Source organism: Haematobia irritans, chromosome 1, assembly GCF_050003625.1.
Source record: "Haematobia irritans isolate KBUSLIRL chromosome 1, ASM5000362v1, whole genome shotgun sequence".
Classification (NCBI taxonomy): Eukaryota; Metazoa; Arthropoda; class Insecta; order Diptera; family Muscidae; genus Haematobia; species Haematobia irritans.
The window spans coordinates 133,015,134-133,303,491 of NC_134397.1; the positions used below are offsets into that span (position 1 = coordinate 133,015,134).

At 34.3% G+C, this 288,358-nt stretch overlaps 16 protein-coding genes and 1 long non-coding RNA gene across 22 annotated transcripts; 3 read left to right on the plus strand and 14 right to left on the minus strand.

Moving 5' to 3' along the window:
* The first annotated feature begins 461 nt into the window (after positions 1-461).
* LOC142221838 (uncharacterized) lies at positions 462-236,670 on the plus strand. 4 transcript variants are annotated; one of them, XR_012718216.1, is made up of 7 exons: positions 462-712; positions 778-1,141; positions 224,363-224,424; positions 224,495-225,914; positions 225,969-226,226; positions 236,123-236,179; positions 236,255-236,670. It is a non-coding gene; the product is annotated as an uncharacterized LOC142221838 (long non-coding RNA). The 4 variants fall into 4 exon arrangements; XR_012718215.1 differs by having other exon boundaries at positions 463-712; positions 224,363-224,419; XR_012718217.1 differs by lacking the exons at positions 462-712; positions 778-1,141 and having other exon boundaries at positions 224,295-224,419; positions 236,123-236,184.
* On the minus strand, positions 33,369-33,858 carry LOC142242115 (larval cuticle protein 65Ab1-like). The gene is made up of 2 exons (XM_075313968.1): positions 33,708-33,858; positions 33,369-33,643 (listed from the first exon to the last, which is right to left on the minus strand). Exons 1-2 carry the CDS (start codon positions 33,827-33,829, stop codon positions 33,433-33,435), a joined length of 333 nt encoding a protein of 110 aa, XP_075170083.1. The 5' UTR covers positions 33,830-33,858; the 3' UTR covers positions 33,369-33,432.
* Positions 47,749-48,162, minus strand: LOC142242131 (larval cuticle protein 65Ab1-like). Its single transcript, XM_075313969.1, has 2 exons — positions 48,030-48,162; positions 47,749-47,967 (listed from the first exon to the last, which is right to left on the minus strand). The coding sequence occupies exons 1-2, from the start codon at positions 48,149-48,151 to the stop codon at positions 47,757-47,759; spliced, it is 333 nt and encodes a 110-aa protein (XP_075170084.1). The 5' UTR covers positions 48,152-48,162; the 3' UTR covers positions 47,749-47,756.
* On the plus strand, positions 48,477-50,604 carry LOC142242147 (larval cuticle protein 65Ab1-like). The gene is made up of 2 exons (XM_075313970.1): positions 48,477-48,652; positions 50,323-50,604. The coding sequence occupies exons 1-2, from the start codon at positions 48,531-48,533 to the stop codon at positions 50,531-50,533; spliced, it is 333 nt and encodes a 110-aa protein (XP_075170085.1). The 5' UTR covers positions 48,477-48,530; the 3' UTR covers positions 50,534-50,604.
* LOC142219860 (larval cuticle protein 65Ab1-like) lies at positions 61,586-61,970 on the minus strand. The gene is made up of 2 exons (XM_075288633.1): positions 61,855-61,970; positions 61,586-61,787 (listed from the first exon to the last, which is right to left on the minus strand). The coding sequence occupies exons 1-2, from the start codon at positions 61,968-61,970 to the stop codon at positions 61,586-61,588; spliced, it is 318 nt and encodes a 105-aa protein (XP_075144748.1).
* On the minus strand, positions 69,072-69,526 carry LOC142242163 (larval cuticle protein 9-like). Its single transcript, XM_075313972.1, has 2 exons — positions 69,394-69,526; positions 69,072-69,316 (listed from the first exon to the last, which is right to left on the minus strand). The coding sequence occupies exons 1-2, from the start codon at positions 69,507-69,509 to the stop codon at positions 69,127-69,129; spliced, it is 306 nt and encodes a 101-aa protein (XP_075170087.1). The 5' UTR covers positions 69,510-69,526; the 3' UTR covers positions 69,072-69,126.
* LOC142219861 (larval cuticle protein 65Ab1-like) lies at positions 77,206-85,641 on the minus strand. Its single transcript, XM_075288634.1, has 3 exons — positions 85,629-85,641; positions 77,562-77,772; positions 77,206-77,470 (listed from the first exon to the last, which is right to left on the minus strand). Exons 1-3 carry the CDS (start codon positions 85,639-85,641, stop codon positions 77,254-77,256), a joined length of 441 nt encoding a protein of 146 aa, XP_075144749.1. The 3' UTR covers positions 77,206-77,253.
* On the minus strand, positions 85,586-86,099 carry LOC142242179 (larval cuticle protein 65Ab1-like). Its single transcript, XM_075313973.1, has 2 exons — positions 85,957-86,099; positions 85,586-85,879 (listed from the first exon to the last, which is right to left on the minus strand). Exons 1-2 carry the CDS (start codon positions 86,070-86,072, stop codon positions 85,663-85,665), a joined length of 333 nt encoding a protein of 110 aa, XP_075170088.1. The 5' UTR covers positions 86,073-86,099; the 3' UTR covers positions 85,586-85,662.
* Positions 96,503-97,038, minus strand: LOC142242195 (larval cuticle protein 65Ab1-like). Its single transcript, XM_075313974.1, has 2 exons — positions 96,898-97,038; positions 96,503-96,805 (listed from the first exon to the last, which is right to left on the minus strand). Exons 1-2 carry the CDS (start codon positions 97,017-97,019, stop codon positions 96,595-96,597), a joined length of 333 nt encoding a protein of 110 aa, XP_075170089.1. The 5' UTR covers positions 97,020-97,038; the 3' UTR covers positions 96,503-96,594.
* Positions 103,571-104,096, minus strand: LOC142242211 (larval cuticle protein 65Ab1-like). The gene is made up of 2 exons (XM_075313975.1): positions 103,969-104,096; positions 103,571-103,876 (listed from the first exon to the last, which is right to left on the minus strand). Exons 1-2 carry the CDS (start codon positions 104,088-104,090, stop codon positions 103,666-103,668), a joined length of 333 nt encoding a protein of 110 aa, XP_075170090.1. The 5' UTR covers positions 104,091-104,096; the 3' UTR covers positions 103,571-103,665.
* LOC142242227 (larval cuticle protein 9-like) lies at positions 120,027-120,542 on the minus strand. The gene is made up of 2 exons (XM_075313976.1): positions 120,406-120,542; positions 120,027-120,321 (listed from the first exon to the last, which is right to left on the minus strand). Exons 1-2 carry the CDS (start codon positions 120,519-120,521, stop codon positions 120,132-120,134), a joined length of 306 nt encoding a protein of 101 aa, XP_075170091.1. The 5' UTR covers positions 120,522-120,542; the 3' UTR covers positions 120,027-120,131.
* On the minus strand, positions 130,102-130,615 carry LOC142242243 (larval cuticle protein 9-like). Its single transcript, XM_075313977.1, has 2 exons — positions 130,481-130,615; positions 130,102-130,396 (listed from the first exon to the last, which is right to left on the minus strand). Exons 1-2 carry the CDS (start codon positions 130,594-130,596, stop codon positions 130,207-130,209), a joined length of 306 nt encoding a protein of 101 aa, XP_075170092.1. The 5' UTR covers positions 130,597-130,615; the 3' UTR covers positions 130,102-130,206.
* LOC142219862 (larval cuticle protein 65Ab1-like) lies at positions 145,451-145,841 on the minus strand. The gene is made up of 2 exons (XM_075288635.1): positions 145,720-145,841; positions 145,451-145,658 (listed from the first exon to the last, which is right to left on the minus strand). Exons 1-2 carry the CDS (start codon positions 145,839-145,841, stop codon positions 145,451-145,453), a joined length of 330 nt encoding a protein of 109 aa, XP_075144750.1.
* On the minus strand, positions 181,227-181,790 carry LOC142242259 (larval cuticle protein 65Ag1-like). Its single transcript, XM_075313978.1, has 2 exons — positions 181,607-181,790; positions 181,227-181,540 (listed from the first exon to the last, which is right to left on the minus strand). The coding sequence occupies exons 1-2, from the start codon at positions 181,726-181,728 to the stop codon at positions 181,330-181,332; spliced, it is 333 nt and encodes a 110-aa protein (XP_075170093.1). The 5' UTR covers positions 181,729-181,790; the 3' UTR covers positions 181,227-181,329.
* On the minus strand, positions 208,292-220,446 carry LOC142221837 (uncharacterized). 2 transcript variants are annotated; one of them, XM_075291668.1, is made up of 4 exons: positions 220,075-220,446; positions 219,202-220,011; positions 218,764-219,144; positions 208,292-208,724 (listed from the first exon to the last, which is right to left on the minus strand). In XM_075291668.1, the coding sequence occupies exons 1-4, from the start codon at positions 220,151-220,153 to the stop codon at positions 208,702-208,704; spliced, it is 1,293 nt and encodes a 430-aa protein (XP_075147783.1). In that variant the 5' UTR covers positions 220,154-220,446; the 3' UTR covers positions 208,292-208,701. The 2 variants fall into 2 exon arrangements, with proteins under 2 accessions (XP_075147783.1, XP_075147782.1); XM_075291667.1 differs by having other exon boundaries at positions 218,764-220,011.
* A 3,337-nt stretch (positions 236,671-240,007) lies between the features above and the next one.
* Positions 240,008-249,953, plus strand: Gp93 (heat shock protein 90 Gp93). The gene is made up of 5 exons (XM_075291670.1): positions 240,008-240,222; positions 240,329-240,424; positions 240,708-240,790; positions 244,125-245,395; positions 248,671-249,953. Exons 1-5 carry the CDS (start codon positions 240,183-240,185, stop codon positions 249,569-249,571), a joined length of 2,391 nt encoding a protein of 796 aa, XP_075147785.1. The 5' UTR covers positions 240,008-240,182; the 3' UTR covers positions 249,572-249,953.
* A 4,204-nt stretch (positions 249,954-254,157) lies between these two features.
* Positions 254,158-265,662, minus strand: LOC142221840 (uncharacterized). 2 transcript variants are annotated; one of them, XM_075291672.1, is made up of 6 exons: positions 265,523-265,662; positions 265,117-265,461; positions 255,744-257,434; positions 254,648-254,864; positions 254,389-254,582; positions 254,158-254,325 (listed from the first exon to the last, which is right to left on the minus strand). In XM_075291672.1, exons 1-5 carry the CDS (start codon positions 265,559-265,561, stop codon positions 254,412-254,414), a joined length of 2,463 nt encoding a protein of 820 aa, XP_075147787.1. In that variant the 5' UTR covers positions 265,562-265,662; the 3' UTR covers positions 254,158-254,325; positions 254,389-254,411. The 2 variants fall into 2 exon arrangements, with proteins under 2 accessions (XP_075147787.1, XP_075147786.1); XM_075291671.1 differs by having other exon boundaries at positions 254,158-254,582.
* Between the last annotated feature and the right edge of the window lie 22,696 nt (positions 265,663-288,358).

Sequence of the window (288,358 nt, forward strand, 5' to 3'; positions counted from 1 at the left end):
CATTGTGATAAAGTAACGGGGCTTTCAACACAGCGTGTGGTGTAAAACAAGGATGTCTTTTATCTCCCATACTTCTTGTAGCTACCTTGGAATACCTTGAAATAATGACCAGCCACAACAAAGGCATATAACGGATAATTAATCAGCAACCGGACGACTTCGATTACGGAGACGACCTGCTACTTCTGGCCCCAAACTGAAAAGATAAGCAGAACAAAATGAAAGATTGAGCGGAGAAAGCGCAGGAATATGATCTAAAAACAGACGCAAGAAAAACGATATGTATGAGCATCAAATGTTATCAAACACCAAATTTCCCTCTTAATGAAGAATTAATTAGTAACGTCGATAGCATCTGCTACTTATGCAGCATAACAGCCCAATAAACACAGGATGAGCGTTTTTCAAATGCAACACCTCTTCAGTTTGAGGGTAAATATCATTTTCAACATAAATTCAACTTGACTTGAAAAAGCTCATCTTCAATTCATCTTCAAATTGTTTGCGAATTACAACCAATTTGGCAAAATGTTGACGAAAACTTTGAAAATGTGTTGAAGATAATTGGAGAAAACTTTGACAAAACACTACCCTGAAATGCAACGAAAAAACCACATGGTTTTCAATACTATTTTGGACAACAAAGTTCGTGGAAGAAATACAAAAATGTGGAAATTTTTTAATAATCAATTGAAATTGCTTATAATAATTGGTAAGTAAAACTAAAACACGAAATGAAAACTTGAAGGAAGTCACTAAACTCAAATCTCTTTGCAGACAACTAAAATATTTGGATGCTGATTCTTGGACACATTAAGAGGCTGGCCGATGAAAAATGGTAGTGGCTTATCGAGAAGAGAAAGTTTCCATAAATCAAAGTGCAACCAAAAAAACTTGGTATTTATGCTTTTCCATATCAACAACTACTGGATGATAATTCGCATCACATCGATAGTTTAATTTATATCGCATCATCGGTTTAATTTGTTATTTTGTGAATTGAAATTGCTGGAAATTTATTCCAATTATCTGGCCATCAAGTTCCTGAAAATTGCCAGTATTTTAATAACAACAATTTTGTAATACCAACGTTCTTGAGGAAATCACGAAGTACCTGGTCAGTTGGAAGAAATACAAATTGGTAAGTCAAAATAAAAAGTGAAATGAAAACATAATGGAAATCAAAAAACTCGATTGTTTTGCAGAAAACTAAAATCATTGAATGGTATATTCTTGGAAGATGTTGGCCGATGAAAAACCGATGAAGGAAACAACAAAGAAAAGTTTTCAGAAAACTTACAAAGTGCAACCAATTAAAACAAAGTGCAACAATTCCTATATCAAGAACTTCTGGATGAAAATGTGCATTACATCAATTTACATCCCGTCATCAGTTTGATATTTTGTGATTTCCTCTTGCTGGAATCTATTCTAACACACAAGCCAGCAAGTTCCTCGATAGTAAATATTTCAAATTGCCAGCATATTAATGACACCAACATTATGGAGGAAATGGAATTATACATGTAAAAATGTTTAAGATATTTAAAGTTGTATTCATAGTTTTATTTATTAATACGTTTAATAAGATAATTACATTTTGATTGGTATAATATTATTATTTTCATATATTATTAATGTTATTTTTAAGATTATTATATTTGTTAACGAAAAAATAATAAAATTTACAAAATCCCTAGAAATTTAGTATTGACTTTCAGTTGGAACTAGGATTGACTTTCATACAAATTGTGGTTTGAAAGTATTCGCAACAATGCTAGTTTTTTATTTTTCTCACATTGAAAACTGTTTGAGAAATTATTGAGTAGCGATGCATTTCAATTTGAGGATTACAATTGAGAAATTATAGCTATTGTGTTGAATTTTACTGTTGAGGGTAATGTCTGTTTTTTGTTGAGAACGCGATTTTCTCAACAATTTCTCAACTTGAATATTACCCTAATCCTTTGAAAAAATGTTTGAAAAATTATTGAATTTTAGTATTTTTCAAACGTTTGTGTTTATTGGGAGAAGACAACAGATCTGGTAAGAACCGCATACCACTAGCTCCGTAACATCTGGAAGTTCAATAACCTTAAACCAAAAACCAAGGTAACCATTATACCATATACGAGGGCAGTTCGTCATTGAATATTTACATAAAAAGGTGTATCGGGACAAGAAATTCAAAATGATATGGTGAATGTGTTAGGTGAAAGTGCTCCTTCACATGCAACAGTAAACAATTATATATGGCCATAAGTTCGGCCAGGCCGAATCTTATGTACCCTCCACCATGGATTGCGTAGAAACTTGTACGAAAGACTGTCATCCACAATCGAATTACTTGGGTTGTGGTATCTTAAATCGTTTTCTAAATTGTGAGTTTGTCCATACGTGGCACATATTATGGACGATATGGACGTAGGGAGCCAGAATTGAAATATGGGGGTCGCTTATGTGGGGGCTATTATACAATTATGAACTTGATACACCCAGAAAAAAGTGCCTTCGAAACTAAAGGAAAAAATTTTCATCAATATAGTTTATCCATTTTATTTCCATTAAGGTAAATTTTAAGGTAATAAAATTTACTCGTTTCAGTAAAACAATCCTAAACTGTAAGCAGTTAGGAATAGTTCATTAACTAGAATAATGCATGGAATTTTACTCATACTATTTTCTTCGCTGGGTATAAGAATTTACTACTGAAAAGAAAATTTTATTCACCGATAACAAAGCATTCGTAAAAATAAACAAAAACCGAACTAAAACCAAGTTTCCTCAAAATTAGTAAAATTTCTTATAAAATGATAATCGCGACTTCCTTTATAATAGAAAGTTTTTCATACATACGAACAACACTTGGCATAGAAAAATATTTTAGTTCATTCGTACTAAGAAGTATGCAATCCTTTCAAAACTTAAGGAAACACACTTGTTAGAATATAGGAAATTTTCCTAAATTTCTATTGTCTACCTGTAATCGATACCTGTCATCGTAATCGATGTGTTTGCGCGTGGGTGTAATCGATATATTTGCGCGTCGGTTGTTTTTTTAGTTGGAATCGCGTTGTTTTGGTATACGGAGAGATTGTTAAACAAGTATAAACGGCCGTAAGTTCGGCCAGGCCGAATCTTATGTACCCTCCACCATGGATTGCGTAGAAACTTCTACGAAAGACTCTCATCCACAATCGAATTACTTGGGTTGTGGTATCTTAAATCGTGTTCTAAATTGTGAGTTAGTCCATACGTGGAATACATTAGACAAAAAAGTATGTGTAGGTAATTCTACAAATAATTACGAATCGATATGGACTTTTGCACGGTACGTAGGGAACCGGAATTGAAATATGGGGGTCGCTTATATGGGGGCTATATACAATTATTGATATGGACAAATTTTTGTGTGATTGGGGATCGATTTATATGAGGGCTATATATAACTATAGACCGATATGGACCTAGTTTGGCATGGTTGTAACTGCCATATACTAGCACAATGTACCAAATTTCAACTGACTCGGATGAAATTTGGACTGATATGGACCACTTTTGGCATGGTTGTTAAATATCATATACTACCACCACGTACAAAATTTCAACCATATCGGATGAATTTTGCTTCTCCAAAAGGCACCGGAGGTCAAATCTGGGGATCGGTTTATATGGGTGCTATATATAATTATGGACTTATATGAACCAATTCCTGCATGTTTGTTGGATACCATATATTAACACCACGTACCAAATTTCAACTGAATCAGATGAATTTTGGTCTTCCAAGAGGCTCCGGAAGTCAAATCTGGAGATCGGTTTATATGGGGGCTATATATAATTATAGACCCATGTGGACCAATTTTTGCATGGTTGTTAGAGACCATATACTAACACCATGTACCAAATTTCAGCCGGATCGGATGAAATTTGCTTCTCTTATAGGCCTCGCGAGCCAAATCGGGGGATCGGTTTATATGGGGGCTATATATAATTATGGACCGATGTGGCCCAATTTTTGCATGGTTGTTAGAAACAATATACTTACACCATGTACCAAATTTCAGCCGGATCGGATGAAATTTGCTTCTCTTAGAGGCCTGGCAAGCCAAATCGGGGGATCGGTTTATATGGGGGCTATATATAATTATGGACCGATGTGGACCAATTTTTGCATGGTTGTTAGAGACCATATACTAACATCATGTACCAAATTTCAGCCGGATCGGATGAAATTTGCTTCTCTTATAGGCCTCGCGAGCCAAATCGGGGGATCGGTTTATATGGGGGCTATACGTAAAAGTGAACCGATATGGACCAATTTTTGCATGGTTGTTAGAGGCCATATACTAACACCATGTACCAAATTTCAGCCGGATCGGATGAAATTTGCCTCTCTTAGAGCAATCTCAAGCCAAATTTGGGGGTCCGTTTATATGGGGGCTATACGTAAAAGTGAACCGATATGGACCAATTTTTGCATGGTTGTTAGAGGCCATATACTAACACCATGTACCAAATTTCAGCCGGATCGGATGAAATTTGCCTCTCTTAGAGCAATCTCAAGCCAAATTTGGGGGTCCGTTTATATGAGAGCTATACGTAAAAGTGGACCGATATGGCCCATTTGCAATACCATCCGACCTACATCAATAACAACTACTTGTGCCAAGTTTCAAGTCGATAGCTTGTTTCGTTCGGAAGTTAGCGTGATTTCAACAGACGGACGGACGGACGGACATGCTCAGATCGACTCAGAATTTCACCACGACCCAGAATATATATACAGTCGAAGCTCGGTTTAACGAACGATATATTGTCAGGCTCTTTCGTTATTTAGAAAAATTCGTTAAATCGAACGGGAATACTAAATGTTAACTCTTATTGAAAATCGTAGTTTTTTACCAGATGAGTAAAAATTCATAATCATTTGAAAAAATTAAAGCACAGAGACACTTAAAAAATAATACTTAAAATAATCCTGATGAACTTGATATATCTAGGTTAGGTTAGATTGAAAAGAGGATCCAAGATTCGTTGTCGTATGGGGACCTATATACACCAATGTCATAATTTGTGTGCTCTTAACTTCTTCGACGAATTGCCTAATTTGTTTCCAGTCCCCGGTTTCAAGATGGGCCAGGCATAGGTAGTGTTCATAGTAACATCTTCCTAAAACGCCCTACATACACCATTACTCTGCTGCTCCTGTCGGCATAGATGTACTCTCAACGCTAGATTGCCGTTTCGACCGAGCACCAAAAAAGTTTTTCAGCGGTAGTTTATCCCTCTCACTAATGATGTTGACATACCTGTGTATTTTATAGTTTCTCTTCAGCTATAAGACGGAGGTTCCTTGTTATTGAGCTAAATATAGAATCGGGTAGCACTCATTATTAAGAGAAAAATTCACCACTTGTTCAACTGGCAATCCTACGAAATATTGCCACTAACGAACCTATCACAGGACTAGTACCAGTGCTCGAGTTTGTCGTAGTTTTTAAATTTTCATATATTTTATTGATTTCTATACTCTCTTTATTTTAAAATTTTATTTGATCTAGACATTTACCTATGGGCCAACATAGTCCAAAAGTTTTTCTTTCTGGTGCAGTTTGGATGATCAAAATAATACCGGTACCTAAGGGTTTGTCCCAGATTGGTTCATGAGGACCTGTCTAGTCCTACTAAGTTCTCCCAGGTTATGTAGTTTGGAATGAGTCCAATCCGTGGCCTGCAGTGTAAATTTATCCCCGTCAATGACAAACCCGTGTTGAAGTGACCGGTCCCTTCCATACGTTTCGGCCAGAACTGGGACTGGTCTATTCACACCAGGGAGTAGTCCTGTGGCTCTGTTGTAGATCCATTTCCCGTAGCGAAGCTGCGCCACTCTATCTAACCTAACTTTACCAGTTACCCGGCCATTGAATATGTGTTTTCAAACATTTTAATGGAATCTAAATATCTTGGGAATGCCGTACTTTGTGGACATTTCCTAAGGACTTAAGCCATTCTCACAATCGTCAAATAGTGCTGATTTTTTGTTGTTTATTTTCTTAAGATTAAAAGCCTTTTCGTTAAATCGAACGTAAATTTTGTTCAATTGTTCGTTATTTAGAATACTCAATGTTAAGAATTTTGACGTTCGTTAAATTGGATTTTCGCTAAATGGGATATTCGTTAAACAGAGCTTCGACTGTACTTTATGGGATCTTAGAGCAATATTTCGATGTGTTACAAACGGAATGACAAAGTTAATATACCCCCATCCTATGGTGGAAGAAAAACGCAAGAAAAACGATATGTATAAGCATCAAATTTTATCAAACACCAAATATTTCCCCCTTAATGAAGAATTAATTAGTAACGTCGATAGCATCTGCTACTTAGGCAGCGTAACAGAAGACAACAGATCTGGTAAGAACCGCATACCACTAGCTCCGTAACATCTGGAAGTTCAATAACCTTACACCAAAAACCAAGGTAACCATTATACCATATACGAGGGCAGTTCGGAAACTTCTTAGCCTAGCACAAAAATCGCGGTATAAACAGAAAAAAGTTAAGTGTTTTGGAAACTTCCATCTCTGTTATGAACACGTGTTACATTTTGTTTCGATCTGGCAACTCCTTCATATAGAAACAGGTGTTCAAAAAAGACGCATGCGCAATTTTTTTACAATGGAAAAATTAGAAATGCGTGCTGTCATTGAATATTTACATAAAAAAGGTTTATCGGGACAAGAAATTCATAATGATATGGTGAATGTGTTAGGTGAAAGTGCTTCTTCATATGCAACAGTAAACAAGTATATATGGCCGTAAGTTCGGCCAGGCCGAATCTTATGTACCCTCCACCATGGATTGCGTAGAAACTTCTACGAAAGACTGTCATCCACAATCGAATTACTTGGGATGTGGTATCTTAAATCGTTTTCTAAATTGTGAGTTAGTCCATACGTGGTATATATTAGACAAAAAAGGTATATGTAGGTAAGTCTACAAATAATTACGAATCGATATGAACTTTTGCACGGTACGTAGGGAGCCAGAATTGAAATATGGGGGTCGCTTATGTGGGGTTATTATACAATTATGAACTTGATATGGACCAATTTTTGTGTGATTGGGGATCGATTTATCTGAGGGCTATATATAACCATAGACCGATATGGTCTAGTTAGGCACAATGCACCAAATTTCACCTGACTCGGATGAAATTTGCTCCTCCAAGAGGCTCCAAAACCAAATTTCGGGATCGGTTTATATGGGGGCTATATATGATTATGGACTGATATGGACTACTTTTGGCATGGTTGTTAAATATCATATACTACCAACACGTACCAAATTTCAACCAGATCGGATGAATTTTGCTTCTCCAAAAGGCACCGGAGGTCAAATCTGGGGATCGGTTTATATATGGGCTATATATAATTATGGACTGATATAAACTAATTCATGCATGGTTGTTAGATACCATATACTAACATCACGTACCAAATTTCAGCCAAATCGGATGAATTTTGCTCTTCCACGGGGCTCCGGAGGTCAAATCTGGGGATCGATTTATATGGGGGCTATATATAATTATGGACCGATTTCGACCAATTTTTGCATGGGTGTTTGAGGCCATATATTAACACCACGTACCAAATATCAACTGAATCAGATGAATTTTGGTCTTTCAAGAGGCTCCGGAAGTCAAATTTGGTGATCGGTTTATATGGGGCTATATATAATTATGCACCGATTTGGACCACTTTTTGCATAGTTAATAGAGACCATATACCAACACCATGTACCAAATTTCAGCGGGATCGGATGAAATTTGCTTCTTTTAAAGGCTCGGCAAGCCAAATCCGGGGATCGGTTTATATGGGGGCTATATATAATTATGGGCCGATGTGGACCAATTTTTGCATGGTTATTAGAGACCATATACCAACACCATGTACAAAATTTCCGGATCGGATAAAATTTGCTTCTCTTAGAGGATCGGCAAGCCAAATTTGGGGGTCCGTTTATATGGGGGCTATACGTAAGAGTGGACTGATATGGCCCATTTGCAATACCATCCTACCTACATCAATAACCACTACTTGTGCCAAGTTTCAAGTCGATAGCTTGTTTCGTTCGGAAGTTAGCGTGATTCCAACAGATGGACGGACGGACATGCTCAGATCGACTCAGAATTTCACCACGAGAATATATATACTTTATGGGGTCTAAGAGCAACATTTCGATTTGTTCCAAACGGAATGACGAAGTTAATATACCCCCATCCTATGGTGGAGGGTAAAAAATTGGGTTGCTGAATTTAAACGTGGTCGTACAAGCATTGAAGATGAACCACGTAGTGGACGTCCAAAAACAGCAACAACAACAGAAATTGTAGCCAAAGTGCATAATATGGTATTAAATGATCGACGAATAAAAGTGCGTGAAATTGCTAATATCATGGGCATCTCAAATGATCGAGTCTATTTAATTTTGCATGAAGAACAACAGATGAAAAACCTTTCTGCAGGATTGGTGCCGCATTTGTTAACAGTCGATCAAAAACGCACAAGAATGAACATTTCTCAAGCTTGTTTGGATCGTTTTAAGAGAAATAAAATGGATTTGAAGCGTAGTTTCATAACTGTTGATGAGACATGGATCCACCACTACACTCCAGAGACAAAAGAACAATCCAAACAGTGGACTGAAGCTTGAGGAAGTGCCCCAAAGAAGGCAGAAACAATTCAATCGGCTGGTAAAGTTATGACAATGGTTTTTGGGACGTCGAAGGTATTTTATTGATTGACTATCTGCAAAAGGGTAAAACAATAAATTCAGAGTACTATTGTAACCTTTTGGATCAATTAAATGTACAAATTCAAAAAAAAACGTCCTGGCTTACAATACAAAACAATAATTTTTCATCAATACAATGCTTGACCACCCACCTTATTCTCCTGATTTAGCTCCCAGTGATGAAGATGCAATAACAGTTGTAAACCACTATTTTGAAGACCTTGAGGAAAACTATTGTAATCAAGGGATAGAATTGCTAGAAAATCGTTGGACTAAGTGTATTGAAGTTTCAGGAGATTATATTGAAAAATAAAAATATTTTTGAAAAACTACCTATTCTCTTTCATTGATAGGTTAAGAAGTTTCCGAACCGCTTCATATAATGCTGTCGTCAAAACCTTTCTACTCTATGGATACGAGACCTGGCTTATAAGTAACATCATCCAACAGAAACTACAGGCTTTCAGCAATATAAGTGAGAATAATGTAGGGTATAATAATATTCCATCAAGGATATCAACATTCAACCGAAATCATAGGATTTATTTAGTCAAACAAAAATCATAAAAACTCTTTGAATTCAATTAAATCGCATAGGGGTACCCATAATGGGACTCGTTTAAAGAACTTGTTCCGTTTTACTAATTCGTTTGCCAAATTGCTTGGCTTTGTTTTATTATTTCCATCGCAACCACAAAACCAGAAGGCAATAAATACTAATTAACGAATAAACTCCCAGTAGGAATTTATTAAATTATGATTTTAAAAAAATTAACGAAAATTCTTCTGAATATACAAACATTATCAATGCAGTTCGTACAATGTTATAATGTTAAAGAAGTTGAATCTCAGCTCCAGATAAAAAAAGCCTTTTAAAATAAATTCAAAACAAGTATATGCGGCCGTAAGTTCGGCCAGGCCAAATCTTATGTACCCTCCACCATGGATTGCGTAGAAACTTCTACTAAAGACGGTCATCCACAATTAAATTACTTGAGTTGCGGCCGATGGCAAGTCATCTTAAAACTTCTTAACATCATCTTCTGAATTGTAAGTTAGACTATGCGGGATATATAGTAGACAAAAGATCGATTAAATACGTAATCGACCTTTCCGTTCGTAATTATCAGTTCTTGACCTGATAATTACGAACCGATATGAACTTTTGCGCATAATTGAGATATGGGGGTCGCTTTATACAATTATGAACAGGGTTGGCCTGTCACAAACTGTGACTTTTGCGACATACGTTTGCGACGGTATAATACGTATGTCGCAAAAGTCGTAAACCTACTGTAGAAAACCAAATTTTGAATAGAAGAAATCCTGAAAATTTTTTAATTTAGTTTGACAGTATTTGCTGTGAGTTTCTGCAGAAATTTGTGAAAGTTTTCCCATGGTCAAGCCTATTTTCTTAGGTGGTATCGAAATTCCCGTTAGTGAGTGTGTAAAATACCTTGGAGTTATATTGGACAGGAGACTGAACTTAAAGCTAAGAAAGGACGAGGAAATCCACGGTTACCCTGTACTCGTGCAATAGGGAAAATGTGGGGACTAAAACCGAAAATTGTGAACATTCCTAAGAATTGAAACTTCTTCGCACCTACCATCGTCTTGGATATCATCGAATTCGCTGCCTAGCCGACGCGACTAAAGTATTTTCAGTTTGCGACTTTTGTTACTTTTTCTACATTTACGACGCGTATGTGACGTTTACGACGTTTACAACTTTGCGACAATCGCAAACCTAAAAAAGTTTGATACAGACCATCTCTGATTATGAACACGAGTCTACCAAAAATGGCAGATTTTTTACTGTTTGGTAGATTGGTAGAATTCTTGATGTTTTGGAAGTTTTTGTCAAATATTCCTCTCCAACTATGAAATGTTTCATAAATTTTCTAGAGACATAACATTTTGACAAAATTTTCTACAGAAATAAACTTCTCACCAAATTTTCTACAGAAATAAAATTCTGACAAAATTTTCTTATAGAAATAAATTTGTGACAAAATTTTGTATAGAAATTATATTTTGACAAAATTTCCTAAAGACATCAAATGTTGACAAAATTTTCTATAGGAATAAAATTATGACAAAATTTTCTATAGAAATAAAATTTTCTATAGAAATAAAAAAAATAAAAAAATTTTCTATGTCAATCGTGATTTTTCTGTGATTGGGGATCGGTCTATATGGGGGCTATATATAATATAGATCGATACGGACCAATTTTGGCATGGTTGTTAACGGCCATACACTAGCGAAATGTACCACATTTCAACCAGATCGGATGAATTTTGTTTCTTGTTCAAGAGGTTCCGGAGGTCAAATCTGGGGATCGGTTTATATGGGGGCTATATATAATTATGAACCGATATGGACCAATTTTTGCACGGTTTTTAGAGACCATGTACCAAATTTCAGCCAGATTAGATGAAATATGCTTCTCTTAGAGGCTCCGCAAGCCAAATCTGGCGGCCCGTTCATATGGGAGCTATACGTAAAAGAGAACCGATATGCCCCACTTGCAATACCATCTGACCTACATCAATAACAACTACTTGTACCAAGTTTCAAGTCGATAGCTTGTTTCGTTCGGAAGTTAGCGTGATTTCAACAGACGGACGGACATGCTTAGATCGACTCAGAATTTCACCACGACCCAGAATATATATACTTTATGGGGTCTGTGATAGAGGTGTGCACGTGAGTAATATTTTGCTCACGCACACTCACGACGGAGAAATCTTATTCACGCACACTCACGCACGATATTTTTTGGTAGGACTCACGCTCACGAAAAGAAAATTTGTACTCACGCACGAAAATCTTTTAAATGTCGTGACTCACGAAAAACCTCGTGACTCACGAATAATTTTATGAGTAATTTACCTACAGAACCTGACTGAATATGATTAAAATCGAGAGCGTTATAAAACTTAACACCTAGGATATCACAAAAATTATAAATGAATTCAACTCCTAAGCATTTTATGTTCGTAAGCGGGATTATTTTCGTGAGCGTGCTTTTCCGAAATTCGTTACTCACGCACGCTCACGAAGATATTATTTTCGTGAATCACGCTCACGCATGACATTTGGTTGGTTAATCACGCTCACGCACACTCACGCAGTTTCCCTTAGCGTGACTCACACGTGAGTCATGAAAATTTTCGTAAGTCACGACAATTTCGTGTCACGTGCACACCTCTAGTCTGAGAGCAATATTTCGATGTGTTACAAACGGAATGACAAAGTTAATATACCCCCATCCTACACTGAAAAAAATATTGTCGTGAGGTCAAAGATTTCATGTCCTTAAAATACGAATGCAAATTTTTCTTAGCATAGAAGACGCATTTCTCTAATATAACGTTTTTTCCTTGTCCAAAAGTCGATAAACTTTTTAATGAAGTCGTATTGTCCTTACGAAACATGGAAGAAAAAATGTGTGGGCTAAGGTCAACTTGACTTCCATAATTCAGAAAAATTCTTTAAATTTAATGAAATTTAAAGGACTTTGATAGCATATGAAGAAAAAAGGCTGAAAAAGTGAAGAATTTAAAACCCAAATTTAAAAGAGAATTGTGTCTTAAAAGTATCCTTACTTGTATTCTCCGCTTATTTGGCTCGGAATCAATACCAAAATTTTTAAAGTAAAGACAAAATTTTTGGAACCGGGCATGTTTTTTTTTTCAGTGTATGGTGGAGGGTATAAACAATTGTATGGGAAAAGTTTGTCTGAAAAAAAAAAAATATTTGTGTTATAGAATGGTCCTCATGGATCATCGGTACACAAATATACTGAAATACATTTACATATTATCAAAATATGACAAATATTGATTCCATAGCGTTTTAAAATTAATTGATTCGAAAAAAGTAATTTTGGTATTTTCTTTCCAACATTTCGACCGGTATCTCATGAATAAATGCTCCAATGCTGCCTACCAAGCGGGTTTGTCTGTATAGACACGAGTATTAACATAGCCTCACAAAAATAGCAAAACAATTCAAGAAAAATTATCACCTTTTCCTAAAAAATCACAATCGGCACTTGCATTTTAAAAATCGGCATTAATATTAAAAAAACACACACACACATTTTATACCCATTTGTGCATTTGTATGTAATGCAAAGAAGGACCCATCTAAGACCCATCTTTTAGTATGTCGATCGTCTTAGAATTAATTTCTGAGTCGATTGAGCGATGATTTTGAAATCGGTTCAGTTAGAAATAGCTGTCATATATATCTTACGGCCCATATGCACTTATATTGCCCCAGAAGCCAGGATTTTACTCTGATTTGCTTCAAATTTTACACAAGGCGTACATTTGAGAGTATCATTAAGAGATATTTTTTTTCAAACATTCCGATTTTTTGGGAATTAAAAATATGAATTGAAACCTTTATAACCTATGAACTAATTGTGATGTCATTAGGATTTTTGTTGATTTTTGCAGAGAAAACTGTTTTAGTAAAAATTGCTGAATAAATTATTCCCAAAATTGGTATCAAACATCCCCAAAATTCCCAAATTATTTTTTTTTTTTGTAATTTGCATATTTCTCAGCCGTTAACTGGTGGGAAGTTGAAACCCTTAACAGTTAGTTAGTGGGCATATGGGGCTTTTTGGAAAGAGTTCGGCTTAGCAATCGGTTCTTTGCCAAAAGGGAATTTTTAAAAAACAATTTTTTTTCTTTTTGAAAAGAGATCGGTTTAGCAATCGGTGCTTTGCCAAATGACAACACAAAACATTTTTTATACCCTCCACCATAGGATGAGGGTATATTAACTTTGTCATTCCTTTTGTAACACATCGAAATATTGTTCTAAAACCACATAAAGTATATATATTCTGGATCGTGGTGACATTCTGAGTCGATCTAAGCATGTCCGTCCGTCCGTACGTCTGTTGAAACCAGGCCAACTTCCGAACGAATTGAATTATTGATGTAGGTCGGATGGTATCGCAAATGGGCCATATTGGACCACTTTTACGTATAGCCCCCATATAAACGGATCCCCAGATTTGACCACCGGAGCAACTTGGAGGAGCAAAATTCATCAGATTCGTATGAAATTTGGTACATTACGCAGGTATATGGCCGCTAACAAACATGTCAAAATTGGTCCATATCGTTTATAGTTATATATAACCTATCCCCAATCACACACAAATTGGTCCATATCGCCAAAAATAATCTACCAAAATTTTATTTCTATACAAAATTTTATCACAATAAAAAATTTGGTCAAAATTTTATCACAATAAAAAATTTTGTCAAAATTTTATTTCTGTACAAAATTTTGTCAAGATTTTATTTCTATAAAAAAAATTTGTCAAAATTTTATATCTATAGAAAATTTAGTCAAAATGTTATTTCAATATAAAATTTAGTCAGAATTTTATTTCTATATAAAATATTGTCAAAATTTTATTTTTATAGAATTTTTTTTTTCCAAATTTTATTTTTCCAATTAATAAATTATTGACCTCTATAGAAAATTTTGTTAAAATTATATTTCTATAGAAAATTTTGACAAAATTTTATTTTTATAGAAAATTTTGTCAATTTTTTTTTTTATAGAAAATATTTATTCCTATAGATATATTTTTCAAAATGTTATTTCTATAGAAAATTTTGTCAAAATGTTATTTCTGTAGCAAATTTTGTCAAAATTTTATTTCTATAAAATTTTTTGTTGTTTTTTGATTTCAACTTAAAACCATGCATTGACTAAACTTGTAAGTCCAAGTAAGACTAAACTGCAACAACACGAAATTTAGTTTTAGAAAGCTAATTTGTTAGAATTCACCTAAGTGGTGAACAGTCGAACAATGCTTATTGTTTCTACAGTCAACTACAACAACATGTGACAACTTACAGAAACTGGTTTCCAGGATACAACAACAATTCTAACGCGTACATTAGTCCACTTAGGTGAATTCTAACAAATTAGCTTTCTAAAAATAAATTTCGTGTTGTTGCATTACTATGTAACAAAACGAAACAAAAATAAGATTAAGGGACTTGTAAGTTATATGAAAAGATGATGTACAGTGGGAGAAAAGATGATTCAATTTGTAAGAGGAAATTTCCCAAATGATTTCTCCATAAGGAGTTAGCTTTTAGATCATTCTAAAGCATTTGACACCGTAGACCACGATTTACTTTGTGCAAAATTACGCAATTTCTTTGGGTTTTCAAACACGTCGGCAAGATTAATTTCATCATACCTCTCGGATAGGTATCAATATGTCAGGATTGGGGACAGGCAATCACAGGTGCGGTTGGTAAACAGAGGTGTTCCGCAAGGTTCAATATTAGGACCCTTGCTCTTCTCTCTATACTCTAATGATCTACCTACGCAGGTGAGACATTGTCGGATGCGAATGTATGCTGATGATGTTCAGTTATATATAGGGTGCGAACCATCATCAATTGGTAGTTGTGAGGCTCTATTGAATGAGGATCTTGGGAGGATATCAATGTGGGCACAGGCCAATGGTCTTACTATTAACCCAATGAAATCTAAGTGTTTGGTGATTAAAGGGCGAACAGTGAGGTCTAGAGTTAATGTTGACATAAGGATAGATAATCAGACGATTGGGATAGTGGAGCGTGCCAGAAATCTTGGGGTGATGTTCAACAGCACTCTGACGTGGTCTGACCATATTACCGCTATGTGTGGCCGTGTATATTCAATACTTCGGACACTATGGCAGTCACAACGTTGTACTCCGTTAAGAATAAGGGTTATCTTAGCCAAGTCATTCTTGATGTCCATTATGCTTTACGGATGTGAACTTTTTGCTAAGTGCGATGCCCTAAGTATGCAGAGAATGAATAGGACGTTCAATAGCATTACCCGCTACGTATATGGTATACGAAGATATGACAGTGTTTCGGCTTTCTCAGTATGCTTGTATGACATGACATGTAATGTCCAACTAATTCGGTCATGTCCATCGACACACTTTTCCTTGAAGTCATACCTTCAAGCTGCCTTCAACATTGGACAAAGATTGTAAGAGAAGGTGACATGAAGAATTGCATTCTGATGACTAAACCAAAAGGGCTGGGAGCCATTGAGCACTAGCATTCAGTCGGTTTGGGGGGGTTCGGGCCCATTTGGTTTGGCACAACTTACAATCAGGGACATAAATAAAGTTTTATAGACTCCCGTTTTCATTTAAAGGATGGATGGAAATTGCAAAATTGTTCTAACATGAACCTCAGATAAAATAACCCCACAATATATTCGGTTGGAATTAAACTAAAACAACTTAATGAAAGGTGGAATGAAATATAACCGTCAATTCGATTCTTTAATTAGGGATTCCGGATGGAGTTGGAATCCTTGGCCTCAAAACCCTGACCCTTCCATGGTATTATTGGCAAATAGATTTATAATACCCCAGTAGTGAATTACACCCCCAGTTCTAACTCACCCCCTTGCAGAAAATAATAACAACTTAAGCACTCATAGTTTTCATTATATAACTATATTCAAAAAATCATAAAAATCGATATGACAAACACAGCGGCCATAATATATTACATGAGGAACTAGTTTTGTTGAAATTCAATTGTTTTCTTTATCTTACAAAATACTTATTTCCTATGCACTAAATTTTACTATTCTTCTTAAAAGTTCAAATGGAAAACAAAATACCAAAATCGATTTTATCTTCTTTAAGAAAAGTCGTATGCAAAATTTTTAATTATAATAATCTACCGAAAAAGAAAATAAATAGGTTTTAAATAACTTACTTTTGGTTTCTTTTAAGCCAGGTTAATTGGTTGGTTAGGACCATGATGCAAGTCGAAAATCCGTCGAGGCCTCGATGAATTAATTCTTTCCTGGTTGATGATGTGTTACTTAGCTAGATTTGAATTAAGATTATTTGTTAATTACTAATTTTGCATGCGCTCTGATAGGTAATTCCATTTTCCTTTTCATATTAATTCAGTTAATTAATTTTTGGATATTAATTTTTTTTTTTTTATTACGTTGACGGACTAATTTCAATGGTCTGTTCTGGGATTCGAACTAAGATCAATAAAATTTGCATAAACCATACACGAGCTGTTAACCCACTGGGCCACAGGCCATTGTTATGTTAAAGTGCCGAATTACAGACAATGAGTTGGTGGTCAAAACAGGTTGTGGTGAAATGTAGAACTGTAGCTGTTAGCGTTTAACAGAGCACCGTACCAGAGAGCGACATTACAAAAGGGGGCTCTCGTTTGCTGAATAAACTAGAGCGGCTATGTAAAACTTATAATTTTTCAAAAAATTAGGTCGGCTGGTGAATGGTTTCACAGGTGAAGTTGTTAATACATTCATAAGGGTATTCAATTAGGGGTGGAGTCATAACCGGTCTTCGGTGCTCCCCCGGAGTACATCCAAAATAAGTCTCCTCACCAGGGGACTTTGATTCCCCATAGGCGAGGAGGTTTTCAATAACACGGCCGGCTGCACTGATATAATCCTGAAATAATGATCTTCATATATTTCACGCGTGTCACATTATGGTCATCAATCACGCTTACCTCTGCATGCAAAAATGCAATAATCACTTCTTCTGGATAACCAGACACGAAAATAGGTTATATGTTCACCAATCGACCTAGGATCACAATGAATCTAAAGTTCCTCAAGTTATATACGAAGAATAATGTAACACAGGTGCTATAGGGGTATCCTAAAATAAAATTTCCATGGTCACATTTGACAAATTTGCAAATCACAGGAAATCACCTTAATAATCAACACGAATAGATTAATTGGAACAAATTCAATGATTTTCTTCTTACAAACGTTTATGATTACCACGAAATAACAAGATTTAATTCAACATTCGTACACCATTTAAATCATTTAACTTTACTTCGTGAAATTATTAAACAAAACAAGTCTTCCGGAGTTAAAGTGCTTCGCCAGCGTCAATTGACCAAAAGAAACAGAAAAATTTGGTGTGCATGCGAAGAGGTCTTACAAAAAGTCTTCGTATACCCATTATTACCGAAGAGAAAAATATTTTAGCAAGTACAAAAATAAACTGTCAAACAACTCAAATTCTGAGTGACTATTTGTTTTTTTTTTTTTCTACTCTAACGATATACCATCGGGTATTTTTTCCTTTTGCTTCCTAATCCGCATTATCCAAGTCCAATAAAGATAAAAAATAAAAATATTTCCAACCGAGCGAGAATTAGAACCTGGGCCTTCGGCGTTCTAGGCGAATGCTCTACCACTGTGCCATTGCAGGTTAGGATTTAGCGACGACTCTGTTTGGAGTATCTAACATGTAGGGATTCTGTGTCTCTCGCAGTGCAATAACATGTAACAAATGTAATGTATAACTGCCGCGTAGCAGCAATCATATATACACACAACATTGCCATAAGCAAGCAGGTCGTATTATATATGAGATGCAGATTCCTTCTGAGATAGATTTCCCTTCAAACAAATTCTGTTGCATTTACCATCATCACAAAACCGAGTAATATCGATCACTTTGATAACGATATTAATCGGAAAATTCATGGACGAATATCCTTCGCGTGGTATGTCCCTGTTGACTTACCCTCTACATCCTCGAGTACGTAATAATTTGTCCCTACTTTCGACCGAACTATCGCTTTTACAAATACGGGAGCAAGTTTCGAATTAAAACGTTTCTCGGCGTTGCTCTGCGCAAAGTTTCGCCTAAATACCTGTTGTCCAACAGTATATGAGAGAGGTCGGGCTCTAAGATTGTATTGTTCCCGGTTTCGAATATGGGCCTCAGCTATATTTCTTCGCAACTCTTTTCGTATGAGCACCAGTCGATCCTCCCTGGGTAACGGGTCTATAGTTTCGTCCAATAGGTCCAAATCCTTCAGCAGTCGGTACGAATCACCATGGGTTATCATGTTAATGCCAAAAGTGGCATAATAGGGCGAGCACTTAATCGCCTGGTGGTAGGAGTTCCTTAAAGCGCAACTTATATCGCTCAGGAGCTCGTCCCACATACGCTGGTCTTTTTTTAAAAAGGACCGGATTGCGGCTATTATGGACCTATTGACCCGTTCAGAGGCATTGGCCTGCGGCGAATATAATGCCGTATACGTGTGTCGAATACCTAAACTCGTCAGAAAAGAGTTAAAAGTATTCGCCTGAAACTGCGACCCATTGTCACTGACTATAGTTTCGGGCACACCGTATGTATGGAATATTTGGGTCAAAAGATATTCCTGAATCTTGTTGGAAGTAAACTTCTTCAGTGGGCAAAGCCAGTGGAACTTAGTCAAATGATCCAGAACTATAAATATACCAATATAGCCGTTTTTCGAACAGGGATATGGCCCCAAAATATCAATGTAAAGCCGTTGGAAGGGACGACTGGTTTCCACTGGCTTTCCCATTTGAGGTCTCAGAACAAAATTAGGGTGTTTCGTCTCCTTACACACGTCACAGTTACGAACATACTCGCGAATGTCGCTTACCATTCTCGGCCAGTAAAAGTACCGGCGAATGAGGTCCAACGTTTTGGACATTCCTCCGTGGGCAGTGATGTTAGAATCGTGAGATCCTGAGATTACAGATTGTCTCAGGCCTTCTGGAATCCAAAGTTTCCACGATTGTTCCTCCTGATCCTTATCTCCTCTGAAGAATTCAGTTCGTATGTACACGAACTTGTCCAATACCCGAATATCAGGATATTTTCCTGGATTACCTTCAACGCTTGTTCGGAGCTGTCTATAATCGTCATCGTTAAAGCAAGGGGAGTCTAAGTCGACCGCTGGATCACAAGTCTGAAGACTTGACACTTCATCGCTTGTTATCCGGGATAAAGCATCCGGTACGACATGATCCTTGCCTTTTCGATGGCTAATGGAAAACTTAAATGATTGCAGTTTTAATACCCACCGCGCTAGTCTGCCTGACAGATCGGGCTGGTTCATCAGCCACAAAAGCGAAGAATGGTCAGTGACTATCTCAAAATCTTGCATTTCGAGATAGCACCTAAATCGTTTTATTGCTTCCACTGCGGCAAGGCATTCCCTCTCCGTTACGGAATAATTGCGCTGTGCCGAGTTTAGTTTTCTTGACATAAACGCAATTGGACGTTCGTTCCCATTGTCGTCTACCTGAACTAATACAGCTCCTATTCCGTAATCAGAGGCATCGCAGTGTACGAAAAATTTGCGGCCGAAATCCGGAGTTGCCAAAACCGGTGCAGTTGTTAAGCGATGTTTCACTAGCTCGAACGCCTCATTCGCCTCCGGCGTCCACCGGAACTTTCGTTTAGACGACAATGTTTCAGTTATGGGGTACGTCAGAGAGGAGAAATTCTCCACGAAGCGTCTGTACCACCCGGCAAGTCCTAAAAAACCACGAACTTGACGCACGGTCTTTGGTACAGGCCACTTCAGTATTGCATCCACTTTCTCCGGATCGGTCGTAATACCGCCGTCACCGATTATATACCCTAGGTATTTTACGCGTGTGACACAAAAACGACTCTTCCCAATATTCAAAGTCAAATTGGCTTTTTTGAATTCCTCCGCTATGCGTACAAGAATCGACAAATGGGTCGAAAAGTTCTCAGAAACAATGATAATGTCATCAAGATAACCAAAGACGCTGTGTCTGAGATCGACTGGGATTAATTTGTCCATCAGACGGCACATTGTCTGTGGCGCGTTGCACAGGCCAAAGGGCATCATAACGAATTGGTATAAAGGACGCCCGGGTATGGTAAATGCTGTGAGTGGTCTCGACTGTTCACTAAGAGGGACTTGCCAGTATGCGTCCTTCAAATCCAATTTCGATATGATGTTGGCCTGTGGCAACCGCGAGAATATCCCCTCAATATTAGGGAGGGGATAGGCGTCCTTCTTGGTGACGTGATTCAATTTGCGGGCGTCTAAACAAAGGCGGACTTTCTGTGGTTTAACCACCAACCGAATCGGGGAACTCCATGGGGAGTTTGAGGGCTCTATAACCCCTAATGATAGCATGCGGTCGATTTCTTGAAACATAAGTTTCTCCACTGCGGGAGAAACCGGATAAAAACGCTGTTTAATCGGTTTCGCCCCACCCACATCTATCTCATGAGCTACAAGTTCTGTTCTCCCCAGGCCTTGTTTACTAAAATCGGGGAATAACGAAATAACTGCCTGTAACTGCTGTGACTGTATATCACTGAGGGGGTATTTATCCTCTAAAGTTGTTACACCAGTGTCAGATCCTAAAACGTCGGGTTCTAATACGCTATCAATTCCAAATGGTCTCACGGAATTATCTGGATTCGCAGTGTCTGAAATTATTGCCGAGTCAAATACATCCGAAGCCAAACGAAACGCATGCCAAAAATCCAATCCTAATATAACCCTTTGAGTTATCGAAGGGACTATAAGAAATTTTACAGTCCTTACCAAGTTCCGAAAAGTGACATCTACAACCAAATAACCAAGAGTTCGTTGGAATTTTCCATCGGCTGTCTGCACTGAGGTACGTAATGAAACGAATTGGTCATACTTCGAAAAATCATTCTCAGCAAGTGTAGATCCTATACATGAGATGTTAGCTCCAGTATCGAGCAACCCAAACTCAGAAAAATTCAAAAAGTCTATCCTTGCGTAATATCGGCGATCTTTATCATTGCTCACAATACTAGATATCTTATATTGTGACATTACTTTTCGGTTCCTATAATATTTCCTCAAGCGGACTGTTGATCTTTTCGGCCGTTTGGAAACCGTAGTGTCAGTAAGTGCATCGGCTGAAAATATTCTGTGGCGTGTCTCCAAATACTGAGAATATCGCTCGTGATACGGTTTAATGGGACAAAGAAGTTTACTCATATTGTTGGGTATTGAGACGTCCCGCCTCAAAAGGGTAACCTCCTTAGCAGGAAGTTGACTGGGGACGGAAATATTCGAATATTTCGATGTTAAGGGAGATTTGGTGCCGGATTTCGGCGCATTGAGTTTTTTGAGGCCGCTACTTTACGCGATGCACACTTGGTACATTGTGGCTTATAAATATTTTTTGCCCCACATCCATAGCAAAAAACTTTCCTCTCGCGTAAACAATCGTCCCACATGTGACCCACTTCATCACAGTTCCAACATTTATATGCGGCATCTGTGCTCAGAGCATCTACACTTGGTGACTCAAAAGGACTTGTCAACTCGTCTTCGTCACCTAGGACAGCCGCAATGGATCGACGAGCAGTAGGTGGTTGAGATCCATAGGTCCTATTGTTAACATTTCTACGATAGCAGTCCTCCCCTAAAAGATTCTCACGCATCTGTACTAATCGACGTAAATGTCCAATAGAGTATATGGGGACATACAATAACTCATGCCGTATGTCTGGGCGTAAGTTCCGTACTAAAATTTCGACCAATTCGGCCTCTTCAATGGGTTGTTCAAGCCTATCGACAATAGCGCAAACAGCATCATAATAGGATTCGAATGTCTCCCCGAGTCTCATTTTTCTGTTACGCACTTCCTCCTTTCTATCATACGCAGATCGCATATCTTTGTATTGTGCCTTTAACGCTGCACAAAAACTACTCCATTGAATGGCATCGACCTGTTTATGATATCGCCAGTACCAATCGTAGGCCTTATTAGTAAGAAGTACATTCAAGTTCTGGCAAATCAAGTCAAAATTTCCGTTAAGGTGTTCTTCAGTCAGTGAAGTGATGCGATACAAAAACTCTTCTACTGTCAACCCACTACTAGAGCCATCGAATCTAACATTCCAATTTTGGATAATAGATGTAACTTTCTCCGCATTTGGAAAGTGTGTGGCATTTAATTTTGGGGGACGAATCGTCTCACTCCCTCGAATATGCCCATTAGGGGAAACATTTTGAAGCAATAAAGGGGGTTGAGATGATATAGAACGACGTACTTGAGGGTCGTATGGTTGCTCATTGCCTATTGCGGTTCGTGACAAATTAATATTCTGAAGCATACTAGATAACCGATCCTCGATCATCTGACCTATTCTGTCATAATCAACTTGCATGTGATTAGTCTGCGACTTATGTGGGTTTCCTTGCTCGTCCATACCACGAAAATGTGCTCGAATATTGCCACGAGCCGATGGGCTACCATATGATGAAGAAGATGGACCATTCTCCAATCCGTCATTAACAACTCTGTCCACATCCTGTCTAAAATGGCTATTCAATTCATAATCATTCATCAAAGCCCTACTAAAACTTCTGGTGTGTGGTCGATGAGCAGCAGCTCCTCTGGGTTTTCCCCGACCATCCGTTTTATTTTTCTTGCAAACAGACCCCGTCCTACCTGGGTTATCGAGTTCCACTAGTGGCTCCAAGCTATATTTGCGAAGGTCCGAAAGTTCGCACGCCAATTTGCATTGAGGACAAATGGAGGATGTCGACAAGGACTGCTCAATGCAGGCTCGATGAAATATATGGCCACAAATGGAAATTTTGTAGCATTCCTGACGTTCGAAAAGCATAAGTTCAGTGCAAATAAAACATTGCTCCTCTTTATTGCAAGACCCCGCAGGAAGATCTTCTGAGATCTCCCCCGGAGGACTGCGTAGGGTAGTCATAGTAAATTGTCTTTTCAACCAAAACAAAAATAACAATAATAATAATAATTGAAAAATTAGTTTCCCAATCAACAACAAACATTTTCTGCAAAGGTGGGTGATCTAAAAAATAAGGGGGAATACTGAGAATTGGCGGTATAAAATATCTGGCTATGAGTGAGTCTGTTTCGTATATTTTCCCACAAACTGACAAACCAACATGCTAAACTGAATATCTGTAACTACGTCTTATGGACTTCAAAATGCTAGAAGCGAAAGTGAAGTACATCCAATAAGCCATAGGATGTTAGTACCTCAGTCTCATTTGCACAAAAATACACTCAACAAAAAAAATGTAAAAACTTGTTCTGGCTGACATCAAGTCGCAATGAAAATATTAGAGAGTAATCTATTGGTTCCGCTAACCATAATGACAGTCAACGGAAAATCCGAAAAGGCTAACTAAGTATTCATTTGCCGTAAATCATGCCCTACAAAACAAAATTTCTACTTTTCCTTTGACTTTCTGAACTATCTCGTGACTAGATCTTTCTGGAGCGATGGCAATTCCAATTCGGAATTGTAATCGGCCCCACGTTGAGCGCCATTTATTATGTAATGTCCAACTAATTCGGTCATGTCCATCGACACACTTTTCCTTGAAGTCATACCTTCAAGCTGCCTTCAACATTGGACAAAGATTGTAAGAGAAGGTGACATGAAGAATTGCATTCTGATGACTAAACCAAAAGGGCTGGGAGCCATTGAGCACTAGCATTCAGTCGGTTTGGGGGGGTTCGGGCCCATTTGGTTTGGCACAACTTACAATCAGGGACATAAATAAAGTTTTATAGACTCCCGTTTTCATTTAAAGGATGGATGGAAATTGCAAAATTGTTCTAACATGAACCTCAGATAAAATAACCCCACAATATATTCGGTTGGAATTAAACTAAAACAACTTAATGAAAGGTGGAATGAAATATAACCGTCAATTCGATTCTTTAATTAGGGATTCCGGATGGAGTTGGAATCCTTGGCCTCAAAACCCTGACCCTTCCATGGTATTATTGGCAAATAGATTTATAATACCCCAGTAGTGAATTACACCCCCAGTTCTAACTCACCCCCTTGCAGAAAATAATAACAACTTAAGCACTCATAGTTTTCATTATATAACTATATTCAAAAAATCATAAAAATCGATATGACAAACACAGCGGCCATAATATATTACATGAGGAACTAGTTTTGTTGAAATTCAATTGTTTTCTTTATCTTACAAAATACTTATTTCCTATGCACTAAATTTTACTATTCTTCTTAAAAGTTCAAATGGAAAACAAAATACCAAAATCGATTTTATCTTCTTTAAGAAAAGTCGTATGCAAAATTTTTAATTATAATAATCTACCGAAAAAGAAAATAAATAGGTTTTAAATAACTTACTTTTGGTTTCTTTTAAGCCAGGTTAATTGGTTGGTTAGGACCATGATGCAAGTCGAAAATCCGTCGAGGCCTCGATGAATTAATTCTTTCCTGGTTGATGATGTGTTACTTAGCTAGATTTGAATTAAGATTATTTGTTAATTACTAATTTTGCATGCGCTCTGATAGGTAATTCCATTTTCCTTTTCATATTAATTCAGTTAATTAATTTTTGGATATTAATTTTTTTTTTTTATTACGTTGACGGACTAATTTCAATGGTCTGTTCTGGGATTCGAACTAAGATCAATAAAATTTGCATAAACCATACACGAGCTGTTAACCCACTGGGCCACAGGCCATTGTTATGTTAAAGTGCCGAATTACAGACAATGAGTTGGTGGTCAAAACAGGTTGTGGTGAAATGTAGAACTGTAGCTGTTAGCGTTTAACAGAGCACCGTACCAGAGAGCGACATTACAAAAGGGGGCTCTCGTTTGCTGAATAAACTAGAGCGGCTATGTAAAACTTATAATTTTTCAAAAAATTAGGTCGGCTGGTGAATGGTTTCACAGGTGAAGTTGTTAATACATTCATAAGGGTATTCAATTAGGGGTGGAGTCATAACCGGTCTTCGGTGCTCCCCCGGAGTACATCCAAAATAAGTCTCCTCACCAGGGGACTTTGATTCCCCATAGGCGAGGAGGTTTTCAATAACACGGCCGGCTGCACTGATATAATCCTGAAATAATGATCTTCATATATTTCACGCGTGTCACATTATGGTCATCAATCACGCTTACCTCTGCATGCAAAAATGCAATAATCACTTCTTCTGGATAACCAGACACGAAAATAGGTTATATGTTCACCAATCGACCTAGGATCACAAGGAATCTAAAGTTCCTCAAGTTATATACGAAGAATAATGTAACACAGGTGCTATAGGGGTATCCTAAAATAAAATTTCCATGGTCACATTTGACAAATTTGCAAATCACAGGAAATCACCTTAATAATCAACACGAATAGATTAATTGGAACAAATTCAATGATTTTCTTCTTACAAACGTTTATGATTACCACGAAATAACAAGATTTAATTCAACATTCGTACACCATTTAAATCATTTAACTTTACTTCGTGAAATTATTAAACAAAACAAGTCTTCCGGAGTTAAAGTGCTTCGCCAGCGTCAATTGACCAAAAGAAACAGAAAAATTTGGTGTGCATGCGAAGAGGTCTTACAAAAAGTCTTCGTATACCCATTATTACCGAAGAGAAAAATATTTTAGCAAGTACAAAAATAAACTGTCAAACAACTCAAATTCTGAGTGACTATTTGTTTTTTTTTTTTTCTACTCTAACGATATACCATCGGGTATTTTTTCCTTTTGCTTCCTAATCCGCATTATCCAAGTCCAATAAAGATAAAAAATAAAAATATTTCCAACCGAGCGAGAATTAGAACCTGGGCCTTCGGCGTTCTAGGCGAATGCTCTACCACTGTGCCATTGCAGGTTAGGATTTAGCGACGACTCTGTTTGGAGTATCTAACATGTAGGGATTCTGTGTCTCTCGCAGTGCAATAACATGTAACAAATGTAATGTATAACTGCCGCGTAGCAGCAATCATATATACACACAACATTGCCATAAGCAAGCAGGTCGTATTATATATGTGATGCAGATTCCTTCTGAGATAGATTTCCCTTCAAACAAATTCTGTTGCATTTACCATCATCACAGACATTTCACAATCTACTTAAGTTAAGAGTCCTTATTTTCTTGCATAGGATTATTTATAGTGGTCACCCGGTGCATTTATTTCAACGCCTGCGTTTTTCAAGATTTAATAGAGGAAAAAGATTAATTTTGCTTCGTCATAGCTGTTTGGTCTCTGAGTGGCAATTTTTTATTAACTCCATCCGTCTGTGGAACTCACTTACTTATAATATCCAATGTATAAGTAATGCAGATGCCTTTAAGAAAAATGTTATCTCGTTTTTGAGTAATAATTAAACAAGATTCTTTATCATTTGTTTTATTTTACTCTAAACTGTTTGCTAGCTAGTTTTAATTCTTAAAATTTGTTTTCGTTTTCATGCAATATGTACCCTTATTTTTATGCAATATGTACTTTTATTTATAACTTTCTTTTATTTGTTATAAAATTTTCGTTCAATTTTTTGTTTTTGTTTTTCTTTTTCATATTTTCAATTTTAATATTCTTTATCCATTATCTGTAATTATAAATTTTATAAATCTTATTTTAATTGTTGTTATTTTTCTCCTCTTTTTACAATTGTCAAACTTAAATTCTAATAGTGTTTTTTTTCAGTCTGTAATCAGTTTTTCAATATAAAATATTAAGGTTATTTGCTTATAGATCTATTTTGATTAATTTTTTAAATTTAAAAAAATTTTTTTTTTCATGAAACCTAATATTGTAATTATATTATATTTATTTAATTTTACATTATGATTTTAAACTTCTCATGCTGAAATATGAGACTCAAGTGGTCTTGTGCATGGGAAAGCAAATAAAGAAAGAAAGAAAGAAAGAAAGAAAAGAAAGTATAAAGGGCCCAAAATTGAGTTATCTCTCCCAGCCAGATCTATACTAAAGACTATGGAAAGGTTCATTCGCCCGAACCGAAACATGTACAGTCCAGGCGTGTATATATTTGTATCTGGTAAGTTCGGCCAGGCCGAATCTTATGTACCCTCCACCATGGATTGCATAGAAACTTGTACTAAAGATTGTCATCCACAATCGAATTACTTGGGTTGCGGTAACACTTGCCGATGGCAAGGTATCTTAAAACTTCTTTACACCGACTTCTCAATTGTAAGTTAGTCCATACGGGGTATATATTAAACAAAAAAGGCCGATTAAATAAGTAAATAATTCAGTTTAACAAAATTTTTTATAGAAATAAAATTTTGACAAAATTTTCTATAGAAATAAAATTTGACAAAATTTTCCAAAGAAATAAAATGTTGCCAAATTTTCTATAGAAATAAAATATAACTATAGACCGATATGGACCAATTTTGGCATGGTTGTTAGCGGCTATATACAAGCGCAATGTACCAATTTTACCACGTACCAAATTTCAACCGGGTCGGATGAATTTTGCTCCTCCATAGCTCCGGAGGTCAAATCTGGGGATCGGTTTAAATAGGGGTTATATATACCAAATTTCAACTGTATCGGGTGAATTTTGTTCTTCCAAGGGGCACCGGAGGTCAAACTGGGGATCGGTTTGTATGGGGGCTACATATAATTATGGACCGATATGGACCAATTCCTTCATGGTTGTCGGAGACTATATACTAAATAACACCACGTACCAAATTTCAACCGAATCGGATGAATTTTGCTCATCCATGAGGCTTCGGAGGTCAAATCTAGGGATCGGTTTATATGAGGGCTATATATAATTATGGACCGATGTGAACCAAAGTTTGCATGGTTGTTACAGACCATATACTACCACCATGTACCAAATTTCAGCCGGATCGGATGAAATTTGCTTTTCTTAGAGGCTCCGCAAGCCAAATCTGAGCGTCGGTTTATATGGGGGCTATATATATATAAAAGTGGTCCGATATGGCCCATTTGCAATACCATCTGACCTACATCAATAACAACTACTTATGCCAAGTTTCAAGTGGATAGCTTGTTTCGTTCGGAAGTTAGCGTGATTTCAACAGACGGACGGACGGGCGGACATGTTTAGATCGACTCAGAATTTCACCACGACCCAGAATATATACAACAGGTTGGCTGATAAGTCCCCGGTCTGACACATAGATGGCGTCGCTAGTATTAAATGTATATTATTTTTATATAGTACCAACCTTCAAATGATTCGTGTCAAAATTTGACGTCTGTAAGTCAATTAGTTTGTGAGATAGAGCGTCTTTTGTGAAGCAACTTTTGTTATTGTGAAAAAAATGAAAAAAAGGAATTTCGTGTTTTGATAAAATACTGTTTTCTGAAGGGAAAAAATACGGTGGAAGCAAAAACTTGGCTTGATAATGAGTTTCTGGACTCTACCCCAGGGAAATCAACAATAATTGATTGGTATGCAAAATTCAAGCGTGGTGAAATGAGCACGGAGGACGGTGAACACAGTGGTCGCCCGAAAGAGGTGGTTACAGACGAAAACATCAAAAAAATCCACAAAATGATTTTGAATGACCGTAAAATGAAGTTGATCGAGATAGCAGAGGCCTTAAAGATATCAAAGGAACGTGTTGGTCATATCATTCATCAATATTTGGATATGCGGAAGCTCTGTGCAAAATGGGTGCCTCGCGAGCTCACATTTGACCAAAAACAACAACGTGTTGATGATTCTGAGCGGTGTTTGCAGCTGTTAACACGTAATACACCCGAGTTTTTCCGTCGATATGTCACAATGGATGAAACATGGCTCCATCACTACACTCCTGAGTCCAATCGACAGTCGGCTGAGAGGACCGTGACCGGTGAACCGTCTCCGAAGCGTGGAAAGACTCAAAAGTCCGCTGGCAAAGTAATGGCCTCTGTTTTTTGGGATGCGCATGGAATAATTTTTATCGATTATCTTGAGAAGGGAAACACCATCAAAACCATCATTATATGGCGTTATGCGCTTTACAGACTATCAGTTATTCCGGACGGCATGTCGGTGTTTGTGAAGAATCTTACAGTGTGTCGAATCGATACGACTTGTCTGCGATGACCAAATAATCGGTAAATGTGCTATCGATCCCATAAACATGCAGCAGTATCGATTATGCCTTCGGACTTAACTTATAATATGCACAATATATATGATATGTTCGACATTGTCGTCCGGAATAACTGATAATCTGCAAAGCGCATTATTGGAGCGTTTGAAGGTCGAAATCGCGGCAAAACGGCCCCATATGAAGAAGAAAAAAAAAGAAAATGTTGTTCCACCAAGACAACGCACCGTGCCACAAGTCATTGAGAACGATGGCAAAAATTCATGAATTGGTCTTCGAATTGCTTCCCCACCCACCGTATTCTCCAGATCTGGCCCCCAGCGACTTTTTCTTGTTCTCAGACCTCAAAAGGATGCTCGCAGGGAAAAAATTTGGCTGCATTGAAGAGGTGATCGCCGAAACTGAGGCCTATTTTGAGGCAAAACCGAAGGAGTACTACCAAAATGGTATCAAAACATTGGAAGGTCGTTATAATCGTTTTATCGCTCTTGAAGGGAACTATGTTGAATAATAAAAACGAATTTTGACAAACAAATGTGTTTTTCTTTGTTAGACCGGGGACTTATCAGCCAACCTGTTACTTTATGGGGTCTTAGAGCAATATTTCGATGTGTTACAAACGGAATGACAAAGTTAATATACCCCCCATCCTACACAGAAAAAAAGTGTCTCGTAAATTTAAGGAGATTTTTACATTAAATTATTACAAGAATTTTCCAGAATTTTAGTTCATTTTTCGTATCTTCAACGAAAATTAACTACTCGAAAGGAAATTTTACAAATTCTAAGTAGCAATCGTTTAGTTCATGGCCTACAAAATACGACGGAAATTTCCTTAAAAAATTTCTTAACTGGTAGTTAAAAATTCGTTTGTCATGCTATAAAACTACTTGTGAAATGTAAAGTATTTTCTAAATAATAAGTGCAATTTACTATAAGATATTTTTGTATGAGAAAATATTTTTTTACGAAAAATGAACTTGAAAGTGGATAGCAATTTCTTACTGACAATTCCTATAGTTAATAATTGTTGGTAAAAAATTACCCAATGAAATATTTTTAGTTCACATGTAATTAAAATTATAGACATTTTCGTCAAAAATGGTAGATAACATTTCATGAAAATTTTGCAATTTTTAAGTTAAACGTTTCATCGTTCATAAACTGGTGTACCTTTACGAATATTATTCTTAGAGTAAATTGTCAGCAGATGCGATGAACTAATGTATAGTACAGAGATTTTTATCGGCATAGTGGAATGTGATTAATGTAAAGATGATGTTACTTGAGTTTTGTTGTGTATACATGAGCGTGGGGTTGTTTTTATTTTTGTTCATTTAGTGGTTTGTGTGTGTTTGTTATTCGTGGATGGTTTATTTGGCTGGATGAGGTGTTGTTTTCAATAAAGGCACATGTGTTTTTGTTGTTGTAGGAATGTTTTGGCTTTGCTTGGTTTTGTTTGGCATGCTTCAGTTGTATAGTTGGCGTTGGCGTGGGCTGTTGCATCTTTTAATATGCAACAGGGGAATATAAAGGCATGGAATATTTTGGAATTTTGAGACATATATTGGTGTTTGTATATTAAACCTTTTAAATGAAAGTTATTAATATTTTATCGGTAGTTTAGAGAAAATTTATTAAGAATATGTAGGAAAATATGTTGAAATTAAAAGTGTTTTGAAATTTTTATTATTCTATGTAAAAAATTAATATTCAATTCCAGATGAATTTGGAAAATTTTTGTTATATCTCAGCGTATAGTTTATTCATAAATTGGTAAGTATTTTTTTAATATGACTTTCTTTTAAAAAGAATATTTTTTATGTATATTATTATTTGTTAATTAATTTTTTTTGGAAACCAGTTTAATGTTTTTCTTTGTTGTAAAAACAATATTTAATTTCAGAGCAACTCCAGATTGATTCGAACAAATTTAAAAAAGAGAGAATTGGTAAGTTTTCTTTTAAAAATTGGCTTTATTTCAACTAGAATATTTACGTTTTTGTGACCTTTTTATCATCAAAATTACAGGTTTTTAATACCTTATTTTAGTATTTCTTTAATCATATTTTTTGGAAACAAATGTAATACTTCTAATGTAAAAACAAATATTTAATTTCTGAATAACTCCTTAAAAATTTGGACAAATTTTTAGTACTTCTTTGCCTGTAATTTAATAGTGAATTGGTAAGGATTCTTTAACTTTCTTTTATCAAGAATATTTGGTTTTTTAGGCATATTATTATTTTTTTCATTAGATTTTTTAAAAACCTATTTAATAATTTTATTTAATGTAAAAAATAAATATTTAATTTCAGAGTAACCCAAATTAATTTGGACAACTTTTTATATTTCCCCTCAGCGTACAATTTAATAGAGAATTGGTAAGTTTTATATTACATTTTTATTGGTGAGTTTTATACTCAACTATAATATTTATTTTATTATATCTTTCACATCGATAACAACACAGTTTTATGAGTTTATTTAGAATACTTCATTATTTCTGTAATTGTTTCAGGTACAAATTTTATGAGATACGTTTTCCAAAGAAAAGTTGAATTCCTTACACCATTTGATAAAATGCCCCCAAATATGGTAAGTTACAAGTTAAATGAAGAATTAAAGACTATATTTTATTACATGGTGTTAATTTTTAAAAATTTTCATTATTGTTTCCATTTTTTCCAGCAAGATATGTGAAAAAATTACCTACGATGAATTAAAAAAGGATAAGTCAAAATGTCCAAACAGCGGGTTCAAATGAACTACTCTCTGTTCCACGTGGTCATAATTTTTATTCACAAAAAACATTGTATTAAGTACTTTCATCATAGGTTTTTATAATAAAGTACTTTTGCTTAAAGAAAGTTTAATTTTAACGTATGAAAATTTTCATAATAGCAAAACGGTTTGTTGTTCCTTTAATTATTTAATTTCTCTGTACTACGGAATGATTGATTTAAAAATAGTTTAGTCGTCGACATTTTAAAGAGACTGTTAACCAATTTTTATTATCGGGTTTCCCACAAAATAAGCAAGTAAACCAAAATAATACTGACTTTTTAACTTGGTAGGGGTATATAAATCTTATGGTGTTGTAAAAATGAACTAAAATACAATGTTGTAGATGAACTAAAATTTAAGAGAATTATAAACTAGACAAGTTGAAAAAAATCTTAAGGGCTAAATTATGGTCAATATTACTACAGTTTAGTTCATTTTGCAATGGAAAAGGGTTCACTGTTTTTTCAGTGTATGGTGGAGGGTATAAAAAGACCATTAGACACCATAGAATTGGGATTATACTAGGTTGGGTTAGGCATAGTGACAGCCCTTTATTTCAAGCTCACTTTGACTATTCAGTGGTGAACTTCAATCTTATTACTGAGTGGTGCCCGATTCCGAGTTTAGCTCAATGACTTTGTCATTCCGTTGGTAACACATCGAAATATTGGTATCAGACCCCCTAAAGTGTATACTTTCTGGGTTATTGTAAAATTCGGAGTCGATTTAACAGTGTCCGTCCAAAAACTGGTCCATAATTATATTTTTTTTTTCCGAAAATTTAAAAAAATTCTTTCATATCGTTTCCTAATTATTTTTAGACTCTTCATACCATACTCTTCACCATACACAGATCAAGAGCTAAAGTGGACTATATAAGTATATAATCTGTCTTTTTGATCTAAAATAAAAATTGTTTATCTAAAAACTTACAATATAGAAGACAATGTTAAGAGGTTCAGATTCAGCCTGGGCGAACTTGTTTTAATTTAACTTCCTACATTCACAAGACACAGAGTCAACGAATTTTGATTTCCAATTTAATCATTTGCTATTTATTTACAAGTTATATCTCAAAATGCTCTAATACTTAATAATCGTTGGGTAAATGAGGGAGATGATCACCAGAAGGTTGGAAACCATGGTCATCAGCGGTATATTTGACATGGTATTCCTTGCCATCAACATGATCAGTCCATTTGTATTCTCCATGAACCTCAATGTGTCCGTGGTCATCATGGCCATCACCGCCAACTAATTTACCTTCCTCACGGTGTTTGGTGTGATCACTGGTCTCCCATCTAAAAAGGTATAATTGTATGTTACAAAAAAATAATCCAATACGGATTCTAACTGTAAACTTACTCGAAAGAGTATCCATCATGATCAACTTTGGAGTCTTGCTTTATAATTTCAGCATGTTCTTCGTGGCCAGGAGCAGCCAAGGCAACAACACAGAGGGCAGCTAAGACAATGAGGAATTTCATATTTGCTAGTGTTTGGTTTTTGTTCCAGAGAAAGTTCACAACTTTGTGGATATCATGATGCGATAAGCTACCATTTTTATAGTCCAGAAGCTAGTGTCTCAATTTGCAAGAACTTGTTCTGGTTTAATAATCGGATTCTCATCTCATGTTTAGCTATATAATAACATAAATAATAAAGTTTAGTTAATATACCTGTTTCATATTTATTTAGCCTTTAGTTTTGATATTTATGTGCAGTTAGAAATAAATGCAATTTTTTTCTAAATATCAAAATTCTATGACCCTAAATATTGAAGACGAACGGAGGATAGTAGAGAGAAAAAGAACCAGTCAAAAGTAGTTTTTTCTATAACGGATCCTCACAATATTAATTTAGGGCAACAATGTTTGTCTTTAATCGACTTTTCTGGTATTTCAAGTTCATTTTTCTATTTCTCTATATAGTCCTTTCATTCGTGAAGTTAGTTTAAACTCTTAAAAAAAAAGTATATACGGCTGTAATTTCGACCGGGACGAATCATGGATTGCATAAAAAGTCCTACTAAAGACTGTGATCCACAATCGAATTTCGTTTACAACACATCGCAATATCAATTTCCGATTATCTGACTTTTAATATAGGATCAATAACAATAAAATTATACAGGAATATGTTGACGACCGTCAGATGCTTAGCAGTTTTCAGTATGGTTTTCGGACAGGTCTAGGTACTTCCTCATTGCTCTTGGATTTGACGGAGACGATAAGGGGGTTTGTTGATACTTGTGAGAGTGGTGTGCTTGTTGCTCTGGATTTAACCAAAGCATTTGACAGGGTAGATTACATTAAGCTGATTGGTAAATTGAGGACCAAATTTTTATTTAGTTCTGATGCCTGTAAATTGATTTTTTCGTACTTATCAGGCCGCTCCCAATTTGTCCAATTTGATGGCATTACGTCCGATACACTTTCAATTAGTAGTGGCGTTCCTCAGGGCTCGGTCCTAGGTCCATTGCTCTTTATTCTATATCTTAATGACCTTTGTAGCTGCATTCCGAAGTACTGTATTCCTTTTCTGTATGCTGATGACATCCATCTCCTTTTCCATAATAGTTGTATTTCTCAGCTTCAAACAAGTGTTGACTGTGTCTTGAATATGGTTGGTACTTGGTTGGAGTCAAATAACTTAGATGTCAATGTCTCGAAATTCAAATACTTGCTTTTTGGACCAGTACTTGAACAGCCGTGGAAAATTGATGTTACTTATAAAGGTACGCCAGTTACAGGTGTTGATGAGATGAAATGTTTGGGTGTTTTTCTAGACGAAAAACTTAATTTTGGGGCCCATATTGATTACTTGTTTTCGAAGGTATTAATTTCCCTACGTAGGCTCTACAGTACTAACATGTACTTACCCTTGTTTGTCAGGAGAAAACTTGCGATTGGTTTACTTATGTCGAATATTTGCTACTGTATTGAAGTGATTTCCGGTACGACTGGGGAGAATATGCATAGGCTGGAAAGGATATTCAATATGGTAGTACGTTTTGTGTTCAGTTTGGGTCGATTTGACCACGTTTCGGACCAAGCTATTGAATTCCTTGGGATGCCTTTTGCACTGTACGTTCAATTGCGGAACCTGATCTTCTTTTATAGGGCCATCCATTGTGGATCTAGGTTGTTTTTTCTTGATAAGGGGTTTTTCTCCAGATCGACTCGCAATCCACAGATTATGTTGCCTCGTATATCGCATTCTATATGTGAACGTTCCTTCATTGTCCGCGTTACTCGTATATGGAATAGACTACCTTTAAACCTTCGTAGTTTCAATTTTCCTATTAATACTTTTAGAGCTAGGTTTTTGGAGTTTTCTTTACCACGAATATAATCATTGTTAACGCATTATCAACGGGTGTTCCATAACTCTGAATACACATTTGCAAGTCCTTTGGCTGGGGAGCCATTTTTCAACGCTTAGTATGAGATATCTACTATATCTTAATATATATTCAACATTTAGTATTTTTACTATTTATAAATATTTTTTATTATTATTTCTATTTACTACACCATTGTCTTAAAGATTTTATCTAGTTTTTTAGTTTTTTTTTTATATATACCATTGTTGAAGTTTATATTTTATTACAATTTTGTGTGATGCAAGATTTTAGGTCTATTTATTGACTTTTGTATCACTTTGTACGATAATAAATGAAATGAAAATTAGTATACAAATCTCCTTTACCCGAATTTTCATTCTCTTTTCGGGTTATGTTTATAAATCTATTCACTTACAAACAAATGCAAGTATAAAATCCAAATTGTAACTGATAACAGGTTGGCTGATAAGTCCCCGGTCTAACAAAGAAAAACACATTTTTTTGTCTAAATTCGTTTTTATTATTCAACATAGTTCCCTTCAAGAGCGATACAACGATTATAACGACCTTCCAATTTTTTGATACCATTTTGGTAGTACTCCTTCGGTTTTGCCTCAAAATAGGCCTCAGTTTCGGCGATCACCTCTTCATTGCAGCCAAACTTTTCCCCTGCGAGCATCCTATTGAGGTCTGAGAACAAGAAAAAGTCGCTGGGGGCCAGATCTGGAGAATACGGAGGGTGGGGAAGCAATTCGAAGACCAATTCATGAATTTTTGCCATCGTTCTCAGAGGCTATTACTTTGCCAGCGGACTTTTGAGTCTTTCCACGCTTCGATTGGACTCAGGAGTGTAGTGATGGAGTCATGTTTCATCCATTGTCATATATCGACGGAAAAACTCAGGTGTATTACGAGTTAACAGCTGCAAACACCGCTCAGAATCATCAACACGTTGTTGTTTTTGGTCAAATGTGAGCTCGCGCTGCACCCATTTTGCACAGAGCTTCCGCATATCCAAATATTGATATCCAATCAATTATTGTTGATTTCCCTGGGACAGAGTCCGGAAACTCATTATCAAGCCAAGTTTTTGCTTCCACCGTAATTTTTCCCTTCAGAAAACAGTATTTATACCCTGCTCCACACTGTGGAACAGGGTATTATAAGTTAGTGCATATGTTTGCAACACCCAGAAGGAGACGAGATAGACACATGGTGTCTTTGGCAAAAATGCTCAGGGTGGGCTCCTGAGTCGATATAGCGATGTCCGTCTGTCCGTGAACACATTTTGTAATCAAAGTCTAGGTCGCAGTTTTAGTCCAATCGACTTCAAATTTGGCACAAGTATGTGTTTTGGCTCATAATAGATCCCTATTGATTTTGGAAGAAATCGGTTCAGATTTAGATATAGCTCCCATATATATGTTTCGCCCGATATGGACTTATATGGCCCCAGAAGCCAGAGTTTAACCCTAATTCGGTTAAAATTTTGCACAAGAAGAACAATTAGTACTATAGTCAAGTGTGCCAAATTTGATTGAAATTGGTTCAGATTTAAATATAGCTTCCATATATATCTTTCGCCCGATATGGACTTATTCGGTCCCAGTAGCCAGAGTTTTACCACAATTTGGTTGAAATTTGGCACAGGGAGTAGAATTGGCATTGTAGATATGCGTGTCAAATTTGGTTGAAATCGGTTCAGATTTAGATATAGCTCCAATATATAGCTTTCGGCCGATTTACACTCATATGACCACAGAGGCCAATTTTTTTGCTCCGATTTAGTTGACATTTTGCACAGGGAGTAGAATAAGCATTGTAGCTATGCGTGCCAAATTTGGTTGAAATCGGTTCAAATTTAGATATAGTTCCCATATATAGCTTTCGGCCGATTTACACTCATATGACCACAGAGGCCAATTTTTTGCTCCGATTTAGATGAAATTGTGTACAGGGAGTAGAATTTGTATTGTAGCTATGGGTGCCAAATTTGGTTAAAATCCGTTCAGATTTAGATATAGTTCCCATATATAGCTTTCGCCCGATTTACACTCATATGACCACAAATGCCAATTTTTAACTCCGATTTAGTTGAAATTTTGCACAGTGAGTAGAATTAGCATTGTTGCTATGCGTGCCAAATTTGGTTGAAATCGGTTCAGATTTAGATATAGCTGGCTTGTATATGTTTTTCTGATTTCGACAAAAATGGTCAAAATACTAACATTTTCCTTGTTAAATCGCCACTGCTTGGTCGAAAAGTTGTAAAAATGACTCTAAGTTTCCTAAACTTCTAATACATATATATCGAGCGATAAATCATAAATAAACTTTTGCGAAGTTTCCTTAAAATTACTTCAGATTTAAATGTTTCCCATATTTTTTACTAACATTGTGTTACACCCTAGTACATTAGCCGACATAAATTTTGAGTCTATAGAATTTGTAGAAGTCGATCAAATTCTGTCCAGATCGAGAGATATTAAAATGTATGTATTTGGGACAAACGTTTTATATATAGCACCCAACACATTTGACGGATGTGATATGGTATCGAAAATTTAGATCTAAAAGTGGCGCAGGGTATAATATAGTCGGCCCCGCCCGACTTTAGACTTTACTTACTTGTTTATCAAAACACGAAATTTCTTTTTTTCCATTTTTTCACAATAACAAAAGTTGCTTCACAAAAGACGCTCTATCTCACAAACTAATTGACTTACAGACGTCAAATTTTGACACGAATCATTTGAAGGTTGGTACTATATAAAAATAATATGCATTTAATACTAGCGACGCCATCGATGTGTCAGACCGGGGACTTATCAGCCAACCTGTTATTATAGCAAAGTTGGTCAAAATCGGTTTAGATTGAGACAAATCCCCCATATATATTCTTCCATAAGGCCAAAATACACACACTTTCATTTTAAAATCACTGCTAAGATCAAATTTTCCCATCTAATGCATATTTATCTACCGATAAAGCATAATTACACATCTAAGCGATAATCACCATTTCAAGCTGTGTGGTCCTAAAATACCTCTAGATTTCTAATTTCAGACTAATTGGATAAAACTTCGGTTTCTATTAGCTCAAGCCCCTAAATCGGGACGTCGGTTTATATGGGGACTATATCGAAAACTTGGACCGATATAGCCCATCATCGAACTTGACTTGCCAGCAAATAAAAACTGAACCTATGACAAATTTTAGGATGGTAGCGCCATTGTTTAAGGCTGTAGCGTACTTGGTTGTGCACACAAAAAAATTTCATGAAAATTTTTGCAATTAAAATCTTAATTGAGTTTTAAAAAATATTCAATTAAAAATTTAATTGATTCAACAAATTTTTTAATTGAAACAAAAATCAATCACAACAAGTATATACGGCCGTAAGTTCGGCCAGGCCGAAGCTTATGTACCCTCCACCATGGATTGCGTAGAAACTTCTACTGAAGACTGTCATCCAAAATCGAATTACTTGGGTTGCGGTAACTTTTGCCGATGACAAGGTATCACAAAACTTCCTAATACCGTAATATATACCACGTAGTCCATACGTGGTATATACAAGGCCGTATTCAGGGGGGGGGATGAGGGGGATCAAACCCCCCCCGAAATGAATGAATATTTTTGTATAAATAAATATATATTTTTAGCTGCATAGAAAAATCTTATTGAAGATGTTGAAGAAAAGCTGGAGGTTTTATTTTGAAAAACGCTTACCTATAAAACTTGCACAAATCATAGAATACTAGTTGAAAAGCCCGTCAAACAACGGTCGAAAAAAAACAAATTATTTTTGTTCTCGCACCACAAATTTCATTTTTGGAAAATGTATTTCTCCTTTTTATGTGTGTTTGTTGTTATTTTTGTGAACATGACTCGCTTTGTTTGGCAATAGCAACAACAACGAAACAGCCAAACACACATGTGTAAATGAAATGGCGCAAAACCTGCGAAAAGAACCTGCCTAATTCAGCGATGGAAGCAATAAAGGGATTTTTCCAAACGTGCATATTCTTTTAAAAATTTTGGTCACTTTGCCAGTTACTCAGGGATGGAAAATACAATTTTTAAGAAAGTACAAAAAGGTATTTTTTGAGCGGAAAGGTACTTTTTACTAAATTTCAACAAAAATTTCACTGGAAGATTATTGTCAAGAGACTGAATTTTAAAGAAAATAAAATTTTGACAAATTTTCTATAGAAATAAAATTTTGCAAAAATTTCCTATAGAAATAAAATTTTTACAAAATTTTCAATTGAAATAAAATTTTGACAAAATTTTCTATAAAAATAAAATTTTGCAAAAATTCTATATAGAAATAAAATGTTGACAACTATTTCTACCGAAATAAAAAATCGATAATATAGAATCGCATTCTTTTTTCGACTAAAACTTTCTTGAAGTTCAATAAAATCCTGTTTTTGACTATGTCTTTTACAAAATCGAGATTTTCTTCCCACATGAACATGTCTGTTTTGCCATATTTGTAAAAGACTATTAGCAAATAAGGTTGATAAAGACTTTCTCAAAATATTAAAATATTTTGTCAAAGCTATTGTACCATAAATCTGATATCGACTCAAAATGTCTACACAAAAGGTACTAAATCATTCGCGGGGGTACTACGGTACTGACCGGGGTGAAAAAGGTTTGAAAAAAGTACTATAGTACTGCATTTTCCATCCCTGCAGTTACTACGTGCTCATCCGAACGTTCATTTTCAACAATGAAGAGATTAAAGACGTATCTTAGAAATTCGACTAGCGAGAGTAGACTGAAAGGATTGGCATTAATGTCGGTTCATCGCCGAATAAATGTGCCGACTGAAGAAGTCATTGATTTATTTGCTGCCCAAAAAGCCCGTCGGCTCAATTTAATATTATAACAAGTATATACAGCACTAAGTTCGGCCGGGCCGAATCTTAAATACCCACCACCATGAACCAAATATTAGGGTTTCCTTTGAAATTTCAGGAGGGCTTGAGGACTTGTGGATATTCCCGAAGATAAATTTAAAGATTTCACCTATGAGGACTATATCAGATTCTGGATTTATAAGCACCATTTTTGTTTGAGTTTTAAAGGAATCATTAACATCTCTTGTAAGTGTGCAAGAAAATTATAAAATAAAGTCTTGATTTGAAATCTTAAATCTGTAGAAGTAAAATCTGGAAATTTTACATTGAGTTTCAAGCAATTTTCATGATCAGTGCGTCTTCTACACCCTCAAGAAGTGAAGTCGGTCTATATGGAGGCATTACCAAATGGACCGATAAAACTTAATCCGATACACGTTTTTGTGAGCCTAAAATACCAGAATATTTACAATTTCAGGCAAATCAGATAAAAACTACGGTTTCTAGAAACCCAAGGAGTTAAATCGGGAGATCGTTCTTATGGGGGCTATACTAAAATATGGACCGATACTCACCGTTTTCGGCACACCTCTTTATGACCCGAAAATACCTCTAGATTTCCAATTTCAGGATAAAAACTTCGGATTCTAGAAGCCCAAGAAGTAAAATCTTGAAATTGGTCTATATGGGGGCTATACCAAAATATGGACCGATACCCACCATTTTCGGCACACCTCTTTATGGTCCTAAAATACCTCTAGATTTCCAATTTCAGACAAATTGGATAAAAACTACGGTTTCTACAAGCCCAACACCCCAAATCGGGAGGTCGTTTTATATGGGGACCATACCAAAACATGGACCGATACTCACAATTTTTTCGCACGTATTTGTGGTCCTACAATACCTCTAGATTTCCAATTTCAAGTAAATTGAATAAAAACTGCGGTTTCTATAATCCCAAGAAGTAAAATCGGGAGATCGGTCTATATGGGTGCTATACCAGAATATGGATCGATACTCACAATTTTTGACACCCCTCTTTATGGTCATAAAATACCTCTAGGTTTCAAATTTCAGGCAAATTGGATAAAAACTACGATTTCTACACAAAAAAATTTTTTTCTGATTCAATCACGAAATTAATTGATCCAATTAATTTTTTAATTGAAATGTCTTCAATCACAGAAATGATAGTATCAATTAAAAAATTAATTGAAGGTCAATTAAAAAATTAATTGATCCAATTAAAAAATTAATTGATACTATTAATTTTTGTGATTGATTTTTGTTTCAATTAAAAAATTTGTTGATTCAATTAAATTTTTAATTGAATATTTTTTAAAACTCAATTAAAATTTTAATTGGAAAAAGTTCGTGAAATTTTTTTCTGTGCATCTTCGAACTTGACCTGCCTGCAGACAAAAGACGAGTTTGTGCAAAATTTCAGTACGATTGCTTCATTATTGAAGACAGTAGCGTGATTACAATAGACAGATAGACGGACAGACGGACATCGTTATATCGTCTTAGAATTTCTCCCTGATCAAGAATATATATACATTATATAGTCGGAAATCGATATTTCGATGTGTTACAAACGGAATGACAAACTTATTATACCCCCGTCACCATTCTATGGTGGTGGGTATAAAAATATTGTATACATACCTATACATAAATAAAATTTTCTACACATGAGATTATATGAATGTTTTTTTTTTTTTTAAGTTGAACCCCCCCCCCGAATTAAAATCCTGGCTACGGCCTTGGGTATATACTAAACTTAAAATTACATTATATACGATTACATACGTATATAATTAAGTTTGACAAAATTTTCTATAGAAATAAAATTTTGACAAAATAAAATTTTGACATTCTCCATAGAATTAAAATTTTGACAACATTTTCTATAGAAATACGATTTTAACAAAATTTTCTATAGAAATAAAATTTGATAAAATTTTCTATAGGAATAAAATTTCGACAAAATTTTCTATAGAAATAAAATTTTGACAAAATTTTCTATAGAAATAAAATTTTGCTAGATTATTTTTGCTCGAGTGGCAAGCATGATTATGAACCGATATGGACCAATTTTTGTGTGATTGGGGATCGGCTATATATAACTATAGACCGATATGGACCAATTTTGGCATGGTTATTAGCGGCCATATATTAACACCACGTTGCAAATTTCAACCGGATCGGATGAATTTTGCTCGTCCAATTTCAGCCGGGTCGGATGAAATTTGCTTATCTTAGAGCAATCGCAAGCCAAATTTGGGGGTCCGTTTATATGGGGGCTATACGTAAAAGTGGACCGATATGGACCAGTTTTTGCATGGTTGTTAGAGACCATATACTAACACCATGTACCAAATTTCAGCCGGATCGGATGAAATTCGCTTCTCTTAGAGCAATCGCAAGCCAAATTTGGTGGTCCGTTTATATGGGGGCTATACGTAAAAGTGGACCGATATGGAACAATTTCTGCATGATTGTTAGAGACCATATACTAACACCATGTACCAAATTTTAGCCGGATCGGATGAAATTTGCTTCTCTTAGAGCAATCGAAAGCCAAATTTGGGGGTCCGTTTATATGGGGGCTATACGTAAAAGTGGACCGATATGGACCAATTTTTGCATGGTTGTTAGAAACCATATACTAACACCATATACCAAATTTCAGCCGGATCGGATGAAATTTGCTTCTCTTAGAGCAATCGAAAGCCAAATTTGGGGGTCCGTTTATATGGGGGCTATACGTAAAAGTGGACCGATATGGACCAATTGTTGCATGGTTGTTAGAGACCATATACTAACACCATGCACCAAATTTCAGCCGGATCGGATGAAATTTGCTTCTCTTAGAGCAATCGCAAGCCAAATTTGGGGGTCCGTTTATATGGGGGCTATACGTAAAAGTGGACCGATATGGACCAATTTTTGCATGATTGTTAGAGACCATATACTAACACCATGTACCAAATTTTAGCCGGATCGGATGAAATTTGCTTCTCTTAGAGCAATCGCAAGCCAGATTTGGGGGTCCGTTTATATGGGGGCTATACGTAAAAGTGGACCGATATGGACCAATTGTTGCGTGGTTGTTAGAGACCATATACTAACACCATGCACCAAATTTCAGCCGGATCGGATGAAATTTGCTTTTCTTAGAGCAATCGCAAGCCAAATTTGGGGGTCCGTTTATATGGAGGCTATACGTAAAAATGGACCGATATTGCCCATTTGCAATACAATCCGACCTACATCAATAATAACTACTTGTGCCAAGTTTCAAGTCGATAGCTTGTTTCGTTCGGAAGTTAGCGTGATTTCAACAGACGGACGGACGGACTGTATTTTTCTATAACAGGTCGAAAACATATGTAAATATTTTCGTTTATTTTCATAATTTTTTATGATTATAAATAAGTAAATAAATAAATAGTTTTCTCTAAGAAGGAGCGGAGCGATTTTTTTTGCCGGAGCGGGAGCGGAGTGAAAAAAATGGACCGCTCCGAATCGTGTTGTTATGGTATACGGAGAGATTGTTAAAAAAATAATATAGTAAAATAATATAATAAATAACAAATAAAATACATATATAAAATATTTGTTATTTTCAAGTAGTGAGAAAATTTTTCGTTTTTTGAAAATTATTGAACATAAATAACAAACCATAAGTCTATCAATGTTCGTGATATAAAGAAAGAAAACACCAACAGAATAACAAAGCCTTCATTCATTTTGGAATCTTCAATTATCAGGTAGCATTCAGTGTAGCATTCATAAACCAATTTTGTAAAAAAATTGGTTTATGATTTTTTATATTTGTAGGTATTGAAATTGAAGGTTCAAGAAGAAGAAAAAAATACATTTTACAGTTGACAACATTACACGGAAATTGGAAATAGCGGGATAATTAACTAATATGTCAAGGCCTGTCGATGCTGTTGGCTCTTAAAAAATATATTCACTATATTAATAAAACATGTCTTTTATTTAAATGTTTCCCATATTTTTTACTAACATTGTGTTGCACCCTAGTGCATTAGCCGACTTAAATTTTGAGTCTATAGATTTTGTAGAAGTCTATCAAATTCTGTCCAGATCGAGTGATATTTAAATGTATGTATTTGGGACAAACCTTTATATATAGCCCCCAACACATTTGACGGATGTGATATGGTATCGAAAATTTAGATCTACAAAGTGGTGCAGGGTATAATATAGCCGACTTTAGACTTTCCTTACTTGTTTTAACTTAAAGAAGGGGTCACATTTTTCTGAGTGTATGCTTCAACATTTTTTTTATTAAATTTAGGACACAAAATTTGGAAATTTGCGTCCCTCTGTTAAAGTCGTATGTCTTTGAACTAGGGAAAATTTTCCTTAAAGTAAACAAACACATTTTTAATTTAAAAAATTTTATTTATGATAAATAGGCTTTAAATATAGAATGTGACTTGTTTTGAGGATTTAGCATCTTTGGTTTAAAGATTTTTTTTTTTGGAATTAAGAAAACATTTTTGCTTCGAAATATCTGTTGTACGCATTAGCGTAGCTAGACAATTTTCCTAGGGGGGCTATAGCCCCCCTAGCTAAAAATTTATAGACTGAACTTATAGGTTTAATTATTGTTTTATTTCATAAAAAAGAATACAAAAATAGACATCAAAATAATATAAAATAAAGCAACTAAAAGTAGTTCCACACTTTTCCCAGCAAAAAATTGGGATTTGTTTTAAAGGCACAACTTTAAAAGCACTTCCAAAAATGTCCTCACAAAGAAGTTAATTATATTAATATAATATAGGTTAAAAAAAGAGTAAGAATAAATAAAATGGTAAAAATTATTCAAATTTTGCCACAAAAATGCTAAATCCATTATAGAAAATTCGATAATTTTTCAAACAAGCGTTAGAATGCATTCAAAATCATAAAAAGTGTAAAAATTATTATAAATTAATGTTTCTTGAAGCTCGAGGTCTTTATAAATATTTATATAATTCTAACAAAAGGTCGACCAAAAATCAAATAAAAAACGAATAAATAAAAATTATTTATTTGGGAAAATATCACACAATTTTTTAATTCACATTCAAAACTCTGAATTCGGATCACACCGTAAGAAGTGATGCAAATTTATTGCAACGGCTGGTGAAACGGTGGACATTCGTTCAATGACGAGTTCCTATTACATTCATCGCTTCTCCGCCAATTTAGCACCACTTCCGGACCCAGAAAGAACATTTTCACTTCTTTTTTGGCGACGCTTTTTTGCAGCATTATTAAGATATTAATTTACACGGATGAAAAAGACTGTTTTTCATATGTTTGGCTATAAACATTATATGTTTGGAACACAAATTTTTAAACACAATATTTTTGAGTGCAAGCATATAATGTTCATAAACTAGCATAAAATGTTTGGGACATATATGTTAATATGTTAGAACATATTATGTTTGGGACATAAAATGTTTGTAAATATAATATGCTTGGATGCAAACATATATTAATTTAGAAATAGCCTATAAACATATATGTGTTTAGTAGCTTGGAGCGCTATTTAACAGGGAGCGATATTGAATTAAGTTGGTGGTTGTTGCTTGTTATTACAAAATTAACATTTTATTTTTCCTTGGGCAATTGATCAGCTACTTCTTTGATCCTTACAAACTGTGTGGTCCGCTGTTCGAATCCCCGTCCGGCAAAAGGTAAAATTAAAATAAAAAAAAATCATAAAATTGAATAATTTCTTCTACAATGTTTGTATTACAGAAAAAGGTGCTAAGAACTAAAAAATCTCGTGGAAGTGAGAAAGATGTCGGGGAATATACAATTGGGCAGAAACAAAATTTTGAGCATTCAGGTCGAAAACCTATGTTGTTAGCACCTATATTACCTGTTTATTTTCATAATTCATTATGATTGTAAATATATATATAAATAAATAAAATTTTGAGCACAATATTGTTTGGGAGAATTTTTTAAGCATATAATATTTTTGGGTGCAACATGCTTCCAAACATATTATATGTTCACATAATAACATATTGTTTTTTGGAAGACAACATTATTGAATTTGGATGCAAAAATACAAAATATTTGGAACTTAGACTACCCAAACATATATTGTTTAGACCAATGCTTTCAAACATATTATATATTGGAAGAGATCAAACATATAAATGTTTGGGCAATACCCAAAAATGTATATGCTTGAAGCGAAATATGTTTGGGAGTATATGTTACAGAAGCGATTTTTTGTGAGGGTGTATGAAAGAATAGTTTTAATACCAATTCCTATTTTTTAATTAAGATGACTACACCAGACAAAACAATATAATAAAGGAGCTTTACAGCCTGTTTCTGTATGTCGAATGAGCTGTGTGGATCGACTAAAATGGAAACAAACAGCTGAATTTATCACCAAAAAACAGCTGTTTCTATGCATTTCAGTCGATCGATTGAACTCGTTCGACATACAGAAACAGGCTGTTAGTTATTCAACTAAACCATAAGTTCAATCACAGCTGTATTTCATAAATATCAGACTTCAAACATTGCCTTCGGCAACTGCTACCACGACCCCAGTAATTCGATTGTGCATGCAAGTCTTTAGCGGAACTTTGTGCGGTTGTATATACTTGTTTAATTTTTATAAAAATGTAAAATCGTAAATAGGTTTTCAAATTCTGGGGGGGCTAAATTTTTTCTGGGGGGGTCTAAGCCCCCTTCCCAGAGGCCTTCCTACGCTTATGGTCGTACGTGAATATCTTTAATAATACATCGCAAAACGAGAATGAAACTTCCATAAATGAAATCTGTATTGTAATATTAGTTTTATTGGTCCTAGATTTAAAGCCAAATAGGTCCCTACAAAATATCTTTATTTTTGGAGAAGCCGCAACTTTGACTCGGAATCAATACCAAAATACTTAAGGAAAGGTCAAAATCAAAGTAATTTTTTTAGTGTAGTGGTATGAAATAAATATATGGTCGTTCAAATTGATAATACTTTGTGTCAATTTCCCTGTAGTGCTACCAGTATGGTGGAATTTTTTTGTTTATTCCATTTGTTACTAATTCACACAAATTAAAACTCTTTAGTTGCGTTTTGATCTTTAGCGATCATTTATGATTTATTTACATGATCCATCACAAGAAATAGTTAACATTTAATGATCGTTGGGCAAATGAGGGAGATGATCACCAGAAGGTTGGAAACCATGGTCATCAGCGGTATATCTGACATGGTATTCCTTGCCATCAACATGATCAGTCCATTTGTATTCTCCATGAACCTCAATGTGTCCGTGGTCATCATGGCCATCACCACCAACTAATTTACCTTCCTCACGGTGTTTGGTATGATCACTGGTCTCCCATCTGGAAAGATATAATTGTATGTTACTAAAATAATCCAATACGGATTCTAACTGTAAACTTACTCGAAAGAGTATCCATCATGATCAACCTTGGAGTCTTGTTTTATAATTTCGGCATGTTCTTCATGACCAGGAGCAGCAAGGGCAACTACACAGAGAGCAGCCAAGACAATGAGGAATTTCATTTTTGCTAGTGATTGGTTATTGTTCCAAAGAAAGTTTTCAACTTAATGGATACCAACTATTCGGATACACGACACTTTTATAGTCACAAAAGTGGGAGGGTAAAATTAATTAAAATTTTAATAAACTAGTTCTAGGCAAAACCAAATAGTTTATTAACATTTCGTCAAACATAATGGCAAAATAATAACAATAAATTTCAGTTGTTATGAGTAATTTAAATAATATTTTTTGGTTATTCTTTTTTTTTGTGTTCATTGAAATCAGAACTAGTTTGTTGAAATCAGATTGAATTTGTGCTGCAACTATAAAAGTGGGCCGCATTGAAATAGTTGATATCCATTAAGTTGAAACTTTCTCTGGGATAACAACATAACAAAAATGAAATTCCTCATTGTCTTAGCTGCTCTCTGCGTCGTTGCCTTGGCTGCTCCTGGTCATGAAGAACATGCTGAAATTATAAAACAAGACTCCAGAGTTGATCATGATGGATACTCTTTTGAGTAAGTATGCATTTTAAATTTCACATTGTGAGATATAAGACGAAAATCGAAAGTCAATTCAGTGTAATCTTCAAATTCGATTAATCAACTTTTGATATTTTTATTTATAATTATATAATTATTTTTATAATGTTCCGAACTAAATGTTCGACTTATTTTCGTGAAAAAGTAACATTACGCTGTTGAAACATATTTGGGGGTGATCATATTCTTTCTATGCGTGTATGTGTGAATTATACTATTAATTTTAAAAATTACTTTTAACTGGATACATATAAACACACATACAGTGAATATGTACCCGGCAAAAAAAGTAGTGGCAATTTTCTTTTTGGAAGTGGTGCAAAATTCGAGCAGAAATGATGAATTTAACATGGGCTTATTATAGGACGGATGTCCACCATTTCAAGACTCGTTACAGTGAATTTGCATCACTTCTTAAAGTGTGATTCGAATTCAGTGCATTGGATGTGAATTAAAAAATTTTTAATATTTTGCCAAATAAATAATTATTATATTTTTTGTGAGTTTTAATGCATTCTTACACCAAAAAAAGTGAACCCACCGTGGAAGAAAATGTAGGATTATTTTAGAAAATGTGAACTAAAATAGTTTTCTAATTACAACATGTTATAAATAAGTTAATACTTTTTGTCAAACTGAAGAAATTTTTTTTAAAAATAATAATTTTTTTTCTGTTGTTTAAGAAAATTTCAAATGTTGAAAGAAAAAATTGGATTTAAAAATTGTTAAAATGTCTTTAGTGCTGTACGAAGTTCATGACAGGTACACTTTTAATACAATTTACTCATTTTAGAGACTTATGAACTCAACTTAAGCAAACTTCTGCCATTTTAGGAAAATATGAACTATTTTATTTTGTAGTAAAATTGTGCACTATATTTGTATATAACTTTTTTTCTTATTTTTAGTTCACGTCATTAAAGTTAGCAAAAAATTATTCAAATAAGGAACATTTACTCATATTGTGCAAAATTTAACTAAAATCAACTAATCTTTATGAACTGAAATAAAGTTCAGTTGGCATTAGAGCCCCTTTTGTCTGGGTGTACGCTTTTCTGAAAATTTTCTCCTCAAATATTTTCAAAAAGTCCCAATTTTTCTAGATTGGATTTTGCATCTTTTTCGGCAAAATTTTAATAATTTATACCATTTTATTAAATTTTTATTTTGTTTTAAACCCATTTTAAACAAAAAAATATAAGTGTACATTAAAGATAAGACAAAAGTGAGTTATAAAAAAATTGAATTAAATGAACTTCTTGTGTAGTTAAAAATAGAACATCTTTGGGAGGACAGTGCTTTTAGAGTTATGCCTTTGGAACAACATCCATTTTTTTTTTTTGCTTAAAATGTGTTAAACTATTTGGATTAATCGTATCTCAATATTTAAAAAAAATCGGAAATTCGATTTTTCCATGTTCTTTTTCCCAAAACATGAAAAAGTCGAAAAATCTAAAAGATGCCTTTTCCAAAAATTAAAAAATCGTATCAAATGGACCCCAAATAACATCATGTTTTTTCAAGTTTCGCCAAAGTCGAAAACTATAAAGTCGACTTTTCCAAAATTCGAAGAAGCTAAAAGGTCGAAAAGTCAACATAACAACGATTACAATCCCTAATACCCATATATATTTGTATATTTTCAGATGGGAGACTAGTGATCACACCAAGCACCGTGAGGAAGGTAAATTAGTTGGTGGTGATGGCCATGATGACCACGGACACATTGAAGTTCATGGAGAATACAAATGGACTGATCATGTTGATGGCAAGGAATACCATGTCAGATATACCGCTGATGACCATGGTTTCCAACCTTCCGGTGATCATCTCCCTCATTTGCCCAACGACCATTAAATGTTAACTACTTCTTGTGATGGATCATGTAAATAAATCATAAATGATCGGTTAAGATCAAAAAGCAAGAATGGAATTTTAATTTATTCGAGTTAGCAGTACAGGGAAGTTTACACAAACTATTACCAATTCAAATGACTATAGTTTTTGGTGTGTGTGAAAATATTTTTTATTGATTCAAAAATTCATTCACAAACAGTAACATATTGACTCTTTATGTCCTGGCAATTCCTTGGGTACAGTGAATCTAACAAACAGATGAGGTAAAAAACTGATTAGAAAACGCACTTGTGTCCTACTTCCGGCATTGCTACTTCTAACGATAAATGTTAATTGTTGATGCTCTAGCGATGCCATTTGATGGCTTCTGTGCGGCTCCATGAATTAAGTCCCCAATATCTCAAATGAAATAAGTTCCCAAAATGGAAATGAAATAAATCCTCAAAACGCAAAATGAAATATATCCCCAATATTTTGGGGACTTCTTTTACTTCTTCTCAATTGTAAGTTAGTCCCTACGGGGTATATATTAAACAAAAAAAGGCCGATTAATTACGTATATAAGTCAGTTTGACAAAATTTTCTATAGTAATAAAATTTTGACAAAATTTTCTATAGAAATAAAATTTTGGTAGATTATTTTTGGAGATCGGCTATATATAACTATAGACCGATACGGACCAATTTTGGCATGGTTGTTAGCAGGGCTGTGGAGTCGAGCCAATTTTGCTCGACTCCGACTCCGACTCCAGCATTTTTCATCTGCTCGACTCCAACTCCGGAGTCGACTCCGGGTAATATAACTAAATCTAATTTTAATACCACTTATTTGTAGTTCTCTTGTGGGGGTACCGTAAGTGGATCGATATAAAGTATTTATTTATTTATGTGTGCAAAAAAGGTCTTAGTTGCACATTAGATGCCAATTGAACTCTATATTTCAAATTTAGGGCAATGTTTAATAAATAAAATAATGATATAAATACCCATCATAATATGAGAAGATACCAACAGTATATGTATTTGTGGACCAAAATTATTGATACTATCTCAAATCCTTTAAATTTGTTGCGAGCAATATATAGATGTATATTTCCATATGCATGAATTTGAATCTGAATCGATTTAGACAAAATTGTATATACTTCTACAAAATCTTATGTACTTAAAATTTAAATCTAACGTTATGGGACGTAACACAATTTTAACAAAAAATGCAAGGAAAGTCTAAAGTCGGCCGGGCCGATTATAGTATACTCTGCACAACTTTGTATTTAGATCTACATTTTGATAAAATCTCAAATCAGACGTCTACAAAATCTCGGGCAATATTTGGGAAATATTTATAATTGTTTAGACAATTTCGCAAAAATGCATTTATGATTCATTCATTGAAAAATTTGAAAATTTGAGTCATTTCTACAAGTTTTCGACTTAGCAGTGAGTATCAGTGAGCATACAATTTTGGAAAAATTTGTGTCCAGTAAATAAAATTTTATATAGAAATAAAATTTTGCACAATTTTCTACAGAAACAAAATTTTGACTAAATTTTCTATAGAAATCAAATTTTGACCAAATATATAGAAATAAAATTTTGAATAAAATTTTTATAGAAATAAAATTTGGCAAAATTTTTTATAGAAATAAAAGTTTGAAAAAATTATCAATAGAAATACAATTTAAAAAAAAAATTGTGTGGCAAACAAAATTTTGCAAAATTTTCTATAGAAATAAATTTTTGACTATATTTTGTATAGAAATAAAATTTTGACCAAATTTTCTAATACAAAAATCTATTACTATAAAATTTTGGCAAAATTTTCTATAGAAATAAAATTTTGACTTAAATTTTTATAGAAATAAAATTATCAATAGAAATAAAAATTTGAAAAAATGTTTGTGTAACAAACAAAATTTTTCAAACTTTTCTATAGAAATAAAATTTTGCAAAATATTCTATAGAAACAAAATTTTGACTCAATTTTCTATAGAAATAAAATTTTGACTAAATTTTCTATAGGAAAAAAAATTCTATAGTAATAAAATTTTGAATAAATTTTTTATAGAAATACAATTTTGACAAAATTTGCTATAGAAATAAAATTTTGACTCAATTTTCTATAGAAATAACATTTTGACAAAATTTTCTATAAAAAAAAAAAAAAAAACTTTGAAAAAAATTTCTGTCAATATTCCACATATGTATATGGCCTTAAAATAAAATAAAAAAATAATTTCGATTGTTCGAAATATTTCACATAATTGATATGGGCATTAAAATGTATCGATACAGCCCATTTGCTAGTCTAACATTCTAGGAAACATAAAAAGATAGCCGTAATTGGAAGTTGATTTTCATTTACAATCATGCTGTACATTGATCGAATGAATAACGCAATGAAATCTAATTTGCGTAAAAACTTGCTTAGTTACAAAAATGTGAAGTGTTTGAAAAAATTTGGTTTAGCCGGAGTCGGAGTCGAGCAAAATTTTTACGACTCCGACTCCGACTCCAGCAAAATCTTCAGACTCCGATTCCAAGACTCCGACTCCGGCACCACAGCCCTGGTTGTTAGCGGCCATATACTAGCGCAATGTACCAAAATTCACCACGTACCAAATTTCAACGGGATCGGATGAATTTTGCTCCTCCAAGAGCGCCGGAGGTCAAATCTGGGGATCGGTTTAAATGGGGGTTATATATCATTAAGACCGGTATGGACCAATTTTTGCATGGTTGTTAGAGACCATATACTAACACCACGTACCAACTTTCGACTGACTCGCATGAAATTTGCTCTTCCAAGGGGCTCCGGAGGTCAAATCTGGGGATCGGTTTATATGGGGGCTACATATAATTATTTACCGATATGGACCAATTCCTGCATGGTTGTTAGAGATCATATACTAACACCACGTACCAAATTTTAAGCGAATCGGATGAATTTAGCTCATCCATGAGGCTCCGGAGGTCAAATCTGGGGATCGGTTTATATGGGGGATATATATAATTATGGACCGATGTGGATCAATTCCAGCATGGTTGTTAGAGATCATATACTAACACCATGTACAAAATTTCAGCCGGATCGGATGAAATTTGCTTCTCTTAGAGGCTCCGCAAGCAAAATCGGGGGATCGATTTATATGGGGCTATATATAATTATGGACCGATGTGGACTAATTTTTGCGTAGTTGTTAGAGACCATATACTAATAACATGTACCAAATTTCAACCGGATCGGATGAATTTTGCTTCTCTTAGAGGCTCCGCAAGCAAAATCTGGGGATCGGTTTATATGGGGGCTATATATAGTTATGGACCGATATAGACCTACTTTTGCATGGTCGTTAGAGACCATATACTAACACCATGTACCAAATTTCAACCGGATCGGATGAATTTTGCTCCTCCAAGAGGCTCTGCAAGTCAAATCTGAGCGTCTGGCGTATATGGGGGCTATACGTAAAAGTGGTCCGATATGGCCCATTTGCAATACCATCCGACCTACATCAATAACAACTACTTGTGCCAAGTTTCAAGCCGAAAGCTTGTTTCGTTCGGAAGTTAGCGTGATTTCAACAGACGGACGGACGGACATGCTCAGATCGACTCAGAATTTCACCACGACCCAGAAGTGGACCGATATGGCCCATGTGCAATACCATCCGACCTACATCAATAACAACTACTTGTGCCAAGTTTGAAGCCGAAAGCTTGTTTCGTTCTGAAGTTAGCATGATTTCAACAGACGGACGGACGGACATGCTTAGATCGACTCAGAATTTCACCACGACCCAGAATATATATACGAGGGCAGTTCGGAAACCTCTTAGCCTAGCACAAAAAGCGCGGTATAAACAGAAACAAGTTAAGTGTTTCGGAAACTTCCATCTCTGTTATGAACACATGTTAAATTTTGTTTCGATCTGGCAACTCCTTCATATAGAAACAGGTGTTCAAAAAAGACGCATCCCCAATTTTTTTTACAATGGAAAAAATTAGAAATACGTGCTGTCATTAAATATTTACATAAAAAAGGTTTATCGTGACAAGAAATTCATAATGATATGGTGAAAGTGTTAGGTGAAAGTGCTCCTTCATATGTAATAGTAAAAAATTTGGTTGCTGAATTTAAACGTGGTCGTACAAGCATTGAAGATGAACCACGTTTTGGACGTCCAAAAACAGCAACAACAACAGAAATTGAAGCCAAAGTGCATGATATGGTATTAAATGATCGACGAATAAAAGTGCGTGAAATTGCTAATCTCATGGACATCTCAAATAATCGAGTCCATTCAATTTTGCATGAAGAACTACAGATGAAAAAGCTTTCTGCAAGATGGGTGCTGCATTTGTTAACAGTCGATCAAAAACGCATAAGAATGCTTGTTTGGATCGTTTTAAGCGAAATAAAATGGATTTTAAGCGTCGTTTCATAACTGTTGATGAGACATGGATCCATCACTATACTCCAGAGACGAAAGAACAATCCAAACAATGGACTGAAGCTGGAGGAAGTGCCCCAAAGAAGGCAAAAACAATGGACTGAAGCTGGAGGAAGTGCCTCAAAGAAGGCAAAAACAATTCAATCGGCTAGTAAGGTAATGGCAACGGTTTTTTGGGACTTCAAAGGTATTTTATTGATTGACTATCTGCAAAAGGGTAAAACAATAAATTCAGAGTACTATTGCAACCTTTTGGATCAATTAAATTTACAAATTCGAAAAACGTCCTGGCTTACAACACAAAAATATAATTTTTCATCAAGACAACGCACCAGCGCACAAGAGTGTTTTAACAATGGCTAAAATCAACGAATTAAAGTACGAGTTGCTTGACCACCCACCTTATTCTCCTGATTTAGCTCCCAGTGACTTTTACTTGTTCCCAAATCTAAAAACAAATCCTTGCTGGCAAGCGTTTTACCTCATATGAAAAGGCGATTACAGTTGTAAACCACTATTTTGCAGACCTTGAGGACAACTATTTTAATCAAGGGATAGAATTGCTAGAAAAGCGTTGGACTAAGTGTATTGAAGTTTCAGGAGATTATATTGAAAAATAAAAATATTTTTGAAAAACTAACTATTCTCTTTCATTGATAGGCTAAGAAGTTTCCGAACCGCCCTCGTACATATTCCAGAGGCACTCCTACTTCTGATTGCTGACGTAGTTTAGACCTTAAATGGTTCTTAACGTCACCTCTATAGACCTTATAACCGTTAAGGCCTATGAGTGAATCAGATGTCGTTGAACGAAACCAAGTTTCTGACACGTACGCGATATCAATCCCAGAAAATTCAAAGAAAAATCCAAATTCATCAAGTTTGCTATTGAGGCTTTGAGCATTGATATGGCAAATAATTAACCCGTTTTTCGATAAAATCTACGTCTTTGGATGAACTATCATACAAACTGTTCATTATGATAATTATAAAATTCAAGGAAGAGTGAATAAATCATAGAACACGTAGAAAATATAAGGGATATACGTAAAAACCAGTGAATTGATTTGAATTTTGTGCATGTTTCACGTTAAATACCCCTCCTATTGTGGAGGGTATAAAAACAGATAGGCATGAACCATATAGCTCATCCCGATTTTAAATTAGTTCGATACATTGTCTTGGCATTTTTTTGTCATTAAAAAATGTTTAACGAAATAAGAAGTGGTTCGGCATTAATTGCAATCTGTACAAGAAGTACCATAGATGTCATTGCTCTTAAACTTTAATCGCTTTTTAGTTAAATAAAAAAATTAAAATACCAGAACATAAACCGAATGCAATGCATTTTAAAATGCACTAAATTTGTCAAAAACTGATCATAGAAGTTTACTATTACCATAATAAGCCAATCAAGTGCAATTAAATAGGAACAAGTTATTTTGGTGTCTATTATGCCAAATAGCTAAAATTGGTGACTATAAAAATGCTCGATATTGTCAATACCAGTATCCATAAAGTTTAGAACTTCCCCTGGAACAACAACCGATTTATCAAAATGAAACTCGTCATTGTTTTAGCTGCTCTCTGTGCCGTAGCTATTGCTGCTCCTGATGGTCATGCCGAAATTGTCAGACAAGACTCTAAGGTTGATCATGATGGCTATTCATTCGAGTAAGTTTATCCATTACCAGCACTATCTTTCATCCATGGAATTTCATGTGAATCGTTTGCATTTCAGATGGGAGACCAGCGATCATACTAAACACCGTGAAGAAGGCAAAGTAGTAGGTGATGGTGAACACGGACACATTGTTGTTCATGGTGAATACAAATGGACTGATCATCATGATGGCAAGGAATACTATGTTAAATATACCGCCGATGATAATGGCTTCCAACCCTCTGGTGATCATCTCCCTCATTTGCCCAACGATCATTAAATATTAACCACTTCTTGTGATAAATCATGTCATTCGAAATGAAATATAGAAATAATGGAATATAGTAAATGATCAAAATGGATCTAAAATGCAAAACAATTGTGTTACTTTTTAAAGGATTACTTTTTAAAGGAAAGAAAAAGTATTTTTGGTCGACTGTTGGGTGACTATAATAATATATACTTCACTGCAATCCGTGCGATCGTTCATTGATGAATGGTAAAAACGCTTGACACATACACCCTTAAAAATCACACCTAGCATATATCTTTACACCCAGCACCGTTGGATGGTAATAAGTGTACAAAAATGTTAAGCCTGTCTGGCTGTTATAATCATTACAACCTGCAATAATAAGACTATAGTGCTGTATTTTTATAGGTCAATTCCGAAGATGGGCTTCACCCGTCTATGTTTCAATATAGCTCCCATATAAACCGATCCTTTTATTTGACTTTTTGACAACACGTCGCTATTTTTATCCGATTTCTTGAAATTGGAAATCTTGAGGTATTTGGTTAGGTTAGATTGTCTTGTCTCATGTCGGCTAACATACATCTACACCAGTATTTGACTTGTTGTGCGCTCTAACTTCATCTTTCCATTTTACCAGTAACTCTGTTTCTCTGACGAATTCCCTAATTTGTTTCCAGTCCCGGTTTCCAAGCTGGGCCAATTCCAGAATCGTTCTACACTACTTGAGTAGTTCTCCAGACTTTTTCTAGTCTGGGTCATCCTACTGTATTTTCCTCGTCCTTCCGAGCACTGCTTTGGTCTATATCGCTTTATATGTCTCCTTGACCCATTAATCGAACTCGGCCCGCATTTTGACAACATTTTCTATAGAAATAAAGTTTTGTTTTGTTATTGTTGGTTTCCTTCTTTAATCATTGTTGTTGTTTTTGATTTCAGCTTAAAACCATGCATTGATTAAACTACAAGTGTAGCTTAACCAACAGAGGAAACGAATGTTTGTCAAATTTATTTGGGCAAAGCCCTATAGACTGCAAGATGGTTGGATTTACAGCTGTTTCGGAATTACCACATTCCTCATCACCATCCTCTACTTGCAGCAAAACTATCAACCAATTATCAGAATAAATTCAGGCAGTTCACTAAACCGAAAAGTGAACCACACTTGAACCTTCCGGAAAAAGGGTTTATTTTGAACGTGCACGCTCAAAATAAACCCAGCCAACTGCACTCAAATCGATGATTTGACGGTGCCAAAGGATATGTTTGTACGAATTTATTTCAGCATAAGCCGGCTATCGTGTAAACCCTTTTTTCGGAAGGTTCAAGTGTGGTTCACTTTTGGGTTTAGTGAACTGCCTGAATTTATTCCGATAATTGGTTTATAGTTTTGCTGCAAGTAGAGGATGCTGATGAGGAATGTGGTAATTCCGAAACATGTGTACATCCAACCATCTTGCAGTCTATAGGGCTTTGCCAAATAAATTTGACAAACATTCTTTTCCTCTGTTCGTTAAGCTACACTTGTAGTTTAGTCAATGCATGGTTTTAAGCTGAAATCAAAAACAATAAAAGAAATAAAGTTTTGACAAAATTTTATATAGAAATAAAATATTGACGAAAATTTTTATAGAAATAAAATATGCACAAAATGTTCTAGAGAAATAAAATTTTGACAAAATTTTCTAGAGAAATAAAATTTTGACAAAATTTTCTAAAGAAATAAAATTTTGACAAAATTTTCTATAGAAATAAAATATTGACAAATTTTTTTTATAGAAATAAAATATGTACAAAATGCTCTATAGAAATAAAATTTTGACAAAATTTTCTATAGAAATAAAATTTTGACAAAATTTTCTATAGAAATAAAATATTGACAAAATTTTCTATAGAAATAAAATTCTGACAAAATTTTCTATGGAAATAACATTTTGACAAAATTTTCTATAGAAATAAAATATGTACAAAATGTTCTATAGAAATAAAATTTCGACAAAATTTTCTATAGAAATAAAATTTTGACAACATTTCCTATAAAAATGAAATTTTGATAAAATTTTATATAGCAATAAAATTTTGACAAAATATCGTATAGAAATAAAATTTTGACAAAATTTTCTATAGACATAAAACTTTTATAAATTTTTATATATAAATAAAATGTATAAAAATTTTTCTATACACATAAAATTTTGACAAAATTTTCCATGGAAATGAAATTTTGACAACATTTTCTATAGCAATAAAATTTTGACAAAATTTTCTATAGAAATAAAATTTTGACAAAATGTTTTCAAATCGGACGTATATAACAAGGACAAGATTCAAATTGCTTCACGCACATCGAGAACACTAAAGGAATTATTCAGCAACACAAAGTCAAAAATAAAGAATGAGGACAGGAGTAATATAGTGTACAAAATTAAAGTAATGGAGACAAGTCCAACATATGCCCAATGGCATATGTTGGCACTACAATGACCAAACTTAAGACAAGACTTTCGTCGCATAAATCAGACCTTAAAGCTGTAGAAAAATCAGTAGAGCAAAAAACAGCACTTGCAGCTCACTGTGCAACAACAGGACACAAGCCCAACTTCACAGACGTCGAGATACTTGCTCAAGAGAATAATCATAGGCGTAGATACACTCTTGAGATGCTTAATATAATAGATCTCTCTCCTGACAAGAGAATTAATTTCAAAAAAAAGACACGGAAGAATGCGCGAGAATGTATCGACACATCATAAACAAGCATCGACACAAACGAAGCTTAGTGTACGGAGACTTGCAGAACGAACAGCATCACACGAACTCAAGTTAGTTATTTTCAATGTATAATATCTAAAATAATATTGTGATTTGTGAACATTAAAAGTAATTTAATTTTTGTATTTTATGTAGATACAAAATCCCAGAAGATGGTTAGTGGCACTAACCGAAATATTGGAAATAAATATTAAAACAAATCAATAATCGATTGTTACTATGACCTCAAGCCGAACAAAATTAATAATCAGAATAAACATAAAATTGGTCAACAACACTCAAAAATATTTAAAAAAAAAATAAAATTTTGACAAAATGTTCAATAGAAATATAATTTTGACAAAATTTTCTATAGAAATAAAATTTTGAAAAAATTTTCTATAGAAATAAAATTTTGAAAAAATGTTCTATAGAAGTAAAATTTTCATAAAATTTTCTTTAGAAATAAAATTTTCTATAGAACTAAAATGTTGACAAAATTTTCTATAGAAATAAAATTTTGACAAAATTTTCAATAGAATAAAATTTTGTTAACATTTTCTATAGAACTTAAATTTTAACAAAAAACACGACTTTTTTGGCAAAGATTTAGAACTGTAGCCTTATTATTACAGGTTTTAATGAATATGACAGCCAGACAGAGGTCAAACTTTATATGCACCCATTACCATCCTATGGTGGTGAGTGTAAAGATATATGCTTGGGCAGAATATGATTACAAGTATATGTTACAGATACGGTTGAGTGTTTTAAGGGTGATACGGTCAAAATTTGGTCAAGGGAAAACGCGTGTAAATCGGTGAAATCGCTTCGCGTGTAAATCGGTGAAATCGCTCACGCTTGACACCTGCCATCAGATTTTGTACAGCCATCTTGTCCACCTTCTTCCAGTTTGCCTTGAACTGCTGCTCGTCCTTAGCAGTTTTTTGGTCTTCTTTAGGTTCCGTTTGACAATAGCCCAGTATTTCTCAATTGGGCGGAGCTCTGGCGTGTTGGGAAGGTTCTTGTCCTTGGGAACCACCTGCACGTTGTTGGCGGCGTACCACTCCATGGCCTTTTTACCGTAATGGCAAGATGCCAAATCCGGCCAAAACAGTACGGAACAACCGTGTTTCTTCAGGAAAAGCAGCAGATCGCGCTTTGGCCGTCGTATTTTGTTTATCATCGCGATTTGGAGTCACTACCTTCTTGTAAGTCGATAGTCCGGCTCGGTTTTTGGCTCGATGCACGGTTGTAGATGATACACCCAGCTTATTTGCGGCATCTCGGAGAGAGAGGTTAGGGTTTCGCTTGAAACTACCGGCAACTCTCTTTGTCGTCTCAGCGGCTTCCGGTTTTCGATTTCCCCCCGATCCAGACTTCCTGGCTGTCGACAAACATTCCCCAAACACTTTAATTACATTTGTAACGGTTGATTTGGCAACTTTTAGCGATTTTGCCAGCTTTGCTTGCGAGTAGCTCGGATTTTCGCGATGCGCGAGCAAAATTTTGATACGCTGCTCTTCTTGCTTGGACGGCATTTTGACAACTGAAGAGTGAATTCCAAAATCAAAATAGGAGCAACATTCTACACACACACCTTCAAAATGAGGGGTGTTCAGGTTTTTTAAATGCAAAATTGAAAGAAATACGTCAAGATTATATTGACCAAATTTTGACCGTATCACCCTTTATGTGTCAACCGATTTTCCCAAACATGGTCATATTACCCCTATCTATGAACGTTGGCATGACATGGAGTGGAGTGAAGTATATATAATATAGTCACCCAAATGTCTTGCTGTATATGTATCCTTTAATAAGTAACACAATTGTTTTGCATTTTTGATCCATTTTGATCATTTACTATATTCCATTATTTCTATATTTCATTTCGAATGACATGATCTATCATTAGAAGTGGTTAATATTTAATGATCGTTGGGCAAATGAGGGAGATGATCACCAGAGGGTTGGAAGCCATTATCATCGGCGGTGTATTTAACATAGTATTCCTTGCCATCATGATGATCAGTCCATTTGTATTCACCATGAACAACAATGTGTCCGTGTTCACCATCACCTACTACTTTGCCTTCTTCACGGTGTTTGGTATGATCGCTGGTCTCCCATCTGAAATGCAAACGATTCACATGAAATTCCATGGATGAAAGATAGTGCTGGTAATGGATAAACTTACTCGAATGAATAGCCATCATGATCAACCTTAGAGTCTTGTCTGACAATTTCGGCATGACCATCAGGAGCAGCAAAAGCTACGGCACAGAGAGCAGCTAAAACAATGACGAGTTTCATTTTGATAAATCGGTTGTTGTTCCAGGGGAAGTTCTAAACTTTATGGATGCTAGTTCTAGCAATATCGAGCATTTTTATAGTCACCAAGTTTAGCTATTTGGCATAATAGACACCAAAATAACGTGTTCGTTTTTAATTGCACTTGATTGCCTTATTATGGAAATATTAACCTTCTATGATCAGTTTCTGACAAATTTAGTGCATTTTAAAATGCATTGCATTCATTTGATATTCTGGTATATTTAACTAATAAGCGATTATAGATTAAGGGCAGTGACATCCAAGTTACTTCTTATACAAAATGCAATTAATTTTGAGCCACTTCTTATGTTGTGAAACATTTTTTTAATGAAAAACAAGTAAGGAAAATTTAGTCAGGCGGAAATAGAAAATCAATAAAAAGTAAAAAAATGAATAATAATAAGAAAAATTAAATTTCATCCCCTGTGCCGTTTAACTTTTCCACTTCCATGGAAGCTCTTTCGAGTAGGTTTTGCAATTTACGAGAATTTTTAATTTTTTTTGTTTGTTGATGTGTAATGGAAAAAATATATTTATACAAAAATATGCCAGAAAATTGTATCTAAACTATATTATAAACGCACATGTGACGCCGATTTCACAAAAATAAGGAAATAATTTTCAGCAAATTCAAGAATTTATTTATGAGACAATTATTATTTTTATACCCTCCACCATACACTCAAAAAAAAAGTTTACTTGGATCCAAAAATTTTGACCTTCCCTTAAGGATTTTGGTATTGATTCCGAGCCAAAGATGCGGCTTCTTTAAAATAAGGACATTTTTTAGCGCCCTATTTGGCCTTAAATCTAGGATCAATAAAATTAAAATTAGGATTCACATCTTATTTACGAATTTTCATTTTCTTTTCGCGGTGTATTAACAGAGCTATTCACGTACAAGCGAATGCCAGTTTAAAAATCCAAATTATAGCGGATACCTCAAAGTAAAAATGTTTTCTTAATTCCACAAAAACTTTAAAACAAATATGCTAAATCCTCAGAATAAGTCTTAGACTATATTTGAAGCTTTTTTATCTTAAATCTAAAGTTTCAATATTTCAGTTACTTTAAGGACAATATCTTTAAATCAGAAATGTGTTTCTTTACTTTAAGGGAAATTAGCCTTACTTCAAAAAAATCGACTTTAACGGAGGGACGCAAATTTACAAAATGTGTGTCCTAAATTTAATGAAAAAAATTTGATGTAAAGATTATAACTTTGTTTTAATTAAAATGTCATTATTTTAAAGAAATTTGTCCTTAATATTTTGTAAATTGCGCATCCTAAAATTTAGGTTGCATAATCTATAATATCACGTAAATATCTTTTTCAGTGTAGGATTGGGGGTATATTAACTTTGTCATTCCGTTTGTAACAAATCGAAATATTGGTCTAAGACCCCATGAAGTATATATTCTGGGTCGTGGTGAAATTCTGATCTGGCGATGTCCGTCCGCCCGTCTGTCCGGCCGTCTGTGGAAATCGCGCTAACTTCCGAACGAAACATGCTATCGACTTTAAACTTGGCACAAGAGAAGCAAATTTCATCCGATCCGGTTGAAATTCGGTTAGTGGTGTTAATATATGGTATCTAACATTCACGCTAAATTTGTTCCATATAGGTCCATAATTATATATAGCCCTCATATAAGCCGATTCCCAGATTTGACCTCCGAAGCCTCGTGGAGGAACAAATTCCATTCGATCCGGTTAAAATCCGTTACGTGGTGTTGATATATGGTCTCTAACACCCATGAAGAAATTGGTCCAAATCGGTCTATAATTATACATAGTCCCCATATAAACGGATCCACACATTTGACCTCCGGAGCCTCTTGGAGGAACAAATTTCACCCGATCCAGTTGAAATTTAGTACGTTGTGCAATGATATGGCCGAGAACAACCATGCCAAAATTGTTCCATATCGGTGTACAGTTAACATATATATAGCCCCCAGATAAACGGACCCCCAACCAAACAAAAATTGGTCATCAGTTCATAATTGTATATAGCGCTCATATAAACCGATCCCATATTTTTCTTGTGACCCCCCCCATATTTCACTTCTGTTTCTCTGATTACCACGCAAAAGTTCATATCGGTTCACGCACAGAAAAAACATGTTTGGACATGGTTGCCGCATCCATTTAATGCTTATCTAGAGTATGTAATTGTAGCGAAAACCATGTATTTTTTCTTTGTAAAAACAATTTTCGAGCGGAGAAAAATATATATTGGCAATAAGCATTTAAATGGTCCTCAAATGCCGCAAATTTGTTATATTATTTAAATGATAGAATTTGAGACTATTACCCTGCCAACATTTTTTGAATTTGGGGGCGCTTCTGAGAATCCCCAGTACGTCGAAAACAATCATATACGATATCAAAAACTCGTCGGAAAAGCGCCGTCACTATTGAGAAGTTGTACCACGCCAAGTTACTACAAAAAGGTTTCGCATGAGTACAATTATTAGGTGCCTTTATAGATCAATTTAGAACGACGCCAATAAGAGACCCTCCAAACAATCAGAAAAAGCACATTTTAAGATAGTGGTAAAAGAATCATTGTGGTCGAGTAAAACACGTTTGTTTAGATATTTATTAATTTGATTAATCATTTACAAATTCTTAAAAATATAACATTTATACCACTATCACATCACATTTAACATAATTTTTTGCATTAATGATGATGTAGTGTTACAAGTAGCGAGTTACATGTTGCAGCGTCTATCAGCCAGTGTTTTTATTCGATGGAGGCAGCGTGTCTGTAAAATATTTGAAAAACAATCACTTTATTCCATTTGGAAAATCAAAAATTGTTCACCAATATACCTTTCACAATTTTAAGCGTAAAATCTATGTTTTCAGAACTTTATTTTCGTTTTTATTTAAATAAAATATAACAAGCTGGTTCCGCTTGGCGTTTCACAAAAAATAAAATGGCTTTTGTAAAAGTAGTGATGGCAAAATACATATATGAAGTACATTTTGTACTTTATGATATGCTGCCCCCCATCACAGTAGGATGGTTGTAGTGACATTTACGAGTCTGTGGTAGTGATGAAGATGAAATGGAACTTTGAAATGCTGGCAGGGTACATGGTCTGGAAAATCATGTACCTGACCATTCAATTTTGTACTTTTGCAAGGAAAAAAGTATTTTTATATGTTTGTCGTGCCCATTTAATTTTTTGCAGCGAAAAGAATTTTATAAAAACATTGAGCAGGTACACACGATTTTCATTTTGCGCATCAGTCGTGTGTTGATTGTTTCTTGGAATGGGCGGAGAATACGGAATTACTGTGTTTTGTCTTAATTTATTTATAGTGGCACATGATTTTATGTGAACACAAAAAATGGAAGTGTAATTGGAAAAATGTACATGTTTTTTCTGCATTTTGATATATGGTATAATTTATTTTTATTTGCAGTTACATGATGTATGCGTTGGTACATTTGATGGGGACGAAGTAAATATGGAATTATTACTTATTGTTGAAATTGAACCAAAATAGAGTATGTAAAAATATGTGATGTGTGCTTACACGACATTATAAATACAAATAAACAATGAATTATTTTATAAATAAATAAAAACAAATAAATAAAGTTAATTTCGTGTTTTATTTTCTCAAGTGGCGTCCTTTTTTCGACGACGAAAAAAGTTTTTTCATAAAGATCAAAACATTTTTGGTTGTGACCATGTTCTTTTAACTGGAAGAAAAACATTTTTGACGAATACCATAACATTTTAGATCGTGACCATTGTATTTTGATTCAAACAAAATTCTTTTTATCAATATAATAACATTTTAGATGAGGACAATTTTATTTTTCTTAGAATCATGTTCACTGAGCCAACATGGTTGCAGGTGAAAATGTTACATGGTCGCCGCAAAAATAGCTCATATTCATATCATATTATTTTGCTCTTCGAATATGATTGTGACAATCATGTTTTTCTCTGCGTGTTCGTAGTTATTTATAGACTCCCTTATATATACCGATCAAGAACTGAATTATATACGTATTTAATCGGTCTTTTTTCTCTAATATATACCCCGTATGGACTAACTTGCAATTCAGAAGAAGATGTTTTAAGAGACCTTGCCATGGGTAAGTATTACCACAACCCAAGTAATTCGATTGTGGATGACAGTCTTTAGTAGAACTTTCTACGTAATTCATGGTGGAGGGTAGAGGTGTGCGCGTGACACGAAGTTCTCGTAACACACGTGATTCACGCGTGAGTCACCATGAGGAGACTATCATGAGGAATCCATTCCTCAAGTTCCTCACTTAAGCTTTGAAGAAATGTGTTCATTAAAATTATTTTCTATATTGCCTACTTTGTACCAAAAATCTTCCACTTTGTTACAATCAAATAATTGTCTATAGTCCCGGGAATGTCAGATTTAGACTCTAATACTTAAGCTTAAGTTTATCAGATTACAAATAGTTTGGCAAAATTTTAGAATATTTATTTTAACTGTGTTAATATCAGTTTCAGGGGTGTTTCCTGAAATAATTTGTGATTCGGCTTCATGGCCTATGTATATTATCGTAATATCTCTCTAACTCTCCAAGAATGATAACAATGGTTTTAACTTCACATAAAATATAAACTTTTGGAAAAGTGGCACATATTATTGGAAAAGTGGAATAAAATCGTAACAAGTATTATATTCAGTGGTACAAAAGTGGCACCGGGCAAACAAAGTGGCAAATTTCCCACTAAAATGACACAAAGGTAACGCTGGCCCACCGTCTCCCTATTATCCTTTGATGGTTCCGTCCATTCTCCCAACATCTTCAATCTTATCGCAACCTGGCGGCTACGTTTTTGATCTGTACCTCTATAGGTCTTACGTCCAGTATCGTCTCCAAGGCTCTGGATGATATGGTCTTCATTGCCCCAGTTATGCCAAGACATCATGGATTTTGAACCCGTTGTAAAATTTCTATGTTTCTATATTTCCTCTCTATTGATTTCCAACAGATTATGGACGCGTATGTCAGGATTGGCCCTATGACGCTCTCATATATCCCATTTAGAGTCTACCGCTCTTCTGCATAATGCTTAGTACTAAGTTCGTTTCTGCGAAAAACGAATATCTTCATCTATCTCCGTAAATAGAGTTTCAAACCCAGGGATGTTAACTTATTTATGCGAAATAATAGGCCTTCCTATTTTTTCGTACGAAAAATCCAGGGTTGTATAAATATGTGTCTGAAAATGCTCAAAACAAAGATTTCGCATTTATTCCGCGCTAACGTTTTTTATAAAGGGTGATTCTTTTGAGGTTAGGATTTTCATGCATTAGTATTTGACAGATCACGTGGGATTTCAGACATGGTGTCAAAGAGAAAGATGCTCAGTATGCTTTGACATTTCATCATGAATAGCCGAACGATCTGCCACAACGTCGAATTTTCAGTGAATGGGCCCTAGAAAAGTTGGCAGAAAATCCGCTTTTTTATCGACAAATTTTGTTCAGCGATGAGGCTCATTTCTGGTTGAATGGCTACGTAAATAAGCAAAATTGCCGCATTTGGAGTGAAGAGCAACCAGAAGCCGTTCAAGAACTGCCCATGCATCCCGAAAAATGCACTGTTTGGTGTGGTTTGTACGCTGGTGGAATCATTCGACCGTATTTTTTCAAAGATGCTGTTGGACGCAACGTTACGGTGAATGGCGATCGCTATCGTTCGATGCTAACAAACTTTTTGTTGCCAAAAATGGAAGAACTGAACTTGGTTGACATGTGGTTTCAACAAGATGGCGCTACATGCCACACAGCTCGCGATTCTATGGCCATTTTGAGGGAAAACTTCGGAGAACAATTCATCTCAAGAAATGGACCGGTAAGTTGGCCACCAAGATCATGCGATTTGACGCCTTTAGACTATTTTTTGTGGGGCTACGTCAAGTCTAAAGTCTACAGAAATAAGCCAGCAACTATTCCAGCTTTGGAAGACAACATTTCCGAAGAAATTCGGGCTATTCCGGCCGAAATGCTCGAAAAAGTTGCCCAAAATTGGACTTTCCGAATGGACCACCTAAGACGCAGCCGCGGTCAACATTTAAATGAAATTATCTTCAAAAAGTAAATGTCATGGACCAATCTAACGTTTCAAATAAAGAACCGATGAGATTTTGCAAATTTTATGCGTTTTTTTTTTTAAAAAAGTTATCAAGCTCTTAACAAATCACCCTTTATGAAGTATAACAGTTTTTCGTGCGAAAACGTGATCTTAGTACTAGGCTTAATGCCCAACATTTGTAGGCTTTCTCTGTCCTCTCTTTAATGTGGCTCTTCCAATTCAGTTTCCTGTTTAACGTTATTCCTAAATATTTTATTTTATCAGATACTAGTACCGTCTTGACCAAAAAATTCGGTTTATATTGGTCAAATTTTAGTCCTTCTTGTGAATAGGCATAATTCTGTCTTCTACGGATTAACAAGGGTCCAGTCATATGCCGTCCTTTCTACCCTCCTGCTGAGTCTGTTAGGATTCGTTCCCTGCAGAAGCATTATAACGTTCTCTTCGTAACAGACAGATTCAAATAACTTCTTAGCTGGAATCCTTAGTAGGCCGTATATAGTTGTTACCCACAGAGTGTATAGCGGTTACACACAGAGTGGAATTCCCCGCTCACATTGGCAGTTATGGTCATCATGCGATGCACAGCTTATCCTTCTATCCCTGACGACTCAGATATAAGATATATATTTCACCAGATTTCTCTTTGTGTCACGTAGTCGGTAATACGATCTTTGAAGCTGTATGCATGCATATGGTCATTGAGGTCTTATTAAATGCCATCGCGAACCCAAAAAAAAAATTTCTGTATATCCATAAACTGTTATAACCCCCACACTGTTATAACCCCACCATTTCAATTTCTGCTACCATACCATGCTTTTGGAATATTCTTTGATTGAAACTGGAAGGGTCCAATAGGGTACATGAACTATTCAGTAGATCTAAATTTACAAAAAACCAAATATACGTTTTTAGGTAATTTTTTTTGCAATACTTTTTTTATTAATTGAGTCAAATAAAGAATCGGCGTGAGTTGTTGCACATATTATTATTGTTCATATGACAAAGGGACCAGCTTAATTACTGTGTGAAACAGATGGATGGTATCCTAGTTTATCGGCAACATATTTAACAGAGTGTTCCTTTCCATGATGATCCTTCCAGCTGTATTCTCCATGAACTTCAATGTGTCCGTGATCGTCTTTACCATCACCAGGTACAACCTTGCCTTCCTCATGATGTTTGGTGTGGTCGCTAGTTTCCCATCTGGAATATATAAAGCAAAGTGATAAGAGTTCAATTGTAAATATCCTGAAGTGATACAGATAGAAACAGAAACTTACTCAAATGAATAGCCATCATGATCAACCTTGGAATCTTGTTTCAAAATTTCAACATGATCATCGGCAGCAACCAAGGCTAGGACACAGAGAGCAGCAAGGACAATGACAAATTTCATTTTGCTAGATTGTTTGTTGTTCCAGAAGAAGTTCTCAACTTTATGGATACTCTTGAAGTCAATATCAAGCTTTTTTATACCTAACTGACGGTAATTTGCGATAACATTCATGATTGAAAGAACCTGTTTTATTGCAATTGCTTTAAATATTTTAGATAACTAGACATTATAACAATTTTAATAATAATTACAAGATGTGCGAGCTTCAAAACATACTTTCAATTTGTTTACATATGCGATATAATATCATAAATATGGAATTTAATCACCCGAATTCTTGGGGCTCACTTTCCATAGAAACAAGAATTCACTAAGAACTTGTAGCGATATAAAGATTTTTGAAATTTCAGGCAAATATGGTGATATAAACGGTTTCCAGGTACATTACCAATAAATTAGAAAAATCCGTGTACTTATAGTCTATATCAAACAAGTTAGAACGGGGCCAAATTGGACCGAGGCTTATTTACTCACCATAAGAGATATGAATTGTAAAGCTCTGATACTGAAAATCAAGAGTATATCCAGCCGAACCCGGTCCGTTTTGCTGCGCATTTTGACAAAATTTTCTATAGAAATAAAATTTTTACAAATTTTTCTATAGAAATAAAACTTTTTACAAAATTTTCTATAGAAATAAAATTTTGACAAAGTTTTCTATAGAAATAAAATTTGGACAAAATTTTCTATAGAAATAAAATTTTGACAAAATTTTCTATAGAAATAAAATTTTGACGAAATTTTCTATAGAAATAAAATTTTGACAAAATTTTCTACAGAAATAAAATTTTGACAAAATTTCCTATAGAAATACAAATTTGACAAAATTTTCTATAGAAATAAAATTTTGACAAAATTTTCAATAGAAATAAAATTATGACAAAATTTTCTACAGACATAAAATTTGGACAAAATTTTCTATAAAAATAAAATTTTCTAAAATTTTCTATAGAAATAAACTTTTGAGACTTTTTCTATAGGAATAAAATTTTGACAAAATTTTCTATAGAAATATAATTTTGACAAAATTTTCTACAGAAATAAAATCTTGACAAAATTTTCTATGGAAATAAAATTTTGACAAAATTTTCTATGGAAATAAAATTTTGACAAAATTTTCTATAGAAAAAATATTTTGACAAAATTTTCTATAGAAATAAAATTTTGACAAAATTTTCTATAGAAATAAAATTTTGACAAAATTTTCTATAGACATATAATTTTGACAAAATTTTCTATACAAAATAAAATTTTCTATAGACATAAAATTTTGACAAAATTTTCTATAAAAATGAAATTTTCTAAAATTTTCTATAGAAATAAACTTTTGACAATTTTTCTATAGAAATATAATTTTGACAAAATTTTCTACAGAAATAACATCTTGACAAAATTTTCTATAAAAATAAAATTTTTACAATATTTTCTATGGAAATAAAATTTTGACAAAATTTTTTATGGAAATAAAATTTTGACAAAATTTTCTATAGAAATAATATTTTGACAAAATTTTCGATAGAAATAATATTTTGACAAAATTTTGTCAATATTTTCTATAGACATAAAATTTTGACAAAATTTTGTATAGAAATAAAATTTTGACAAAATTTTGTATAAAAATTAAATTTTCTATAGAAATAAACTTTTGACAATTTTTTTTTATAGAACTTAAAGTTTGACAACATTTTCTATAGAAATAAAATTTTGACAAAATTTTCTATAGAAATAAAATTTTGACAAAATTTTCTATAGAAATAAAATTTTGACAAAATTTTCTATAGAAATAAAGTTTTGACAAAATTTTCTATAGAAATAAAATTTTGACAAAATTTTCTATAGAAATAAAATTTTGACAAAATTTTCTATAGAATTCACCTAAATATGAAAAAAAATATATGTTTGGAACTCAAATTTTTAGCACATTATTTTTGGGTGCAAGCATATAATGTTCATAAACTAGCATAACATGTTTGCAACATATATTTTAATATGTTAGAACATATTACGTTTGGGACATAACATTGTTTTAAATATAATATGTGTGAATGCAAACATATATATTAAGTTAGAAATTTCCTATAAACATATATGTGTCTAGAAAGAGAGACCGAGAGAATAAGCTGCAAGTAAAAAAAAATGGAAGTAGCCAAATGGCGCCTTAAAAATATAAACACATATAGAAAATGCCATTAAAAGTTTTTTCCACCAAAAAAGTTTTTACACCCCAACATATGAAAAACACTCTTTTTCGTCCGTCTAGAGGGCTAAATTTTAATCGCATAAGATGAGATTTGTTTCTTTATGAGGCTTCCAAATTTAAATATTGGGGAGTCGGTTTATATGGGAGCTATTATAGTTCCTAAAGCTAAATAGTTCCCATATACCACTATAGACAAAATTTTGCATATTGTAAGAGCGTATATACTAACGTCTAGCACATAATTTCAACAGAATCGTATTAAAAATACTCCTCCAAGATGCTCCGTAATTCGAATCCGGGTTTTGGTTTATATGGGGCTCTATATGAGCTATTTAGGTTAGGTTAGGTATAGTGGCAGCCCGATATTTCAGGCTCACTTAGACTATTCAGTCCATTGTGATACCACAGTGGTGAACATCTCTTATCAGTAAGTGTTGCCCGATTCTATGTTAAGCTCAATGACAAGGGACCTCCTTTTTATAGCTGAGTCGGAACGGCATTCCACATTGCAGTGAAACCACTTAGAGAAGTTTTGAAACACTCAGAAATGTCACCAGCATTACTGAGGTGGGATAATCCACCGCTGAAAAACTTTTTGGTGTTCGGTCGAAGCAAGAATCGAACTCACGACCTTGTGTATGCAAGGCGGGCTTGCTAACCATTGCACCACGGTGGCTCAACCACTTAGAGAAGCTTTGAAACACTCAGAAATGTCACCAGCATTACTGACCTATTTGCAATATCCTCCCACCTGCAATAATGTCAACTACACCGAAAAAAAAAAACAAGTAAAAAAGTCTAAAGTCAGGCGGGGCCGACTATATTATACCCTGCACCACTTTGTAGATCTAAATTTTCGATACCATATCAAATCCGTCAAATGTGTCGGGGGCTATATATAAAGGTTTGTCCCAAATACATACATTTAAATATCACTCGATCTGGACAGAATTTGATAGACTTCTACAAAATCTATAGACTCAAAATTTAAGTCGGCTAATGCACTAGGGTGGAACACAATGTTACTAAAAAATTATGGGAAACATTTAAATCTGAAGCAATTTTAAGGAAACTTTGCAAAAGTTTATTTATGATTTATCGCTCGATATATATGTAGTAGAAGTTTAGGAAAATTGGAGTCATTTTTACAACTTTTCGACTAAGCAGTTGCGATTTTACAAGGAAAATGTTGGTATTTTGACCATTTTTTTCGAAATCAGAAAAACATATATATGGGAGCTATATCTAAATCTGAACCGATTTCCACCAAATTTGGCACGCATAGCTACAATGCTAATTCTACTCCCTGTGCAAAATTTCAACTAAATCGGAGTTAAAAATTGGCCTCTGTGGTCATATGAGTGTAAATCGGGCGAAAGCTATATATGGGAGCTATATCTAAATCTGAGCCGATTTCCACCAAATTTGGCACGCATAGCTACAATGCTAATTCTACTCCCTGTACGAATTTTCAACTAAATCGGAGCAAAAAATTTGGCCTCTGTGGTCATATGAGTGTAAATCGGGCGAAAGCTATATATATGGGAGATATATCTAAATCTGAACCGATTTCAACCAAATTTGGCACGCATAGCTGCAATGCTAATTCTACTCCCTGTGCAAAATTTCAATTAAATCGGAGTAAAAGTTTGGCCACTGTGGTCATATGAGTGTAAATCGGGCGAACCATATATATGGGAGCTGTATCTAAATCTGTACCGATTTCAATAAAATTTTGCACACTTGACTACACTACTAATTTTACTCCTAGTGCAAAATTTCAACCAAATTGGGATAAAACTCTGGCTTCTGGGACCGTAATATCCATATCGGGCGAAAGATTTATATGTGAACTATATTTAAATCTGAACCGATGTCAATAAAATTTGGCACACTTGACTATAATACTAATTGTTCATCTTGTGCAAAATTTTGAGCAAATTAGGGTAAAATTCTGGCTCCTGGGACCATATAAGTCCATATCGGGCGAAATATATATATGGGAGCTATATATAAATCTGAACCGATTTCTTCCAAAATCAATAGGGTTCTATTCTGAGTCAAAACACATACTTGTGCCAAGTTCGAAGTCGATTGGACTAAAACTGCGACCTAGACTTTGATTACAAAAATGTGTTCACGGACAGACGGACATGGCTATATCGTCTCAGGAGCCCACCCTGAGCATTTTTGCCAAAGACACCATGTGTCTATTTCGTCTCCTTCTGGGTGTTGCAAACATATGCACTAACTTATAATACCCTGTTCCACAGTGTGGCGCAGGGTATAAAATTTGCAAGTTGTTCCAAAGGCACAACTTTAAAAGCATTTCCCAAAAATGTCCTCCTAAAGATGTTTTTATTTTAACTACACAAGACGTTCCTTTAGTTTTTCCCAATTTTTTCCCTTTTTCATATTTTTAATGAGTAATTTTAGCTTTTTTTGTTTCAGATGGGATAAGAACAGAGTAAGCATTAATAAAATGGTACAAATTATTAAATATTTGTTAAAAAAGAATGCTAAATCCAATCCAGAAAAATTGCGATTTTTTGAAAATATTTGAGATAAAACGGTGCAGGCAAGCGTTAGAATGCATTAAAAATTACACAGAAAAAAAAATTCCGCAGTTAAACTAATGCTAAATTTAACTTATTCTTATTGCAAAAAATTAATTGTTTTTAGTTAAATTTTATTATTTTTTGCGAAATTTTCCACAGCCCAATGAAATTTTCATTTTTTTAAGTATACCCACGTTTAGTTCATAAAATGTTTAAGACATTTTATGAACTAAACGTGGGTATAAAGTTCAATGACCGTACACATAAGTTCAATATGAACTAAAATAAATGACAATACGATTTAATTTAATTTTTTCTTCTGTGAGAGGATGTAATTTCGTGAACTGCGGCTAAAAAGTAGAACAGGGCATTAAATTTTCCTGATTTTAACACACATTTTGTGGAAATCTGAAAATGTTGAGTATAATTTAGTTCAATTTTCGTACGAGTTAGTTTATTCTTCCTATAAAAAAGAATTATAACATGTATATACGGCCGTAAGTTCGGCCTGGCCGAATCTTATGAACCCTCCATCATGGATTGCGTAGAAACTTCTATGAAAGACTGTCATCCACAATGGAATTACTTGGGTTGTGTTATCTTAAAACTTTTTAACATCGTTTTTTAAATTGTGAGTTAGTCCATACGTGGTATATATTAGACAAAAAAGGTATGTATAGGTAAGTCTACAAAAAAATTACGAATCGACATGGACTTTTGCATGTTACGTAGAGAGCCAGAATTGAAATATGGGGGCTATATAGAATTATTAACTTGATATGGACCAATTTTTGTGTGATTGGGGATCGATTTATCTGAGGGCTATATATAACTATAGACCTAGTTAGGCATGGTTGTTAACGGCCATATACTAGCACAATCTACCAAATTTCAATTGACTCGGATGAAATTTGCTCCTCCAAAACCAAATCTCGGGATCGGTTTATATGGGGGCTATATATGAGTAAGGACCGATATGGACCACTTTTGGCTTGGTTGTTAAATGTCATATACTAACACCACGTACCAAATTTTAATCAGATCGGATGAATTTTACTTCTCCAAAAGGCACCGGAAGTCAAATCTGAGGATCGGTTTATATGGGGGCTATATATAATTATTGACCGATATGGACCAATTCTTGCATGGTTGTTAGAAACCATATACTAACATCACGCACCAAATTTCAACCGAATCGGATGAATTTTGCTCTTCCAAGGGGCTCCGGAGATCAAACCTGGGGATCGGTTTATATGGGGGCTATTCCTGCATGGTTGTTAGAAACCATATACTAACACCATGTACCAAATTTCAGCCGGATCGGATGAAATTTGATTCTCTTAGAGGCTCTGCAAGCCAAATCGGGGGATCGGTTTATATGGGGGCTATATATAATTATGGACCGATGTGGACCAATTTTTGCATAGTTACTAGAGACAACATACATACACCATGTACTAAAATTTAAGCCGGATCGGATGAAATTTTCTTCTCTTAGAGGATCCGCAAGCCAAATCTGGGGGTCCGTTTATATGGGGGCTATACGAAAAGTGCACCGATATGGTCCATCCAATACCATTATTTTATGGTGTCTTAGAACAATATTTCGATGTGTTACAAACGGAATGACAAAGTTAATATACCCCCATCCTATGGTGGAGGTAGGCTTGCCAGATGGCCGGGATTCGCCTGGATTGTCCCGGAATTCAGTCTCCAGGAAGAGTCTTTCACAAAATCTGTCAAAAATCATTCATCAAAATTGCAAGTATTCAAGACATATGTTTTAATTTTTTTCCATTTCTTAGAAATGAAAACGATTCGAAATTAAATCGCTTTAAAAAATATGTTTGGTTTTAGATTTTCATACTTTTTAAATTAACATTTGTCTGCCAGATTTTGTACCATTTCATTCATCACTAAGAGAAAAAGTATGTGTACAAAAAAAAATACACGCAAATATCTAATTTTATTTCAAATACATGTTTTTCTTCGAAATGCATTTTTACAAATTATTAGTCCAGTCTATACTCCATGTCAACATATCATAGTTCGATTTTATCCCTAGACTCTTACGGAACACTATAACAATCCCCAACTCTGATGCGACATATACCCAAACCATGTCCATGGCGATATCCGAATTCCCTGTATCGAAAGGCCTACAAAAGATGCAGCGATTGTCACCTCAGATCTTAAGTTTGTTTGCCAAAACCGAAAATAATATGCCAGTAAATATGTGTTAAGGTTTCGGGTTAAAAAAAATTAAAAACCCAAAAATGTTTACTTTTGATATAAAATCATCGCAGCCATTGTGGGAGAAAGTTTCAGAGGCACCAACATATTTAAGAATTTCAAAGTCTGGAGACAATAAGGACTATGCCATGGCGTTTATGCAAATTTCCCAAGTGATAAAATATGTACAACTTTTTTTCGAAAAATGTGACTGTTTGTCCCGACAAATCCCGAAATGTACGCGCAATGTCTTGGATTTCGGCAACCATCATCTGGCAACCCTAGGTGGAGGTAAAAATTATTTATTTGGCAAAATATTTTAATTCACATCCAAAACACTGAATTCGAATCACAACTTAAGATGTGATGCAAATTCAGTGCAACGGCTGTTGGAATGGTGGACATCCGTCCAATGATAAGCCCGTGTTAAATTCATCGCTTCTGCGCCAATTTTGTACCACTTCCGGATCCAAAAAGAAGTGGCGACGCTTTTTTTGTTGGGTACTTTTGTCAAGTTTCAAGTCGATAGCTTGTTTCGTTCGGAAGTTAGCGTCAATTCAACAGACGTACGCCTGAACGGACATCGGGGACAGAGACCAATATTTTGATGTGTTACAAACGGAATGACAAAGTTAGTATACTCCCCATCCCCTTAAGACAAAATCTTTGGAACCCCAGAGAATAAAAAAAAAAACAAATAATGGAATACGATTTTTTCGATCTGTTTGATCATTTGCAAATTTATTTTAATTGTTTAATGATGGACATTGTCGGGGATATGAGGAAGATGATCACCAGAAGGTTGGAAACCATGCTCATCGGCAACATATTTAACAGAGTACTCCTTGCCATCATGATGATCCTTCCAGCTGTATTCTCCATGAACAACAATATGACCATGATCATCTTTGCCATCACCACCTACGACCTTACCTTCCTCATGATGTTTGGTGTGGTCGCTGGTTTCCCATCTGAAATTTTTGAAAAAAATAGGTGAGAATCATTATGGGAATAATGGATTAAATTATATGGCGAACTTTTTTTTATTTATGAATTACTTACTCGAATGAGTAACCATCATGATCAACCTTGGAGTCTTGTTTCACAATTTCAGCATGTTCATCAGCAACAGCCAAGGCTACAAGGCAGAGAGCAGCAAGGACAACTAAAAATTTCATTTTTCTTCTATGATTGTTGTTCTCGAGAAAGTTTTCAACTTTATGGATATCGAATATGCAATCGAACAGCTCTTTTATACTCACATAGATGGTATCTGCAATCCAGTTTCAAAGAACAACAAACACGTTTTAATGAAATAAATGAAAAAAAAAGCATAATAATTACATAGTATTTTAAGAATGTTTATCTCATGAGTTTACGTAATACTTTGTTATTTGTTAATAATTAATTATTTGGATCTGTTTTATAAATTTGAATAACTACGAGTGGGCAAGAGACATGGTATGTAAGTTCCTCGCGCCCTTACGTTATCAAATCCTTTCGTGAAATAATTGTTTTTTGTCTTAGTGGTGTGAAACCGCTTATAAAAGCACTGAAAAGACAAATAAAAAAGCGAATATCTTATTCTTTCCTCTGTAATGACATTTTATTGTACCTAATTCCTGTATATAGATGACCTTCCCCTTACCCGGAGTTATTATACCAAAAAATAATTTTGCTAAATTTTAATTGAAATATTTTTCTAATTACAACATGAAAAATTGGAGTACAAAGTTTTACTGAAGACTGTCATTCACAACTGAATTACTTAGGTTGTGGTAACAGTTGCCGATTGCAAGATATAGTTTTATTCTTAACCCTTTCACTACCGATGTCCACTTAGAACGACATTCGCAAAAGACACCAAATTCTATTTTCCCACTGAGTTTCGATTTATTTCTCGATGTTATTTTAAAGTAGAGGCTTTAGTCTAAATAAGCTATAAGTTTTGTCCATATTGATGAGGTCTAAAATACATTTTTATAAACTTCTTTAACAATAAACGAAAAATACGAAAATTTGAGACAATTTTTGTACTGTATGTTTCTAGTAAATTAACATTTATACAAAAACTATAGCTGATACTTTTACGGGTTCTTTTCTCACACTTTGAAAGATATTATAGGCTAAATAGCACTTATTTTGGTCACAATTCACGAATCAAGTTGTCAGAACAAGCTCATATAGCTCTTGAAGTAATTGAGGTAGGTTTTCGAAATGACAATTTTTGTTCTACATGCTGTTAGTACAAGTAAAAACAGTAGAAAAATAAAAGTTTTTATCATTAGGTTTATTTCGGTAGTAAAAGGGTTAATATTGTCGCCTAATTTGAATTTTAGTCCATATGTAGTCTATGTTAGGTAAGGAAGTCAGAATAAATGCCTACAAAAGCCTCATTAGTACACGCAAAGAAAAAAAACGTTTGGAAAACGTGTACCGAAAACGTTTTTCTTTTGTTAGAGTTTTTTGAATTGCTTCGAAAAGTATACACTTTTATCACCAAAAAAATTCGTTTGTTACAATATTTTTATTTTTTCAGTAAAAAAAGTTATTTTTGAACCAACAGCACAGTCCATTTCGTTTATATCAAATACTGTTCTTTTCTAAATTTATGTCTTTAATAAGACACAGTTTACAGTTCATACTAAAAATTTAATATAGTAGAATGTAATGTTGAAAATTTTTTCGGAATCTTCCGATCATATCTGGAATATATGTAAAAAAAAAAAAAAAAAAAACTTTGGTCGAAGCAGGGATCGAACCCACGACCCTTGGCATGCAAGTCAGACGTAGCAACCACTGCTCCACGGTGCCCAACTAAATGTATTTTTCTGTTAAATAATCTTTGTTTAATCGGCTCGTGGGCGCCGCAAGCTATGCTATATAAATATAACTTAGTTATATGGGTAATTGTCTATTGATGACAATAACGGCTACATGGCTCAGTGGATAGTGTGTTGGCTTACAAATTGCATGGTCCGCGGTTCGATTCTCCGTCCAGGCGAAAGGTAAAAAAAAAATTTAAAATTTATAAAATCGTATAATTTCTTCTACATTGTTTGTGTTACAGAAAAAGGTGCTAAAAACTAAAAAACTTCGTGGAAGTGGGAAAGATGTGAGGGAAAATGCAATTAGCCAGAAAAAAATTTTTTTGAGTTAGTCTTTGTGAAATTGTTTTTACATCTTGGAAAAGAATAAACGTTTATCACAAAAAGTATATACTTTTCTTCCAAATACACTTCCTTTCAACGAAAAGCAAATGAGAAACGAACTTTGTTTGTCTAAAATTTCGTTTGGCAGGAAAGAATTATTTTTTTGCGTGTACTTGATAGGCTTATATAGAGGAGCCGATAAATAAGTTACAACCGAATCGGAATATATTATTATGGACAGATATGGGTCAATTTTTTTGAGGGTTGTTAGAGGACATCACGTACTAAATTTAAAAACAAAGCGGCGTCTATATGCTGATCGGGAGATCGGTTTATAGGGGCTATATCAAACTATGGACTGAGAAGAAGTCAAACACTGAAAAAAGCATGTCCGGTTCCAAAGATTTTGTCTTTACTTTAACAATTTTTTTTAACAATTTTGGTATTGATTGCGAGTCAAACAAGCGGAGAAGGATACTTTTAAGACACAATTATCTTTTAAATTTGAGTTTTGTGTACTTGCTTCTAGGAAGCAAATTTTAATTTTTCGTTTTTATACCCTCCACCATAGGATGGGGGGTATATTAACTTTGTCATTCCGTGTGTAACACATCGAAATATTGCTCTAAGACCCCATAAAGTATATGTATTCTGGGTCGTGGTGAAATTATGAGTCGATCTAAGCATGTCCGTCCGTCCGTCCGTCTGTTGAAATCACGCTAACTTCCCAACGAAACAAGCTATCGACTTGAAACTTGGCACAAGTAGTTGTTATTGATGTAGGTCGGATGGTATTGGGCCATATCGGTCCACTATTACTTATAGCCCCCATATAAACGGACCCTCAGATTTGGCTTGCGGAGACTCTAACAGAAGCATATTTCATCCGATCCGGCTGAAATTTGGTACATGGAGTTGGCATATGGTCTCTAACAACCATGCAAAAATTGGTCCACATCGGTCCATAATTATATATAGCCCCCATATAAACCGATCCCCAGATTTGGCTTGCGGAACCTCAAAGAGAAGCCAGTTTCATCCGCTCCGGCTGAAATTTGCTACATGTAGTTGGTGTATGGTCTCTAACAACCGTGCACAAATTGGTCCACATCGGTCCATAATTATATAGCCCCCATATAAACCGATCCCCAGATTTGGCTTGCGGAACCTCAAAGAGAAGCCAGTTTCATCCGCTCCGGCTGAAATTTGCTACATGTAGTTGGTGTATGGTCTCTAACAACCGTGCACAAATTGGTCCACATCGGTCCATAATTATATATAGCCCTCATATAAACCGATCCCCAGATTTGTCTTGCGGAGCCTCTAAGAGAAGCAAATTTCATCCGATCCGGTTGAAATTTGGAACATGGTGTTAGTATATGATCTCTAACAACCGTGCCAGAATTGGTCCATATCGGTCGATAATCATATGTAGCCCCCATATAAACAGTTCTCCAGATTTGACCTCCGGAGCCTCTTTTAGGAGCAAAATTCGTCCGATCCGGTTCAAATTTGGAACGTGGTGTTAGTATATGGCCGCTAATAACCATACCAAAATTGGTCCATATCGGTTCATAATCATTGTTGCCACTCGAGTCAAAAATAATTTACCAAAATTTTATTTCTATAGAAAATTTTGTCAAAAGTTTATTTCTATAGAAACTTTTGTCAAAATTTTATTTCTATAGAAATTTTTTTCAAAATTGTATTTCTATAGAAAATTTTGTGAAACTGAATTATATACGTATTTAATTGGTCTTTTTATACCCACCACCATAGAATGGTGACGGGGGTATAATAAGTTTGTCATTCCGTTTGTAACACATCGAAATATAGATTTCCGACTATATAAAGTATATATATTCATGATCAGGGAGAAATTCTAAGACGATATAACGATGTCCGTCTGTCTGTCTGTTGTAATCACGCTACAGTCTTCAATAATGAAGCAATCGTGCTGAAATTTTGCACAATCTCGTCTTTTGTCTGCAGGCAGGTCAAGTTCGAAGATGGGCTATATCGGTCCAGGTTTTGATATAGTCCCCATATAAACCGACCTCCCGATTTGGGGTCTTGGGCTTATAGAAATCGTAGTTTTTATCCAATTTGTTTGAAATTCGAAATCTAGAGGTATTTTATGACCATAAAGAGGTGTGCCAAAAATGGTGAGTATCGGTCCATGTTTTGGTATAGCCCCCATATAGACCGATCTCCCGATTTTACGTCTTGGGCTTATAGAAACCGCAGTTTTTATTCAATTTACCTGAAATTGGAAATCTAGAGGTATTGTAGGACCACAAATGCGTGTGCCAAAAATTGTGAGTATAGGTTCATATTTTGGTATAGCCCCCATATAGACCGTTCTCCCGATTTTACTTCTTGGGCTTATAGAAACCGAAGTTTTTATCCAATTTACCTGAAATTGGATATAGAGAGGTACTTTAGAACCGTAAAGAGGTGTGCCAAAAATTGTGAGCATCGGTCCATGTTTTGGTATGGTCCCCATATAAACCGACCTCCCGATTTGGGGTCTTGGGCTTATAGAAACCGTAGTTTTCATCCAATTTGCCTGAAATTGAAAATCTAGAGGTACTTGAGGACCATCAAAAGGTGTGCCGAAAAACGGACCATTTTCGGCATTTTCGTTCCATGTTTTGGTATAGCCCCCATATAGACAGATCTCCCGATTTTACATCTTGGGTTTATAGAATCCGTAGTTTATATACAATTTGCCTGAAATTGGAAATTTATAGGTATTTTAGGACCATAAAGAGGTTTGCCACAAATGGTGAGTATCGGTCCATGTTTTGATATAGCCCCCATATAGACCGATATCCCGATTTTACTTCTTGGGCTTCTAGAATCCGGAGTTTTTATCCTATTTGCCTGAAATTGGAAATCTAGAGATATTTTCGGGCCATAAAGAGGTGTCCGAAAACGGTGAATATCGGTCCATATTTTAGTACAGCCCCAATAAGAACGATCTCCCGATTTAACTCCTTGGGTTTCTAGAAACCGTAGTTTTTATCCGATTTGCTTGAAATTGTAAATATTCTGGTATTTTAGGCTCACAAAAACGTGTATCGGATTAAGTTTTTATCGGTCGTTTTGGTAATGCCTCCATATAGACCGACTTCACTTTTTGAGGGTATAGAAGGCGCACTGATCATGAAAATTGCTTGAAACTAAATGTAAAATTTCCAGATTTTACTTCTCGGGTGAAAATCTACAGATTTACAAGAGATGTTAATGATTCCTCTAAAACTCAAACAAAAATGGTTCTTAGAAATCCAGAATCTGATATAGTCCTCATAGATGAAATTTTTAAATTTATCTTCGGGAAGTGTCCTCAAGTCCTCCTGAAATTTCAAAGGAAACCCTAATATTTGGTTCATGGTGGTGGGTATTTAAGATTCGGCCCGGCCGAACTTACTGCTGTATATACTTGTTTGGTATAATATATACCACGTACACTGAAAAAAAAAGCATACTCGGTTCCAAAGATTTTGTCTTTACTTTAAAAAATTTGGTATTGATTCCGAGCCAAAGAAGCGAGGAATACAAGTAAGGATACTTTTAAGACATAATTCTCTTTTAAATTTAGGTTTTGTGTACTTGCTTCTAGGAAGCAAATTTTAATTTTTCGCTTTCTCTGCTTTTTTCTTCATATGCTATAAAAGTCCTTTAAAAACGAGTTAACGCCAACTTTATTTTCCAAATTAGGACTCGACTTCAAGTAGAAATTATGCTATGTTTGAAGTAAACAACTTCTTTAAAATAAAGTTTTGAAAAACATGTCCTATATTTGAACGATTTTTTGCTTTGTAGTCAAGATGCAAAAAGACAACAAATTTAAAGACAATTTCATTAAATTTAAAGAATATTTCTGAATTATTAAAGTCAAGTTGACCTTAGCCTATAAATTTTTTCTTTCATGTTAAGATACCCATTTTTAAGTCAAATCACTTAATTATAAGGACAATACGACTTCATTGAAAAGTTTATCGACTTTTGGACAAGGAAAATAACTTTATTTTAGAGAAATGCGTCTTCTATGCTAAGCAAAATTTGTATTCGTATTTTAAAGGCATGAAATCTTTGACCTCACGACAATATTTTTTCAGTGTATGGACTTACTTACAATTTAGAAGACGGTGTCAGGGGGTTTTAAGATACCTTGCCATCGGTAAGCGTTACCGCAACTCAAGTAATTCGATTGTGGATGGCAGTGTTTAGAAGAAGTTTCTACGCAATCCATGGTGGAGGGTACATAAGCTTCGGCCTGGCCGAACTTACGGTCGTATATACTTGTTTTCAGCTTTTTTCTTCATATGCCATCAAAGTCCTTTAAAAACGAGTTAACGACAACTTTATTTTCCAAATTCAGACTCGACTTCCAGTAGTAATTATGCTATGTTTCAAGTAAAAAACTTCTTTAAAATAAAGTGTTGAAAATCATGTCCTATTTTTAACGATTTTTTGCTTTGTAGTCAAGATGCAAAAAGTTTTTATTTAATTTTAAAGAATTTTTCTGAATTATTAAAGTCAATTCGACCTTACCCAAAAAAAATGTTTCTTTCATGTTATAATACCCATTTTGAAGCCAAATCACTTAATTATAAGGCCAATACGACTTCATTGAAAAGTTTATCGACTATTGAACAAAGAAAAAAATTTATATTAGAGAAATGCGTCTTCTATGCTAAGCAAAATTTGCATTCGTATTTTAAGGGCATGACATCATTGGCTTCACGACAACATTTTTCAGTGAAACGAGATGTCGGTCTTTACGGGGGATGTATCAGAACACAATCCGATATATAGCAAATGTTCACTCAAAAAAAATGTTTGCTTGGTTCCAAAGATTGTGACCTTCCCTTAATGATTTTGGTAATGATTCCGAGCTAAAGATGCGGCTTCTCAAAAAATAAAGACATTTTCTTAGGGACTTATCTGGCTTTATGTTAAATCTAGGACCAATAAAATAAAAATTAGAATACAAATCTCATTTATAGGATTTTCATTCTCTTTTTGCGATATATTAAAAAAGCTATTTACGTACAAACAAATGCCAATTTAAAAATCCAAATTATAAAAGTAAAAAATGTTTGCTTAATTCCAAAAAAAAAAAACTTTAAACCAAAGATACAAAATCCTCAAAATAAATCTTAGCCTATATTTGAACAGTTTTTATCTTAAATCTAAAGATTCAATAGTTGTTTAAATCAATAACGTTTTTCTTTACTTTAAGGAAAATTTACTTAAGCTCAAAGACATACGACTTTAACGGAGGAACGCCAATTTCCAAAAAAAAATTTCCTAAATTTAATAAAAAAAATTTAAAGCAAGGATTAGAAACTCTATTTTAATTCAAATTTCATTATTTTAAATAAATTTGTCCTTATTATTGTGCAAAATGCACATCTTAAAATTTAGATTGCGTAGTCTTTAATACCACGTAAATTTTTTACAATGCGTTTTCGAAACTAACCTGCCTGCAGAGAAAATAAGTGTAGGTACAAAATTTCAGCACAATAGTACATTTATTTGTACATTAATACATTTGTCAATCAATCACAAAGAGAGAACGAAAATTCCATAAATGAGATCTGTATTCTAATTTTAAATTTATTTTTATTTTTAAGAAGAAGCAACTTTGGCTCAATACTAAATCCTTAAAGGAAGGTCAAAATCTTTGAATTCAAGTAAACTTTTTTTAAGTGTATGTATAGAATGGAAATGCAATAGGACACCAATGTAGTGCACTTAATAATTCTTTTTAAGAAATTACTTTTACCAATACCATCCGGGCCTTGTTTTACTTGGTTATTGCAACAATTGCCCTTATTTTAACAACAAAATAAATTTTCGTTGTTCCCATATATATTTCTGAGTAATTTTCATACCACTGCGAAAAATAAAACAATATAGTGCTATAGGATTTTTGAATCATTTGCAAATTTATTTCAATTGTTGCCTCCATCATTCATTCCAGTCAAAGTTTTGAACATTTAATGATGGCCATTGTCGGGGATATGAGGAAGATGATCACCAGAAGGTTGGAAACCATGCTCATCGGCAACATATTTAACAGAGTACTCCTTGCCATCATGATGATCCTTCCAGCTGTATTCTCCATGAACAACAATATGACCATGATCATCTTTGCCATCACCACCTACGACCTTACCTTCCTCATGATGTTTGGTGTGGTCGCTGGTTTCCCATCTGGAAATTCATTAAAAAAAGTTGGCGAGTTAATCAGTTGCATTAAGCATGTATAGTGAAATTATTCCATAACTTACTCGAAAGAGTAACCATCATGATCAACCTTGGAGTCTTGTTTCACAATTTCAGCATGTTCATCAGCAAAAGCCAAGGCTACAAGGCAAAGAGCAGCAAGGACAACTAAAAATTTCATTTTTCTTGTTTGATTGTTGTTCCGAAGAAAGTTTTCAACTTTATGGATATCGAATATGCCAATACAGAGCTCTTTTATACCTGCATAGATGGTATCTGCAAACCACACCCAGTTTCATAGAACTTGATTGTCTTTTTTCTAATGAACTAGTGGTTTATAAAAAATATTCATAATAATTACACAAAATAATAGGAATGCTGATTTCATGAATTTACGTAATACATTTTTTGTATCAATAATTGATTATTATTTAATATTTAATGCAAATTAAAGGCAATCTTGTTGGGATCGGTTATGTAGTGTAAAATAGCATCGGCAGCATCATGTAATGGCATTTATGCTCCTCGGACCCTTAGGATATCAAGTCTAGAGGTGTGCGCGTGAGGGAGTTTTCACGCACGCTCACGCACGCTCACAAATTCAAAATGTCATTCACGCACAATCACGCACGCCGTTTTTGAATTGCTCACACTCACGCACGCTCACGAATGAATTCGTAACATTCACGCACGATCACGCACGCCCGTTTTGGAATTGCTCACACTCACGCACGCTCACGAATGAATTTGTAACATTCACGCACGAAGGTTTCTATTGATTCACGCTCACTCACGTTCACGAACCAAAATCCTGCAAAGATAAACACTCACGATTGCAGAATAGTGACTACCGCACGCTCACGACGGGATATATCAACTCACGCACGTTCACGAACAACAAACTTATTCACGCACACTCACGATTCGAAAAAAAACTACTCACGCACGTTCACGAACAATGAAACGTACTTCCACACACTCACGATTCATAAAAAAAACTATTCACGCACGCTCACGATGTAAAATGCAACTCACGCACGTTCACGACTATTATACTTACAAAACAAACGAAAAAATGTAATTCACGAATGAGTACGAACTTAAAAACTTACTCACTCTCGCTCGTGATACAAATGAACTACCCACACAAATTCGCCAAAATATTTCTAATTAAAAATCAGAAGTTGAAAACGTACTCAATTAAAAAATTAACAGATACAATTAACATTTTAATCAAATCAAAATATAAATTCAATTAAAATTTGGATTGATTTTGGCCGAAAAACTTAATTAATTTTTAATTGAGGCAATCAATGATTTATAGTGTTATTGTTTACTTATTTTATTTTTTATTATATTATAATTACATATATTATAATTATACTATATAGAATTTTTTTTTACATCTAAGCCAAAATTTAATGAACCAATGAAACCAATTATTTCCGAAAATTATTAATTTTTTATTTGGAAGTAAGTTTTCAATTTAAAAATGTAAAAATGTTCAATCATTATTATACCCTTCACCACTACTGTGGTACAGGGTATAATAAGTTTATGCATTTGTATGTAACGCCAAGAAGGAAAAGTCTGAGACCCATCGTTTAGTATACCGGTCGTCTTAGAATTAAATTCTGAGTCGATTTAGCGATGTCTGTCTGTCTGTCCGTCTGTCTGTCTGTTGATGTATTTTTGTGTGCAAAGTACAGCTCGTAGTTTTAGTCCGATTGTCCTAGAATTTGGTATAGGGTCCTGTTTCGGCTCAAAGACGATCCCTATTGATTTTGGAAAAAATCGGTTCAGATTTAGATATAGCTGCCATATATATTTTTCACCGATCTGGTCATAATTGGCGTGTATATCAACCGATCTTCCTCAAATTCCGTAAATCCGAATATTTTATGAGTCTCGAAAAACTTGCCAAATATCAGCCAAATCGGTTCAGATTTAGATATAGCTCCCATATATAGCTTTCGCCCGATTTACACTTATTTTCCCAAAGAGGCCAATTTTTTGCTCCGATTTAGTTGAAATTTTGCATAGGGAGTAGAATTAGCATTGTAACTATGCGTGCCAAATTTGGTTGAAATCGGTTCAGATTTAGATATTGCTCCCATATAGCTTTCGCCCGATATGAACTTATATGGCCCCAGAAGCCAGAGTTTTACCCCACTTTGCTTAACATTTTGCACAAGAAGAACGTGAATTTCGTCGTGAGCGTGAATTTTTCGTGAATGTGAGTTTCTTCGTGAGCGTGAATTTTCTCGTGAGCGTGAATTTTTCGTGAACGTGAATTTTTTCGTGAACGTGAATGTCATCGTGAGTGTGAAGTTTTCGTGAATGTGAATTTCTTCGTGAACGTGAATTTCTTCGTGAGCGTGAATTTTGTCGTGAGCGTGAATTTTGTCGTGAGCGTGAATTGTTCGTGAATGTGAATTTTTTAGTGAACGTGAATTTTGTCGTGAGCGTGAATTTTAAAAAAATTTACTCACGCACATTCACGAACAGAATTTGATGTTCACGCACGATCACGCACGACACATTTTTGTTCAGTCCCATTCACGCACATTCACGTGATTTGGTCAAAATTTCATTCACGAATCACGTGACTCACGCGTGAATCACGCGTGAATCACGCGTGTCACGAAAATTTCGTGTCACGCGCACACCTCTAATCAAGTCTATAGTTTTATCTCTATTAACTATTCTGAGATAATAGTTTTTTGTCCCATTATACTCGTACATTATTTATTTATTTATTTATAATGTTGGCACTGATTCCGAGCCAAAGAAGTGCAGAATTAATGTGAGGTTACTTTTAAGACACAAATCTCTTTTAAATTCTAAAGGCCGGTACTCTGTTCGGTTTTCGCGTTGAAACTCCATACAAAATCAAAAAATGCGAAAAATTTGCGAAATTTTTTCCATTTGTGATACTTTATTTTTTCGTGTTGAAAAACTGACGTTTATAGCACGGCGCCATTTGCAATGTGAATTAAGAAATAATTTATTTATTAAAAACTATTTGTGCGGGTTTATAAATCGAACGCGGACCATATTTTTGTTCCGAAACTATACAAAAGATCAGAGGAATAGCAGATCAATTGCCCAAGGAAAAATAAAATGTTATTTTGTAAAAACAAGCACAACCACCAACTTAATCCAATATCGCTCCCTGTAAAATAGCGCTCCAAGCTACCTAAAAAAACGCCGCTTTCTATGTGCGAAATAATGGTTTCCATAAAAATTTTTCGCAAGAATGAACATAGTACCGGCCTTAAGAAAGAAATTTTAATTTATTCATTTTTTTTTCAGATATTTTCTTCATGTACTATCAAAGTCCTTTAAGGAAAACTTAAACTTTCAAATTCAGATTCGATTTCAAGTAACAGGTTGGCTGATAAGTCCCCGGTCTGACACATAGATGGCGTCGCTAGTATTAAATGCATATTATTTTTATATAGTACCAACCTTCAAATGATTCGTGTCAAAATTTGACGTCTGTAAGTCAATTAGTTTGTGAGATAGAGCATCTTTTGTGAAGCAACTTTTGTTATTGTGAAAAAAATGGAAAAGAAGGAATTTCGTGTTTTGATAAAATACTGTTTTCTGAAGGGGAAAAATACGGTGGAAGCAAAAACTTGGCTTGAAATCAACAATAATTGATTGGTATGCAAAATTCAAGCGTGGTGAAATGAGCACGGAGGACGGTGAACGGTGAACGCAGTGGACGCCCGAAAGAGGTATTTACCGACGAAAACATCAAAAAAATCCACAAAATGATTTTGAATGACCGTAAAATGAAGTTGATCGAGATAGCAGAGGCCCTTAAAGATATCAAAGGATCGTATTGGTCATATCATTCATCAATATTTGGATATGCGGAAGCTCACATTTGACCAAAAACAACAACGTGTTGATGATTCTGAGCGGTATTTGCAGCTGTTAACTCGTAATACACCCGAATTTTTCCGTCGATATGTGACAATGGATGAAACATGGCTCCATCACTACACTCCTGAGTCCAATCGACAGTCGGCTGAGTGGAACGTGACCGGTGAACCGTCTCCGAAGCGTGGAAAGACTCAAAAGTCCGCTGGCAAAGTAATGGCCTCTGCACGCAGAGAAGAAACATGATTGTCACAATCATATTCGAAGAGCAAAATAATATGATAGGAGCTATTTTTGCGGCGACCATGTAACATTTTAACCTGCAACCATGTTGGCTCAGTGAACATGGTTCTAAGAAAAATGTAATTGTCCTCATCTAAAATGTTATTATATTGATAAAAAGAATTTTGTTTGAATGAAAAGACAATGATCACGAGTTAAAATGTTATAGTATTCATTAAAATGTGTTTCTCCTAGATAAAAGAACATGGTCACAACCTAAAATGTTTTGATCTTTATGAAAAAACTTTTTTCATCGTCGAAAAAAGGACGCCACTTGAGAAAAGGAAACACAAAATTAACTTTATTTATTTGTTTTTATTTATTGATTAACTAATTAATTGTTTATTTGTATTTATAAGGCCTTTCAAGCAAATATCATATATTTTTACACACTCTATTTTGTTTCAATTTCAACAATAAGTAATCATTCCATATTTATTTCGTGCCCATCAAATGTACAAACGCAGACATCATGTAACTGCAAATAAAAATAAATGATACCATATAGGAAAATGCAGAACAAAAAACAGGTACATTTTTTCAATTACACTTTCCTTTTTTGTGTTCACATAAAACCACGTGCCACTTCTGAATAAATAAATTAACACAAAACACAGTAAATCCGTATTCTCCGTCCATTCCAAGAAACAATCAACACACGACTAACGCGCAAAATGAAAATCGTGTATACCTGCTCAATGTTTTTATAAAATTCTGTTCGCTGCAAACAAGTTAAAAAATTAAATGGTCACGAAAAAAATGTAAATGGTCTTTATGGCCATGTAATGGTTCTAGACATGTCTATACTTAACCTATAAAAATACTTTTTTCCCTGTAAAAAAGTAAAAAAAATTAATGGTCAGATACATGATTTTCCTGACCATTTAATGGTCTCAAATTCTATCATTTAAATGATAGAACATGTTTGCGGTATTTGAGAACCATTCAAATGCTTATTGCCACCATAAATTTTTCTCCGCTCGAAAACTATTTTTACAAAGACAAAAGACATGGTTTTCGCGGCAATTACATGCTCTAGCTAAGCATTAAATGGATGCGGCAAAAACCACCAACAGTGACTATTATATGGCGTTATTGGAGCGTTTGAAGGTCGAAATCGCGGCAAAACGGCCCCATATGAAGAAGAAAAAAGTGTTGTTCCACCAAAAAAACGCACCGTGCCACAGGTCATTGAGAACGATGGCAAAAATTCATGAATTGGGCTTCGAATTGCTTCCCCATCCACCATATTCTCCAGATCTGGCCCCCCAGCGATTTTTTCTTGTTCTCAGACCTCAAAAGGATGCTCGCAGGGAAAAAATTTGGCTGCAATGAAGAGGTGATCGCCGAAACTGAGGCCTATTTTGAGGCAAAACCGAAGGAGTACTACCAAAATGGTATAAAAAAATTGGAAGGTCGTTATAATCGTTGTATCACTCTTGAAGAGAACTATGTTGAATAATAAAAACGAATTTTGACAACAAAAAAATGTGTTTTTCTTTGTTATACCGGGGACTTATCAGCCAACATGTTATAGGTTATGCTGTTCCAAGTAAAAATCGTCGTTAAAATAAAGGCTTTAAATACATATCCTATTTTTAAATGCTTTGTTTGCTTTGTAGTCAAGATGCAAGAAGACAGCAAATTTAAAGACCATTTCATTAATTTTGAAGATTTTTCCAGAAAACTCATCCTTATTGATTTACTATCGAACACCGAATCAATTGTGATTCCACAGACTTTTTTTCGAGATATCATTGAGTGATTTTTATGGTTTCGTTCGTCTTGGGGCGAACGAAAATTCCACGAACAGGCAGTGAGTTTTCGTTAACACGTCTTTAAAGGACTTTGATAGCACACGAAGAAAAAAGCTGAAAAAGCAAATAAATTCAATTTTGTTTCCTAGTATCAAGTATGCTCAAATTTAAAAGATAATTGTTGTCATAAATGTATCGTATCCTTATTGAGTTCTCAGCTTCATTGGCTCGGAAAATATATCAAAATCATTAGTGCAAGGACAAAATCTTTGGAACCGGATTTTTTTTTTAATGTAGGATATATATTATCACCGTCGTCCAATGGTTATCATGGATTTAATTCTAATTTCGAGCGAATACCAAAATGTTTCCCAGCGGTGAATTATCCCGTCTTAGTAATGCTGGTGACATTTCTGAGCAGCGTTGCCATTTTGGTCAGATCGGACCAAAATTGGTCCAAAAGAGTTTTAATTTCTACATTTTGTCCGGTGGTCGGGCTAAATGGAATTTAGTCAATGTTGGTCCAGTTTCAAGAATTTGGTAAGATCTATCCATTTTTCTAGAGTTTTATTATACCCTCCACCATAGGATGGGGGGTATATTAACTTTGTCATTCCGTTTGTAATACATCGAAATATTGCTCTCAGACCCCATAAAGTATATATATTCTGGGTCGTGGTGAAATTCTGAATCGATCTAAGCATGTCCGTCCGTCCGTACGTCTATTGAAATCACGCTAACTTCCGAACGAAACAAGCTATCGACTTGGCACAAGTAGTTGTTATTGATGTAGGTCGGATGGTATTGCAAATGGGCCATATCGGACTACGTTTACGTATAGCCCCCATATAAATCTACCCCCAGATTTGGCTTGCGGATCCTCTTTGAGGAGCAAATTTCATCCGATCCGGCTGAAATTTGGTACGTGGTGTTAGTATATGACCTCTAATACCCATGCACAAATTGGTCCATATCGGTCCATAATTATATATAGCCCCCATATAAACCGATCCCCAGATTTTGCTTGCGGATCTTCTTGGAGGAGCAAATATAACCCGATCTGGTTGAAATTTGGTATGTGGTGTTAGTATATGGTCTCTAACAACCATACAAAAATTGGTCCACATCGGTTCATATTTATATATAGCCCCCATATAAACCTATCCCCAGAATTGGTTTGCGGAGCCGCTAAGAGTAGCAAATTTCATCCGATTCGGTTGATATTTGGTACTTGGTGTTAGTATATGTTCTCTAACAACCATGCAGAAATTGGTCCGTATCGGTTCATAATTATATATATAGCCCCCATATAAGCTGATCATCCGATCCGGCTGAAATTTGGTACAGGGCGTATGTATATGGTCTCTAACAACCATGCAAAAATTGGTCCACATCGATCCATAATTATATATAGCCCCCCATATAAACCGATGCCCAGATTTGGCTTGCGGAGCTTCAAAGAGAAGCAAATTTCATCCGATCTGGCTGAATTTTGGTACAGGGCGTTGGTATATGATCCCTAACAACCATGCACAAATTGGTTCATATCGGTCCATAATTATATATAGCCCCCATATAAACCGATCCCCAGATTTGGCTTGCGGAGCCTCAAAGAGAAGCAAATTTCATCCGATCCGGCTGAAATCTGGTACATGATGTTGGTATATGGTCCCTAAAAACCATGCAAAAATTGGTCCATATTGGTTCATAATTATATATAGCCCCCATATAAACCGATCCCCAAATTTGAAGGAGAAAAATTCATCCGATCCGGTTGAAATTTGGTACATTTCGCTAGTGTATGGCCGATAACAACCATGCCAAACTTGGTCGGTATCGATGTATATTATATATAGCCCCCAAATAAACCGATGCCCAATCACAGAAAAATCACGATTGCCACTCGAGCCAAAAATAATCTACCAAAATTTTATTGCCATAGAAAATTTTGTCAAAATTTTATATTTCTATAGAAAATTTTGTCAAATTTTTTTTCTTAAGAAAATTTTGTCAACATTTTATGTCTTTAGGAAATTTTGTTGTTGTTTTTGATTTCAGCTTAAAACCAAGCATTAACTAAACTACAAGTGTAGCTTAACCAACAGAGGAAAAGAATGTTTGTCAAATTTATTTGGGCAAATCCCTATAGACTGCAAGATGGTTGGATGGACGCACGTTTCGGAATTACCACATTCCTCATCAGCATCCTCTAATTGCAGCAAAACTAGCAACCAATTATCAGAATAAATTCAGGCAGTTCACTAAACCCAAAAGTGAACCACACTTTAACTTTCCGAAAAAAGGTTTACACGATAGCCGGCTTATGCCGAAATAAATTCGTACAAACATATCTATTTTCCTTTGCCACCGTCAAATCATCGATTTGAGTGCAGTTGGTTGGGTTTATTTTGAGCGTGCTTCCTCTTTTTATACCCTGCGCCACACTGTGGAACAGGGCATTATAAGTTAGTGCATATGTTTGCAACACCCAGAAGGAGACGAGATAGACACATGGTGTCTTTGGCAAAAATGCTCAGGGTGGGCTTTTGAGTCGATATAGCGATGCCCGTCTGTCCGTGAACCCATTTTTGTAATCAAAGTCTAGGTCGCCGTTTTAGTCCAATCGACTTCAAATTTGGCACAAGTATGTGTTTTGGCTCAGAATAGATACCTATTGATTTTTGAAGAAATCGGTTCAGATTTAGATATAGCTCCCATATATATATTTCGCCCGATATGGACTTATATGGCCTAAGAAGCCAGAGTTTTACCCTAATTTGCTTAAAATTTTGCACAAGAAGAACAATTATTACCCCAGAGTTTTACCCCAATTTGGTTGAAATTTTGCACTAGGAGTACAATTAGTAGTGTAGTCAAGTGTGCCAAATTTTATTGAAATCGGTTCAGATTTAGATATAGCTCCCATATATATCGTTCGCCCGATTTACACTGATATAACCACAGTGGCCAATCTTTTACTCTGGTTTAATTGAAATTTTGCAAAGGGAGTAGAATTAGTTGAAATCGGTTCAGATTTATATATAGCTCCCATATATAGCTTTAGGCCGATTTACACTCATATGACCACAGAGGCCAATTTTTTGCTCCGATTTAGTTGAAATTTTTCACAGAGAGTAGAATTAGCATTGTAGCTATGCGTGCCAAATTTGGTTGAAATCGGTTCAGATTTAAATATATCTCCCATATATAGCTTTCGCCCGATTTACACTAATATGACCACAGAGGCCAATTTTTAACTCCGATTTAGTTGAAATTTTGCACAGGGAGTAGAATTAGCATTGTTGCTATGCGTGCCAAATTTGAAATCGGTTCAGATTTAGATATAGCTCCCATATATACGTTTTTACGATTTCGACAAAAATGGTCAAAATACCAACATTTTCCTTGTAAAATCGCCACTGCTTAGCCGAAAAGTTGTAAAAATGCCTCTAATTTTCCTAAACTTCTAATACATATATATTGAGCGATAAATCATAAATAAAATTGCTTCAGATTTAAATGTTTCCCATATTTTTTAATAACATTGTGTTCCACCCTAGTGCATTAGCCGACTTAAATTTTAAGTATATAGATTTTGTAGAAGTCTATCAAATTCTGTCCAGATCGAGTGATATTTAAATGTATGTATTTGGGACAAGCCTTTATATATAGCCCCCAACACATTTGACGGATGTGCTATGGTATCGAAAATTTAGATCTACAAAGTGGAGCAGGGTATAATATAGTCGGCCCCGCCCGACTTTAGACTTTCCTTACTTGTTTTTTACTAACATTGTGTTCCCCCTAGTGCATTGACCCACTTAAATTTTGAGTGTATAGATTTTGTAGAAGTCTATCAAATTCTGTCCAGATCGAGTGATATTTAAATGTATGTATTTGGGACAAGCCTTTATATATAGCCCCCAACACATTTGACGGATGTGATATTGTATCGAAAATTTATATCTACAAAGTGGTACAGGGTATAAAATAGTCGGCCCTGCCCGACTTTAGACTTTCCTTACTTGTTTTATTATATTTTCTGGATGTACCACATCAAGAGACGACTACTTAAGCTGGTCACAACGCCAAATGGAATCGGTATTCAAAAATGTTACTCTAGACATAAAGGAAATTAAGCTAATCTTAATAGCGTAATATTAACTCTGACATACACATTGATCGTCCAATTGACATAAATGAAGAAGAAATTCAAAATGACAATAAACCAAAAAGTTCAGTGGATATTTTGTCTCAGGAAACCACTACAAGGAGCTTAGCCATAATATCAAACATGAGAAATTTTGACTGAATGAATATAGTTTAGAGATTCAGTCGAGAGGAAACATCAGTGGACATTGCGAGTACCTGCTTACATCAGCAGTAGTACACCGCAGGATATCGGAGGAGACTTCGAATGTCTAATATAACCCCATAAGCCCTAGACATGGTTACACAGATGGATAGAAGAACACGGTAGTTTTTGTGGTTAAGTCGGTGGTAAAGCCAGAGCAAAGCTGAACACCGTTGTACCGTTCTTATATACAGTTCTTGGTTCTTCAAGAAGTTCCAAAAAAGTACTAACTTCATCACTACCTCTCGTAACGACAAATGATAATTAGTTGCCAACATTTTCATTTCAACAGGTGGAAAGCAATCAGTGAATGAATAAAAACAATAATTTTTCAATTTTTTTGATCTCTCTGATCATATGCATTTTATTTACATTTCACTTTTCTAAAATTGTATCTACTAATAAAAACTCCATAAGACTTAGTGGGAGTCAGGAATATGAGGAAGATGATCACCAGAAGGTTGGAAACCATGTTCATCGGCAACATATTTAACAGTGTATTCCTTACCATCATGATGATCCTTCCAGCTGAATTCTCCATGAACAACAATGTGTCCGTGGTCTTCTTTACCATCACCACCAACTACTTTGCCTTCTTCGCGATGTTTGGTATGATCACTAGTTTCCCATCTGAAATTACAAGAAAAACAAATTGGTGAGGATCAAAACAATTATCTTATAAACTTGGATTTGAAGTTAATTCTATGTAACGAACAACTCACTCGAATGAATAGCCATCGTGATCAACTTTGGAATCTTGTTTCACAATTTCAGCATGTTCTTCATGAGCAGGAGCAGCCAAGGCTACAACAAAGAGAGCAGCAAAAACAATGAAAAATTTCATTTTCGAAGAATGGTTGTTATTCCAGAAGAAGTTTTCAACTGTATGAATACCAATGACAGTAACACTAACCATTTTTATACTCCAATTCCATAGAATGGCAATGGGTCTAGTTTGAAAGAACTTGTTCGATTTCAATTAGATTTATGAATTAGGGGGATACATAATATCATAAAGTTGCATGTTTCAAATTTTGAAGTGGATGATTTAATTTTATAGCATTCATTTCTAGCAAATTAAAATATTTCCAAATGCAATTAACATCAATCATTTGGCAGTATTATCATACCATGACGAGGTCAGCTAACCCATTGATGCAAATCTCAAAGATAAAGTTTAATTTTGGCTTGAGAATTTTTAGAGAAGCTAACCATAAGGAAACAAATCATACAAATTGAAAGGTATATACATCTAGGCTAAATGAGTTTGAAACTCTAATTCCCAACAGTGAGGCGTGGTGTATACAGACCCCGGGGAATAAAAGATACATATATATGAGTTAGCAAGGCTAGGAACTACCTTACATATTCCAGGGGATCTAGAATCTGTTGGTATGTCTTTGGCTACCTGCAAGCTCTTACTGAGTGAGAAGGCTGCCATGATGGCAAATGTTCGATGGGAGAATTGCAAGGGTTGTAACGACACCAAGCAAATATGGCCCCATTTAAACTTGAACCGCACACTAGATATGTTAGCGTTCTCAAGACGTCAGATATCAATTCTGATATCTGCTATAACGGGTCGCTGCCTGACAGTGTAATTTGCAAAAATATTGGTGCGAAGTATAATGACTATTGTATGAGCTGTCATGATGCGAAGGAAAAGGAGTCAATTAAACACCTCTTGTGTGAGTGTCCTGCATTTTGTGTAAGGCGTAACCGAATTTTAGCCTTAGATTACTGGCGGACCTGGAAAACGTTAACTTAAGCAGTCTGTTAATGTTTTTTGGAACAATCTGGTTGGTTCAACAAAAGAAAACAATAGTGAAGGTTCAGTGGTTAAAACTAGAAGTGCCCATATGTAATAGATCCTTTTATGGTGATTTCGATTGGTAAAAAATATGTTCGAAAATTTTTGTTCGATTGGAAAATTCAGTGCTGCTTACCCAACATGTGCACGTTCGATACCCATCGCAAGAGCAAAAGTGTAACCCATTTTACACCGTAGCTGGTCTACGGTGTAGATGGTTACACATTCAATCAGATGTTGAAGACGCTTTTATTCTTCGACCTAAATAATAGCGTTGTTGAAAATACAAAAGAAAGTGCGTGACGCGTGTATTGTGGTTGCTTTTCAATTTCTTCAACACAGCTGATTAATTTACCAAGAAGAAGCGTATCAATTGTTTAGTGCCGCGACAACAAAACTCGATATTAAATATTTTTAATATAATAGCAAAATGCAAATGCGTTTTTTTTTTGCCAACACCATTGTAGATGCGCTATTGGAGAGTAGTTCTTCTGACGACGATGAAGAAGTTGCAACATCTTTGCTTGGACGAAATGACCAGCTGCGAGTTAAAAACTTTGTTGAGGATGTAATTAATTTGTACTCTGAAGTAGAAGTAAGATCATTAAAAATATATAAAATCAAAAGTTTTAACAATTTCCCTTAGTTCATGAAAAATTTGCGTGTTAGTCGAGATTCCAATAATAAATAGTTGTTAATAATAATAAAAATATTTGCGCCAAATGTTTTTTTTTTTTTATTTTATATCAGTGTTGCACCTTTTTTGTTCATTTTCACACGCAAACGGTATTGTCGTTGCAAGGGGTTTCGGCAACACTGTGGTAACACCATAAAATGTTGTACCATTTCTATGCAACACTTTTTTCCAAACGAAATCACCATTAGTTAAATGTGGTATCACAATGGACTGAATAGTCTAAGTGAGCCTGAAACTTAATCGGGCTGCCACTTTAACCTAACCTAACCTAGGCTGAATGAAATTAAAATCTGGATACAGATCTCATTTATTGAATTTTCATTCTCTCACTTAAAAACAAGTTTACTTGGATCCAAGGATTTCGACCTCCCTTTAAATTAGCAAAATAAGAAATCATTTATAGAATTTTCATACCCTTTTCACGGTACATTAACAAAACAAATTCCAGTTTAAAAATCTAAATTATCTCGGATACTTTAAAATAAAAACACGTTTTCTTAATTCCAAAAAAACTTTAAACCAAAGATACCAAATCCTCAAAGTAAGTCTGAGCTTATATTTGAAGTCATTTTATCTTAAATCTAAAGATTCAAGATTTCAGTTAATTTAAGGACGATTACTGAATGTTTGAAGCAAAGATTATAAACTTTATTATAATTAAAATTTGATTATTTTAAATAAGTTTGTTCTTATATTTTGCAAATTTCACATCCTAAAATTTATATAATTTGCAATATATTAACAGATTTATTTATTTAAGGCAAAAAACTTTAAACCAAAAATGAAAATCCTCAAAACAAATCTTAGCCTATGTTTCGATCATTAATCTGAAGATTCTCTTTATCAGTTTATTTAAAGACTCAAAAATGCATTTCTTTACTTTAAGGAAAATTTGACTTACAAATTTCAAACATTCGTGTCCCAAATTTAAAGAAAAACAAGTATATACGGCCGTAAGTTCAGCCAGGCCGAATCTTATGTACCCTCCACCATGGATTGCGTAGAAACTTCTACTAAAACGGTCATACACAATTGAATTACTTGGGTTGCGGCCGATGGCAAGGCATCTTAAAACTTCTTAACATCATCTTTTAAGTTGTGAGTTAGTCCATGCGGGATATATATTTGGCAAAACAAAGGCCGAATAAATATGTATATGTTCAGTTCTTGACCGGTATATATAGGGAAGAAATAATTACGAACGGATATGAACATTTGTGCGGTAATTATAAAGCCAGAATTGAAATATGGGGTCGCTTTATATGGGGGCTATATACAATTATGAACACGATTCTACCAAAAATGGCAGATTTTTTACTGTTTGGTAGATTGGTAGATTTCTTGATGTTTTAGAAGATTTTGCAAAATATACCTCGCCAATTTTTCTGTGATTGGGGATCGGTTTATCTCGGGGCTATATATAACTATAGATCGATACGGACCAATTTTGGCATGGTTGTTATCGGCCATATAAAGGGTGATTTGTTAAGAGCTTGATAACTTTTTTTTTAAAAAAAACGCATAAAATTTGCAAAATCTCATCGGTTCTTTATTTGAAACGTTAGATTGGTCCATGACATTTACTTTTTGAAGATAATTTCATTTAAATGTTGACCGCGGCTGCGTCTTAGGTGGTCCATTCGGAAAGTCCAATTTTGGGCAACTTTTTCGAGCATTTCGGCCGGAATAGCCCGAATTTCTTCGGAAATGTTGTCTTCCAAAGCTGGAATAGTTGCTGGCTTATTTCTGTAGACTTTAGACTTGACGTAGCCCCACAAAAAATAGTCTAAAGGCGTCAAATCGCATGATCTTGGTGGCCAACTTACCGGTCCATTTCTTGAGATGAATTGTTCTCCGAAGTTTTCCCTCAAAATGGCCATAGAATCGCGAGCTGTGTGGCATGTAGCGCCATCTTGTTGAAACCACATGTCAACCAAGTTCAGTTCTTCCATTTTTGGCAACAAAAAGTTTGTTAGCATCGAACGATAGCGATCGCCATTCACCGTAACGTTGCGTCCAACAGCATCTTTGAAAAAATACGGTCCAATGATTCCACCAGCGTACAAACCACACCAAACAGTGCATTTTTCGGGATGCATGGGCAGTTCTTGAACGGCTTCTGGTTGCTCTTCACTCCAAATGCGGCAATTTTGCTTATTTACGTAGCCATTCAACCAGAAATGAGCCTCATCGCTGAACAAAATTTGTCGATAAAAAAGCGGATTTTCTGCCACTGATTTTGGTAATAAAATTCAATGATTTGCAAGCGTTGCTCGTTAGTAAGTCTATTCATGATGAAATGTCAAAGCATACTGAGCATCTTTCTCTTTGACACCATGTCTGAAATCCCACGTGATCTGTCAAATACTAATGCATGAAAATCCTAACCTCAAAAGAATCACCCTTTACTAGCGCAATGTACAAAATTTCGACCGGATCGGATGAATTTTGGTACTTCAAGAGACCCCGGAGGTCAAATCTGGGGATCAGTTTATATGGGGGCTATATATAATTATGGACCTATATTGACCAATTCTGGCATGGTTGTTAGAAACCATATACTAACATCACGTACTAAATTTCAACCGGATCGGATGAATTGTGCTCCTCCAAGAGGCTCCGGTGGTCAAATCTGGGGATCGGTTTATATGGGGGCTATATATAATTATGGACCGTTATATACCAATTCTGGCATGGTTTTTAGAGACCATATACTAACACTATAAGCCGAACCGAAAAGGGATAATTTTCCTGTGATTGGGGATCGGTTTATCTCGGGGCTATATATAACTATAGATCGATACGGACCAATTTTGGCATGGTTGTTATCGGCCATATACTAGCGCAATGTACCAAATTTCATCCGGATCGGATGAATTGTGCTCCTCCAAGAGGCTCCGATGGTCAAATCTGGGGATCGGTTTATATGGGGGCTATATATAATTATGGACCGATATATACCAATTCTGGCATGTTTTTAGAGACCATATACTAACACTATAAGCCGAACCGAAAAGGGACAATTTTTCTGTGATTGGGGATCAGTTTATCTCGGGGCTATATATAACTATAGATCGATACGGACCAATTTTGGCATGTTTGTTATCGGCCATATACTAAACCGGATCGGATGAATTTTGGTCCTTCAAGAGACCCCGGAGGTCAAATCTGGGGATCGGTTTATATGGGGCTCTATATAATTATGGACCGATATGGACCAATTTTGGCATGGTTGTTAGAAACCATATACTAACATCACGCACCAAATTTCAACCGGATCGGATGAATTTTGCTCCTTCAAGAGGCTCCAGTGGTCAAATATGGGGATCGGTTTATATTAAGGCTATATATAATTATGGGCCAATTTGGACTAATTCTGGCAAGGTTGTTAGAAACCATATACTAACATCACGTACCAAATTTCAACTGGATCGGATGAATTGTGCTCCTCCAAGGGGCTCCGGTGGTCAAATCTGGGGATCGGTTTATATGGGGGCTATATATAATTATGGACCGATATGGACCAATTTTGGCATGTTTGTTAGAAACCATATACTAACATCACGTACCAAATTTCAACCGGATCGGATGAATTTTGCTCCTTCAAGAGGCTCCAGTGGTCAAATCTGGGGATCGGTTTATATGGGGGCTATATATAATTATGGGCCGATTTGGACCAATTCTGGCATGGTTGTTAGAAACCATATACTAACATCACGTACCAAATTTCAACCGGATCGGATGAATTGTGCTCCTCCAAGGGGCTCCGGTGGTCAAATCTGGGGATCGGTTTATATGGGGCTCTATATAATTATGGACCGATATGGACCAATTTTGGCATGGTTGTTAGAAACCATATACTAACATCACGCACCAAATTTCAACCGGATCGGATGAATTTTGCTCCTTCAAGAGGCTCCAGTGGTCAAATCTGGGGATCGGTTTATATTGGGGCTATATATAATTATGGGCCAATTTGGACCAATTCTGGCAAGGTTGTTAGAAACCATATACTAACATCACGTACCAAATTTCAACCAGATCGGATTAATTGTGCACCTCCAAGGGGCTCCGGTGGTCAAATCTGGGGATCGGTTTATATGGGGCCTATATATAATTATGAGCCGATACATACCAATTTTTTCATTGTTTTTAGAGACCATATAGTAACACTATGTACCTATAAAAAGGAGATCCCTTGTCATTGAGCTTAACATTTACTCGGGCAGTACCTCAGTGATAAGAGAGAAGTTCACCAATGTGGTATCACAATGGACTGAACAGTCCAAGTGAGCCTGATACATCGGGCGGCCACCTAACCTAACCTAACCAAACCTAACACTATGTAGCTAATTTCGGCCGGATGTAATTTGCTTCTCTTAGAGGCTCCGCAAGCCAAATCTGGGGATTAGTTTATATTGGGGATATATGTAATTATGGATCGATGTGGACCAATTTTTGCATGGTTGTTAGAGGCCATATACTAACACCATGTACCAAATTTCAGCCGGGTCGGATGAAATTTGTTTCTCTTTGAGGCTCCGCAAGCCAAATCTGGGGGTCCGTTTATATGGCGGCTGTTCGAAAAGTGAACCGATATGGCCCATTTGCAATACCATCCGACCTACATCAATAACAACTTCTTGTGCCAAGTTTCAAGTCGATAGCTTGTTTCGTTCGAAAATCAGAGTGATTTCAACGGACGGACGGACATGCTTAGTTATCGACTTTTGGACAAGGAAAACTTTATATTAGAGAAATGCGTCTTCTATGCTAAGCAAAATTTGTATTCGTTTTTTAAGGACATGAAATCTTTCAACTCACGACAATATTTTTTTCAGTGAGACATGAGAAGCCCTTCATAATATGAATGTATGAATAAATCCAATTATTTAACAATTTTTTGATCTCTTTGATCATATGCAATTTATTTACATTTCACTTTCACAAAATTCCGTTCACTACCAAATAAATCCGTAAGATTTAGTGGGAGTCAGGAATATGAGGAAGATGATCACCAGAAGGTTGGAAACCATGTTCATCGGCAACATATTTAACAGTATATTCCTTGCCATCATGATGATCCTTCCAGCTGAATTCTCCATGAACAACAATGTGTCCGTGGTCTTCTTTACCATCACCACCAACAACTTTGCCTTCTTCGCGATGTTTGGTATGATCACTAGTTTCCCATCTAAAATGACAAGAAAAACAAATTGATGAAGATCAAAATAATTATATTATAAACTTTGATTTGAAATTAATTCTATACAACGAACAACTCACTCGAATGAATAGCCATCGTGATCAACTTTGGAGTCCTGTTTCACAATTTCAGCATGTTCTTCATGAGCAGGAGCAGCCAAGGCTACAACAAAGAGAGCAGCAAAAACAATGAAAAATTTCATTTTCGAACAATGATTGTTATTCCAGAAGAAGATTGTGAATACCAATGACAGTAACACTAACCATATTTATACTCAAATATCATAGACTTCTAATGGGTCTATTTTGAAAGAACTTGTTCGATTTCAATTAAATTTATGATATGATTTATAGAAATTGCCCATACTATCATTTATGATTCGATGTTTGAAGTGGATGATTTAATTTTATAGCAATCACTTTAAGCACTTTTAAAATATTTCCAAATGCAATTATATTCAACTAGAATTTATTTAAATTAAGTCATTTCGCAGTCCCCTCCCACATATTTATGTGCTTAACGAGTTCACTTACCTCAATGCTATAAATTTCAAAGGTCAAGTTTTAAGTTTGATATTGGCTTGAGCATTTTTAAGTTTTATATTCACAATAAATCTAAATTCTTATTTTTAATAATATTATGATATTTTAGATAAGCTAATCAAACTAAACCTTTTAGAAAATTTTACAAATTGAAATCATTCATATGAAGAGAAGAAGTTAACGGCTTAAATATTATTTTCTCTTTAAGGTTGCTGTTAACAACATGCTCCAAGGATGCACGTAAAGAACTGAACTGTTTTATGGGAAAAGCTACTGGGAAGAATTACTTCGTTCAAAGATTGAACTAAAGTGTACTCAATTTTTTGCGATTACATAACGGGTTAGTGAGATAATGAAATTTTACTGACATTTTTCAATTTTTAACTACCATTTAAGAAATTCTTCTTTGTAAAAAGGTACAAGTAAAGAAAACAATCAATGGCGCCACGATTACTATCTTTGGGGAGGGTACGAAAATTCTTCTCTGCTTTAGATACCGTTGAACTTATTTGTACGGTCATTGAACGTTGTACCCACCCCGAGTAAAAATTGAGGGATCTAATATGATACAATTCGATCCGAAAAATGGTAAGATCTTATCATATCTAATTACTGTGGAATTAGATCTCAATATTGGCTTAGATCTAATGTCGTAGACATGATTATATCAATCCCTAATATATACACTGAAAAAAAGCATGCCCGGTTCCAAAGATTTTGTCTTTACTTTAAAAATTAAAATAATAAAAATTCCGAGCCAAAGAAGCGGAGAATACAAGTAAGGATACTTTTAAGACACAATTCTCTTTTAAATTTGAGTTTTGTGAACTTGCTTCTAGGAAGAGAATTTTAATTTTTCGCTTTTTCAACTTTTTCTCTTCATATGCTATCAAAGTCCTTTAAAAACGAGTTAACGACAATTTTATTTTCCAAATGCAGACTCGACTTCCAATAGAAATTATCCTATGTTTCAAGTAAAAAACGTCTTTAATATAAAGTGTTGAAAAACGTGTCCTATATTTTAACGAATTTTTGCTTTGTAATCAAGATGCAAAAATAGAACAAATTTAAAGACAATTTCATTAATTTGTGATATTTTGACAATAATAATAATAATAATTGGCTGATAAGTCCCCGGTCTAACACATAGATGACGTCGCTAGTATTAAATGCGTATTATTTTACATTACATAGTACCAACCTTCAAATGATTCGTGTCAAAATTTGAAGTCTGTAAGTCAACTAGTTTGTGAGATAGAGCGTCTTTTGTGAAGCAACTTTTGTTATTGTGAAAAAAAATGAAAAAAAAGGAATTTCGTTGATAAAATACTGTTTTCTGAAGGGAAAAAATACGGTGGCAGCAAAACCTTGGCTTGATAATGAGTATCCGGACTCTGCCCCAGGGAAATCAACAATAATTGATTGGTATGCAAAATTCAAGCGTGGTGAAATGAGCACGGAGGACGGTGAACGCAGTGGACGCGCGAAAGAGGTGGTTACCGACGACAACATCAAAAAAATCCACAAAATGATTTTGAATGACCGTAAAATGAAGTTGATCGAGATAGCAGAGGCCTTAAAGATATCAAACGTGTTGGTCATATCATTCATCAATATTTGGATATGCGGAAGCTCTATGCAAAATGGGTGCCGCGCGAGCTCACATTTGACCAAAAACAACACGTTGTTGTTTTTGGTCAATGATGATTCTGATAATTCTGAGCGGTCTTTGCAGCTGTTAACTCGTAATACACCCGAGTTTTTCCGTCGATATGTAACAATGGATGAAACATGGCTCCATCACTACACTCCTGAGTCCAATCGACAGTCGGCTGTGTGGACAGCGACTGGTGAACCGTCTCCGAAGCGTGGAAAGACTCAAAAGTCCGCGGGCAAAGTAATGGCCTCTGTTTTTTGGGATGCGCATGGAATAATTTTTATCGATTATCTTGAGAAGGGAAAAACCATCAACAGTGACTATTATATGGCGTTATTGGAGCGTTTGAAGGTCGAAATCGCGGCAAAACGGCTCCATATGAAGAAGACACCAAGACAACGCACCGTGCCACAAGTCATTGAGAACGATGGCAAAAATTCATGAATTGGGCTTCGAATTTCTTCCCCACCCACCGTATTCTCCAGATCTGGCCCCCAGCGACTTTTTCTTGTTCTCAGACCTCAAAAGGAAAAAAATTTGGCTGCAATGAAGAGGTGTTCGCCGAAACTGAGGCCTATTTTGAGGCAAAACCGAAGGAGTACTACCAACATGGTATCAAAAAATTGGAAGGCCGTTATAATCGTTGTATCGCTCTTGAAGGGAACTATGTTGAATAATAACAAGTATATACAGCACTAAGTTCGGCCGGGCCGAATCTTAAATACCCACCACCATGAACCAAATATTAGGGTTTCCTTTGAAATTTCAGGAGGGCTTGAGGACTTGAGGACACTTCCCGAAGATAAATTTAAAGATTTCACCTATGAGGACTATATCAGATTCTGGATTTATAAGAACCATTTATGTATGAGTTTTAGAGGAATCATTAACATCTCTTGTAAGTGTGCAAGAAAATTATAAAATAACGTCTTGATTTGATATCTTAAATCTGTAGAAGTAAAATCTGGGAATTTTACATTGAGTTTCAAGCAATTTTCATGATCAGTTCGCCTTCTACACCCTTAAGAAGTGAAGTCGGTCTATATGGAGGCATTACCAAATGGACCGATAAAAACTTAATCCGATACACGTTTTTGTGAGCCTAAAATACCAGAATATTTAATATTTCAGGCAAATCAGATAAAAACTACGGTTTCTAGAAACCCAAGGAGTTAAATCGGGAGATCGTTCTTATGGGGGCTATACTAAAATATGGACCGATACTCACCGTTTTCGGCACACCTCTTTATGACCCGAAAATACCTCTAGATTTCCAACTTCAGGCAAATAGGATAAAAACTTCGGATTCTAGAAGCCCAAGAAGTAAAATCGGGAAATCGGTCTATATGGGGGCTATACCAAAATATGGACCGATACTCACCATTTTCGGCACACCTCTTTATGGTCCTAAAATACCTCTAGATTTCCAATTTCAGACAAATTGGATAAAAACTACGGTTTCTATAAGCCCAAGACCCCAAATCGGGAGGTCGTTTTATATGGGGGCCATACCAAAACATGGACCGATACTCACAATTTTTGGCACACGTATTTGTGGTCCTACAATACCTCTAGATTTCCAATTTCAGGTAAATTGAATAAAAACTGCGGTTTCTATAAGCCCAAGAAGTAAAATCGAGAGATCGGTCTATATGGGGGCTATACCAAAACATGGACCGATACTCACCATTTTTGGCACACCTCTTTATGGTCATAAAATACCTCTAGATTTCAAATTTCAGGCAAATTGGATAAAAACTTCGATTTCTATAAGCCCAAGACCCCAAATCGGGAGGTCGGTTCATATGGGGACTATATCAAAACCTGGACCGATATAGCCCATCTTCGAACTTGACCTGCCTGCAGACAAAAGACGAGTTTGTGCAAAATTTCAGCACGATTGCTTCATTATTGAAGACTGTAGCGTGATTACAACAGACAGACAGACGGACATCGTTATATCGTCTTAGAATTTCTCCCTGATCAAGAATATATATACTTTATATAGACGGAAATCGATATTTCGATGTGTTACAAACGGAATGACAAACTTATTATACCCCCGTCACCATTCTATGGTGGTGGGTATAAAAACGAATTTTGACAAAAAAAAAAACGTGTTTTTCTTTGTTAGACCGGGGACTTATCAGCCAACCTGTTATTTTATCATTTTTTTTTAATGTATTCCAACGCTTCTCTGAATCGTTTGACCTCAAAATATTTTCAAAATTCGCAATTTTACTAGAATGGATTTATCATTTTTTTCGAAAAATGTTAAATAATTTTTGATTATTTTATTAATTCTTACTCTGTTTATGGACCTATTTGGAACAAAATACGTTAAAATTTACCCTTAACCAGTATATACAGCAGTAAGTTCGGCCGGGCTGAATCTTAAATACCCACCACCATGAATCAAGTATAATAGTTTTTTAGAAAACTTTTCGTCGTAGCCGGTTACTTGATAATATATAGAATTTCAAGGGGGGTTGGAGGCAGATATCTCCTTGGTAGATCAGTTCAACCAGAACGCTTCCCGAAGATAAATTTAAAGATTCTACCTATGGAGACTAAATCTGTTTCTGGACTTATAAGAACCATTTTTATTTGAGTTTTGAAGGAATCAAAAACATCTCGTGTAAGTGTGCAAAGAAAGATTAAATAACGTCTAGATTTGAAATCTGAAATGTGTAGATTTTTACACCCATTATTCAAATGATTACGAGAGGAAAATCTGGAAATTTTACATTCAGTTTCAAGCAATTTTAATGATTAGTGTGCCTTCAATATCCTGAAGAAGTGAATTTGGCCATGCCAAAAGCCACAGTTTATACAAGTCCAAGGACTTAGATGGGGAGATCAGTCTATATGGGTGCAATGTCAAAAACATACACCGATACACACCAAATTGAGCACTCAAAACAATGTTTACTTGGATCCAAACGTTTTGACCTTCCTTTAAGGATTTTGGTATTGATTCCGAGCCAAAGATGCGGGTTCTTTAAAATAAGGACATTTTTTGCGTCCTATTTGGCTTTAAATTTATGATCTATAAAATTAAAATTAGGATACAGATCTCACGCTATTTTCTATAGAAATCCATTTATTTCTATAGAAAATTTTGACAAAATTTTATTTTTATAGAAAATTTTGTTAAAATTTTATTTCTATAGAAAATGTTGTCAAAATTTTAATTCTATAGAGAATGTTGTCAAAATTTTAATTCTCTTGAAAATTTTGTCAAAATTTTATTTCTATAGAAAATTTTGTCAAAATTTTATTTCTATAGAAAATTTTGTGAACATTTTATTTCTACAGAAAATTTTGTTAAAATTTTATTTCTATCGAAAATTTTGTCAAAATGTTATTTCTATAGAAAATGTTGTCAAACTGAATTATAGACGTATTTAATCGGTCTTTTTATACCCACCACCGGGGGTATAATAACTTTGTCATTCCGTTTGTAACACATCGAAATATCGATTTCCGATTATATAAAGTATATATATTCTTGATCAGGGAGAAATTATAAGACGATATAACGATGTCCGTCTATCTGTCTGTTGTAATCACGCGACAGTCTTCAATAATGAAGCAATCGTGCTGAAAGTTTGCACAAACTCGTCTTTTGTCTGCAGGCAGGTCAAGTTCGAAGATGGGCTATATCGGTCCAGGTTTGATATAGTCCCCATATAAACCGACCTCCCGATTTGGGGTCTTGGGCTTATAGAAATCATAGTTTTTATCCAATTTGCCTGAAATTTGAAATCTAGAGGTATTCTATGACCATAAAGAGGTGTGCCAAAAATGGTGAGTATCGGTCCATGTTTTGGTATAGCCCCCATATCGACCGATCTCCCGATTTTATTTCTTGGGCTTATAGAAACCGCAGTTTTTATTCAATTTACCTGAAATTGGAAATCTAGAGGTATTGTAGGACCACAAATACGTGTGCCAAAAATTGTGAGTATCGGTCCATGTTTTGGTATGGTCCCCATATAAAACGACCTCCCGATTTGGGGTCCTGGGCTTATAGAAACCGTAGTTTTTATCCAATTTGTCTGAAATTGGAAATCTAGAGGTATTTTAGGACCATAAAGAGGTGTGCCGAAAATGGTGAGTATCGGTCCATATTTTGGTATAGCCCCCATGTAGACCGATCTCCCGATTTTACTTCTTGGGCTTCTAGAATCCGAAGTTTTTATCCTATTTGCCTGAAATTGGAAATCTAGAGGTATTTTCGGGTCATAAAGAGGTGTGCCGAAAACGGTGAGTATCGGTCCATATTTTAGTATAGCCCCCATAAGAACGATCTCCCGATTTAACTCCTTGGGTTTCTAGAAACCGTAGTTTTTATCTGATTTGAAATTGTAAATATTCTGGTATTTTAGGCTCACAAAAACGTGTACCGGATTAAGTTTTTATCGGTCTATTTGGTAATGCCTCCATATAGACCGACTTCGCTTCTTGTGGGTGTAGAAGGCGCACTGATCATGAAAATTGCTTGAAACTCAATGTAAAATTTCCAGATTTTACTTCTACAGATTTAAGATTTCAAATCAAGACGTTATTTTATAATTTTCTTGCACACTTACAAGAGATGTTAATGATTCCTCTAAAACTCAAACAAAAATGGTTCTTATAAATCCAGAATCTGATATAGTGCTCATAGGTGAAATCTTTAAATTTATCTTCGGGAAGTGTCCCCAAGTCCTCAAGCCCTCCTGAAATTTCAAAGGAAACCCTAATATTTGGTTCATGGTGGTGGGTATTTAAGATTCGGCCCAGCCGAACTTAGTGCTGTATATACTTGTTTGATTTAATATATACCACGTATGGACTAACTTACAATTTAGAAGACGGTGTTAAGAAGTTTTAAGATACCTTGCCATCGGCAAGTGATACCGTAATCCAAGTAATTTGATTGTGGATGACAGTCTTCAGTCTTCTACGCAATCCATGGTGGAGGGTACATAAGCTTCGGCCTGGCCGAACTTACTGCCGTACATACTTGTTTATTCTTATCTTGCTTGGCTGCATATATTTCTTAACACATACAGTCAAGGGTGTCTATTTATAGAACAGCACACGAGCACATGTTTCGGAGACGAACTATTGTCTAGAAATAGATGCCCTTAACGGTAGTTAGAATTGACATTCATCGTTAGTTTATTTATACTAAAAATGGAAATTTCGTGTTCAACTAGACTTCGTAATATTGCACAGTAAAAGTTAAGTAAAGCTGAGAAACTTCTTCGTAGGTTCGAGAAAATGCGTATTCCCTATTATTATATTTACTTCAGTCCATTTACGCACTCATTCCAAAAAAACCAAAGATGCTAAATCCGCAAAATAAGTCTTAGCCTATATTTGAAGCGTTTTTATCTTAAATCTAAAGATTCAATATTTCAGTTAATTTAAGGACGATTTCATTAAATCAAAAATGTGTTTCAGTACTTTAAGGAAAATTTGCCGTAGTTTAAAGACATGCAACTTTAACGAAGGGACGCAAATTTTTAAAACGTGTGTCCTAAACAGGGATCCGGAGCGGTCCATTTTTTTCGCTCCGCTCCGCTCCCGCTCCGGAGAAAAAAAAAACGCTCCGCTCCGAGAAAAAAAAATCGCTCCGCTCCGCTCCACGCTCCGCTCCGCTCCTCTTCGAGAAAATTATAGTACAAACATTGTATTATTTGTTCAATTGAGTTTTATTTTATTTAGAAAAATCGGGCGGTACATATATGGGAGCTATAGCTAAATCTGAACCGATTTCGATGATTTTTTGCACATATAGTTAGTGCTATAGAAGATTACATTTAGCCAACTTTGAGTAAGATCGGTTGATAAATAAGGGTTTTATGACCTAATTTGGCAAAATCGGGCGATACATATATATGGGACCTATATCTAAATCTGAACCGATTTCGATGAAATTTTCAGACTTAAAGGGTGATACAGAAGATTATTTTGTGCTCAATTTGACGACTTCGGTTAGTAAAAAAGTGCAACGTGACCCCATTTGTCGAAATCGGGCAATACATATATATGGGAGCTATATCTAAATTTGATCCGATTTCTTCCAAATTCAATAGCGTTCGTCCTTGTGCCCAAAAAAACTCCCTGTACCAAACTTCATCAAAATCAGTTAATACTTGCGACCGGAATCCTGTGAACAACAAATACATGGACAGACGGACAAATGGACGGACGGACACCAAGCGCTAGATCGACTCAGGAGGTGATTCTGAGTCGATCGGTATATATTTTATGGGGTCTAAAATCAATATTTCTGGTAGGCACATTTTTTGGCAGATCAAACTTATTATACCCTAACCACTATGTGGTTTAGGGTATAATGACTTTAAAACAATGTGTTGAAATATTTTATTAATTTTGAAGATTTTTTCAGAAATATTAAATCCATTTTGACTTCATTAAAACGAAATTTGCATTCATGTTAGGATACACATTTTTATGTCGAATCACTTAGCTATAAGGACAAACAGACTTCATTGAAAAGTGTGGAGACTTTTAGACAAGGAAAAAACTTTATTTCAGAGAAATACGTCTTCTATTCTAAGCAAAATTCGTATTCGTATTTTAAGCTTGTGAAATATTTGGCCTCCCGACAATATTCCTTGCGGTGCACCATCTACTATTTAATATGTGATAGAAACCAAATTTATGAAAATGGGCCAAAATGGACCAAATTCTGTTTGGTCCGACCATCGGACCAAATTTAAAATTTAGAAATCTTTTGGACCAATTTTGGTCCGATCGGACCAAAACGGCAATGCTGATTGGAATTGAAAGTCTATAATCAGAGTAGAAGTAACTACTCTCCGAAAGTTTTTTTTTGTTTTGCAACAGACGTAGAGAAGAGGTTTTGTTATATTTGTAATGTGTGTGTATGTTTAAGTTTGCAACAACCTCCATCGAAATCAGTCCGTGGTATACCTACGAATATTCTTACTCAGATCTAGTGTTACCTAATTTCGCTTTTTTCCCCTTTATTGTAAAAATACATTTTCGAACAGCGTTTTTAAGAAATGTTCGTTCTCAAAAAAAGTAGATAACATGCAATAATACAAATCAAGTCATTATTTTTCAATGTGAGAAAAAAATTAAAATAAATGTATATGCGCACATTTTTCAACCAAAATTGAAACTATCCATAATTTTAATTAAATTTTCGAGAACTAATATCAGAAATAAGAGAATGCTAGGATATAGTACAATAGTAAAGCAAATATGAATGTCCTTACACTGAAAAAAAAGAAATTTTCTTAATTATTAAAGTCACGTTGACCTTACCTCAACAATTTTATCTTTCATGTTATGATACACATTTTTAAGTAAAATCACTTCAAAAGTTTATTGACTTTTGGACGTGGAAAAAACATTATTTTAGAGAAATGCGTCTTCCATGTTAAGCAAAATTTGCATTCTTATTCTAAGGACATGAAATCTTTGACTTCACGATAATTTTTTTTTTTTTCAGTGTAGAAAACTAAAACATTAAATATAAATAAGATTGTTTAATTGCATTTATTTGACGTTCATTACAAACATTTTTGTAGTAATACGGGATGAAATTGATCGAAAGTACTGTTGTTACTTTTACAACACATACTAGAGATATATTTTGACATTTGCCGTTTTTGAAAACAATTACTAAAAAAACACGTTGTTTTTTCCCCAATGTACGTACGTACAAAAATACATATCGTACATTTTAAACGTTTACTCACACTACGCTAAGTACTAGCTATATTTGAAATTACCTACACAGTGTAATTTCAAAGTTACACATTTCATTCAAGTAATATTTTATTCGGAGCGGAGCGGTTTTTCATTTGGAAACCGCTCCGCTCCCGCTCCGGCAAAAAAAGGCCTTGCTCCGCTCCGGATCCCTGGTCCTAAATTTAATGAAAACAAATTTTGAAGCAAAGATTCTAAACTTTCTTTCATTATTATTATTTTAAAGAAATTTGTCCTTAGTAGTGTGGAAATTGCACATCCTAAAATTGAGGTTGCGTAATCATTAATATCACGTAAATATTTTTTTTCAGTAAGGTTCTGAAAAACCTACAGAATCTAGACCCCAAATCGGAGGGTAGTTTTATAAGGGGGATATATATGAAAATCTGTACCGATACTCAATATATACGGAACACCTATTTATGGTTCTAAAAAACCTCTAGATTTCAAATTTGAGGCAAATGGAATAAAAACTACGGGAAATCGGTTTATATGGGGACTACAGCAAACCTTAGACCGATACACACCATATTCGGCACACCTATAAAATACCTCTAGATTTAAAATATCAGGCAAATCGGATTGAAAATACGGTTTAAGAAGGCCAAGAAGTAAAATCGGGAAATCGATCTATATGGGGGCTATACCAAAACATGGACCGATTGGCACCATTTTCGGCACACCTATTTATGGTCCTAGAATACAACTCCATTTCCAATTTCAGGCAAATCGGATAGAAAATATGGTTTCTAGAAGCCCAAGACCCCAAACCGGGGGTCGGTTTATGGTATATAGGGGCTATATAGCCCATCTTCGAACTTGACCTGCCTGTAAACAAAAAACGAATCTATGTCAAATTGCAGGACGAAAGCGTTATTATTGAAAGCTGTAGAGTGATTACAACAGACATACAGGCGACCATGGAGGACATTTTTGGAAGTGCTTTTCCAGTTTTTTTTACTGGGAAGTTCTATTACCTTCTCCCCAAGGAACTGTTTCATATTTATTATACCCTAAACCACATAGTGGTAAGGGTATAATAACTTTGATCTGCCAAAATATGTGCGTACAAGAAATATTGATTTTAGATCCCATAAAATATATACACTGAAAAAACAGTGAACCCTTTTCCATTGCAAAATGAACTAAACTGTAGTAATATTGACCATGATTTAGCCCTTAAGTTTTTTTTTTCAATTTGTCTAGTTTATAATTCTCTTAAATTTTAGTTCATCTATAACATTGTATTTTAGTTAATTTTTACAACACCATAAGATTTATATACCCCTACCAAGTTAAAAAGTCAGTATTCTTTTGGTTTACTTGCTTATTTTTTGGGAAACCCGATAATAAAAATTGGTTAACAATCTCTTTAAAATGTCGACGACTAAACTATTTTTAAATCAATCATTCCACAGTAAAGAGAAATTAAATAATTAAATGAACAACAAACCGTTTTACTATTATGAAAATTTTCATACAATAAAATTAAACTTTCTTTAAGCAAAAGTACTTTATTATAACAACTTATGATGAAAGTTCTTAATACAATGTTTTTGTGAATAAAAATTATGACTACGTGGAACAAGAAAGTAGTTTATTTTAACTCGCTTTTTGGACATTTTGACTTTTCCTTAGTTTTTTATTCATCGTAATTATATTTTTCACATATCTTGCTGAAAAAATGGAAGGAATAATGAAAAATTTTAAAAATTAACATGTAATAAAATATAATTTTTTAGCTCTTTAAATTAGCTTGTAACTTACCATATTTGGGGACAGTTTATTAAATGGTGTAAGGAATTCAACTTTTCTTAGATAAACGTACCTCATAAAGTTTGTACCTGAAACAATTAGAGAAATAATGAATTAAGTAATATATTAACTCATAAAATTGTGTTTTTATCAATGTGAAGGACATAATACAATAAATATTCTTGTTAAAAGAAAGCCAAAGTTTTAATATAAAACTTACCAATTATCTATTACATTGTACGCTGAGGTTAAAAAGTTATCGAAATTCATTTGGGGTTACTCTGAAATTAAATATTTATTTTTATACCCTCCACCATAGGATGGGGGTATATTAACTTTGTCATTCCGTTTGTAACACATCGAAATATTGCTCTAAGACCCCATAAAGTATATATATTCTGGGTCGTGGTGAAATTCTGAGTCGAACTAAGCATGTCCGTCCGTCCGTCCGTCTGTCCGTCTGTCCGTCCGTCTGTGGAAATCACGCTAACTTCCGAACGAAACTAGCTATCGACTTGAAACTTGGCACAAGTAGTTGTTATTGATGTAGGTCGGATGGTATTGAAAATGGGCCATATCGGCCCACGTTTACGTATAGCCCCCATATAAACCGATCCCCAAATTTGGCTTGCGGAGCCTTCCGGAGCAGCAAAATTCATCCGATCCGGTTGAAATTTGGTACGTGGTCTAAGTATACGGTCTCTAACAACCATGCAAAAATTGGTCCATATCGGTCCATAATTATATATAGCCCCCATATAAACCGATCCCCAGATTTGACCTCCGGAGCCTCTTGGAGGGGCAAAATTCATCCGATCCGGTTGAAATTTGGTACCTGATGTTAGTATACGGTCTCTAACAACCATGCAAAAATTGGTCCATATCGGTCCATAAATATATATAGCTCCCATATAAACCGATCCCCAGATTTGACCTCCGGAGCCTCTTGGAGGGGCAAAATTCATCCGATCCGTTTGAAATTGGGTACCTGATGTAAGTATACGGTCTCTAACAAGCATGCAAAAATTGGTCCATATCGGTCCATAATTATATATAGCTCCCATATAAACCGATCCCCAGATTTGAACTCTGGAGCCTCTTGGATGAGCAAAATTCATCCGATCCAATTGAAATTTAGTACGTGGTGTTAGTATATGGTCTCTAACAACCATGCAAAAATTGGTCCATATCGGTCCATAATTATATATAGCTCCCATATAAACCGATCCCCAGATTTGACCTCCGGAGCCTCTTGGAGGAGCAAAAGTCATCCGATGCGGTTGAAATTTGGTACATTTCATTAGTATATGGCCTCTAACAGCCATGTAAAAATTGTCAAATTTTATTACTATAGAAAGTTTTGTCAAAATTTCATTTCTATAGAAAGTTTTGTAAAAAAATTATTTCTGTAGAAAATTTTGTCAACATTTTAGTTCTATAGACAATTTTGTCAACATTTTATTTCTATAGAACATTTTGTCAACATTTTATTTCTATAGAAAATTTTGTCAAAATTTTATTTCTATAGAAAATTTTGTAAAAAATTTATTTCTGTAGAAAATTTTGTCAACATTTTAGTTCTATAGACAATTTTGTCAACATTTTATTTCTATAGAACATTTTGTCAACATTTTATTTCTATAGAAAATTTTGTCAACATTTTATTTCTATAGAAAATTTTTTCAAAATTTTATTGCTATAGAAAATTTTGTCAACATTTTACTTCCATAGAAAATTTTGTCAACATTGTATTTCTATAGAAAATTTTGTCAAGTTTTTATTTCTATAGAGAATTTTGTCAAAATTTTATTTCTATAGAAAATTTTGTCAAACTGAATTATATACGTATTTAATCGGCCTTTTTTTTTGTTTAATATATACCCCTTATGGACTAACTTACAATTTAGAAGACAGTGTTAAAAAGTTTTACGATACCTTGCCATCGGCAAGTGTTATCGCAACCCAAGTAATTCGATTGTGGATGACAGCCTTTAGTAGAAGTTCCTACGCAATCCATGGTGGAGGGTACATAAGATTCGGCCTGGCCGAACTTACGGCCGTATATACTTGTTTACATTACATTTTCCAAAAATCTAATTAAAGAAATAATATGCATAAAAAAGTAAATACTCTGGTTAAAAGAATGTTAAAGAAAGCTTACCAATTCATAAAAATGTTGTTATTCTGAAATTAAATATTTGTTTTTTACATTAAAAATATTAAATTGGTTTCCAAAAATATTTGATTAAAGTAATACTAAAATAAGGTATTTAAAACATGTAATTTTGATAATAAAAAAGTCATAAAAACGTAAATATTGTAGTGAAAAGAAAGCCAATTTCTAAAAGAAAACTTACCACATCTCTATTTATTTATTAAACTTATAGTAAATATAAGAATAATAGAGAAAAATCCAGCGTTAGCTACTTAGGCTATCAGCTACACATCTCTATTAAATTATACGTTGAGGAGTAATATAAAAATTTGCCCGAATCCATATGGGGTTGCTCTTAAATTAATCTTTACAACAATGAAAAACATGAAATTGGTTAAAAAATAATAATAATAATTAGCGAATAATAATATACGTAAAGAATATTATTTTTTTAAAAGAAGCCCACATAGAAAAAAGAACAATTACCTATTTATGATTAAACTATACGCTGAAGTGTAACAAACAATTTTCCAAATTCATCTGGAGTTACTCTGAAATTGAATATTTATTTTTTACATTGAATAATAAAAATTAAATTAGATAAAACAATTTCAATATACTTTCCATTTCAGCATTTTTTCATAAATATTGAACATTCTTAATAACTTCGCCATTGTACACCTCATCGCTAAAATATTAATAACTTTCATTTAAAAGTTTTGATAAACAAACACCAATATATGTCTCAAAAACCAAAATATTCCATAACTTTATATACCCTTGTTACATACGTGCTAAAAAGATGCAACAGCCCACGCCAACGCCAACTATACAACTGAAGCATGCCAAACAAAACCAAGCAAAACCAAAACATTCCTACAACAACAAAAACACATGTGCCTTCATTGAAAATAACGCCTCATCCAGACAAATAAACCATTCGCGAATAATAAACACACATACACACAAACCACTGAAAGAACAAAAATAAAAACAACCCCACGCTCAGATATACACAACATCCCCATCACTCGCTACCATTTCTCATTATTGCATTGCATGCTCTCACTCTCAAAAAAATTTCAAGTAACATCATCTTTACATTAAACATATTCCACTTTGACGAGAAAGATCTCTGTACTATGCATTAGTTCATCGCATCCACAACTTACTCTAAAAAACAATACTTTTAAATGCATATCAGTATAAGAAGGATGAAACGTTTAACTTAAAATTAGCAAAAACTTCATGAAATGATATCTACCCATTTTTGACGAAAATGTCTATAAATTTAATTACATGTGAACCAAAAATATTTCATTGAGAAATGTTGTACCAACTATTATTAACTATAGGAATTGCCAGTAAGAAATTGCTATCCGCTTTCAAGTTCAATTTTCGTAAAAAAATATTTTCTCATACAATAACTCTTTAGAGTAAATTACACTTATTATTTAGAAAGTATTTTACATTTCATAAGTAGTTTTATAGCATGACAAACGAATTTTTAACTACCAGTTAAGAAAATTTTTAAAGAAATTTCCATCGTATTTGGTAGGCTATGAACTAAACGATTGCTACTTAAAATTTGTAAAATTTCCTTTCGAGTAGTTAATTTTCGTTAAAGATACGAAAAATGAACTAAAATTCTGGAAAATTCTTGTAATAAATTATTGTAAAAATCTTCTTAAATTTACGAGACACTTTTTTTTCTGTGTACCGATCGACTAGGAATCACCTCCTGAGCCGATCTAGCTCTGGGTGTCCGTCCGTCAATCTGTCCATGTATTTGTTTTTCGCAGGATTCCGGTTGCAATTATCAACCGATTTTTGGTACAGAAATTTGGTATAGCTCCCATACAGAGAATGAAGCCGACCCACCTTTGTCAGCAGCGGCTGACACTAAATTTTTGCATCCGGCGGCAGCTTGACGGCTAAACCGATATAAAATAATCTATTCGACGGCACATAATTATCCATTATAAAATCAATTTGAAGTTTGATTTAAAATGTAATAAATTTAGAAAAAGGCGTATTTTAAAATATTTTAAAGAGCCGCATCTTTGGCCAGGAATCAATACCAAAATCTTTAAGGGAATGTCAATGTCTTGGGATCCAAGTAGGAACTATTTCATCCTATCTTTGAAACCACATAAGATGGTCTCGCGAAGACAATGAAAAACAACGCTTGTGTATCCTTAAACTGATAGACATCCTTAACTGTCAATTTCACTTTTGCTGGTTTTTGGTTAATTAATATCACGGTTCATATTTTAATTTTCACGAATATTTCTTTATTAACTGAATCAAGTCGGATCAAAATTCGCCATCAATTGCTGAAAATATTGTTTTCGTTCATAAGGCAAAGCGAACAGTTTAATTACTGTGGGAAACAGAAGGATGGTATCCTAGCTTATCGGCAACATATTTAACAGAGTGTTCCTTTCCATGATGATCCTTCCAGCTGTATTCTCCATGAACTTCAATGTGTCCGTGATCGTCTTTACCATCAGCACCTACAACCTTGCCTTCCTCTTGATGTTTGGTGTGGTCGCTAGTTTCCCATCTGGAATATATAAAGCAAAGTTATTAAGGTTCACGTGAGAATTAGATTTAAATATCCTGAACTATATACAAAATAAAAACTTACTCAAATGAATAGCCATCATGATCAACCTTGGAATCTTGTTTCAAAATTTCAACATGATCATCGGCCGCAGCCAAAGCTAGGACACAAAGAGCAGCAAGGACAATGACGAATTTCATTTTGCTAAATTGTTTGTTGTTCCAGAAGAAGTTCTCAACTTTATGGATACTCTTGAAGTCAATATCAAGCTTTTTTATACCTAACAGACTGTCATTTGTAATCACATTAAGATTGAAAGAACCCGTTTTATTGCAATTGCTTTAAATATTTTAGATATTTAGACAATATAACAATTTTAATAATAATTACAAGATGTGTGAGCTTAAAACAAATTTTATATACATACTTAGCTGCGCGTTCCTGATTTTTTAAATCTTTGTTATTAAATATATCATTTGCTTCGAAGTCATTACGAACATTTTGCGTTAAATAAGTTAACAATAACATATTCTTCACAGAATATTTCGAAGGGTAAGGATAATACCCAAGGATTTAAGGTTATTTTCGTTAGTTCACATAGTTACGAATTTCAATTTATTGGTGGGATTGATCACGGCGAACACAATATTTTCTTTCAGCTGAGCAGAATCGGCACTTATTTATCTCAACAAAGAGAGAGTTTAGCTCATATGGTGACAGAGAGCGGTTAATGGCACAAAAAATGAAGTACGAACAAATCGGAATTTTTTTTAAAGGATATGCCTATACAGACATGCAGGTGTAAAATGGTCTGTTTTAACCACAGCCAAAACAAAATTTAAAATATTTTATTAATATTTGTACAAATAGTCGGGGAGAGGGTGGTTCATTTTGTTTGTTGATTCCTTTTCCTCCACATCATGACAGCTCATGCAGTAGTCAGTATATTTCACGCCAATAGTTGTTGCAAACTCGCCTATCATGCAGAGACCTGTTATAGAAGACATCTATCTGGTGTCTTGAGATTTCAATGTTTTGGATGTAAATTAAGAAATTCTGTGATATTTTGTCAAATAAATAATTTTTATAATTTTCTATAATTTTTAGTGGATCCTAACGCTTGCCTGAAATGTTTGACCTCAAATATATTCAAAAATTCACAATTTTTATACCCTCCATCATAGGATGGGGGTATATTAAATTTGTCATTCCGTTTGTAACACATCGAAATATTGCTCTAAGACCCCATAAAGTATATATATTCTGGGTCGTGGTGAAATTCTGAGTCGATCTAAGCATGTCCGTCAGTCCGTCCGTCCGTCCGTCTGTTGAAATCACGCTAACTTCCGAACGAAACAAGCTATCGACTTGAAACTTGGCACAAGTAGTTGTTATCGATGTAGGTCGGATGGTATTGAAAATGGGCCATATCGGTCCACTTTTATGTATAGCCCCCATATAAAGGGACCCTCAGATTTGGCTTGTGGAGCCTCTAACAGAAGCATATTTCATCTGATCCGGCTGAAATTTTTTATATGGTGTTGTTATATGGTCTCTAATAACCATGCAAAAATTAGTCCACATCGGTCCATAATTATATATAGCCCCCATATAAACCGATCTCCAGATTTGGCTTGCGGAGCCTAAAAGAGAAGCAAATTTCATCCGATCTGGCTGAAGTTTGGTACATGGTGTTGGTATATGGTCTCTAACAACCATGCAAAAATTGGTTCACATCGGTCCATAATTATATATAGCCCCCATATAAACCGATCCCCAGATTTGGCTTGCGGAGCCTCAAAGAGAAGAAAATTTCATCCGATCCGGCTGAAATTTGGTACATGATGTTGGTATATGGTCTCTAACAACCACGCAAAAATTGGTTCACTTCGGTCCATAATTATATATGGCGCCCATATAAACCGATCCCCAGATTTGGGTTGCGGAGCCTCAAAGAGAAGCAAATTTCATCCGATCCGCCTGAAATTTGGTACATGATATTGGTATATGGTCTCTAACAACCATGCAAAAATTGGTCCACATCGGTCCATAATTATATATGGCGCCCATATAAACCGATCCCCAGATTTGGCTTGCGAAGTCTCCAAGAGAAGCAAATTTCATCCAATCCGGTTGTAATTTGGAACATGGTGTTAGTATATGATCTTTAACAGCCGTGCCAGAATTGGTCCATATCGGTCCATAATTATATATAGCCCCCATATAAAACATTCTCCAGATTTGACCTCCGGAGCCTCTTGGAGGAGCAAAATTCATCCGATCTGGTTCAAATTAGGCACGTGGTGTTAGTTATGGTCGCTAACAACCATACCAAAATTGGTCCAATCACACAAAAATTGGTCCATATCGGTTCATAATCATGGTTGCCACTAGAGCCAAAAATAATCTACCAAAATTTTATTTCTATAGAAAATTTTGTCAAAATTTTATTTCTAGAGAAAATTTTGTTAAAATTTTATTCGGTTCATAATAAAAATTTCTTCATTGTCAAAATTTTATTTCTATAGAAAATGTTGTCAAAATTTTATTTCTATAGAAAATTTTGTTCAAATTTTATTCGGTTCATAATCATGGTTGCCACTCGAGCCAAAAATAATCTACCAAGATTTTATTTCTATAGCAAATTTTGTCAAAAGTTTATTTCTATAGAAAATTTTGTTAAAATTTTATTTCTGTAGAAATTTTTGTCAAAATTTTCTTTCTATAGAAAATTTTGTCAAAATTTTTATTTCTGTATAAAATTATTTATTTCTATAGAAAATTTTGTTAAAATTTTATTTCTGTAGAAAATTTTGTCAAAATTTTATTTCTGTAGAAAATTTTGTCAAAATTTTATGTCTACTTTGTCAAACTGAATTATATACGTATTGGATCGATCTCTTTTGATTTAATATATACCACGTACACGCTCACAAAAAATCGCTTCTGTAACATATACTCCCAAACATATTTTGCTTCAAGCATATATATTTTTGGGTATTGCCCAAACATTTATATGTTTGATCTCTTCCAATATATAATATGTTTGAAAGCATATTGGTCTAAACAATATATGTTTGGGTAGTCTAAGTTCAAAACATTTTGTATTTTTGCATCCAAATTCAATAATGTTGTCTTCCAAAAACAATATGTTATTATGTGAACATATAATATGTTTGGAAGCATTTTGCACCCAAAAATATTATATGCTTAAAAAAAATTCTCCCAAACAATATTGTGCTCAAACTTTTATTTATTTATTTATATACTTACAATCATAATGAATTATGAAAATAAACAGGTAATATGGGTGCTAACAACATAGGTTTTCGACCTGAATGCTTAAAATTTTGTTTCTGCCCAATTGTATATTCCCCCCGCATCTTTCTCACTTCCACGAGATTTTTTAGTTCTTAGCACCTTTTTCTGTAATACAAACATTGTAGAAGAAATTATTCAATTGTATGATTTTTTTTTATTTTAATTTTACCTTTTGCCGGACGGGGATTCGAACAGCGGACCACACAGTTTGTAAGGATCAAAGAAGTAGCTGATCAATTGCCCAAGGAAAAATAAAATGTTAATTTTGTAATAACAAGCAACAACCACCAACTTAATTCAATATCGCTCCCTCTTAAATAGCGCTCCAAGCTACTAAACACATATATATATATATATATATATATATATATATATATATATATATATATATATATATATATATATATATATATATATATATATATATATATATATATATATATATATATATATATATATATATATATATATATATATATATATATATATATATATATATATATATATATATATATATATATATATATATATATATATATATATATATATATATATATATATATATCTATATATATATATATATATATATATATATATATATATATATATATATATTTATAGGCTATTTCTAAATTAATATATGTTTGCATCCAAGCATATTATATTTACAAACATTTTATGTCCCAAACATAATATGTTCTAACATATTAACATATATGTCCCAAACATGTTATGCTAGTTTATGAACATTATATGCTTGCACTCAAAAATATTGTGTTTAAAAATTTGTGTTCCAAACATATAATGTTTATAGCCAAACATATGAAAAACAGTCTTTTTCATCCGTGTATGGACTTACATACAATTTAGAAGATGGTGTTAGGAGGTTTTAAGATACCTTGCCATCGGCAAGCGTTACCGCAACTTAAGTAATTCGATTGTGGATGGCAGTGTTTAGATGAAGTTTCTACGCTATCCATGATGGAGGATACATAAGCTTCGGCCTGGCCGAACTTACGGCCGTATATACTTGTTTTAGATTGGATTTTGCATTTTTATGACAAAATTTATATAATTTGTACCATTTTATGAATTAGTTTAACCAATTTGAAACAAAAAAAGTTAAAATTACCCATTAACAAGTGAGTAAGAGTAGAAAGTCGGGCGGCGCCGACTATATCATACCCTAAACAACACCTACTGAATTAGTAAACATTGTTTGTGTGGTATCAACGGTATAGGTTTGGGGAAAACCGCATTTCCATATTTAAGGATTGGGAATGGGAGTTTAATCACAATCTGAATAGAAATGTATGATTTTAGGAGCTATAGTTGATTCTGAAACTACTGTGTTAGTATGCCACTAATATTGAGTCCATTATTAAAAAAGAGGAAATCGCTCAATTAATGTGGGTAATAAGTCCAAATTTCTGAAAATAGGGAAAAAGATTTATGTAATAGCTACATGTCTAAATACGATCGGCTAAATTTGGGAAAATTGATCGATACATATATGGGAGCTATATCTAAACCCGAACCGATTTGGATGATATTTTCCAGATTTGGTTGATACCACAGAAGGTTACTTTGTGCTAAAGTAGAGTAATATTGGGTATTAAATAAGGCCAAAAATAAAGTAATAAGGGACAACTTTTTCAAAATCGGTCGCTACATATAGATGGGATCTATATCTAAATCTAAACCGATTTGGATGATGTTTTGCACATAGAGTCAGTCTTTTAGAAGATTAGAGTAAGCCATGTTTGAGTACACTCATAGAAAAAAGTATGCTAAAAACCGCAGTCGATGTCTGCTGTTATATTTTTGTACTTCAGGGACAAATAAACAACAATTTATAAAATGTTTAGGTTATAAATTTTTCACCAAAGCATATTTAAGAACCAAAAGTAGTTTTTGGTATATTTTTGCAACGTAATATACTTACAAGCTCCTAAGTACGATCAGCAAACATTTTGTTTGCTGTTATGCCTCAATTCGATAAATATTCAGATTTTTGGTCACATACTATAGATATTCATAAAATATTGTTTTAATTATGTTAGGATAGCTCCTAAGTTGACATTTTTATTTCTTTTAGCCAAAATAAAACATGTTTTAGAGTAATCGAGCTTCAAAAATAGCAGGAAATGTTTGCTATTTCAGCAAACAGTGACTGCTGTCCCTTTTTCAGCAGACTTTCTGCTGTTTTAGCAGACTTTTCTGCTGTCCCTACTAACAAATTTCTTTGGGTGTAGGATCGGTTGATAAATAAGGGGTTTATAGCCAAATTTGTGAAAATCTGGCGATACATATATATGGGAGCTATAGCTAAATCTGAGCCGATTTCGATGATTTTTTGCACATATAGTAAGTGCTAGAGAAAACTAGATTTGGCCAACTTGAAGTCAGATCGGTCGATAAATAAGAGGCCAAATTTTGGAAAATCGGGTGATATATCAGATATCAGAGCTATATCTAAATCTGAGCCGATTTCGATGACATTTGGCACATTTAAAGGGTGGTCAATTGGATTACTTTGTGGCGGTTAGTAAATAAACGCAATCTGACCCCATTTATCTAAATTTGAACCGATTTTTTCCAAATTCAATAGCGTTCGTCTCTGTACCAAGAAACCGCCACATACCAAATTTCGTCAAAATCGGTTAATAATTGCGACCGGAATCCTGCGAACAACAAATGCATGAACGGACGGGCGGACGGACACCAAGCGCTGGATCGACTCAGGAGGTGATTCTGAGTCGATCGGTATATATTTAAAATCAATATTTCTGGTAGGCACATTTTTTGGCAGATCAAAGTTATTATACCCTGACCACTATGTGGTTTAGGGTATAAAAATATGAAAAAATCCTGTTATAAACAATTGAATGAAAAGACCTTCCTGTGTAGTAAAATAAAGAGCATCATTGGGAGTACATCTTCTGGAAGTGTCTTTGGAAGAACTTCCAAATTTTTTTGCTGGGTATCTAGTGTGCGGTTGAAGTTTAAATGGGACCATATTGAGCTTGCAGATCTCTGGCTATCTGCTGTCAGCATACCAACAGATTCTAGTTCTCCTGGAATATGTACGGTAGTTCTTAGTCTTGCTAACTCATCCGCTTCGTAGTTCCCTAGTATTTTACTGTGACCAGGCACCCATATTCGGTGAATATTGTACTGCTCAGGCATCTCATTGAGAGATTTGCGGCAGTCGATGGCCGTTTTCGAGTTAAGGAACACAGATTCCTAAAATTTTATTACAGGTTGACTGTCTTAGTATATATGTATATACTAACTTTGTCATTCCGTTCATATTGGCCTAAGACCCCATAAAGTGAATATATTCTCGGTCGTGGTGAAATCTTGAGTCGATCTAGCAATGTTTATCCGTCCGTTGAAATCAAGCTAACTTCCGAACGAAACAACCTATCGACTTGAAACTTGGTACAAGTAGCAGTTCTTGATGTTGGTCGAACGGTATTGCAAATTGGTCCATATCATAGAACTTTATACGTATAGTAGAACTTTATACGTATTCCATGGTGGCGGGTAAATAAGATCTAGCTGACCGAAACTTCGGCCGTAAATACTTATTTATGAATTACTTACCTCATGATCGACCTTCGAATCTTGCACCCAGAGAAGGAACATGATCACCTCAAACATGTTTTATGAGCAAAATGTTATTTTTGGGTGGTGACCATGTAATATGGTTTTCGCAACCATGTTATTTTTACGGAATTCATGTATCTGATTTCGGCAAGCAGGTTATATTTGACGAGATAATAACATTTTAGTGACAAACATGTTACATGGTCACCATACAAAAATACCATTTTGCTCTTGAAACATGTTTGAGGTGATCATATTCCTTCTCTTCGTGTGTTTTATTTGAAATTTTTGAGTCGAGAATTTGAATTTTGAGGGGCTTTAATCCACCCTAGGGAAATTTCTTGGCTCTGCCAATGCTGGAGGGTATTTAGAATGCGGATCCGATGGATATTTAGGCCCCCCTTTTCTGCCTTACCTTAATTAACCAAAGGTAGCGTTGTCCCAAAGTCCCATTACCCGAATCAGTTTGGGAAACTGTTAACATTGTCCCTTAATAGCCAAGGCTACAGCAAAGAGAGCAGCAAAAATAATGAAGAACTTAATTTTTTCCTCAAATTCAAATTTTCGATGGTATCTCAAAGAATGTTTTAAACTTTGTGAATGTCAGTATTGGAACTTTGCGACAATTTATACCAATTTTATGTTATTGATGGTAAATGGTAGATTGCTATACTTAATCTTAAAGATTTGACCATCTTCACAATACATCATTGATCGATTTTTATCGTCAAATGCAGAAATTGTTTCGTTTGTCCTGCCTGTCATCATAAATAACAAAAAGATTGACTTTATTTATATTTTTGGATTTATTTACTTAATCTATTACCACGTTTTAGACAATGCACTGAAAAAAATATTGTCGGGAAGTCAAAGGTTTCATGTCTTTAAAATACGAATGCAAATTTTGCTTAGCATAGAAGACGCATTTCTCTAATATAAAGTTTTTATTTCCTTGTCCAAAAGTCGATAAACTTTTCAATGAAGTCGTGTTGTCCTTATAATTAAGTGATTTCACCTGACTTTAAAAATTCAGAAAAATTCTTTAAATGTAATGAAATTGTCTTTAAATTTGTTATGTTTTTGCATCTGACTTCAACGCAAAAAAGCCTTCAAATATAGGACGTGTTTTTCAACACTTTATTTTAAAGACGTTTTTACTTGAAACATAGCATAATTTCTACTGGAAGTCGAATTTGAATTTGGAAAAATGAATTTGTCTTTAACTCGTTTTTAAAGGACTTTGATGGAATATGAAGAAAAAAACTGAAAAAACGAAAAATTAAAATTTGCTTCCTAGAAACAAGTACACAAAACTCAAATTTAAAAGAGAATTGTGTCTTAAAAGTATCCTTACTTGTATTCTCCTCTTCTTTGGCTCGGAATCAATACCAAAATGTTTAAAGTAAAGACAAAATCTTTGGAACCGGCCATGCTTTTTTTCAGTGTGGTTAGCGCAGATGCTTGCACTGTCTAAATCTTGAAATAAACCATCTGAGTTCTCCATGCATACTTGGAATCCGCCATTAAAATTTCTTGGCAATGAAGGTCTTAGAGGGCGCTTCCATTCCCTAACGAAGTTTAATCGGGAGATCGGTCTACATGGAGGCAATATTGAAACATTCACCGTTATATACCAAATTTGGCACGGCCCACTATGGGCCAAATGACCGAAATCTCACGCATAAAATCAATTTTTGAACTTAAGAAAATTAAACATTTGGTGCTACGACAAAGTTGACAACACATTTCCCAAAAAAAAAAATCTCAAATCGTAAAACAACGGCCCGTTTGTCCGTTTCAGACATACGAAGTTTCAACTCTTTGTTATTGTTTTTTTCCTAAATTCATAGTTTAGCAAAGTGCTTTAGAGATTTTGCTGGTAAAAAAGGTTTTAAAGTTATAAACCTAATTTAAAATGTTAAATTTATGTCACGGTATGTACTTTTAGTAAAAACTAACAAAGATTGTAAATGTTGTTTGGATATTTAAGAAAAATGTGTGATAAAAAGCATATTTTTTCTTTGCTAAATTTAATGTATGTCCCATGTTGTCTGTAGTAGAACTTACTAACTTGGAACGGATTGGTAGAGTTCTATACAGACGGCCATGGAGGACAATTTTGGAAATGCTTTTCCAGTTTTTTTACTGGGAAGTTCTATTACCTTCTTCCCAAGGAATTCTTTCATCTTTATTATACCCTAAACCACATAGTGGTAAGGGTATAACAACTTTGATCTACCAAAATATGTGTCTACAAGAAATATTGATTTTAGATCCCATAAAATATAGACCGATCGACTAGGAAACACCTCCTGAGCCGATCTAGGTCTTGGTGTCCGGCCGTCTGTCCTTGTACTTGTTGTTCGCAGTATTCCGGTCACAATTATTAACCGATTTTTGGTACAGAGGACAGACGCTATTGAAATTTAAGTATAGCTCCCATGCAGAGAATGAAGCCGATCCACTTTTGTAAGCGGAAGGTGACACTAAATGTTTGCATCCAGCGGCTGTTTGACGGCTAAGCTGATATAAAATTGTCTATTCGGCGGCACATAATTATCCATTATAAAATCAATTTGAAGTTTGATTTAAAATGTTATACATTCTTAAAGAAGCCGTATTTTAAAGAAGGTGCAACTTGGGCTCGGAATAAATACCAACATCTATAAGGGAAAGTCAATGTCTTGGGATCCAAGTAGGCATTATTTCATCCTATCTTTGAAACCACATAAGATGGTCTCGCGAAGACAATGAAAAACAACGTTTGTGTATCCTTAAACTGATAGACATCCTTAACTGTCAATTTCACTTTTGCTGGTTTTTGGTTAATTAATATCACAGTTCATATTTTAATTTTCACGAATATTTCTTTATTAACTGAATCAAGTCGGATCAAAATTCGCCATCAATTGCTGAAAATATTGTTTTCGTTCATAAGGCAAAGCGAACAGTTTAATTACTGTGGGAAACAGAAGGATGGTATCCTAGCTTATCGGCAACATATTTAACAGAGTGTTCCTTTCCATGATGATCCTTCCAGCTGTATTCTCCATGAACTTCAATGTGTCCGTGATCGTCTTTACCATCAGCACCTACAACCTTGCCTTCCTCTTGATGTTTGGTGTGGTCGCTAGTTTCCCATCTGGAATATATAAAGCAAAGTTATTTGAGTTCACGTGAGAATTGGATTTAAATATCCTGAACTATATACAAAATAAAAACTTACTCAAATGAATAGCCATCATGATCAACCTTGGAATCTTGTTTCAAAATTTCAACATGATCATCGGCCGCAGCCAAAGCTAGGACACAAAGAGCAGCAAGGACAATGACGAATTTCATTTTGCTAAATTGTTTGTTGTTCCAGAAGAAGTTCTCAACTTTATGGATACTCTTGAAGTCAGTATCAAGCTTTTTTATACCTAACAGACTGTCATTTGTAATCACATTAAGATTGAAAGAACCCGTTTTATTGCAATTGCTTTAAATACTTTAGATATTTAGACAATATAACAATTTTAATAATAATTACAAGATGTGTGAGCTTAAAACAAATTTTATATACATACTTAGCTGCGCGTTCCTGATTTTTTAAATCTTTGTTATTAAATATATCATTTGCTTCGAAGTCATTACGAACATTTTGCGTTAAATAAGTTAACAATAACATATTCTTCACAGAATATTTCGAAGGGTAAGAATAATACCCAAGGATTTAAGGTTATTTTCGTTAGTTCACATAGTTACGAATTTCAATTTATTGGTGGGATTGATCACGGCGAACACAATATTTTCTTTCAGCTGAGCAGAATCGGCACTTATTTATCTCAACAAAGAGAGAGTTTCCTCATGAAAGTTTCTCATGTATTGTGTATTTAAATTTCTCCGATCGATATTTGGTAAAATGTTGATACATATATTAATAAAATTTGATAAAATGTTATAAAAAGAGGAAGTCCAAAATTAAACTGACGGTCTAAATTTCATTTTATAGGTCAGTAACGACAAAATAAAAGGATTTAAATAAAATAATTGCAAATTTTTGTTAACTCATTTTTAAAGGGTGATTCTTTTGAGGTTAGGATTTTCATGCATTAGTATTTGACAGATCACGTGGGATTTCAGACATGGTGTCAAAGAGAAAGATGCTCAGTATGCTTTGACATTTCATCATGAATAGCCGAACGATCTGCCACAACGTCGAATTTTCAGTGAATGGGCCCTAGAAAAGTTGGCAGAAAATCCGCTTTTTTATCGACAAATTTTGTTCAGCGATGAGGCTCATTTCTGGTTGAATGGCTACGTAAATAAGCAAAATTGCCGCATTTGGAGTGAAGAGCAACCAGAAGCCGTTCAAGAACTGCCCATGCATCCCGAAAAATGCACTGTTTGGTGTGGTTTGTACGCTGGTGGAATCATTGGACCGTATTTTTTCAAAGATGCTGTTGGACGCAACGTTACGGTGAATGGCGATCGCTATCGTTCGATGCTAACAAACTTTTTGTTGCCAAAAATGGAAGAACTGAACTTGGTTGACATGTGGTTTCAACAAGATGGCGCTACATGCCACACAGCTCGCGATTCTATGGCCATTTTGAGGGAAAACTTCGGAGAACAATTCATCTCAAGAAATGGACCGGTAAGTTGGCCACCAAGATCATGCGATTTGACGCCTTTAGACTATTTTTTGTGGGGCTACGTCAAGTCTAAAGTCTACAGAAATAAGCCAGCAACTATTCCAGCTTTGGAAGACAACATTTCCGAAGAAATTCGGGCTATTCCGGCCGAAATGCTCGAAAAAGTTGCCCAAAATTGGACTTTCCGAATGGACCACCTAAGACGCAGCCGCGGTCAACATTTAAATGAAATTATCTTCAAAAAGTAAATGTCATGGACCAATCTAACGTTTCAAGTAAAGAACCGATGAGATTTTGCAAATTTTATGCGTTTTTTTTTAAAAAAAAGTTATCAAGCTCTTAACAAATCACCCTTTATTATAATACAGCTTTTTTATTAAAATACAGTTTTATCTACAATTCCAAAAATAACGGGTAGGTCGTAGTTGTTCGACTTTAAACAGGTGACCTCATATGGCAACAGAGAGCGGTAATGGGTTAATGGCACAAAAAATGAAGTACGAACAAATCGGATTTTTTTTAAAGGATATGCCTATACAGACATGCAGGTGTAAAATGGTCTGTTTTAACCACAGCCACAACAAAATTTAAAAGATTTTATTAATATTTTTACAAATAGTCGGGGAGAGGGTGGTTCCTCCACACCAAATTTTTTCAAATTATGTACTTTATCTAATTATACAATTATTTTTCGAGCTTTATGGACAGATATAGATTAAGGAACATGGTTAATAGAGCCATTGAAAAGAAAGAGGAAATTTCCCAAATGTTTTCTCCATAAGGAGTTAGCATAAAGGGCCCAAAATTGAGTTATCTCTCCCAGCCAGATCTATACTAAAGGCTGTGGAAAGGTTCATTCGCCCGAACCGAAACATGTACAGTCCAGGCGTGTATAGATTGGTATCTGGCGTTTTCTTTTCAATGGCTCTATTAACCATGTTCCTTAATCTATATCTGTCCATAAAGCTCGAAAAATAATTGTATAATTAGATATAATGCATTTGGACGTCAATTGCCTGTTTCATTATCATATATAATTATGTACTTTATCCAAATCTCCTGTGGATATCAAGCGAGGTTTGCCAAGGGGAAATATCCCTACCCTTAAAGTTTCGGGAGCGGGGAAGATGCCTTTCGTGAACATATGCCGCAAAATGAAGCACCTTCTATGTTGCTATCAATTTCATGAAATTTACAATATTCTTAGATGTTGAAGTTTAGATTTTGATATATTCCTCAACTTTCCCTGAAAGAGTCGTGTAAAAGTGAGGTGCTCCCCGACCCCGACCCCGACCCCCGACCAAATATCCATACATAAACTACACGGACGAAAAAGACTGTTTTTCATATGTTTGGGTATAAACATTATATGTTTGGAACTCAAATTTTTAAACACAATATTTTTGAGTGCAAACATATAATGTTCATAAACTAGCATAATATGTTTGGAACATATATGTTAATATGTTAGAACATATTATGTTTGGGACATAAAATGTTTGTAAATATAATATGCTTGGATGCAAACATATATTAATTTAGAAATAGCCCATAAACATATATGTATTTACAAAGAGAGACAAAGTGTATGCTGGAAGTAAAATAATGAAAGTAACCAATTGGCGCATTACAAATATATATACACAAAGAAAATTTCATTAAATATAGGAAAAATACTATGTGTGAATATAAACAAGTATAAATTTACATATTATGAGTAAAAATATATATGTTGTGATATAAGACTTCGCCAAAAATTGTATATGCTTAAGTAAAATATTAAAATGAGTATTCGGAGAGAAAATTCATTCGGAACCAAGATAAAATATATTTGAAAAAAGAGCATGAGTTTTGTTTATCATTTTGGCATTACGGGCACAATTTTTTTGTTTCGTCAAAACAAATCGGAACGTAGGACGAGTAAGTCAAAATATTCAAATAAAGGTAATTAAAGGAATCTTCATAAAAACTAAGGAAAAGGCACTTACACTGAACAAAAAACATGTCCGGTTCCAAAGATTGTGTCTCCACTTTAACAATTTTGATATTGATTCCGAACCAAAGAAGCGGAGAATACAAGTAAGGATGCTTTTAAGACACAATTCTCTTTTAAATGGGGTTTTGTGCACTTGACTCTACGAAGCACATTTCAATTTTTCGCTTTTTCAGCTTTTTTTCATATGCTATAAAATGTCCGTTAAAAACAAGACTTCCAGTAGAAATTATGCTATGTTTCAAGTAAAAAATGTCTTTAAAATAAAGTATTGAAAAACATATCCTATTTTTGAATGATTTTTGCCTTGTAGTCAAGATACAAAAATGCAACAAATTTAAAGACAGTTTCATTAATTTTAAAGAATTTTTCTGAATTATTAAAGTCAAGTTGACCTTAGCCCAAAATTTGTTCGTTCATGTTATGATACCCATTTTTAGGTCAAATCACTTAATTATAACGACAACACGACTTTATTGAAAGTATCGACCTTTGAAAATCTATAAAAACAAAGATTAGTTCCTCTTTATTAATGAGTAGTCCAAGAGGAGTTGACGGATTTTTTCGAAAATAAAAGCGGGCATTGAGTTCGAGTTTTGCCGCTAAAATTATTTCTCATTTTAGCGGCAAAACCAGAATAACATTACAACTTTTTCCGGTAAATTGTATTATAACATGGTGGGCAAAGATCCAAAGCAACAATTGAATAAGTTTATTTTCTTTAAAAGAAATTATTAAAGAAAAGTAAAAGGGTAAACATGGTCATTTTAACGTGATAATGCCAATTTATACCGGCCTTAAGAATTAAATTAAGTACAAAATTATTCGTTAATAAAAATTCATATTTATTAGTATTTCTAAATTAATTGTGTTACATGCTAGCAAACAATTGTTCACACCAAAATAAATTTATGTGCTGATTTAAAATTACTGTTTAGAATTTAAATATAATGTGCTTTTGAATGGTTATCGTTAACCTTAGGATTCGATGGAAAAATATTTATATATACTCGACTTCACGTTCTTCTTTGTAAGAGTTTTTGAATTTCTTCGAAAATTTTAAACTTGTATACAAAAACCTTTATTTGTTACACAATTTTTATTGTTGCAATAAAAAAATAATATTTGATTTGAACTCAGTCCATTTCGTTTATACCAAGCACTTTTCTTTTCTGACTTTAAGTCTTTTATAAAACACACTTTACAATTTCATAGTAGAAATTAAATATAATAGTATGTAATGCTGAACACCTTTTCAGGAACTTCCGAACGTATCTGGAATATATGTTAAAAAAATATATTAAAAAAAAATAAAAAAATGGTGTTGGTCGAAGCAGGGATCGAACCCAGGTCCCCTGTCACGCAAGGCGGACGCCCAACCACTGCTCCACGCTGCCAACAAATGTATGTTTAACAATGTTGTGTTGTTAAACAATGTTATGTTTGCATCGGCTCGTGGGCGCCGCAAGCTATGCTATATAAATATAACTTATAACTATAATCATCTCTTGATAACCATAACAGCTACGTAGGCCAGTGGTTAGAGTGCTGGCTTACAAACTGTGTGGTCCGCAGTTCGAATCCCCGCCCGGCAAAAGGTAATATTAAAAAAAAATAAAATATAATAATTTCTTCTAAAATGTTTGTATTACAGAAAAAGGTGCTAAAAACTCGTGGAATGAGAAAAATGTGAGCGAATATACAATTGGGCAGAAAAAAAAATTTGAGCACAATCTTCTTTGGGAGAAAATTCTTCTAAGCATATAATATTTTTGGGTTCCAAATGTTTCCAAACATATTATATGTTCACATAAGAACATATAGTTTTTTGGAAGACAATATTATTGAATTTGGATGGAAAAATAAAAAATGTTTGGAAATTAGACTACCCAAACATATTATATTGTTTAGACCAATATGCTTTCAAACATATTATATATTGGAAGAAATCAAACATATAAATGTTTGGGCAATATCAAAAAATTTATATGCTTGAAGCAAAATATGTTTGGGAGTATATGTTACAGAAGCGAAAACTTGTATGATTTTTTTTTATTTTAATTTTACCTTTTGCCGGAGGGGGATTCGAACAGCGGACCACACAGTTTGTAAGGATCAAAGAAGTAGCTGATCAATTGCCCAAGGGAAAATAAAATGTTAATTTTGTAATAACAAGCAACAACCACCAACTTAATTCAATATCGCTCCCTGTTAAATAGCGCTCCAAGCTACTAAACACATATATGTTTATGGGCTATTTCTAAATTAATATATGTTTCCATCCAAGCATATTATATTTACAAACATTTTATGTCCCAAACATAATATGTTCTAACATATTAACATATATGTCCCAAACATGTTATGCTAGTTTATGAACATTATATGCTTGCACTCAAAAATATTGTGTTTAAAAATTTTTGTTCCAAACATATAATGTTTATAGCCAAACATATGAAAAACAGTCTTTTTCATCCGTGTAGTGTTGCAATCTGCCAACTTGTAAAGCTTCACATTTTTGAGGTTATACATACTCAGAACGTTTTGACATACGAACGCGACTTGTGTTGTTTACGATTATTTTTTACAACCTTCGACGTGGATTAACAGTGCATCGATTAACTTAATTCAATTTTTTAATGATGAAGTTCCGTCAGGGACCAGTGTTATGGTGAATGATATGGTGAATTCAACCGAGGCCGTAGTTCACTCCAAGACGAATTTCGTGAAGGTCGTCCAAAATCAATTGTTGTGTGCCAACTGATACTGCAAGATCGTTATGTGACCTAGCGTGCGATTGAGACAACCTTAGTGGGACCAGCATACACTCAATATTATATGAAAATTTGACCGTCAAAAAAATTTACTCGTTTTTGATCCCACACAACTTGTCAATCTCTAATCCAGAGGCTCGTTTTGGATTACTTGAAATAAATGCTTCAAATATACGATCGCCGTGCTTCGAAATAAGTCAATGGCGCACTGAAAAAAAAGCATGCCCGATTCCAAAGATTTTGTCTTTACTTTAAAAATGTTGGTATTGATTCCGAGCCAAAGAGGCGGAGAAAACAAGTAAGGATACTTTTAAGATACAACTCGCTTTTAAATTTGGGTTTTGCGTACTTGCTTCTAGGAAGCAAATTTAAATTTTTTAAATTTCTTCATATGATATCAAAGTCCTTTAAAAACGAGTTAACGACAACTTTATTTTCCAAATTAAGACTCGACTTCCAATAGAAATTATGCTATGTTTCAAGTAAAAAACGTCATTAAAATAAAGCCTTCAAAAAAACATGTCCTATATTTGAACGATGTTTTGCTTTGTAGTCAAGATGCAAAAAGACAACAAATTTAAAGACAATTTCATTAAATTTGAAGAATTTTTCTGAATTATTAAAGTCAAGTTGACCTTAGCCCAAACATTCTTTCTTTCATGTTATGATACCCATTTTTAAGTCAAATCACTTAATTATAAGGACAATACGACTTCATTGAAAAGTTTATCGACTTTTGGACAAGAAAAACAAACTTTATATTAGAGAAATGTGTCTTCTATGCTAAGCAAAATTTGCATTCGTATTTTAAAGATTTGAAATCTTTGTCCTCACGACAATATTCTTTTCAGTGCATCGTGGCAGGTGATGATTGGTGGATTTATTCATATGAGCCCGAAAGTAAACAGCACTGTGTGGGTGTCGCGCTCGAAGCACTTCCAAGCAAATGATCGCCTGTTTTTTCGAAAAGAAACTGAACCAAATCTTAAATTTTTAAAGCACGGACGAAAACGTTTAGAATCTAAGATACGTGGATTTGGGGGTTGAAATTAGATCCAGATATTTAAAATTAAAAGAAAAATGTATGTACGATATATATTAAGTATACATCCCGTCAAAATTTTTCTATTTAAGTGGTCTAAAGGCCATCAGCCAACTAAAGACGATTTAATAAAATAAAATTGGGAGGGCTTCATTAGTGCTATAAAACATGGACTAATAGAAACTATATAGATAATAGGTTGGCTGATAAGTCCCCGGTCTAACAAAGAAAAACACATTTTTTTTTGTCAAAATTCGTTTTTATTATTCAACATAGATCCCTTCAAGAGCGATACAACGATTATAACGACCTTCCAATTTTTTGATACCATTTTGGTAGTACTCCTTCGGTTTTGCCTCAAAATAAGCCTTAGTTTCGGCGATTACCTCTTCATTGCAGCCAAATTTTTTCCCTGCGAGCATCCTTTTGAGGTCTGAGAACAAGAAAAAGTCGCTGGGGCAAGATCTGGAGAATACGGTGGGTGGAGAAGCAATTGGAAGCCCAATTCATGAATTTTTGCCATCGTTCTCAATGACTTGTGGCACGGTGCGTTGTCTTGGTGGAACAACACTTTTTTCTTCTTCATATGGGGCCGTTTTGCCGCAATTTCGACCTTCAAACGCTCCAATAACGCCATATAATAGTCACTGTTGATGGTTTTTCCCTTCTCAAGATAATTGATAAAAATTATTCCATGCGCATCCCAAAAAACAGAGGCCATTACTTTGCCAGCGGACTTTTGAGTCTTTCCACGCTTCGGAGACGGTTCACCGGTCGCTGTCCACTCAGCCGACTGTCGACTGGACTCAGGAGTGTAGTGATGGAGCCATGTTTCATCCATTGTCACATATCGACGGAAAAAAATCGGGTGTATTACGAGTTAACAGCTGCAAACACCGCTCAGAATCATCAACACGTTGTTGTTTTTGGTCAAATGTGAGCTCGCGCGGCACCCATTTTGCACTGAGCTTCCGCATATCGAAATATTAATGAATGATATGACCAACACGTTCCTTTGATATCTTTAAGGCCTCTGCTATCTCGATCAACTTCATTTTACGGTCATTCAAAATCATTTTGTGGATTTTTTTGATGTTTTCGTCGATAACCACCTCTTTTGGGCGTCCACTGCGTTCACCATCCACCGTGCTCATTTCACCACGCTTGAATTTTGCATACCAATCAATTGTTGTAGATTTCCCTGGGGCAGAGTCCGGAAACTCATTATCAAGCCAAGTTTTTGCTTCCACCGTAGTTTTCCCCTTCAGAAAACAGTATTTTATCAAAACACGAAATTCCTTTTTTTCCATTTTTTCACAACAACAAAACTTGCTTCACAAAAGACGCTCTATCTCACAAACTAATTGACTTACAGACGTCAAATTATGACACGAATCATTCGAAGGTTGGTACTATATAAAAATAATATACATTTAATACTAGCGACGCCATCTATGTGTCAGACCGGGGACTTATCAGCCAACCTGTTATAAGCCTTTCAGACTTCTGCATATTTCAGCTTTCACCAAAAATGATTCAACTTGCAAAGGCAAGATCCCTTTTTGGATCATTGGGATCTAATTTTACAATAGTGTCTAGATTGCTTAAGATAACATTTTCCAGGTCCACCAGTAATCTAAAGCTATATGCTCCTAAAATTCGCTTACGCCATACACAAACTTCAGGACACTCACACAAGAGGTGTTAAACCTTATATTATGTTGGGGTTAATTGATTACCCATATGGTATTTTTCTTCAGCGCATTTCTTACTGTTGGAATATAATTAAAAGTTCTTACTACTCAGCAAGAATTCAGTACATGTCAACAATTTATGCACTAACTAGTAAGAACTTTTATTTATATTCCAACAGTAAGAAATGCGCTGATGAAAAATACGATGTGGGTCATCAAATGACCCCAACATAATATAAGGGTTAATTGATTCCTTTTCCTCCATATCATGACAGCTCATGCAGTAGTCAGTATATTTCACGCCAATAGTTTTTGAAAACTCGCCTATCAGGCAGCGACCTGTTATAGCAGACATCGATCTGACGTCTTGAGAACATTATAATAGCTAGTATGCGGTTGAAGTTTGAATGGACCACATTGAGCTTGCAGATGTCTGGCTATCTGCTATCAGCATACCAACAGATTTTAGTTCTCCTGGAATATGTAAGGTAGTTCTTAGTCTTGCTAACTCATCCGCTTCGCAGTTCCCTTGTATTTTGCTGTGACCAGCAGCGTTGCCAATTTAGCTATTTTCCCGCTTGATTTGGCTTTTTTTGAAGTCGTTTAGCGGGGAAAAAATGCATTTAGCTTTTAGATTTTTTCTGGCTTTTTTTCATGACCCTTTTATCTATTTTTGGCTTTTTTATTTTTGTCATGTTTCTATCGAAATATGGGTAAAACGGCGCTTTTATCTTAGCCTTGCTGCCAGAATAAGGTTTTCCACATATTCCAAAGGTCAATTGAAACAATAATAATGGTTCCAGCCATTATGCGGGCATTTTTGCAGCAAATACACCTTGTTGTAAAGTTTTTATACCCTTCACCACTACTGTGGTACAGGGTATAATAAGTTTGTGCATTTGTATGTAACGCCAAGAAGGACAAGTCTGAGACCAATCGTTTAGTATACCGATCGTCTTAGAATTAAATTCTGAGTCGATTTGGCGATGTCCGTCTGTCTGTCTGTTGGTGTATTTTTGTGTGCAAAGTACAGCTCACAGTTTTAGTCCGATTGTCCTAAAATTTGGTACAGGGTCCTGTTTCGGCTCAAAGACGATCCCTATTGATTTTGGAAAAAATCGGTTCAGATTTAGATATAGCTGCCATATATATTTTCACCGATCTGGTCATAATTGGCGTGTATATCAACCGATTGTTCAAAAGCCGTTTTGTCCTTATAGTTAAGTGATTCAAGTTAAAAATGGGTATTTACTGGGAAATGTAAACGAAGGACTTCCAGAGCTAGTATGACTTGTATATTGTTACAGTCTCACATGAGTAGAATTTAAATGAATACAATTAAAATAATATACATTTTAAGTGAAATGAAGCCTTTAAGTTTGTTAATTTTCAATCAAAAATGTGAATTTGATACAAATCAATTTAGCTTTTTTTCTAGCAATTTTTAGCTATTTTTTTCGGCAAATCTAGCGGTTTTTGGTGAAACAATTCTGGCAACACTGGTGACCAGGCACCCATATTCGGTGAATATTGTACTGCTCAGGTATCTTATTGAGAGATTTGCGGCAGTCGATAGCCGTTTTCGAATTAAGGAGTCCAAAAAATTTATTACAGGTTGACTGTCTTAGTATATACTAACTTTGTCATTCCGTTCATATGTTATTGGCCTCAGACCTCATAGGTTAGGTTAGATTAGGTGACAGCCCGATGTATCAGGCTCACTTAGACTATTCAGTCCATTGTGATACCACATTGGTGAACTTCACTCTTATCACTGAGTGCTGCCCGATTCCATGTTAAGCTCAATGACAAGGGACCTCCTTTTTATAGCCGAATCCGAACGGCGTTCCACATTGCAAGGAAACCACATAGATAAGTTTTGAAACCCTCAGAAATGTAACCAGCATTACTGAGGTGGGATAATCCACCGCTGAAAAACTTTTTGGAGTTCGGTCGAAGCACGAATCGAACCCACAACCTTGTATATGCAAGGCGGGCATGCTAACCATGGCACTACGGTGGATCCCTCAGACCCCATAAAGTGTATATATTCTGGGTCGTGGTGAAATTTTGAGTCGATCTAGCAATGTTTATCCGTCCGTTGAAATCAAGCTAACTTCCGAACGAAACAACCTATCGACTTGAAAATTGGCACAAGTAACAGTTCTTGATGTTGGTCGAACGGTATTGCAAATTGGTCCATATCGGCCCATAATTACTTATAGATCCCGTATAAACCGATCCCCAGATTTGACTTCCAGAGCTTATTGGAAGAGCTCATTTCATCCGACAAGGTTGAAATTTGGTGTATGCTCCCTAACAACCTTGGAAAACTTGGTCCATATCGGTCCATAATTATAAATAGAACCATAAAACCCGATCCCCAGATTTGACCACCAGAGTCTCTGGGAAGAGCAAATTTCATCCGATCCGTGTGAAACTTAATACACTGAAAAAACAGTGAACCCTTTTCCATTGCAAAATGAACTAAACTGTAGTAATATTGACCATGATTTAGCCCTTAAGATTTTTTTCAACTTGTCTAGTTTATAATTTTCTTAAATTTTAGTTCATCTATGACATTGTAGTTTAGTTCATTTTTACAACACCATAAGATTTATATACCCCTACCAAGTTAAAAAGTCAGTTTTATTTTGGTTTACTTGCTTATTTTGTGGGAAACCCGATAATAAAAATTGGTTAACAGGCTCTTTAAAATGTCGATGACTAAACTATTCTTAAATCAATCATTCCACAGTACACAGAAATTAAATAATTAAAGGAACAACAAACCGTTTTACTATTATGAAAATGTTCATACATTAAAATTAAACTTTCTTTAAGCAAAAGTACTTTATTATAAATACTTATGATGAAAGTTCTTAATACAATGTTTTTTGTGAATAAAAATGATGACCACGTGGAACAGAGAGTAGTTCATTTGAACTCGCTGTTTGGACATTTTGACTTATCCTTTTTTTATTCATCGTAGGTAATTTTTTCACATATCTTGCTGAAAAAATGGAAAAAATAATGAAAATTGTTAAAAATTAACACCATGTAATGAATAATTTTTAATTCTTCATTTTAGCTTGTAACTTACCATATTTGGGGCATTTTATCAAATGGTGTAAGGAATTCAACTTTTCTTTGGAAAACGTATCTCATAAAATTTGTACCTGAAACAATTAGAGAAATAATGAAGTATTCTAAATAAACTCATAAAACTGTGTTGTTATCGACGTGAAAGATATAATAAAATAAATATTCTAGTTGAAAGAAAGCCAAAGTTTTAATATAAAACTTACCAATTCTCTATTAAATTGTACGCTGAGGGGAAATATAAAAAGTTGTCCAATATATTTGGGTTACTCTGAAATTAAATATTTATTTTTTACATTAAATAAAATTATTAAATAGGTTTTCAAAAAATCTAATGAAAAAAATAATAATATGCATAAAAAACCAAATATTCTTGTTAAAAGAAAGTTAAAGAATCCTTACCAATTCACTATTAAATTACAGGCAAAGGAGTACTAAAAATTCGTCCAAATTTTTAAGGGGTTAATCTAAAATTAAATATTTGTTTCTACATTAAAAATATTACATTGGTTTCCAAAAAATTTGATTAAAGAAATACTAACATAAGGTATTAAAACCTGTAATTTTGATGATAAAAAGGTCATAAAAACGTAAATATTCTAGTTGAAAGAAAGCCAATTTTTAAAAGAAAACTTACCAATTCTCTATTTTTTAAATTTGTTCGAATCCATCTGGATTTGCTCTGAAATAAAATATTGTTTTTACAACAAAGAAAAACATTAAACTGGTTTCCAAAAAAATTAATTAACAAATTATAATATACATAAAAAAATATTCTTTTTAAAAGAAAGTCATATTAAAAAAATACTTACCAATTTATGAATAAACTGTACGCTGAGATATAACAAAAATTTTCCAAATTCATCTGGAATTGAATATTAATTTTTTACATAGAATAATAAAAATTTCAATACACTTTCAATTTCAACATATTTTCCTAAATATTCTTAATAACTTTTTTCTAAACTACCGATAAAATATTAATAACTTTCATTTAAAAGGTTTAATAAACAAACACCAATATATGTCTCAAAAATCCAAAATATTCCATGCCTTTATATTCCCTTGTTGCATACCTACTTAAAAGATGCAACAGCCCACGCCAACGCCAACTATACAACTGAAGCATGCCAAACAAAACCAAGCAAAGCCAAAACATTGCTACAACAACAAAAACACATGTGCCTTTATTGAAAACAACACCTCATCCAGCCAAATAAACCATCCGCGAATAAGAAACACACACACACAAACCACTAAATGAACAAAAATAAAAACAACCCCACGCTCATGTATACACAACAAAACTCAAGTAACATCATCTTTACATTAATCACATTCCACTATGCCAATAAAGATCTCTGTACTATGCATTAGTTCATCGCATCTGCTGACAATTTACTCTAAGAATAATATTCGTAAAGACACACCAGTTTATGAACGATGAAACGTTTAACTTAAAATTTGCAAAATTTTCATGAAATGTTATCTACCATTTTTGACGAAAATGTCTATAAATTTAATTACATGTGAACTAAAAATATTTCATTGGGTAATTTTTTACCAACAATTATTAACTATAGGAATTGTCAGTAAGAAATTGCTATCCACTTTCAAGTTCATTTTTCGTAAAAAAATATTTTCTCATACAAAAAAATCTTATAGTAAATTGCACTTATTATTTAGAAAATACTTTACATTTCACAAGTAGTTTTATAGCATAACAAACGAATTTTTAACTACCAGTTAAGAAATTTTTTAAGGAAATTTCCATCGTATATTGTAGGCCATGAACTAAACGATTGCTACTTAAAATTTGTAAAATTTCCTTTCGAGTAGTTAATTTTCGTTGAAGATACGAAAAATGAACTAAAATTCTGGAAAATTCTTGTAATAAATTATTGTAAAAATCTTCTTAAATTTACGAGACACTTTTTTTTCTGTGTAGACGATGTTATTATATGTCCTCTAATGACCATGAAAAAATTAGTCCACATCGGTTCATGTATGTATATAAAGTCCCCATATAAACCAATCCCCCGATTTGAAATCCCGAGCTTCTTCGATTCAGTTGAAATTTTGTTTGTGTCTTCTAACAACCACGCAAAAATTGGTCCATACTTATATACAGGCCCCATATAAACGATCCCCAGATTCGCCTTCCGGAGCCACATGAAAGAACAAATTTCATCTGACCCGGTTGAAATTTTGCACTGTAATTACCATGCAAAAATTGGTTCATATCGGTTCATAATTATTTATAGACTGCTCTATATAAAACGATAAAGATCTGAAAAGGCTTATATGGTATTTAAATTTTCTTTTTTATCTAAGATAGACTTCATATGGACTAACTTGCAATTTAGATATCGGTGTGAAGAATGTTTTAGATACCTTACCAACGATAACTGTTACCGCAACCCAAAAATAATTCGGTTGTGGTTGGCAGTCTTTAGTAGAACTTTGTACGTATTCCATGGTGGCGGGTAAATAAGATTTAGCTGACCGAAACTTCGGCCGTAAATACTTATTTATGATCGACCTTCGAATCTTGTTTTATTTGAAAATTTTCAGTCGAGAATTTGAATTTTGAGGGGCCTTAATCCACCCTAGTGAAATCTCTTGGCTCCAATACTGGAGGGTATTAAGAATGCGGATCCGATGGATATTTAGGCCCCCCTTTTCTGCCTTACCTTGTTTAACCAAAGCTAGCGTTGTCCCAAAGTCCCATTACCAGAATCAGTTTGGGAAAGTCCAATAATATCCCTAACCTTGAATCCTTCCAAGCAAAAAGTTTTCTCAAGGTTTTAAAGTTATAAACTGTTAACATTGTCCCATAATAAATATCAAAAGCCAAAAACTTTAAAATTTAGGTGCTTTCATTGCACGTTGATTTTTTTTTTTTTTTTGTTTTGACTAGAAACTTTAGAAACATGAACAGTTGCATTAGGGTATTAATGCTCGATGTGAGGCAATTGAGGAATATGTTCACCAGTTGGTTGGAAGCCATGTTCATCAGCAACATAGTTTACAGTATAAACTTTACCATCGACATGATCCTTCCAGCTGAAAGTACCATGGACAACAATGGCTGGGTGTTCAGAGCCAGCATCCTTGACTTTGCCTTCTTCATGGCGAGATGTTCCATCACTGGTCTCAGCACTGTAAGGTGGTTTTATCGTAAAACAACTATCCCCAAATGTTTCCTTAACGAAAAACTTACGTGAAATGATAACCCTCTGGATCGACATCAGATTCAAGTTTCACAATTTCAGCATGTTCTTCATGGGCAGGAGCAGCCAAGGCTACAGCAAAGAGAGCAGCAAAAACAATGAAGAATTTCATTTTTTCCCCAAATTCAAATTTTCGATGGTATCTCAAAGAATGTTTTAAACTTTGTGAATGTCAGTAATGGCAATTTGCGACAATTTATACCAATTTTATGTTATTGATGGTAAATGGTAGATTGCTATACTTAATCTTAAAGATTTGATCATCTTAACAATACATCATCGATTGATTTTTATCGTTAAATGCAGAACTTGTTTCGTTTGTCCTGCCTGTCATCATAAATAACAAAAAGATTCTTTTGTGCATTAAGTAAGCCTATTGCTGTGATGACTTGATTTATATTTTTGGATTTAGTTACTTAATCTATTATCACGTTCTAGACAATGGTTAGCGCAGATACTTCCATCGTCTAAATCTTGAAATAAACCAACCGAGTTCTCCATGCATCAATACTTGAAATCCGCCTTTAAAATTTCTTGGCAATGAAGGTCTTAGAGGGCGCTTCCATTCCTTAACGAAGTTTAATCGGGAGATCGGTCTATATGGAGGCTATATTGAAGCATTCGCCGTTATAAACCAAATTTGGTACGGCCCACTATGGGCCAAGTGACCGAAATCTTACCCATAAAATCAATTTTCGAACTTGAGAAAATTAAACATTTGGTGCTACGAAAAATTTGACAACACATTACCAAAAAAATCCCAAATCGTAAAACAATATGGCAACCCGTTTGGCCGTTTCTTTGTTATTGATTTTTTCCTAAATTCATAGTTTAGCAAGGTGCTTTAGAGATTTTGCTGGTAAAAAAAGTTTTTAAAGTTATAAACTTAATTTAAAATGTAAAATTTAAGTCAAGGTATGTACTAGTTGTGTTCCTTTACGTACTACTAGTTACTACTTTTACTAGTTTTTACTAGAAACCGTTCCTCAACCCCAAAAAGTAGTAAAAGTAGTAAACAATTTTAAGAGAACAATGTCAAAATGCATGTCTCTTTTAAAATTTTTTTACTACAAGTTACTCGACAAATTCTTTCGAGTAAAAGTTGTAGATATGTCATGACAAAAATAATTATTTGTTTTTAAATTTTCAAACTAAAGTAGTTCCAAATAGCTTTTTTTGGAAATAATTCTGTAACTTTTTAATGGATTAAGATATCATCATAATTTTTTCTTTGTGCCAAAGCTGAAATGTTTTTCTCTATATATAGAGGTTTGTAGGTCCCTAGTGGATTCACGGGCTGGTCTATAGACGTTGGAAGTTGGACACCTCGGATGTATGAAATTTAGTGTTACTTGGCAAACGCGCAATTATGCACCGATTTTCATGATTTTTGCTTTGCTGGATAGAACTTATAAACTGCCATAAAAAGATTGTGTATGTGTGCGAATATATCTAATATTTGCGAGATAGGGCCTTACAATTTATTTTTTTTGCAAAATTTGAACAAAGTGGGGTCTGTATTTTGAGTCTAGAAGGACTACATTCCTTATAAAATTCTACGTATTCTGGAGGAAAATTTTGTGCACCTTTGTGCTCTAGATTTAAGGTGTAGACTCCACAATTTGGAATTTCGAAACAATGCCGAACCAATACCACTTGTTTCGAAAAAAAGTACCAAAACATTGACCGACCAAATTCGGCACACCCTTTAATGGACCAAAAGTACCTCTACGTTTTGAATTTCATGCAAATCGGATAAAAGTTTTAATGTCTATGTCATGAAGACCCCAATTGGGGGGTCGGTTCATATGGAAGCAAAATCGAAACTTAGGCCGAAGTAGTTCCATCTTCAAAATTGACCTGCATGTAGAAGAAAAACGTGACTGGTAAAATTTCAGCACTATAGGTTCATTATTGAAGGAAGTAGCCTGATTACAACAGACAGCCAGACAGAGAGACATCGTCTTATAATTTCTCCCTGATCAAGACTATATATACTTTCTATAGTCAGAATTCGTTATTTGTATATGTTACAAACGGAATGAAAAACCCCACCTTATAAGATACTGATAATATGCGCTATTACTCTACTTTATGGCCCAGAAGCCAGAGTTTTACTTTGATTAAAAATTTTGCAAAAGGAGTACTTTTTATAACAAAGTAAAAACCATAGCTTCTTTCTATCGTAATAAGGATTTCGAAGTTTCCTGCAAAAAATCTGTCATTTGTCAAAAAAATTTCGATATAAAAGTATTTAATTTACCTACATGTTTTGAAAATATTTATTCAAATCACAATGCTTCTTTTGTTTTTTATTTGACATTTTTACAATTTTTACTATATTTTCGTTCCTGTACATTTAACAAATATAGAAATCTGAAAGGATTTTCAATATTACTCTCTTTTACTACTTTTTACTACGAGTAAAGTAAAGGAACACACCTACTATTAGTAAAAATTAACAAATATTGTAAATGTTGTTTGGTTATTTAAGAAAAATGTATGACAAAAAGCATATTTTTTCTTTGCTAAATTTAATGTATGTCCCATGTTGTCTGTAGTAGAACTTACTAACTTGGAACGGATTGGTACAGTTGTCTGCTAATAAATGCTAATACCCATTATAATTATGGTGTTACAATCGAAAAGCAGAAATGATCAAATATTGGATAGAAAACAACAACTCAATGCTGTAATAATAATGCAAAAACATTAAAAATGAGAAGTCTTCTATGACGACTTAAAGAAAAAAGTAGCATAATTAAAAACAAGTATATACGACCGTAAGATCGGCCAGGCCGAATCTTATGTACCCTCCACCATAAATTAAATCCACAATCGAATTACTTGGGTTGCGGTAACACTTGTCGATGGCAAGGCATCTTAAAACTTCTTAACACCGTCTTCTAAATTGTAAGTTCCACACGGGCTATAATTAAACAAAAAAAGCCGAATAAAAAATGTTCTATAGAAATAATATTTTGACAAAATTTTCTTAGCAATAAGATTTTGACAACATTTTCTATAGAAATAAAATTTTGACAAAATTTTCTATAAAAATACAATTTTGATAAAATTTTTTACAGAAATAAAATTTTGCCAACATTTTCTATAGAAATTAATTTTTGACAAAATTTTCTATGGGAATAAAATTTTTACAAAATTTTCTATAGAAATAAAATTTTGCCAAAATTTTCTATAGAAATAAAATTTTGACAAAATTTTCTATGGGAATACAATTTTTACAAATTTTTCTATAGAAATAAAATTTTGACAAAATTTTATATTTAGGAAATTATTGTAATTTTATTTTATTATGATATATTGCTATTACTCAATTATGTATGGAACAAAATATCGGCCACATGGGCGCCGCGACCTCGGTGGCACACCTTCATCCGATGGTCCAAATTTTCGATGACGCTGAGGCATTATGGAGGTTCTATGCCGTTAATGTGCCAAATTATCTCATCATTTAGCTCTTGAATTGTTGCTGGCTTATCAACGTACACCTTTTCTTTCAAATAACCCCAAAGAAAAAAGTCCAACGGTGTCAAATCACAAGATATTGGCGGCCAATTGACATCGCCATTACGTGAGATAACACGGTCATTGAATTTGTTGCGCAAAAGAGCCATTGTTTCGTTAGCTGTGTGGCAAGTGGCACCGTCCTGCTGAACCCACATATCGTCCACATCTATATCTTCCAATTCGGGCCATAAAAAGTTCGTTATCATCTCACGATAGCGAACACCATTCACAGTAACTGTAAATTGTTTTTCTATAGACAATTTTTTCAAATTTTTCTTTCTATAGAAAATTTTGTCAAAATTTTATTTCTAGAGACAATTTTGTCAAAATTTTATGTCTATAGAAAATTTTGTAAATTGTTTTTCTACACCCAGAAAAAAGTGCCTTCGAAACTAAAGGAAAAAATTTTCATCAATATAGTTTATCCATTTTATTTCCATTAAGGTAAATTTTTGTGAAAAATAATAAAATTTACTCGTTTCAGTAAAAAATCCTAAACTGTAAGCAGTTAGGAATAGTTCATTAACTAGAATAAGGCATGGAATTTTACTCATCCTATTTTCTTCGCTGGGTATAAGAATTTACTACTGAAAAAGAAAATTTTATTCACTGATAACAAAGCATTCGCAAAAATAAACAAAAACCGAACTAAAACCAAGTTTCCTCAAAATTAGTAAAATTTCTTATAAAATGATAATTGCGACTTCCTTTATAATAGAAAGTTTTTCATACATACGAACAACACTTGGCATAGAAAAATATTTTAGTTCATTCGTACTAAGAAGTATGCAATCCTTTCAAAACTTAAGGAAACACACTTGTTAGAATATAGGAAATTTTCCTAAATTTCTATTGTCTACCTGTAATCGATACCTGTCATCGTAATCGATGTGTTTGCGCGTGGGTGTAATCGATATATTTGCGCGTCGGTTGTTTTTTTTTAGTTGGAATCGCGTTGTTTTGGTATACGGAGAGATTGTTAAAAAATAATATGGTAAAATAATATAATAAATAACAAATAAAATATATAAAATAAAATAAATAAAATAAATAAAATATATAAAAAAAAACGAAAATTTTTCTCACTAATTTAAGTGAGAAAAATTTTCGTTTTTTTAAATAAATCTATCAATGTTCGTGATAGTGTATAAAGAAAGAAAACACCAGCAGAATAACAACCCTTTCATTTGTTTTCATTTTGGAATCTTCAATTATCAGGTAATATTCAGTGACGCTAACCTTTTGCAACAAAAATGTTTTATGATTTTTTTTTATATTTGTAGGTATTGAAATTGTAAAAGGGGACAAAATCGTTAGGCAGCAACTTATTAAAAGTGAAAAGCACAAGAAGAAGAAAAAGTGCGTTTTACAGTTGATAATATCACACGGAAATTGGAAATAGTGGAATAATAAACTAATATTTCAAAGAGATTCGATGCTGTTGATTCTTAATAAATATATTCAATATATTAATAAAACATGTCTTTTATTGAAGATAAAATTGCTAATAGAAATAAATAAAATTGTATTTAAAAACGAAGGTAAGTAGTTCTAATTATGAAGTAAAAGTTTTACCACAAATGTGTAAGATTTGTCGAAATGAATGAAAAAATTTCAATAAAATCATTCCATATATGAATTCAAATTAGTTAAATTTTTTCATTCTGTAGTATAGTGGTATATAAATATAGGAAAATGTTAACTAATATATGGAATGCATTCCTAATTTCTACGAAAATCACATCGTTCAAACAAATAAAAATGTCTTTGGCGCTATACGAAGTTCAACTTTCTTCACAATGAGTTCATTTTAACTTAAAGAAGGGGTCACTTTTTTCTGGGTGTATAGACAATTTTTTCAAATTTTTTTTCTATAGAAAATTTTGTCAAAATTTTATTTCTAGAGAAAATTTTGTCAAAATTTTATTTCTATAGAAAATTTGGTCAAAATTTTATTTCTATCGAAAATTTTGTCAAAATTTTTTTTCTAGAGAAAATTTTGTCAAAATTTTATTTTTATAAAAATTTTGTTAAAATTTTATTTCCATAGAAAAATTTTTCAAAATTTTATTTTTATAGAAAATTTTGTCAAAATTTTATTTCTATAGAAAATCTTGTAAATTTTTTTTCTATAGACAATTTTTTCAAAATTTTATTTCTATAGAAAATTTTGTCGAAATTTTATTTCCACAGAAAATTTTCTCAAAATTTTATTTCTAAAGAAAATTTTCTCAAAATTTTATTTCTATGGAAAATTTTGTCAAAATTTTATTTCTATAGAAAATTTTGTCAAAATTTTATTTCTATTGAAAATTTTGTCAAAATTTTATGAAAATTTTATTTCTATAGAAAGTTTTGTCAACATTTTATTTCTATGGAGAATTTTGTCAAAATTTTATGCCTGTAGAAAATTTTGTCAAAAGTTTTTTCTATATAGAAAATTTTGTCAAAAGTTTTTTCTATATAGAAAATGTTGTCAAAATTTTATTTCTATAGAAAATTTTGTCAAAATTTTATTTTTATAGAAAATTTTGTCAAAATTTTATTTCTGTAGAAAGTTTTGTCAAAATTTTATTTCTATAGAAAATTTTGTCAAAATTTTATTTCTATAGAAAATTTTGTCAAAATTTTATTTCTATAGAAAATTTTGTCAAAAATTTTATTTCTATAGAAAATTTTGTAAAAATTTTATTTCTATAAAAAATTTTGTCAAAATTTTATTTCTATAGAAAATTTTGTCAAAATTTTATTTCTATAGAAAATTTTGTAAAAATTTTATTACTATAAAGATTTTGTTAAAATTTTATTTCCATAGAAAATTTTGTCAAAATTTTATTTCTATAGAAAATTTTGTCAATTTTTTTCTATAGACAATTTTTTCAAAATTTTTTTTCTATAAAAAATTTTGTCGAAATTTTAGAAAATTTTCACAAAATTTTATTTCTAAAGAAAATTTTCTCAAAATTTTATTTCTATAGAAAATTTTGTCAACATTTTATTTCTATAGAAAATTTTGTCAAAATTTTATTTCTATAGAAAATTTTGTCAAAATTTTATTTCTATAAAGATTTTGTTAAAATTTTATTTCCATAGAAAATTTTGTCAAAATTTTATTTCTATAGAAAATTTTGTCAATTTTTTTCTATAGACAATTTTTTCAAATTTTTTTTTTTCTATAGAAAATTTTGTCGAAATTTTATTTCCATAGAAAATTTTCTCAAAATTTTATTTCTAAAGAAAATTTTCTCAAAATTGCTGTATAGAAAATTAGCTCAAAATTTTATTTCTGTATAGAAAATTAGCTCAAAATCATCAACAATTTTACCAATCTACCAAACAATAAAACTAACCCAGCAAAAACTGGGTAAGCACCAGTGATTCTTTCAGTAATACTGGTAATCAAAAAGTTACTACTTGCAGTATTACCTGAGATTTAAAAATAATAACTTACCTGTGTAGGCAAAAAGTGATTCTTTCTAGTAATACCGGTAATCAAAATCCTATCTTGAGGTCCGGGTTCGGCTCTACAGTGGACACCGTTAATAGTAGCGATAAGTAATGCCAAATTACATTTCAGAAAAAAATTGCCAATAAAATATACTTTTGTTTTCTAAAGTTGTATAGTATATAATTTATATTCCAAAATAGCATCATTGGATAAATCCATGTCGTGGAGCGTGGCATAGTGTGTTGGATTACAAAACAACAGGGGTGAGTTCGCACTTTTTGGGTATCTTTATGGTAAAGATATTAGTTTTGGAGAGCTGGTATGCTTGCGAAGAAGTACTTATTTTTCGACTGCTGGTATGCTTGCACGGAAGTACTTTCCACCAATGTCATGCCCGTGTAAAAGTATTAATACTAATATATGTACGAGGAAGTTGTTACCAATGTGACGCAGGCATACTTGTACTCATACCTGGTAATAGGAGTTTTTGCTGGGAATCTACCATTTCTGGTAAATTCTATCAACTTTGGTAACGTGTCTACCACCTAATTTTACTACATGAAGATTTTGAATTAAATTTTCGTTCATAAATACAAGGTGAGCATTTTCATACCTCCAGCATTTGGAAGACGATCACCACTCTCTTGGTATTATGGTTCGAAATCTTGATATTATTGCAGCCTGCTGGATTTGACAAAATTTTAATTTTTAAATTATAACTGATTTTCTACAGCTTTATTTTTTTTTTTTCAAAAAAAAACTAGTCACAAATATATTGGGGATTTTTGTGAGGAATTTAAGTTTAAATTGGGGGTTTTTGGGGACGAAAACACCATAATTTGGGGACAAGAGCCAGAAAAAATGCTGGCAACACTGCACTGAGGTGAAAATGTGCTTCATCACTGAAGATGATTTTCTTCGAAAATTGATCATTCACTATTGCCATTTCTTTGAACCATTTAACACGTTGTTGGATTGTGTCTCTCCATGGTTCAAATTGAGTAAGTCTGAAATAGAGAAATGTAAAATAAAATTCGGAAAAAACTTGGCGTTTAGGTGTGGTTCACATTCAACATCGGCCCTTACAATTTAACCCTTTACTAACCCTTTACTAACACCATTCCCTTAGAGGCTCCAAAAACCAAATCTGGGGATCGGTTATATGGGGGCTATATATAATTGTGGACCAATGTGGACCAATTTGGTATGGTTGTTAGAGACCATATGAAATTTGCTTCCCTTAGAGGCTCCAAAAACCAAATCTGGGGATCGGTTATATGGGGGCTATATGTAATTGTGGACCAATGTGGACCAAGTTCGCATGGTTGTTAGAGACCATATACTAACACCATGTACCAAATTTCAGCCAGATCGGATGAAATTTGCTTCTCTTAGAGGCTCCGCTAGCCAAATCTGGGGGTCCGTTCATATTGGGGCTATATGTAAAAGTGATCCGATGTGGCCCATTTGCAATACCATCCGACCTACATCAATAACAACTACTTGTGCCAAGTCGATAGCTTGTTTCGTTCGGAAGTTAGCGTGATTTCAACAGACGGATGGACGGACGGACATGCTTAAATCGACTCAGAATTTCACCACGACCCAGGATATATACTTTATGGGGTCTGAGAGCAATATTTCGAAGTGTTATAAATGGAATGACAAAGTTAATATTGCCCCCATCCTATACTGGAGGGTATAAAAATGGGCCAACATAGCTAGTCTAAAGGTTGAATTACACACCATGCGTCAATCCGTGCGTTGATGGAAGGGTTGATTTTTTTCTGTTTGCGGCAGACTATTCGAGCTTTTGATTTCAAACAGAAATTTCAACTCTTCAATCATAGGATGCATTGTACACATTGTACGCATTGAACGCATGGTATGTAATTCTACCTTAAAAACACTACAAATTAAGTCAGAAAATTAGTGTGGAATTTTCAAAAATAAATAAGAATCTACTCGCCATGGTCGTCACTTCCTTTGGCACACTAAAAAAAGCATACCGGGTTCCAAAGATTTTGTCTTTATTTTCAAAATGCTGGTATTGATTCCGAGCTAAAGAATATAACATTATGGACATTTACAAATATTTCCAAAGCAATTAAAAGTGCTGAATACTAAAGGACAGTTTTGAGGGGTTTATAAGGTTGGTTGTGCTTATCGAATTCGATCAAAATTTTTCAAAAGAGAGACATTTAGTTCAGACGACTATTTGACTTGTATTACAAACAAAAATCTAAAACAATAAGCGCCAAATGGTAGAAGGAACGAAGTAATGATTGTAAATAAAGTAAATAGATTGACACAACTGTGATTTCATTGTAAATGCTGAATTTTCATTACAACAATCGATTTTCAACCAATATCTTCTCTGTGTGTATATATTTTATAGGTGGGAATCGATATTTCGATGTATTACAAACGGAGTGACAAACATATTATATCCCCTTTGCCATTCTAGGCTTGAAATAGTGGCTAGCGATAGACAATACTTCAATTGCTCAGCCTATTAATTTTTTTCGGAACTATTTCTCAAACATTTGAAGAAATCCCGCATTTTTAATTTGATCTCCAAATATTATAGCCCCTTCCTATGGTGGTGCACGCACAGAAAAAAAACGTTTGGAAAACGTGTACCGAAAACGTTTTTTGAATTGCTTCGAAAATGTTAAACTTTTATCACCAAAAAAATTCGTTTGTTACAAAATTTTTATTTTTTTTTTCAATAAAAAAAATTATTTTTGAAACAACAACACAGTCCATTTCGTTTATATCAAACACTGTTCTTTTCTGACTTCAGGTCTTTAATAAGACACATTTTACAGTTCAAAATTTAATATACTACAATGTAATGTTGAACATTTTTTCGGAATCTTCCGAACATATCTGGAATATATGTAAAAAAAAAACAAAAAAACTTTGGTCGAACCCACGACCCTTGGCATGCAAGTCGGACGTAGCAACCACTGCTCCACGGTGCCAAACTAAATGTTTGTTTCTGTCAAATAAACTTTGTTTATTCGGTTCGTGGGCGCCGTAAGCTATGCTATATAAATATAACTTATATGGATATTTATCTATTGGTGACCATAACAGGTACATAGCTCAGTGGTTTGTGTGTTGGCTTACAAAGTGCATGGTCCGCGGTTCGATTCTCCGTCCAGGCGAAAGGTAAAAAAATTTTAAAAATTTATAAAATCGTATAATTTCTTCTACATTGTTTGTATTACAGGAAAAGGTGTTAATAACTAAAAAAACCTCGTGGATGTGAGAAGGATGCGAGGACAAATGCAATTAGCAAGAAAAAATGTTTTTTTTTTTGTTTTTTTTTTGAGTTTGTCTTTATGAAATTGTTTTGACATCCTGGAAAAGAATAAACGTTTATCACAAAAAGTATATACTTTTCTTCCAAATACACTTCCTTACAGCGAAAAGCAAATGAGAAACGAACTTTGTTTGTCTAAAATTTCGTTTGGGAGGAAAGAATTATTTTTTTGCGTGTGGGTACAATTAGCGCAGCATTGCATAATAAATTAGCAATTTAATATCTCAAAAATTTTCTGTCTCAAACAAATGACTCACAACAAATTTCCATCGATTGACATTGAAATCAAGCGATATCAACCTAACCCAGTTGCATGTTATTCTAGAAATTTGTTCTGCCAAACAAACTGCATTCCTAATAATCACTGGGCCTGACAACATCGATAACACTCTAATTTTATAATTTCAATACAAATTTTGTGGATGGTTTTTTTTTTTTAATATTCAAAACAAACACACTTTAATTTAATCAAATATTAGAGAACCAGTTATCGTCATCAGTTTCTATTCCCATCTACACCTTAATTTATTTTCGATTACCATTTTATTAAGCGCCATAGAAAACAAAGAAATGCTATCACAAAGAAAGAAGATATCGAAAACTAGTTAAGATACCAGGTAGTTGTCGTTTCTTTGAAGTGATCTTGAAAACTAATGAATTCCTAATGACCGAAATATGTTAGTCGAAAGTGTTTCTTGGCATATTGGACACGCATATAATTTAAACGATAGTTGTCAAAGACTATTATGTGGAGGGGATAATGACATGAAACATGAGAGCAGATGTGTTTGATTTAGTGGGTCAAATATGTTATGGTTTTATTAATTGATTCTAATAGATACAGCGAAAGAAAAATGCGCAAATATGAAGGAATCTTCTGGGTTAGTTATATTATTGTCTAATACATTGAAGAAAAAAATTTACGTGGTATTAAATATTACGCTACCTCAATTTTATGATGTGCAATTTACACACTATTAAGGACAAATTTCTTCAAAATAATGAAATTTTAATTAAATCTTTGCTTCAAAAATTTTTTTTAATTAAATCTAGGACACAAATTTTGTAAATTTGCGTCCCTCTGTTGTTAAGGTCATATGTCTTTGAACTGAGGCATAGTTTCCTTAAAGTAAAGTACCACATTTTTGATATAAAGAAGTCGTCCTTAAGTTAACTGCAATATTGAATCTTTAGATTTAAGATTAAAACGGTTCAATTATGGGCTAAGACTTATTTTGGGGATTTAGCATCTTTGGTTAATTTTTTTTTTTTTTTTTTGGAATTAAGAAAACATTTTTTACTTGGAACACTCAAAAAAAAGTGAACTCTCTATTTCACTAAAGCCAATTTAACTTTATTTTAGTTCATGGAATTATTATGTTTAGAGAAAGTTTTCTTTACTTTAATAATTTTTTGTGTACGTTAGTTAAATTAACTAAACCCGAGGAAAAAAATATACTCCAATGAAACATAAAGATGAACTAAATTCGTGTCTTCCACAAAATAGTTCAGAATTTCTTTATATTTGTAAATTTTACCAAAAATGCGTCCATCATGAACTTCGTATGTCACTAAAGACATTCTTGCAATTTTGAACTCCAAGTTTGTCCTTCAAACTACAAAATTTTCTTTAACAAGTGAAAAAACTTAGTTATGTCTAATAAATTTTCTTGAATTTGTCGAAAAATATGTACTTATTTTTATGACATCGGCGTGATGCGAACGTTTGTAATACTGTTTAGTTAAAATTTTCTACAAATATTCAAAATTTTCTAAAATTAACAGAAAGTTTTCTTCCTGGTGGGTTCACTGTTTTTTCAGTGAAGTATCTGTTATAATTTGGATTTCTAAACTGGCATTTGTTTGTACGTGAATAGCTTTATTAATATATCGCAAAAAGATAACGAAAATTTCATAATGACACCAGTATCCTAATTTCAATTTTATTGATCCCAGGTTTAAAGCCAGACGTGTTGCCAAAAATGTCTTTATTTTAAAGAAGACGAAAAAGATCTTTGGTTCGAAATCAATACTAAAATCCTTGAAGTAAGGTCAAAATCTTTGGGTGCAAGTAAACTATTTTTTTGAGTGTACACTCAAAAGCATTTAATCTCCTCTCCATATGTTTGTTCATGGAATTATTATGTTATGAGAAATTTTCCTCATCTTTAATAATTATACTCTGCGCCACACTGTGGAACAGGGTATTATAAGTTAGTGCATATGTTTGCAACACCCAGAAGGAGACGAGATAGACACATGGTGTCTTTGGCAAAAATGCTCAGGGTGGGCTCCTGAGTCGATATAGCCAAGTCCGTCTGTCCGTGAACCAGCGTTGCCAATTTAGCTTTTTTCCCGCTAGATTTGGCTTTTTTGAAGACGTTTAGCGGGAAAAAAATGCATTTAGCTTTTAGCTTTTTTTCTGGCTTTTTTCATGACCCTTTTAGCTATTTTTGGCTTTTTTTATTTTCGACATGTTCCTATTGAAATATGGATAAAACTTCGTTTTTATCTAAGTCTTGCTGCCAGAATAAGGGTTTCCACATATTTCAAACCTCAATTGAAGCCTTAATAATTATTCCAGCCATTATGCGAGCTTTTTTGCAGCAAATACACCTTGTTGTAAAGTTTTTTCCTCGTATTCATAAAAGTTATCGTAAACTTTAAATCTTCTATTACCATACAAATTCCTTATAAAACTGTCAGTAAATTATTAGGAATAATAGCATTTGACTCGTTTATCCTTTTTATGTTATTATAATACGTATTCTAAAGTTATTATGATATTACTAAATTAAAATAGTAGATGTGAATTGCTTTGTACACTGAAAAAATATTGTCGTGAGGCCAAAGATTTCATGTCTTTAAAATACGAACGCGAATTTTGGTTATAATAGCATTTGTGAATTTCTCTTATATAAACTGTTTCCCTTGTCCAAAAGCCGATAAAATCGTTTTGTCCTTATAGTTAAGTGATTCAACTTAAAAATGGGTATTTTTTCATGAAAGATACCCTAGGGTCAATTCTAAAAAATTCTTAAAATTTATTAAATAGTCTTTAAATTTGTGGAGTTTTTGTATCTTGACCACAAACCAAAATAGCGTTCAAAAATAGAAGAGGTTTTTCAACATTTTATTTTAAAAAAGTATACACATAATAATTTCTACTGAATTTAAAAATTTAAGTTGTCGTTAGCACGTTTTTAAAGCACTGTGATGCTCATCAAGAAAAAGCTGAAAAAAACGAATAAATTAAAATTTGACTCGGAATCAATACCAAAATCATTAGTGTACAAAATCTTTGGAACCGAACATAGAAATAATTAAGGAAATAAAGTTTTGAATGTGGTATTATTTTTTAACATCAAAAAATGCAATAAAAAACAAATCTGCTATTTATTCATGGAATGGATTTACATTTACGAAAATTGGACAACAATAGATTTGTATGGGAACGAATTTATCATTAATTCAGTTAAAACGAAATATATTGATATTTTCTAATGCAGTTCTATGTGACATTGGACTTGTTGATGATTAACCAGCTGATAATTGCAAGTTTACGGGGGAAAAAGTTTTTACTAGGAAATATAAATGAAGGACTTCCAGTAAAAATTTGTGATAGTAATCAAAATGTATCGAGTACGCAAACAGAGCTAATATGACTTAGATTTTCTTACAGTCTCACAGAAATGGAAATAAAATGAATACAATTAAAACAATATGCATTTTAAGTGAAATAAAGCCTTTACGTTTGTTAAATTTCAATCAAAAATGTGACTTTTGATACAAAAAAATTTAGCTTTTTTTCTAGCTATTTTTTAACATTTTTTAGCTTTTTTGGCTAGTTTTTTGGACAAATCTAGCGGTTTTTGGTGAAACAATTCTGGCAACGCTGCCGTGAACACATTTTTGTAATCAAAGTCTAGGTCGCAGTTTTAGTCCAATCGACTTCAAATTTGGCACAACTATGTGTTTTCGCTCAGAATAGAACCCTATTGATTTTGGAAGAAATCGGTTCAGATTAGATATAGCTCCCATATATATCTTTCGCCCGATATGGACTAATACGGTCCCAGAAGCCAGAGTTTTACCCCAATTTGGTTGAAATTTTGCACTAGGAGTACAATTAGTAGTATCGTCAAGTGTGCCAAATTTTATTGAAATCGGTTCAGATTTAGATATAGCTCCCATAAATAGCTTTCGCCCGATTTACACTCATATGACAACAGAGGCCAATTTTTTGCTCCGATTTCGTTGAAATTTTGCACAGGGAGTAGAATTAGCATTGTAGCTATGCGTGCCAAATTTGGTTGAAATCGGTTTAGATTTAGATATATCTCCCATATATAGCTTTAGCCCGATTTACACTCATATGACCACAGAGTCCAATTGTTAACACCGATTTAGTTGAAATTTTGCACAGGGAGTCGAATTAGCATTGTAGCTATGCGTGCCAAATTTGGTTGAAATCGGTTTAGATTTAGATATAGCTCCCATATATATGTTTTTCTGATTTCGACAAAAATGGTCAAAATACCAACATTTTCCTTGTAAAATCGCCACTGCTTAGTCGAAAAGTTGTAAAAATGACTCTTATTTTCCTAAACTTCTACTACATATATATCGAGCGATAAATCATAAACAAACTTTGCGAAGTTTCCTTAAAATTGCTTCAGATTTAAATGTTTCCCATATTTATACCCAGCGCCACACTGTGGAACAGGGTATTATAAGTTAGTGCATATGTTTGCAACACCCAGAAGGAGACGAGATAGACACATGGTGTCTTTGGCAAAAATGCTCAAGGTGGGCCCCTGAGTCGATATAGCGATGTCCGTCTGTCCGTGAACACATTTTTGTAATCAAAGTCTAGGTCGCAGTTTTAGTCCAATCGACTTCAAATTAAGCACAGGTATGTGTTTTGGCTCAGAATAGAACCCTATTGATTTTGGAAAAAATCGGTTCAGATTTAGATATAGCTCCCATATATATATTTCGCCCGATATGGACTTATATGGCCCCAGAAGCCAGAGTTTTACCCTAATTTGCTTAAAATTTTGCACTAGGAGTACAATTAGTAGTGTAGCTATGCGTGCCAAATTTGGTTGAAATCGGTTCAGATTTAGATATATCTCCCATATATAGCTTTCGCCCGATTTACACTCATATGACCACAGAGGCCAATTTTTAACCCCGATTTAGTTGAAATTTTGCACAGGGAGTAGAATTAGCATTGTTGCTATGCGTGCCAAATTTGGTTGAAATCGGTTCAGATTTGTATATAGCTCCCATATATAGCTTTCGGCCGATTTACACACATATGACCACAGAGGCCAATGCATATGTTTGTAACACCCAGAAAGAGACGAGATAGGCACATGGTGTCTTTGGCAATAATGCTCAGGGTGGGTCTCTGAGTCGATGTAACCATGTCCGTCTGTCCGTCCGTCCGTCTGTCTGTGAACACATTTTTGTGATCAAAGTCTAGGTCGCAATTTAAGTCCAATCGCCTTCAAATTTGGCACATGTTCCTAATTTGGGTCAGAATAGAACCCTATTGATTTTGGAAGAAATCGGTTCAGATTTAGATATAGCTCCCATATATATGTTTTTCGATTTCCACAAAAATGGTCAAAATACCAAAATTTTCCTTGTAAAATCGCCACTGCTTAGCCGAAAAGTTGTAAAAATGACTCTAATTTTCCTAAACTTCTAATACATATATATCGAGCGATAAATCATAAATAAACTTTTGCGAAGTTTCCTTAAAATTGCTTCAGATTTAAATGTTTCCCATATTTATACCCTTCACCACTACTGTGGTACAGGGTATAATAAGTTTGTGCATTTGTATGTAACGCCAAGAAGGAGTAATCATAGACCAACCTTTTAGTATACGGATCGGCTTAGAATTAAATTCTGAGTCGATTTAGCGATGTCCGTCTGTCTGTCCGTCTGTCTGTCTGTCCGTCTGTCTGTCTGTTGATGTATTTTTGTGTGCAAAGTACAGCTCGCAGTTTTAGTCCGATTGTCCTAAAATTTGGTATAGGGTCCTGTTTCGGCTCAAAGACGATCCCTATTGATTTTGGAAAAAATCGGTTCATATTTAGATATAGCTGCCATATATATTTTTCACCGATCTGGTCATAATTGGCGTGTATATCAACCGATCTTCCTCAAATTCCGTACATCCGAATATTTTATGAGTCTCGAAAAACTTGCAAAATATCAGCAAAATCGGTTCAGATTTAGATATAGCTCCCATATATAGCTTTCGCCCGATTTACACTCATTTGCCCACAGAGGCCAATTTTTTGCTCCGATTTAGTTGAAATTTTGCATAGGGAGTAGAATTAGCATTGTAACTATGCGTGCCAAATTTGCTTGAAATCGGTTCAGATTTGGATATATCTCCCATATAAAGCTTTCGCCCGATTTACACTCATATGACCACAGAGGCCAATTTTTAACTCCGATTTAGTTGAAATTTTGCACAGGGAGTAGAATTAGCATTGTAGCTATGCGTGCCAAATTTGGTTGAAATCGGTTCAGATTTAAATATAACTCCCATATATATGTTTTTCTGATTTCGACAAAAATGGTCAAAATACCAACATTTTCCTTGTAAAATCGCCACTGCTTAGTCGAAAAGTTGTAAAAATGACTATAATTTTCCTAAACTTCTAATACATATATATCGAGCGATAAATCATAAATAAACTTTTTCGAAGTTTCCTTAAAATTGCTTCAGATTTAAACGTTTCCCATATTTTTTTACTAACATTGTGTTCCACCCTAGTGCATTAGCCGACTTAAATTTTGAGTCTATAGATTTTGTAGAAGTCTATAAAATTCTTCCAGATCGAGTGATATTTAAATGTATGTATTTGGGACAAACCTTTATATATAGCCCCCAACACATTTGACGGATGTGATATGGTATCGAAAATTTAGATCTACAAAGTGGTGCAGGGTATAATATAGTCGGCCACGCCCGACTTTAGACTTTCCTTACTTGTTTTTTACTAACATTGTGTTCCACCCTAGTGCATTAGCCGACTTAAATTTTGAGTCTATAGATTTTGTAGAAGTCTATCAAATTCTGTCCAGATCGAGTGATATTTAAATGTATGTATTTTGGACAAGCCTTTATATATAGCTCCCAACACATTTGACGGATGTGATGTGGTATCGAAAATTTAGATCTACAAAGTGGTGCAGGGTATAATATATTCGGCCCCGCCCGACTTTAGACTTTCCTTACTTGTTTTTATTTGCAGTTACATGATGTCCGTGTTTGTACATTTGATGGGCACGAAGTAAATATGGAATGATTACTTATTGTTGAAATTGAACCAAAATAGAGTGTGTAAAAATATGTGATGTTTGTCTGCATCACATATTGAATTAGTTTATAAATAAATAAAAAGAAATAAGTAAAGATATTTTTTTTTGTTTTCTTTTCTCAATTGAATCGAATTGAAATTAGTTATTACTGCTTTCTTAATGTGATTGCAACACCCGCCATATAACATTTAAAATTAATTCTATTCGCCTAAAACATTATAATTATATTATTAAAGTAACTTTTTCTCTTTTTATACGATCTTCGTGAATCTTGGTATATAACATTGTTGTGGTAGCAAAATGAACGCTATTGAAATCCATACAAGAAATTTGGAAATCCGATTTTAAATAGCCAATATATTTACGAAAAAATGGACAATTACTTTTTTAACAAAATATATTTCTGATACAATTGAAAATTTGAATTCAAAATTATCAATTGTGATTATATCAGAATTACTCTTATTTTTTACTTTTTAATATCGTGAAGAGTCTGCCTTCTGGAAGATTAGCATAACCTAACCGGTGCCTTATAGATTTTTATTTAAATATTTTTAATTTTGGCCACAGAACCACCATATACAAAAGACCGTTATAAAATCCAGTTCTAATTTATTCCATCTATATCGTAATATTTGCATTATTTAATGTCTTTCATTAGGATGAAATAAACAACAGAAAAAAACAGCAAATCAGAAAAAAACGAAATTAGCATTAATTCGAATTCGTGCTATATGGATTTATACCCGTATTTGCGTGGGTATTTTGCCGCAGAATATAGTCATCATTTATAAAAATAATTCAAAATAATTTATGAACGTATTTTTGGATTTCTAGTCCGGCTTTTACTGTTGAACATTGAATTTCATGCGTTGTGGTTGATTAATATCCAGTTAACAGCTGAGCGATCCAACGCCTGCACAATATATCTCATTTACATCCACATCAGAGATGGTCCCAAAGCAATTTATTCGGATTTCGGTGTAAACTTCGAAAACATTATAGGCCTGTATAAAACGTAGTAAATATCAGAAATTCTTATAAAATCCTTATACTATGCTTGAAATAGCGCCCATTCGAGATGTGCAAATTACCTTTCCATGGAAAGCGAAATTTCAAATGTCAATGAAGGAGATTTTAAAATTTTTTAAAGTGTGAACTTAGTATTAGATTTTATTTCGAATTATATTTTTCATTTCCTAGGGCGCTTTAATACATATTTAAGAAAAACAAGTATATACGGCCGTAAGTTCGGCCAGGCCGAATCTTATGTACCCTCCACCATGGATTGCGAAGAAACTTCTACGAAAGACTGTCATCCACAATCGAATTAGATGGGTTGTGGTATCTTAAAACTTCTTAACATCGTTTTCTAAATTATGAGTTAGTCCATACTTGGTATATATTAGAAACAAAAGGTATGTATAGGTAAGTCTACAAATAATTACGAATCGATATGGACTTTTGCACGGTACGTAGAGAGCCAGAATTGAAATATGGGGGTCGCTTATATGTGGGCTATATACAATTATGAACTTGATATGGACCAATTTTTGTGTGATTGGGGATCGATTTATCTGAGGGGTATATATAACTATAGACCGATATGGACCTAGTTAGGCATGGTTGTTAACGGCCATATACTAGCACAATGTACCAAATTTCAACTGACTCGGATGAAATTTGCTCCTCCAAGTGGCTCCAAAACCAAATCTCGGGATCGGTTTATATGGGGGCTATATATGATTATGGACTGATATGGAACACTTTTGGCATGGTTGTCAAATATCATATACTACCACCACGTACCAAATTTCAACCAGATCGGACGAATTTTGCTTCTCCAAAAGGCACCGGAGGTCAAATCTGGGGATCGGTTTATATGGGGGCTATATATAATTATGGACTGATATGAACCAATTCCTGCATGGCTGTTGGATACCATATACTAACATCACGTACCAAATTTCAACCGAATCGGATGAATTTTGTTCTTCCAAGGGGCTCCGGAGGTCAAATCTGGGGATCGGTTGATATGGGGGCTATATATAATTATGGACCGATTTCGACCAATTTTTGCATTGGTGTTTGAGGCCATATATTAACATCACGTACCAAATTTCAACTGAATCAGATGAATTTTGGTCTTCCAAGAGGCTCCGGAGGTCAAATCTGGTGATAGGTTTATATGGGGGCTATATATAATTATGGACCTATGTGGACAATTTTTGCCTGGTCATTAGAGACCATGTATTAACACCATGTACCAAATTTCAGCCGGATCGGATGAAATTTGCTTCTCTTAGAGGCTCCGCAAGCCAAATCGGGGGATCGGTTTATATGGAAGCTATATATAAATATGGACAGATGTGGACCAATTTTTGCATGGTTGTTAGAGATTATATACTAACACCATGTACCAAATTTCAGCCGGATCGGATGAAATTTGCTTCTCTTAGAGGATCGGCAAGCCAAATTTGGGGGACCGATATGGCCCATTTGCAATACCATCCGACCTACATCAATAACAACTACTTGTGCCAAGTTTCAAGTCGATAGCTTGTTTCGTTCGGAAGTTAGTTAGATTTCAACAGACGGACGGAAGGACGAACTTGCTCAGATCGACTCAGAATTTCACCACGACCCAGAATATATATACTTTATGGGGTCTTAGAGCAATATTTCGATGTGTTACAAACGGAATGACTGAGTTAATATACCCCCATCCTATGGTGGGGGGTATAAAAAGTAAAATGTAATTTGAAACTTTTCCAATAGAAGTCGACATATGGAATACATTTGAATCCAACTGCTTTTCAAGGGATATTATTGAAATCTTGTGAAACATAAAAAGTATATACGACCGTAAGATCGGTCTGGCCGAATTTTATATACCCTCCCGCATGGATTGCGTAGAAGTCAACTAAAGGCTGTCACCTAGAATCGAATTACTTCGGTTATGGTAGCATTTGCTGAGGCAAGGTATCTTAAAATTTTCTTAACATTGTCTTAATCCATATGGAATCATATTAAATACCTATATAAGGCATCTATAAATAATTATGAACCTATATGAACCAATTGTCGCAATTCGAGTGCCAAATTTCAACCGCATCGGATGAAATTTGTTCCAAAAGTCAAATTTGGGGATCGGTTTATATGGGAACCGATATGGACCAATTTTTGCATGGTTTTTAGAGGCCATTTACTAACATCACGTACTAAGTTTCGGATGAAATTTGCCCCTGCAGGAAGCGCTGGAAATCAAATCTAGGGATCGTTTTATAAATATGAACCGATATGGACCAATTTTTGCATGGCTGTTAGAGGCCATATACTAACAACACGTATCAAATTTCAAGCGGATAGAATGAAATTTGCACCTCCAGGAAGCGCAGTAAATCAAATCTGGCGGTCGGTTTATATGGGAGCTATACCTAAAAGTGATCGGATATGACCCATTTGCAATACCATCCGCCAATAACTACTTATGCCAAGTTTCACGTAGAGAGATTGTTTCGTTCGGAATTGTTCGTGATTTCAACAGATGAACGGACGAACATCGCTAGATCGACTCAGAATTTTACCACCTTATGGGGACTGAGACCGCATCGATGCGGAATGCGGAACAAAGTTAATATACACCCACCGTGGTGCAATGGTTAGCATGCCCGCCTTGCATACACAAGGTCGTGGGTTCGATTCCTGCTTCGACCGAACACCAAAAAATTTTTCAGCGGTGGATTATCCCAACTCAGTAATGCTGGTGATATTTCTGAGGTTTTTAAAGCTTCTCTAAGTTAATAAATAAGGCTATTATGGCCGGTTAATAAATAAGGCTATTATGGCCACATTTTGGAAAATCGGGCAATGCATATATATAGGAGCTATATCTAAATCTGAACCGATTTCCATGATTTTTTGCACAAAATTTAAGTACTTTGAAAGGTCAACTTTGAGTACGATCGATTGATAAATATGGGTTTTATGGCAAAATTTGGGAAAATCGGGCGATACATATATATGGGAGCTATGTTATATCTAAATCTGAACCGATTACGATGAAATTTTGCACACTTAAAGGGTGGTAAATAAGATTATTTTATGGCAAATTTTATATGTAAATTTGGTCCGATTTTTCAATAGCGTTCGTCCTTGTGTCGAAAAAACACTGTGTACCAGATTTCATCAAAATCGGTTAATAAATGCGACCGGAATCCTACGAACACCACATACATGGCCATAAAAACCTTATTTATTAAGCGATCTTACTCAAACTTGGCTTACTCTAATCTTTTATGGTACTGACAATATGTGCCAAAAATAATAGAAATCGGTTCAGATTTAGATATAGCTCCCATATATATGTATCGCCCGATTTTGCCAAATTTGACCGTAAAACCCTTATTTACCAACAGATAGTGCTCAAAGTTGGCTAAATATAATCTTTCATACCTTTAACTGTATGTGCGCATTTTCATCGAAATCGGTTCAGATTTGCCCTATTTGTAAAAATTTGGATTTATTGCCCACAACTAATGGACCGATTTCCTCTTTTTTAATAATGGACTCAATATTAGTGGCATACTAACTCTTTTTGTGCAAAATAAACTATAGCTCCTATTATTAGACATTTCTGCTCAGATTGTGACAAGACACCCATAAACATGTACCCCCCTTTATGTTCTCCAAAACCTATACCAATGATACCCCACAAATGCTTATGTTTACTGATTCAGTAGGGGTGGTTTAGGGAATGATATAGTCGGCCCCGCCCGACTTTCTACTTTACTCACTTGTTTAATTGTATTAATGAGAATAAAGAGTGTAAATTGTCTATAGAAATAAAATTTTGACAAAATTTTTTATTGAATAAATAAAATATAATCTTGCAAAATTTTCTATAGAAAAAAAAATTTGACAAAATTTTCTGTAGAAATAAAAATTTGACAAAATTGTCTACAGAAATAAAATTTTGATAAAAAGAAGATTTTTTTAAATTTGGTAGATTATTGGGAAGAGTGGCAACAGTGATAGTGGTACATAAATATACATAAATATAATTGCTACGAAAATCACATCGTTCAAACAAAAAAAATGCTAACATTCAAATAAAAATTCTAACATTCTAACCTTTCCAAAATTTTCATGTTATAAACTTAAATTATATATTTAAAAATTATGATATTTAATATTACTCAATAATAATTGACTAACATTTTTTTTATATATTTTCAGCTACCGTTCAAGCATTAAGTGATATGTTGATATCAATACTAACTTCAGTGATTCCGCTTCTTGTGTATTCCTGCTTAAAGAATCACTTCTAAAAGTAAAACGTATTATAACTGCAGCAGCATTTTTCGAAAAAAAAAATTGAAATTTTTTATTGTAGAGTATTTTTGTTTTTCGCACAAAAAATATTGATTTCATTTCCAATTTAAAAACAAATATACAAATGTACCAATGTAGTTTAGAAACTTTGTCAATTAATCATAAAATATTTATACAAGTATTGCAAATCACTTAGATCGAAATTGTTTTTTTTTCTCTTCATTGAATAGAAAATTGACAAAATATGTAATGAGTTAATCTATCACAGTAAGCTTAGACCAAGGACTTAATGCAAAATAAAATAAAATTTCAAATAATAATTGCACTCTTAATACCACCATATTTACATCTGTGATTGTCATATATATGAGTATCATTTAATAAAAAAAAAACAACAAAGTAATAAATATAATATCCCTATGATTATTAATTTAATATTAAAAAAAACCCTATATATATACTATCATATCTATATTTGTGCAATATTAAAAATAAATTATGATATTTTTAAGAATATAAAATTGCATTCCGTTTTGGAATTAATGCTGAAATAATTTAATAGGCTTCTCCCACTTACACTGGGTCAACTTCATTGTTGCAGAAGTTGTTCTTATCACCCGATTTTCTTCAATTTTGTAATAATTTTTTGAACCAGAAAGAAAGATTATATCCGAACTCTTTATGAAGACATCCTACAAATTTTATTTTTTGATCATCTTGATTTGCATGCACTCAATGAACTTTGTTTGTCTTCAAAGAATAATTCTACCAATAAATGAAAACTTCTTTGGTCAAAATTTTCCTTTCCCAGAAACATAAATAGAAATTTGACGGTTCTCGTAGGATACTATTTAAGGCATGACAGGGATGGAAAGTACAATTTTTAAGAAAGTATATAGAGATATTTTTTGAGCGAAAAAGTACTTTTTACTAAATTTCAACAAAAATTCCAAGCTCCTTTATACTGAATTTTAAAGAAAACTGACGGACGACACCAAGGGCTAAATCGACTCAGAAGGTGATTCTGAGTCGATCGGTATATATTTCATGGGTTTTTTTTTATGGCACATTTTTTGGCAGATCACAGTTATTATATCCTGACCACTAGTGGTTTAGGGTATAAGCAGCAGTCGGTGTCTGCTATTACATTTTTGTAATAGCAAGGTTTATCGAAAAAGGTTTATCGAAAAAAATTTTAAAATATGTAGGTCTTAAAATACAAAAAATATTCCTAAAATATTTTTTATTGATTTACGATAGCCCCTAAATATTCTTTTATGTTTCTTCACTCAAACTAAAACATGTTTTAGTGTCCTTGAGTTTGGAGTTTAGCTAACAGGGACCGCTTTCCATTTTTTATCAGACTTTTTGCGGGGTGTATCAGGTAATGCAGAAATTAATCATTTCCTGCCAACAAACTTTTCGATGTAAGAAAGATTGTTTGAAAGAAATGTATATAGATCCTCTGTTGCTACTATCCGGCACAGGTGTGGTTTCAATTCTAGGTGTGCGGTCATTATTCCTACGCCCTACTAACTGAAAAGTTTTCTAGACTTTTTCTTATCTGGGCCACCCCATAGTATTTTCATCGTCCTTCCGGCCGTTGTATTGGTTCACATTGCTTGTGTCTCCCGTGCCAATTCATCCAACTCGGCCGCGTTGTCTCTATGGGCTTTGTGTTCTCGAAGTGCACTTCCCTATGTCTCCAAGCTCTTATCACCAGTTAATTTGCCTTTACATTTCCTCCTATTCCGCAATATAGCAATATCGCCGGCAATATGTAAAAAATATTCACGTTTTGTGGTCTCGTGTTATTTCGGAGCCAATTAACACATTCCCTTATGGCACGTAATTCTGCCTGCAGTTTGTGCTTTGTTCAGGTAATCCAAATAGGATCACGGTATCTGGGTTCTCCAAATATGCGCCCAGCCCCATCCTCTTATAGATTCATTGGTGTAGCATTATTTCCCTCTGGTATCTGTTCTAGGGTCTCATTCTCCCAGGACCATATTACTGGCATCAGAATGTCATACTCGTCAGTTATAGCTATCTCAGGTATATGATCAAGGATTCTTGCGGCATACGCCATTTCCAGTGCCTCCTTTGATGACTCGTCTTGTCCATTATCCCAACAACCTTGAATTTCATCGCAGCCATGTCGCCTTCGCTGTTGATCTGAACCTCTATAGATATTAAGTCCAGTATTGTCTCCAACGCTCTTGTTGACGAGATCTTCATTGTTCCAGTTATGCCAAGACAACATGTCCGTTGGACCTATTGTAAAATTTTTATGTTCCACTTCCGCTCCATTGATGACCATCGACGCATATGTCAGGATTGTTGTAATTACGCTCTCGTATGTCCAGTGCGTCACCTTTAGATTCAGAGCCCGCCGTTCTTCTACACAGTGCATATGTAGACTTTCTCAGTCCTCTCTTTGATGTGGCTTTACCAACTCAGTTTCCTGTCTAAGGTTACTCCTAAGTACTTTACTTTGTCGGACTCTGGTATCGTCTTGCCCAAAAAACTCGATTCGATATATTGGGTAATTTAAGTCCTTCTTGTAAATAGGCATAATTCTGTCTTCTTCGGGTTCACATTCAGGCCACTCTGTTAAGATCCGTTCCCTGTACACGGATGAAAAAGACTGTTTTTCATATGTTTGGCTGTAAACATTATATGTTTGGAACACAAATTTTTAAACACAATATTTTTGAGTGCAAGCATATAATGTTCATAAACTAGCATAACATGTTTGGGACATATATGTTAATACTAGCGTAACCCGGCCCGCTTCACTGCGCCTTCCGAAGCGTATTAGTAGGAACATTTTGCGCGAACTTAGTCAACCATATCCTTCGTGCTGAAAACAAATTCGAAAAGATTTGAATTCTTTCAAACAAATCGGACTACTTGCTTTTTCGTAAAATCGGACTACTTGCATATGTAAAACGGTTCGTCTTAAAAAATGTCGGGGAGAGGGTGTACCCTTTCCTCCAAATTTTTTTAATAATGTTCTGTATTCAAGTAGTTGGACAATCTTCTATATTTCTTGTGAATTTTAAGTGGTTTGTCAAGGAAAGGTATCCTTCTCCTCAACATATCTGAATATTAAGCACTATATTATAATAACATACAAAGAATTACTGTTTCCCATCCAATAAATCGGAAAAAGCAAAAGTAGTAAAAAATGTTACCACATTAACATTTGATAAAATGTTGGAAAATGCATGCATCCTCTATGTTGGCTCCCAATTTCATGTAAATTTAAGTTCTTTACTAAAAAGAAGTCTGGCAGAAGCTTGTGCAAAAATAATAAAATTATGTACCGAGTTCCCATTTAGGGACAACCCTCCACTTTCAATTTAAGAAAACAAAAAAACGGACAAAAGGGAAACCACCTTCGCTCCACTCCCACCTGATATCGGACTATCACGTACCCTATATTAATTTCACAACTACTCAATGGTCCCTATAAATTCTATCGAAGTAAATCGACAAAGTTTATTTCAATTTTCCCCTTCCCCAACCAGATATCGAAAAATCATATACTAATTTAAAAATCGTGTATAAATTTAATCACCTCCTCCCACGTTCCCTGTAAATTTCAAGTAGATCGGAGATGTTTAAATTTTGCTCTATTGTTTTAAAGGGACGTCACTTTCCCCGATACAATATTGACAAACATCGTAGTGAATAGCACCCCTAACCTTCCCTGAAAATTCGTGAAACTTTCCTTCAAGTGTGGGGCAAGAAAGGGGCCTCTTCGTTCGTAACCTTCCCCCACTGCTTTTGTAAATTTCAAGAAAACTTAAGAATCTTTGCTTTTTTTGCAGTTTTAGAGGAGGATCTCCTCCCCGACCAAATATCGAAAAGTGATGTAGCGTATCTTTTGTAAAAGTCCCAGAAAATGTCAAGCAAATTATAAGCCTAAAGGCAAATTATAAGCCGTCCAAATATCACAAAATCAGGTATCAACTATTAATATCGTAACCTCTCCCTAGTCCTCTGTAAATTTGGTAAAGTTTAATGGTTTCTCTGTATGTAACATACTTAAGAGAAGCGGATGTCTCCCTATGCCCTTTTATTTTCCCCGACCAAATATTAAAAAATGAAGAACCTGATATAAATTTCATAACCTCACCCATTTTTTCCGTAAAATTTCAGTCGGGGGAGTTTAGTTTTGTTTTCACTGTACTTTAACAAAAAAGTCGGGCAAATGGGTGGTCCTCCTCCCCGACCAAATATCGAAAAATAATGTAGCGGATTTTTGTCTAAATGCCAACCCCAACATTCAATGAAAATTTCAAGCAAATCGCACAATTTTATTCCAAGTTTCAAAAAGTAGGGCAAGGGGGAGGTCCCCCTCCCCGTCCACATATGAAATCATCAGGTACACCATATTAATTCCATAACCTCACCATATGTTCTCTGTAAATCTCAGATAATTTAGAGAATTTTAGTTTTTTCACTGTACTTTAAAAAAAGTCGAACAAAGGGGAGGTCCCCCTCCGCCACCAAATATCGAAATATGAAGTAGCGGATCTTTGTCTAGATGCCAACCCCAACCTTCAATGAAAATTTCAAGCAAATCGGTCAACTTTGGTCTAATTTTCAAAAAGTCGGACAAAGGGGAGGTTCCTCTCCGCGACCATATGTCAAAAAATGAGGTACCCTATTTTCAGCACATGAGTGCCCCCCACGATCTCTGAAAGTTTCAAGTAAATCGGTTCAGCCGTTTTCGCGCCAACCCGGAACATACAAATAAACAAACAAACAAACAAACAAATAAACAAACATAATTTGAATTTTATATATATAGATGTTAGAACATATTATGTTTGGGACATAAAATGTTTTTAAATATAATATGCTTGGATGCAAACATATATTAATTTAGAAATAGCCTATAAACATATATGTGTTTAGTAGCTTGGAGCGCTATTTAACAGGGAGCGATATTGAATTAAGTTGGTGGTTGTTGCTTGTTATTACAAAATTAACATTTTATTTTTCCTTGGGCAATTGATCAGCTACTTCTTTGATCCTTACAAACTGTGTGGTCCGCTGTTCGAATCCCCGTCCGGCAAAAGGTAAAATTAAAATAAAAAAAATCATACAATTGAATAATTTCTTCTACAATGTTTGTATTACAGAAAAAGGTGCTAAGAACTAAAAAATTTCGTGGAAGTGAGAAAGATGTGGGGGAATATACAATTGGGCAGAAACAAAATTTTGAGCATTCAGGTCGAAAACCTATGTTGTTAGCACCTATATTACCTGTTTATTTTCATAATTCATTATGATTGTAAATATATAAATAAATAAATAAAATTTTGAGCACAATATTGTTTGGGAGATTTTTTTTTAAGCATATAATATTTTTGGGTGCAAAATGCTTCCAAACATATTATATGTTCACATAATAACATATTGTTTTTTGGAAGACAACATTATTGAATTTGGATGCAAAAATACAAAATGTTTGGAAATTGACTACCCAAACATATATTGTTTAGACCAATATGTTTTCAAACATATTATATATTGGAAGAGATCAAACATATAAATGTTTGGGCAATACCCAAAAATGTATATGCTTGAAGAAAAATATGTTTGGGAGTATATGTTACAGAAGCGATTTTTTGTGAGCGTGTAGAAGTATTATAAAATCGTCTGCTTAACAGACAGGTTCAAATCCCTCCTTAGCTAGAATCCTTACTAAGCCATGTATATGGTGCAGTGTTTATGTACTTCTCAAACATTTTGTATCTGATTTAGATAATAATTTTATGTCCGATATCCAAAAATAACATTTTGCTCTATGAAGTGATCATATTCCTTGTCGTGTAGGGTGTCCGATTTTAACATATTCTCTTTTTTCTAAAAGTTAAGCTGAATTTAATGCAAATCTTTATTACACTGAAAGTTTTCTTTTCCGAGGAACGAAATTTTTGACAATCAAAAGGTTTCTTTTGACGCTAAAAAAACTTCCTTTAAACACAATTTCGGTCCGGAGGAAATTATTTTTAAAACTAAAATTTTGGCTAAATTTGGGATGTTGTTGACGCATATTAAAATACCTCGTAAAGGTATGTGATATATATGTTACATCGTAGTTTTCGACAGACCATCTCTGATCCTCATATCTCATTTACATCATTTACACCCTTTCGTCGTATGTTAGTGATAAATTTTTGTGTCAACACTTACCGCGTACAATATTGTAATACACCCACATTTAGCAAACTCTCAAATGCAAAGGCGAGGTGTAACTACACAATGTAAAGCTTCTATTGTTCACCGCTACGCAATTACAAAAAACATCGTTGTTAGATATTTTAGACCAACAAATATATTAGCATAGATTTTTCTTTACACGGCTAAACAAAGATTGTTTTGAAGAATACTATATTATTTTCGTGATGAACGTTGGCGTCTTTTACAACATTTAAAAACAATTAAATAATGTTGGCTAACACAATTCAACCGAGATATAAGTGGCTGGACTTGGACCGTGGTTTAAATCTTTCTCAAAATTTTATTTCTATAGAAATTTTTGTCAAAAATTTTATTTCTATAGAAAAATTTATTCAAAAAATTATTTTATACAAAATTTGTCAAAATTTAATTTCTATAGAAAATTTTTTAAAAATTTTATTTTATAGAATATTTGTCAAAATGTTGTTAAAATTTTATTTCTATAGAATATTTTGTGTATTTTTTTTTTATTTATTTCTATAGAAAATTTTATCAAAAATTTATTTCTATAGAAAATGTTGTCAAAAATTTATTTCATTTTTATTTTGGGTTTAATGAACTGCCTGAATTTATTCTGATAATTGGTTCATAGTTTTACTGCAAGTAGAGGATGCTGATGAGGAATGTGGTAATTCCGAAACGTGCGTCCATCCAACCATCTTACAGTCTATAGGGCTTTGCCCAAATAAATTTGACAAACATTCTTTTCCTCTGTTGGTTAAGCTACTCTTGTAGTTTAGTCAATGCATGGTTTTAAGCTGAAATCAAAAAAACAACAACAATGATTAAAGAACAAAACCAACAATAACAAAACAAAAATTTATTACTATACAAAATGTTGTCAAAAATTTATTTCTATAGAAAACTTTGTCAAAATTTTATTTTTAAAGAAAATTTTTCCAACATTTTATTTTTATAAAATAATTTTGTCAAAAAATTTTTTATAGAAAATTTTGTCAAAACGTTATTTCTCTAGAAAGTTGTGTCAAATTTTTTTCTATAGAAAATTTGTCAAAATTTTATTTGTATAGAAAATTTTTTCAAAATTTTAGTTCTATAGAAAATTTTGTCTACATTTTATTTTTAAAGAAAAAATTTTCACAGTTTTGTTTTAAAGAAAATTTTGTCAATACTTTATTTTTATAAAAAATTTTGCAAAAATTTTACTTTTATAGAAACTTTTGCCAACATTTTATTTTTATAAAAAATTTTGTCAAAATGTTATTTCTCTAGAAAAGTTTCCCTGATAATTGGTTGATAGTTTTGCTGCAAGTAGAGGATGCTGATAAGGAATGTGGTAATTCCGAAACGTGCGTCCATCCAACCATCTTCCAGTCTATAGGGCTTTGCCCAAATAAATTTGACAAACATTATTTTCCTCTGTTGGTTAAGCTACTCTTGTAGTTTAGTCAACGCAATGGTTTTAAAGCTGAGATCAAAACAACAAATATCATTAAAGTACAAACCAACAATAAAAACAAAAAACGAAAATATTATTTATATAGAAACTTTTGTCAAAATTTCATTTCTATAGAAAATTTTATCAAAATTTTATTTCTATAGAAAAATTTATTCAAAATATTATTTTATAGAAAATTTGTCAAAATGTTATTTTTATAGAAAATTTTGTCAAAATTGTATTTTATAGAAAATTTGTCAAAATTTTATTTCTATAGACAATTTATTCCAAATATTATTTTATAGAAAATTTGTCAAAATTTTGTTAAAATTTTATTTTTATAGAAAATTTTGTCCAAATTTTATTTCTGTAGAAAATTTTGTAAAAATTGTATCTCTATAGAAAATTTTGTCAAAATTTAATTTCTATAGAAAATTTTGTCAAAATTTTATTTCTATAGAAAAAATTATTCAAAATATTATTTTATAGAAAATTTTGTCAAAATTGTATTTTATAGAAAATATGTCAAAATTTTATTTCTATAGACAATTTATTCAAAATATTATTTTATAGAAAATTTGTCAAAATTTTGTTAACATTTTATTTTTATAGAAAATTTTGACAAAATTTTTTTTCTATAGAAAATTTTGTCAACATTTTTTTTCTTTAGATAATTTTGTCAAAATTTTATTTCTATAGAAAATTTTGTCAAAATTTTATTTCTTTAGAAAATTTTGTCAAAATTTTATTTCTATACAAAATTTTGTCAAAATTTTATTTCAATAAAAAATTTTGTCAAAATTTTATTTCTATAGAAAATTTTGTCAAAATTTTATTTCTATAGAAAAATTTATTCAAAATATTATTTTATAGAAAATTTGTCAAAATTTTATTTTTATAGAAAATGTTGTCAAAATTTTATTTCTATAAAAATTTTTGTCTAAATTTTATTTCTATAGAAAATTTTGTCAACATTTTATTTCTATAGAAAATTTTGTCAAAATTTGATTTCTATAGAAAATTTTATCAAAATTTTATTTCTATAGAAAATGTTGTCAACATTTTATTTCTATAAAAATTTTGTCAAAATTTCATTTCTATAGAAAATTTTGTCATCATTTTATTTCTATAAAAATGTTTGTCAAAATTTTATTTCTATAGAAAATGTTGTCAAAATTTTATTTCATTGTTGTTGTCTTTGATTTCAGCTTAAAACCATGCATTGACTAAACTACAAGTGTAGCTTAACCAACAGAGGAAAATAATGTTTGTCAAATTTATTTGGGCAAAGCCCTATAGGCTGCAAGATGGTTGGATGGACGCACGTTTCGGAATTACCACATTCCTAATCAGCATCCTCTACACCCTCAAAAAAAATCGCTTCTGTAACATATACTCCCAAACATATTTTGCTTCAAGCATATAAATTTTTGGGTATTGCCCAAACATTTATATGTTTGATTTCTTCCAATATATAATATGTTTGAAAGCATATTGGTCTAAACAATATAATATGTTTGGGTAGTCTAAGTTCCAAACATTTTGTATTTTTCCATCCAAATTCAATAATGTTGTCTTTCAAAAAACTATATGTTATTATGTGAACACATAATATGTTTGGAGGCATTTTGAACCCAAAAATATTATATGCTGAGAAGAATTTTCTCCCAAAGAATATTGTGCTCAACGTTTTTTTTTTCTGCCTAATTGTATATTGCCTCACATTTTTTTCACTTCCATTAGTTTTTTTTAGTTCTTAGCACCTTTTACTGTAATACAAACATTGTAGAAGAAATTATTAAATTTTATAATTTTTTTTAAATTTTACCTTTTGCCGGACGCGGATTCGAACAGCGGACCACACAGTTTGTAAGCCAGCACACTAACCACTGGGCTACGTAGCTGTTATGGTCATCAAGAGATAATTATCGTTATAAGTTATATTTATATCACATAGCTTGCGGCGCCCACGAGCCGATGCAAACATAACATTGTTTAACAACATAACATTGTTAAACATACATTTGTTGGCAGCGTGGAGCAGTGGTTGGTCGTCCGCCTTGCGTGACAGGGGTCCTGGGTTCGATCCCTGCTTCGACCAACACCATTTTTTTTTAAATATATTTTTTAACATATATTCCAGATTCGTTCGGAAGTTCCCGAAAAGGCGTTCAGCATTACATACTATTATATTAAATTTTTACTACGAAATTGTAAAGTGTGTTTTATAAAAGACTTAAAGTCAGAAAAGAAAAATGCTTGATATAAACGAAATGGACTGAGTTCAAATCAAATATTATTTTTTTATTGCAAAAATAAAAATTGTGTAACAAATAAAGGTTTTTGTATACAAGTTTAAAATTTTCGAAGAAATTCAAAAACAGCACATAAATTTATTTTGGTGTGAACAATTGTTTGCTAGCATGAAACACCATTAATTTAGAAATACAAATAAATATGAATTTGTATTAACGAATAATTTTGTACTTAATTTAATTCTTAAGGCCGGTATAAATTGGTATTATCGCGTTAAAATGGCCACGTTTACCCTTTTACTTTTCTTTAATAATTTCTTTTAAAGAAAATAAACTTATTCAATTGTTGCTTTGGATCTTTGCCCACCATGTTATAATACAATTTACCGGAAAAAGTTGTAATGTTATTCTGGTTTTGCCGCTAAAATGAGAAATAATTTTAGCGGCAAAACTCGAACTCAATGCTCGCTTTTATTTTCGAAAAAATCCGTCAACTGCTCTTGGACTACTCATTAATAAAAAGGAACTAATCTTCGTTTTTATAGATCTTACTGTTTAATTTTTCACTGTTTCGCCCTGTTTTCATTTTACTTTCACAACTCTAAAAAGAGTGCACTGAAAAAATATTGTTGTGAGGCCAAAGAGTTCATGTCCTTAAAATAAGAATACAACTTTTGCTTAGCTTAGAAGACGCATTTCTCTAATATAAAGTTTTTTCAATGTTCAAAGGTCGATACTTTCAATGAAGTCGTGTTGTCGTTATAATTAAGTGATTTGACTTAAAAATAGGTATCATAACATGAAAGAACAAATTTTTGGACTAAGGTCAACTTGACTTTAATAATTCAGAAAAATTCATTAAAATTAATGAAACTGTCTTTAAATTTGTTGCATTTTTGCATCTTGACTATAAGGCAAAAATCATTAAAAAATAGGATATGTTTTTCAATACTTTATTTTAAAGACATTTTTTACTTGAAACATAGCATAATTTCTACTGGAAGTCTTGTTTTTAACGGATATTTTATAGCATATGAAAAAAAGCTGAAAAAGCGAAAAATTGAAATGTGCTTCGTAGAGTCAAGTACACAAAACCCCATTTAAAAGAGAATTGTGTCTTAAAAGCATCCTTACTTGTATTCTCCGCTTCTTTGGTTCGGAATCAATACCAAAATTGTTAAAGTGGAGACACAATCTTTGGAACCGGACATGCTTTTTGTTCAGTGTATAGTGCCCTTTCGTTAGTTTTTATGAAGATCCCTTTAATAACCTTTGTTTGAATATTTTGACTTACTCGTCCTACGTTCCGATTAGTTTTGACGAAACAAAAAAATTGTGCCCGTAATGCGAAAATGATAAACAAAAATCATGCTCTTTTTTTCAAATATATTTTATCTTGGTTCCGAATGAATTTTCTATCCGAATACTCATTTTAATATTTTACTTAAGCATATACAATTTTTGGCGAAGTCTTATATCACAACATATATATGTTTACTCATAATATGTAAATTTATACTTGTTTATATTCGCACGTAGTATTTTTCCTACATTTAAAGAAATTTTCTTTGTGTATATATATTTGTAATACGCCAATTGGTTACTTTCATTATTTTACTTCCAGCATACACTTTGTCTCTCTTTGTAAACACATATATGTTTATGGGCTATTTCTAAATTAATATATGTTTGAATCCAAGCATATTATATTTACAAACATTTTATGTCCCAAACATAATATGTTCTAACATATTAACATATATGTCCCAAACATATTATGCTAGTTTATGAACATTATATGTTTGCACTCAAAAATATTGTGTTTAAAAATTTGAGTTCCAAACATATAATGTTTATACCCATACATTTGAAAAACAGTCTTTTTCGTCCGTGTACTTGCAGCAAAACTATCAACCAATTATCAAAATTTTAATCTATAGAAAATTGTGTCAATATTTTTATTTTTAAAGAAAAATTTGTCACAATTTTATTTTTATAGAAAATTTTGTCAATATTTTATTTTTAAAGAAAATTTTGTCACAATTTTATTTATATAGACAATTTTCTCAAAATTTTATTTATATAGAAAATTTTCTCAAAATTTTATTTATATAGACAATTTTCTCAAAATTTTATTTATATAGAAAATGTTCTCAAAATTTTATTTCTATAGAAAATTTTGTCAAAATTTTATTTCTATAGAAAATTTTGTCAAAATTTTATTTCTATAGAAAATTTAGTCAAAATTTTATTTCTGTAGAAAATTTTGTAAAAATTGTATTTCTATAGAAAATTTTGTCAAAATTTTATTCCTACAGAAAATTTTTATAGTAAAATTTTAGAAGTTAATGAAGTATCTCTAAGGTGGGGAGGAATATTTTGCAAAGTCTATCAAAATATCAAGAATTCTTGCGGTTCTACCAAATAATATAAAATGTAACATTTTTGATAGACTTCTAACAACTGTGGCAACCGTGATTGAATCGTAAATATACATTTTTGATAAAGTCGCTTCTTTTTTGCAACCAATATCGGAAATGTTGCACAAAATCACCATAAGTCAGCAGAGATGGTATATAGTCTGTCTGTCCATTTTTAGATCTTTCTTTCTTGTTACTCAATTTCATATTCGCTTTAAAAACCACACTTTACAGAAATTAATATTTTATTACACAACGAAAAATTGTATCTTTATACACTAGGGGCTGCAGGCAATGGAGGCAGATGGTCACCAGTGGGTCTATAGCCATTTTCATCAGCTACATAGTTCACCGTATAGACTTTTCCATCTGCAGGATCCTTCCAAGAATATGAGCCTTGGACACTAATGGCTGGATATTCCGAGCCAACATCCTTAAGCTTGCCTTCTTCTTGACGGCTGGAACCATCACTTAATTCAGCACTGTAATTACCAAACACAAAAATATAAAAATAAGGTACAAAACTCTACCGCCCCCAAACAACTTACACGAAAGAATATCCTTCAGCTTGAACATCCGATTCTAATTTCACGATTTCTGCATGTTCATTGCCAGCAGGAGCAGCCAAGGTTATGGCCATCAAACAACTCACAATAACCAAAAATTTCATTTTTATTTTACAAAATAGTTTTGCTACTGCGTTTTTCAGAAAGTCAGAAACTTGTATGGATATCGAATAAGATGTGAATGGATCTTTTATACAATCTCCTTGGATTGCAGTGAATTTATTTTGTCCCCTTAATTGACCCAAAGCGATTTTTGATTAATTACCAATGTTCTGTGGCGTCTCCATGAAAGAAATTCCACATATTCCAAACTTGTTCCTGGTGACATGTTAAATACGCAAGCATCTATCATTTCTACCATAGGGAATATTTAGCATAAAACTAGTAATTAAATTTATAAATCTTCAATTATTTCTCGTGGTTATTATTCACATCTCAATTGGTGTGAATAAGAAAAATAAAATTGATTGTTGATCATATCTAAAATAAAATAGTGATGGGTAAAGATTAATGTTCATGAATCCATAGAATGTTGGAATACTACAAAGACAGCGATCAAGGCAATCGGTACAAAAATTGATCTTAATCTAATTTTTATTGTTTGATTGTGGCGAAATTTTATAATCGGGTGGAGGCGATTGTAGAAGATAGTCTCACCTATATATGCAAGATATATAAGGCAGTTCGAATTTTTATAATAATCGCTTGGAGAAACGAGAGCGACCGGAGATTTCCAAAAAATGGAAAAAGGGCATAGTCCGTCGTGAATTCCATTGTTGTTTTTCGTAAGTAAATTTCACAGCGAAATCAAAGAGCATATAGATGCGGTTTTCACCGATGGCAACTATCAAACAAAAATTATTTTATGTTTTTCAATGTGGACCCATGTCGCTTTTGAGGTGCCTAGAATGATAACGCAACAAAAATTCTATACTTCGCATAGATTCGCGATAGGGCTGCAACGATTGGTATTCGAAAAGATCACGTAAGTCATATCATTCAAGAAAATTTTAAACATGACGCGATGTTCCCTGACTAAAGAAAACGAGCTGAACCTTGAAACCATTACAGAGCAGATGTGACGGTCACCGTTTTGGGGAATTCACAAGGTGCGATCCACATTGTCTGATAGAAAAAATTTCGTTATATTAACGAAATAAATGTGTCATTACAATTGAGCCAACAAAATCAATTTGTAAATATATTAAAAGTTGTCGCTATTATTACGACGAATTCGAATGTTCTAAACAACTAACATTTCGCGAATTAATAATGCGGGATTGACAACAGATGGCGTAGTTCGGGATATATGTACCAAAAAACAGCCTGCGTCACACAGTGTGAGGCGATATAGCCATATCCGTCCTTCCGTTAGTGTGTTTTGGATCAGAATAGAACCCTATTGATTTGGAAAAAATCTGTTTAATTAGATATAGCTCCCATATATATCATTCGCCCGATATGCACTTATATGACCCCAGAAGCCAGAGTTTTAGCCTAATTTGCCTTACATTTTGCACAAGAAGTACAATTGATAGTGTCGTAAAGTGTGCCAAATTTGATTGAAATCGGTTCAGATTTAGAACTAGCTCCCATGTATGTCTTTCGCCCGATTTACACTCATATGGAACTAACATTGTAACTACACATGCCAATTTTGGTGGAAATCAGTTCAGATTTAGATATAGCTCTCATATGTACAAAGAAAACAATTTCAGGAAATTTTTTTCCTATAAAAGTCTTAATTGAGCTTTAAACAAGTATACATGGCCGTAAGTACGTCCAGGTCGAAGCTTATGTACCCTCCACCATGGATTGCGTAGAAACTTCTTCTAAACACTGCCATCCACAATCGAATTACTTGAGTTGCGGTAACGCTTACCGATGCCAGTTATCTTAAAACCTCCTAACACCGTCTTCTAAATTATTGGTAAGTCCATACGTGGTACATATTAAATCAAAAAAGACCGACTAAATACGTATATAATTCAGTTTGACAAAATTGTCTATAGAAAAAAAATTTTGACAAAATTTTCTATAGAAATAAAATTTTAACAAAATTTTCTATAGAAACAAAATTTACACAAACTTTTCTTTAGAAATAAAATTTACACAAAATTTTCTTTAGAAATAAAATTTTAACAAAATTTTCTATAGAAATAAAATTTTGACAAAATTTTCTATAGAAATAAAATTTTGGTAGATTATTTTTGGCTCGAGTGGCAACCATGATTATGAATCGATATGGACCAATTTTTGTGTGATTGGAGATCGGCTATATATAACTATAGACCGATATGGACCAATTTTGGTATGGTTGTTAGCGGCCATATACTAACACCACGTTCCAAATTTGAACCGGACCGGATGAAATTTGCTCCTCCAAGAGGCTCCGGAGGTCAAATCTGGAGAACGGTTTATATGGGGACTATATATAATTATGGACCGCAAACCAAATCTGGGGATCGGTTTATATGGGGGCTATATATAATTGTGAACCGATGTGGACCAATTTTTGCATGGATGTTAGAGACCATATACTAACACCACGTTGCACATTTGAACCGGATCGGATGAATTTTGCTCCTCCAAGAGGCTCCGGAGGTCAAATCTGGAGAACGGTTTATATGGGGGCTATATAGTAGTTATGGACCGATATGGACCAATTCCGGCACGGTTGTTAGAGACCATATACTAACACCATGTTCCAAATTTCAACCGGATCGGATGAAATGTGCTTCTCTTAGAGCCTCCGCAAGCCAAATATGGGGATAGGTTTATATGGAGGCTATATATAATTATGAACCAATGTGTACCAATTTATGCATCGTGTTTAGAGACCATATACCAACATCATGTACCAAATTTCAGCCGGATCGGATGAAATTTTCTTCTCTTTGAGGCTCCGCAAGCCAAATCTGGGGATCGGTTTATATGGGGGTTATGTATAATTATAGACCGATGTGGACCAATTTTTGCATGGTTGTTAGAGACCATATACCAACACCATGTACCAAATTTCAGCAACATCGGATGAAATTTGCTACTCTTTGAGGCTCTGCAAGCCAAATCTGGGGATCGGTTTATATGGGGGCTATATATAATTATGAACCGATGTGGACCAATTTTTGCATGGTTGTTAGAGACCATATACCAACACCATGTACCGAATTTCAGCCGGATCGGATGAAATATGATTCTCTTAGAGGCTCAGCAGGCCAAATCTGAGGGTCCGTTTATATGGGGGCTATACGTAAAAGTGGACCGATATGGCCAATTTTCAATACCATCCGACCTACATCAATAACAACTACTTGTGCCAAGTTTCAAGTCGATAGCTTGTTTCGTTCGGAAGTTAGCCTGATTTCAACCGACGGACGGACGGACGGACATGCTTAGATCGACTTAGAATTTCACCACGACCCAGAGTATATATACTTTATGGGGTCTTAGAGCAATATTTCGATGTGTTCCAAACGGAATGACAAAGTTAATATACCCCCCTATCCTACAAAGAAAAAATTTTCACGAAAATTTTTCCAATTAAAATTTTAATTGAGTTTTAAAAAATATTCAATTAAAAATTTAATTGAATCAACAAATTTTTTAATTGAAACAAAAGTCAATCACAAAAATTAATAGTATCAATTAATTTTTAATTGACCGTCAATTAATTTTTTAATTGATACTATCATTTCTGTGATTGAAGACATTCCAATTAAAAAATTAATTGGATCAATTAATTTCGTAATTGAATCAGAAAAAAAATTGTGTGTATGGTGGACGGTATAAAAATATTCAATTAAAAATTTAATTGATTCAACAAATTTTTTAATTGAAAAAAAATTAATCACAAAAATTAATAATATCAATTAAGTTTTTAATTGGATCAAATAATTTTTTAATTGACTTTCAATTAATTTTTTAATTAATATTATCATTTCTATGATTGAAGACATTTCAATTAAAAAATTAATTGGGTCAATTAATTTCGTGATTGAATAAGAAAAAGATTTTTTTCTGTGTATCTTTTTCCGATTTGGGCAAAAACGACCAAAATACCCACATTTTCCTTGTAAAATCTCCACTGCCGACTTAAATTTGTAGTCTATAGAAATTGTAGAAGTCTAACAAATTTTGTCCCGATGGGGTCAGCTTTAAATATATGTATATGTGAACATAATTCTTTATATATAGAACCCAACAAATTAGAAATATTTGAGATGGTATCGAAAATGTAGATCTACAGGGTATATTACAGTCGGCCCCGCACGAATTTAGACTTTCCTTACTTGTTTTTCTTTGCAAGTGGGAAGAACAATGCCAAATCATGTCAAAATTCTAATTTGCTCAAATTTATTTTTTAGTTTTAGTTCAAAAAACACCTCAAACAACGGAATTTTATATTCGTATTCGAAACAAGGCACATTTCAACTTTATTTCTAATTGTGGCAACTACCTTTTAGAACAGCAGAAAACTAACATTTCTGGGATTCTTTCGAAAATGAGAACCACTTGCATTTATAGTAATCTTCTTCGTTTAATATCAAAATATATCGCGCAGGTACAGTGTTGATTTTTATTAAATATTTTATCTTCCAAAATTGTAATTAACCCATTAGGTGCGCTGGCTAAAACCACAATTTATCTTCACGCATATGAAATATTAAATATTTCTTCCAATGTCTAAGAGAAATTGTAATTTCAACAGAGCTATGAAAGTAAACACAATTTTTTCTGATTCAATCACGAAATTAATTGATCCAATTAATTTTTTAATTGAAAAGTCTTCAATCATAGATAGTATCAATTAAAAATTAATTGAAAGTCAATTAAAAAATTAATTGATCCAATTAAAAAATTAATTGATACTATTAATTTTTTGATTGATTTTTGTTTCAATTAAAAAATTTGTTGAATCAAGTAAATTTTTAATTGAATATTTTTTAAAACTCAATTAAGAATTTAATAGGAAAAATTTTCGTGAAATTTTTTTTCTGTGTACTGGCGTATAAAAATAGAATATTCCTTCATGAAATAATGTGCAGTATTTCATGTCAGTATTGTTGACATGTTGTCCAAGTGTCATGCTGTGCCAAATCTATTTCCATTTCAAACGAATCAGTGGATTTCCACATTTTTTCTTTATGATCTTTAATGGTACTTTAATTCCATTGTGTGCAAAATCACAGACACAGTCCATGCATAAATGAATCGTATTTGTCGAACTCATTCATCTTCATCAACACATCCATTATGGAACAGTGTTTTGAAATCGAAAAAATTTCAAATTATGATGAAGTGGGCATGGAACTGATATTGACATTTCTGAGTGTTTCAAAGCTTCTCTACACATAAAAAAATGTTTCTGATTCAATCCCGAATTTAATTGATCCATTAATTTTTTAATTGAAATGTCCTCAATCACGAAAATGATAGTATCAATTACATTTTTAACTGGATATTAAAAAAATACTTGATTAAAAAAAATGAATTGATTTCATTAGCAAATTTCAATTAATTTTTTAATTGATTCAATTAAAAATTTAGTTGATGTTGATTGCAAACCTCAATTATTTTTTTTTTCATTAAAAACGTAACTATTTTCAATTACTTTCTTAACTGACTTACGGTCATTTTCATGTATCTCCGTTAGACTTTAACTTCCAGTTAACAGAAAGTAAAATCGAAATATCTTCTCTCCGGTTAACTTTAACAGAAACATTTTTTAGCAGTTAAGTTCCTAACTGGCATATGGTAAATATAGACATGATGACAGACATGTCCATAGTACGGTTTAAAAGTTCGTTAGCTAACGTAGCACTAATGGAGCTTCCTGAAGATGGGGGTTAGTGTTTTTAGTTTGATTAAAAAATGAATTGTTTGAAATAAATTTTCAGTTAAAAATTAAAAAAAAGGCCATCATTTATTTTAATTGACTTACGGCCATTTTCATGTAGCTCCGTTAGGCTTTAACTGTCAGTTAACAGAAAGTAAATTGCAAATATCTTCTCTCCAGTTAACTTTAACTGAAAAATTTTCGTCAGTTAAGTTCCTAACTGGCATATGGAATATATATGAGAGATGACAGCTTCGTCCATAATACGGTTTAAAAGTTGGTTAGTTAACGGAACACTAACGGAGCTTTATGAAAATGGGGGTTAGTATGATTAAAAAGTTAATTATATCAATTAAATTTTTAATTAAAAAATTTTAAAATTTCAATCATTGACTTAATTAACTTAATGTTTCTATCTTGATTAAAAAGTTAATTGTACCAATTAATTTATTAATTGAAAAAATGTTCAACATTAGTTGGAAATATTTCGGTGATATTTTTTTCTGTGTGCGTTTTCAACGAAAATACTTATAAGGGGCAAAATAGACCTTCGTTTATCATCCTTATCCCTCTCATGTGTCTTTTCAGTGTATATATTCTAAATTAATGCGCTTTCATGAATACTTCAAGGACAATTTTCATCAAAATGGCGTTTGCTATACACTGTGCACTAAGCCAAAAAAAAAACCAAGTCGGTTCATGTATGTGGTCATCCATGAGCTGTGGCATGTGCCACATTAATCTAATAGTATGCAGAGGAGTTTGAATGTAATGAAAATGGTCAGCAACAGATGCCATTTTGGCGAAACATAAAATAGAATTATAATAACTTTTTGTACTCCACCAGTTTTATTTTTAAACCCACTGAAGAAAAAACGAAAGTATAAAGCTGTGAGGTTGAGCTTTTTACGAGAAGTAAAATAAAAGTTATGGCAAAAATATTTCAATTCAAATTTTGAAGCATATATGCAAATTGGTATAACAATATAATTCTCAAACACATAATACGTGTAAACTCACAATCGTGTAAAATATTCTCGAAGTTGATACTAATTAAATTATCAACCACAAAATTAATTATAAACAAGTAAGAAAAGTCTAAAGTCGGGAGAGGCCGACTATATTATACCCAGCACCACTTTGTAGATCTAAATTTTCGATACCATAGCACATCCGTCAAATGTGTTGGGGGCTATTTATAAAGGTTTGTCCCCAATACATACATTTAAATATCACTCGATCTGGACAGAATTTGATATACTTCTACAAAATCTATAGACTTAAATTTATTTCGGCTAATGCACTAGGGTGGAACACAATGTTAGTAAAAAACAAGTAAGTAAAGTAGAAAGTCGGGCGGGGCCGACTATATCATACCCTAAACCACCATTACAGAATTAGTAATCATAAGCATTTGTGGGGTAACATATAGGTCTGGGAGATAAACCGCATTTGCATATTTAAGAAAATTAAGGGGTACATGTCTATGGGTGCTTTGTGTCAATCTGACTATAGCTCATAGTCAATGTTGCCACGGAAAATGTTTTGTTTACCCTACAAGGACAAAAAAAGTTCCCTACTTTCCCATACATTCCCAAACAATTTTCTCTACTATATTTTTCGTTATATTTAAACAATTTTACAAAACAAAAATGGTTCTAAGTACTTTATTATCTTAAAACATGAATATGCAACGTATTTAACTTAGAATATAAATTTGTATTACCACCACGGTTGCCACAGTTGGTAGAATTCTACCCAAATTAGTAATCTTTTTTGTTAAATCTCTATAAAAATTAAATTTTGGAAAAAGTTTCTATAAACAAATTTTTGTGAGAAATTTTTCTATAGAAATAAAATTTTGACAATAAATTCTATAGAAATAAAATTTTGAGAAAATTTGTTATAGAAATAATATTTTGAAAAAAATTTCTATAGAAATACAATTTTGACAAAATGTTCTATAGAAATATAATGTTGACAAAATTTTCTACAGGAATAAAGTTTACCACACATTGTTAAAGATCAAGCCTTGCCGGCTTCTAATTTCCTCCTCTAGAGCCACCAAAATGTAAAAATTATTACAAGTTGTGTTGAGTGAAAATGTCCTACATTGTGGCCCTATGTCCCTACAAGACGCTAAATATTAGAAAAACCCTACATATAGGGAATTTCCCCTACTTCTAGCAACACTGGCTGTGTTGATATTAGAGGTCTGCACAATTCCATTTGTAAATGAAGAGTACACGTGTACTTGCTACATGAGTACATCTATTTGAGAGAATCGCAAAACAATTGGTACACATTTTGATGAACACCAAAAGCCACGAGTAACTTCTTGTTGCTACTCTGATGTCTTCACTATCAACAAACACATATTCCTCTTTCTCTCTTATTGAAGTGTACTCAGAGTGATCACGTCGAGTATGTTGCGAGAACAAAACTTCATAGAGTACTCCATGTACCACGTGCAGTTTCAGAAATACAAAAAACAGTTACTCTCCATAATATATGTTTTGGTTTGTTATAAAGAACGGCAAACGTTCAGGTAAGTGTGTGACATACATAAATATATGAAATATGTGACATACATACATATCTATGATTAATAATAATGGAAAGTTTTGCTTCGCACATAACTCAGAAATACTTGTGTACCACATGAAGTGAAGAGAATCCATGTTGTACTTTTTCTCAAGTATTTGCATTTTTATTGTTCCTTTTTTTCGGAACACATATTTTTTCGGATAAGTACTTGGTGGTATTTGACAAGCAAGTGTTCTCTTCACTTCACTACTTGCGCTCTGAGAGAAAGACAGTGTATGTACTATATCCGACAGCGAATTGCATACATGTAGTGAAAAGTTATTCGATGCAGACCTCTAGTTGATATTGCACCTACGGAGTTAGTATGCCACTAATATTGAGCCCATTATTAAAAAAAGAGAAAATCGTTAAATTAGTGTGGGTAATAAATACAAATTTGTAAAAATCGAGCAATATTCTTATGTAAGAGCTACAAGTACGTATAAGTATGATCGGCTAGTACATCAAAATTTGAAATTTGAGTAACATTGGTTAATAAATAAGAGTACTATGGCCAAATTTGGGAAAATCGAGCGATGCATATATATGGAAGCTAAATCTAAATCTGAACCAATTTGCATAATATTTTGCGGGTTTGATTTTACCACAAAAGGTTACCTTGTGCAAGATTTGAGTAAGATCAGTTAAGAAATGAGGCCTGTACGGTCAAACATAAGGTTATTAGGGGCGAATTTTTCAAAATCGGGTGATACATATATGGGAACTATATCTACATCTGAACCGATTTCGATGAAATTTTGCACATATAGTTAGTACTATAGAGGACTGGATCTAGCCAACTTTTAGTAAGATCGGTTAATAAATAAGGGTTCTAAGGCCAAATTTGGGAAAATCGGGCTATACATATATATGCACTGAAAAAAAAAGCATACTCGGTTCCAAAGATTTTGTCTTTACTTTAAAAAATTTGGTATTGATTCCGAGCCAAAGAAGCGGAGAATACAAGTAAGGATACTTTTAAGACACAATTCTCTTTTAAATTTAGGTTTTGTGTACTTGCTTCTAGGAAGCAAATTTTAATTTTTCGCTTTCTCAGCCTTTTTTCTTCATATGCTATCAAAGTCCTTTAAAAACGAGTTAACGGCAACTTTATTTTCCAAATTTAGACTCGACTTCCAGTAGAAATTATGCTATGTTTGAAGTAAAAAACTTCTTTAAAATAAAGTTTTGAAAAACATGTCCTATATTTGAACGATTTTTTGCTTTGTAGTCAAGATGCAAAAAGACAACAAATTTAAAGACAATTTCATTAAATTTAAAGAATTTTTCTGAATTATTAAAGTCAAGTTGACCTTAGCCTATAAATTTTTTCTTTCATGTTAAGATACCCATTTTTAAGTCAAATCACTTAATTATAAGGACAATAGGACTTCATTGAAAAGTTTATCGACTTTTGGACAAGGAAAATAACTTTATTTTAGAGAAATGCGTCTTCTATGCTAAGCAAAATATGTATTCGTATTTTAAAGACATGAAATCTTTGACCTCATGACAATATTTTTTTCAGTGTGGGAGCTATATCTAAATATGAACCGATTTCGATGATTTTTTGCACATATAGTTAGTGCTATAGAAGACTACATTTAACCAACTTCGGGTAAGATCGGTTGATAAATAAGGGTTTTATGGCCAAATTTAGAAAAATTGGGCGGTACATATTTATGGGAGCTATAGCTAAATCTGAACCGATTTCGATGATTTTTGCACATATAGTTAGAGCTACAGAAGATTATATTTAGCCAATTTTGAGTAAGATCGGTTGATAAATAAAGGTTTTGTGGCCAAATTTGGGAAAATCGGGCGATACATATATATGAGAGCTATATCTAAATCTGAACCGATTTGGATGAAATTTTGCAGACTTGAAGGGCGACGGAAAAGATTACCTTTTGCCAAATTTGGTGACGATCCGTTTGAAAAAACGCTCAACGTGATTCCATTTGCCGAAATCGGGTGATACATATATATGGGAGCTATATCCAAATTTGATCCGATTTCTTCCAAATTCAATAGCGTTCGTCCTTGTGCCCAAAAATCTCCCTGTACCAAATTTCATCAAAATCGGTTAATAATTGCGACCGGAATCCTGTGAACAGCAAATACATGGACAGACGGACGGACGGACACCAAGCGCTAGATCGACTCAGGAGGTGATTCTGAGTCGATCGGTATATATTTTATGGGGTCTAAAATCAATATTTCTGGTAGGCACATTTTTTGGCCGATCAAACTGACCACCGGACCACTATGTGGTTTAGGGTATAAAAACATTAAATCTGAAGCAATTTTAAGGAAACTTCGCAAAAGTTTATTTATGATTTATCGATCGATATATGTGTATTGGAAATTTAGGAAAATTAGAGTCATTTTTACAACTTTTCGACTAAGCAGTGGCGATTTTACAAGGAAAATGTTGGTATTTTGACCATTTTTGTCGAAATCAGAAAAACACATATATGGGAGCTATATCTAAATCTTAACCGATTTCAACCAAATTTGGCACGCATAGCTACAATGCTAATTCTACTCCCTGCGCAAAATTTCAACTAAATCAGAGCAAAAAATTGGCCTCTGTGGTCATATGAGCGTAAATCGGGCGAAAGTCATATATGGGAGCTATATCTAAATCTGAACCGATTTCAACCAAATTTGGTACGCATAGCTACAACGCTAATTCTACTCCCTGTGCCAAATTTCAATTAATTCGGACATATTTGTGCCAAATTTGAAGTCGATTGGACTAAAACTGCGACCTAGACTTTGATTCCAAAAATGTGTTCACGGACAGACGGACATGGCTACATCGTCTAAGGAGCCCAACCTGAGCATTTTTGCCAAAGACACCATGTGTCTATCTCGTCTCCTTCTGGGTGTTGCAAACATATGCACTACCTTATAATACCCTGTTCCACAGTGTGGCGCAGGGTATAATAAACAAGTAAATACGGCCGAAAGATCGTCCAGAATCGTGATTGAATCCGATTTTTTTGTGCATAGATTGCATACTAAAGACTGTCATCCACAATCTAATTACTTGGGTTGTGGTAACAGTTACCGATGGCAATGTACATTAAACCTTCTTAACATTGTCTTCTATATTGCATGTTAGTCCTTATGGACTTACTAAGTTAGGCAGAATATAAAAACCTATATAAGCCTCTTTTCGCCAATTTTCGCATGGTAATTAGAGGGCTAAACTTCAACCGGATCAAAAGAAGATCAGTTTATATGGGATCTATATATAATTATGGACCGATGTCGATAAATTTTTAATAGGTTGTTAAAGGGCATATACTAACATCACGTTTCAAATTTTAACCGAATGGGATGTAATTTTCTCTTCCAAGAGGTTCCGCAAGGCAAACCTTAGAATCGGTTTATATGGGAGCTATATATAATTATGGACCTATATATACCACTTTTCGCATGGTTGTTAGAGAGCATATACTAGCATCAAGTACCGAATTTAAAAAGGATCGGATGAAATTTAATCCTCCATTAGGTTCTGGAGGCCAAATCTGGGGTTCGGTTTATATGGGGGCTATACCTATCAGTGGTCCGATATGCCCCATTTAAATACCATTACAAGGTAACGTGATTTCCACAGACGTCAAAATAATGAATTTTTAATTACACTGTAATTATCGAAACGTTATAAATTGTCTATGAATTTTACCTAATTTGAATTGAAAGATTTGCTGAATTGATATAGATAACGGCTACTGTGAATATTTGCTTTATAGAATTTTGTACTATAAGCTATCTATTCCTTAAGGTCTTTACTTTCACTTCACTTCTTCTCCAACTACTTCTCTTCCCGTTTCCCACTCTATTTGATCTCCCAGCAAAAAAAAAAATTAGAAGTTCTTCCAAAGGCACAACTTTAAAAGCACTTCCAGAAGATGCACTCCCAATGATGTTCTTTATTTCAACTACCCAGGAAGTTCTTTTAATTCAATTTTTATAACTTGTTTTTTTTTCATACTTTTAAAGGGTAATTTTAACTTTTTTTTGTTTCAATTAGGTTAAAAACAGAGTAAGAATTCATAGAATGGTAGAAATCATTTAAATTTTGTCGAAAAAAATGCCAATCTGAAAAAATTGTAAATTTTTGAAAATATTTGAGGTCAAACGTTTCCGACAAGCGTTCAAATCCATTAAAAATTTTAAAAAATTATAAAAATTATTTATTTAACAAAATATCACAGATTTTTTTAATTTACATCCAAAATATTGAATTTGTCAAATTGAATCAGTGCAACGGCTGTAGAAATGAAGGACTTCCGTCCTATGACAAGCCCATGTTAAATTCATCGCTTCTGTGTCAATTTTGCACCACTTCCGGATCCAAAAAGAACATTTTCATAAGATTATAAGAAGACGCATTTTTTGGAAAGGACACACTACAACACCATGAAATGATACAAATACCTGATGGAAAATGGCACTCGAGCTGGAATGGATTGGTAGAATATCTGAAATCTGCATGTTATTATCGAAATCTAACAATGAATGAATATGAATAACAAACAAATACTTCATAACCCTAAGGTACATTGGATAATACAATGAACCGGCAGACGACATATACATGTCATAGCCGTAAAATCTTTAAAATCAAACTTGTCAAATTCAAATTGAAACTAAATGAAATATTAACTTCATATCGAATATTTTAATATTTATCAAATATTTTTATGAATTCATTATTGTAAATTGTTTGAAATAAAGATTACTACTACTACTAAAAGAACATTTTTTTTACTTTTTTGGCGACGCTTTTTTTGCTGGAATCTTCAATAAACTTTGTATTTGTAAAATTTAAATTTACTCTTTGTTTGTTTTTTCCTTTTTTTTGCATCATTTTCCGGTTGAGTTTTGTTTGGATTTCGATTTAGAATTTCTCATTAATTTGAGAAATAATAACATACTCTCATTATTCCTCTCATCCCATCCTCGCCATATTTGGTACCCCCACAAACCTGTGCACGGTCCATGTTTTGGTATAATCTTCATATAGACAAATCTCTCGATTTGACTTCATGAGCTGCTAAAAATTGCAATTTGTATCCGATTTTGATGAAATTGAAATCTGGAAAAAGACTTTTGTCGAATTTGGTTTATATCCGAAACGATTTTATATAATCCTCATATATACCTGAATCCCAATTTTACTTCTCGTGCTCTTTGAGTGTGCGGGTAAAATTTTATAGAATTTAGATTTTAAATCTGATTTTCTTGTACGCTTAGACGAGTAAGATTCCTCAACGACTCCAACAAAAATTGTGAAACCTTTAAATAATATGTCTTCGTGAAGCGTACCATTTGAAACGATCTGCATACATGGGAGAGTATCTGCCATCAAATCCCTCTTGAATTCTATAAATGTCCAAGTAATCCGTGATTTGTGGTAGTGGGTATTTAAGATTCAACCCGGCTGAACTTAAGGCCGTATTTACTTGTTGTTTAATTGATTACGCTTTAAACTTCAATCAACTTTTTAATTGGAAATATGTTGGTGAATTTTTTTTCTATGATGGATCAAAATTTTTAAAAAGTCAATTTGTATATTATTCAACTTTTGAAAAGTTGGAATTTCCAAATTTTAACAAGTATATACGGCCGAAAGTTTGGCCAGGCCGAATCTTATGTACCCTCGACCATGGATTGCGAAGAAACTTCTACTGCAGACGGTCATTCACAATTGAATTACTTGGGTTGCGGCCGATGGCAAGGCATCTTAAAACTTCTTAACATCATGCCCTTCATCACTACTGTGGTACAGGGAATAATAAGTTTGTGCATTTGTATGTAACGTCAAGAAGGAAAAGTCTGAGATCCATCGTTTAGTATAACGATCGACTTAGAATTAAATTCTGAGTCGATTTAGCGATGTCCGTCTGTCTGTCCGTCCGTCCGTCTGTCAGTCTGTATGTTCATGTATTTTTGTGTGCAAAGTACAGGTCGCAGTTTAAGTCCGAATGTCCTCAAATTTGGCATAGGGTGGTGTTTTGGGACAGAGACAATCGCTATTGATTTTGGCAAAAATCGGTTCAGATTTAGATATAACTGCCATATATATTTATCCCCGATCTGGTGATAGTTGGCGTGTTTATCAGCCGATTTTCTTCAAATTCCGTACATCCGAATCGGTATATATATATATATATATATATATATATATATATATATATATATATATATATATATATATATATATATATATATATATATATATATATATATATATATATATATATATATATATATATATATATATATATATATATATATATCCCTTTCCGACCTATAGCCGATCCACGTGATAGATTTTCCTAAATTTTTGAAATCTGTTATTTATGTGTATATAGAACATTTTACATTATTAAGTTTGTTCAGTTTGATTCTGTATCCTGTTTTTTCAGGATACGCACAATTGTTGCAGTCCGGTTTAATTTCCAAATAAAAAATAAATCTTTTTGAAACAATTGATATTCATATATTATTAATATTTTTTATTCATATTCAAATTATTAAATTATTAATTAATCAAATTATTAATCATATTCAAATCAAGGACCAGCCCCACAGAGGTAGTTAAAATTTCGTTTTTAATCCCACTCCTCTAGGTTTATTTGGGAGGCTTTGTCTAATAGGGCACCGACCAGTAAATGGCATCATTTGTTCATCTATTGCTTAATTAGCGTTGGACTTTCTTGGAATATTTCTACAAGCAGATCTAAAACGCTCAAGTAGCGGATTTATTTTCCAAAACACGTTTGATTGTTTCTCTGCATCTGTTACTTCATTGTTGTCCACCACATGTAGACACATGCGCAAGAGCAGGAATCGATCACGACTCATAGTATCAGATACAATAGGGTGCCTTGTGGCTTTCTCCCAGTGCATGCGTATCCTTGGGTAACGAATGCAGCCCATCGCAAGGACGATACCAAAAAATTTTTCATTTCACCTACTGATGCTCCCAGCACTTTAATGATCCCATTCTCCGGGACTTTATAGGTGTGTTTGTGTCCACAGTTTCACAAAAGCTGCTTTCCAACAGAATCTCAAACGGTCTTTTTTTCCAAATAACACAACGATTGGTAGTGTGACCTTCATCTGCTGGTGTCTCTAAAACAGCATTTACATCGTCTTCATTGTCGCTCTCCTGGTCTGCCAAATTATTTGTTGCAACGGGTAACTCCCAAGTGGCATCCGCACACTCATCATCACTACTAATGTCTTCCAAATCCGAATTTAAAAGTTCAGCTAAGATAGCGTCTTCAGTTAGTCCATCTACCAGATTGGCTGATAAGTCCCCGGTCTGACACATAGATGGCGTCGCTATATATGCATATTCTTTTTATATAGCACCAACCTTCAAATGATTCGTGTAAAAATTTGACGTCTGTAAGTCAATTAGTTTGTATTATAGAGCGTCTTTTGTGAAGCAACTTTTGTTATTGTGAAAAAAATTGAAATTGAAAAGGAATTTCGTGTTTTGATAAAATACTGTTTTCTGAAGGGAAAAATACGGTGGAAGCAAAAACTTGGCTTGATAATGAGTTTCCGGGCTCTGCCCCAGGGAAATCAACAATAATTGATTAGTATGCAAAATTCAAGCGTGGTGAAATGAGCACGGAGGACGGTGAACGCAGTGGACGCCCGAAAAAGCTGGTTATCGACGAAAACATCAAAAAAATCCACAATGACAATGGATGAAACATGGCTCTATCACTACACTCCTGAGTCCAATCGACAGTCGGCTGAGTGGACAGCGACTGGTGAACCGTCTCCGAAGCGTGGAAAGACTCAAAAGTCCGCTGGCAAAGTAATGGCCTCTGTTTTTTGGGATGCGCATGGAATAATTTTTATCGATTATCTTGAGAAGGGAAAAACCATCAACAATGACTATTATATGGCGTTATTGGAGCGTTTGAAGGTCGAAATCGCGGCAAAACGGCCCCATATGAAGAAGAAAAAAGTGTTGTTCCAGCAAGACAACGCACCGTGCCACAAGTCATTGAGAACGATGGCAAAATTTTGTGAATTGGGCTTCGAATTGCTTCCCCACCCACCGTATTCTCCAGATCTAGCCCCAGCGACTTTTTCTTGTTCTCAAAAGAAAAAGGATGCTCGCAGGGAAAAAATTTGGCTGCAATGAAGAGGTGATCGCCGAAACTGAGGCCTATTTTGAGGCAAAACCGAAGGAGTACTACCAAAATGGTATGAAAAAATTGGAAGTTCGTTATAATCGTTGTATCGCCCTTGAAGGGAACTATGTTGAATAATAAAAACGAATTTTGACAAAAAAATGTGTTTTTCTTTGTTAGACCGGGGACTTATCAGCCAACCTGTTAAGAAAAAGAACAATAAAAGTTAATTTATTTTTAGAATAAAGGCCTAACACGCACAATTGTAGCACTTCAAACAAATTTGGCGTAAAAATATCAAAAAACACAAAATAATCACGAAGTTACTGTTTGCATACAATATTTAATATGTTTTCTTATTGAAAACACTTGTTTGATGAAATATTCCACAATTTAAATAATTTTAATTTATTTGCAAACTTACCTCTTCCACGCATTTTTACAAATGCGCAAAGTACACTGCTGAATCTACAAAATTAATATGAAAAACGAATATTTATAACGGTTCTTCACATTCTTAGACAAAGAGAGAGCATACACAATTATTTTGTTGCCGCTCTTATCACAGTACGTCTTATATTAAAGAAATTATAGAGACTTAAACTTACCCGCACAATTGTGCGTACACGGTCGGAAAGGGATATATATATATATATATATATATATATATATATATATATATATATATATATATATATATATATATATATATATATATATATATATATATATATATATATATATATATATATATATATATATATATATATATATATATATATATATATATATATATATATATATATATATATATATATATATATATATATATATATATATATATATATATATATATATATATATATATATATATATATATATATATATATATATATATATATATTTCGTCCGATTTAGACTCATATGACCACAGAGGCCAAAGTTTACTACCGATTTTCGTGAAATTTTGCATAGAGAGCAGTATTGATATTCTACCAATGCTTGGTAAATTTGATTAAAATCGGTTTAGATTTAGATATAGCTCCCATATATATCTTTGGTCCGATTTGGAGTTATATGGCCTCAAAATCCAGAGTTTTGCCCTGACTTGCTTAAAATTTTGCACCAGGAGTATGTTTAATAGTATCGGTAAGTGTATCAAATTTGATTCAAATCGGTTCAGATTTAGATATAGCTCCCATATATATCTTTCGCCCGATTTACACTCATATGACAACGGAGGCCAAAGTTATACTCCCAATTACGTGAAATTTTGCAGAGATTGCAGAATTGTTATTCTAACTATGCATGTCAAATTTGGTCAAAATCGGTTCACATTTTTATGTGGACTGTTTTGAGGATCGGTTTATTTGGGGGCTATATATACTCGTAATATAGATCGATACGGGCCAATGTTGGCATGATTGTTATTGGCCATATACTAGCGAAATGTACCAAATTTCAACCGGATCGGATGAAATTAGCTCCTCCAAGAGGCTCCGGAGGTCTAATGTGGGGATAATGAACCGATATGGACCAATTCTGGCATGGTTGTTAGAGACCATATACTAACACCACGAACCAAATTTCAACCGGATCGGATGAAATTTTATTCTCTTAGAGGCTCCGCAAGACAAATCAGGGGATCGGTTTATACGGGGGCTACATATAATTATGAACCGGTGTGGACCAATTTTTGCATGGTTGTTAGAGACCATATACCAACACTATGTACCAAATTTCAGCCTGATCGGATGAAATTTGCTTCTCTTAGAGGATCCGCAAGCCAAATCTGGGGATCGGTTTATATGGGAGCTATATATAATTATGGACCGATATGGGCCAATTTTTGCATGTTTGTTAGAGACAATATTCTAACACTATTTACCAAATTTCAGATCGGATGAAATATGCTTCTCTCAGAGGCTCCGCAAGCCAAATCTGGTGGTCCTTTTATATGGGGCTATACGTAAAAGTGAACCGATATGGCCCATTTGCAATACCATCCGACCTACATCAATAACAACTACTTGTGCCAAGTTTCAAGTCGATAGCGAATATATATACTTAGAACAATATTTCTATGTGTTACAAACGGAATAACAAAGTTACTATATCCCTCCCATAAGCGTAGGAAGGCCTCTGGGGAGGGGGCTTAGACCCCCCCCCCCAGAAAAATTGTAGGCCCCCCCCAGAATTTGAAAACCTGTTTACGATTTTACATTTTTATAAAAATTAAACAAGTATATACTCGTACAACGCACAAAGTTCCACTAAAGACTTTCATGCACAATCGAATTATTTGGGTTGTGGTAGAAGTCTGATATTTATGAAATAAAGCTGTGGTTGAACATATGATTTAGTTGAATAAAAAATAGTAATTGATATTAAAACTATTCTTTCATAAATTAATATCTTAATAATGCTGCAAAAACGCGTCACCAAAAAAGAAGTGAAAATGTTCTTTTTGGGTATGGAAGTGGTACAAAATTGGCGGAGAAGCGATGAATGTAATATGAACTTGTCATAGAACGAATGTCCACCGTTTCAACAACCGTTGCTATGAATTTGCATCACTTCTTAAGTTGTGATCCGAATTCAGTGTTTTGAATGTGAATTAAAAATTTTGTGATATTTTCCCAAATAAATAATTTTTATACTTTTTTATGATTTGTAATGCATTCTAACGCTTGTTTAAAACGTTTTTTCAAATATTAACGATTTTTCTATAATGGATTTAGCATTTTTGTGGCAAAATTTGAATAATTTGTACCATTTTATTTATTCTTACTCTTTTTTTTAAACTTTTTGAAAAAAGAAAACAAAAAATTACATATTAAAATATAAAAAATGAATAAAAAAAACTTCCTGTGTAGTTAAAATAGTTAACTTTTTTGTGAATACATTTTTGGAAGTGCTTTTAAAGTTGTGCCTTTAGAACAACTCCCAATTTTTTGCTGGGAAGTGTGGAACTACCCTACGGGAAATGGATCAACCACAGAACTGGTACAGGACTAGTCCCTGGTGTGTATGGACCAGTCCCAGTTCTGATCAAAACGTATGGGATGGACCGTCCACTTTAACATGGGTTTGTCATTGACGGCGTAAACTTACATTTTAGGACGCGTCTTGGACTCATCCCAAAGGACACGTCCTGGGACAATTTAGCAGGAGCAACCGATAAACAGGTCCTCAGGAACCAGTCTCGGACAAACTCTTAGAAATCTCTTTCAATTTGGGCTCCTAATTGAACCCGAAATGAAAAAACAAAAAGTTATTCTGATAATATTATTTCACTAAATGTGAAAATTGCAACTAACTGGAGCACAAGTACCAGTTCTGTGATAGGTCCGTCAGTGGCAATTTGCACCAATTTCCCGTAGGGTAGTTTTAGTTGCTTTATTATAAAGGGTGATTCTTTTGAGGTTAGGATTTTCATGCATTAGTATTTGACAGATCACGTGGGATTTCAGACATGGTGTCAAAGAGAAAGATGCTCAGTATGCTTTGACATTTCATCATGAATAGACTTACTAACGAGCCACAACGTCGAATTTTCAGTGAATGGGCCCTAGAAAAGTTGGCAGAAAATCCGCTTTTTTATCGACAAATTTTGTTCAGCGATGAGGCTCATTTCTGGTTGAATGGCTACGTAAATAAGCAAAATTGCCGCATTTGGAGTGAAGAGCAACCAGAAGCCGTTCAAGAACTGCCCATGCATCCCGAAAAATGCACTGTTTGGTGTGGTTTGTACGCTGGTGGAATCATTGGACCGTATTTTTTCAAAGATGCTGTTGGACGCAACGTTACGGTGAATGGCGATCGCTATCGTTCGATGCTAACAAACTTTTTGTTGCCAAAAATGGAAGAACTGAACTTGGTTGACATGTGGTTTCAACAAGATGGCGCTACATGCCACACAGCTCGCGATTCTATGGCCATTTTGAGGGAAAACTTCGGAGAACAATTCATCTCAAGAAATGGACCGGTAAGTTGGCCACCAAGATCATGCGATTTGACGCCTTTAGACTATTTTTTGTGGGGCTACGTCAAGTCTAAAGTCTACAGAAATAAGCCAGCAACTATTCCAGCTTTGGAAGACAACATTTCCGAAGAAATTCGGGCTATTCCGGCCGAAATGCTCGAAAAAGTTGCCCAAAATTGGACTTTCCGAATGGACCACCTAAGACGCAGCCGCGGTCAACATTTAAATGAAATTATCTTCAAAAAGTAAATGTCATGGACCAATCTAACGTTTCAAATAAAGAACCGATGAGATTTTGCAAATTTTATGCGTTTTTTTTTAAAAAAAAGTTATCAAGCTCTTAACAAATCACCCTTTAAATTGATTGTCGAGTTATTTTGATGTCTATTTCTTTATTCAATTTTATGAAAAAAAACATTAGTTGAACCTATAAGTTCAGCCTATAAAGTTTTAGCTAGGGGGGCTATAGCCCACCCCCCCCCCCCCTAGGAAAATTGTCTAGCTACGCTAATGATCCCTCCTATGGTGGAGGGTATAAAAATGTCGAAGACGACTTTTTTAAAATTTTGTAAAAATTTGAAAACTCAAAATGGCGATTTTTCGACATTTTCAAAAAGTCGAAAGGTCGAATAATCGACTGTGTTTTGATTCTGATTACAATCCCTATCATATACATATGTAATCTTGCCATTGCTTCAATATCTATGTCAGCAATAATTCTCAGTAGTAAATAATGACACAATAAATAGATTATCAATAACGGACCAAAAAGTGGTAACTAATGAGTGCGATTATGATGGTGACAATGACAGTGAATTCTCCCAGGTGGTAATAAATCAGATTTTCCCATTAACTGAGATAAGGATGTTAGTCAATTAATGAAAGCTACAATACTTTTCTTTGTTTTTTATTGATAATAATTAACACACAAATAAATGAAAAACTTTATATTGGGGGTATGATTGCATAATTCTTCGATATGTGTTTTTGTCTGTCAATAGGGACGGTTGTTGTTAGAAACTTTGACAGATGAGAAACTTTGACAGAAGTCGATAATTACATAGATAGATTAAAGTCAGTATACCATTCCCCAGTTTTTTGCTGGAGGATTTTCTAAAACTTACCGTACACTGAGCTGTTTGGCAAACACGCTTGAATTCCCGCCAATGAACTCCTTTAAGATTTTTGTCAAATAAAACGACATTATTTAGATTGACATTGTAAATTTACATATATTTCATAATTTTCTTAAGGATTTTCTTACAGGCAGACACGACTTAAAATTATATATTAAAAAAGATTATTAGCTAAAACAAAACAATTCATTAGAATTATCACACAAGCGAAAAATAATAAGGCTATGGTCACACTATGCAAATATTTGACCCAAAAAGGGTATCAAAAATGTTTTCAGAACCATTTTCCAAATATCTGGATACGGGTTTTGGGAAATAATCCTACCATGATGTTATATATCCAATATGAGCTAAAAATGTTTGCTGGTTTGGCTGTGGCGACGGATTCTTTTTTGATTTCTGTCAAATATTTGCTCAGTGTGACCATAGCATAAGAATTAATTTTATCAAGTCCTAAACAGCACTCAGACGCATGAAAATGGAAACATTTATTGTGGCTTTTTAATAAGAAATATGTTTCCAATGAAACGATTTTGCCCACAATTCATCTTGGTCAATGTTCTCAGTATAGGTGAGTACTATGTTCGATTTTTCCACCAAAACACTAAATTAAAAGTACAAATATATTTATGAAGACGATTATATTTTGATCAAGTCTTACCAAATAATGGATGGAAAAGATCCAAGGAATTGATTGCAACTAATTTTATATTTCTAAATTAATTAATAAAAAAAAGTAACCGTGAAAACAAGCTGGTTTTCAGCTTGAAAACTGAACATAGTACTCAGCTTATCGCAAAAATTTCGTTTGGCAATAGTTTCTTAACCCTAAAACATACAAATAAAACTTTTGGCAAATAGTACTCTTTGATATGAAATTCAAATACAAATTCAATTTAAGTCCCAAACACGCTTGAATCGCCGCCATTGAACTCATTCTTTAAGAATTTTGTCAAATAAAACAACATTATTTAGATTGATATTCTAAATTTACATATATTTCATTATTTTATTAAAGATTTTCTTACAGGCAGACACGACTTAAAATTATATATTAAAAAAGATTATTAGCTAAAACAAAGCAATTCATTAGAATTATCACACAAGCGAATAAGAATAAGAATTAGTTTGATCAAATCCTAAACACAACACCACTTCAGGTGCATGAAAATGGAAACATTTATTGTAGCTTTTTAATAAGACAATTATTATGTTTCCGATGAAACGATTTTGTCCACAAATCATCATAGTCAATGTTCTCAGTAGCATTGCAAAAAAACACGTATATTTTAAGCAAAAGTACTAGCCACCCCACAAAGGCTATGATGAATTTCAAGGTAGAGTTAATGTATGGTGATGAATGATAACGAAATATGGCACAAATCTCCAAGGTGATGTTTTAATAAATGATAGCTTTTATAAATTCCCATTACAATACAACAACAAATGGAAAATAACGAACGAAAGCAAAAATAATACTAAGAATTTGTTATTAACTACTTGTATTAAAGAGAATTATGTTTATTGTATCATAAACAATTTGTTCGTTTATATCGATGTCTACATTCCAAAGTGCGCTAAGTCTAAAAATTGAATTTTACAGGAAACAATAAACATGTTTTGTTTTTTGAAATTTCTCAAAACCCGTATAACATAGAAATTTCCTTATTTTCGTTCTCAAAATCATATTTTTTTATAAATTTTTTTTTGGTATGTACGAACTCAAAATAGTGATAATAGACCATGACAAAAAATGACTTAGACCACTTTAGACCGAACAAAGCTTTTTGCCTTTTTTGGATTGGGCATTTTTCAAACTTTAGACACAGGCAAAGTACAATATTAACCATAACTTTGGATAGAAATGTCCAATAAATTCGAACTTTTGACAGGATGCAATTCACATCAATCCGAATAAAAAACAGCAAACTCTATCAAAACATGCTAAGTCGACTTAGCGTACTCTGGAATGAGGGCATCGATATGATAACATGGTACAATTATTTATAATGTAGCCTTAATTCATCAGTCGATTAAATTAAAATTTGAAAATAAACTCATATACATTCAAAATGCGTAAATGTTGTATGTTTGACAAGCTGGAGAATAATGAAAACGGCCATAAATCTTGCACCCAGTTGAATATTTTTCAATTGAAATGTATTTCCATAGCATTAATAAACATTTGTCAATAATGACACAAAATTCCTACAAATATTTTTGTATTTGTTTATTTTTATTTTTTACTGACATTGTACTGATCCGTTATATTTTTGTTTTTATTTTTTTTTTTTTTTTGGGCTAGTGAGGCTAATACCAAATTATGCCAAGTCTAAGAAACTAATTACTCGGCCTTCTTGGTGCAAGGAATTTTATTTTGGCCGTGTTCTTCCATAATTTGATTGGGATGGGCAAAAGATGGAATTGTCCAGTACTCATTTATAAAAGATATACTCACACCTGTGATATTACGGTGGACTTGAGAAGGATCATAAAATATTTTAGTATCTGGAATTTAAGAACATAGCCCTAAATGACCCAATTTTAGGGCTAACATCGCACAGAATATCAGCAAATGGTAAAATTCTGCATCGTACTTTCCAAAAATATTTGAGGGTCATACGATTCATTATCCGACATTTCTTCGTGAGACTGTGTATGAGTGAAAACTCTTACACCACCCGTTATGTGTAGTAGTAACTAGACTAACTCTTAAGATATTCTTAATAGTATACATGATTAAAAAACAACGTTTTTAAATTTGATGTATCACATTTGCTTAATAAAAAAATTATGTAGTTGATTTATTATTTGTAGCCTTTCTCCAACTCTTCCTAGATTTTCCCATGGTATTTCATCACAGTTTTATTGTATACTGATTTTATGGAAGCTTAAATTCTTTTTGTTTTTTGTTTCTATATATAACAATATTATTATTTTTATTAAAAGTGATATTACAAACCTATTGTAATTTTATTATTAATTAAAAAGCAGTGAATTGAGTTGAATTCCATATTTTAGGAGAATTTTAATCAAAGAAAAAGTATAAGTCAATTTTATTAAATGAAGTCAAATTGGCTAAATGGACTTGTGATAGTCCATTAGCCAATTTGTAAAATAGACGAAAATACTACTTTGAATAGAAAGGGCGAAAGTGATTAGATCATATAATAGAGCCGTTGATCGCTAAGGCGAAATGATGTAGATCAGAGAATAGAGCCGCCGAGTCACGCCACCAACTATTTTTTGTCGGTCGACACCGTATGTTTCGATATTCAGAATCGCAAAATTTTCGTTTGGCGATAGTTTCTTAACCCTAAAACATACAAATTAAAATTTTTGCAACATAGTAAGAAATTCAAATACAAATTGAATTTAAGTTCGATAGTATCTCAAAATTTTCTTTATAAGAAAACTAAATTCTTCCAATTTGTGATTCCGAATATCGGAACATGGGGGATATTCTTTAAATGCGAGTATGAAAAAAACCTTCCAATTTTTTTTTTTCTGTCAACAAAACACCGAGTCTCTTATCCAAATTAAATCAATGAAACGTTTCTTAAAATTTTGCAAAAATCGTGCACAACAGATTTGAATAAAATGAAAATTTGATTTTAATTATGAACTTAGCTTTCCGAGACAAAAGATTAGTAGTAATCAATTCCTAAATTTTTATATTTATATATCAAATTGTTTTTGTAACGTAGTCTACATATAGTAGTAAGATATATACTTAGTATTAAGGTGTAATTATATGTCAAGTTTTTGCAGTCCTTGATTGTAGTCCTAATTATTTTTATAATTTTTTTTAAGTAAATTTAATGTAATTCTTTATTTTGAGTATCCCTGTAACCGTATATGGCCATTTCGGCTTGGTTGTAAAATGAGTTAAATAAATAAATAAATAAAAGATGCCGACAACTGCAAACGTCCAAAAACAAATGTACTTTATTTGGAAAATGTACTTTTTATAACTAGACTTTCCAAACTAACTACTCGCAACGAAATTTTATAATCGATCAATAACGATAACCTCAAGAATTCTCTTGAAAGCCGTATATTAGAAAATGAGATATAATTTTACACCCAAAGATTTCTTTTAGTAGACACAGAACAAGAGTCTACTGAAAAAAGGAAAGCAGTCATGGTTTACCCAAAGAATTTTATTTAGTAGACATTGCACAAAAGTCTACTGAATAAAGGAAAGCAGTCATGGTTTACTGAAGTAGCAAACATTATCTGCTATTTTTTAAGCTCGATTGCACTAAAGCATGTTTTAGTTTGGCCGAAACGAAAAGTTAAACTAGGGGCTATTATAACACAAAAAAGTACGTCTTATATTCAGCATAGCAGCAAACAAAATGTTTGCTGATCGCATTTAGGAAATGTTTAGAATATTTGAGTGCAGGAATATACAAAAAAGTATTCTTGATTCTTAAATATACTTTGGTTAACATTTTAAAACATAAACATTTTCCTATTTATTGTTCCCTAGACCCTGAAGTACTAAACTGTAACAACAGACATCGACTGCTGTTTTTATCAGACTTTTTTCTATGAGTGTAGAACAACACTATTTCGTTATGTTCAAGTATCTTCAGTCATCATTGGAGTTTTTAATATTTTGTAATAGCCACTAGGTAGCTGTAGAAAATATTGAACATTTGCTACTCGTTTTCCACTCAATATTCACTAAAGTTGGTTAAATTAATGTCACGAAACCTTACAAAAATTTTGCAATATGCCAAAACATATTCAACTGTCATATTTTCCGAGTAATTTAGTCCTACAATAACCCAGTGTCTCTTAATACCCTGTATAACGTCATTCGGAATACTCTGTATGAAAGAATTCATCATAATTAAAATTCAACTGGAAAATTGGTATTGGTTGGAAATATAAGCTATTCCAAAATTTGAATAAGACATTTGGAAAGAATACCACTTTTTCGCTTTGATCAAAATCTTCAATATGGATTTATTATCTGCTTAACGACCTGCCTATGGCCAACACAATAAAATCCTTTTTTATCACTTTTTGGCTCAATTTCCTTACAGCTCGTATATATATTTGAATTATTACTATTATTTTTCTTGCAATACAGACTTTAAAAAAATAGTAAGCGGGTCACAATAAAAAAAAACTAAAGGAGAGTATGCATAAATATCTTACAAAGACATACAGAGCTTAATTACTATTAACAAAAAAATAATAATAATAATAAATAAATCTATTCATAACAGTAGCATAGCATATATTATTTCGAATTCAATAAAATGTCTCATTTGGACTTCAACACAGTACTCCTTTAATACTATATAAGATTCTTTGTGGATTCCATTTACTTACTTCATCTATTGATGTTGTCGTCTACGGTCTGGAAAATGAAGAAATTAAAGAACATTTTTTAGAATAACTAAGGAAGAATGATATGGAATGTGTTAATGCTTTATCGCATAAGAATAGCTTATTGATAGCTTAGGTTAACTTTCGTAATTATTTTTGTTAAAATGGAAAAAAAATATATACGTTAGCTAGTCTGCTATCTTACTTACATATTCCATATGCCAGTTAGCAACTTAACTACTTTTTGCTAACTGGCTACATGAAAATGACAGTAACATTAGTAATTTGAATAAAACTTTTGTATATGTTTGAAATATTTAATGATTTTTATAAAGAATAACAATAAAAGAATAAATAAATAAATACAGAGAAATGGTAATAATAAGTCTCCAAATAATATAGAAAAAATAATTTTAAGTTATAATTTATATAACTTTAAATTAGGGGTAGGTTCATTTAAAGATAATATATTGTAGTATTATATTTATTGTTTTTTTTTTATAACCACCACCATAAGATGAGGGTGCACCAACTTTGCCATTCCGTTTGTTACACATTGGTCCCAGATCCCATAAAGTATATATTCTGGGTACTTTAACCTAACCTAACCTTATCACAATGGACTGAATAGTCTAAGTGAGCCTGAATCTTAATCGGGCTGCCACTTTAACATAACCATATATTCGGGGTAATGATAAAATTTTGAGTATATCTAGCGATGTATTGAATTCACGCTAACAAATCTACCAAATTTAATTTTTTTTTTTGATCACCCGTGTAAAAATTGAGAGATCTAATCATGTCTAATAATATCAAAGTATATATAATTATATCTGCTCAGATATGGTTGTATATATAAATAGATCTACGGAGATATGTTATGTATAGCTGATGGAAAAGAAGTAATTCGAGATGCTGTTGAGTGTGAACTTTTTCTTCGCGAAACAAATGGGACCCAAAAATGATTGTAAATATGTAGATTAAAATTCCAATTATTTTTTCGATGTGCTTATACTAGTTCTACACTGACACAGACATTTTTTTCAGTTTTCAATATTGATTATACCTTAGTAAACCATATGTCTATGTTATAAAAATGTTCTTTTTTATTCAGTGTAGGCATGTATATGCACAATCTTATTATACTTCTATTTTTCCGTATACTTATACTCATATTTATAATTATTTTTTTCACTGGCTTTTAATCATGAACTAGATATTGTTGACTTTATTACCTTAAGCGAAGTATTTTTGATCTCGTATTTGAATAACGATCAGCTGTGAATTATTGTATGGAATATATGAATTTAAGGTGTATGATTTTGAGTTACTTTGTCTTTGATTCTACTTGGCTCCCCCCTATAATTACTTTTGCTACATTTGATGTCTTTTAATTATAATATGGGTCCGGTGGTTAGCAACAATACGTATTTGAAATCGAATTTACAGTGTTACGAATTTGGTAGTTTGAATGTAGCTCATTGGAATTGCAGGAGCATAAGGCCTTCCCCCCACTCTACGAAACTTGATGAACTTAAGTGTATTTTGAAGGATTCTGGTTTGGATATTATTGCGATATCTGAGACCTGGCTTAAACTTGATGTTCCGACACGTGCTGTCTCTATATCTGGGTACAAACTAGTGAGGAACGATCGAAGGAATACAAGAGGAGGGGGAGTTTGTATATATGTATCTAGGAAACTCAAGTACAAGGTTGTATTTACATCGTCCCTGCTAGGAAAGTGTGAGTCACTTTTTCTTGAATTTTCTTCTGGTGATGTCAAATTCTTATTTGGAGTAGTATACTTGCCTCCTCCTTGTGATCTGGAAACATTTGAAGAGGTACATCATGACCTTTTTATGAATTATTCAAGTTTAATTGTTGTGGGTGATTTTAACTGCAATATGTTTGATCCCTCTAAGTCAATTTTGTTACGAACAGTTTGTTCACGTCTTAATTTGTCGGTATTGCACAACTGTAAGCCTACGCACTTCGATCTGGCCCATGGTACTTTTTCGTTGCTTGACCTTATGTTGATCAGTAACTGCTCTGTTCGTTATTCTGATCAGTTGCAATGTCCGTCAATTTCTGATCACGCAATGTTATTTGCGTCATTTGATATTAGTATTAGGCATGTTGAAGAGTTTGTTGAGTATTATGATTACCAAGGTATTGACTGGGACGGACTACTGCATTACTTGTATGACTTTGACCCACATGCATTAGATGGTTTGGATGCTGACAGTGAATGCGATATTATTTCATCACTAATATGTGATCTGTTCATGTTTGTTCCGATTGTTAGAAGAAGGATTCGATACATAGGTGACGACTGGATGAAATCAAATGACATAGTATATGCTAAGTCTCTTCGGGATTTAGCATTTCGATCCTTTCAACATGATCCCAGTAGTGACAAATGGAAAATCTATTGTAGATATCGTAACAAGGCGAAATCAGTGATGCGTAGAGAAAGGTGGAAGTTTTTTTCTAGAAATTTTGCTCGTTTAGATTCCAATGGGTTATGGCGTGTACTGCGAGGTTCGGGATGTCTAGGTGAGGATGAAATGTTGTATGATGGTGATGTTGACGCTGTGAATAATTATTTCGTTGATGGAACTTCGACAGATTCAGGTGTTGATGGGTTAACTGATGTCAGTCTATTTACGGATTCGGATAATTCGTTTTCATTTAGATGTGTAGGTTTTCAGGATATTGCTATTGCTTTGGCTAAGGTGAAATCGAAATCTATTGGGGTGGATGGCATGTCCATTGAATTTTTACGCATTTTATTTCCTTATATATCGGATTTAATCTTGCATTTGGTAAATAGGATTTTGACAACGTCAAAGTTTCCTGCATCATGGAAGACAGCCCGCGTGGTACCTATACCTAAAGGTGGAGTGGTATATAGCCCCGAAGACTTGCGACCGATTTCTATACTGCCTGTTTTGTCCAAGATTTGCGAGCACCTCATGAAGGAACAGATATTGGCGCAAAGTTCTATACGGATTTTTGATGGACAGTTTGGCTTTAGAGGGGGTCATAGCGCTACAGCACTGGTGCTACATCTCACTGATTATGTTAGGGGCCATTTGAATCATGGGAGTTCTGGTGTGTTGGTTTCTTTAGACTTGACGAAAGCCTTCAATTCTGTTAACCATTTCACGTTGATTGAGAAACTTAGATATCAATTTAATTTTTCTTATTCAGCATGTAAACTTATCATGTCATATTTGAGTTGCAGGTTTCAGTTTGTTTCTATGAATGGAAAGACTTCGAGCATTCGCCACGTTAATAAAGGGGTTCCCCAAGGCTCGGTTTTGGGACCCTTGCTTTTCCTTTTGTATGTCAATGATCTTTCATCATGTTTGCTTGATGCACCCTGTAGATTGTTTTTATTTGTGGATGATGTTATGCTTGCGTTCCATTATGATATCACCTCTAAAACTGCTATAGAGGCGGATATTAACAATTGTCTGAATCGTATTTCGCGGTGGACGGATCGTAATTCATTGGTTCTAAATCCTCGTAAAACTAAGGCTATAAGATTTGGAGGTCGACATGATTTAGATATTTTCGTGGGTGGAACTAAGATTGATTTTGTTGAGTATCACAAATGCCTAGGCATTGTAATTGATAGCAGGCTTAGTTTTGAGACGCATGTGAATATGGTGAGAAGAAATGTTTATTCTGTTCTGCGTAGGCTTTATTCTGTAAATATATATCTCCCTTTATGGGTGAAGACTAGATTGGCCCGAGTTCTCCTTATGCCACATGTTCTGTATGGGCTTGAAGTTGTGTCAGGTACGTTTGATTACGTTCTGTTGAAGTTGCGGCGGATAGTTAATGATGTTGCGCGATTTGCCTTTAATCTGAGGCGACGGGATCATATATCTGAGTATATTGGGCGTTTCCTAGGCACTTCTTTTGATGACTACGTTCGATTAAGAAATTTACTCTTTTTTTATAAAGTAGTTAAGAGTGGAGTTCCTATTCTTGTTCGTACGATGTTTAATTTCTCGATGTCTAGTCGTAATACGCAGATAGTAATACCCAGAATTTTTAACTCTAAGTTTGAGAGGTCATTCTTGGTACGTGTTGCTCGATTATGGAATCAGTTACCTGTGGATCTCAGAATATTTTCACATACCAACAACGCGTTTCGTTTGAAGGTTTATAATTACTTTTTGCAAGGTTGAACGCATGTACATAGGGAAAATGACATGTTGCTAATCTGGACGTACTATTAATAATATGAAACTTACTATTCGAGGTAATTATGGTGGGGAACCAAAGAAAAATCAAAAGACTATATTAAATATAATATAATTTTTAGTTTTATATTTTTATCATTATATATAAGTTAGATCTTGGGCTATGTTTATTACCATGTAATGCATTTATTGGCCTTGTAGGCTTACGTGTTACTAATTAATGAATAAATAAATAAATAAATAAATAAATATATGATTAGATCTGATTCAAGATCTAATTATATATGTTGTTATATCTATTTATATCAGTCATATCTGGTAAGATCTAATTGTATATCTTCATATATGACATCATATCTAATTATATATACTATATATAGCTCCATATCTAATTATATATATATCGCATTAAATCATGAACCAGTTCTGTAACACGGATAAAAAAATATTTGTATATGTTTGTGTTTAAAAATAATGTGTTTGTTACGAGAATATTAACGTGATATACTTGGTTACAAGCACGTATGTTTGGTCGCACATCAAAACAAGTGGTGACCATAACCAACAATCTTTATATATTGCGACAGTTTCAAAAAACCCTTTTAAATATCATTTTGAAGTGTCTTCTAAAATGCTTAACTTTCAGACACAACTGTCTTTTTGTTTTCAAAAATGTCACCCCATAACTATCACCATTAGCAACGCCTGTTGTTATTAAATTTGAAAAAATATATCAAATATTTGATAATGCGAGTTTGATATTTTTATTTCATATAAAAATCTAATGTCTTCTCATTTTTCGAGGAAGATAAAAGAGTAAGAGAAGCTGTGATAAGGTAAGTTTATTGTTTTGTTGCTATTTTTATATATTGATGAAATGCAAATAAAAAAACCATAAAAAGACGTATAACTACGTCCAGTGACGAGGTAAGTTTTGTGTTTTGTTATTATCTATATAAATATAAAAATAAATGGTTTTTCTTTCAGGAAAATGAAATTGAGGTTCTGCAAAAGAAAATAAGGGAGACTGAGGATCAACTAGAAGCTCTAAAACAAAGCCAGGCTTTACCAGAAATTACGGTAGAGCAATCCGTCCAATGTAGTGATGATGAGGAGTAGCTTCTTGGCAGCAATTTTGATGAAAAGGTAAGTATCAAGAGCAAATCTAATAGTTGTCAAAAGTGTTTTGTTGGACCTACTTTTACTTTTTTTGAAACAATGAATTTAGACCAAATTAAATATTTTGCAATGCTCTGGATGCTTCCCATCCATAGGTTGATAAGATTTGATAGAAATATAAATGTTTTGTGGAATAATGAATAAAATGATTTCAACATAACCATGAATAATTAAGTAATTTTATTTTTGTTTCTTTAGAGATAATATGTATTGGGAACAACATATATTGTCGTGCCATAATTCACAACATGACATTGGGGACGTCCCACAAGGCTTCGCATGTGGCTCGCAAGTTGCTGGAAGGCGTATTCAAACGAAATGTACTTAAGAAAGCCACCCTCACTGAACAACCCCCAAGAGCACAGGGTTTGGAGACACAGTTAGAACCCGTTTTTGCCCTAAATTACAGGGCCAAAGAAGCTATTGTTGGTAAGTATACCCTTCTATAAATCTATAAATTTCAAATTAGCTGATAAATCTTTTTCTGTCTTTAGATTTGTCATTCCGGGTTGCGAAAGAGCGGAATTGGGAGCCACAATCGAAAAAAGACCTCGAGAGGGCAATGTCCCAACGTCTTGGCGAGATCAAACGACAAAAGTAGTAAATAGACCACTATTGTTTAACTTTTTCATTTTTTTGTTTTAATGAATTCTAAAACTTAAGTTACTTAACATACATAAAATGTACGATCTCAATAGTAATTTAAATAATACAGTTTTACCATTATTAATATAGTATATTATATAATTCGTTTTATTAAATAGCCCGTGTAAAAATTGGAGGATCCAATCCTATCTAATAATATCAAATTGGGTCTAATTGGATCTGTTCAGATATTGGTTCAGACATAATTAGGTATGCACATATATGCTATATATGGTGCTAGATCTGGTTAGATATAATTGCAGATCTCATCATATATAGTATAATATCTAATTATATCTGGCATATCTAATAATATATGCTTGGATAGGACCATATATAGCACTATATCTAATAAGATATGGTAGATATAACATCATATCTGACTATATATGGGGTTAAATACGGTCCAAAATATAAAAAAAAATCATGAACAAGTTAAAGATTTTTGAAATACACGTCTAAACCTCAATGCCATTATGTCAAATGTCAACGCCGTCAGGGGCATCACTTCTAAACAAATTTAACGCCAGACTAGCTGAGAAAATTAAGAAATTTAATATAATAGTTTTAAATGTGTTCCTTTGATAAAGTGTATATCGTTTCCTTTATTGCGGAGTTTATGTAGGTAAGTAGATTGTATTTGTTATTTCCTTAGTAGTCATTTTCATATTGTTTTACTATTTTCTAGATTTGGAAAAAAAGGAAACCTCAGTGATGTACTGGTTAACATGCCCGCCTTGCATTCAAAAGGTCACGGGTTCAATCCCAGTTCCGACCAACACCAAAAATTATTTCGGCGGTGGATTATCTCCTCGCAGTAATGTTGGTGACATTTCTGCTTCAAAGATTCTCTAAGTTGTTTCAGCGCAACGTGAAATGCCGATAGGACTCGATTATAGCAAGGAGGTCGCATGTTATTGAGCTAATTATTGAATCGAGCAGCAGTCAGTGATAAGTGAGATGTTGATCACTGTGATGTCATGATGGTCTGAATAGTATGTATGAGCCTAAAATAACAGCCTATCGCTATACCTAACCTAATCCCGAATACACTTTAAATGTGAGTATTAAAAGCAACATAAAATTATATGGCAATTTTTATTGCAACTTAAAGAAGAATGATCCAAAACAATACTAATACTTGCTTACATAGTTCAATATATTCCCATATTTGTTTATTCCTATATTTGTTTAATAATTGTTTTTTTACTTAATTTCATTGCAGATTTCCTTAACGCTGTAATACTTTAGTCGCGTGTCTAAGTCCAAAGCAGAAGAAACAAACGAAAAAACCCTTGGACAACACTCTAACTCAACTGTCAATACTCTTAAATAGCTTTGATGGATCAATTTAAATTAAACATATTTATTATGCACATACTTTTTGTCTGTATTATTAAATAAAACAATTGATCTCATTTTATATACAAATTATGGGCTTTTATGTGTTGAAAGATCTCGAAAGATACAATTGTATCAAATAATATACAATTATATCAAATTAGATCTGATTAGATGTGTCTCATTTTTGAGATCTGATCAGATCCAATTTCATAGTATTTAGATCTGACCAGATATAACCATTTTTCGGATCTGCTCAGATCTGACCATATCTTGGCTCAGATCTAACCATATCAAATCAGATCCCCCAATTTTTACACGGGAGGGTAATATTATATGTAACGGGGAAGTGATAAAATTATATATAATTAGATATATTAACATCTAATTATATCAGATTAGATATAATTAGATGTGGGCCAAATTTGAGATCTGGTCAGATCTAACTCCTTTAGAATTAGATCTGATCAGATATTACCATTTTTCGGATCTGACCATATCTGCCTAGATATACTACCGTATCTAATCAGATATGGCGGCAGATCTAATAATATCTGGTCAGATCCACCAATTTTTACACGGGCAACTTTGTTATTAGTTATAAAATATTTTTCTTCGAATGAATGAATGATCCCTCCTACTATCGACAATTTTTTTGGGTGAATAAATATCAATTGAATTGTAAATGAGTCGAATTTTACATGTAGTCTACAAAACGGGAGAACTTACTCACAATGGACCGTATGAAATACCACGAAAATTTAAGAAAATAAAAGAAATTGAATTTTGTCAAAATTTTATTTCTATAGAAAATTTTGTCATAATTTTATTTCTATAGAAAATTATATCACAATTTTATTCCTATAGAAAATTTTATCACAATTTTATTTCTATAGAATATTTGAAAAAATTTTATTTCTAGATGAAATTTTGTCAAAATGTTATTTATATAAAAAATTTTATTTCCATAGAAAATTATGTCAAAATTTTATTACTATAGAAAATTATGTCAAAATTTTATTTTTATAGAAAATTCGCTCTTATATATCTACCGATGAGGACGAAAAGTCCGGCCTTGACTTATTTATACACACAATTCTTATACCCTGCGCCACACTGTGGAACAGGGTATTATAAGTTAGTGCATATGTTTGCAACACCCAGAAGGAGACGAGTTAGACACATAGTGTCTTTGGCAACAATGCTCAGGGTGGACGCCTGAGTCGATATAGCCATGCCCGTCTGTCCGTGAACACTTTTTTGTAGGTCGCAGTTTTAGTCCAATCGACTTCAAATTTGGCACAAGTATGTGTTTTGGCTCAGAATAGAACCCTATTGATTTCGGAAGAAATCGGTTCAGATTTAGATATAGCTCCCATATATATATATATATTTCGCCCGATATGGACTTATATGTTCCCAGAAGCCAGAGTTTTACCCTAATTTGCTTAAAATTTTGCACAAGAACAACAATTAGTACTATAGTCAAGTGTGCCAAATTTTATTGAAATCGGTTCAGATTTAGATATAGCTCCCATATATAGCATTCGCCCGATATGGACTTATACGTTCCCAGAAGCCAGAGTTTTACCCCAATTTGGTTGAAATTTTGAACTAGGAGTACAATTAGTAGTGTAGTCAAGTGTGCCAAATTTTATTGAAATCGGTTCAGATTTATATATAGCTCCCATATATATCGTTCGCCCGATTTACACTCATATGGCTACAGTGGCCAATCTTTTACTCCGATTTAGTTGAAATTTTACACATGGAGTAGAATTAGCATTGTAGCTGTGCGTGGCAAATTTTGTTGAAATCGGGTAAGATTTAGATATATCTCCCATATATAGCATTCGCCCGATTTACACTCATATGACCACAGAGGCCAATTTTTAACTCCGATTTAGTGAAACTTTGCACAGGGAGTAGACTTAGCATTGTAGCTATGCGTGCCAAATTTGGTTGAAATCGGTTCAGATTTAGATATAGCTCGGCCCCGCCCGACTTAAGACTTTTCTTACTTGTTTTTTAACTGATTCAATCACGTAATTAATTGATCCAATTAATTTTTTTATTGAAATGTCTTCAATCACTGAAATGATGGTATCAATTGAAAAATTAATTGATACTATTAATTTTTGTGATTGATATTTGTTTCAATTAAAAATTTTGATGAATTAATTAAATGTTTAATTGAATATTTTTTAAAACTGAATTAAGACTTTAATTGGAAAAATTTTCGTGATTTTTTTTTTTTTTTTTTTTTTTTTTGTAGGCATTAGAAGTTACAGGCACATAAAACCAAGCGAAGAGTTTCCAAGAGGGAGTGATGTCCCCAGTTTAGTTATTTTATAGTTTATCATATCGATCGAAATACACATTGAGGAGTGTTGATAGCTACTCAACTCACTTCCGATTCTTCAACATCTGGCGGGACCAAACATTTTGTTAGTGCTTCAGATGTTCTGGTCCAGCATAATGGATGTTCTGGTCCAGCATAATGGCGACTCACGAATATTTTTTAGTCGAATTTTTCATTTCCGTTCAATCCCAAAAATCCTATCTATATAGAATGACAAAGTTAGTGTACCCCATACCAAATTGGAAATCGTAAACTTGAAGTTATACACAAAATATAGAAAGTATTACAAATAATGTCAATAATATTGAAAGATGGTTCTACTTACTGTTTCCATTAGAAGGGCTTAAGGCATGACTACTGGAATGACGTTTAATTTTGGAACGTATCAATGACGCCGATGTATCTAAACTATCAACAAGTGAATCGTTATGGGTACTTTCATTTAATATTGAATCACTATTGGAAGTTTTGGTCTTGGAGGTATTGTTTTCATTTACAACATCATTATTGTTCACAGGCAATGACTTGTAGCGTTGGAATGAGGTTCGAGGTTTTTTCGTCTGAGTTGCTTGTGCAATAACCTCATCCAAAGATACAAACCAATCATCGGGACAGTCATCTTCGAGGAATTTCATATAGAAAGAGGAACGTTTCTCTTTCTTCGATGAAGTGGATGCGGAAGTGGGTGGTGGTGATGCTTTCCTTACTATGGGAGACGAGTATGTAGAGGTTTTATCACTGTTTAAAAAAGAATTGTTCGAACCCTTTGTAGAGCTGGATTTTTCCATTGGTGGATCTTTTTGAACATTTAGTTTTGATTCGATTTCTTGTGTAGCGGCTAGCAAAAAACAGTCTTCATCCGAGTCATTGAAGAAGTCATTAAGAGTTTTTGATGCCTTGCCGGTAGTGTCCGTTGGAGATGGCACTTTCACTGTCGATGCAGTATTTGAGCATGTTGACATCTCAATATCTGATGCTGTTAAGGTACTCGATAATGCTACTTCATTTTTTTCACAGCTATTGTTTAAAATAGATCCCGATTTTTGCGTTCCAGCGCCTTTCAATTGTTCCTGTAGCCTAGCACATCTTAGCTTCAGTTTTTGGTCGGCCCGAGACTTTTCAACTTTCCTCATTTGCTGTTCTCTTAAGGCATCGTATGCCATTCGTTGCTGATACGTGTCGATGCGAGTTCGTGCACTTGTTACCTCGGTACTACTGGAACCAGCAGACGTAAAACTACTATCTGCTGCATAAGCAGAGTCTGGAGTTCTCGTTGTAACTTCTTCCTTTGAGCCAGCAGAATAGCGACTCCATTTCCAACCTACCTCAGGACTATCAATGGCTAATGTCTGTGATAGCAAACAAGACGGAGAAAAGCTGCTGTCAAATATCTTAGGCGAATAGTCACCACAATCATCCACATACATTCCATTTTTCTTATGTGGTGGTGTACAGCATTCGATGCCGCCATCCGAACATACCGATAACACAGAAGGTGATCTGGGTACTTCCATTATAATATTGGAATCACGATTATTTGAGGCTGTAGTTTTAATAACATTCTGTGGGGATGCTGTTTTAGAAGTTTTTAATGTCATTAAATCTGTAGTTTACAATATGGAGTAAATATCCTTACCACTATGTCGCTTTTTATTCAAGCGCGTAGTCAAAGACAATGAAGACTTTCTTTGCATTTTTGGGGTATTAGTATCCATTACTGTAGAGTTTTATATATCACTTTTATTAATGCTTTTATTGTGCGGCTATGATATTCTGGGAAATAAAATGTTTTGTCTTCAACAAGTTAATTCCTTTTATATCGTCGGCTCACTGAGAAAGTTGGTGGCAAAATATTGGTAATAAACCATAACCATTAAACTTTTAATTCATTTGATAGTCATTGTTTGTTTAATACATTAATGGAGGTCTATTTAACAGAATATAATGATAATTACTTGAAAACAATTTTCCAAACAAATGCGGGAAACAAACAATGGGCACATGTCAAACACAAACCCCAAAGCCGATTACATCATAAAGGCGGTATATGTGAGCGGTTAATGGGCATTTAAACACAAACAGGATAAGTGACGCTCGACTTTTGCCCCATTCACAATGAAGGATTTTGTACTTTAAACCCGAAAAAAGTTGGTTGCAATTAAATCACTGCCATATGCATTGTAGCATCATCCCTGCCAGCATTTCAAAGTTTCATTTCATCCTCATCGCCCCTGCCACCATTTATTGAATTTGACGTCACTTCTGAGAAACCCCACAGTCGTATACGACATCCAAAAGTCGTCGCAAAAGTTCCCTCACTATTGAGAAATTGTACCACGGCAAGTTATTACAAGAAAGAATCGCATGAGTCCAATTATTAGGTGCCTTTTTAGATAAATTTAGAACGACGCCAATAAACATGATGTCTAATGTGATTTTATGCGGCGTTCTCACCAAGCATGTTTGAAATGTTTTCCCTTTATGAGCATTTCAAAACGAGTCGTTTTCCCCATACAAAAAATCAAGCTCAAAACACAAATTTTCCTCAAAACAACGTTAGTTTTATAATGTAAACCCCCCTTAAGGTGAGTACTATGTTCAGTTTTTTCACCACAACACTAAAGGCCGGTATGCACCTCTAGCGAAATTTTCGGTAGCAAAAATTTATTTAAGTCTACAACATAAAACAGGGATGTGTACACAAATTTTAAACCAGCTAATCGCTTTTAAAAATTGTTAATATATGTTCCAAATATTCCTCAAATAAATTGTTTATTATTTACAGACCTTTTAAAACGTTTACGCACACAATGATTGTAATAAATTAAATGTTTGCTGCCAAAATATGCTTTTGACAACCCTGTTATTTTCATTAGAGGTGCGTACCAGCTTACGAAATTGAATGCATTTCTTATGGGAATGAAATTTTTCGCTAGAGGTGCATACCGGCCTTAATGCGCTTTATGCGCTTTACAGACTATCAGTTATTCCGGACGGAATGTCGGTGTTTGTAAAGAATCTTACAGTGTGTCGGATCGATACGACTTGTCGGCGATGATTAAATAATCGGTAAATGTGTTATCGATCCCATAAACATGCAGCAGTATTGATTATGCCTTCGGACTTAACTTATACTGTGCACAATATATGGGATATGTTCGACATGAGCACTGTCGTCCGGAATAACTGATATTCTGTAAAGCGCATTACAGACTATCAGTTATTCCGGACGGACTGTCGGTGTTTGTAAAGAATTTTACAGTGTGTCGGATCGATACGACTTGTCGGCGATGACTAAATAATCGGTAAATGTGTTATCGATCCCATAAACATGCAGCAGTATCGATTACGCCTTCGGACTTAACTTATAATGTGCACAATATGTGCGATATGTTCGACACGAGCACTGTCGTCCGGAATGTCGGTGTTTGTAAAGAATCTTATAGTGTGTCGGATCGATACGACTTGTCGGCGATGACTAAATAATCGGTAAATGTGTCATCGATCCCATAAACATGCAGCAGTATCGATTATGCCTTCGGACTTAACTTATAATGTGCACAATATATGGTATATGTTCGACACGAGCACTGTCGTCCGGAATAACTGATAGTCTGTAAAGCGCATAACTTGCAACTTGTAACTCAACATCAATCTTTTATTAATGCATAAAAATGTGTTAAATGGGAAAGTCGTATAAATGTTATATTTATGAGAATGTTGTTTTAATTTATAAATGTTTAATAAAATTAATAAACATCTAAATAAAATCAATAAATATCTAAACCACAATGATTCTTTTACAACTATCTTAAAATGCACTTTCTCTGATTGTGAAGGGGCTCTTATTGGCGTCGTTCTAAATGTATTAATGCGCTTTACAGATATCAGTTATTCCGGACGGAATGTCGGTGTTTGTAAAGAATCTTAATGCGCTTTACAGACTATCAGTTATTCCGGACGACAGTGCTCGTGTCGAACATATCCCATATATTATGCACATTATAAGTTAAGTCCGAAGGCATAATCGATACTGCTGCATGTTTATGGGATCGATAACACATTTACCGATTATTTAGTCATCGCCGACAAGTCGTATCGATCCGACACACTGTAAGATTCATTACAAACACCGACATTCCGTCCGGAATAACTGATAGTCTGTAATGCGCATTAAACCTCATACACATTACACATACCTTAACTAGATTTCAACTGTCAGTTGCCTTATAAAAATGGGATTTAAAATCCACTTTTAGTAGATTTCGAGCCTAATGTGAATGAGCTATTACAGTGTGTCGGATCGATACGACTTGTCGGCGATGACTAAATAATCGGTAAATGTGTTATCGATCCCATAAACACTCAGCGAGCACTGTCGTCCGGAATAAATTATAGTCTGTAATGCGCTTAAAAAAGGCACTTAATAATTGCACTCATGCGATACTTTTTCATAGTGACTTGGCGTGGTATAACTTCTCAATAGTGACGGCGCTTTTCCGACGATTTTTAGATGTCATATAGAAAAGAACCTAAAAAGTACATTTTGCTGGCAAAATGCAAAAAAGTGCGCATTTTTTTCTAATATTGGTTCTACCTGGTAAGTGTACTCCGGCTTTTATTAGTAGGCTTTGATGTTTTCACATCTCCGGAAGGTTAATATATTTGCCCAAGGCATATTCCCTGCCAACATTTTTGGAATTTGACGACACTTCTGAGAATCTCCACCACGTCGAAAACAATCGTATACGATATCAAAAACTCGTCGGAAAAGCGCCGTCACTATTGAGAAGTTGTACCACGCAAAAGTTACTACAAAAAGGTTTCGCATGAGTGCAATTATTAGGTGCCTTTATAGATCAATTTAGAACGACGCCAATAAGGGACCCTCCAAACAATCAGAAAAAGTGCATTTTAAGATAGTTGTAAAAGAATCATTGTGGTCGAGTAAAACACGTTTGTTTAGATATTTATTAATTTGATTAAACATTTACAAATTCTTAAAAATATAACATTTATACCACTATTGTTATGTGCGTGTTTATTCTAAAGTTCAATATGGCCGTCCGACTAGCTATGGCGGTCTCTTTGGGCGAAGTCCTCAACCCGCCAACATTGAACACACAGCACAAACATTGAAAAGAGGGAATTACGAAGACAAAATTTACTGACACTGGGGAAAACACCGATATAGAGGCCTTGATGTCGAGCCCCTCGCTCGCCCGCCCAACCTAGGTCCAAAACTGCCCTCGCCACGATTATTGGACCCCCGAATACCACACACCGAACTCACACACTTACCTCATTCCTTTGCCCCCTTATTTGTTAATTACCAACACATATTGTTTCGTTTCATAAATTACAACATACTAAATTTATTGTTTCTTTAAAGAACAGATAATGGTACTAATCCTAACTCGCTTTATGCTCCTTATCCTAATATTACAATTTCAAAAACTTACAAAACCAATTAACAATAAAAAAAACAAGTGAAGAACAATATCTTTCTAACACTAAGTTTCTGGCTCACTATTTAGGACAAACAACACGATTCCTAAAGCCCTTGCTCACAGCGCAAATATCCGCGCTAATATTTTACTCTACTTTCCTATTAAAAGAGCTCTCTTAACAGACTTTTCTGCACTTCTTACTTCCAGCAGTAATAACGCCAAACAAAACGAACAGGGACTACGAAATCTAATTGATTCCCTAAGCCTTTATTTCAATAAAACACCAAGATATTATTCCCCTTACAATCAAATAGTCAAATCCTAACTTTACTTATGTACTAATCACTATATTCCTATCTCTACTGCTACAAAGATTTTCTTCTAAATTTTGTTATGCCTTCTTTTTTTGTTATACTATATCATATATATTTCCTGGTTATTATTTATCCTTATTTTTTTTTATACGTATTTCAGGTGAAAATTTGTTTGCGGAACAACGATTACAGCATATAAACGGACACACACAAATTGGTAAGGTACTTTCTTTACCTGTTTTACGCAGTCAGGCTTTTAATAAAGTAATATCTTGTTTCTTCTTCTTTCCAGCTTTCCGTACGGTGGCAGTAATTCAATTTATATGGATCTTCATTCAAATCCCACCACGGTCAAACATCAGCTTACTTGGCCAGGAATGATATGATCACGCTTGCGTAGTGTCCGTCCAATAATCGGGAAATTATGTCTATGGAGCTTTTTGCCGATACCAGAGACTCAATCCGCCAAAACCAAAAACTGCCACCGGCCCTCTGTACAGCAACGAAGGCCAGTGTGAACGTCACAATTGCAGGTGTTGTTTCTATTCACACAAAAAAAAAAACATACACAGAAATTCAACAAGCTACTCTAATGCATCCAGAGGACTAAGTTTTACTCACTTTATTATGGCAATATTATATTTATTATTCAATATTAGTATAGTACAAGTTAATATAAACACATTCATGCCACTTCTATTAACAAAATTATGCTGTTTCTTTTATTTCAATTCTTCTGTTTCAATTCAATCGATTTACCACTGTCACTGTCCGCTCAGCAATGGCTACTTCATCTCTTGCCATTGGTTTATATACCCCCTCTCACCAGACGCCAACTTTCCACGATCGACCATTTTTCCCATTTTCTTTCGGCCATATTTTCCTTTTTTCCCAAAAGCAAATGTCTGTCCTAGGCATTTTCTCCACCAGGGTTGATATTGTCTACCGTGAATCATCAAGATTATTTCAAATTAACGGACACCCCTGTCCGTTTGTCCATTATAATACGCAATCATTCTCACTGCATTTACTACCCAGCAGACCTCTTGAATATTTTTCCTAAATACCCCATATCCATTGATATCTATATCCAAAACAACTTTATGAGCCATCACCATCACCTTCTTGGCTTGAATATTCATTTACCTGCCAACGTTTGAAAACATGTCGATTTCAAATATTTTTCACATGTCCCAACTTCTACCCAGTACCTGCAGTATTTCGATATAATTTCCGAACACTTCCAGTGTTATCGATACCGTGCAAACTGCAACCAACTTCACTATCCGCCATTACGATCACATTGCCTACCATACAAGACAGACCACTCTAATAGGAAAAGATTTTCTTTTTGACAAAAAGAAATATCTTTTTCCCCTCCACATTGTTCTCACGCGTTACACCGCAAATTGCCTCGTACTTCCTGGCCTCATACAAATTGCTGGCCAATTTGGAACTGCAGGCAAACCATCAATTTCTTTGGAACAAAGCATATCCTCGCTGAACAAATTCATTGTCGCACCAAATTCAGCATTCATTGGTGTCTCAGCCATCCTCCAGGGACCGGCTGGCCAATGACCTGCAACAAAACATCGGGGACGACGAGGAATCGACGACGTGATCGATGGGCAGGTAAGATATGAACGTGGGGAACTCCCACCCCTGTCCAGTCTCATGCCGGGCATTACAGTTCCTCAAAATGAACTACCCTGGTAAGTCCATATGCATTTTTTTCCTAACCTTTTCTAACCATATCCCATCAATAGGGTGTTCGCCAGTGCGTAGAAGCAAAACGCTTTTATCCGGGTTGCCAGTGCACTTCAATAAAACATAACTAAATGGTCATCTACTCTTACGTTAGCAGTGTAGGCACTACCCACAGAACTCAGCAATATTGTCAACTCTACCGTATCCCATGCTGCCACCTGATACTATACACTACCCACGGTGATGTATACAACAAACATATGGTCAGCCAACTATGAGTTTATGACTACGGCCCTTTTTGCCACATTAACACCCAGGTACGGCAATTCCCAGTAATCACGTCCGTGTGTTGTCATGTATGTTTATATGCTTGTGTTCAATAAAAAAAACACCCCGTATGATCACCCCCTTGTTTGTGTCGTCTACTTGTTGCCTTACTAACATCGTAAACAAGATGTGTACTTGTATGTCGTTCAATACACAAATCACTGGAAATCTTCTTTCCTCTCTTTTTACGCCAATTGACTTAACCGAATACCATCCCCGGTAGTGCATTTGAATTTTTGCCAGTACACCATAGTTGTGGAAAGCCAGTACCTATGTTCTGTAATTTTCACATTAACAATTTACTCACATAGTATGTCAAAAATAAAACGAAAACAATTGCAATGTAAACAAAATTTCGTAATTTCAAAGATTTGTGGTTAACATATCTTGTATTAGGATACTATAACAAGCCATAAAAAAAAACAAAAATCAAAAAAAAATTTTTACATTTTCATAGGCTTATGAGGGGAGTAAATGATATTGGATATTTGATATGCAACCCAAAAATTTATAATTTCTTTTTTTATCGTTTGTTTGTTAACAGGGATTACCACCAGAGCCATATTTTACAGCCATTTGGGTCCATAATATTAACATTTACATGCAGCTTAGTCTCTTTTTACGATTATCAACATTTTCGGCGACTTTTCTTTGATTATTGCCATGTCATTGGTATTGGTAGATTAAAATCAAGTTATTTCAAATAATCTCGCTAACGAAATTCATACAATTCCATATCGAAAATCGAATGAAATTTTAAGATCGTAAAAACGGGGAAAATGTTAACAATGAATTTTCGAACGATATTGATTTTGTTATTGTTTAACAGTTATGGCTTTACATAGAAAAAACCCAATAAAAATCTAAACATAACGTAAATAAAATCACGGTTTCAATAACCTGGACATTTGAAGATGTGAAAACAAATGTCTTTGTTTTCATAGGAATTCCTAAAAATACATAATATTTTTTTTTTATGGCTATACAATTTTCTTATGGAAAAATTCCTTTGGCTGAACAAAAAGGTTCCTTTGCTATTTGCACGTCTTAAAATAACCAGCCAATGGCTCAATTTTTTCGCAACCCTTTTTGGATCGTGTTTTCCAAAGGCCAAAAGGTCTTTGTCTTGCTTTGTTTTGTCTTTAATTTGTTTAGAATTTTTCTTTTCTCGATGCGAGGAATTCTCCTAACAATACAGAACATAGGTACAGGATTGCCAAACGTTTCAGAACTCTTGTTCAGTATTCTTGCTCGACTGAAACTTTCCCCTAATGTACCCATTTACATTCCTCGGTGAGGTGGTTACATTCACACAAAACCAAAATAATTTTTTGGCACAATCTCGAAACTTATTGATCCAATTTATTCCCAAATGAAATGCCTTCAATCACCTAACAGTTAATATCTAATTTTTTGTGATTGATTCTACTGTTTCAAGTAAATTCATTGAATCAATTATAATTCAATTACTCCTGAAAACTTTCATGAACATTTCTAAAACTTTGGAAATTTAATTGAAATCCTAATTGAGGATACTCTGGTGAATCGTACCAAATAGACATTTCGCCTGATCGTCCGTCAAAGTTGTTAACGATGGCCCTGAATGCACTTAACATTTCATCCTCCCTAAACGGAAATTCTTCTGATTCAATTACAATACCCTCCGCTCATAGAAATAAGTCTGCTAAAAACAGCAGTCGATGTCTGCTATTATATTTTTGAAATTCAGGACCTAATGAACCATAATTTATAAATTTTTTGGATTATAAAATTTTCCCCAAAGCATTTTTAAGAACCAAATATAGTTTCTGGAATATTTTGCAATGTAATATACATAAGTTCATAAATACGATCAGCAACCATTTTGTTTGCTGTTATGCCTCAATTCGATAAATATCCACATTTCCGGTCAAACATATAGATCTTCATAACTTTCATTTTAATTATCTTTGGATAGCTCTCCAGTTAACATTTTTATTTCATGCAAAACATGTTTTAGTTTTAATCGAGCTTAAAAAAAAGAAAATATTTGCTATTTCAACAAACAGTGACGGCTATACCCTTTTCATCAGACTTTCTTCTGAAAATACAAGTTTTACTTTGTTGGTTGGTTGGTTTCCAAATTTATATTTTTATAGAAAATTTTGTCACAATTTTATTACTATGGTCATCTTTTTCTAAGTTATATTCCTATAATAAAAATTGTCAAAACTTTAATTCTATAGAAAACTTTTACTTTTATTAAAAAAAAAGTTTGTAGCATTTTTATTCGTAGAGAAATTTTTGTCAAAATTCTATTCCTATTGCACATTTTGTCAAATTTCATTTCTATATAAAAAAAAAGTTTTTTAACATTTGATTTCTGAAGAAAATTTTGTAAACATTTTATTTCTATAGAAATTCCTGCAAAAACGTTAAATTATAGAAAACTTTATCGAAAATTTTCTTCTTTCTCTCAGTAAATGAATCGGGCAGAACTCAGTGATCAGGGAGAAGTTCATCAATGTGGTATCCAACGGAATGAATAGTTTAAGTGAACCTGATACATCGGGCTGCCACCTGACCTAACGTAGAATATTCAGTTCACTTTGAAATCAATAGCATTACGACGAACACTAAACCGCCGCCGAAAATCTTGTTTTTGTGTTTGATGGAAACAGGGATTTGTATGTTAGGCTAGAATGCTAACCATTCCCCCGGGTTGGACAACGTTTAAAAAAAAAATAATTCCTGAAATTCTGTAATGGTTACCTATCTGGTTACTAGTTATCTAGATAAAGATCTATTGTTTCCTTGACCTTTAGTGTCTAATGTAAATGCCAAAATTTTACTATAATTCCTTTAAAGTGTAGTCTCCAGAGCTTAATTTCCGTCCTAAATTCTCACTATTCTATTTCCCAACTATGCACTTGAGTCATTGCTGCTTTAACATTTTAATTTCATACGACTAAAATTTTCCATTCAACAAAACAAAACACTTTTCCTGTCATTGCTATTGTCGTCATTTGTGATTCAATGAGATTTTTATGCGGCTTTTTCACTCATCATTATTCAGTTGGCAATCTTGCAATCAGACAACTTGGTAAACGGAATGGTGATCTTCACGTTGAACGACAAAACAAAATGATATAAAAATTGCAAAATCCATAAATGTAACCTAAAGAAAACTCGTATGAATTTTTCTTGCTATATTTTTTTTAGTGTAACTCCCTGGTTTTTGTGGCAGAGAATAGATATGTGTGTATATTTTTCTTTTTGTACGTGGGTTTCCTTTCAAAATAAAAAAAAATAACTAATGCAATTTTTCCAGTAACCCGATTCTCAGGTCCAATGTACCGAAGTTATCTTTTTAAGTCTTTAGCGTGACATGTGCCAATTGCTTTCCCCCTCATATCCTCTAGAGCATACATATTATTGCCGATTGGTTTTACAATTCTGCATTTTATGAATTTGCGTGCGAACTTTGCATTGAAGTTTTTTCCGAAGTCACTCAATACATAGTTCCTCTTGTATACTTCTTGTCCGGGTGTAAAGGTAACAACTCGTGCCCTTGCGTTATATCTTTTAGCGCTTTGTTCGAAAGCATTATGCATGTTCGTCTTTATCTTCTCACGAATGATTTCCAATTTATCTTTCCTGTTTAATTGTGTTATCTCATGATCGGTCATCGAATGCAGTTTCTGAGCAAGTTTATAGTCTGTCCCGTGGGTATACATATTGTAGCCAAACAGTGCAAAGAATGGAGTTACTCCAGTTGCACTATGAACCGACGTCCTAAGTGCACACTCTATCTCCGTCAAGTATAGATCCCACTCCCGATGATCATTTTCCAAGTAAGCTCTTATGGCAGCTAACACGGATTGGTTTACGCGTTCTGACGCATTTGATTGAGGAGAGTAGGGAGCCGTTTGGATATGGTTAATTCCATATGTTTCAATCATGTCCTTAAACGCTTTCGAGATAAACTGAGCGCCGTTGTCACTATGTATGGTCTCGGGTACCCCAAACTTCCGAAAAATGTCTTCAATCATAAATTTTACCACATTTATTGCCGTTGCCTCACGCATTGCCTTCAAAAATGTGAATTTACTGAAATGATCTACTACGATGAAAATGAAACAATTTCCACTTTTCGATCGTGGGTATTTTCCCAGGAAATCAATATACAATTTTTGAAAGGGGCGTTCGGTAACTACCTCGTTTCCTATCGTTGGCTGCGTATTTTCATTTGTCGGTTTGGTCTCCTTGCACACTGTACACTTAGAAATGTATTCACGTACTTGCTTCGCCATCTTTGGCCAATAATATTTTTCCCTTAAACGATACAACGTTTTTGATATCCCTCCATGTGCAGAAGTAGTCTTATCATGGGCTTGTTCAATCAAAGTCTGGGTCAAGGAGTCCGGAATCCACAATTTCCACTGGAATTCTTGAGAATACTCATCGTTCGTAACGTGTCCTTTTTTAAATATCATATTATCAACAATTCGGAGATCGGGTAACTGGTCTTTATTCTCCTCTATTGTCTCCCTCAATTCTCTGTAAGAGTCGCTATCGAATTCCGTAGTCTCAAAATCGAGCACCTGGTTCATTTCTATCTCTTCTGCGATGGGCAATCGAGAAAGCATATCGGCCACTACGTTGTCCTTACCCTTTCTGTGTTCAATATGGAAATTATATCCTTGGAGTTGCAATGACCAACGAGCTAAACGACCACTAAGGTCTTTCAGATTCATAAGCCATTGCAAACTCGAATGATCCGTAATTATAGTAAACTCCATAAGTTCAACATAGGGCCGAAACTTTTTGATTGCCATTACCGCAGCCAGGCACTCTTTTTCGGTTACGCTGTAATTTCTTTGGCATTTATTCAACTTTTGGGAATAAAACGCAATTGGATGTTCTTCCCCCTGAACATTCAACTGAAACAGCACAGCGCCTATTCCATATTCGGATGCATCGCACTGAATATAAAACGGTTTTGAAAAATCCGCATGACGCAAAACCGGTGCAGAAGTTAGGGCAATTTTGAGACTCTCAAATGCCTTTTTTGCTTCCTCATTCATGACAAACCTTGGCGACTTCTTCAGAGTATCAGTGAGTGGAGCCGAGATTGTTGCAAAGTCCTTTATAAACCTTCGGTACCACCCAGCTGTCCCCAGGAAACTTCGTACCTCTCTTGCACTTTTTGGCACCTTTATTTTCCGAATTGCCTCTATTTTCTCGGGGTCCGTCCGTAACACCCCTTCCCCAATTATAAAGCCCAAATACTTAAGTTGTCGAAAACAAAACTGTGACTTCTTAAGTCCTATCGTGAGACCCGCTTTCTTTAGACATTGTGCCACTTCGCTTAGGAGCCTCAGATGTTCGTCAAAATTGCCAGAAATGATCAAGAGGTCGTCCAAGTACACGAAGACGTTCTCCTTCAAACGTTGGGGAACAACTTTGTCCATCAGTCGGCATAATCTTTGTGCAGCATTACACAAGCCGAACGGCATCACACGGAACTGGTACAATGGACGACCTGGGACCGTAAAGGCAGTATATGACTTACTCTCTTCATCTAGCTCAATCTGCCAGAAAGCATATTTCAGGTCCACGCTGCTAATATAATGGGTTTCGTCAATACGGCTTAATATACCGTCTATATTTTGCAGCGGATAGGCGTCCTTAACAGTCAACTTGTTCAATTTTCGTGCGTCGAGACAAAAACGATTCTTTCCAGGTTTTCGCACAACTGTAGTTCGGTTGCTCCACGGACTCTCACTCTCCTCAATCACGTTTAGAGCTAACATATTATCGACTTCCTGATAGGTTATCGCTTGCACGGCTGGAGACATCGGATAATGACGATCTTTAACGGGTTCAGCTCCTTCGACTAGCTTAATAGTGTGCTTTTCCAATGATGTACAGCCTAATCCATCTTTTTCGAAAGTACTGAATTGATGGATAACATCATTTAATCGTTTAGATTGTTCTTCCGATAACTCATGAGGGTTCATCTTATATATCGCATCAGGGTTAGCCATGTTTTCCGTTATCTTTTCGATGTTTATCTCCGCTACGCTCAACAAATCAGGGGCTAATTGGAACAACCGCCAGAAATCGATTCCTAGGTATAAATTTTGTTCCAAATCGGGACACAAGAACAAACTTATTTCCTTTTCCTGATCTAGATACGCCACAGTAACTTTTATCTTTCCCAAAATTCTATATTTCTTTCCGCCAGCTGTGGTAACACTACTTGAGATTGGTATAATTGGAATTTCCAACTCCTCAACAATCTCCCTGCAGTCCTTTCCTAACATGCTGACCGTTGCCCCGGAATCTAGAAGTCCTTTTATTGACTTTCCCGAAATCTTGACTTCAGCGTAAACTCTAGGATCGTTCGGTAATTTCGTGACCCTCGTTAAGGAATCAACCAGATATCTTTTTTGATCCCGCCACTCCTTGGCCTTTTCTCTCAATCTGACGATTTTTTTCGGGATTGATTTTAACTCAGAGTTGAAAATCCTTTCTCTAATCTTCTCATAATTTAGTTTCCGTTGTTCTAAAGGGACATAATGTCTCTCCGCCTGACCAAAATTCTCCAAATTTATCCTAATACTATTCTTATCATTCCTAGGCTTATCATTACTTAAAATTTTAATCATCCTATTATCTACTGATTCTGTGTTACAGGGTTGTCGGTCGGACGTCGCTCCCCTGTAATCGCCACGTCCTTCCTCTGGTTTCCCTGCTGACATATGGGACACTTTGGGGTTACAGTGTCTGGTTTGCCACACTTGTAACAAAAAAGCTTCCTAAACTCTGCAGGACAGTCCATGAACATGTGTCCACCGTCCCTACAGTTCCAACATATAATCCTTGATCTTGGTTGTGGAGGAACGCGTAAAGCTGAAACATCCTCTTCTATATCAATATTCGGGTCCTCGTCCGAGCATCCGTAATTCTGTTCGTACACTTCATTCACCTGTCTACTGGGTCTCTGTGGACCAGGCATAGCTCTGTTTTCACGTCTTGGGAAATTTCGCTCGGCCTCGGTACATTCAATTCGAAGTTGTTCTACTGAAGATATCGTCATTTGATACACGTGGCGTTTGATATCTTCTCGTATGTTGCCTTTCAAGATTTTAATCATTTCATATTCATAGATAGGCTGCATTAATCTTGAGCGCAAAATCCCCATTTCGTGAAAATAGCCATTAACCGTCTCGTTGTGTCTCTGCTTACGTTCAAGCAGCTCTCGCAGAATGTCAAACTTAGATTGTGGTGTTTGATATTGGCTGAGCAAGGCATGTTTTAAACCTTCCCAGTCTGTACCTAAGTTGCTCCGTCTATGAAGCCAATACCAGTCCCGAGCCTGTCCTGACACTAAAAACGAGAAATCCCTTAACTTCCAACCGATATATAAAATCATTGACCCTTAGATCTCTTGGATCGCCACTGAAATTTAATCCCAATTTATCCACTCGGATTCTGAGTGGTTCATTGTTGATATTCAACCTAGGGGCGAGACCACTGCTGCTAGAAGGTGTTTGGGAAGTGCTTGGCAATTGAACAATCGGATTTGGGTTTGAATTAGCCAGAGCCTGAACTTCATTAGTTGGTCTATCTGTAGTGGTCGAACTACTCGTATTCGGCATGTCTGGAATTCGAGGCATAGTTGATTGTTTCTGAACGACATCAGACAACTCTTTCATTCCCTTCGCAAGAGAATCAATCATTTTCCGGACGTCTGCCATTTCCGTTCTGACCATATCCTTAACCTTATCCTCAAGTGATCTCTGGACGGACGCTGCTTCGTCCTGAACTAAATCCCTAACACCTGGTGGAAAAGTTTCCCCTGTCCCATTGTTAGAGTGTTGGTTATTGCCAAGAGAGGCATTCGTATCGTTTGGCCCCCTTCTCATTATTGTATCGGCCAGATCCATAAATTGGAACGTATTCATGTTGGCATTCGGATCTGTCATTTCGTCTTCGTACGTGGGTCGTAATTTTTTCTTATTCCTCGGATAATAAGTCGATCGATTGAAGTCAAAGGATTCGTTTCTCACTCTTTTGTTCTTACCCTTAGAGCGAGTATAATAGCTCATGGCCCTAATTATGTCCACCGAATTTTTTCTCCCTTTTGGACTCGAATCGTCCCAAATTTTCAATACTTATGTTCACTTATAATATTAATATAGCAGTAATATAATGAATGACAACGACCAATAATATAAAAATATCAATAATACAAATTACTCTAAATAACATAGACTACAGCTCAACAAACACTTTTTTCTCACAGTAACACATATATTATTAGGGGGCATTGGCATTTCCAGAGGCAAGTGTGTGCTTCTAGTGTGGTTGTTTTATTATTTATTCCTTTATTATTATTTTCCTTAAAGCGATCTCTGTTGAGATATATCGATGTTTTCCAAGACATTAACAAGTGAGAACCAATTGCAAACGAAAAAAACCCATTTCTCCAAGGCCCATGACATTTCTGCCCTTCTTTCTCACCTTGCAGAAAAGATCATGGCAGACGGTAAACGCAACACATCTGACTTTCGCTTCTTACACGAAACGGCTATTGCACTTTCCCTACTTGAAAACTTTCTTGGATTCTATTTTGCTTAGTCGATTTAAAAACAAAAAACAAAGTTTACATAAAGACAAACAAGACTTGTACAACACATGTGTTGTCCAATTCGGAACTAACACGATATTGCACTGTCCGTGGTATCATGGAGAAAACATTCTTTTTGAAACTAGATTTATTATTGCACTACAAAACTTGATTCATACAAGGTTGGCTGCATTAATTTATCACAGTAAAAAGATTAAAATAGTTTCCTTTGGTCTATTGCTCTAATTCTAGTATTCTATGAACTTTGTGCGTCGGTGTTATTGCACAAATTTGTCTATCCTAATATCACAGATCAGTTTAAAGACGCGATATCAGGTATTATGTCCTTACTTTTAGTTTGGGCGCCATCTCTGTTATGTGCGTGTTTATTCTAAAGTTCAATATGGCCGTCCGACTAGCTATGGCGGTCTCTTTGGGCGAAGTCCTCAACCCGCCAACATTGAACACACAGCACAAACATTGAAAAGAGGGAATTACGAAGACAAAATTTACTGACACTGGGGAAAACACCGATATAGAGGCCTTGATGTCGAGCCCCTCGCTCGCCCGCCCAACCTAGGTCCAAAACTGCCCTCGCCACGATTATTGGACCCCCGAATACCACACACCGAACTCACACACTTACCTCATTCCTTTGCCCCCTTATTTGTTAATTACCAACACATATTGTTTCGTTTCATAAATTACAACATACTAAATTTATTGTTTCTTTAAAGAACAGATAATGGTACTAATCCTAACTCGCTTTATGCTCCTTATCCTAATATTACAATTTCAAAAACTTACAAAACCAATTAACAATAAAAAAAACAAGTGAAGAACAATATCTTTCTAACACTAAGTTTCTGGCTCACTATTTAGGACAAACAACACGATTCCTAAAGCCCTTGCTCACAGCGCAAATATCCGCGCTAATATTTTACTCTACTTTCCTATTAAAAGAGCTCTCTTAACAGACTTTTCTGCACTTCTTACTTCCAGCAGTAATAACGCCAAACAAAACGAACAGGGACTACGAAATCTAATTGATTCCCTAAGCCTTTATTTCAATAAAACACCAAGATATTATTCCCCTTACAATCAAATAGTCAAATCCTAACTTTACTTATGTACTAATCACTATATTCCTATCTCTACTGCTACAAAGATTTTCTTCTAAATTTTGTTATGCCTTCTTTTTTTGTTATACTATATCATATATATTTCCTGGTTATTATTTATCCTTATTTTTTTTTATACGTATTTCAGGTGAAAATTTGTTTGCGGAACAACGATTACAGCATATAAACGGACACACACAAATTGGTAAGGTACTTTCTTTACCTGTTTTACGCAGTCAGGCTTTTAATAAAGTAATATCTTGTTTCTTCTTCTTTCCAGCTTTCCGTACGGTGGCAGTAATTCAATTTATATGGATCTTCATTCAAATCCCACCACGGTCAAACATCAGCTTACTTGGCCAGGAATGATATGATCACGCTTGCGTAGTGTCCGTCCAATAATCGGGAAATTATGTCTATGGAGCTTTTTGCCGATACCAGAGACTCAATCCGCCAAAACCAAAAACTGCCACCGGCCCTCTGTACAGCAACGAAGGCCAGTGTGAACGTCACAATTGCAGGTGTTGTTTCTATTCACACAAAAAAAAAAACATACACAGAAATTCAACAAGCTACTCTAATGCATCCAGAGGACTAAGTTTTACTCACTTTATTATGGCAATATTATATTTATTATTCAATATTAGTATAGTACAAGTTAATATAAACACATTCATGCCACTTCTATTAACAAAATTATGCTGTTTCTTTTATTTCAATTCTTCTGTTTCAATTCAATCGATTTACCACTGTCACTGTCCGCTCAGCAATGGCTACTTCATCTCTTGCCATTGGTTTATATACCCCCTCTCACCAGACGCCAACTTTCCACGATCGACCATTTTTCCCATTTTCTTTCGGCCATATTTTCCTTTTTTCCCAAAAGCAAATGTCTGTCCTAGGCATTTTCTCCACCAGGGTTGATATTGTCTACCGTGAATCATCAAGATTATTTCAAATTAACGGACACCCCTGTCCGTTTGTCCATTATAATACGCAATCATTCTCACTGCATTTACTACCCAGCAGACCTCTTGAATATTTTTCCTAAATACCCCATATCCATTGATATCTATATCCAAAACAACTTTATGAGCCATCACCATCACCTTCTTGGCTTGAATATTCATTTACCTGCCAACGTTTGAAAACATGTCGATTTCAAATATTTTTCACATGTCCCAACTTCTACCCAGTACCTGCAGTATTTCGATATAATTTCCGAACACTTCCAGTGTTATCGATACCGTGCAAACTGCAACCAACTTCACTATCCGCCATTACGATCACATTGCCTACCATACAAGACAGACCACTCTAATAGGAAAAGATTTTCTTTTTGACAAAAAGAAATATCTTTTTCCCCTCCACATTGTTCTCACGCGTTACACCGCAAATTGCCTCGTACTTCCTGGCCTCATACAAATTGCTGGCCAATTTGGAACTGCAGGCAAACCATCAATTTCTTTGGAACAAAGCATATCCTCGCTGAACAAATTCATTGTCGCACCAAATTCAGCATTCATTGGTGTCTCAGCCATCCTCCAGGGACCGGCTGGCCAATGACCTGCAACACTATCACATTACATTTAACATAATTTTTGGCATTAATGATGATGTTGAGTTACAAGTAGCGAGTTACATGTTGCTGCGTCTATCAACCAGTGTTTTTATTCCATGGAGGCAGCGTGTCTGTAAAATATCTGAAAAACAATCACTTTATTCCATTTGGAAAATCACCAAATTGTTCACCAATATACCTTTCACAATTTTAAGCGTATAATCTATGTTTTCAGAACTTTATTTTCGTTTTTATTTAATTAAAATATAACAAGCTGGTTGCGCTTGGCGTTTCACAAAAAAAAAAATGGCTTTTTTAACAGTAGGGATGGCAAATTACTTGCATGTACTTTTTGATGTACCTTTTCATGATGGTTGAAGTGACATTTACGAGTCTGTGGTAACGATGAGGTTGAAATGGAACTTTGAAATGCTGGCAGGGTTAATATGCCTTGATATTTGCCAAAACGAACAAACAATTGTCAAAATAAAAGTATATATGAACGGCGCTTTAATGACTAATGTCGCTGCTGCAATGCCGCATATTGCAATGAGTAAAGTATGCTATTGATTAAAAGTAGCGAGTAATGACTTGGACCAATCAGAATTCTTTGCGTGTGACAATACTAAACAAAACAACAGCGTTGGTGGCTCAACTGCAGTTTATGGGCCCCTCACCGAATTGTTTAAAATTAATATATGTTGTGTCATTCGGTGAGCTGATTCCAACAAAGTGACCCATACCCGGGGGAAGTACCCGGGTCTTGAGATATAGCCCTTCAAAGGGTCAATAAAAACTTGATATATCTCTTTTGTTTTTTGTCCAATCTAGACAAACTTGGTATCATATGAAAGCTTATTCAATGCACTTTTATACGCAAAAAATATTTTTCTAATATTTAATTTAGTTTGGGAAATATAAATAAAAAAATAAAATTTTTACCCTATTTTTTGTTATTTTCGTTATATCTCAAAAAGTCTTCGATTATACCCTAACATGTTTTACACATAGATTGACAGCCTATATTCTGGCCTTTCGATTGATGTACAACATGTCTTTATAAGTCCACTTTTAGCAAAGTTATGGAGTTTTTATTCTGAGAAGAAAAAGAAAAATGTATTATTACTGAAATATTTCTCCCCTTATGTTTGCGTTAGCCAACTTTGGACTCTGTCCATAGGAGAAAGTCTTAAACCCCGGCCGAAGGCCGGCTACATTTCCCCCCTTGGGCCAGCGTTAGCCCACTTAGGACTCTGTCCATAGGAGAAAGTCTTAAAGCCCGGCCGAAGGCCGGCTACATTTCCCCCCTTGGGCAAGCGTTAGCCCACTTTGGACTCTATCCATAGGAGAAAGTCTTAAACCCCGGCTACTTTCCCCCCTTGGGTCTGCGTTAGCCCACTTTGGACTCTGTCCATAGGAGAAAGTCTTAAACCCCGGCCGAAGGCCGGCTACTCTCCTCCTTTGGGTTAATACTTATAACATACAAAAATTATTTCAGTAATAAAACTTCTTCTACTCAGAATAAAAATTTCATAACTTTACTAAAAGTGGACCTATAAATACATGTTGTACATCAATCAAAACGCCAGAATATAGGCTTTCAATCTATATATAAAAAATTAGTATAATCGAAGCGTTTTTGAGATATAAGGAAAAAAACAAAAAATTTGGGTAAAAATTTTCTTTTTTTATTTTTATCTCCCAAACTAAATTAAATTAAATTAAAAAAAAAAATATATATATATATATATATATATATATATATATATATATATATATATATATATATATATATATATATATATATATATATATATATATATACCAAATTTGTCACGCTTGGGCAAAAAACAAAAGAGATATATCAAGTTTTTATTGACCCTTTGGAGGGCTATATCTCAAGACCCGGGTACTTCCCCCGGGTATGGGTCACTTTGTTGGAATCAGCTAATCGAATGACACAACATATATTAATTTTAAGCAATTCGGTGAGGGGCCCATAAACTGCAGTTGCTCCTTAATATGCCTTGATATTTGCCAAAACGAACAAACAATTGTCCAAATAAAAGTATATTTGAACGGCGCTTTAATGACTAATGTCGCTGCTGCAATGCCGTATATTGCAATGAGTAAAGTATGTTATTGATTAAAAGTAGCGAGTAATGACTTGGACCAATCAGAATTCTTTGCGTGTGACAATACTAAACAAAACAACAGCGTTGGTTTCTCTTGGTAAAGTCATTAAAAATAATATAAGCCAACAAAGTGGAAAACACAATGATACTTTAGGAAAATTTATTTAAACAATGTAGGATTTCAGTCTTTATCTGATTTTTGAATGGCCAATGTCATTAGTAGTTTTTTAAGAACAGTTTGCTCATATGTTTCATTAATTACTACCAATTAATACAACTGTGGTGGCACAACAAAGCCAAAGTCAACGAGTAGCTTTCATCGTCCTCAATATTCATTTATTATTTGAACTTTGTGAGCGCAAGAACATTAAATTCGCTTTGCAAGCAAAAAGAGTGGAATACCAAAACTGCTTCTGAAGCAGACGTGGCCAAAAGAAATAAAAGACATTCGTAATTGTTATTGAAAGTATTTATTGTTTAGAAACATATTTAGATAAATATTGACAAACAAAATGAAGTACTTACTACTAGTTGGATTATTACTACTTGCCGGTAAGAACGAGGTCTTACTAAAACGGCCATCGGCCGGTTTTGCAAATCACTGTTGCAGACTATATTTTTGTTTCTTTTAATTTTTTAAAATACATTCTAATTTTAGGTTTCTCACAAACAAAGGCTGATGATTCCAAAGAAGAAATTGCCACTGAAACTGTCGACTTGAACTTGGGATCTTTCAAAGAAGCTTCTAGAACCGGTACGTAATCTCTACACCTCCCTCTTGAACAAATCTGATATCAATACATACATACATACACATATCTACTGCTAACTTTCATTGACTGTGAAGATATTACTTGCAAGTATAATGATGGTTGATGGCTGGTATACAATAAACCACCACGTCAGTAATGCATGTAATCAATGACCAGTCAAGTAGATAAGATGGTATGAATGGTTTGGTATCAAGTATTAGATCTTTACATTATTGGCAATTGGCACATTAAGTAATCTATTATTTTTTGAATTCTTGATTGTAGATTCCGATGCCGTTCAACGTGAAGAAGAAGCCATTAAATTGGATGGCTTGAATGTAGCCCAATTGAAGGAAATACGTGAAAAGGTGAGTGTTAAGTTGCTTTATAGAGCACTTTCGAAAAAAAGTGAATGTGTATGATCTCGTTTTCAAAAAACAATTTTTACGGTGTTTTGAAATTTGGGTCATGTCTTTAATTAACCGACCATGATCTTTCATTGTTGGCAAAAATCGTTTATATGAGTTTGTGTGTGTGTAAGTAGCTAGTCTGGATAGACTTTTTTAAGACAGATGGAAATAACGCCCATTTTTATTTTCAATTTTGCCATAGTTTCACTATAATTCCCTTTATTATGTGTCACTTTCGAATGGAGGAATGTGGCATAACGCCCACATGTTGCTCATCGAGTTAAGACAATCATTTTTAAAATTAACGTGTTTAAACTAGGCCTAAATATTATTATGCAGATATCCGAATATGATTAAGAGTGCCTATATATTAACCATGTGTAAGATATTTTGTAACAATTATGGTCTTGCGACCATAGGACTTTCAACGTCCAGCTTGCTGTAGAGAAACTGGGCTCTTTCTTAATATAAAAATTATATAAATTAGTGAATATGGGGAAATATTTATTGTTATATTTATTTATTATCATGAGATGAAGAGCTTCGCAAAAGTTATCCATGAACGTGTGCCAAATGATTAAGAAAATCCTTAAAAACTCGAAGAAATGCCACCGACATTAATGAGAGAAGATAAATCAACCAGATGTTATTTACATTTGAGTCAATTTCATTCAAATTTAGGCTAGCGGCAACCAGGGATGAATCATAACATTGAGGGGCTCTTATGGATTATCGATTTTATTTTAAGTTGAGACATACATACATAGCGATGTCGAAAACAGTAATTTTAAAATGATCATTGGTTGTTTATAATTTTTTTGTTGTCCAATACGGTAAGACTCCCCCCAAAATTTTGAAGACGACTTTTTCATAAAAAAATTACATCTACGTATTGTTACGTCTTCAACACAATACAATGGTTCAGTGATGAATAAACTTATTTCAGCCGTCTAAAATATACATATACACAGTTATGGCAGTGAGTTTTTTTATTCGACTAATATGTATGCCCAGTTTAGAACCAATTCTGAATAATACGCTGGATGTGAAAACGGTGTGTAAATTTTCCCCCTATTCGGAGCTCGTTTCGACTATTCATTTGAACCATCGTCGACTGTGACGAAAAGTAGAAAAAACTTTGTCGGATTGTTCGTAAACTTCAAAAACAAGCATGAAAAGAATTTTTAAATTTCTGCTTGTAGTCCGCTATGAACTTATGCTCATCCAGATCTATTGTCGTGGTTATGCTCATCCAGTTCTATTAATCTGTGGTCTTCCAACACGAGATCGTGGATTTTTGTCTTTATCCTGTTACAAAATATTGACAGTTAAATTATGGACGAATCCTTACACAGAAAAGATATCACCAAAAATTTTCCAATTAAAAAGTTAATAGAAATTGAAAATTTTTTCAATTAATAAGTTAATTGATACAATTAACCTTTTAATCATGATAGAAACATTAAGTTAATTAAGTCAATGATTCAAGATTTTAAAATTTTTAATTAAAAAATTAATTGATACAATTAACTTCTTAATCAAATTCGGAAGACTAATTCAGTTAAAAAAAGTGTTGATTTTTTTTAATTTTTAATTAAAAATGTATTTCAAACAATCACTTGTTAATCTAAATAAAAGCTCTAAGCCAATTCAGAAAGTAATTAAAAACAGTTATCTTTTTTAATTAATAAATTAATTGAGTTTCGCAATCAACATAAATTAAATTTTTAATTGAATCAATTAAAAAATTAATTGAAATTTGCTAAAAAAAAAATCAATTAATTTTTTTAATAATGCCATGTCATCTATGCCCAATTAAAACTGTGGCTGATACTATCATTTTCGTGATTGAAGACATTTCAATTAAAAAATTAATTGGATCAATTAATTTGGTGATTGAATCAGAAAAAAATGTTTTGTGTGTACAGATTATTTTTATTTTAATTATATTACATTTGTCGATTTTTATATTAATTGCTTTTATTAGATTATTTTTATTTTAATTATATTACTTTTGTCGGTTTGCATAACTTCCATATGATTTGTATTGAAAAATTGGTACGTACTTTTGTCAAGAACGCATAATTCTTTGATGGATGATACCAACGATTAGGATTGCCCGAAATTAGAACAGATTGATATCTAGATTTTTTGAGTAGAAAGAAGCCAGATAATAGATAAAAAAATTCACATCGATTAGCTCCCATAATTTTATATAGCAAATCTCAAAACTTAAGGTCCAACACTTAGACTGTCTAGAATACGTAATTCCATGACGGATGGTGCCTACAATTCGGCATGACGAACTGATCTCGAGATTTTTTGATAGAAGCCACATTTATAGCTCTATTGGATAGAAATGAACATTATTACCATGGGAAAAAAGTAGTAAGGAAAATATAATGAACTCACTGCCACCACTTTTTAATTTAAAAATTAAGCGGATATCGAGTCGTATTTTTTATGCTATACGTCAGTATTAGAAATGTGCGAGTGACACAAAATTATAAACAATTCTCATGAAAATTCGTAAATGGAAATGGAATTCGCAATAAGTGAAATTATTCAATAAAGAAGTTCTATTAAAATTTTCGTGTGGATTGAAATTTCAGCCGTAGAAAATTTCAAATTTTGCAAGAGGTCCCCGCGGATAATTGTATGTGGCAAGCAAGTGTTTTTGATTGGTAGAAGGCCAAAAATCACGCCAAAGCAAAAATTAAGGTCTTGTTGACAGTTTCTCCGATCATCGTTGGTGATGTACTCTAATTTCCTTCCGGAAACTGTCACGAATCCTACGCTCATAAAATTGATTTTTATTAACTTGAGATATTAGTCTAAGGGAACGATGTAGATTTGCGCGAATTAGTGTCATTGTAATGTCATTATAAATAAAATTAATTAATCAAATTAATTTTTAATTTTAAACTGCTTCAATCACGGAAATGAACGGAAGACTGTGACCAGATATTTAATAAAGCTTGATTGATTGTTTCAGATATTAGATGTAAAGAGTATATAAGCCTACGTCCAAAGTTAGAAAAACAGTCGACTTCAACTTCAGATATGAATAATTCACTCTGCCCGTTTTTATATCATACTTACTTTTTAAGACAACTTTAAAAGTCTTCGTAAAATCGATTTTCGTTTCTTCTTTTCGACCGAAATAGCCTCTCCCTATCTTTTGTTTCCAATTGTTTTATTATTTGGGAGATAATTTATATAAAAAGATTCATCAAGGGATTTTTTTTATTTTACTTTAACGTTTTTTATTCTGTTCATTCTTGTCTTTCAGGCCGAAAAATTCAATTTCCAAACCGAAGTCAATCGTATGATGAAATTGATCATTAATTCATTGTATCGCAATAAGGAAATTTTCTTGCGTGAATTAATATCGAATGCTTCGGATGCCATTGATAAGATACGTCTCTTAGCTTTAACCAATAGAGATGAATTGGAAACAAATCCTGAATTGAATATACGAATTAAGGCAGACAAAGAAAACAAAGTTCTACACATTATGGATACTGGTATTGGCATGACACATCAGGATTTAATCAACAACTTGGGTACAATTGCCAAATCTGGTACTGCTGATTTCTTGGCGAAAATGCAAGATCCCACCAAGGCTGATGGTCAGGATATGAATGATATGATTGGTCAATTTGGTGTTGGTTTCTATTCAGCATTCTTGGTTGCTGATCGTGTTGTGGTAACCACAAAACACAACAATGATAAACAATACATTTGGGAATCTGATGCCAATAGCTTCAGCATTACCGAAGATCCTCGTGGAGATACTTTGAAACGCGGTTCCATTATTTCATTATACTTAAAGGATGAAGCTCAAGATTTCTTGGAACAAGATACTTTGCGTGATTTGATTCGCAAATACTCTCAATTCATTAACTTCCCCATCCGTTTGTGGTCTAGCAAAACAGTCGATGAAGAGGTACCAATCGAAGAGGAAACCAAAAAGGAGGATGAGGAAGACAAACCTGCCACCAGTGACGATGATGTGCAAATCGAAGAAGATACTAATGAAGATGATGGCGATAAACCCAAAACAAAGACTGTTTCTAAAACCGTTTGGGACTGGACTCTGATCAATGACAGCAAACCCATTTGGACGCGTAAGCCCAACGATGTTACCGAAGAAGAATACAATGAATTCTACAAGAGCTTAACCAAAGACACTAGTGAACCTCTAACCCATACACATTTCATTGCCGAGGGTGAAGTTACATTCAAGAGTTTATTGTACATTCCTAAAGTTCAGCCATCAGAATCGTTCAATCGTTATGGTACCAAGTCGGATAATATCAAATTGTTTGTCCGTCGCGTATTCATTACCGATGAATTCAATGACATGATGCCCAACTACCTGAATTTCATTCGTGGTATTGTTGATTCGGATGATTTGCCATTGAATGTGTCTCGTGAAACTTTGCAACAGCATAAATTAATTAAGGTTATCAAAAAGAAATTGGTGCGTAAAGTCTTGGATATGATTAAGAAGATCAACAAGGAACAATACGAGAAATTCTGGAAGGAATATTCAACCAAGTAAGTAAATTTAATTTCTTACAGATTAGGTTTAAGTTTAAGGGGAAAATTTAGAACTTTGGTAGTTACTAGTCTTTAGAAAAGGCCCAAGTCACTTTATTAGCAGATCTCTGTTACGCAGAAAAAATATCACTAAAAAACTTCCAATTAAAAAGTAGCTTGAAGATGAAATTTTTCCAATTAATAAATTAATTGATAAGGTGGGTATTAAGTTCGAGTTTAGCCGCTAAAAACGTAATTTTTTCACGATTACTTTTCTTTAATAATCCATTTTAAGGAATACAAACATTGTGAAAATTTACTTTGGGCTTTTCCCCATCAAGTTATAATAAAATTTGCAACAAATACGTATAATTTCATGCATTTTTCTTACTGATTTAGTTTTCACTTTAGCGATTTTAGCGCCTAAACTCGAACTTAATACCCACCTATACACTTTACTTTTTAAGTAAACTCGGAAGACTAAGTCAATTTAAAAAATGATGGATTTTTTTTTAAATTTTTAATTAAAAATTTATTTCAAACAATCAATTTTATTAATTAAACTAAAAACACTATCCCCCATTTTCATGAAGTTCCGTTTGTGCTACGGTAGCTAACGAACTTTTAAACCGCACTATGGATGTATATGTCACTTTGTCTATATATTCCCTAAGTCAGTTAAGAACTTAACTGCGGAAAATTCAGTTAAAGTTAACCGGAAAGAAGATATTTTAATAATTTAATAATTTTCTGTTAACTGGCAGTTAAAGCTTGACGGAACTACATGAAAATGGCCGTAAGTTGGTTAAGAAAATAATTGAAAATAGTTACGGGTTTAATTAAAAAGTTAATTGAGTTTTGCAATTAACATCAATTAAATTGTTATAGAATCATTTAAAAAATTAATTGAAATTTGCTAATGAAATCAGTTAATTTTTTAATCAAGTATTTTTTTATGCCTACACACAAACATTTTTTTTCTGATTCAATCACGAAATTAATTGATCCAATTAATTTTTTAATTGAAAAGTCTTCAATCAGAGAAATGATAGTATCAATTAACAGTCAATTAAAAAATTAATTGATACTATTAATTTGTGTGATTGATTTTTGTTTCAATTAAAAAATTTGTTGAATCAATTAAATTTTTATTGAATATTTTTTAAAACTCAAGATTTTAATTGGAAAAATTTTCGTGAAATTTTTTTCTGTGTAATTAAAATGGTCATTTTCGTCATTGAAGATATTTCAATTAAAAAATTAATTGCATCAATTAATTTCGTGATTGAATAAAAAAATTGTGTATAATTTGTTGACGGAGTTGCACAAAGACACTACAAGAGATCTGTAAACAACAAACAGGACAATCTCAAAGGTCTTGACGACCTCTGTCAATAGCATTTATATTTTGTCGGTAATTTATGAAGAACATTTTATTTTTATTTAAATCGACTCGAGGTCATGGGCATTTTTAAAATTTCGGGGCATTGGGACAATTTCCCCATCCGTCTATTTTGGATAAAGTGTCTCATTTCGTTCCATACATACTGTCTGGGGCCAAATCACCGCAGTCGAAATCGAGTACTTCGTCTTCGTAATGTAGTTTACGCGGATCACCGCAGTCGTTATCGAATTGTTTCTACTCGAAGTTGAACACGATAGGTAGCATGCTATCGAAAACGAAGTATGTAGTGATTGAGCAGAAAAAAGGCAAAAAAAAAGAAAAAAGTTGGTGAAAATGTAATTATTATTCCATTTTGGCAAAATACATTTAAGAAAATATATTACTTGCATTTAGGGAATCGGATCAAAGAAAGGAATGCTCAGTAGCCGCTTCAAAAAAATTTATTTTTTCAAGAACATATTTAAAAGCTTGTTTTGACATATGAAAACGTCTTTTAAATCTATGGATGTTAAAAACACATTTCAGGCAATGCTAAAGGACAAAAGCAGTCCTTTAGCATTGCCTGAAGTAGAGTAAGAGTAAATTGTGTTTTTAACATCCATAGATTTAAAAGGCGTTTTCATATGTCAAAAGAAGCTTTTAAATATGTTTCTTGAAAAAATAAGTTTTTTTTGAAGCGGCTACTGAGCATTCCTTTCTTTGATCCGATTCCCTAAATGCAAGTAATATTATATTTTCTTAAATGTATTTTGCCAAAATGGAATAATAATTACATTTTCACCAACTTTTTTCTTTTTGTTTACCTTTTTTCTGCTCAAAAATCACTACATACTTCGTTTTCGATAGCATGCTACCTATCGTGTTCAACTTCGAGTAGAAACAATTCGATAACGACTGCGGTGATCCGCGTAAACTACATTACGATGACGAAGTACTCGATTTCGACTGCGGTGATTTGGCCCCTGCTTTTGTCACGAATATTTTTCCTTATTAATGCCACTTTGTACTCATCGTCTGAATCCGAAAACGAAGAAAAAAACACTTGGATTCATAATATATTTTTACACATATATTTTAACACACAAAAACAATATAAATATCTCAGAAATAACATAATTTGATAACAAAACATTATTTTGAAATTCTACTCTTTCAATTTCTTATTACCATATGTTTACAGCAATGTAAAAAAAGTAGTAGACAAAATAAATTACGATCGAATGCGGTGATCCAAAAATTTAATGCGATCGAAATGTTTCTCTATACGAAACAGAACTCGATGACGAATGCGGTGATTTGGCCCCTGATAGCTAATGAAGACCTCCATCGATCAAATATAAATTTTGTCGCAAACTTTTGAATAGGATTATACTTGTCTCCAGTGGTCATTTACACAATTATTCCATCCTGACCTATATACCATTTGAAAGGTCTTGTATACCTCTGCCGATGATAGCATTTATATTTTGTATGTAATTTATCGAAAAAAATGACTTATGCATTGATCTAAAATCTAAAATTTAAAATTTTCTGAACATTTGGACAATTGTCCCACCCAGACCTATATATACTATCGGAAAGAAGTGCTCTCCAATCGGTCTGTTTTGGATAAATGTATATTCCTTTATAAATTTCTCACGAGAATGTGACTCCTAATGAAATTTTCGTGGTGGCAAAATCTTCCATTAGTTAGCATAGAACATAGCCCTGTTAAATATTTACAGTGCTTTGTTGAATCCTTTGTACAGCTGTGTTGGTCAATTATAACAGAGTTCTGTTCTGTTATTAGGTTGGGTTTAAAGTAAATTAGGAATTTTTCTTCATACCCTTATATTGTTTTAAAAACTAAACTGGACTAAATGTTTTTTTTTTTCGTATATTTTTCCAGCATTAAACTCGGTATCATGGAAGATCCCAGCAATCGCTCTCGTTTGGCTAAACTCTTGCGTTTCCAATCATCGAATGGTAAAGATGTTACTTCCCTTTCCGAATATGTCGAACGTATGAAGCCTAAGCAGCAAAACATTTACTTCATTGCTGGTGCCAACCGTGGTGAAGTCGAAAAGTCGCCCTTCGTTGAACGTCTCTTGGCCAAGGGCTATGAAGTCTTGTATCTGGTAGAAGCCGTTGATGAATATTGCATTTCTGCCCTACCTGAATTCGATGGCAAAAAATTCCAAAATGTTGCCAAGGAAGGTTTCAAACTTAACGAATCGGAAAAGAGCAAAAACAAATTTGAAGAATTGAAGAATACATTTTCACCTTTGGTCAAATGGTTGAATGAAATTGCCCTCAAGGGACAAATCTTGAAAGCTGAAGTATCGGAACGTTTAAGCAATTCACCATGTGCCTTGGTTGCTGGTATGTTCGGCTGGACCGGCAACATGGAACGTTTGGCCATGTCTAATGCTCATCAAAAATCCGATGATCCTCAACGTACCTATTATCTGAATCAAAAGAAAACTTTGGAAATCAATCCCAGACATCCACTGATTCGCGAACTGCTTAGACGTGTTGAAGCCGATGAGGCTGATGAGACAGCAAAGGAAATGGCTGTGATGATGTTCCGTACTGCTACATTACGTTCAGGTTTTATGTTGCAGGAAACTGCAGACTTTGCTGATACCATCGAAAAAATGATGCGTCAAACCTTGGGTGTGTCATTGGATGAACAAATCGATCTTGATGATGATGACTTGGAGGATGGCGAGGAGGCGAGTGAAGAAAATGCATCTACTGCCAGCAATGACAACGAAGAAGATGAAGATGCTCAACATGATGAACTTTAAGAAGGAGCAAAACATATGCATTTCTTTTAGTTTCCAGACTGAATTTATAGATTGCTGTGAAGGCCTCTCATGGGGGGTACAAACATAGCATGTGCATCTAATTTCATCATGACTAAGTTGTTTTGTTTAGTTGTATGTATAATCATTATTAAGTTAAAGATAGCATATCCTCCTATTTGTAAATTTTGTATAATTTTTTTATTTATTCTCTATTTTAAGCCATGTGTGTATTCTTTATTTTTTTCATAAAGAAATTCATGGTTGTTGATTGCATTAGAAACAAACAAACATTCATTCAAAACTATAAATAATACTTAAAATAATGAAACTCTCAATAATAAGATATTTTCTATGATAAATATATAGTATATTTTAAAATGAATACATTTGTTTTTATAATCAAATAGTTTGATTCAAGCGAAAAATGAGATGGGGATTAAAAATTCGGTTTCAAAAGTAGGCCAAAAATTGAGCTTCGTTTTTAAATTTATCAAAAAAGGGAAAAATAAAAAAGTGAAAACACAACTTATTTCTAAAACAAGTAAATAAAGTACAAAGTCGGGCGGGGCCGACTATATCATACCCTAAACCACCCCTACTGAAGTAGTAAACATAATCATTTGTTGGGCATCAATGGTATAGGTTTTGGGGTATCATTGGTTTTGGAGATTTCCATATTTAAGAACATAAAGGGGGTACATGTTTATGGGAGTCTTGTCACAATCTGAGTAGAAATGTCTAATATTAGGAGCTATAATTTATTTTCATTTCATTTCATTTATTTCACACTGTAATACAATAAGCCCAACGGGCCAATAAACTATATTACAAGTCATCAATAGTTGATATGCATAATAACAATAATAAACATATAATAATATCACAAATCCATTATTAGATATATAAGTATATATAGAAATAGCCACGGCTCCCCAGCCGCAATATTAACGAAATCAATAAAATTCAAAAAACAAAATTCATAGCCCAATCAGTAGTAACAGACTATTGCCCACTGTTAATGTGGTCAATAAGCTTAATTTTAAATACCCTCTTTGAAAAAGAAAAATTGCGCAAAAATAGTGGCAGTCGATTCCACAAACGCGCAACTCTCACTAAAAATGATCGTTCATAAAATTGACTGTGCATATTAGGAATCAGAATCTGGGGGTTCCTACTTGTCCTGGTAAAAACAAAATAACTTCTTAAAAGGGGTGGCAATCCAGACTTAATAATCCCGTAAAAAAGGGTCAACAACTTAACATCAACCAGTGAATCAAATGGAAACCCCAAAAATGATGATACAAAACGAGACACATGGTCATGGCGTCGAAGTCTATATACATAGCGAACAATAGTATGTACAAGTTGGCGAACTCGAGAGAAGTTAGATGCAGATGTACCAGATGTCACTTCCAATCCATAGTACACATGAGGCATAAGCAACCCTAACGCTATCCTCTTCCTAATATTGCAGGGAAAATAAGAATTCGTGGAATATAGTCTACGAAGCAGTAATATGATCCTGGATGTAAGTAAATTAAAATGGGCAGAAAAATCAAGTCTATTATCAATTGTAACACCAAGACATCTCATGCTCTCAACAATGTCAATCCTTGCACCATCATAACAGATAACAAACTCAGGATGTGTAGCCCATTGGGAACCGAAGCACAATGCTTTGCTCTTATGAGCATTAATATGCAAACCATTATCATCCAGCCAACATTTAATGACGTCCATAGTACGATTGACCTGACTCTGTAACCCTTCAACACTAGTACAACTAAAGAGAATATCGTCAGCGTATAAAAATGGTATGCAATGCGAGTTATCAATGTGATTAACAACATCATTTATAAAAAGAACGAACAGAAGAGGTCCAAGTATGGACCCCTGGGGTATTTGTACCTAAAGACTTAGTATGCCACTAATATTGAGTCCATTATTAAAAACGAGGAAATCGGTCAATTAGTTGTGGGTAATAAATCCAAATTTGTGAAAATCGGGCAATATTATTATTATGTAAGAGCTACATGTAAGTCTAACTACGAACAGCTAGTACATCAAAATTTGAATAACATAGGTTAATAAATAAGAGTATTATGGCCAAATATGGCAAAATCGAGCTAAGCATATATATGGGACCAATATCTAAATCTGAACCAATTTTTAAAATATTTGGCAGGTATGATTGATACCACAGAAGGTTACCTTGTGTTGAGTACGATCAGTTAATAAATGAGGCCCCTATGGTCAAAAATAAGTTTATTAGGGGAAAAATTTGGCAAAATCGGGCGATACATATATATGGGAGCTATATCTAAATCTGAACCGATTTCGATGAAATTTGGCATACTTAAAGGGTGATGAAAAAAGTGCAACGTGACCCCATTTATCGAAATCGGGCGATACATATATGGGAGCTATATCTAAATTTGATCCGATTTTTTTCCAAATTCAATAGCGTTCGTCCTTGTACCAAAAAACGCCACACACCAAATTTCATCAAAATCGCAAATAATTGCGACCGGAATCCTGCGGACAACAAATACATGGACGGACTGACGGACGGACACCAAGCGCTACTCAGGAGGTGATTCTAAGTCGATCGGTATATATTTTATGGGGTCTAAAATCAATATTTCTGGTAGGCACATTTTTTGCAGATCAAAGTTATACTCTGACCACTATGTGGTTTAGGGTATAATAAAAAATGCAGTTTGTATGATATGTGTTGAAACCAATTAACAGCTGACAGTTGTATTCCAATGATAGTTCATTTTATTGTTTACAAGCTTACAAAAGTATTTTGATATACTCATAAATTTATTCATAATTATATTTATTCCTGATGGAATATAAGAGTAAAAAATTGCAGCAGAGGTCTTAGCCGAGACACAAACCAGCAATGCAATTTAAATTCGAATTTTATTAGTTTTTTTTTTGGAACCCTAGGTTAGGTATAGTGGCGGGCTCACTCAAACTATTCAGTCCATTGTAATACCACAGTGGTGAACTTCTCTCTTATCACTGAGTGCTGCCCGATTCTATTAAGCTCACTGACAAGGCACCTCCTTTTTATTGCCGAGTCCGAACGGTGTCCCACATTGCAGTGAAATCACTTACAAAAGATTTGTAATACTCAGAAATATCCCCAGCATTACTGAGGTGGGATAATCCACCGCTGAAAAGCTTTTTGGTGTTTAGTCGAAACTGGGTTTGAACCCACGACACTTGTGTATGCAAGGCGGGTAAGCTAACCATTGCACCGCGATCCATCCTAAGTACCCATACTTTGAACAAATTTAATTAGAAAACTAATTTATACAGCGGCAAAATTAAAATTCCATTTAACAAAAAAGTGACAACTATGTGAATACCGTTCGAAATCTTATTAGAATATTTCGGAAAATTGAACATTATTTTCTCGGTGAATTTACCGAAGTGAGACCACTGTGCGAAAACCGTTCGCGGTTCCGCAACGAAACTATCATCATTGGATAGGTATTAGCGCATACTTTTCAAATTCGAAAAAAAAATTCATTAGAAAAATATTTCAGAAAACGGGAAAATTTAAAATTATTTTCCGAGTGTATTTACACTAGTGTGACCCCGAATGGCAAGCGTTCGGGGTTCCAAAACGAAACTATCACCATTGGATAGGTTTTTGGTTGTACTTTCGAAATAATTTCATTAGAAAAGTATTTCAGAAACCGGGAAATTGAAAATTATTTTACGAATGAATTTACGCAAGTATGGCCTACCCCCAATTAATTTCACAAAATGGTCGAATGCACTGGGAGTTGTATTTGCTGCGCGGGGTTGAAGGTTAGAGAGTCATATAACATGGACAGCGTATGCAACATTTTTCAGGCAGAGGTATTTGCCATTGCCAAAGCTGCAGAACTTCTGTTGATAAGGCCGATATTCAGAAGCGATATCAGTTTCTTCATCAAGGCCTTGAAGAAGCAAGATTCTGAGCTCCGTTTTCTTTCACGACATTACTGATTTACGGTTCTGTAATCCGAAGAATATACATGCCTTCATCAAAGCTTCTGAATGGAAGTCCTAGAAAACTTGTTTGAAAACTTGTTTCACGACATTACTGATTTACGGTTCTGTAATCCGAAGAATATACATGCCTTCATCAAAGCTTCTGAATGGAAGTCCTAGAAAACTTGTTTGAAAACGCTAATATGAAAGGATCAATCCTAGCGAAGGAGGATAGATGAAACAACTATGAGGAATTACAATGGTCCAATTTGGTCTAAGTGGAAACCAATCCCTTTTCTACAGATTAGTGTTATCCTCTATAACCTCTACCGCTTTAACCTACCACTGTTTGTATCAATTTTAGTTTATTCGTCAACAAAATCTTTTTCACCTTAATCTTTATAAGGTTCTCTAGGAATGAATTTTCTGTTTGTGCTTCCAAATATAAGGGTATTTTCGAACAAAGACAATAAGAGAGTAGAAGATGGGAAATTGGCTGCTGAGTACACCAAACCATTGACGGCACAGGATCCCTACTTGCCGTTTACGTGCCTGGTTCGAATGAAATAATAATAAAATAAAAATAGTTTGAATTATATTTATATAGATTTAAAAAAAGTTTATTTCATATTAAACACAAAAATTGAGAAGGGGTTTGAAAATACGGTTTGACCAGTATTGATAGAGCTTCACTGTTAAATTTAACACAAAACAAAATAGGGAAAAACTGTATAAATCCAAAAAATTATGGCATAGCACAGCTTAAATTAAATAAGTATAAAGTTTAGTTTATGGGTTTAGAGCAAAGATAACAAAAACAATACCATCATCTTTGTCACCACATATCTCAAATTGGATCATCTAGGAATGAATTTTCATTTTGGGCTTCTAAATATGACTTATAGATTTCTTGATCCTCAATGTGCTGTATGGCCTCACAACGTGTTAGATTAAATTTTTCCATGAAAATACGTAAAATCCATTCTGGCAATAGGGCATTAGCATATAGGGTGGCATGCTAAAAATTGAAAATGCAATTTCATGTAAATTCATTTTTATGTTATATTTTACTGATTTACTTACAGTTGTACTATTTGTGCTATTATAAACCTCCGATAATTTTTCCAACATTTTGAATTGTTTGTGTTGATCTATAAGTCCAATAACTAGACAATGATTGACACCGTCATGGCTCTTGACATGATCTTTTTTACGATATTTCTCATAAATTTTATCTAGATCAGTTTTGTACAACTCAAAGGTGTCCATTAGTTCAACAAGTGTCATGCTTTCCAATGATCTAAAAGGATAAATGTAAGAAATTATATTTAATGTAGTTACAAAAAAACAGGTGAGGAAAGTCGGGCTGGGGCAACTATATTATACCCTCCACTATCTTCAGATATCATTCGCCCGATTTATATACATTTGACCCCAGATGCCAAAGGAATATGTATTTTACCAAGTTTGTTTTATTTCAGATTTCTCTATGAAAAGCAAAGAGAATACTTTGATAGTGTTTAGGTGGGAATGTTTCCGAAGCAAAACAAAGAACTCTGGTTGATGAAAGTCCCGCCCCTGAGGCACTGGATTGTCTTGGTAGTAATAGTTCTTATGTGGAAGATGTATCGTACTCAGTAGAGTAGGGACATGCATACGATACTGATGAGAATGAATTGGGTGGAGGAGAATGAGAAAACGAAGATGGACTATCTGAATTTGTGTAGTCATGTATAAATTTTTTGTTGGTAAAGACGGATTAAATGGAATAAAAATACTGAAAAACTCCAAAGGATGCGAAAACGTAAAATGTTTCTAGAACCCCATTTTAACGGCCCTAACCCAATTACAAAAAAATAGCATTGTAGACACATTATCGGTGAACACTTGGGACCCACCGTGGTGCAATGGTTAGCATGCCCGACTTGCATACACAAGGTCGTGTGTTCGATTCTTGCTTCGACCGAACACCACAAAAGTTTTTCCGCGGTGTATTATCCCACCTCAGTAATGCTGGTGACATTTCGAGGGTTTCAATAAGAGAGAAGTTCACCAATGTGGTATCACAATGGACTGAATAGTCTAAGTGAGCCTGATACATCGGGCTGCCACCTAACCGAACCTAACCTATCGGTGAACACTTACAATGCAATAAAAATAAATTACGACTTATACTTACAATTGCTCTACTTCCTTGGGTGCTACGTTCATTTGATCCAAAACAGCTTTAAGTCGTGCATTGTCTTCACATTGAAGCTTGGCTTTGTTACGAATTGTCTCCATTTCCTTTTCAGAGAGCATGACAATATCGATTGGAGGGGGAGAATCGGATTTGGACCGTATGCGGTCCTTTTCATCTTTTTTCGATTTTAATTTTTTGGAAGATTTTTCCTCAAAAGATTTAGATGCCGTAAGTTCCGTGGATTTGTTTATTTTGTCTTTTTTACCCAACCATTTGCTCATATCGGCCCTTTCTTGTTCACATTCGTTACGTTTACGTTTCTTTTTGGCCGATGATGAGGATGAAGATGAGGACAACATTAGGGATTTCGTTTTGTCGCCTTTTGGTGTTTGGAATGCTGCCGCTAATTTACTACGGGCATTGTTATTAGTATCACTAACAGGTTGTTTATGTTCTGTGTCGTCATCATCATCTGTACCAAAGAGTTCTTTATTTTTGGGAGAGGTTTTGGGTTTCTTGCGGACTTCGATTTTTTCTTGCTCGTCAATAAATCTCCGGGGTTTTACGGGAGAACGTTCCGAACGTCTAACTGAGGGGGAATTTTCTCTGTCCTTATTGCTTGATACAGGATCAGAAGAGTTTTCTACATTTTGGGATTTTGATGTTGATTCCTTCGATCTGTGTTTCTCTTTTTTCCTATCTTTTTGTCTGCTCGACTGTTTTTCATTATCCTCCCCAGATTTTCTCTTAGTTTCGACCAGTCTTTCTTTATTATTTTCTTCTTTAGTATATTTCTTTTCGTATTCTTTGTATTTGTCTTTCTTTTTCTTTTCTTTTTCCTGGGTAACCGGTTTCTCAAATTCTTCTTCACTCGACGATAAAGATGTTTTGTTGATTTCCTTAACGGATTCGTGGACTTTTTTCTCTCTTTTTACTTCATCTCCTTTAAGATCCTTATCCTTTTTGCCATCTTTATCTCTATATTTCGATTTTTCATTCTTTTTGGATTTATCTTTAGGTCGAGAAATTATTTTTTCCAAATCATCTTCACTAGAGCTCGATATTTTATTTTCCAATCTACGATGGCTGCTAGTTTTTTCTATGGAAGTCTTTTCGGTTTCCTCCAACTTGCGATCTTCACATGATTTGGATTTGCAATCGTTTTTCTCTTTCTCTTTGTCTTTTTTTATTTTATTCTCCTTAGGCACATTTGGCACATTTTGTTTTATATCATCTATAGGTGTGGGTTTGTAGGTGGGAGCACCTCCTAAAGTTTCTTGGCTCTCGGGTACATATTCTCCAAACTCAGACTGAAGATGGCGTTTTTCCCGCATACGTTTGGATCGACTACCTTTATTTGACAAGGATTCATCTTCAGTTTCCGGAACAACTTCCTCGCTATCATTTGTTATTGGACTTTCGCTTATTGGCGCCGGCTTATATACTGGTATTGTTATATCGCTTTCAGCTGTATCTCTCTCCGGTTTAGGTGAATATCCATCTTCCGCACTATCAAATCCCAAGAAATCTAATCCCGGTGTTTTTATTTTATCAAGCTGACTGTATTTACGTGTCCTCTTAGATGGCGTGTAAGGTTCGTATGATAATGGACTTATTGAATTATCATTAGTTACTGTTGATGCAATTGGATCGTATTCATCATGAGGTATTGAAGGTGTGGGTGGTAGCTGTGAAAACAAAAAAAAAATCCGTTTGATGGATGGTTTATGTTTAATCGACTTCAAACAATTACGGACTTTTAAAATTGGCTCTAATGAATTATGTTTTTCCTCGCCTTTTAAAGTGAGAACATTTTGATTTTGTTTTTAATTTAAGGAATATGTATTCATTGATTGGCATCTACATTTCAGTCGAGATAAGCCGACTCACCGTAAATTGTCCGCGGTGGCTTAATTCTCTGATCCAAAGACGGACATATAGTTCAATGTCTTGATGTACTGTAGGATCGACAGATACCAATTTTTTTACTAAATGAGATACAAATCGCGGGATCAACTAACTTAGGGTCTGTAGTAGAAAATGGACCGTATAGCCATCTTGGAAACTATTCCGAGCACAACAAATTATAAAAATCCGATTTTAGATCCATCTTGGTAACAATTATTCCGCTCTGGTATCTCGTCTGGGTTCCTAAAACACCCAGGACTTTATAGCTGGTTTCAGGAACGCACACTGAGCGGTCATAGGCACTTTGGTGTACGATAATGGATTACTACTGCATCCACCGATGCTCCCACCGCAACTACGTGCCAGTTTTGAAAAATTCTTATTTTCAAGAAGTGACTTTTCAAAACCGAAAAGTCGATGTTGAATTTTTGCAATTTTTAAAATCGAGTAGTCGACTTTTGAACTTTTTGGAAATTTGGAAAGACGGCTTTTGCAAAAGTCAATTAGTCAAATTTGCCACATTTTGAAACCTATGCGTTCTACAATCCCTAGAACGCATAGGTTTGGCTTCCCTAATTACACTCTGATACAGGTATGAACTCGCCTAGATAACGTCCTATGAATCTGGTTTAGACCTGCCTAGTATTCTGCCTGATTTAGCGGCTCTCTTTGTAGCGCTAGTTCTCGCACTCTGGAAACCCCTTACATTCCTGGGTGATTGTGTTTTAAATGGTTACTGCGATGTCAAAGCATTATATCTGTTTTGATATCTCTACAAAAAGAGTTGGGTACTGCGGAGTCACCCAGACGCAGATCTAAAGCAGCGTTCTGACAGGTCAGTATGTTAATACACAACGTATCACTTGTCTGAGGAGTCTGTACTATCGTTTGCTTTTTCACTAACCGGTCAATTGCTTTATAGGTAATCGAGAAGTAGATTAGTTATTGTCCGCGCCAAAATGCTACCAGCAAGCCGCTTGAATGGGAGCCACCGTGGTGCAATGGTTAGCATGCCCGCCTTGCATACACAAGGTCGTGGGTTCGATTCCTGCTTCGACCGAACACCAAAAAGTTTTTCAGCGGTGGATTATCCCACCTCAGTAATGTTGGTGACATTTCTGAGGGTTTCAAAGCTTCTCTAAGTGGTTTCACTACAATGTGGAACGCCGTTCGGACTCGGCTATAAAAAGGAGGTCCCTTGTCATTGAGCTTAATATGGAATCGGGCAGCACTCAGTGATAAGAGAGAAGTTCACCAATGTGGTATCACAATGGACTGAAGAGTCTAAGTGAGTCTGATACATCGGGCTGCCACCTAACCTAACCTAAGCCGCTTGTGTTTAATGTCGAACGACATTAAACCAACAATTTTACAAAGAAAAATACAAAAATTCAATTTGTAAAATTATTTGCTTAATTTGTTTTGAATTTATTTCATTTGAATTATTTAACATTTCTTTTCCTGTTTAAATGTACAATTTATTTCTTTTCAATTCAATTTTGTAGTAACAAAACCATGACCCACCCTAATATACAATTCATATTTCCAATAATACATTTGACATTGAAGTCAACGACCTTTTTAATTTTGGCACATTCTTTTTGCTTTACCAACTACTCATTTGCCTACAATCATAGGGTAACGGTATGGCCCTTTTGTTGTTGTTGATTTCGTTGCATGCTTTGTGCACACTCCAACGCATAGGAGTGGGAACAAATGCATGCAACAGATCAGTAGTCGTCAACTCTTTACACCGGTCGCGTCATTGTAATCGAACATCAAACAAACAAAAGATCAATCATAAATAAAGGAAATACACACCAACTTATAACAAAATATGTCCATTGTGAAACAAATATATTAATTGAATAAAACAGAAATAAAACGTACAAACAACATTATACATACATAATGAATTAAGAAAGAAATAAAACATTATAAATAAAAAACCAACAAACCGATAAAAGTGTTAATTATTCAAATAAGGCAAAGAGTGGTAAAAATCGGACGGACATCGGGGACATTTTTAGAGGTCAAAGTCGACCTCAAATTCATAGTGACAAATTGAAAGGTCTATACCGACCTAGGAATTCAACCCCATCAAAACCCCATATAAATTTAGTGGGAATTTACGCCCCCACTAAACATTTGGTCCTAATCGAACCGAATAAGTGTTTTAGTTAAATGTTCAAGTGACCTTTGTGAACAATAGCTATTGAAGTTTGTTTGTGCAACAGGTGACTTTTGGTGAAAGGCAGATTGACCTAACTCCATAAATGAGATATTGAGTGAAATAGTTTAAACTAAACTCAAAAAGAATAAAAACTGTGGTGAAAGACATACTTTAACAGAAAATAATAATAACAAAAAAAAAAATAATACATTGGTGACTGAAAATTATTTGTGAAACAAATTATTTAATATTTTTGAAATCTTGAAAAGAGAAGAGAGAAAACAACTTGTGCAAATTCCAGTGACATCTTTTTGGGAAAATTGTAAATTTTTCTAAAAAAAAAAAAAATAAAAAATAAAAAAAAAATAAAAAAAAAAAATAAATTTTTTTGACCTGTGAAATAAAATGCATAAATGCAATTAAAGCAAATAAAGTTGTGTGACATTAAACAAGTGAAAATCAAGATTTCAAAAAAGTGACGTTTTGTGAAAAGCAACTGTAAATTCTAACGGAAAAAAATCTAAAACTAAATTTTCAAAAGTGTTGACCTCAAAGTGATTTTCTCTTTTTCTTGAAAGACCTCCGTTTATTTATCAACATCCATACGATTACAACAAAGAGACTTCACTTCTTTACACTCGCAAAAAAGCAACGGAGTAAGTACAATCACTTTTGCTTTCCTCTTCATCCCGATTTATTCGCTCTCATCGACTCATTTGTTTACATATTGGCGAATCGGTAAATTGAGTTGCCAGATCGGACCTTTTTTGAAATTTTGCGGGGACATTTTTTGGAAATTTTTTCATTTGAAATTTCTCGATTTTTGATAAACTTTCAACATACCACCGTCAGTTGACCTATAATATTGACATTTCGTGGGATTTTTTCAATTCTTTTTATTTTCGACCTCACAAAATTCCAGTTTCGAATTATTTTGAAGAATTTACAAACAAAAATGGACGTCGTACAAAAGTTTCATAATTTGTGTGATGATTTAATTGATCTTGTAGAAACCGACGACAGCAGTCAAATCGATTATCACATCGCGACCTTGGAATTCCTTCTAAATCATTCAGAAGACTTATGGTTTCAAATACAAGATGCATCCGACAAATGTCAAGACCTAATTCAGCAAAATGCTAATCCAATAAACCCAAAGCAACTCAGGGTAAAATATTGGAAGACTTTCAACAAATATAAAATATTTTCGAGAAACATAAAATCAATAATACAAACTTCAAAAACTTCCCAGACTTCTCACCAATTCAACTCCAAGATGTCCCGCCTTTCTCAAAACAAATTTCATTTATCAAAACCACACCCAAACCAAATCTCATGCACTGAAAATCGACTTATAGTACAAACTTCACATCTAAAATCATCAGACCTCTTGGTTGACAATACAATCCAATTAGTTCCTGGACCTCTTTATCGACCTAAAGAAACACAGGATACATTCTCAAATACAATTTTACAGTCCACATTTCAACCTAACTCATCCGAAAATAAAATACAGTCCACTCTACAAACCAAACAAAATATACAGTCCACAAATCATACCGTCCTACCACGACCTAAGACTTTGCCTACACAAACCTTCTCGAAGCAGAAAATCACGACTTACACTCCCAACAATGTTAAGTCTAATCGACATCGTGATCAACGAGACATCACATCGTCAACTTTATGCGATGATAGCCGACATTCGTCCATACATCATCCACAAATTAGTTTAGTTCAGGATTCTAGTCACCAAAAACTAGAATTTAAACCGACCGATCGACGACCTACTCAAATCTTCATCACAGATTATTCAGGACATGAACTCAGACCTCCATCAAGCCGAGCCGAAGTTCATTCCTCAGTAACAGACCTAGTGCCAAACAAAATTGCAACACCGACTTGTAATTTTATTCATTCAAAACATGAACTCAGCCCTCCAAGCCGAGCAGAAGTTCATTCTTCGACCACAAATCTAGTTCACGACATTATTGCAAAACCTATTTGTAATTTTATTTGTTCCAACAATGAACTCAATCCTCCATCAAGCCGAGCAGAAGTTCATTCATCAATCACAAACCTAGTTACAGATAAAATTGCAACACCGACTTGTAATTTTATTCATTCAAAACATGAACTCAGCCCTCCAAGCCGAGCAGAAGTTCATTCTACAGCAAATCTAGATCAAGGCATTACAAAACCTATTTGTAATTTTATTCGTTCCAACAATGAGCTCAGTCCTCCACCAAGCCGAGCAGAAGTTCATTCCTCAACCTACTACCTATTACAATATAAAACTACAAATCCGACTAGTAATTTTATTCACTTCAACCATGAACTTAGACATCCATCAAGTCGAGCAGAATTGAGCCTAATGCAAGCTGCAATTGCATCATCGACCTTTTTTACTTCATCATATATATTTTCATCTATAAATGAGTACTTCGACTTTTACAACAGAATCGAAAACTTACCTTGTGGTTCCAGTCAGCCAATCGACCTATTCATTGGACTTGACTTTGCAGAACAGTTTCCAGACCTTAAAGCCTCGATGCGTCCATTTGGGCTTCCTTCGCCACAAAAAACAGTTCCAGACTTGATTGTGGGAGAACCGATGGAGCAATCGAACTTTTTGGTAGTTGGCACGTCGTCAGCGTCTCTTTTGACACAAAATACAGCCATGACCTTGATTGTGGGGAGATTGACAGCACGTCCAGCTAAAGTGATATCTAATGCGTATCAGTTAGATATCAACTTCGCCCATTTTTTGGGGGCGGAGGCGACCTCAAAACACCTTTTGAGGTCAAATCAACACAACAATCACTACGGAATTAAATTAATTACCCCATCGCGTCGAATTTTGAGTAAACTTTCTTCTTCAAAGTATTCTGACTTATTGTCATTCACCAAACTGGGAAGGATGTTCAACACCTTTGCTGACATTGACCTAAACAATTCATATCTGGATCTTCAATTAGCCAGAACAATCCCTCAAGCGGATATAAATGACTTCCTAAAGAACTACTTACCTCTCATCACCTTCAGAAGATGTATTTCAAGTCGCCCATCGACTTCAATTCAAAAATGTATGTATACCAGAATTTTAATAATCAACAAAAAATCTGCCTCCAGAGCCAAAATCAAAATTTTAAACTTCAAACCTCAAGACTTATCAATCTGCCTCGAAACAGCAATTTTGAACCAATTTTCGAAAATCGACCTAGCGAAACTTGGACGCAAATCCAAATCACCTGCATACAAATCCGCATTTTGTGCAAAAGGCAATCTATATGTGAGGTGGCTTGATCCTCCCTGGAATAACAAAAGACATTCATCCTTTCGTCAAGATCTCAATTTCCAAGAACAATTACATGCACATATGACCAGCATCGCCTTTAAAAAAAATGCCCGGTACATTAATTTTCTGATTCCCGACAATCAGTTCGACTTTTCGTATTTTTCGCCGTCAGACCTCTCGAATTTGAATCTCAACGATAATTTACCTGGAGAACTATCGACTTCTAGAAACATATCAACAAATACGAATTCCCACACAACATATATCCACCATACGACCATGATATCAGATCAATAACTCACCACCAAGACTGAATTTCAACTCATCCAAATACAATATACAGACGTTCTACAATGAGGTACATCATCCTGACATCACCTGGAGTCCATCACGGAGAGGCCGGCATGTTTAATGTCGAACGACATTAAACCAACAATTTTACAAAGAAAAATACAAAAATTCAATTTGTAAAATTATTTGCTTAATTTGTTTTGAATTTATTTCATTTGAATTATTTAACATTTCTTTTCCTGTTTAAATGTACAATTTATTTCTTTTCAATTCAATTTTGTAGTAACAAAACCATGACCCACCCTAATATACAATTCATATTTCCAATAATACATTTGACATTGAAGTCAACGACCTTTTTAATTTTGGCACATTCTTTTTGCTTTACCAACTACTCATTTGCCTACAATCATAGGGTAACGGTATGGCCCTTTTGTTGTTGTTGATTTCGTTGCATGCTTTGTGCACACTCCAACGCATAGGAGTGGGAACAAATGCATGCAACAGATCAGTAGTCGTCAACTCTTTACACCGGTCGCGTCATTGTAATCGAACATCAAACAAACAAAAGATCAATCATAAATAAAGGAAATACACACCAACTTATAACAAAATATGTCCATTGTGAAACAAATATATTAATTGAATAAAACAGAAATAAAACGTACAAACAACATTATACATACATAATGAATTAAGAAAGAAATAAAACATTATAAATAAAAAACCAACAAACCGATAAAAGTGTTAATTATTCAAATAAGGCAAAGAGTGGTAAAAATCGGACGGACATCGGGGACATTTTTAGAGGTCAAAGTCGACCTCAAATTCATAGTGACAAATTGAAAGGTCTATACCGACCTAGGAATTCAACCCCATCAAAACCCCATATAAATTTAGTGGGAATTTACGCCCCCACTAAACAGCTTGAATATCTTGTTTTTACGCTGATGACGACTTGCAGTAGGTGGAATGGAAGATACGTAGCGACTATTTTAGTCTATATGGTGAACTTAACGACTTTCTTCTGTTCCCATCCACCAGAGCCTCAGTGGTCATTCAGAGGTTATTGAGCAGTTACCCGCTTGGACAGATCAAGTACGAATGCCGATTTACTAAAAACTGTCCAAATTTGTGGCAGATATGAAGTGTTGTTATTATTTGTAAATTCTCTAACATCGATTAGTATCTTCTAACTTCACCGAATAACAGCAAGGCTTCTCTATTCTTATACATACAATTGTTAACCAAATTGTAATAGTGCTCCCTTACTCACCTTGTGAGATCAGGCAGCATATCAGACAGGTCTGAACAGGCTTCATGAGGATACTGTAGCTGAAGCGGTGAGAAGCTACAAGGTTAATCCTGTTCTCGGAGTCTGACCACCGCCCATTGCACCGGAGGAAATAGACCTCCCATGGCAGACTAGGGTGGTTTTAGCCCAATTAAGATCAGGCAAGTGCAGCCTATCAGTGATTGATAGCAGCGTAACTGGCGTGTGTCCCATCTCTAAACCAAGGGCCACATGACACTCGTCACCTTTTTGATTGCCCAGCTAAACCTACTCGACTCACCACCAGATCACTCTGGACGCACCCCACCCTTGTCGCAGAGTTCCTAGATCTGGACACCAGCTGAATAGCCAAAGCATTGAACAAATTGGATGAAATTACACTAAAACTGTTACAACAACAACTCACCTTGTTAGAATCTTTATATTCCAAATTACATTCCAGTATTGTTTCACTGTCTGATTTTTTGAATACTTCCGAAGAATCCGTATATTGAACACATTTGTAGAAATATTTCGTCGATAATGTCGATTTTCGAATTTTAACTTCAACATTTGGTTTAACAACAAATGAACATAGTGTGCCCTCCTCCGAATCTGGGCAATCCTTTTCAGCCTTTATGTCCAACCATGAACGCAGTTCTTTGTCAAAATTTTGCCATTGTTGATATGTCAGAGATCTGCAGGTGTTTTGATGTTCACAAGATTTTGTTGGAACCACATTTACTCGACAATAAATGGTTTTTTCCTTATACTGAAACGATTTGAGTCTCTCATGTATTTAAGTCTCGTATATGTATTCAGCATTTACATACCTGATATGCAATTAATGTTGCTTCATATTTTAGTAGCATTTTTCAAAAGTGAATGAATTTAGAAAATAAAGCAACACTGAATTGAAAATTTGTTAAACTGCATTTTTATTTGGTAAACAAAAACAAAGCTACGTTGCCGCTTTCTGGAACATATGTTTTTATACGCATATGGCAATGCTGTATTTTGTTGTAAAAATGTCGTGAGAGCAGTCCACAGTAGAAGATTATTTGTACAATAATATTTCTGTTCAATTTTTTCTATAAAAGACATATGTGTTTTATGCGCTTTACAGACTATCAGTTATTCCGGACGGAATGTCGGTGTTTGTAAAGAATCTTACAGTGTGTCGGATCGATACGACTTGTCGGCGATGACTAAATAATCGGTAAATGTGTTATCGATCCCATAAACATGCAGCAGTATCGATTATGCCTTCGGACTTAACTTATAATGTGCACAATATATGGGATATGTTCGACACGAGCACTGTCGTCCGGAATAACTGATAGTCTGTAAAGCGCATTACAGACTATAAGTTTTGCCGGACGGAATTTTTGTGCTTGTAAAAAATCTTACAGTGTGTCCAATCGATACGACAATTCGTTGATGACTAAATAATCGGTAAATGTGTTCTCTATCCCATTAACATGCAGCAGTATCGATTATGCCTTCGGACTTAACTTATAATGTGGCCAATATATGGGATATGTTCGAAACGACCACTGTCGTCTGGATAAACTTATAATTTGCAAGGCGCATTACTTTCTTGCTAGTTTTTAATGGATATTTTTTTTTGCTAGAAAAGTACGCGAATAGACCTACTGTCGTCCGGATAAACTTATGATCTGGACGGCGCATAATTGTCCTCTGCCGAATAGACTAACTTGTATTGGCATAGTGTGTAAATATAACCATAGCGATAGGCGGTAGGCGAAACATTTTTGCCGCAACGGCAAATACAATAAGCTTGACGGCGAATAATTCCCTTTTTCACATTTCCTAGCGTTTTTGTTGTCAATACAGCATGCTTTGACAATATTAAACAATGAAGTTGAATAAAAACATACAATGGCTTGTTATTTGTTGAGTTATTTCAAGAAAAAATAATCTACACGTGTCCAGGCAACAGCAATTCCTAGTGGTGAGTTAAAAAATTGATAAGTGATGACAACACTATACCAGTTTTCGCCAAGGAGTTAGAATAAGTTTTAATTTAGCGACACGCCGCTAGCCGTCACGGTATTCCGTCGCGGATTTTGGGCTTCCCATAAGAAATACACGTAAATAAGTGTTCGCCTACCGCCTATCGCTATGGTTATATTTACACACATAGCCGTCAAGCCGCCGCTGGCCCCGTGGCAAGACATTAGTTGTTGTTGTTGTAACCATTTTTAATGTATTTTCATCCAATTTGTTCAATGCTTTGGTACTTCAGCTGGTGTCCAGATCTAGGAACTTTTGTAGAAATATGTGGGGTGCGTCCAGTGTGATCTGGTGGTGAGTCGGGTAGGTTTAGCTGGGCAAGCGAAAAGGTGATGAGTGTCATGTGACCCTTCGGTTACAGATGGGACACACGTCAGCTACGCTGCTATCCATCACTAGGCCTGTTTTCTTTTTGCACTGGATACAACATTTGTATGGGCTATCCAGAACATCGTTGCACTGGTGTTCTATCCAGAACATCTCATCAGTGCAAGTCGCGCCGATCTTTCCAGATTGTGTTTTGATAAAGTGACGCTTCATCGATTCACAATAGCACTTTATTGTGACTTATTTATCGAAAAACATGAAATTTAAAGTGGTATAGTGTCACAAATAATCGCAGCAGTAAATATTTATTACTAAAGGCCGGTATGCACCTCTAGCGAAATTTTCGGTAGCAAAAAATTATTTAAGTCTACAACAAAAAAACAGGGCTGTGTACACAAATTTTAAACCAGCTAATCGCTTTTAAAAATTGTTAATATATGTTCCAAATATTCCTCAAATAAATTGTTTATTATTTACAGACCTTTTAAAACTTTTACGCACACAATGATTGTAATAAATTAAACGTTTGCTGCCAAAATATGCTTTTGACAACCCTGTTATTTTCATTAGAGGTGCGTACCAGCTTACGAAATTGAACGCTTGTTACGTGTACCCTTTTGCGACTATGGGATATTTTTAAAGTCAACACCGGCTAGCCTTGTCGCCATCTCTGGGGGAGTCCCATCCCGATATCCCAGTCCAGGCCCGTAAACAATAAACAAAAGTCCTAACTCACAAACAAAACAAAAACACCATAGTCACATTCCATTTTTGTGTTGAAGATCGCCTTATGACCTTCGGCCGCCCGCCCTACCTTGGTCACTATATCCTTTTTCCTACCATGACCCCTGTACCCCGCCCCACATCACACCACTTACCTTACTTTACTTCCCCTCAACAAATAACTCTAACGCATCATTATTTTTAGTTTGACATTCAAATAAAAATCATATTTATTGAAATAAAACTATTATTAACCCTAACACCAAAATTCTAAATGTCCTAAGTATGTTCTTGTATTATTAATATTTATAAAATTATTTATTATTATTTTTCTATTATAAACTAACTTTAATACAAACGGTTTAAACAACAATAAAAATCAAATTTTTAAACAAAATCAAGTATCCTGCCTTTGAATTAATCAAGAGCACAATACAGATAATAGTATTTCAAAACGAATGGTTATTGCAACCTATATATCCTTGAAATTAGAATCCACAAGTTATGAGTCAATACAAATTCAAAAACAAACAAAACAAACCCTATTTTCCTATCCTAAATGAGCTCGCTTAGGTAAGTAAAATAAAGGGGTAAAATTTGAATATGAAAGGAAAAAAAATTAATATTAAAACACTAACATTGGGGATCCTAGTACATTTCACACAAAAGCACAAAAAAAAAATTGATGTCAACGCAAAAAAAAAATAATAAAATGGTTTATGAAGATACAAAAAATGGGATAAACTAAATCAAAATTTAAAAACCAAACTTACATAAATATTAAAGATACAAATATAGACAATACAAATACATGCATACAAATATCTTAAAACTATTTTTTTTTATTGATTTTTGTATATTGTTCGAGTCGATCTGATATATGTTCTTTTTTTTTTTTTAAATTTCTTTCGTCAACGTACAATTAATTAGCCGCCTTCCAACACTGGTTTCAAGTAATTTTCTTGGGGAGACAGCTGTTGCATACAGCAGGTTTGTTGGATGTTGGTTGACTGGCGGAGATCAAAGCTTTCCAAACATTGACATGTTGGTGTTTGTGAGAAACGCTCTTAAATGTTGGACAAGCTTGAAATTACTCTCTTTCAGTAGAACAAAAATTGTGGACAGAGTACAAAAGCACAAAGCTGAATTTGTATGTATGATGGTTGTGTTTTCTTTTACTTTTTGGGGTTTTTTTTTTTTCTGGTGCTGAGCTTTACTCAGAGAATTAGCTTTTTGAAGATTTGGACGATTCCAATAGGTGTCGTCCTTTATATTGATGGTGGGTAACGCGAACCTTATTGCTCAGTGTACTGTGGGTTCTTCGGACATATAAATACGGAAATAATACTTCCTACCTTTTTGACTTGGATTATTAGAATCGCCTTGTTCGCTGCCAATGTCGTGTCCCTCACAATATCGCCAAGTTATCGTCCCAGATTGATGTTAACCGGAGTGCCTAAATCAAGAAATCAATTACTATATCGATCTCACTGATCTACTCTTTATCGGTGATTTTACCTTTCAAGTGCTAGCACTATTCGTAGATATACAGGGTTTAACAAACTGTGCTAGAGGAACTATACACTTCACTATATATAGGTTTTCACCACCAAATGCGAAATATTGCCGAACTATTTAAACAAAATTATTTAAAACAAAAACTGAAAATTTTAATTTAACAACTTTTACACCAACACTCACTTCTCCTATAAACACACGGAACTTGCTCAACACCAGTATTCTCTTGCACTAATGAAGCTGCTTGCTTGCCTACACGTCTTTTATACCAGCCGCCATAAACCTTTCCAGATACTCTCATTATAATCCATCCGACATTTTCCTTTGTTCTCACCGACATTTTCTATTTTTATCAATCAGACATTTCTATTTTTAACCATTTCAACCTATCTCTTGTTACTATATATCTAGCCTCTTCTAGTTTTTCCCTTCCAATTTTTGTTTTTGAAAAATTTCCCACTGTCTGTTACAAGATTTTATGAATGAATCGTTACCTCACTGCCTTACCGATCTACCATACGAATTCCACTAACTACTAACGTCGTACTACTCGTAGTCAAGCATGGCAACAGTGGTCGGTAATAAAGTGAGCTGTCAAAACCCAAAGTGAAAATACCTCAGAGCCGTTCTGACAGCCACACACACATTCTCTTACACCGCCTCATTTTTAGAATTTTACTAATATTTTCTTTTTCTTTCTTTTCAGGTGAGCTGGAATCCCGTGTAATTGAGTGTCCATCCTCACCAGATGAATCTATGAAAAAAAATCTCCCCTGGCACTGGAATTTTCTTTCATAGTATTCTCCCGGAGACAATGGACACTCAATTACAGGCAATTGATACAAAAATGCAACTTACCAACCACATGTGCGGCAGGGACGCGTTTGGCAAAGTATAGTCTCCCTGTCGTACATGCACAACACCCATGAAAATTACACATGCACTCACAGCATTGAGTTCCAGAGGACATGACCATCTCCTGGATATGTGAAACGACATATCCCCCGGCATTGGATATACAATTTCACATCTCCATAGATGACCACGTTCTCTAGACTCATATGTAATATATATGCATGTATGTATGCATGGCGGGGACGCGCTGGGCAGTTGAAGTCTCCCCGCTATGTATAATCACCACCACTGTACAAAATCATTGCATGGATTCTGGGGTATATGATCATCTCTGGACTTGCGAAATACAATATCCCCCGGCATTGGATATTGCATTTTACAAATCCACAGGCGAACATATGCCCCCGAGCCTTGCATCATAAACCATAAACAGCAACACACCAAAAAAACAACAACAACAAAACAACGACAAGAAATACAATTTGAAGGCGAGCGCCCAGTAGGCTACCAGGCCTCATTGTAGGAGGCCCCTATAAAAAAAAATTTCTCTTTTTTTTTTTTTCTTTTAAGGCCCAAAGATAAAAGTAGACCATTAAAAGGGCCACGCAACAATACTCCAGGGCTGATGAGGGTAACGCATCAGGACTGGTGTGCGTTGGCCTCATGTACATCTATGTCTCCCGATTACCGAGAGCCCAACGTGGGGAACTCCACCCCTGAGATTAGAGCCGGGCAAAATATGCGTGTATACTATTAGGGAAGTATCAAAATAACATCGAAGCGCATAATCACGATACTTTGTGAAGTTTTTTTTTTTTTTATTTTTTTCCAGATCCCTCTCGGGGTCTACAATGGAGCATTGACTGGCTATGTCAGTATGAACTTACCGGGCATACGTTCTTTTCTTCGTAAGTAGTTAAGATTTTGTTATCGGACGGACATAAAAATAAATCGGTACACCGAAAGAAAAGATCAAATTTTTCAAATTAAATTTTTATTTGAATATAACCTTTACATTTTTCATAATCGCGTATCACCGATTTATTGATGTAGATAGTTGGGACTATCATTTGTAATTTAAGAAATTTAAATTAATATTCAATTGGATCAAATAATTTCGTAATTAAAATCAAACATTTTTCATTCCGTAAATAATAACAAGGAAAGCTGTATGATCAAAATATGGACATAATTGAAACCACTAGGTTTAATTAAAACAAATAAATAGGTTAAAATAGGTATAATTAATAGGCCAATGTATAATCACAAAAAAAAGTCGGTATAATCGAAAAAAATTGTATAATAAAATGAATAGTCGTATAATCGGTTAAAAAAAAAATGGTCATAAATATCACAGACAACTAAAAATATATTGCACTATAGATTAAGAATTATTGCTATACTAGGACAAGCACAAACACAAACTTATCCTAATATTGCACTGAAATAAATCACCAATTCTAAATCTATATTGCACTATACTTTAATATCTTTAACGTGATATATGCCCACCGGCTTGCCCTGCATTGTTTCTAATTCATACATATTCTGTCCTATCGGTTTAACAATCCGACATTTCAAGAATTTCTTACAAAATTTTGAATTAATATTCTTAGAAAAGTCCGATTGAACAATATTTCGCCGATATACCTCTTGGCCAGGCCTAAATGTAACTATACGTGCCCTTTTGTTGTACCTCGCGGCGCTTCGTTCAAATGATTTGTGCAGATTATCTTTTACCTTGGCCCTAATCATTTCCAATTTGTCAGACCTTTGTAAGCCTTTTATCTCATGATCCGACATGGACATTAGTTTCCGGGCCAATTTATAATCTGCCCCATTTGAAAACCTGTGGAAACCGAACAATGCAAAGAATGGCGTTACTCCAATGGCTGAGTGAACAGATGTTCTCAAGGCACATTCGATTTCCGAAAGGTACATGTCCCAATCACGATGATCCTCCTCCATGTAGGCCCTTATCGCGGTTATAACTGACTGATTCACCCTCTCTGACGCATTTGATTGAGGGGAATACACGGCGGTACGGATATGAGTGATGCGATAGGCGTCTATCATTTCCTGAAATACTTTCGAAACGAATTGCACTCCATTATCGCTGTGGATCACTTCTGGAACACCAAATTTGTGAAAAACTTCCTCTACTAAAAATTTTATCACATTTGTTGCCGTAGCTTCTTTCATGGCTTTGAGGAATGTAAATTTGGTGAAGTGATCCACAACGATGAAAATGTAGGCATTGCCTTTTTTTGAACGTGGATACTTGCCCAAAAAATCAATATACAACTTTTGGAAAGGCCGCTCCGTCACGACTTCTTGACCAATCCCGGGCATCAAATTTGCATTCGCCGATTTCGATTCCTTGCAAATCTGACAATCGCTCACATATTGCCTAACTTGAATTGCCATACGTGGCCAATAAAAGAATCTTCGCACACGTTCAAGCGTTTTCGCAATCCCTCCATGAGCAGAAGTAAACGACTTATGGGCCCTATCGATTATTTCGTGAGTAATGCCAGTTGGAATCCATAACTTCCACTGCAATTCATCATCCAATTCACTATCGCAGCGAGTCCTCTTAAATATCATGCCATCTTTTATTTTAATGTCCGGGAAACTATCTTGATTTGTCGCTATATGTCGAATCAAGTCTTGATATTCGTCATTTTGAAATTCAACCGTTTCGAAATCAAGTAATTCGTGCATAGTGACCTCATTCACATCCAAAGTCGTTGGGGCCCTTGATAACATGTCAGCAACGACATTGTCGGCTCCCTTTCGGTGTTCGATATCGAAATCAAATGCCTGCAGTTGTAAAGACCATCGAGCCAATCTACCATTTAAATCTTTTAAACCCATTAACCATTTGAGTGATGCATGGTCAGTGATCACCGTGAAAGGCATCAACTCAACATATGGACGGAATCTCTTTATAGCCATTACTGCCGCCAAACACTCTTTCTCCGTGACGCTATATTTACGTTGACAATCATTAAGCTTTTGCGAATAAAAAGCTATAGGATGATCTTCACCACGGTTATTCAATTGAAATAATACCGCACCTATACCATACTCACTTGCATCGCATTGTATATAAAAGCGCCTAGAAAAATCTGCATGGCGTAGTACCGGAGCTGAAGTCAAAGCTCTTTTCAAATTGTCAAATGCGTTGATAGCCTCTATACTCATTTCGAACTTCTTTGACTTCTTAAGACAATCAGTCAACGGAGCGGCTATCGTAGCGAAGTCTTTGATGAATCGCCGGTACCAGCCAGCAGTTCCTAGGAAGCTCCGAACTTCTCTAGGGCTTTTTGGTACACGAATATCCTTAATGGCCTTAACTTTGTCCGGATCGGTTTTCAATTTCCCATCACCAATAATAAAACCTAAATACTTCAACTCCCTGAAGCAAAATTGGGATTTTTTCAACCCAATTGTCAAATTTGCCTGTCTAAGACATTGTGCAACTTCATTCAATAGACGCATATGAGTGTCGAAGTCGCTGGAAATAACCAAAAGGTCGTCTAAATACACAAAAACATTTTCCTTTAAATGTTGAGGCACTACTCGGTCCATCAGTCTACATAAGCGCTGCGCCGCGTTACATAGCCCGAATGGCATCACCCTAAATTGGTATAAAGGGCGGCCAGGCACTGTAAACGCGGTGTAGGCTTTGCTTTCCTCGTCCAGCTCGATTTGCCAAAAGGCATATTTTAAATCGACGCTGCTTATATAGTAGGTTTCATCGATTCTGCTTAATATACCATCAATATTTTGTAGTGGATATGCATCCTTAACAGTTAATTTATTTAATTTTCGGGCGTCTAAGCAGAATCGATTTTTTCCTGGTTTTCGAACAACCGTCGTCCGATTGCTCCATGGACTCTCACTTTCCTCAATAACATTTAACCTCAACATGTTGTCCACCTCTTCATAAACTATTGCCTGTACAGCCGGAGATATAGGATAATGGCGATCCTTTACAGGGACTGCACCCTCGACCAATTTGATTGTGTGTTTTTCCAATGTCGTTTTACCTAGACCCTTTTCTTCAAATGTGTCAAAATTTTGAATAACTTCGTGTAATCTTTCTCGCTGTGCATCGGTTAAATCATGTGGTTTCAATATATTTTTTTCATCCTCATTTACTAATTTTTCCATAATCTTTTCAGTATCAAGTTCATCAATTTTTATAATGTCGGGAGCTAATTCAAAAAGTTTCCAAAAATCTATGCCCAAATAGAGATTTTGTTCCAAATCTGGACACAAATATAAATCCATTTCCTTATAATTATTTTTATAAACTATTTCTACTCTTACTTTTCCTAGAATTGAATACATTTTCCCACCAGCCGTTTTTGCATTCGAATAAATAGGCCTGAATGGTATTTCAAACTTATCAATTAATTCCCGACAACCTTTACCTAAAATGCTAACCGATGCGCCAGTATCTAATAAACCCTTGATTTTAATTCCTTGTATTTCAATTTCAGCGAAAACCCTAGGATCGATTTGGCTACATGCCTTCCTAACAGAATCTACCACAATCCTCATCTCTTGCCTTTTCTTTGCAAATTTTTGACGTACCTTTGGCATCTTAGTTATACTATTTTCTATTTCTTTATTTCCAAATATTCGATTCCTAACTATATCATAATTTCTTTGCCTTAACTCTATTGGTACATAATGCCTATTTCCCGAACTAATTCTATCACTATTTGCTATTATTAAATTATTAATTATATTTGAATTTTTCTTCGAGTGTAAAATCGAAATTGTGCCTATTTGGTTCGAAAGGGGTTCTCCTTTGGACGCGGTCCCCCTAAATTCTCCACGCCCCGGTTCCGGTTTCCCTGTTGGCAAACATTACATTTTGGCGTGGTTGTTCCAGGATTGCCACACTTATAGCAAAATAAACATCTGACCATTTCCTCACAATCTCGGAAATAATGTCCTACTTTTCGACAATTCCAGCATAAAACCTGTGACTTCGCACCCTTGTCGTATTGAATTTCAGACACATCCTGCAACATGTTTCCATCGTAATCATTTTCCGATCCGGTCTCAGTCAAGTCCATATAAACCTCATTCACATGCCTAGTGGGTCGCATGTTTTGTGGTACACCCCTATTTTCACGCCTGGGAAAATTTTTTTCCGCCTCATTACATTCGATTCTAAGTTGTTCAACTGAAGAAACTTGAATTGGATATACAATTCGACCAATATTTTCCCGTACATTTTTCTTCATAATCTTTATCATATCAAACTCCGATATGGGCTGCACCAATTTCGCCCTTATTTGTCCCATAGCATGAAAAAAAGAGTCAATTGATTCGTTAATTTCCTGTTTCCTCTGAGCCAAATCAGTCAATATTTCAAAATTCGAACGAGATGACTGGTACTGACTGAGTAAACTATATTTTAATGCCTCCCAATCATGGAATTTATGGGTCTTTTGGAATAACCAATACCACGATTCCGCTCGACCTGTAACCAACAGTGGGAAATCTCTAATAATTTCTGACCAAGGGATTTTATACTGCCACTGAAAATACTCTAAACGATACACAAACTCCTCAACTCCCAGACCATTTGTACTACCGTCAAACATCAAACCAAGTTTATTAATTCGAACAACATAATTATCTTTCTTTTGATTTACAGGGGTTTCCTTATTCGAATTCCTAGTTCCTACGTTGTGAGAGTTATCCAGCGGAGATTTCTCATTTCCCGAATCAGTACTTGGCTGTATTGGATTGTCCGGACGGTTATCACTTCTTGTGGGATTCATGGCTAAATCTGTTAGTTCTTTAACAGCCTTCGCCAAGTCACCTAAGACACGTCGTATATCACCCACCTCCGTTTGTACCGACTGAACCCGATTCTCTAAAATTCGTTGATATCCCAATGACTCACCCTGTAATGGACCTGCTGCATTTGAAACATTCTGGTGTTGTTCTCCCTCATCACCACCATTTTGAAGAAATACTGGACCCAAAGTATTTGTCACCGGAGTCGTGTTTATAGTGTTGGACAAATCCCTAATCTGGCCAGCCCCATTCGAATTACTAGTCGACTGATCCATTTCGGTAAGATTCCTAGATCTCTTTTCCTCTATATATGTCGTTCTGTTCAAATCAAATATTTCCGGCCTGTTCCTTTTCTTAGATTGTGATCGAGTCTCAATGCTCATAATAACAAAACTCAGCACCAGCAAGAGGAACTATCAGCAACAAATTCAAACATGTACAACGATGACAACCGACGATTTCACTGTAACCACTGTAAGGCAAACTTATACACGCAAACTAATAAAAATTGCTCAATTAACAAATTCAAACAATTCTTCATATGAGGGGTTGTAAAGCGGGGTGTGATGTGTGGGGGGTATTAATTCTCGGCTCTCACTGATGGAATGTGATAGACATAAATTACTACAAAAATTAATATTAAAACTAACTCCGTCCGTTCTGTGCACTGACACGTCATCTACATGACTCCATCAGCTTACAGCTCATAACCCTCAAGTACTACAGACCTCTAGCCCAAATCTAGAGCGGTTACCTGTCCGGCTCTGAAACTGTGACACTAACGAATTTCAAGCTGAAACTAAAATCAAAATCTAACTAGATTTGAAAACAAGTGCAAATACAGTCTAATTCACACAGTCCGTATGTCACTATGTTTTCATTTCCTGTACTGGTCATTTCACCCCTAATCATCAAGTTTCCTGGCTCTAAAATTTGCGTACTACAGTTCTGAATCTATGCCAGAATGGTTACGAAATCCTATTACTAGAAAAACTTTCAATTTTGAATGAAATGTTGGGCTATTGCTTTTCATCTAGTATTTTATTGCACAGTGTTTCGATGACATACACTTATTTTTTTACCAGACGATATTTTATATCGTCCCTCTTTCGTTTGGGCGCCATATTGTTACGTGTACCCTTTTGCGACTATGGGATATTTTTAAAGTCAACACCGGCTAGCCTTGTCGCCATCTCTGGGGGAGTCCCATCCCGATATCCCAGTCCAGGCCCGTAAACAATAAACAAAAGTCCTAACTCACAAACAAAACAAAAACACCATAGTCACATTCCATTTTTGTGTTGAAGATCGCCTTATGACCTTCGGCCGCCCGCCCTACCTTGGTCACTATATCCTTTTTCCTACCATGACCCCTGTACCCCGCCCCACATCACACCACTTACCTTACTTTACTTCCCCTCAACAAATAACTCTAACGCATCATTATTTTTAGTTTGACATTCAAATAAAAATCATATTTATTGAAATAAAACTATTATTAACCCTAACACCAAAATTCTAAATGTCCTAAGTATGTTCTTGTATTATTAATATTTATAAAATTATTTATTATTATTTTTCTATTATAAACTAACTTTAATACAAACGGTTTAAACAACAATAAAAATCAAATTTTTAAACAAAATCAAGTATCCTGCCTTTGAATTAATCAAGAGCACAATACAGATAATAGTATTTCAAAACGAATGGTTATTGCAACCTATATATCCTTGAAATTAGAATCCACAAGTTATGAGTCAATACAAATTCAAAAACAAACAAAACAAACCCTATTTTCCTATCCTAAATGAGCTCGCTTAGGTAAGTAAAATAAAGGGGTAAAATTTGAATATGAAAGGAAAAAAAATTAATATTAAAACACTAACATTGGGGATCCTAGTACATTTCACACAAAAGCACAAAAAAAAAATTGATGTCAACGCAAAAAAAAAATAATAAAATGGTTTATGAAGATAAAAAAAATGGGATAAACTAAATCAAAATTTAAAAACCAAACTTACATAAATATTAAAGATACAAATATAGACAATACAAATACATGCATACAAATATCTTAAAACTATTTTTTTTTATTGATTTTTGTATATTGTTCGAGTCGATCTGATATATGTTCTTTTTTTTTTTTTAAATTTCTTTCGTCAACGTACAATTAATTAGCCGCCTTCCAACACTGGTTTCAAGTAATTTTCTTGGGGAGACAGCTGTTGCATACAGCAGGTTTGTTGGATGTTGGTTGACTGGCGGAGATCAAAGCTTTCCAAACATTGACATGTTGGTGTTTGTGAGAAACGCTCTTAAATGTTGGACAAGCTTGAAATTACTCTCTTTCAGTAGAACAAAAATTGTGGACAGAGTACAAAAGCACAAAGCTGAATTTGTATGTATGATGGTTGTGTTTTCTTTTACTTTTTGGGGTTTTTTTTTTTTCTGGTGCTGAGCTTTACTCAGAGAATTAGCTTTTTGAAGATTTGGACGATTCCAATAGGTGTCGTCCTTTATATTGATGGTGGGTAACGCGAACCTTATTGCTCAGTGTACTGTGGGTTCTTCGGACATATAAATACGGAAATAATACTTCCTACCTTTTTGACTTGGATTATTAGAATCGCCTTGTTCGCTGCCAATGTCGTGTCCCTCACAATATCGCCAAGTTATCGTCCCAGATTGATGTTAACCGGAGTGCCTAAATCAAGAAATCAATTACTATATCGATCTCACTGATCTACTCTTTATCGGTGATTTTACCTTTCAAGTGCTAGCACTATTCGTAGATATACAGGGTTTAACAAACTGTGCTAGAGGAACTATACACTTCACTATATATAGGTTTTCACCACCAAATGCGAAATATTGCCGAACTATTTAAACAAAATTATTTAAAACAAAAACTGAAAATTTTAATTTAACAACTTTTACACCAACACTCACTTCTCCTATAAACACACGGAACTTGCTCAACACCAGTATTCTCTTGCACTAATGAAGCTGCTTGCTTGCCTACACGTCTTTTATACCAGCCGCCATAAACCTTTCCAGATACTCTCATTATAATCCATCCGACATTTTCCTTTGTTCTCACCGACATTTTCTATTTTTATCAATCAGACATTTCTATTTTTAACCATTTCAACCTATCTCTTGTTACTATATATCTAGCCTCTTCTAGTTTTTCCCTTCCAATTTTTGTTTTTGAAAAATTTCCCACTGTCTGTTACAAGATTTTATGAATGAATCGTTACCTCACTGCCTTACCGATCTACCATACGAATTCCACTAACTACTAACGTCGTACTACTCGTAGTCAAGCATGGCAACAGTGGTCGGTAATAAAGTGAGCTGTCAAAACCCAAAGTGAAAATACCTCAGAGCCGTTCTGACAGCCACACACACATTCTCTTACTCCGCCTCATTTTTAGAATTTTACTAATATTTTCTTTTTCTTTCTTTTCAGGTGCGCTGGAATCCCGTGGAATTGAGTGTCCATCCTCACCAGATGAATCTATGAAAAAAAATCTCCCCTGGCACTGGAATTTTCTTTCATAGTATTCTCCCGGAGACAATGGACACTCAATTACAGGCAATTGATACAAAAATGCAACTTACCAACCACATGTGCGGCAGGGACGCGTTTGGCAAAGTATAGTCTCCCTGTCGTACATGCACAACACCCATGAAAATTACACATGCACTCACAGCATTGAGTTCCAGAGGACATGACCATCTCCTGGATATGTGAAACGACATATCCCCCGGCATTGGATATACAATTTCACATCTCCATAGATGACCACGTTCTCTAGACTCATATGTAATATATATGCATGTATGTATGCATGGCGGGGACGCGCTGGGCAGTTGAAGTCTCCCCGCTATGTATAATCACCACCACTGTACAAAATCATTGCATGGATTCTGGGGTATATGATCATCTCTGGACTTGCGAAATACAATATCCCCCGGCATTGGATATTGCATTTTACAAATCCACAGGCGAACATATGCCCCCGAGCCTTGCATCATAAACCATAAACAGCAACACACCAAAAAAACAACAACAACAAAACAACGACAAGAAATACAATTTGAAGGCGAGCGCCCAGTAGGCTACCAGGCCTCATTGTAGGAGGCCCCTATAAAAAAAAATTTCTCTTTTTTTTTTTTTCTTTTAAGGCCCAAAGATAAAAGTAGACCATTAAAAGGGCCACGCAACACGCTACCGAAAATTTCGTTAGCATAAATAGCAATGCATTTCTTATGGGAATGAAATTTTTCGCTAGAGGTGCATACCGGCCTTAATTGGGGCATTTCATACATTAAAAATGCAAGATTTCACTTCTTTTCTGTGATTGTTTTTGAACAGCTGATGACAGTGTTGCATATTTTTGGAGATGTCCTGGATAAACGAGTACTCTGTTTTCTTTTAGTCCTTCACGGCTTAGGGTATCCAGTGCTAGAAGAAAACAGCCCTATTGATAAGTAGGCATTAAGGCGGCTGCACTTGCCTGATATTAATTGGGCTAAAACCTTGCCTTGGGAGGTCTCTTTCCTCCGGTGGTCGGACTCCGAGAACAGGATTAACCTTGTAGCTTCTCATCGCTTCAGCTACAGTATCCTCATGAATCCTGTTCAGACCAGTTTGATATGCTGCCTGATCTAGAGGCTCACTTTTGTAACGCTGGATCTCGGGCTCTAGAAGGTGAAGATCAAACCTTACATTCCTGGGACGACAACTACGATAGCAACCAAGGAGGTACTGCTTTGACAACATGTAATTGTGTCGACGCACCGGGATGATCTTGGTCTCCGTATAAAGGTGATCCAGGGGTGAACTGCGGAGACATTCTATTGCAGTTCTAAGGGCAGCGTTCTGACACGTCTGGATGTTATTCCACTGCGTGTCGCTTGTCTGATGTGTCCACACTGGCGCTGCATAGTTTACCACTGACCGGCCAATTGCCTTATAGGTAGTCAACAAGGTTTCTTTGTCCGCACCCAAGTACTGCCGGCAAGTGACTTGAGGACCTTGTTTCTACCATGCAGTGGCATGGGCAGACGACTTAAAAATGCTGTCGAATGTGACTTGGGGTAGTTCACTGTCGGAATTATTTCGCCATCGACTTTAACATTCAACTGTCTACGTACTTCCGCCGTCCATGTAGTGGACATTGTGACTGAGGATTTGGTGGCGGATATTCTCAAATTTCTATCAGTGAAATAACTGGTACGTCCCTAAATGCCTGCGTATTCTCGATGTCCTCGAATGGTGTGGCATGGTTGAGTCCCATATTAATGTGTGCTGAAATGGCATGCAAGGCTGTCGTCGAACTTTGAACCTTGCGGAATCCATGTTGATGGTGGGCAGCTGGAAAATTTCCCACAACGCTGGGGAGGAGTAGTGCCTCAATTGTCTTGGCTACTGGCGAGAGAATGGATATCGGTCTGTACGATTCACCCTTGCTCGAGTGTTTGCCTGGCTTCAGTATTGGAAGCACTCTAACCATTTTCCAGACATCAGGTATAATGTGAGATTCTAAAGACAAATTGAGGAGTCTGGTCAAGTACTCAACTCCCAGTATTCCCAGATGCTTCAGCATTAGCATTGAAATTCCGTCGGGGCCCAGCGCCTTGGATGGTTTCGAGCTGCTGATGACATTGGTAACTTCGGCTGTGGTAAATTGTGGTGTGTCATCGGCTCGTATGCGACGAGTGGCTCTCCTTTTCGCTCTATCACTGCCGGGATGCTCGACATACTGTCGGTTGAAGTGTTTAGCGCATCTCTTCGGATCAGCCACGGTCACGTCGCCAAAGGTTTCTGAAATCCCATCATCCCTCGTAGCGGGGTTCGAGAGGGCTCTCACTGTTGACCACAATTTACCTGTTCCTGTACCTAGGTTACATTGCTTCAGGTACTCTAACCATGTGTTCCGCTTGTGCTCGTCGACTATCTTACTAATCTCTACATTCAGTTCCCTGATTCTAGAGTCAGCAGTGTTAGCGTGACGGCGTTCATCACGCTCGTCTGCAAGTCCCGCCGCTTCAGCTGGGAAGTTGGGCCTCACTTGGGCAATTCGACCAGCGGGTATAAAGCGAGCGGCTGCTGCGTTGATGATGTCCCGGAATACCCTCTGGGCAACATGAACATAAGAGGGGGACGGGAGCTCACTGAAGCGGCGATCTGTATATTCTCTGAAGCCTTCCCAGTTGGCTTTCTTTTGGTTCATAAACGTCCGGCGTTCAGAGGTTATGAAATCCGAGGGTCGGTTAATCGTGAGAATTATGGGGAGGTGGTCTGATCCCAATGAAATGACAGGTTGCCAGGAAACGTCATTTATCAGACCAGGCGATGCTAAAGATAAATCTGGCGAATTGCTACAATCACCCATAATTCTCTTCGTTCACCGTGTAAAATGTGGAGTCGTCTATCTGCTCTGCCAAAGCTATGCCTCTCTGGTCATTACCCAGGAGAGAATGCCAAAGTTCATGGTGGACATTAAAGTCTCCCAGAACCAATCGGTTATGCCCGTACAACAGCCACTCGATGTTTGGGCTATAACCTGGAGCACAGCTACCAACCGGCGGTATATACACATTGTATAGCTCTATCTCGGCAGCCACAGACTAGATTGCTATCCGCATACATTCCATGTAGGGGTCAATAGTGTCTGGCACAAGCGGGATAGGCTTATACTGCACGGAACGGTGTAATATTAAAGCCAGGCCACCACCTCCACTTCTAGTGCGATCCTTATGCAGCACATTGTATCCATCACAATGGCGCAAGCTACAGGTCTCATTTAGCTTCGTCTCTTTGATCGCAGTGACCCTGATCCTCTTCCGATTCATAAAATCTACTATCTCGCTAATCTTACAACCGAGTCCGTTGCAATTATATTGCAAAAATGATGCACTTTCCGGAACTGGTACAACAATATTGGGTGTCAGATGCTGCGGCGGAGAATATTGTTGTGCGGGAGATGTCGGGGGGTCGCATAGTCTGATGACCCACTGCTGTTATCACTGGCACAGCATCCTTCCACATAGTCAGTATGACTATACTCCCGTACCGATGTTAAGCAGGAACAGTCCCGGGAGTGCACCCATACACCGAAACCGAACGATGGTGAATTTGGTGGGGACATATGTTAAAAACGTTAATTTTTGTGTAATTTGAATATTTCTCAGCTGTCAAGAAAACAAAACAAGGATCCGCGCAGAAACGGACCTTCTATGTTCAAAATACTGACCCCACTGTGTTAAAATTTTGCAATTATAAAAAATTTCGTGAGCTATAAAAGATTTCGCACACGCGCGCAAACTTTTTTCTAGGATTTTACAAGTTCCAGCAAAGAAAAAAAAACATAGAAATCGGTTCGTAATGCGGATTTTACAGCTGAAACTAAATTTCATACCCCCGAGGTGTCAAATTTTCAACGCCTACAAATCAGTCCGTGGACCCACAAGGAACCCACAAACTTTCATATCTTTATCCGTCCAAAAGATGCAGAATTATTTCCAAACAAGTATATACGGTAGTAAGTTCGGCCGGGCCGAATCTTAAATACCAACCACCATGAATCAAATATAATAGTCTCATTTGAAAATTTCGGGGGGGTTTGATGACAGATATTTTCCCAAGCAGATCAGTTCAACCAGTACGCTTCCCACAGATAAATGTAAAAATTTTACCTATGAAGACTAGATCAGATTCTGAATTTATAAGAACCATTTTTCGTTTGAGTTTTAGAAGAATCATAAACATCTCTTGTAAGTGCAAGAAAATGATGAAATAACGCCTTAATTTGAAATCTAAAATCTGTGAATTTTCATCCCAATTATTTAAATGACTACGAGAAGTAAAATCTGGAAATTTTGCATTCAGTTTCAAGCAATTTTCATGATCAGTGCGCCTTCTATACCCTCAATAAGTGAAATCGGTCTATATGGACTATACCAAATGGACCGATAAAAGTAAATCATATACACTTTGTTATGGGTCTACAATGTCAGTATAACATATTTTCAATTTGTGGCAAATCGGATAAAAACTACAATTTCTAGAAACCCTAGGAGTTAAATCGGGAGTTCGGCGTAATGGGGGCTATACCAAAACATGGAATGATACATACTACGGATTCTAGAAGCTCAAGAAGTAAAATCGAGAGATTGGTCTATATTGGGGCTATATCAAAATATGGACCGATAATCACCATTTTCGGCACATTTTTTTTATTTTCCTAGAATACCTCTAGATTTCAAATTTCAGGCAGATTGGGTAGAAACTACGGATTCTAGAAGCCCAAGAAGTAAAATCGGGAGATCGGTCTATATCGGGGGCTATATCAAAACATGGACCTGTACTCACCATTTTCGACACACGTCTTTATGGTCCTAGAATACCTCTAGATTTCAAATTTCAGGCCAAATGGATAAAAACTACGGATTCTAGAAGCGCAAGAAGTAAAATCGGGAGATCGGTCTATATGGGGGCTATATCAAAACAGGGACCGATACTCACCATTTTCGGCACACCTCTTTAAGGTCCTAGAATATCTCTAGATTTCCGATTTGAGGCAAATTGGGTAAAAACTACGGATTCTAGAAGACCAAGAAGTACAATCGGGAGATCGGTGGCTATATCAAAACATGGACCGGTACTCACCATTTTCGGTACACTTCTTTAGGGTCCTAGAGTACCTCTAGATTTCAAATTTCAGGTAAATTGGATTGAAACTACGGATTATAGAAGCCCAAGAAGTAAAATCGGGAGATCGGTCTATATGGGGGTTATATTAAAACATGTACCGATACACCGCATTTTCGGCACACATCTTTAAGGTCCTAGAATACCTCTAGATTTCCAATTTCAGGCAAATCGGATAGAAAATACACTTTCTAGACGCCCAAGAAGCAAAATCGGGAAATCGGTTCATATGGGGGCTATACCAAAACATGGACCGATAGGCACCATTTTAGGTACACTTTTGGATAGTCCTAAAATAACTCCAATTTCCAATATTTCCAATTTCAGGCAAATTGGATAAAAACTACAGTTTTTATACCCTCCACCATAGGATGGGGGTATATTAACTTTGTCACTCCGTTTGTAACACATCGAAATATTGCTCTAAGACCCCATAAAGTATATATATTCTGGGTCGTGGTGAAATTCTGAGTCGAACTAAGCATGTCCGTCCGTCCGTCTGTTGAAATCACGCTAACTTCCGAACGAAACAAGCTATCGACTCGAAACTTGGCACAAGTAGTTGTTATTGATGTAGGTCGGATAGTATTGCAAATGGGCCATATGGGTCCACTTTTACGTATAGCCCCCATATAAAGGGACCCTCAGATTTGGCTTGTGGAGCCTCTAACAGAAGCACATTTCATCCGATCCGGCTGAAATTTTGTACGTGGTGTTAGTATATGGTCTCTAACAACCATGCTAAAATTGGTCCACATCGGTCCATAATTATATGTAGCCCCCATATAAACCGATCCCCAGATTTGGCTTGTGGAGCGTCTAACAGAAGCATATTTCTTCCGATCCGGCTGAAATTTGGTACATGGTGTTGGTATATGGTCTCTAACAACCATGCAAAAATTGGTCCACATCGGTCCATAATTATATATAGCCCCCATATAAACCGATCCCCAGATTTGGCTTGCGAAGCCTCAAAGAGAAGCAAATTTCCTCCGATCTTGCTGAAATTTGGTACATGGTGTTGGTACATGGTCTCTAACAACCATGCAAAAATGGGTCCACATCGGTCCATAATTATATATAGCCCCCATATAAACTGATCCCCAGATTTGGCTTGCGAAGCCTCAAAGAGAAGCAAATTTCATCCGATCTTGCTGAAATTTGGTACATGGTGTTGGTATATGGTCTCTAACAACCATGCAAAAATTGGTCCACATCGGTCTATAATTATATATAGCCCCCATATAAACCGATACCCAGATTTGGCTTGTGGAGCCTCTAACAGAAGCATATTTCATCCAATCCGGCTGAAATTTGGTACATGGTGTTGGTATATTGTCTCTAACAACCATGCAAAAATTGGTCCACATCGGTCCATAATTATATATAGCCCCCATATAATCTGTTCTCCAGATTTGACCTCCGGAGCCTCTAGGAGGAGCAAAATTAATCCGATCCGGTTCAAATTTGGAACGTGGTGTTAGTATATGGCCGCTAACAAAAGAAAATTTTGTCAAAATTTTATTTCTATAAAATTTTTTGGAAAATTTTATTTCTATAGAAAATTTTGTCAACATTTTATGTCTATAGAAAATTTTGTCAAACTGAATTATATACGTATTTGATCGATCTTTTTTGATTTAATATATATGGACTTACATACAATTTAGAAGACAGTGTCAGGAGATTTTAAGATACCTTGCCATCGGCAAGCGTTACCGCAACTTAAGTAATTCGATTGTGGATGGCAGTGTGTACAAGGCCGTATTCAGGGGGGGGGGATGAGGGGGATCAAACCCCCCCGAAATGAATGAATATTTTTATATAAATAAATATATATTTTTAGCTGCATAGAAAAGATGTTGAAGAAAAGCTGGAGGTTTTATTTTGAAAAACGCTTACCTATAAAACTTGCACAAATCATAGAATACTAGTTGAAAAGTCCGTCAAACGACGGTCGAAAATAACAAATTGTTTTTGTTTTCGCACCACAAATTTCATTTTTGGAAAATGTATTTCTGCTTTTTATGTGTGTTTGTTGTTCTTTTTGTGAACATGACTCGCTTTGTTTGGCCATAGAACAACAACAAAACAGCCAAACACACATGTGTAAATGAAATGGCGCAAAACCTGCCAAAAGAACCTGCCTAATTTAGCGATGGAAGCAATAAAGAGATATTTCCAAACGTGCATATTTTTTTAAAAATTTTGGTCACTTTGCCAGTTACTCAGGGATGGAAAATACAATTTTTAGGAAAGTACAAAAAAGGTATTTTTTGATCGGAAAGGTACTTTTTACTAAATTTCAACAAAAATTGCACTGGAATATTATTGCCAAGAGACTGAATTTTAAAGAAAATAAAATTTTGACAAAATTTTTTATATAAATAAAATTTTGCAAAAATTTTCTAAAGAAATAAAATTTTGCAAAAAAATTCTATAGAAAAAAAATTTTGCAAAATTTTTTCTATAGAAATAAAATTTTGCAAAAATTTCCTATAGAAATAAATCTTTTACAAAATTTTCAATTGAAATAAATTTTTGACAAAATTTTCTATAAAAATAAAATTTTGCAAAAATTCTATTTAGAAATAAAATTTTGACAACATTTTCTACCGAAATAAAAAATCGATAATGTAGAATCGCATTCGTTTTTCGACTAAAACATTTTTGAAGTTCAATAAAATCCTGTTTTTGACTATGTCTTTTACGAAATAGATTTTTTTCCCACATGGTCTGTTTTGCCATATTTGTAATTTGTAATTTCTCAAAATATTAAAATATTTTGTCAAAGCTATTGTACCATAAATCTGATATCGACTCAAAAATGTCTACACAAAAGGTACTAAATAATTCGCGGGGGTACTATGGTACTGACCGGGGTGAAAAAGGTTTGAAAAAAGTACTATAGAACTGCATTTTCCATCCCTGCAGTTACTACGTGCTCATCCGAACGTTCATTTTCAACAATGAAGAGATTAAAGACGTATCTTAGAAATTCAACTAGCGAGAGTAGACTCAAAGGATTGGCATTAATGTCGGTTCATCGCCGAATAAATGTGCCGACTGAAGAAGTCATTCATTTATTTGCTGCCCAAAAAGCCCGTCGGCTCAATTTAATATTATAACAAGTATATACAGCAGTAAGTTCGGCAGGGCCGAATCTTAAATACCCACCACCATGAACCAAATATTAGGGTTTCCTTTGAAATTTCAGGAGGGCTTGAGGACTTGAGGACACTTCCCGAAGATAAATTTAAAGATTTCTATGAGGACTATATCAGATTCTGGATTTATAAGAACCATTTTTGTTTGAGTTTTAGAGGAATCATTAACATCTCTTGTAAGTGTGCAAGAAAATTATAAAATAACGTCTTGATTTGAAATCTTAAATCTGTAGAAGTAAAATCTGGAAATTTTACATTGAGTTTCAACCAATTTTCATGATCAGTGCGCCTTCTACACCCTGAAGAAGTGAAGTCTGTTTATATGGAGGCATTACCAAATCGACCGATAAAAACTTAATCCGATACACGTTTTTGTGAGCATAATATACCATAATATTTACAATTTCAGGCAAATCAGATAAAAACTACGGTTTCTAGAAACCCAAGGAGTAAAATCGGGAGATCGTTCTTATGGGGGCTATACTAAAATA

Coding starts and splice junctions, on each gene's coding strand:
- LOC142242115 (XM_075313968.1), bottom strand. CDS start 33,829: ATGAAATTCCTCATTGTCTTAGCTGCCCTCTGTGTTGTTGCCTTGGCT. Junction 33,644..33,707: donor CATGATGGATACTCTTTCGA/GTAAGTTTACAG, acceptor ATACCTTTTTAG/ATGGGAGACCAGTGATCACA.
- LOC142242131 (XM_075313969.1), bottom strand. CDS start 48,151: ATGAAATTCCTCATTGTCTTGGCTGCTCTCTGTGTAGTTGCCCTTGCT. Junction 47,968..48,029: donor CATGATGGATACTCTTTCGA/GTAAGTTTACAG, acceptor ATATCTTTCCAG/ATGGGAGACCAGTGATCATA.
- LOC142242147 (XM_075313970.1), top strand. CDS start 48,531: ATGAAATTCCTCATTGTCTTAGCTGCTCTCTGCGTCGTTGCCTTGGCT. Junction 48,653..50,322: donor CATGATGGATACTCTTTTGA/GTAAGTATGCAT, acceptor GTATATTTTCAG/ATGGGAGACTAGTGATCACA.
- LOC142219860 (XM_075288633.1), bottom strand. CDS start 61,970: ATGAAACTCGTCATTGTTTTAGCTGCTCTCTGTGCCGTAGCTTTTGCT. Junction 61,788..61,854: donor CATGATGGCTATTCATTCGA/GTAAGTTTATCC, acceptor TTTGCATTTCAG/ATGGGAGACCAGCGATCATA.
- LOC142242163 (XM_075313972.1), bottom strand. CDS start 69,509: ATGAAATTTGTCATTGTCCTTGCTGCTCTCTGTGTCCTAGCCTTGGTT. Junction 69,317..69,393: donor CATGATGGCTATTCATTTGA/GTAAGTTTCTGT, acceptor TATATATTCCAG/ATGGGAAACTAGCGACCACA.
- LOC142219861 (XM_075288634.1), bottom strand. Junction 77,471..77,561: donor CATGATGGTTACTCATTCGA/GTAAGTAATTCA, acceptor CAAAAATTTCAG/ATGGGAAACCAGCGACCACA.
- LOC142242179 (XM_075313973.1), bottom strand. CDS start 86,072: ATGAAATTTTTAGTTGTCCTTGCTGCTCTTTGCCTTGTAGCCTTGGCT. Junction 85,880..85,956: donor CATGATGGTTACTCTTTCGA/GTAAGTTATGGA, acceptor ATGAATTTCCAG/ATGGGAAACCAGCGACCACA.
- LOC142242195 (XM_075313974.1), bottom strand. CDS start 97,019: ATGAAATTTTTCATTGTTTTTGCTGCTCTCTTTGTTGTAGCCTTGGCT. Junction 96,806..96,897: donor CACGATGGCTATTCATTCGA/GTGAGTTGTTCG, acceptor TTGTAATTTCAG/ATGGGAAACTAGTGATCATA.
- LOC142242211 (XM_075313975.1), bottom strand. CDS start 104,090: ATGAAATTTTTCATTGTTTTTGCTGCTCTCTTTGTTGTAGCCTTGGCT. Junction 103,877..103,968: donor CACGATGGCTATTCATTCGA/GTGAGTTGTTCG, acceptor TTGTCATTTTAG/ATGGGAAACTAGTGATCATA.
- LOC142242227 (XM_075313976.1), bottom strand. CDS start 120,521: ATGAAATTCGTCATTGTCCTTGCTGCTCTTTGTGTCCTAGCTTTGGCT. Junction 120,322..120,405: donor CATGATGGCTATTCATTTGA/GTAAGTTTTTAT, acceptor TATATATTCCAG/ATGGGAAACTAGCGACCACA.
- LOC142242243 (XM_075313977.1), bottom strand. CDS start 130,596: ATGAAATTCGTCATTGTCCTTGCTGCTCTTTGTGTCCTAGCTTTGGCT. Junction 130,397..130,480: donor CATGATGGCTATTCATTTGA/GTAAGTTTTTAT, acceptor TATATATTCCAG/ATGGGAAACTAGCGACCACA.
- LOC142219862 (XM_075288635.1), bottom strand. CDS start 145,841: ATGAAATTCTTCATTGTTTTTGCTGCTCTCTTTGCTGTAGCCTTGGCT. Junction 145,659..145,719: donor CCAGAGGGTTATCATTTCAC/GTAAGTTTTTCG, acceptor ACCACCTTACAG/TGCTGAGACCAGTGATGGAA.
- LOC142242259 (XM_075313978.1), bottom strand. CDS start 181,728: ATGAAATTTTTGGTTATTGTGAGTTGTTTGATGGCCATAACCTTGGCT. Junction 181,541..181,606: donor GCTGAAGGATATTCTTTCGT/GTAAGTTGTTTG, acceptor TGGTAATTACAG/TGCTGAATTAAGTGATGGTT.
- LOC142221837 (XM_075291667.1), bottom strand. CDS start 220,153: ATGGATACTAATACCCCAAAAATGCAAAGAAAGTCTTCATTGTCTTTG. Junction 220,012..220,074: donor GAATAAAAAGCGACATAGTG/GTAAGGATATTT, acceptor CTTCTAAAACAG/CATCCCCACAGAATGTTATT. Junction 208,725..218,763: donor AAGCCCTTCTAATGGAAACA/GTAAGTAGAACC, acceptor TTCATTTTCCAG/ACCGTAGACGACAACATCAA.
- Gp93 (XM_075291670.1), top strand. CDS start 240,183: ATGAAGTACTTACTACTAGTTGGATTATTACTACTTGCCG. Junction 240,791..244,124: donor TGAAGGAAATACGTGAAAAG/GTGAGTGTTAAG, acceptor CTTGTCTTTCAG/GCCGAAAAATTCAATTTCCA. Junction 245,396..248,670: donor TGGAAGGAATATTCAACCAA/GTAAGTAAATTT, acceptor ATATTTTTCCAG/CATTAAACTCGGTATCATGG.
- LOC142221840 (XM_075291672.1), bottom strand. CDS start 265,561: ATGCTACTAAAATATGAAGCAACATTAATTGCATATCAG. Junction 265,462..265,522: donor CAACATTAATTGCATATCAG/GTATGTAAATGC, acceptor AAATCGTTTCAG/TATAAGGAAAAAACCATTTA. Junction 257,435..265,116: donor AATATAAAGATTCTAACAAG/GTGAGTTGTTGT, acceptor TTGTTTTCACAG/CTACCACCCACACCTTCAAT.